Source organism: Symphodus melops (assembly GCF_947650265.1).
Source record: "Symphodus melops genome assembly, chromosome: 6".
NCBI classification, from domain to species: Eukaryota; Metazoa; Chordata; class Actinopteri; order Labriformes; family Labridae; genus Symphodus; species Symphodus melops.
In genome coordinates this window covers 22,903,035-23,168,025 of record NC_136696.1, presented here as the reverse complement: position 1 = coordinate 23,168,025, position 264,991 = coordinate 22,903,035, and the positions used below count along the sequence as shown (strand labels likewise).

Genomic DNA, 264,991 nt, shown 5'->3' with positions numbered 1-264,991 from the left:
CGCTGCACTTGCGATTTTCATACATTATGAAACCTGCAACACCAGATAGTTATTGCAGGTTTTATGCCATATTTACTTTCACATTAAAATTTTGCAGACTTTTGCCACAGTTTATCTATCACTATGAAATCATTATCAGCCACTGGATGAAGTCAGGTAAACAACTTTTGTTCTATGTTACCGTCAAGGTTTTTACTTCTGATAAACAAAACTAAATAAAACTCCATTTCTGAGTGGGTGTAGATTCATCATCGTAGATCTGCACATACATACTACAGACAAAGGAGAAAGGTTTAATCTCTCTTTTAAAGCATGACAGGATTTGTGGAAATAAAAGTGATAAAAATGTCATTTTGATGTCAGGAGTTGAGTTTAAGGGTTTAATGAGGGGAACCGTTTTTTGGGGGTCTCCATGGATTTATGGAAGTGTTTGATCATGTCTCTGGGAGTACAGTCAGTGCACTTTTTGGATTCTAGACCCACCATGTTTCATCTCTTAAACCTCTCACAGACAAGTTATATGGGTGGAATCAGATTTGGAAAATACATCTGTCACAGCAGGTTTAAACCTGTCACATAGATTTATCTGAACCTAATTCAGCTAAAATAAAAACAAGCCACGTACATACAGAGGATATGTTCCTGTGTGCAGATATTAGCAGGGTTTATACATTAATGTAGAAATGTCTTGTACTGAAAAATGAATGAAAAACAACAGCCACATCAAGTTGTATTTCATGTAACTATTCATTAATTTAAAAGTATTTTTTAATAAAAGTTATTCTTCTTCTGTCCTTTTTCTTTTTGTACTCTCACAAAAGTTTTTGTCCTCAATGCATTCAAGCATGACAGCTTTTCATTCTTTGTATTTGTTGAATTTCAAAGCATACCATGTCAGGGGTCCAAAAAGTCGCTTAAGTTTGCTTGCTACATTTTGCAGGAAACATTTTTGGCACAGAGTAGATTCCAACTCAGTGTGGTGAACAGGAGACATTTTTAAATCCTTCAGGAACGCGATGAATTGCTTACTGATCCAGCGGTGAGCCATGCTGCTGCAGATCTAAACCACGGAGAATACAAAGTATACTGTAAAGTCTATGGGTTGGTGATCCCATGGGCCATCCTTTTTTTGCCAGGCTCGTTCTGTCCAAAACAAAACAAGTTGAACAGAACATTTTATGATTTTGATGAGGAGTGAACATCTTAGGTTGGTCATTGGTGGATTACTGAATAGCAGGATATGTATTTATTGATTTATTTATCTTTTCATGAGGCTTCCTTGTCAGTTTACAAATACAGGACTTTACAATAATGTGTTGTCTGTTCAATCTGTAAAATGAAACACAATTACAGGGAAACTTATTCACCATTCAAATAGCGTTTCATTTGAGTTTCTTTTTTATTAAACTAGCAGTTCTCTTTCACCTGAAGAGTAAATTACAACAGGCATGATCCCTCTCCAGTTGAGGGATCACCTTGTCTTCAATATATATCTATAATATGACAATTAAACTTGATTTTACTGAAGTCTGACAGCTAAGATCTGAATTGTGCTTTGCTGTCTAAGTTACATGAACTCTTCAAGTGTTCAATCCTTAACAGTCCAATCATTAGTAGTACAGTTTATTAAGATAAGGGAGAAATGGCTAAAGTTGGAGAAAGGAAAAGCTGATGTCAAACCAGAGGAAACCTGATTTTCTGTTGAATGTGGTCAGAGTCAGTGTCTCCTGCCAGCACAGAAAGGAAGTGAAAGTTTAAAAATAAACTCAGAAACGTGTAACAAAGAATTCTTTGCTGACCAGTAAGAATTGTTTAAAGAGAGATATCAACTTGTGCTACTTAGTCATACTTAAATAAACATTGTTGTAGACAGTGAAGTTTGGTTTGACTGTCTTGACCATTAATATTCACTATTAATAATAACAAAAAAAAAAAGTAACTAATTAACAATATGAAGGTGACCATGGACATCAGTGCAATTGTCACTCAGTCCTATTATCCACACTAAAATATCTCAACAATTATTGTACTGCTAGTACAGAGGGTTTCGAAAGGAACACCATTAGTTTTTAATTTTGCTGTATGATCATGTCAAACTTTTGATGTTTCCAGGACATTTTTACCCCAAAGTTAGACAAAATAACGAGCCTGTCTACCCATCAGCCTCTTCTGTAGTTTGTGTTTATAACTAATTCAACATGTTTCAAGGACGTGAACAAAGACCAGACATCATAGACTGTTGAAGTCCAATGATCATGGTCAATATATGAAAATGTTGTCGCCATCTAAATTTTGACCTTGATAACACTCAAAGAGATGGAGCTCAGGCGGTCTCAAGGCTCCTGGCAAACAGATGCAGCATGCCCACCTGACAGTCAAATCAGCCACACCACTAATCATCCAAATGTATGAACAAATGTATATCTATAAATATAAATCACAAACAGATCATTTGAAATGGCAGCATATTGCAACATAGGAAGTTGTCGCTTGGTTAGCATGCCAACATATCAAACTCAGAGCACTATGTGACTCATTAAAGTCTTACAGCTGCTGCTGCCCTGAACACTGACTCTCAGGTGTTTCATTAAAAGTAGTAATCAGGGCTTTTTTAAAAATCAATTCTACAAATCATTTTTGTAAACCTCCTTTATGCAATTCCAACCCCTCCATTTTTCATTGGTTTAATTACTATTTTTTATTGCATAAATTGATTATTTCTTTGTGCTTTTACTTTGTGTTTTTTCTTCAAACTTCATTGTTGTTAAACCTTGTGATTGTGATTTTTGTCAAAGCACTTTGTGAGGGGTTTGACATGCAAAGGCATGGTCACCTTTGGGACTACCAGGATGCCCATATCAAGCAATCTAAGGGGCCTCAGATTGGAAGTGTAAGGGCTAAGGAGGTTGATTATGTACAGGGAAGACAAGCCATTCAACCTTGAAATAAATTCTATTGTATATTGGGAGTAAAGTAAAGGGACGCGAGGCAGGACTTGATAACCTCCTTCTTCCTTTTACCCAGTCAGCAGCCTGCATTTTGAACCAGCTGCAGGCAAAATAGGGACAACTGGCTTACGGCATTATATGACGAGAGAAGATGAACTCAAAGATCATATGGGTTTTAAAAGTAAAATTGAACAGAGCTGAAAGAAGCTGGATTTGACTAATGTGATAGTACCTGAGCTGGTGCTGCATAAATAAAGCTATTATTATTTTTATGACATTTCTTTACAACTTATGTGGGTCAGGATGGTGTTAGGGGATGTTTCTTTAAAGACAATGTGGGGTGACAATAGTGAGCAGTTTCCTCTATGAACCGGATCTCTGCGTCATTCTTGAGCGAAGGCAGAGTCAGCGGGACAAAGCCTCACGCTCTAAGCAAAATATTTACAACCCCACACAATTCACTGCACTGCTTTGTTTTCTGTACTGGGAAGCCTATCAGCGGTGTAATACATAAAGGTACATAAAATAGTATACTTTGCTGCCATGTTTGGTCAGGAATGTATCAGACTGAAGATTGTCCAGAACACAATTTGATCACTGCAGAAAAGGCTAGCCAAGGACAGTCTCTTGTTTTTTTTACAACCTCAAATTCCCAAATTGAAATCTGGCTAACAGCTGAGCCAGTGAAATAGAAAAAAAACCTCACCATGCAACCATCAGAGGCAGTGATGGTTCAATGGGGGCTTTTTGGGCTTATTTACAGCTGAAATATGACACCCTCACAAGTTAAACAGATGTTCACAGAGCAAATGGACCAGACATCCAAAGGGATATTTTGGGTATGTTTGCCACCAACTTTGCTAAACTAGGGACCTAAATATGAACATTTGAGCATAAAGGGAGATACCAAGCTTGATCCAAAGGCAACTGGACTTGGTTCAAGATTTTGAATCAGTCCTTGGAGTCGACCAACTGCCTCAACATGTTGGATGGTTTAAGTGTACCGGGATGTTGTGTCTGTGAAATCTCCTCTTGAGTTTTTGGGACATTCCTGACTATAGAATTACAATGCTGTAATGTTTGTTTTGTCATTGAAACGTCTTGTTGGTGCTGTGGTTTTTGGAAGTCTTGACGAAGGCCCAATTTGGGTAACCACATGTCTTACAGTGGGTGCTTCCCTAAGATGTTTCTGCTCCTTCGCTCTTCCTTCTGTTCTTGAAAGCATACTCACAACCCTATGGTCTTGGGTTGACTTTGGATCAAACTTCAAATTTACCATGACCTGGATGAAAAGCTAAACAGACATAAAGGGTGACACCTAAGTTGAGGTGTCACCCTTTATGTGGGAAAATCTGCAGGAGTAGGTGAGTGAGTAGTCAATCTGGTGAACATTTAGTCTTCCACACGGGCCCTCATTAAAAAGGCTTTCTGTGACCAATGTGTTTTAAATGCCTAGCACTAACCTCACCATAATCATAATGTATGAGTCCCAACTCCAATCTCCCCCTTACCCAAACCATGCTATATTAGCCATGTGTAGATACTAAAGAAAGGGAGAACTGCGTGTCGTATTATGAGGCTTAGCAGACTCACTCCATGTTGATGTTCTTAATGGAAAATGACGTGTGACTTAGTCTATGTGATGACCTCTGTGACCTAAAAATCTTAAAGTCTCCAGATAACAACATCAAAGTAAACATTTCTGAGCGTTTGTGTCAACTTCCTTTGCTGTATCTGAGTCTGGATGTGTTCCATACAACTAAACATGATGAACGTATATGAATAAACATATATGGACTGCAGGAATAAAAGACGTGTCGGTGCATTAGACTGATCCTTTATTAACATTAGCCAGTGTTGGAGATGTAGACTGCACTATGAGCCAATCATCTGCAATGAAAGTAAAGACAGAAGAAGAGCAGGAGGATAGTTATTGGGTGAAAGGCCAAGGTGAAGTGCTCAGAGGGTTTCATTATCAGCGAAGTGCTCCTGAACGTCCACAAGTCTATTTCTGTTTGCCCTTCAGCTCTTATACTACGTCATCTCAGGAAAGGGCAAATCACCAACACAACACCTTCTGATTCTCAATGAGGTGTCACAGAAAATTAAATCACAACTTTTAAAAGAGACTCTAGTGAAAGTATTGCTTAAACATCATAGTGTAAAGATTTATGTGTAGGTTATGAAATTTAGTTATTGAAATCAATCATGCGTATGCCAACAACAATACTCTAGTGCACGCAGTTTTGCAAAATGAAGATAAGTCTTCTCCAATGCATCAGTGTATGAAGTTTCGAAATGGCAAGGAGCAAAAAAGCTAAAAGTTTTAGAGAGAAATACCTGTTGAGCAGTGCTGGGAGCTCACAGATTTATTTCTGTTTAGGGTTCGTCAGTTCCTAGTTGCTATAGGTTACCCCAGAAATGATGTACAGATAGTCTTAAAGAAAATAATCATTAATGTGTTGACGCATAGTTTAGGGGTTACTGCCTTGTTTTTCCTGGCCTCTGCAAGTATTTTTATGATTCCCCTCTTGGGACGCTGGTGGCAGTGGCTGGTGTGCACATCCCATGTGTGGATGCTGCGGTCCTCTGTGCGTGTGGCTCTTTTCTCAATCCCCATTATTTCTCCCTGATTTCCATCTCTATCCATTATCCTATCAATAAAGGCACAGAAAGCCCAAAAATAAATCTTTAAAAAAAAAAAAAAAAAATCCTCCTCTCAGCTTCTGCAAAAAGCAGAAAGCAGAACGATGCTTGAGTCTCTGGAGAGATGAGACTCAACCACCAACTCAAAATGTAGATTGAAGCTGAAATTCACTTACTGGTACCATATGTTCTTTCTTTGGAGGCCGGCCAAAAGAAAGATAAGATAACAGACGGACCAGTTTCATAATTCAATTCAGACTTTCTAATCCATAAAAAATATCACTTCCTTTTACGGTTAAATCAAAAGTGAATTAAAACCGTCACTTGCGTATGGCAATGGTGAAAGCATACAGAATACCACCTCGGGTTTATCTCTGTGTCTGTGTGTGTGTCTGCGCTCTGCACCATACTTGTGTGGTATGCATGGGGAGAATGTAAACAAGGTTCTGGATGTTAAGTGATTCACCATTCAAAGTCTATTCATGACTTTCATACATACATTTGGCATTTTTTTTGGACATTTTATTTAATGAATTAATCCTCAAGAATGATTCACTTAATCAAAGTTACCCGCAAATATTTCCCAGTTCAAATGAGCAAACAATTAGAGGGAAGAAATAGGAGAAAGAGAGAGAGGGGACATGAATCTTTAAACAGTTGATGACCTTAAAAAAAAACATCAAAGTAAGGACAGGATTCTCTTCAAAGGCTTGGCGATATTTAGTCAGAGTGCAATCAGAAAAATAGCCGTGAGAAAGCCTTTGTGCGTTCCTGATAAGGCGTGCAGATGTACATGCCTTCAAGTTTCCCATAACCACTGTTAGCTTGGACATGCATGCATGCATGCAAAAACATGTGAAACATCTGCACAGTAAACTCACCCACTCAACCTTCAGTTTCCACTTAGATCGTCTATCTTCATATAAAAACTGAGCTTCATTTCATGGTTTGCATACAAATGAAACACCTTCATCAGCACCACATGTACATCCTTTTCGAATGTCTCACATTGACTTCTTTGATGCATGATTTTTACAACACAACCCTCTCCATCCTGTGAGGGATCAGGTGTTTCTGAACTTATTTTCTCTCTCACACATACCGCTTCAAGATCAAGGTTATGTTTCTTCCTCTTTCAATGATGTAAGAGTCTTTTTGTTCAAGGAAAACCTTTCGATCTACAGAACAAGCAGCCTCATTTTCTATTTTTTCACAGCAGCCCTGGTTTCCAGGGAAATATAGTGGTAGATGTCCTCAAACAGAGAACAACGTGTTCGTACCTAAAAACAGATGTTCATGAAGGCCGCACAGCCACAAATAGGAGAACACGGCTTGCTCAACGCTTTATTAGCTGTGGCAGGGGGGGTCGAGTACAATATAGCAGACCATTAATCAAGTGCTCTTCAAAGTGCAGTCAATCTAGATCAATGATCTTTTTTTCCCTTGTAACAGTAAATCAGATTAAGTGCTTAAATTTGCCATGTGGGTGTTCTTTTGCGCTGCTTCTGACGTGACATGAACCTTTCATAGAGGAGGCTGTTATGTTTCTATATACTAAAGCCTGTCCAGTATGGGATTTAAGAGGAGAGGAAACATGTCCTTTTACTAAAATGGCCTTAAATCATGTCATGTTATGAGCTGAATAGAAACAAGACTTTTCTGCATAGTGTTTGCCCTGATTTAGCATCAATGTGATGTTGCTGAACAGCCAATCATAGTGATTCCTCTCATCAACCAATGCCAATTCAACATGTCGAATCCGCCGAAAAATTGCATATGGTGCCGATGGGTAGCAATGGAGCTGGGAATACTGCAAAAACTAAGGTGACAATCGCTCAGCGGTACTCCAACTAAAACATCCAACAATCTCCTCGATGTGTCAGGGCCTTTAGCTGAATGTGCTGCAGACAGTGTTGAGGGTATTGTTAACAATGGCATTGTGGTGCTCCCTGCTGGAATAACAACATAAATCGCCCATCTTCTCGCACCATATGATCTGTCATAAAAGTTAGCTACTTGTATAAATTTAGAATAAGCTGATACTTCTACAGTATATATTTTTGATGGGACTATATTGACATAATACTGGCCCAATATCATCATTAATTTGTGTTTATTGTCATTCCTCATTCTCATTTCATTTTAGATCTAAAGTTGCCTTTTTCCGATCCTTTTAAGGTTCTGTTTCAAAAAAAATATACAGCTGACAGCCAGAGGTGAGATTTGAGATCCTAGAGGACATGAGCAAGATGGTTTTCTGTCGACAGAGCCTCGGCTGCAGCTGGTATCCCTTTCGACCTTTAATAACCAACTGTCTTTAATAAATCTACAATTTCCTGCTAAGTGTGTCAGAGATCAGTCAGTGCACTTATTTGCCAGCTCTTTTTCGATACCAGCAGCAGGGGAAATAATTTTTTGTGCCTTGATTACTATAAACATACTGAGCTGCACACTTTTTCTATATTTCACATCAGAAAAAGCGTATACAGTACAATGTTTCCTGTTTAAGTTGAAAACTGAAATGTTTTCTTCCACAACGAATGAGAGCATCTAAGCCAGGGGTCTCCAACAGGTAGCTCAGGAGCTACCGGATAGCTAAATCCAGGGAGCAGAGTGAACAAATGACGGGCTCAGACTAGGCATGAGCATCACACAGACAGACTACAAGCCAACTACAAACAATCTACAATGAACTGACAACAGGAGGGAAGGAACATAGAGACTTAATAGACATGGGGTAATCAGACACAGGTGAGACTAATCCGACAGGTGAGGACAATCAAGGTAATCAAGACAGGAGGGAAACAGAGAGCAAAGAACACGAGGCCAGAACACTTGAGGACAAGTAAAAAGTAACACCCAACACTGACAACACCACCTAAACCAGATATTACTAAATAAAACAGGAATCACTAAAGACTAGACTTAAAAAAATAAATAAGGAACCTTAAAACACAACACAGGAAATAAACTTACAGGCAACATAGAACGACACAGGGAAACACACTAAAGACTGAAGTAAAAACAAGACTATGAAACATTAATACACACAAGGGAAACAATCAACACTAGGAATCAAACAGAACACTAAGGAAAAAATGAAAACTAAAACAAGATGAAACACAGAACACAAACCATGACAGCTTCTCCCGAGCGCGCTCGTCTCTTTACTATATAGCCCTCTCCCCTGGTGCTGCGCTGTGGGACGCTTGGACTGGAGGGCCTCACCACTGCTTGTACCCCCAACTTCAGTACCTGTTGGCATTTATGTCCGATCAGACACAGCGCTGATCAGCTTCTGGTGAGCAATGATGGCACGAGTGGCACACACATTGAGCACCAGTGCCACAGAGGACTCGCACCTCCTACGACAATTCATTCAAAAGAGGGATGGAAGAAAAGAGAGGCCCTGTTTAATACCATGGTTTTCTTATAAGCCACGTTTTCCTTTTGTTATATTCAGATTTATCTGCTATTACTTGAAAATACTGGACGTTCACTTGCCTCTCACTAATACCTATTTTGCGCTTGCAGTCGTCCAGCTTTCCGTCCAGACTATCCGTTACGTAAACTAGAACACGCAACAGCCTGTCTGTAGTATTTAGGTTAAAATGAATTCAGCCGAATGGTCAGACGACCGAAGCTCGTCAAACCCAGCGTGATTTATCACAAAGAGGTCGAAGCAGAGGGAGGAAAACATACAGGCCGAGCCTCTCAACACTTAAACTGCTGGTAATGGATTTATATATTTTTTAGATGAGAACGCACAACATATTTTTTCCTTCAGAGGTACTGGTGTGCGGCGTTTTATTGCGGCAACATTTTATTTTACTCGTTTCTTTGTAAGAGTTTAGATATTTTGCCCAGTTGGAAAAGTGTGTTTACAAGCGAATACACACTTTTCCAACTGGGCATACTATCTAAACTCTGGGAGTGGGAGGCAATCGGGACTCACGTGAGGTTGCCTGAAAAAATGCACATGTTGATTTGGTTGAAAGGTTTTCCAAGAAGACATATGTTATCGTCCAGAAGAAGTCTCCTGCAGACATGTCTCCATGCTATTAAAGAACCCCCTAAATGGGCCTTCATACAGGTCATTCTGTGTTCTTTCATTTCTCTCTATGTTGTTTCGATTGTCTCATTGCTACATGAAGTCACATGAGAATTGGCATTATTATCTTTATAACCACTGCTTTTGTGTATATATTTTTAACTTCTGATTGATTATGAATATTTGTTTTTTGTTGTTTCACAGAGCGACACTGGAATAATGCTGCAGAGAGGAACAGTGACAAGCCATACGACAGTCATCTCTCCTTTCCACACACCCAGACTCTATCAGTTCACACAGGAGCTTAGAACTAAAACAGAGTCCTTCCTTTTTCCTGAAGTCAAACAATCTGGTCCTAGGACTTTTTAAAAAGGTCTAATGAAGCTTAGCTCGCAATGACGACGGACCTACTACACATTTTCTTACCTAAATGTTTTGATGCAAATTTTCAAAGATTATTTTTTTGTTTGGTTTGCTCAGTCATGAAATCAATAAAGAAGGTCTTCTCGTGATTAATATCTGAACGAGTAAAGTATTCTTGTTAAATACTTTATTCCTTACATAGTTGAATGTGCTGACAACAAACATACACAAAATGATCAGTGTAAATCACATTTGTTAACCAATGGAGGTCTAGATTTGGAGTAACACTCAAAATTAAAGTGGAAAAAGACACCACAGGCAGATGTAATGTCCTTAAAACAGGTCAAAATGAGGCTCAGTTGTGTGTGTGTGTCCTCCACGTGCCTGTAGGATGCTTCTGATTAGGTGGCGGATGGTCTCCTGAGGGATCTCCTCTCAGACCTGAACTAAAGCATCCGCCAATTCCTGGACAGTCTGCGGTGCATTGTGACGTTGGTGGATGGAGAGAGACATGACGTCCCAGATGTGCTCAATTGGATTGAGCACTCAACGTTTTTGTGTATTTGGCAGATGCGGGCTGAAGGAACAGCCATCTGCTAAACTGCGCTGGGCTTGAAAATGGACTACTCTTTATGTTGTCAAGCTATGGTTTCTCACTCAGCATGAGTACATTTTAACTGCTGGATGTTCACAACATGAATGTGATGCAGTTGGATTAGGCTAATGGTAGCTTTCAGGTACCCTCAAATTACTTGGTGGCTTTTGATGTGACGTGTGCTCGTCAAAGAAAAGGACGAGACTCTCATTTCCAATCAGTGGTCATTGTTTTCAGTCCAACTACAGGTAAGAAGAGACTAAGTAATAGGAACTGAGTTAAGAGCGTTTTGTTAGCTGCACTTACATGTTTCAGGGATTAGCTTAAGTGTTCCAGGATGACTATATGACCATTCTTTCTCCTCTCCACAAAGACTTCTTTATGCAACCTTAACCCATTAGTAGAATGGGTCAGGAATGCAGAACACTAGCCATACTACAAACGACAATTCGTAACACTTCCGACACCATAAAATCGTGTCACTTGCCCACAGTTTCTGTATTCATAGACAGAATCTTTAATTAGAGATGAGTTAAATGGCAAGAATAGACTCCTGTAGCTCTCCATTCAGTGATTGATAGAAATAAATAATTCAGGATATCAAGGCGTCTGCTTTCTCCCCTGATTCTGCCTCAGATGACTTAAATATATTGTACAGGACTGCTCTGTATTAATGGTCACATGCACCACTGTGCTGAATCTTGAAAGTGATCTGCTATGCCCACATGGTCTAAAGACACATAATTAGCTTGTCTTCTGATGGTTCAAAATATTTATTTTCACTCAGATTTTTCCTGATGCTTAACGAGATTCTGAACTTTGGGTCCATTCATGCATTTGCGTTGCTACAAACCAAATGTCTAGAGGCTTTGAGTTGTCTAATTGTGCTTAAACTAAAATGCTATTTAATGTAAAGTAGAATGGGAAACTAATGATCCAAGTGTCTCACAGAAGCCAGCATCAAACTGAAATGTCCACGTGAGCGCTAAAAAGCCAATCATTACACAGAACATGTGGACACATGTAGATCTGAAGTCCGCCTACAGCTGAGGAAATGGTCTGGAACATCATGAAGGGTCATTAAAAATAGGAACAATTAGTTTCAGCGCCAGCTATTTCCAGTTGGAACTTATTTTTCTATTTTTCCCCCTTGGTTTTTTTTTTTTTTTTTTTTTCATTTTCCTCTGAAAAACATTCACAACAACTTCAAAGGTCTGAAAGGCAATCATTGTAAACAATCTGGAATCAAACTGTGTTCAAAAGAAAACGCATCACAACTCTGTCACGTCTTTTTTGGTAAAGGACGATAGATCATCTTGAAAGCAGGTCCAATCCAGCTTTGTGGGGGCATAATGAATAGTTTTATGGGGACAGAGTGTGCCCAATAATGACACACACTTTTAAAATGTAATGTTATAATTATAGATATCTCATTTCTGTTTAACAAACTCTTAGAAAACCTCCTGCTTGTTGAGCATTAATTATAAAGCAGGTATAGCTGATGTGCATTCTTCTTTGTGGTATGCAGAACTTGTAAAGCCTCTTTAACTATAATGATGTCCTTGTTGTCTTGCACTGTTGTTGTTAGTACATGTCGAAAAGAAGGAACAGATGAATATAAAAGAAACTGATTGTCTAAGCTTTCAACTTATTGAAATTCAAACATAGACGAGGAGAGCGCTTGGTACTGAAGCATTTGCACTCAAGTTTTGATTATTACGGTACTTCCACGCAGGGCTCAGCTTGCATAACCCTGTGTGTACTTGGTTCCGGATTTTCACAATTAAAAACCTGAATGTGATGTTTACTGAAGCACTTTTTTATCATCCGCCTCAAGGCCAAAGACGAGCATACAAACTTACAAATTACCTTACATAAGAAATGTGTTACAGCCGGCCTCTGCGGAGGTCCTGTTAGTCCTGATAACTACATCCATAAAATAAACAGATAATGAAATGTTTTGTTTGACGGGCTCTTCATAGGGAGAGACTGCAGTCGTCTGGGAGACGGAATCAGGTTTGTGGTTTTATTAATGCTGTAAAGAACAATGACAGAATGCGTTTCGTCTTTCTTTACATAACATGCAGTTGTGTCCAATAAGGGGCAAGATGAACTGACAGTGAAAACATGAGGTCTTCATGGTATGAGCCAGACAGAAAAAGGGGAAGCATATGTAACGTGTTGGAATCAGAGATTTTTCTCATGCCAGGTATTACAAATAAAATGTACAAATGTATTAATCTTCTGAGTGAGTCAAAACACACAAAGATCCCTTCTGATGTATTCTATCATGTAGAGATCGACAACAATATGTTATAATTTGTGCCAACACAGCAAATAAAAAGAAAATTCAGAACACAAGGTACTAATTCAGTGTCTTTATTTGAGGTTCAATTAAAGCAACATTAAGTAACTGTTTCACATAAAAAAAAGCTTTAAAGTCAGTCTAATAGTGCAATAACTGTCAACAGGGCAACTGTTGACCTTGGCAGTGGGCTGCAGAAGTGCGTATGGCATTACAGCACTAGTTCACACAGCAGACTTTGGCTTAAAAAAAAAGTTACCCTGCGTGTACACTGCCTGCTACGATGGCTTTTGGAATGGTAGGCTGCAATTCCAACACACAGCTGCCTTATCGATACACTGCGTTTTTCAACAGTGTGCAGTTGCTCTCTGAGACCTTTGTTGGGCGCCAAAGAGCAAAAAAACTAAATTTATTCATCCAAGAGTAACTTTAAAGAAGAAGAGGTATTTTATCCTTAATACTTTTTGACAAGATATGTTTAGGTACTATGAGGAATATTTTTTGGTGCTGCCTTTGGATAAATGTCTTATCTCTTTGCTGATCTTGTACGGCACATGAGTTAGTCGTGTTTACAGATGGTTATCACTCAGCATGACTCTGGGATCCAAAATGTATATAGAAAGACTGGATGCTGTTTCTTGGGAGAACACCTACACCTTTCAACAACTATATTGGAAAAGTCGATCTTCTTTATGGTGTTGTTTGCATTTAAAGGTCATACAGAGGCATCAGTGTTAATTTTAGTCAGTTACATATTCAGCTAAAGATACTCCTCAGGCACTTTAAGTCACAGAAGAGAAACATTGTTTTTCAGATCAGAAGAAACTCCCCGACAAGATTTTTTTTATCCCAAAGGATAAAAAACAACAACTTAAAGAGGCAGAGCGAGCCGCGTACAGAACCTTTATCCTGTGAACTAAGGGAAACACCCTGTAAATGATTTAGACTGACTTCTCACTCGAGACACACGATGCGTTCCCATGATTCCTGGGCCCAGACACAGTGTCCTCTGTTATGGATGTTGAACTGAATCTTCATTTTCTGGCTCTGATGAGACAAACCGAGCCTGGAGCTGTAATAACAGCACAGGACTTCTCCGGTGATCGTCTTCAAAAACAGGAGATGAGGGTAAACGCAGTTCAGTCTAGCGTGAAGAGAGACATCCGCCATACTGTCCTTTAACCCCCAGGACAAGACAAGACTGTACCAGAGTCTATAATTGTGTTAGAAATCAGTCACATAACAGGGCTCCCATAGTGAGAGGTGGATAGGTGGTCAGCTGAAGCCCAGGGCAGCAGAACTATTCCTCGCTGGTGGTTCTGATGATGAAGATTAGGAGAGACTAACATAGGAAAACATTAGAAAACTTCATTAAACCTGTAAGCCAGGTCAACCGGCCAACAGGAAACTTTTGGAAGAGGCCCCAGTTTGTACAACTCGCTGCGAGGGCCATCGGAAATGAAGAAAGCAGAGCCTGCAGTGAACGCAATGTGAACACAATAAAGATAACTGTGCTCACTATCAGCCCATGGATCAGAGGAGCTGAGGAGCTGCCGGATACCCTCAGACAGTTGGCAATTATGTACCTTCGAAATGGAAACTGTAATTAACAATTAACATTGTTACGGCTCACTTATGTAAAGAAGTGCATGACAAGTGTGCAATAGAGGAGAATGAAAGGATGGACGTTTTAATAAAAAGAGAAAAGAAGATCAAACATGAAACTTAAAAGGCCGTACAGTATATGTCAAGATAAAGCATTCAAATGAAAGGTGTTTTGAAAATGATGTTTTTGCTTTAATCTGACTTTGAAATTATTTTTTTTGCATTACAGCAAGCTCAGGTTGAAACCTGAAACCGATAATGCAGAAACACTGCACAATTACTTTCTGAGAAAGACTTTGGCGAATAGGTGTTTGGAAAATGTTTTTCAGTGTGGAAAAAAACAAAACAGAGATACGCATATTCTCACCATGTTTAAATAAATTAAGGTGTATGTGCCATAGAGTGTAAAAAACATGCAGGCAATATCTGCAGGGTATTGTTTTGGCCAGCAGGAGGCCACTAACCTCTGAAAAAAGTCTGATATGAGAACATTTTGCAACTTCTTATCTGATTTATTACCTCAGTAAATATTTCCCAAGGTGTGTATGATCCTCATCTCTTGTTTGAAGTCTTCTCTAATACAGACGTCGTTGGATATTGATTTAGTGAATTATGATCCAATTGCGAGAACATAGACAGCCAAGAGAGTTATACTTCAGGGCACAGCATGTGATTGACTAGTTGAGACTTCAGAAAAACAACAACAGGGGTTTTGAAGTGAAACTAAACTTTTAAAAGTCAACAACACAACCAATTGACTATAAGTGGAAAACCACAACTCATAGCTCATTCATATTATCAAAACCAGACTCTTGCAGTTTGAAATTCAATTTTACCTTTTAAAACTAAAATTGATCAAAAATCAGGTTCTTGGATCAAAACACTTCAGATAAACAATTTAATCACTCCATCATTGCACCAGGCTTTGCAGTGGAACACAAACAACATTCCAGTGTGTTGGTCAGTGCATTCCTATTGCATTAAATGCAGACTAAGATTAAAAAAACAGTTAAGAAAATGTTTCAAAGACCTCCCGTTTACTAAAATCACAACAAAAGATGTTCAGTAGAATACAGAGCATTTTATAATGATTAGTTCAATTTGCAGAAACACTTTATCACTTTGACTTTAAGCTGCTTGTTGTGTATGGTTTTCTCCAAATACTCACTCTGATTTAAACAGTTAACATAGCAACAAGTAAACATAAATGCTTTCTAAATATGTGGTTAAAACTATGAGTGAGAAGCACAGTGGGTGATGTGGATGGTGTGCAGCAATAATCCATGGAAAAGAGGCTGCACACTGTAAACAATTTGTTTTTCATCAGAGTGAACTTTAAGCAAAATATAAGAAGGAAACATATCACGCTTATTATTTGTCTGTTTAAACTTATTTAATTTTGATAAGGTTGTAAGTAAAAAAAAAAGAAGTTTGTAATGTTTACTGAAATACATGTTTAATCAAAACTTTATATAAATAAACAACTAAATGATCCTTTATCCACATGAGGAAAACGTGTTTTCAATGTGTTTCATTTTTTACAGTGTATTCCCTTTACGCACACACCGCCTGAAATTGGAGTCGACTTTAAAAAGCCTTCAGAGCAGCCACAAGTCAGAGAGCAGTGTGTTCTTCTCGATGAGCATCAGGTAGCTCCATATACGGATCGGAGGCACTCAACAGCCCCTCTGGCTCTGTATCTGCTAGGGCGCACAGAGGGGCAGTGCCATGCACACTCCTGACTATGCCTTGCTCCTGAGCGGAGGGAACCAGTCTCGGGATTTTAGTCCCATCTATGACCTGATGATGGGGACGCCAGAAAACGACACCGTCCACCTGAACGGATCCGACCCGTACGCCCGGAATGAGGAGGTGGCTCAAATTGAGATACTGGTCCTGAGCGTCACCTTTGTGGTCGCTGTGATTGGGAACATAAGTGTCCTGCTGGCACTGTACAACACCAAGAAGAAGATGTCGCGGATGCACCTCTTCATCAAACACCTGAGCCTGGCTGACCTGGTGGTCGCCTTCTTCCAGGTGTTGCCACAGCTCTGCTGGGAAATCACTTTTCGCTTCTACGGTCCGGACTTTCTCTGTAGGATCGTGAAACACCTCCAGGTGATGGGGATGTTTGCTTCCACCTACATGATGGTGATGATGACCCTGGACCGGTACATCGCTATCTGCCACCCTCTGAAAACCCTCCAGCAGCCCACAAAGCGCTCCTACATCATGATCGTCTCCACGTGGATGTGTAGCCTTGTGCTCAGCACTCCACAGTATTTCATCTTCTCCCTGAGCGAGATCAAAAACGGCTCGGAGGTCTACGACTGCTGGGCGCACTTTATCGAACCGTGGGGCGCCAAGGCTTACATCACGTGGATCACCGTGGGCATCTTCCTCTTGCCCGTAGTAATTCTTATGATGTGTTACGGCTTCATCTGCCACAGCATATGGAAAAATATCAAGTATAAAAAAAGAAAAACGACTGGTGGCGCCGCTGCCAAGAACGGGCTAATTGGGAAGAATTCAGTGAGCAGCGTTACAACAATCTCCAGAGCCAAACTGCGGACTGTTAAAATGACTTTTGTGATAGTTCTGGCGTACATTGTTTGCTGGGCGCCGTTTTTCATCGTTCAGATGTGGTCTGTGTGGGATGAAAACTTCCAGTGGGCTGGTGAGTGCTGAAATAATGTCTTAATTAATAGTTTGATGACAATTCCCACAGCTTTATTAGCGATGTGGCTTGATGCAGTAATACAAAATAACGTAAATGACAGCAGAGGTAGAATCTGCCTTAAATTTAAAAAAAAAAAACTCATCATGCATAAACGACCTTTCTTAGTACGCACAGCCATTACGCACGGATCTTGGCATGCATAATCAATATATTCTGTACCTAGCCTATGCATTAAAGACAGAGACTTAAAATGGTATATTTAAACAGATATTTAGTTTACATGTCATTTGTTTGCCTGAAAGAATCAAGTATATTACCTTGAAATGGTAAACATCATTGAGGAGACTTCTTTTTAGATCTTTAATCTTAAAATTCTAAAAAGTCAGAACAAAACAAGAAAAAAATGTGGTCGTGCGAATAATAATAATAACTTCATTCATAAAGCACATTCAGACAAAGTGCTGTACAGGTACTAAAATCAACTAAAAAAATGACTCAATAAAAACAAATCAGGACATGTAGCAGAGCGTTAACAAGTGGGTCATGAGCTTTGCTTTAAAAACATCCACAGAGCACGCCTGCCTTATGCCCGGAGGTAGTCTGTTCCAAAGTATTGGTGCGCGGAAGGAAAAGGCTCGCTCACTAATAGTCTTTTTTTATGACTTTTGGAACAATCAGCTGCTCTTACCTCCGTTTTTTTCTGCCAGCAGTAAAATTACCTCAGTGATATGATGAAAACAACACTTGGTCCAAATAGGCTTAAAACAAATCTGATAAGCAATGAAAATTAACTTTTTGAACTTCCACAGTTTGGCAGATTTTCGAACCTTTGCAGACAAAACATTTTAAATTTCAACACCATATTAATTGCATTAGCCAGGCATTTCTGCAGTCTAGCCTGTACCAGATGTTTTGCACATTTATCATCCTTTTCCTCTTTGCTCTCTCTGTTCTCCAGATTCTGAGAACACAGCGGTGACTCTGTCTGCGCTGCTTGCCAGTCTCAACAGCTGCTGCAACCCATGGATATACATGATCTTCAGCGGTCACCTACTCCAGGATTTTGTTCACTGCCTCTCCTGCTGCCTCCGATTGAACCCCGACTACAAGAAGGAGGACTCAGACAGCAGTCTCCGCAGGACAACGCTGCTGACTAAAATGACCAATCGAAGCCCAACAGGGAGCACAGGCAACTGGAGAGAGCTGGACAATTCTCCAAAGACCTCCATTCAGGCTGATTGATCACACAGCCAGAAAACTCTGTTTACAAGGGGGGGAAAGAAACTATGTATTGCAAGGGAATGAAGGTTAACATGCAGATTCAAATCATTTTTGCTTTGGGCAAAACTGACAGCTTCTTAAAAGACAAAAATAATCAAGCAAATCTATCGGTTTACATTTAAACAAGATCCAGAGGGAAGCTCTCTGAAAAGCATGCACACAGGACAGGGAATTGCAAAGTTTACTAATTATAAATTCTGCTGTTTTTGGAGTTTGTAAAAGCACTTGATACTGACAACTATCATTTTATGGAACTTTGTTCTTGTACTGGAAAATCAGCCTTAAGTAGACACAACAGATGTTCTGAGATTCTTTTCAATTTATTGATAAAAAGCTCCTTTCCAGGAATACAAAATGCTTTTCACAGTGGGTATGTCTCCCTTCAGCTCCGCTGAACACTTTTTCCTGTAAACGTGAAACACCAGAGGTGTGTTGTGGTGACAAGAACTCCTCCAGACTGTGTATTTAGGTTATCGCTGCAGCGCCTCATTCTTTGTGTTTAGCTTTTCCTTTGTTTTTCTTTTGTTGTTTGTTTTACCAGAACCAGACATAAGTTAATTATCATCCCCTCAGCTGCACACACTCATTCACCTTTTCACAAATGCAAAAGCAGACAAACAAAGATTATAGGAGGGTTTGTGAGGTTAGCCACAGCTGGGAGAGTCTACTTATGAACCCACAGATCTAGCCTCCCCCTCCTCTCCCTGTGGCGTTCACAAAAATCTTGGGGGTAGCTTACACATTCCAAACACGCTACATTGACCCCCCCCCCCCCCCCCCCCCCCCCCCCCCAAACACACACACACCCCGACATCCTGCACCATCGCGGGGGGTCTGTTGTGTGGCTTGTGTTGCACTCAAGAAAAGAAAAAGAAAAAACTTTCCTCACATTATTTTTCACACTGCACTAGAATGGTTCCCAGACGTACTTTGTATGTTGTATCAAGACATTTGTATCTTAATGTTTTGTATATTTGTACATAAAAAGGCTCTTCAATATGTGTAAATAGGAGTAATATTTGTAAATGGGTGCAACGTGAATTCTATCTGTCTGTACTGGCTTGTGAACATGGAAAATAGTAACGTGAAAAATAAATATATATGTAAAAATATTACACTGCTACACTCTGTGCTCTGTGTTGTGTTTTCACAGCCACAGCTCATTTCCCTGTTTAGGCTTCATTCAGTTACTACACAACCATTGCAATCTCTTGTGTTATTGTTGCTTAAGATTGATTGAGCAATTTTGAGCTTAAAGAGCATCTCGAGCCAATCCAAGCATTTACATGCTGCCAAGATCAAGGATTATGAAACAGCATGACAAAGACGTTCCATTAATAAGATGCTCCCAGTCAACAAGCTGTCCACCTCCACAAAACATTGAACAGAAAATGTAAACGTTGAACAGAATGTAAATGTACCTGTTTCTGTAAATAAACACAATACAGCTGTCTGTACAGTGTATTTCTGGCTGGGGTAAAATTATTACATTAAAGGGTCAGTTCAACCTTGTTTCCAGATAAATGGAGTTTTAGACATTTTAATGCATTCAAAATGAATATTTTGGTATTTCTGGAACATATGTTCATTCCCTTTAATTTTCTTACCTCTCTGAGTTGTCATATGATACATAAGAAGATCTTTTTGCTCAGAAGCAGGTTAGCTCAGGTTAGCATCTAACAGGCTAGCTTTTGGCTGTAACTTCGCTCTCACCATACAGACTAGATTGGTTGTGGTCTTTTATCCAACCAGGAAGGAACGCTTATTTCCCAAAGTTTTTCTTGACTTGTTGAACTTGTCTTTCCAGAAACAACATCTCTGTTTCTCTGGAGGATCTGCAGAGCACACAGTCGATTGTTTTAAATAGGACATTTTTCTTTGGTCGAAAGTAGCTCCAAAGAAAAGTGGTAACACCAAGGAATGTGATTTATTAAGAGTAACGCTGATGTTTTCCCTCGCCATATTTGCCGCCATTGTCTCGCTGTGCGTCAAATAAAAGTAATATCTCAGAATCTGGGCAAATGAAAGCTAATCAGTGTGATCAGGTACTACTTTATTGAGCAAATGTTTTTCACATTATGAATGATCTGACACGGATCTGGGGGGTGCTCCGTGAGTATGGGGTTCGGGGCCCTTTGCTAAGGGCGGTCCGGTCCTTGTACGACCGGAGCAGGAGTATGGTTCGCATTGCCGGTATTAAGTCGGACCTGTTCCCGGTGCGCGTTGGCCTCCGGCAGGGCTGCCCTTTGTCACCGGTTCTGTTCATTACTTTTATGGACAGAATTTCTAGGCGCAGTCAGGGGCCGGTTCGGGGACCACAGGATCTCGTCTCTGCTTTTTGCAGATGATGTGGTCTTGTTGGCTCCATCGAACCCGGACCTTCAGTGCGCACTGGGGCGGTTCGCTACCGAGTGTGAGGCGGCTGGGATGAGGATCAGCACCTCTAAATCTGAGGCCATGGTTCTCGACCGGAAAAAGGTGGTTTGCCCCCTTCGGGTCGGTGGGGAGTCCTTGCCCCAGGTGGAGGAGTTTAAGTATCTCGGGGTCTTGTTCACAAGTGGGGGGAAGATGGAGCGTGAGATCGACAGACGGATCGGTGCGGCGTCCGCAGTCATGCGGTCGCTGTATCGGTCCGTCGTGGTGAAGAAGGAGCAAAGCCGAAAGGCGAAGCTCTCGATTTACCGGTCGATCTTCGTTCCTACCCTCACCTATGGTCATGAGCTTTGGGTCATGACCGAAAGAACGAGATCTCGGATACAAGCGGCCGAAATGGGCTTCCTCCGTAGGGTGGCTGGGCGCACCCTTAGAGATAGGGTGAGGAGCTCGGTCACAAGGGAGGAGCTCGGAGTAGAGCCGTTACTCCTCCACATCGAGAGGAGTCAGTTGAGGTGGTTCGGGCATCTGGTCCGGATGCCCCCTGGACGCCTCCCTAGGGAGGTATTCCGGGCATGTCCCTCCGGGAGGAGGCCTCGGGGTAGACCCAGGACACGCTGGAGAGACTATGTCTCTCGGCTGGCTTGGGAACGCCTTGGGGTCCCACCGGAAGAGCTGGAGGAGGTGTCTGGGGTGAGGGAAGTCTGGGTGTCTCTGCTTAGACTGCCGCCCCCGCGACCCGGCCCCAGATAAGCGGTAGAAAATGGATGGATGGATGGATGAATGATCTGACACTTTAATTGTCTGTCAGACTCCACCAGGATCAAACATAATTTAATCTGATTTTTAACGTTATTATTGTCATTGAGTTATTTAATTCCTCTCCTTTTTGTTGAAATAATGTGATAACACCTCTTATGAAATCTTTAATGTGTAATGCAATAATGCCGTGATCTTTCCTAATCCAAATGAAACAGAAACTTTATAATAAAATAAAAGCTTATATCAGCATGTCATATTTATCTGAACATGCACATTCCTCTAAAACGCGTTAATACTGACCATATTTGTAGGTTTACCCTCCCTGTAACTTAAACCTCCCATCCCTGTTGATCCTCTGCGGCTCAGCTTATCTCTGACCATCTGACCTTATAACAAGAGTCTGGCAGTCATATCAGAGAGACTTATGGGAGAGGAAGTCTGATGGGAAATTATATTAGTCCCTGAAATCGGGAGTAGAAAGGTAAGTACAGCAATAAAGAACAGAGGTTGTTGTGGTCGGCATTTAAAAGGGAGATAAAACAAGAATCAGGCAATCCTGGCTGGTATCACCCGGGATTCTGCAGCCATGATTTCTACTTATGAAAGGAGTATTACTGTAGTTCTAATCTACGTCTCAAATCCTATGTGTAGAAACTGCTCTGTATCTCGTTAGGCATGTCAATCATTAAGGAGCATACATCTGAAAGGCTGGCAATGCTAATGTGATCCCCAGCTCAGGTCCTCAGTCAGTGTAGACCAAGCAAAAGCTGCAGGAGGCAGTGATTGGGTTTCTCCAGAGAGAAAAAAAATACGGCTTCAAATAAGCAAGAAAAACTGAAGCAGTGCAATAAAGAGGGTCTTTGTACCACTGCATTCTCTGATTATAGAAAAAAATTCAACTACAAAACTTCAATATTCCTTGTCTAAAATATATCAACCTGGGACTAACTGCCAGTCATATAGTCCATCATTGTTTGTTCTTTGTTTTCTGATGATAGGAGAGGAGAAAGAGAAAATCATTTACAAGATCCATTTTACTGCTCTGCCTGTTGCTCACCGAGCCGCGAGGGAGACAAATGGAGTAAGGCCGATACATTTGTCAGAGATTTGTCCGTACATTGGCTGACAAGTACATATAGTGATTGAAAACTGATGCAAATGAAAAAAAAAACAGCTTCGAGCAATGAATAGAACTGCAACGTTGTTCTGTTGCTTTTGTCTGGGCTGGTGTGTTTTTGTCTTACTTCAAACATCAGTTTGCCATTTCTTGAGAAACTCTTTCAAAACAGTTTTGTTGGAGCTGAACATAGACTGTATTCCACATTACCATTGTGCAGTCTGTGGAGCTGAAAGGATGTAAATGCTGGAAGAAAAGATAAATTAGAGTTGGGAAAAAGATTGCTTATGTGCTCCCTCTCAGACTTTTTTTTGGACTAGAAAAACATTTTGATCCTGTATTAGTCAGGACCAACCTTAAGAAGATCCATGCTGCATTTCTTGGTAATAAAATAACATCCACCATGTTTTCCAGACATAAAAGGAGTCCTGTTTTCTGTCATTTTGGACAAATGTGTCCACAGATGTCTTCCCTCCACCTGACACCCTTGTTGCTCCCTCAACCTACACACATTGTTGCCGACCAGCCAGCAAAAACAAAACAAGCTCAAAACAGTCACACGCATGTTTACAAAGGCACTATTTTTGGCCTGGGTCTTGAACCAAGATTAGAGGAATTACAAATTAACCCATTTTTAATACAGGAAGTTCTTTCAGCACTCTGGTCAGAGGAGTTAAATGAGACGGGAGTCTCGGTGTATCTCCCGCCATTACATGCAGCCCCTCGCTTCCTGCTCCATTGTTCTCCTTCCAACAGCCTTAAAAATAACATGCATTTCTATATACTATTGTGCTGTTTTAATCACTCCCCAGAGGTCATTCATTTTCATCTAAACATGCGGCTCGAAACATGTCTGCATATGAAGTTTGGTACTAAATCATGTTTTTGTTTGAGACGTTTGTATCCTGGAAGTGTGAGGGTGGCTGAATAGGAAACAAATGTAAAGAACAGCAAGAAAACCAGCCACCCAATCTGATTTGGACAAAAGATAAATTGCATTCACAATTAAGAACCCTCAAGGAAAGAAGTAACTGCTAATGTAGCCAGTCCTGGTTTTCTGTGACTTTTATCTAGCAAAGGAAGGCTCTCTTTGTCTTTGTGAAAAATACCTTTTATCAAAACCATTTGTCTTTGCACAATCTGTGTAGAGTTGTTTGTCAATTGTCAACTTCCCCCCTCTTTTCCCCCCACTAAGTGTCTTTAAGTTATTGTTTATACCAGCTAAGGCTGCAGTTCCTGGTGTCCCACCCCCATCCTCCATCCTCCATCCTTCCTCACAGCAAGACCAGAGGAATTTAAATCCTATGTAATGTTTATAACCATAACAGGGTCGAATAGTAGGAAGGTATAGAAAAACAAAGCTGTGTATGCATGACAGAGTAAAATAAGTAGGTTAAGTAAGTTTGATAAAACAGTGAAATACCATAAACGAATAACCATTCTTCAATCTGTAAAACTGAAACAATTCAAAAAATTGTGATGTGGGTTTACGATAAGAGAAACAACTACTCTGAAAAGACAGAGGGGTGAAATAAACTACTGAGCTACGTCAGCAGCATGTTGAACTCTGCACCTCAATCAACCTTTCAGTCAGAATAACTTGTCAACCCATTTTTCTAGAGGTCAAGAACTTCCAAATCCTGTTTGTGGTATCATCTTCGATCAGTCACCAAGATTCAGCTGACTGGAGCCTTTGCTGCTGCATTGTTCCCCACTGCAATACGCTGAGCAATTCATTCTTCATCAATAAATATTGAGGGTTTTCTTAAGCTCAATGTCCACACATGTAAGTCCAGCAGCTGTTAAGATGCTAATGTGTCCACAACATTAAAGGTCAGCACTCAGCATGTTGTCAGGTGTGGCGCTGACCCTGACATTCAGAGCCCTTTTGAACTAAATTACTGTACAGACAACAAAATGGTTCTTTTGACTTCAAGAACACGTAACTGCTGCGGGATTCAAAAGCAAAGCGTTTGAAAGCAGCGTGAATGAAAGTACAAAGGTCATGAAGTCCTCTGGTGTATTCTGGGTAATATAATGTAAAACAACAACAAACAATGTAAAAAAAACAAACAAAAAAAAACACTTCAGGAAAGGAAAGTGCTCTGTTCGAGCATTTTTACTGTTCATATATTCAAAATGTATTTAATGTTGAACAATACAAGACAAGAATTCATCTTTTCAAACAGGTTTGAAACCTGTGATGTCCTTCAATATTTATCTTCAATATATTTAAGGCCAACATGTGCTTCAAATCAACTATTTGACACAAGGGGCGTCGAAAACTGATGTTGGGGTGAACAGCCTGATGTCACAGAGAGGCTGGATACATAATTATTGAAATATGTGGATAACATTACCTTCACTCTTCGCCACTTTCAGGTCCATGTCATTCTTCTGTCAGCAAGGATAAAAGAAGAAGATAATTTACTTAATTGTCGGCACAATTTCTAACTACATATTAGTCAAAACAAAACCTGTTAAATGACTGGAGAAGACTCCAAGTTGTCTTTCCGTTTTTCCATCCATCACACTGATGTATGTCCTGTCTATACTCTATAGCTCCTGTATTTTCCTATCTAAAACAAACCTTTTCATGTTTCTCAAAAAGGAGGAAAGGTCGTGTACAGACCTTATTAATCAAACGTGTCCTTTGAAGTGCTGCAGGATCACAGCACGGCCTCATACGAAGACTGCACACAGATGATAGACTCGCTCTGTGCACAACCAAACGAGGTGGAAATCAAAGGCAGAGCAGGGGAGGTGAGATGAGACGGACAGGTTGTGTACTTCTTCCAGCTGCCTACCTGTGTCGTCCAAACACAAAACACAAACCAGACATAGCATACATATTTGTGCCTGTGCGAAAAATACCTTGAAATGCCAAGTTAATATATTCTCCATGAATGTCAAATGCATGTAATTTGTTGCCTCCACAACACAAACACACAACACGACCACTAAATTTGAGTGGCATGTGATGCCTTCACAGCGTACTTGTTGTCGGGAAATCAGCAGCAGGTTAGACTGGCTTGGTGGACAATGATTAATGAGGCGTCAGTGGAACAGTTTCCCTGCTTGGGCCCACAGGTCAGGGAATAACTGACCTTTCTGCTTATGACAGCCTTAGTTTGTGTTGATCTGTGATGTCACTCCAGGAGCGAGATGAGAGGTTTTCTCATATCACTTCACTGCCTGGTTATTTAATGCCAACAAACAGTAATGTTGTTAGGTTATTGCATTCTGTGGTTATGTAAACTTGTACTGTGTGTACCATCAACCTGTCAAGAGACTACAGATGGAAATAAGCACGTCTACAATATGGCATATTTATATGTTCATTATTCTGCACTCTCCCCATTTTAAATAAATAATGACATTACGGGACAAACTGACACATACATTTAAATAAAGCATTAAAAGCTCACAGGCTGTATCAGAGGTTTCTTGTGTTCAGTCCTCTTGGTATCAAAATGTGCATGCACAATCCTTGCTACATATAAGCATGTTTTCTATTTTACTATTCAGTGTGCTGTTAATGTTTAACCATTAGAGACATGTTTTCATGTTTGGTTTAACAGAGAACACACATGTGAATTTTTACCAAGTTGACTGTTATCACCTGTTTTTGGTGGGAGAACAGCAGCCCACTTCCTGTTCTGTCACATAAAGCTGTAGTCTTATCTAATGGCTGCGTGAGAAAACTCTAAAACGTGACCTATTAGGATTTGCTGTTGAAGGATCACGTGCCCTCTTCTGCTTCACACGGATGTCTCCAAATCAATGCAGGAAAGGTCCTTTTCACATATTTGCAGAGCAGGCCTTCAACACTTGATGATAAATGTAGACTGAGTTAGCAGAATATTTGAGGACCTTTTGACATCTCGTTGCAACAGCTCATTGTAATTTAAGGAGTTTATCCTTAATCAATGTTAATCAATGTTCCTGTTATTCAAGAAAAAAGATAAAAAATAAAAATGTCTGCCTTTATGAAAATGTTCTTCCTCATCAGTATGCATTGGTTTTTCCTTCTTGACTTTTGCTTGTTTTGGGACCGTCTTCACGTTCATTGTCTTGAGAGACAAAGAGGCGGTATCTAACAATGTCTTCATTATGAACCTGGAGATGTGCTTGGTGATTACACATGGACTCCCATAACAATGCCGTGAGCCAGTGGGGTGTGTAAGGACACCGTCATGATCACAAAATGAGTCACACAGAAAGTGGATGTTTGTAGAAAAAATGTACATATACTTGCTTGAAAAAATAAATTACATAATTTGATGTAACATAACATATAAGTTAAGGGAATCAATTTTGTTCTAAAACATATTGTGACCATCATAGTACATAACAAAAACAAAAAAGGACATCAAGTGATCTCCATCATGAAAATGCATCTTTAAATGATATATTGTACTAAAAGTTCTTTCTTTATAAGAAAAGTTTTGTTGTTTTCATGAATTAATTTTTATCTGTAATTCACATGCAATACAAACGTTTCCTATTTCAAATGCTTTATAATTGTTTTATATGCAAGAGTCCTTCTGTTTATCTGTGATGTTTTATGAATAAACGCTCGAGACAATCAGTATTTCACTTTTTTACTACCTGTAGCTCATCTCAGACATGTTTATAAACCTTTCCAAGAAATGTTCTTATAACAACACACACATTGCGTGACCTTGCAATAACTCATACATCCTGTTTTTTTCACACTAAAAGCTACTTCATAACTCAGAGGGAAGGTTACCCCCCCATGACACGAGGAAGGCAATAACAGAGACAAATGGTCAGAGAATTTGACCATCCCCAGCTTAACCCTCTGATGGGCCAGATGGGAAAAGAATCTGTGCCCACTGACACCCGTAAATCACACAAACTCACAGTTCAACACCAGTAACCACAATCTGTTGGTCGCGTGCGATGTTATTGCTTACAATTACAAACTATGTAGTGTTTGGGTCTGTGTTAGATACAATTTTACAATGTTTATGTATGCAGACATGTTGGCCTATTTGCATTATTACAGGCATATTTAATGCAGTAGGACTACAGAAACAATCACACGGGGGAACAGTTTGATTCACGCTTAGTTTCTGCAATATAATGTGCCAATACATTTTCCATTGAAGGAACTAAGTACTAAGTACATTGGTGACATCTGCTGGACATAAAATATAATGCATTTAAAGTAGATTTTTGTGTTTTGAGAATTTTTGGCCTGTCTTGTTATTATACTAACAATTCATTCATGTAAAAAACATACAGAAAATATAGTAATTGCCTACATTCACAATTGTTTACATTAAATCAGCTTTAAAATCCTGCAAATAACCAATGAAAGAAGATGAGTCTAATATATTACACTGAAAACAGCTCTTTTCCTGACATGTCTGTTGCCATTAAAGTGACCACAAACACACTTATCCAAGGAATTGTGATTAGGGCGAGAACTGGCGTAAATATAATATCAGAAAAGTATGCAACAACAACATCAACAAACAATGACCAAATCATTATATCAACGAAAAAGCATCCTGGATTTACAAAACCAGCTGTGAAAAACAATAACATCTGCATGCAGCATTGCTTAAGGTTGAATACTATCTGGTACAGCAGTTACTATGGAAACGGTCATACACAACTTTTGATACATAGCAACTTCTTCTCAGCTACTTTACATCAGTTCGGAGACCACGACATTAGCTTACTTTGAGCACGCAACGCTAACTTACAGTTTTTGGGCAGTCCTCTTCCTCACCCTGCATCTCGGTATCATTTATTTGTGGCATCACAATGATGTCTTTCACCACTTTAGCGTGCTCATTGTTTGAATAAGCCACAAAGCATGTTAAGCAGCAAAGGTCAATGTAAAGGTCTATCATTAGTGTTGGTAGGCCAGATGATTTTTATACATCAATTGCTTTATATCTAGGCTGTAAGTTATATTACTAATGATCCCATTTACATTCAAAAAGTGCTTCCTTTGCATTCAAATGTAGTTGAAATTATTTTCATCAACCAAATACTGGCTGTAAATCTTTCCCCAGTTTGTATTGTGACAGCGGCAGGATTAAGAGCAAATCAGTACTTGTAAATGTGCAAGCACAGTATGGTGAAACAAGTAAAGGGCAGAAGTATTAGTGAATAAGCCTACTGTCTGTTTCTAAACCTAAAGACGGAGTAGCTGTTGTACATGTAGCGATAAATGTATGGCCGTCCTGTTCTTATAAGACACATGACGCAGGTCTTTGTTTGTTTGAAGTTGGCATTTCTGTTCGCATATTAGTTGTTTCATATTCTTTTTTTTATGTGTAATATAAACTATTATGGTCTCTGTTTTTTAATGTTGGCCTACACCATTAAGAGTCACAGGCCTGGGACAAAACTGCTCACCTCTGAAATAAGTTGTAAAAATACTGAATTTGTAGCACCTCAGATGTTTGAAGCGTTGACTTGGAAGATGCTTTAAAATATCTCACACAGATAAACAGGTCATCCATACTCACACCGAGCTTCACCACCTCCATGTTACCGTCTATTACCAGTGTGTGTGGGCAGCTGTCTGCGTCCATCGGTGAGTCATTCATCAGTTTGCCTAGCACTCTGAATACATTCACACAAACACACACACACAAAGACACACACACACACAGTGGGCATCATGACCCTGTCAGCAGTGTGATTATACGGAGACGGAGCTGGAAGAGAAAAGATGAGTTGGGAGAGGAAAAAAAACAGAAGCAGCATAGAGGCATTTACATTAAAATTGTGTAGAAAGATGGTTGATACAAGTTACATTAACTAACGTGTAAAGAAACTATTCTGAGAGATGGAATCTAAACTTATGTGGACTTATGTGTCTTTGGAACTTATGCTTTATATAATACCTAACATTGAAATGATAAACTATGAGAGCCACAGCTAGAGCTCTGTGTATGCTGACTGATGTTTACTTTAACCAACAATAAAAGCTACAAAACGTTTAGATTGTCCTCACAAAATTGAGTTAACGAGTTGTGCATAGGTCATCGTGATATTTACATGCATGGCTTCACTAACTTTTACTTCTTACAGAAAACTGACAATGATACACGTTTTATTAACAGGAAACCTTTGACACATTTAAAGATAAGATACGATAACATAAGTCCCCATGAGGACCATAATACGGAAGTTAGTCTGGTTGCTGGAAAGGTGCCAGAGCACTTCCTGAGGTAACCTTGAGCAAGGCACTTAACCCCAAACTACTGTGGTGTTTAATAAAGTGTATCACACTGACACACTGATGAGGTATGATGACATACTTTTGATGGGGACATTTTCTGTTAACCTCAAACTTATTATAGTACACTTACAATGAAAAGTCTTTAAAATGTCAAATTAAAACTTACTCGTAAAGGCTGAAATCCCATCAGGCATCATTTTCAATTAATTACAAATACATAGTAAAGATTAATGCATGAGTATCTAGCCTAAGGTACATGGTCTCCTGCACACACTGGCTCATTGTTGGTAATTAGGTCAGGAGAGCTCTTTCCTGAAATTCATGAATAATTGATCTGAGACAGTCTGCCAATGAAGGAACTCCACTTTGATTGGAGTTCATTCATTTTCTCTGGAGACTTTCTGTATAATGAGGATGCTCACAGTTTTAATGTGCATGTTAACTAAGATTTATTGAAGATAATGTAGCTGTGAGTTGGTGAACAGAGAAAAGGTGCTCTAAGATTCAATGCATTCATGCTGTTGACTGTCGGGTTTAATCAACTTTAAACCTTAAAGAAAACAAATCAGAATTGATCGCATGTAAATTTAATTGACCTAGTAGACATAAATTGAAGGTTGTTTTCAGACCGAAAAAACCCATAATGTAACGTGTTGTTCAGTTCATTATATGATTTAAATGACTGCAGATATACTGCACGCAGTAAAATATAAAGTAAATTGTTATGGTTTTATGTGTGATTAATTTGATATTTTTCAGTTGTTTTGAGCCATTATGAGTTCCAGCTATCACAGGGTACACACCTCTCCACATCACATATAATAATAGAACAACATTGTCATCTTAATGTTAAGTTTACAATAAGGGTACTGTATGTGAAGACATGGTGACAATAAAAAAGTATCTTTTTTAGATGCAATCAAATTGTACTGACTGGTTGAGATTTTGTGGAGTAAAAGTGACAGCATACAGTAAAGTAGTTTGTGTTGCAGTGAGAGAACTTAACAGGCTGATCAGGTCTTGCTTGACTGAAGACTTTTAACACAGAAGTTATTCTAACATAACCTGGGAATACTTTATGCAAGAACGACATACAGGGAAAGAATTAAGAGGGTTTATTTTACTAGAAGCAAACACCCTGGAAAACAGGCCATGTATGGGCCATGACTTGAAATAACTAAAAAAGTTTAATGATACTAGACATAGACATGTGCTTCTCTATTTAAAGGCTGCTTACTGTCAGTCGACTAAAACAACTTCGACGTCAGGGTTGTTGATAGAAGAGGACTCGGTCCAAATGGTGAAGTTTTCCGGGAAACCTTTAGACAAGATGAGTTCAAATCAGTTGGACTAAGTGCCAATCTATGACGGTTTTCCATCATTACGAGTAAAATGACTTCTTTGAATAAAGGCATACTTAGACTGCCATGACTTAAAACTTTACCTTTCAGTGCTGCTGGTCCTTGAATAGAGAGGATCCTGAGAGTGTGATCTGTGGGTTGGCTGCTCTACAGACTGTGAGATTGTGTAACAGATCATTTTGTGAGCTGAGCTTCTCTAAACTGCAGCTCCAAGTGTGTCCATGTAGTTCGTGATGTCTAGACACACATCCTGATCCAAATCACACTGAAACTGACTCTAAGGCCAGAATAAACTGGACACACACACATACAGACACATTCACACACACAACCTAAACAGGAATGTTTTCATGTGATGAAAACGGTATCTCACTAAATGTATCAGATTTGCAGTAATTTACGTGGTTTAAACTATTGTGGTCAATGTAACTCCTCCATTTTCCACTGTTCACTTCCTTCACGTCTTTGTGCTGCGTTCATTTCAGAGCCTGACATGATTCTACAGTTTTAGTCCTGTGACAGTCAGTTTGAAAGTGAACTCAGTTTGAGGGAACGACGCTCTCAAAATGAATATAAAGTCTTAAATCTCATAAACAAAAAAACATACTTAAATATTATATTATTCCTCCTGGTTTTATCTACTGCCATTACATTTATCACTCATTCATTTCTTTTACTTTGGATCAGTCTTTACTTTCTATGTGGTTTTATTGTTGCCTCATGTGCAGCTTTGAATTTCTGTGGTTGGTGTTTTAAATCAGCTCTATAACTAAATATGTACATTAATACGAGTAGGTTGCATTCTGCATGCAAACTTCTTTTTCCTGATAACAGTGTTGGTTGTAAACTCTTCTTATTTACAAGTGATATTATCAGGTACAGAGATTAGGTCAAAGTCAGCTGACTGCACTCACACTGTCCTTCCTGTAAGAAGGGAGAAAGAGAGAGGAAGAGAGGACGATGTGACCTTTTTTTTTTCATTTGTAATTTCTTCTTAAAGAATCATTGTTTCTATTCTTGGAGAATACAGTTTGATCAGAGGTTTGGCTCTTCTACCGGGTTTAAGATCCAATGGTTGTAAGGGTTAACCTTTGTGCTCTTTCTACTCATGGCTCTAAACTCAATTTTTGTTTTTGTATCTTTTAGATTTTCTGAACGTTAGGTTGAGAAGGCATTTTTGAAATGATGACAGTCATCGTTTGGATTCAAAATTCTCTGTAAGTAACCAGTGGAGTGACTACGGAGAATGTCTGCTCCAGGAAACAACACTTCACTCCCCTTTCTTTAATATTACTCATACAGAATTAAACTGTAGAGCCTATTTCAGATGTATGCATACATTAGTTTAAATACCATCCTTTCCTCAATATTTATGTAAATATCGGTCATTGGGGTATTATTTCAGTTAATAGGACAGGAAATTACTCATGTTGTACATTTATTTGTCTTGAACAAAAGTCCCATATTTGGTGCTGTTTACAATTTAAAAACAAACAGGAAATATTTCATTTGTTTTGTGTTATAGCAACATTTTACAGTCATTTTTAGCATTTGTTTTTTTCCATAAAATAAGCAAGAGCTGTTTGCGGGAAATGGAAGATACTTTAAACTATGACACAGATTGAGCCTTCTCGCAGATACAAAGAGGACCTATATTAGTTTAACCTTTTTCAGTCAATTTGTTATCTAAGACAGTGGGTCTGAGGAGTGCAAAAAATAAAATCATTGACATAGACTTTTGTAGCTAACTACAGGTATCAAGGTAAAGATGTAGTTAGTCACACTCTGGCAACCCCAGAGCACATCAGGCCCTGATTGGATGGTCAAGAGCCGGGTCAAATCCAGTTTTTCCATTGGCTGATACTAAAGAGCGAAAAGTCTCTGTGGATGCAGGCTGTTAAGTGCATGTAGAAGATTTACATGTCAAAGTGGATGGTTTCATGCGTAGGTCAGTGAATGTACATTGCTATCAGATAACGGCCAACATACACATAATTTACAAGTTTTGACTTGTTTTGTTTTCTGTACTTGCAGCCTGTTTGATGCTTAGGCTATGCAGTTGTTTTGCCTTTTTGTAGCAGGCTTGGCTTTTTTTTGTAGAGCATTTGAGTCTTTGCATTTGTTTTGGGAGTTTGCTTTGCTTTTGAATGTGCAGCGTTTCTGAATATGTTGTGCGTTTTTCATCAGTTACCAAGCGTTTGGCCCCTACTGGCCACCACAGAAAAAGCTTCAAATAGAGAGTTGAGTTTAGGCCTTGTGAATATGACATTTTGATAATAAAATAAAAATGTTGATACAGTTTGTTATTATCAAATGTGAAATAAGTGAATGCATGTTTTGTTTTGGGCCCACTTCCTCCACTTGCATCCTGCATGAAGGTAGCCTACTCGCCCATATGGGATTACGCACCTTTGACCTACAGCACTGACAACAACCTAAGCTGCTCACAGAGATGCCAGAGCTTCCAAATCCACCAGCAGCAACCGGTTGGTCACATGACCAGTGTACAGAGCTGCCTGTCTGTGTATGTGTGTGTGTGTCTCTGCTGCTTCTCATTTCCGCGTTCACCAAGGGAGAAGAGCTGAGCTGAATGAGTTTTCACGGCCACCCTGTGTCTGCACATTTGACGCCGATAAACTGCGTCGCCGTGCAGGAGGAAACTCACTCAATCGCATCGTTGCTGCAGGACCATGCTCACGCGGGTGAAATCGGCGGTGGCCAATTTTATGGGAGGCATGATGACTGGTGGATCCAATGGTGACCATCCCGGCGGCTCGGATCTGCCGCTGAGGTTCCCGTACAGCAGACCGGAGTTCCTGGGACTGTCGCCGGACGAGGTCGAGTGCTCGGCGGATCACATCGCGAGACCGATCCTCATCCTGAAGGAGACCAAGCGGCTGCCGTGGTCCACGGGCTACGCAGAGTGAGTAACCTGTATGCGTCCATCTTTTATCCTGCACAGCAGCATCCTTCCTGGACCAATTTTAGCACTCACATATATGCGAAAACATTGAATGCACCTGCCGTCTTTGTTCATTTTTATGGAGCATTTCACTGGCATATTGCTTTCAAAACATGTGCCCGCACTACAGTGTAAACATTAGAGTTTAGAGGAGGCCAGCTCCTCAGGACATAAACACGCCTCTTACAAGCAGATGGGTCACAATAATATTGTGTTTACAGCCATAGAAGAGCACGTTATGCTTATGGAGTCATAGTGGAAGAAGAAATAACGTGAAGTAGGTTAAAGTAAGGTCACAGATGGTGCAGACTCTTTGTAAAATAAATCCTGCTGATGCTATCTTTTGCTGGCAACCTTAACTGCACCCTCAAGGAAGGATTTTCAAAGCCACATTATTTTTTATTGGCTTATATAAGGCGAGGCAGGAAAGAAACTGGCTTACCTCTGCACCTATGTCACTTTTATAGTGTGTGCATAGTCATATACTTTTCTGTTGCAGGCTGTTGTCTTAGGGAAGCTGGTCATGCCTGACTTTATGCAGATGAGGACTTGAGGTACATTTTGCAGCTATCAGTTGTAGGAAAGCAGGAAGCTAGAAGTTACCTATTTAATGATATCAAATGATCCAAGTCATCCTCTTCCTTTTTAATGACAACCAGTACCAGAGTTATATATCACAGCGACATATCATGAGCGGCATTTTTACAGCAGCATGAAAAGAAAAGTTTTCAAAAATCACAGTTTGACAAAAACTTTGAAAGCGTGGGCAAATGCACAGTTATGTTAGTTCGTGTTTCTCATGTCAACAAACGGCCAGGACTTGTATAGGCTTAATTTGCATGCAGGTGTAAGGGGAGCATTTTGTTCCATTGCCCAGGCTATAAAAAAACCAAAAACCCTGCACTGCACAAACAAGTTCATGTTTGATTCAAGAGTTTTTAAAGATGAAGATTTACTTTATTGATCCGAAAGTGGAAAATGACGGTTTTCCAGCAGCCATAGATTATCTAAGCGTATGATAGTAAACCAACTAAAGACAAATATATACATTTATATCCACCAATAATACAATAAACACAACAAACATACTATACAGGGAGGTAGATTGAGATGTTAATGTGAAAATGCACGTTTACCTTAGACAGGACTTTAATCATAACTAAAGAGGTCAAAGAGTGTGTCATTACAAGTTAAAAAAAGAGCGTTCATTGAGTTGTGTGTTGTCCATCTTTACATTAAGTGCTTACCTTCGCTCAGTGATGGGCTGTGATAATAGAGTACTTATTTCCTTCACCTTAATTGTTTAATCGATGATGTCATGAAAACACTCAGTGAGAACGCATTATGCAGTAACTTCCCCCGTCTGATGTTTTTAACGTCAGCCTTTCTCCCGTTATAAACCTCTCAATGTGCAAATGCTTGTCATGTTAGGTCAGTCAGCGCTTCAACGCAACACTCCAGCCCGGTCTCACACCCTGAGGCAAGTGTTTCCAGGAACTAAATCGGGCAAAGTTACATTTCATTTGACACAGAGCAAGATGAGCACTGCTGCTACACGGATCCATTTATCCACTCCTAAAATGATATAGAACAGGGTAAGAGATATCCAGAGATTGAGGGAGTTTCATTGTAGTCCTTGTTTAATTTGACCATCATCCCACATTTAAGATGTTATAAAAAAAAGAAGAGAAAATGTGGTAGAGTTGTTCTAAACATGTTCCTTCTCAGTACCTGTTTCAATTCGTATCAGTCAATACTAAGTACCCCTCTGATTATAGCAGTAAAAAAATGCACATCATTGGTGGAAAAGCATTGAGTTCACCATAACTCTCCTGCAACCTGTGGATTATTTGGTGGCAGTGGTTTATAAATGATTGCATGACATTGCTGCATTGACCAACATACTCACCAATGCTCCTTAATCATAGGCAGCATTAAAGTTAATGCATGCAGACACTTAATTATGAAAACAAGTGTACACTTTGTTTTGCTCCAAACAATCATTGCAGATTCATTTTCGTAGTCGGGACTTTTTTAGTGTCAAGAGATCGTTCTGGTTCCTCCTGCCTTCTGGAGAATCTTCTATCTCTTGCACAGTTTTTCACGTGCCCTCCTCTATCCTTCATCCTAATCTCTTTTGAAGCAATTTTTAATCTCAAGATAGAAAAAGAAAGAACCCCCCCCCCTCATATACTGTATGTTCGATGGTGGTTGAATGATTTAAGCTGAAATAATAAAGCAATTGAAATAACACTTATTTTATTGAGGTTTCTGTGTCGACTCAAAAAAAGAAAAGAAGTAAAGTTTCTGCCCGGATTTTGTGTGTGTATGTCTGTGTGTGTGCACATATGCGGCAGCTTGGCAGAGCATCAGCCAGGACTGAGCCAAACTGTGGATTTGTCAACAGCTGGCCGACCAGCAGGCGCATGTTGTAGTGAAAAACTCGCTGTGAGAAGAGAAAAAGCTGAGAGCATGTGAGATAATGTGATCCATACAGAGCCCACAGGAGGGTCACATACCAATGGGATCAGGTCTCTTTAATAAAAACGTAATGATCTGAAGTCGTGCTGTTTACAGATACACATGGTAGCATTTTTAAGGGCCTTCATTTCATCTGACCTTGAGAGTGACTGTTTTGGTGTTCAACTGATTTGAACTGTTTGATTTACCAGAAAAAAAGCGATGACATTTAATGAGCCTCAACTGTGTTGTGTTTTTACTGCTATTGTTGGCATGACAAACTGTTCAACCATCAGTATGAACATTGTAAAAAAAACAAAAACGTGCCTGTTAGCCATGGCTCTCATTAGCATTTAGCACCAAAATAGCTGTGCCTATCAATGCCAGGTTCATATCTTGGAGAGATGCTGGTTTTGAGTTGCCAGCTTGTAAATTATTTCTTTAACTGGACATATTTAGAAATTTGGCACAAAATTTTACTTTAGTGACCGATAACAAAATCATAATTTAGCCCGCACATTGGCCATTATAATGCTCAATGTAATTCAACTGAAATTCAGTAGATGTGGTGTTATACTGTCAGTGTACAGTATTTAATTCTCACACAAACTACGCTGTCATCAATCAACCTCAATAATGTTAATGCTTGCAAGCCATAACTTGATATTTTTCCTCTTCTTTTTACAAACTGTTGCATACGGCATCAACAGCATGACCCTCCCCCTGCTGTAAGCATATACATCACAATATCTGAATAATTGATCAACATAAAATACAAAGGTAGTAAAGTGCAGGATAGATACATTTATTCACACCAAATTGGTGTCAGTTTCAGCTCTCATCATGCTTCACGTTTTTATTTTAGATATTACTGCTGTCTTCTTCGATCCTGCCCTCTTCTCTTTTGGCCAATTAACTTCCTGATCTTATAAATGAAGTGTGGACAATTTGGCAGGTATATCTGTTTGGAGAGCTATCTTTTTTTAATCAAAATATAAATATTTGGCACCAGCGACTCAATAATTGTATCCCGAGTCAGGACTATGGTTTATCACCTTACTGATATTTTGTCCCGCTGTAATTTTTTGCAGACTCTTAGTCTTGTATTTATTATTATATCTAGCAATATGTTTTTTTATATGGCTGGCTTTTAGGAATACAAAACTAAACTTTAATGTGGTTGTTTTTCTTTGAATAGAAGATAAGGGTTTGAAGGGCAGCCTTGTCAGTATTGACAAATTCTCTGCAGTGGAATGAAAAATCAAAGTTCAGGATCCCACAGGATGATAAGCACATGCCTCCTTCCCTCTACGTTCTGTTTTTTTCCCCTCTCTTCATACCCCTGCCTGCCTCTGAGGCCTTCCTTTGCCTGCTGGGGTTATTCTGGGTTATTGTGTTTCACATAGCTGTGGAGACGGTACGATCAGTTCTGCTTTACGTGGAGGATTCTGATGAACTGTCTCGGAGTGCGTGCATTGCTTGTTAGGTCCGCTGAGCATGAGCATTCGAATGGATCACTGAGAATTGCTCACTCTGACTTGGGTGACCCTTTCTTCTTCAGCACACTTCCAGGCTTCACTTTTTGCAGACAGGCTGGATTCACTGCTCCTTTCCTTCCAGTTGTTTTCCCCCTCATCATGCATGCACACCAGCACAGTCCTCTCATGCTTCGCTTTGAGGGTGACAATCACAGAACTGCAGCTTTGGAGGGTTCGACCTTGCTGTGACATGATTACATAAAGCATTCAATAGAGCAACTCTGCAATAAATCCTACCTCTTGTTTTTGATGAGGTCATAGGACGTAGGTATAATATACTCAGCTAAATGAATATACACATTGTGAAAGTCTGACTTTATTGTCACAGATTTAAAATTTCATGTCATGCCTTTTAACAGGGCAGTCAACCTATTGAGATCAAGATCTCTTTCACAGGGGTGACACATTTACATGCAGTAATACATGTGCACCTGTATGCCATTTGCTTGGATGTGCGCACACTAGTCTTTTTTCTCATCATGCTTCTATTTTCCTGCTTGGCTCGAGCTGCTGTCATGTTTGCTTCAAGTTACTTTTTTGAAAGGTTCTTGCAAAGAGAGCTAAAGCGTAGGTTAGGACCTGGATTTGGTCATGAAAGCCAATCATGGCTGGATTTAAGAAGGCGATGTAGCTAATTTTTTTCCAATTGTAGAATTATGGCCCAGTTACTCAAAACATTAAATCTGGTTCAAAATGATCCGGATTTGGAAATCCCATTTTTTGCTATTCAGGATCAAGTAATCCGTTTTACTTTCATGCCGATTTTTCAAAGCAACAGTGGAATGGATCACCCTGATCCAGATACACACAGTTTTCAAGATTACTAAATCCAGATTACCAGTGATCTAAATGGGACAACATATCACAAGTTCAAACCATCCACCTCTCCTTAAGAGTACCTGGAAGGAACTGCTTAAGCCACATCATCAAAGGCCTCTCTTCACCTGCCTTAACTTGTTTGTCAGAACAGGAGAGTATTAGCATGAAGAGTGAAAATAAGTTGTGACAAAGCTTTTTCCACCCACTCATTTAATCATACGATCACTCACTGCCCCACTCCCTAAACACACCCCTGCAACCTCAGCAGCAGTCCGATCGATGCTTAATCAATATGCGTGTCTGTAAGATAAACAGCAGCAGCACCACAGCACTTAGTATGTTTGGTCTGCGGTTTGGCAGACATTGACTTGAAGGTATTCTCCTCTTTAACTCTGAAGTAAAGAGAACAAAGAGAAGTGCAGCTCCCGTGCTCACTTGATGATATTATAGTGTTTTAAAGATGCCCAACATGTTGAATCAATTCTGTAGATTGGGTTGTCGAAAAGAAAATATCTGACATAGATGGTTTTCCAGTTTTATTTTTATGCAGTATAACTTAAAGTAGCCAAAAAGTAGGATTGTCCTGACCCTAGCAGTGGGATGGGTTAACAATCATGTAACCTTTAAAGAAGTCAAACAAAACCACCTGAGAAAGACAATATGTGTACTGACGGTGTATCCAGGTATAATTTAAATGTTTTTTTTTATCACAGCACCACATACATTAACAGAACAGCAGCCTTTAGTAGCAGCTAGCGCTAGCTTATGCAGCTGTCTTTGAAACATCTGGTGTTTCCTCGACAACGGTCAACATCTTGTGTCTGTAATGGTGGCTCAAAATACAAAACAAAAATGACAGATTTCTCTGGCTTTGATGATGTTAGAAATATTTGAGTATATTTAAGTAATCAACTTAAAAATACATGTAACATGGGTTTAGTCCATTTTTAATTTAGGTAACATCTTATAATGTAAACGTAAGCATGCAGTTCTACATACAATACCTTTCTTCTCTGAACGGTAAAGTAGAAATGAGAGTATTTTAATAGATTAAATTTAAATTACAGACCTATTATGAGAATTTTAGAGCAGATGTTCAAAACAATGCTCTCTTTGTCTCCACACTTTGCTCTTCTTTGTCTAAAGAAATATATCAGTCCACAAAATTCCAAGAGTATGTGTTGCTCTTTACTTTTATTGTACATCTGGATATTTTTTTTACTGTATAGCAGTAAATTCAAGTTAATGTCCGACTGCAGAGAGGATGTTCATGGGCTGACCTTTGTACAGCTTCCCAATGCTCTTATCCATCACATGATGTTGCACATGTTCTGCTACGTAACTGAAACTGAAATGATTAATGTTGTTTCTGCCTCAAAGGGATGTGTTGTGTTGAAGTGCAGGCTTTCTTTAATGTGTAGCTTCACCGTTAGCCCCCGCTGCTACAACATGTGTTCACACTGCAGCAACATAAAGTGATAATTCAGGAGCATGCAGCTAAATAGAATTAATGTTGATATATATATTATCAATTTCTCTGTCTTCTATTTAAAAAAAAAAAAAAAGCTTGTTTGTTAATTGTTTAATGTGTTAAAAAAAAGCCAGTAAGATATTTTTGGGGCAGCATAGTTCAGCAAACCTTCCAGTTCCTAACTCGAATCCCTACAGTATGGAAGTTGGTCTGGTGGCTGAGAGGTAAATGGTAAAGGGACTTGAGCTTGTATAGCGCTTTATATAATCTTCTGACTACTCAAAGCACTTTTACACTGCAGGTCACACCTTCACGTTCACACACTGATGGTAGAGGCTGCTATCTAGTGAGACTATCAGACATAACTAATCCCATTTATTCACATTCATACGCCGCCTCTGAAGGAGCAGGAGCAATTCAGGGTTAAGTGTCTTGCCCAAGGACACATCGGGACATGTTGCTGCAGGAGTTGGGGATCCAACCCTTGACCTTCCAGAAGACGACACTACCAACTAAGCCACAGCCTCCAAGGTGCCAAGTAACTTCAGAATATTTGTTGAGGTGCCATTGAGCAAGGCACCGAACACCCAACAGCTGTAGCTGAGTCGTCCCCATGAGTGTAAAATCTCCCCTTCAGGGATTAATAACATGTAAAATGCCTGAATATGAATAATTTCTTCCAAGTTTCATCCAAAATTGAGAGATATTAAAATTACCGATATGTTAAAAGAAAGAAAGGCAACACATTTGCTTAGATCAATAACATGTAACCTATATTCAGTCCAGATTGATAACTTAAATAGGTCTTTGAATATCAAAATTGCCGTGTCATAGTTTCTGTAAAAAACAACAACAAACGTTTACCGTAAATTCCGTACTATTGAGCGCACCTGGATATAAGCCGCACCGGCTAAAAATAAGTAAATAAATGTATTTGTACATATATAAGCCGCACTTGATTATAAGCCGCAGGTGTCCACGCTATAACAAGAGCTATTTACACAGACGTAGGCTACCGGTAACATCCGCAAATACTGTAGCGTCCGTACGGACGTTAAAGGACGACGAGAGCGTTCAAATAATAACTTTTAATAACCCGATCACTGTCGGCCGTGACCACGCCGTTTACAGCAGAGAGCAACACATAACTTGCTGTAACAATCCAACTCTCTCCCCCAGCGTTCTCTCATACAGCCACTCAACACGTTCTCGCTGGTGCATTCACTGACTCTCCACATAATCGGAATTATGAACACATTATCAACTACTGACTTTACAACATGAACCGTTACAATACGAAGCCTAGCCGACGGTGTCTGTAACACGGCTGATGAAAAAGATGACCGTAATATATTTCACAAGAAAAAGTCCATCCATTCACTGCCTCAGAATGACTTCATTACTCACTTCCTCAGTCTCTGTTGTCGCTGTCAGTGTCATCTTAACGTGCAGCAGCTCTGTTAGCTTCTTTGACAGCCAGGTCGATCGCCTTTAACTTGAAAGCTACATCATATGCATTTCTCCGTGTGTTTTCCATGATGAGGGTGCGTGCATGAAGCGCAAAATGACTGATATTAAGATCCGACGTGACGAAGTCAATTGTTTTTGCGGCAGAAGCTCATTGTCCCCCATAAAAAATCCATGCATTAGCCGCACCGGAGTAGAAGCCGCAGTGCTCGAAGTGTGAGAAAAAAGTAGCGGCTTATAGTCCGGAATTTACGGTACGTTTTTTGTTCTCCATTTTTGTCATCTGCAACGCATGTGAAGCAGGAACGTTTTTTTTTCTTATGTAGTATATCATCATAACTTCCTGAATGTGACCTACTGGTGTCTGATTGGACCGTTCAAGCAAAAACTTGAAATGCTAACCCTTCCCTAGAAGAGGTGTACTGTCGGTTCCAGCTCTAGACGGGGTAATTAAGGTCACACCATTGTCTCAGATATGAAGAAGTGAAACAGGGTAACATAATACGACAGCCCTGCTCTCAAGACACAGCTCATGCCTGTTTGTGTGTGTGTGTGTGTGTGTGTTGTCAATCATGTGATCTTAAAGATTCAAGTGGACGTTGCTCTCAGACACGCATGATGGTGCATGAAGTTTGTAGCTTCCATTCTTCATGACAAGTAAAGTAAAGGGAATAAAAACATTGATTTTGTATATTCTATTCTTACAACTGAATGACATTATTCTTTATACTCTTTGTCTTCAATTGTACCATCATTTTGTTGACCAACTTCAAGAAGAAGACTTTAGAGTTGGTCATGTGTTTTCTATTTAGACTTGATCAAGCGTTAAACACATCTACCAGACATCATCCAGTCTTTCCTCAAAGATTGAAGATATATACCTGGGCGGGCTGTAAATGTATATTTATGGGCACCCTAGTATATTTCCAAACATGTTTTATTTAATTTTTTGTTTATTCGTAAAATTGCTGTGTGCAGGAGAGAGTGCGAGAGAGAGAGAGAGAGAGAGAGGGATTGCAGATTAAAGTTGTTGCTAAAGCTAAATGAATTTTGAGAGAAAACACATTTGATATTTACATACCTAATGTTAAAATATACCGTAAGATAACGTAAAAATAAAAAGTATGGTGACACTCAGCCCTACTTTAAACAAAATCTGTTACAGCTGGAGAATGAAAGTTCACTTCTGACCTGTAACAATGATAATGCATTTTATTTGACGACGCCTTTCAAAACTCTCAAGGTCCCCTTACAAAGCAGGGATAAAAACTGCAAAGTTACAATTACCTCAATAAAATTAACATTAAAAAGACAAATTACAGGATGCAATGGATTTATGAGACCGGACGGGAATGATCAGAGTGAATATGCCAATTTAAAAAGCTGTGTATCACATAATAGTTCTACAGAAAGATCTTAGCTAATGTGTATTGATGTGTTGCTTTTGAGAAACCTGATGTTGTGGTATAGATGTTGTTGTTGTGCAGCTTACTCAGCTTCATCATGGATTAATATTGTCTCATTTTTCCTCGGTGGAGGAAGGAGAAGCCGCTGTGAAGTGGTCATGTATTGTGTGGTTTTAAAGTGAAGTCCTCTTCGCACATTTCTGTTTTAATATTGTTTGTGGATTTTACTGTAGATGAATTGACTGCTGTAAAATAATGGTTATGTGTTGTGTAGATGTTTTTATTGTATGTTTTATTACTGAAGAGAGAAGCCTTCTGTCCAGGGACTGCAGATGCTGTTTAGCTTACAGCTAACTCTGGAACGGCTAAGTGGCTGTACACCGTCCTTGTCCAAGTAAACAAAATAAATGAAAAAGGGTAAACTCTATTTATGTCATGTGGTACTTGACAGAGATAAGTGAGCTTGGTGAGGCGTTAGTGAATGGGGTAGAGCTAACAAATAGTTACATAAGTACTCGATTTACTGATCGATTTTTAAAGGTTATATAATGACAGGAAACTGTGAAAAGTCCAGTCACAAATTCAAAGACCACAGTGTGCAGAGTCCTGAATACTAATATATAATAATCATTTATATAAAACAAGACAGACTTTGAAAGAGAAACCATTTTTTTTATTAGTGGCATTGTTATTGTTGTGCTGTTTCTAGTGTAAGCAGTTAATTGATTTTATTAACTTTAATATTACAAAGTTAGTAGCCTACCTTGCTGAGCTCTATACATGTGCAGGTAAAACACAAAGATAATAATAGTGGATTCCCTGTGCAGGCAGGGAGTGTTTCCTTTTAAGCCTCTCTCACTGACACACAACAGGGAATGTGCTATTTTTAGTTTTTATGATAGGAAAGTGGTAAATTGCCCATTGTGTAAGACCCCAATTAAAATCAACCTTTCTTAGAGAGGGTCTGTTCAGATGATATCCCGTCAGTTTAACAGCTGACTGTGTTTTCTTAGCTGGAGACAGCGGATCCCTGCTCTGCATGTTCATCCTAACGTCCAATTAGGATGACTCATACAGGATCCTCCACAGGGAAGTGATCACAACTGCCTCTAATGATCAGCATGGAGACATATAATGTCTCAATTATTTCACATGACGAAATCTTGAGACAAAGCTGAAAGACACGAAGACAAACTATGGGTTGGGTGATGGTCTGCTGTCAACAGAACAGAAATGTGCATGCTGGGAGATTTCTGCAACAATCACAATCCACAAAACTAGTAACTTCAACAAAATGTCAGATTGTCCGCTTCATTTATAAAGCACTTTCAATAATACAAGCTCCATAGTGCTTCACAACGCAGGCGGATAAAATCAACAGGACAAAAAATCATCAAGTTTCAAATGTAAACACAAACTGATGTAAAAAAAAAATAATAATAATTGAAATCAAAAATACGGCCTGACAGGGATTTTTCGGGTCAATACCAATATGAGTGAAAAAGTGAAAAAAATCTGATACCAAAAAATTGGCTGATATCTTTCTCTGCCCTCTGCTGGTGACAACCAGAAAGACAACTGCTAGTGTAAGAAAATGAAACTCTGCTTTTTGACTGGTGGAGTAATCCAGCAATATTTGGGTTTAAATTAGCCGATACCATCAGTTAGTTGAAACATTAATTTTGTGTGATGTTATTGGCCAGCTGATGCATCAGTCAGGCTTTAAAAAGGAAATAAACAACTAAATTCAAGAAAAATCAGGAAAGGCTGTCTTGTAGAAGTTTTAAGAAGAGACTTAAAAACTACTGATGTCCTATACAGCAGCAGGTGCAGCAGAACACCATCTGCCAGGTGTTGTATAATTCAGTAATTCTCTGTTTGTACGCCCTCTGCCCTTTATGCCTGGTTTCAAATGAAAATGTGTACTTACTGTAAAGATTTACTACCTGCAGAGTCTGACCTTCTCCTACACTGTATCACTTAGTTGTAGTTGTGGAGTTTGGTGAGACATTTTAGAGCAAAGAATGTCGTGTGGATTAAAGGTCACAGCTCCAGTTGAAATGTTAAAGAAGATACAGAAACTACCTTTAAACCTGCAGCTGTGTATGATCTTTCACCATCAACGTTTCAGTAATTTTCTCTTTCTTTGTTGAGATGAATGCGGAGCCATGAATCACCTTCTGAAAGGTTAAATCAAAGACACAGCTGCTGCTGCTCGATTGTGTTTGTGTTCAAAGACTGGAGTGATGAAATGATGCGAGTTAAGATGACAGACGGCGTCTTTAAAATATTTCCCCCCTCAGATCCTTCAGGCTTTGTTGTGTGTGTGTGTGTGTGTGTGTGTGTGTGTGTGTGTGTGTGTGTGTGTGTGTGTGTGTGTGTGTGTGTGTGTGTGTGTGTGTGTGTGTGTGTGTGTGTGTGTGTGTGTGTGTGTGTGTGTGTGTGTGTGTGTGTGTGTGTGTGTGTGTGTGTGTGTGTGTGTGTGTGTGTGTGTGTTTTTAAATTGCAAAGGAAACAAATGAAAAATGTTTTTCTCAGTAAGCACACTTTAAAGTCAGCCTGCTACCTCGTACTGCACATAGCACTTCATATTACCATGTTTACCTGGTGCTCCTCTTTAATGTCGATCTGTTGTGTATTTTTTTGACTACTTATATGTTGTGTTTTATCTCTTTTAAAATGTGTTATTGTGTTTCACCTGTGTAACAGTGCCACTATGCCCTGCGTTCCTTTAAACCATCTGTTCCTCGTGTCCGCACTGAACTCAGCAAAAGAGCGTTTAGTTTTGTGCCGCTCCCTCTGCATGGATATTTCTCCTAAATGTCTTGAAAAGTGTCCGTTTTTATTTGACTTACAGCCTTTGGCTCGATCTTAAATATAAAAAAAATGCGAGACAATTCAGCAGTGCCTTGGTTTCTGAATTATAATCTACAATCACAACTCTGTGCTTTATCTGTAAACCAATTTGCATATTGTTAATTGTTGTTTTCTCTTAATTTATTGTTTGTAAACTGCTTCTTAATTATGTCATATTTATTTTGACGCGTGCTACTTCCCCTCTTGGCAAGGTAAAAAAAATGTTAATCTTGATTGGTTTAATAAAGGTTAAATACACAATACATGTACATGTCTAATGTATGTAGCACAGTATACTGTGTTTGGTCATTTCTTGAACATCTGACCTTACTTTAACTCTGTGTATTCAAATGTTTGTTGTTTTGGCATCTTCGATGAAAGAGGATGTCTTAGTCAAAGTGAAGCACAGGTTTCATCCCCCTTCTGTCTCTTTGTTATGTCCTCTGTGTTTCAGGGTGATTAATGCAGGAAAGAGTACATTAAACGAGGACCAGGCCTGCTGTGAGGTGCTGGTGGTCAAAAGGAGACCTGCAGGAAACTCCACACCTGACCGTCCCTCCACGGCCCGCAGGAGGTCTTCCCTGCCTAACGGAGATGGTTTGAACGTCAGAGACTACCAGGTGGGTCAAAGTCAAACGTCTGGCTCCTGAAATAGATCTGTTTTTGTGTTTTTTTTGTGTTTTTTTTACTTTAGCTACAAGTATGACATCGTTCAGACTTTATTTTTTTTTGTATTGATGTTGTTGCTGGTGTTTTCTGTATTTAAGGAGGAAACCCTCTATATTGTGATGTGAAGTGGAAATTTGCACAAAAAAAAAAAGAAAAACCTCATTACAAAAGTCAGGTCTTTCTTTAATTACAAAAGGTAATAAGATATTTATCATAATTTCAACTGGATTTCAAATTTCAGCCCAAGGATTTGAAATCAAATTGAGTAAACAGCCTCTACATTGAAATGTGTATTCACTGATGAGATCCATAAAATGATCAGAGAGACAGTTGTGTCCCTGAGACTTGCTGGTGGGACCGACCGTCTCCTCTTCCTGTCCCATCAGCAGTTTACTGGGGCGCACAACTCGGCGTCCTTTACACATCACTGCAGCCTTCAACAGCTCTTGACAGCCACTAAAACAGGAAGGGGAATCAGACTGATCAGTGATTTTAGAGACTGTTGGGGATTTTAGTTTTTAGAGTAAAACTTTCAAATGACTTCTGAGGCAGCAGATAACGTTTGTTTTATTGTTTTTACATGTATTCCATGCTTTCACATCACAGGGTCTTACTTTTACCATCCAAAATGATAACAGACTTTCACTGAGTATTGAAGTGAAATCAGAATCACAATTACATTTTCTCGAGACGTTTACAGATTAACAACATGCAAAACACAAAGACAAATGAAATACATATAATATATGTAAAGACATGTACATTTATATCCCATTCATTATTATTATTTTATATGAATTTATAACATCATTATAAAAATGCAAATGAACTGCAATGACTGCTTTCATTAATTCATAACTTTACAGAAGGACTTCACAAAAACTTGAATGAATAAAAGTTGTAAAGCTTTAGTAAATGTCTGTGTGCGTTCTCAGTCATCCAGGTCATGGTAAATTCGCAGCTTGATCCAAAGGCCACTTCAAGACTTTCAACCAGTAGAGTTGCCTTTGGATCAAGCTTTAAATTTGCTAGAGAGTATTTTAATCTTAAGAGTCCGAATCTTCCTAACGACTGCTTTTTAAAATGACTCTAATTATTGTTTTCTACTTTATGATCTGGAAAAAAAAGTGTGTATCAGAAAACTTGTGCGACTATTCCAACACATCTTTGGAGGACTCATATCAGCCAAATAAATACAAACATACGGTAATTGGATCACACTTTATTACAAGTCTTTAAAGTGAACCCTCTGTCCTTCTATTAGTACATAATGATGTATATGGCATGTAAACACTACAGTATTTGCTTCCTCATGGTATACTGGCGATCTTTCTTGACAATGGTGGTACTTCTTTTGCTCGCGGCTGAATAAAACCTTTATCTTTTTTAGACATGAACGACGACAGTATCCCCTGTGCTTCACTTTGTCCTTTCTGCTTGGACATGCTCACTCTGCTTTCTGCATCTCCAAATAGAATTCACTTGTTTGATTTCATCTCCAAAGGCAATATGTATCTATTTTAAGTAATGCTGCTTCCACAATTTTCTCTCAGCCCACCAGTACTTTGCTCAGGTCCACCCAGAGCCTACAGCAAACTCATGCAAGTACCCCATGACTCACTACTGCAGTGATACCAAACCAATGAGAGTAGTGCTGAAGCCTATTCTGTGCTCTTTGTTTGCTTCACAGCTTCCTGTTGTAGAATCCACCTGGACTGTATTTTTAGAAATCCAGACCTATAGTGTTTGTAGAGACAGATTAGCAATGATGTACACTCTGTGAGCAGCAACATTTAGAAAACAGATCAGTATTATTCTATACCGCTTTTCTCGTTTGGGATCACGTTGAGCTTGAGCCGATCTCAGCTGTCATTGGGCGAGGTATAACATGGACTTAGTCAGTCTATCACATATAGACTCACATTCGGGCCTACAGGAAATTTAGACTCCAACTGACAAGCATGTCTTTGGACTTTAGAAAAACCCCTCATACATTGAATAAAGCCGTATGCTTTATGATAGATTTAAGTTTCAGATTGATGCAATTATTGAGCACGCAACACATTTTTGACCGTGGACCGCATGTGACTAGATAACATTTAGTTATGGCCTATATTCTCAGATAGCATGCTTGTTATTCATTAAAGTAGAAGAGCTTCCTCGGTAGAAAATATCTTTTTAAAATTGGAGGAACGTTTGAAACTAAAAACACTGATATAGATGATCCAGGTCCAGACCCTCAGGAATGTTTGGAAAGGATAAAAGGAGTGTAAACGTGTATCGGCTTGCACCTTCTTCAGGGTGTAATGAGACAAAGAGAGTCATTTTTGCTGCAGACAGTCATCACACTGTGTGCAAAGGTGAAGGCAGGCAACATGTTCTTTTAGGCCTCGAGGGGTCTAACATAAGAAACACATCAGATACAAGAAAAAAAACAAAAAACTATCCTTAACAGCAAACCAGCATTCAAATACTGCATTCAAGTGAATCACATGATATCATTATAAACAATATAATGAAACAGCTAATAATACCTGTATATGAACTGTTAATATATTAAATACATTTATAAATATGAAACAAATTACATCATACCAAGATAATCCCTAAAAACAAAGGGAAGAAACATGATATATGAAGACTACTAAAAGGAAGACAGATCAAAGTCCTCGTTGGGGAATGTGGTGCCTTTCAGGGCTTGAATCTGAAACGCCTCTCTTTGTTTGAGGTATTTTCTTTTCTCTTCAGCCTTGACATCAGAGCTGATGAATTCAACACCTGATACTTTTAAAGTTGCATCACTACCATGTAGTGTATGTCTGAGTAGTAGTTCAAATGGCGTACCTGTGTTCAGCCACACCTCAGCCTCCTTTTAGTAAGGCCTACGTACAAACGAAATAAATGTTATTCCCTAGTTGGTCTACCCCACTGTGTTTACAGTCTGTATCCTGGAGATGCTAACATTGAAAAACTTGGTTAATAAGATGTGTTTTTCATGTGTCCAGGACTGCTCTGAGAACCTAACATTCCACTACTGGGCTCTGTTCGATGGCCACGCAGGCTCTGGCGTGGCCGTCGTTGCTTCTCGCCTTTTGCATCACCACATCGCCCTGCACCTCCAGGAGGTGTTGGAGATCCTCTGCACTCCAAACCTGCAGCCCCCCACGTGTCTCGGGGAGGAGCCCATCAACCACCTCCTCACCCCGACGTCCCAGCGCGCACTCACCAGGGCCGCTTCGCTCCGCGGCGCTGCTGGGGCTCCAGGCTCACCCAGCACCCCGCACACACGCTTCTTCACGGAGAAGAAAGTTTCTCACGAGAGCCTGGTGATCGGAGCCATCGAGAATGCTTTCAAAGACATGGTAAGTAGGGAAAATGCAAAGTAGAAGGTATTCAAAATACAGATTATACAGAATTAACTAAATTACAACAAAAATGAAACTTAACCCTGAGATCAACTTAAACATTCGGTCCCTGTCCCTATTACCTGTAACTAGTATTATACTTAGGTTTGTTTTGTTACATTTTTGTGGGGCATTTTTCCCTTTAGCTGAATAGCTGAAGAGAGAGACAAGAATTGTTGTGAGTAGAAAGTTTGATGAGACGACATTCAGCAAAGAGCCATGGTCGGATTCAAACCCACAGCTCTGGGACAAGGACTATGGTCTGTGCAGCATCACCACTAGGCCATCCAACGCCGCTTTGTATTACACTTTAGATGGGTTTGTTTTTTTATCTTTTTCAACTGGGTGAGAGGCGTTCAAATAGATTTGGTGGTGGCAGTTTCCAGTTAATGCCTGCAGTCCCTTTAGACACTGATTCACTGTTTGTGGATGATGAATTGAGACACAAGTCTCCAAGTTCTCAGTTATTAACAAGCAACACACATTAGTGTAACAAAAAAAACAATGACTTAAAGAAAGTGTGATGTTAAGCTACCACAAACAACCTGCTAGGTAGCCTAGCACCCAGACAAAAAAACAAAGGAAAAGAGGACTTTGCTCTGTTCTGATAGGCCAAACAGCATTTCCAAGAGTTAGACAGTATGATAAACAGGTGTTTGTGTTGTGCACTAAATGGACATGAAATCAGCTTGGGTGTTTCTCTCTTTGAGCAGCCTTTTGAGTTGAATAGATTTTTTATCAGCTGGGTCAAGATAAAGAGGTGTTCAAGTTTAGTCACACATTGAATGGTAAATGATCAAATGGATTCTAGGCTAGCTAACTGTTATAGTTTTCTGAATACTCAAAGTGCTTCTCACACTGCATGTCACAGTCACACATTCACTCACAGGTGCCAACATTTCCATCAGTATTTACGATCCCATTCATACACATTAGAACTCCACTGAGGCAGAAGAGGGAAAAAATTGGGGTTCAGTGTCTTGTCCCAGCACATTTCCAGATGTGGAGCTGCAGGAGCTGCTGATTGAACCTTTCTTGTTGAAAGACGTCCGACTCTACCACTAAACTAAAAACACTCTGCTGAAAGAATACTCCACGAGAAGTCAATAACGCTAGTTAATCAAGTCAATTTTCTAATAATTCTAAATCCTGTTGTGAGGGTTTTCCTCAAAGTGGAAGCATACGGTGTCAGTCAGCAAACAGCCTCAGAGCATTTGATGTACTTTCTCCTTCTGGCTGCTTCAGTCACACACACTTACCATCTGGCCGCGCAGTAAGAGGATGTTAGAGACTTTACTAATGCAGAGGCCAAAAGATCAAGACCACAGCCAATCGAAACACATGCAGGGAAGAGGTCAAAGATCAGTGGCCTTAGTTTCGGTGCTTTTAAACAACAGGGTGTGTTGTATTTGTCCTCTGCTGGAGGAAAACGATCTCGTGAACCGTCAGCTACAATGTCAAAGTTTAATCAATTTGAAAGTAAAAAGCCTCCATCAGGATGAAATAAAAAAAAAAAAAAGAATAAGTCAATGAATAGTCTTTATATAGACCACTGTTGATTGTGATTAATAGCAGAGCATATATATATATATAATGTTGTCCTGCTGCTGTGAGCCCCAACAACACTGCCCTAGGACATGAAATGTCGATCCTTCAGTAAGGCTGGATTCATGTCTGCACAGCCCAAACTGTATGCTAATAGTTACCATGTGTGGTGAGGTTGAGATCACATGGGGAGGTTACATCTCATCTGCAGATCAGCAAAAGCAAAAAATAAAATTTTTAGTGCATCCTGGTCTTACCTCATTTGAACCACTAGATGGCACTGTGCAATTAACTATTTTCTACCAAACTGCATGGCCATTAAAGAGGAAAATAGTATTGGGCCTCTTAAACCTTGGTGTGTCCACTTATTTCATTAAGTATCGGTAAATGAAATTGATCCTCTACTGTGAAGTTTTGGTTTAATGGAGCTTGGGAACGGAATTAATTGTTGGATAGCTTGAGTTCACAACAGCAATTTGTTAGAGACTGAAGCAGTTATATGAAGAAGTGTTTTTGAGCAGAATCAGAGATTATACGTTTATGATCTTTTTTTATTCTGTATAAAGCAAATAATCATTTCTACCTAATATTGTGATAGTTATCTCCTCTTGTCTCTGTCTTTCTCTGCAAGTCTGCACTCACTGCAATCAGAACACATCAACATATCCTCCCTGTCTCTCCTCTCACATACCTCTCTGGCTCTTTATCCAGCTCAGAATCTGCTGGGAGTTTTTTTTTTACCTTCCATGTCCTTCTCTCTTAAAGGGCAAGTGCACTGAAATCCACCTGCATTTTAAACAATGCAGACATTGTAACCATGAATGTACTTGGAACGTCAGAGATACAAAATTGTCACACGGTAGTTTAAAGCTATAGTTCAGAAATCTACCAGGCACGTCCTGTTTGTGAAGCGTTTCATTGTTTCCTCAGGTGATCACATCATATTTCTCTGCACCTATGGGCTCTAATTACTGTGTGTACTTTACTCCACTGCTGTCATTTATTTTAACTTCAGTAATGCTGTCAAATTAGATGCAAACTGTCTATAATGATTCACACTTCCGCTGGGGGAAAAAAGCTGCCACCCTGCTTTTGCTGAGCAACCGCCCTGAAGTTAATTTTTTAGCTGAACCCCACCCCCAAAGCACCCCCATCTTTTTTGTAATGAAGCTCATCCTTTAAGAAAATGGGAAGTGTCGGAAGAATCTTGGGAGTATATGATATGACATTCAATCTCTGAGTTCACTGAGCCTCTGAATCTTATCAGCTGGATCTGCCTTTAATTCTCCTCCGACACGACTCGCTGCGTTCCCGTGGAGGATGTTTGTGAGTGTTTTAAGCAGCTGCTGAATGTCGATAGACACTCAGGGATTTGTAAGCCAAAAACAGGCATACAGCTCATCAATCAAAATGTTGATTTGGTCACCATCAGATCATTAAGGCTTGTGAGCTGTGCTAGCTGCTGTACAGGTGTTCTGTTTAAGCTGTGCTTGTGCTGACTGCTACTATTGTTGTCTTACTGCCAATTAAGGGTTTTATCTTTTCCAGCTAATTCATATTTTTCAGAATTCAAAGTTATTCCTTCAAGTTACTGTAATTGTCAGTATATACAGTGTTTTATAGTGAGCCTTCAGGAAATGGTGACTTTTAAAATATTTACAAATAATGTAATATATTCTTGCTGCTGTTTTTATCCTGCATTCCTATCAACACTGTAACGTTCAAGTTTAAATGACAACAAAGAAAGTCTTCTTTATGCGTAAAATAGAATCTTATTTTAATAGTTTTTCATGTGTTGTCTTATTTTGAAAAGCATTGCACTACACATAATAGTGAATAGTAGAGTAATGTGTGTGACGATGTGCATTGACCGCAGGTTATTAATCCTCAGTGTTTAAGTGACATGAGCTCACTGTTGAAAAGAATTAGCCTCAAGGTCCTTCTCTGACTTAAAAACAGCTGATATGCAACAGCTTTGGCTTCAGTGATTAATTCAGTTAATTACCTGTCTCACTTTCCATCAACACAGTTTTCCATCTTTAACCAGCTCTTTATTTCTCATGAGTTTTCTTCCTTTTTTAGAAAACAGTGTCAAATATCTTGAGGCTTTATCATTGACTTGATGACAAGTCAAACAGATGATGTTTAGTGGACTATGACGTTTGGTGTGTACTTTGTAATTGAAAGTTGTTTTCTATAGAATGGCAGCATTAGATCTTTTTACGCACTTTATAATCAGTACAGGTTTTCTTGTCACAATGGGTGAAGTAGCCTCTTCTGATTTGAAGTGGAATTTCTTCCCCTCGTCTTTCAGTTTCACCTCCACACATCTTTTAAGAACATTGGAAAAGTTTACTTTGTTGAAAGTAAAGGTTTGTAGAATAGGTTGTGTAGGTATAGATGGTGCATGTTCCTCTCCGCCTGCTGGTTATTTAGATTGTTTAGATTTTTCTCGTGGGCAGAATAGAGATGTGTAGATCGTTATGCAGACGTTTTCTTTATTGAAGGTCTTTCCTGCAGCAAGACATGTTCCAGTATGGACACTGTACACACAGTTTGTATGGCTCACTATGGGTTCATGAATCATTCTGAGTAAAGGGCACATTTTTACCCTGCACACATGTGCATCCATCTTGTGTAAACATCATGCCCCATCACGCCTGAAAACTGTGTACCACAGCAACAGTGGTTTGTGTGTTTGTGTGTGTTTCTTCTGAAAATGAAAATATCAAGGAAATGATTCGTCCAAAAACTATACTCCTCTTTTTCTCCTAGAAAATTGTTTGCACAAAACGCCCACACATGCAGTCATCTCCGCACATCCACTCACACTAATGAATCTGTTTTTATTCTCACGCACCTACAACCATGCACACACACACACACACACACACACAGATAAAACACAACATATATGTAGTCAGAAAAATACACAACAGACCGACATTAAAGAGGAGCACCAGGTAAACATGGTAATAGAAAGTGCTATGTGCAGTACGAGGTAGCAGGCTGACTTTAAAGTGTGCTTACTGAGAAAAATATTTTTCATTTGTTTCCTTTGCAATTTAAAAACCCACATGCACACACACACACACACACACAAACACACACACACACACAAACACACACACACATTTGGCTATGTTTTCTGTGTTAAAGCACACTCCACCTCGGCCTCCTGTGCGAGAGACACACGGTGTCACGTCTACGACTGAAGCGCGCACAAGGAGTGAGTTTAGGATACATCCCTCCTGGGAAAACTGTTTTGTGACAGCCTAGCTTAAATGTTTAACCAACATTTTCACCCAGTCTGTTGATGGTGACTGAGGGATGTGAAGGAGAAGCTGTAGGGGTCAATCCCTTCTTACGTTTTGTGAGTCAACGCCCCTCAGGAGCTGCTAACAACAGACCGACAAGAACATAAAGGGTTAAACAAAGTGTGCACAGTTCACATTTACTTGAGCATTTTGATTAATTCCCTGACAGGTTAATTATTCATCTAGTTAATGAACGGATCACATGTTGGGCTTTTTTTTTTTTTTTTTTTTTTTCCCCAATTCATTTTTTGGTTTAATTAGCAACAAATTAATCTGGGCTAATTAACTGGTGTAATAACCAGCGGCTCCTGCAAACTCTCTCTCCAATCCTTTAGGTGTCCATAAGGTTTTATTGCTGCTTGACTCATGGCACTATTGATAAATGAATTCATTATGTTGCTATAATTAATAACGACATCGTGGTGGGTTTAAAGTTTAAGGGCAATATTTCACACAGGAACAGGATGTCCCTAAAAATGCTTTGTGCTACTTTGTGATGGTAAAAAAAAGTTTTTGAAGACTGTGATGATTAGAAACATGATTGTTTGTTAATGATTTTGAGGTTATGATGATATGCATTAATTGGAAGACGAATCAATCTGTGTGTGTGTGTGTGTGTGTGTGTGTGTGTATTTAGGATGTGCAGATTGAAAAGGAGAAGGCAGTCTACAATATCTCAGGAGGATGCACAGCTCTTGCGGTCGTCTATTTGCAAGGGAAGCTCTATGTTGGGAACGCCGGGGACAGCAGGTGATATACAAACACACAAACATACTTATTCACTATATGCACTGTACCCTTGCAATGAACCTATGTGTCTCTTCCCTGTCGCAGTGGGAGAAACGGTGTCCCATCTAAAATAAACTGACTTCCATTTTGTCTGCTCCCTCTCCCTCAGAGCTATCATTATCCGAGCCGGGGAGGTCATCCCCATGTCAGCAGAGTTCACACCGGAGTCAGAGAGACAGCGACTGCAGTTCCTGGTAAGAACGTTCCTTACCTCCTTACTCCCAGGCACAGCTGTCAGATATTAGCAGAGCTGACCTCCCCTCCTGTTGAGACACATCGACTAAGCAGAGCGGTGTCTCTCATGCACTGCGTGCTCTCTCTATCAACTTAATAGACTATGGAATTGTTTTTCCTATCCCCTGGGTATGTCAATCTTACTCTTATTCTGTCCCCCCCCCCCCCCCCCCCCTTTCATATCAAAGGCCTACATGCAGCCCCACTTATTAGGGAACGAGTTCACACATCTGGAATTCCCGAGAAGAGTCCAGAGAAAGGAGGTTGGGAAGAGAATGCTGTACCGTGACTTCACCATGTCGGGATGGTGGGTTTACTCATTTATTTATTTTCAAACGGGCTTACTGATATAGTTGATTCTAATTAGAGAGCAACCAAAATGTATTTACAGCCAATAATATCAAGCTGATTTTGACCAATTAAAATGCATCAATAAAAACATGTAATCATTTTAACAGAACAAACAACATTTCAGTTGATTTAAATCTGTGTCATTGTGTAGTTTGCCCAGCTGAGAGCACAAAAACTCAACAATGTGAAGTACTCTGAGCAGTATCTGCAGTGTATGTACCACAACAATATGGTAGACAGTATTTAAAAATGCTAAAGTATCCCTCTGAATATCTTTCATAATCATACCAGTGCACAATGGTTCCCATTACCAGTAAAAAGAAAAGGTCTATATTGTTATTAATATTTGCTGCCATGTGAGTGTGGATCATTCCCCTCTAAAGTCAGTATCTGTTTTTAAAAACTCATACATCTAGGCTCTAATATTAGCATTGCAAACTTGGAGGAGAGCACAGTACTCATTCAGTATGTGTGGCAGTAACTTTCTCCACTCCCTTCCTGCTAAATTATTTAAAGCTCTAAACACATTGTTGGAAATACTGCTCCTTATTTTTCACATCCCGACACTTCCTGTGCATCAGGCTGAATCCAGATATGAGCCCTCAGAGAGACGCTTTTTTATGTGGATCTCATTCCTGCTACCTCACATAATCATGCCTCGCTGAAACATTACTTTGCTACATTATCAACATGACTCTGATTACCTCTAACGTTTCCTCAACGAATATATAGCCACCTGCAGCATTCACATACCGATTCAGTATGCAGTGGTTTAAAAAAAACAACCAAAAAAGTCTTGCAAAGCTACACTGGCAGAAGGAGACTGGGAAGTGGCCTTGACATTTCTGCTTCAGTATGTGAGAAGAAGGTGAGAAAGAATCTGTGGGCACATCAAGGACTCACTCTTTTATCTCGCTGAGAAGATGAAAAAAAAAAAAGGGTCAAATAGATAAAAACAGATGGAAAGAGAGGAAAAATATGGAGAAGTGAGAAGGTAGAGAATTTTTTTAACCCCTCAGTGAACCAATCGCAGTTGTATTTTTTACTAATAATTTAATTAGGTATTAATACTTGTCTTGTAGATGCAATTTTATTTGTTCTATTTCACTTTACATTGTAATGAATATGAGGCTTGTTAGAGCCCAAAATGTAACAATTACCCAAAAAGTGAAAACTACCCTAAATGTCATTTAAAAAAAATGTAATTACTGGTCGATAATGTAACAAAATGAAACAAGCATATTACATTTTGGGTCAGGCAAAATATTTTTCTCCTAATATTGTAACAACTTGTTACATTTCGGGCAAAAAGTTCCTTTGTTTTGGGGTCAGCATTTTGTTACATGATCGACCAGTTAACATTTCGGGTCGTTGTTTCTTTTTGGGTAGTTGTTACATTTCAGGCTCTAACACGGCTTTTTAATCCATTCATCCAGTCATTATTTGAAATGGTGACTGTGGATCAGGGGTTGAGTCAGTCTGAGGTTTGATCCCCATCTCCTGTAGCTACATATCCGATGTATAGCTCCTTCGAGTGCTATACTACACTTGTCAAGTCCATTTACTAGTCAAAGCTAGAGTGTGACTTATTTTGCAGGTTAACATTTCTGACTAACAAGCTGAAATATGGAGCATTGATACGAAGTCAATAAACAGTTAAGGAAGTAGCTGAAATGAAGTCCACAAAATATTTGTCAAACAACTTAATGCTGCCAACACATAAAAATTCTACAGGTCAGGGCTTTTCGTCTCCAGTGCGGTATGACTTTTTTTTTAATGACAGCCTCTATCATCTGGTGTGGCTTTTTGTGACCCCTGTGGACAGACTGGAACATCTTATGTCTTTGATGAACCCGTCTGCTACATGCATCATGTGTTTTGTATTCTTCAGCAAAAAAATCTCCTCTTGTTTTTTTTAACTGTCAAATAAAAAGTATCTTTCACTATAATCTCTATGTCAGCTTTAAAAGGTTTTGTCTGACACCGATCCACTGGCAGAGGTTACAGGCAGTAGAAAAAAACCAAACAGAAATAGTCGTTCAATCTGATGCTCTTGTTTGCTTCTGTGGGTCACTAAGAAGCATCACCGTTAATCACAGTCTGTTTTATTACCAAATAAAATCTTACAGTGCATTTATGGACAGTAAATGGAGTATTTCTCCCACCTTTAAGTACATTTACTTAAATTGAACTTCTGTTTGTCTTTTTATGGAAGGAGTGTTCAGCTATTTATTAAACACGCTAAGGTTGATACTGATGTTGATGTTCAAAATCAACAGTATCTATCTATATAAAGCCATTTTGAATGGCTGTTACCATTGCTGACAGGTAGGTGTTATACAAGGTGATTAAAGGCAGGGTTGGTCGTTTTCGAAAGCTAGCATCATTTTGGAAGTAGCGTACCCTCAGTGCTGCGTCTGCACCCACCGCCTCTGTTCTGCACTTGCTCCAAAGCCACGTCCCTCACTAACCATCCATTCTCACACACCTATAACCATTCATCACAATGGTGCACATGCACCATTGATCCACAATCAGACCTCATCTCATGCTTTGGTGGGCTTGCGCATGCATGGGGTAGAGAACGAGCAGGGAGACAGGGAGGCATGATTGGTTCAGATCGTTACCTCTTTGCAGACATTGGTCAAAGTTTTTACGTGCTTCAACTGATACAGATGACAGATTTTCTTCATTCCTTTTACGTGAGTTATTAATTTTATGTCACGAACAAAAGACAATTTCATCCAAAATCTTAAAAAGTCTATCTGGGCAAAATGAAAACCCCATGCCTTTAAAGGCACACTGCTGAAACAGCCTTTAAATGTTTCACCACAGGGTTTCATTGTGAGTGTTAGATTTGACTGTTAAAGAAAGCAGGATAGTGTTTATCTGTAGAAAGGAAAAGATCAGCAAAGGGATAAGAGGCCCCACTTTATCCACAGGGGGCGCCAAAAATCAGCTCAACAATGACAGATCCTCACAGGAGCTTTAAGTTGGAGCTCAGTTTAGCTAGTTTATTTGCTAATGAAAGGTTGAATTTATAACACATTGTATGTCAAATATTATGTCTAGTTGTTCTAGCTGATAGCTTAAAGCAGCTAAATATAAAGAGTATGTTTTGTCTTTGAATTAAAATGGATTTCATTCATTTACAAACGCAAGTACACTTCTTTAAATGTTTAATTCATGTGCACCTCCAAATCTCTGCTGCACATGAATTCGCTGCTTTGCATATATACATAGGAATAAAAAGTGTGGCAGGTGGAGTTGAGCTTTATGTTTCCTGACACCAGCTCGGCTCAGCAGATGTAGGTCAGTCTGTAGCTGTGTTCCATGTTGGGCCCAGATCTCGCAGCTTGTCGTCTGCTGCTAACCGCCTCGACAGCGCAGACAGCCTGATGTATTTTTAATCAGGTTCTAACCAGAAGCAAGTTCTGCTCCTTTCACCTGGACTAAGTCTGGGTCTATTTAGATGAGTACCCTGTCAACCGTGGCTCTGATGTGCGTGGATGTGACTTAACTGTGTCATCTCATATGGAGGAACTTCAGACAATCTATAGGGGCAGAGGATCTTTTTTTTTTTTTTTTTTTTAAAGCCTCTGAGCTCTCTGTCTGTACATGTACGCTCTCCTGTCTGTCTGTATGTGCAGCCAGCGTGCCCACATGCTGCGTGTATATGTGGGTGTATGCTGGCATCCCGTTCCCTCAAAGGCATTCATGATCAAGGCCACGCTCTAATGAGGGCATACTGATCTGCAGCCCACCTCTCTCTGTCTTCCTACCCTGGACTAAAGGGACGAGATGTGCGCTAGTGTTTGTAATGGTAGAAGCCACGTGGAGACATCTCAGAGTGATGGATGATGAGTGGTCAGCCATGTTTGACACGATCAAAACACCAGGGCAGTTAAACCAGCCAGGCGGAGAGAAGGGGAGGAAGAGGATGCAAGGGTGGAGAGGATAGAGAAAGGTTAATAAAAAAAAGAAAATCAGGACCACAGATAAAAATAGAGAAACAGGAGGAGAGGGAAAGGGGAGAACGTTGGTAAGATTTGAAGAAAAAATGTTCCGACACATGTGATAAATGACAATGATTAGCGCTCAAGCTGCCTGTCCGTTCCCTGATCCCACAGACAACAAATGAAAGAACAAGGGGGAAAAACACACACCTTCGTCACTGTCATACATTTTCACTCCCTCTGCTGCTTCTCCTCCTCTTCTTTTCATTCTCCACAGTGCCTTTGTGCCTGTATGACTGATATCTACACTTAACGGTGGCCTTGCTCTGTTCCTGAACGCACCACTCAATCAATAAAGAGCCTATCGACGTCGGTCAAAGAGTTTATTTGAACCCTGCTGTCAAATGCTTCGATTTGTCTGACTCATCCGGTGCTGACACTGAAACCCGACCACATTGTCACCTCGAAGTCTGTCGATGTCTGTGCATTTGAATGTTGACTTGTATATAGCTGTGTGTTTGTGCTAATGTTTCTCTGTCACCCCTATTTGCACCGAGCGGCGATGACATCACTCCTCTCCTGCCCGTCTTTCATCACCTGCAGAGACGATGATAGACCCTCCTCCGATCACCGTCCTTTCTTCCCCCATTTTGTCGATCTCAGTCAGTCATGCGATTTCAGTTTACTTGCTGTCTCTTGAATGTGAAGGCGCTCAGACTTGTGGTCAAACAGTACGGCCTTTGAGCTAACTCTCCTTGGCCTTTTTTTTTTTTTTTGCTCTGTGTCCCAGAATAGGGAGCGGGTATTATAACAGGATTAATGTGTTTGTGTCTCCCTCTGTCACACACTTGTTATCTCAAGTCTGACAGGGTGGATTCGCAGTAAACAAAAGTCTCAGGAGAGATGCTGTCCCCAAAAGCAGGCTACGGGGATTTCATTCAAGATGTCTTTGAATAAAGACATAAAGAGTGTCTCTATGCATCAGTGCTTCTTGTCCTGGAGATAAAATAAAAAAGAAGTGAGGACTGTTTTAGCAGGAGAATAGTGGTTCTTTTTTTCCAAATAGAGAGTGCAAGAGTTCTCCTAGTATAGTTAGTGCCTCTTTTGGTGCTTAGATTAGGTTTCATATCATCAGGTTGCTGTTTTAGAGGTTTTTCCACACCATGAATATTGCAAACATTAGTGAAAGAATTTTTCTCTTGGTCGTTTTTTTTGTGCTGCTGCACTTCGCTCCAAAGATGCAAAAATGAATGTTTTTCGCATCCAGAGATCCTCAGGCTGCAGACTGTGTTTCTGTGTTTGTGGGCTGCATTCGTGGTGATACTCCTCGCTCTGCACACTGTTATAAAAGTGCTGAGTGCAGCAGTATAGCGCTCGCCTAAGGTGGAAACATATGGTCTCTCTGAGTGGAACCAGCAGTAATGTAAAAACCATCCTGGTCTCTCCTAATCTTCTTCACAGCAGCTGAAATATGTAGGATGAAGTGAGTGAGGCCAGCATATGAGTCATATGATATTCAAAAATATGGCTTTTGGGTCTAATTTAAGCAGCTTCTCAGACTAAAAAGCTGCTATTGATTACATTATTATACATTTAAAAGCAATGTCTATTAACTTCTTAACTCTGTCTTTGACATTTATGACCTGATCTCCTTTGGTTTATAGGCTTAAAGAAAGAATAACTAACTGAAATTATTGACCAAGGAACGGCCATAGTTCAAACAGACAACAATTTTCCTTAAATATCTGCTGAGAGTGTAGAAACTTTTTCCTTATTTATTGGAAATGTGCGTGTCCTTTCTGGTACTGTATACTGACACAGCAACAGCATGGGTTTGGAGGTCTGAGTAAAAGTGAAGGGTTCACTTCAAGTTCCTGAGCTGTTGAGGTAAGAAGTGTATCCTTAGACTTGGCATGAGTGCGTACATTATTCTACACTCTTCTTTTCTTTGTGCCGCTGCTTCGTCTGGTCTCAGTCTGAACATGGTAAATTATTCATCAGTTGGGAAAGTTTAAACACTGCTCCGAGAGCAAGGGGATGTAAACGTGGATAGTCTTGCATCATTCATCCGCTTTACATCGGAAACCTTCAGAAACATGCATTGCAGGCGCACACACAACTGCAGCGGTAATCTAAGAGTGTCTCATACATGCATAGACGTCTACTCTATGTCACTAGGGAGACTTTTACAAAAAAAAAAACTGTTACAGAGAAAAAGAGAGAAATATGCTAAGGGACTGTGTAGTGTTCTGAGTGATGTCTGGGAGGATTTCTTTCCCTCACTGTCTTTCCTATTCCTCTGGTTGTGCACTTTCTCTCTCACTGCCAGTGCTTCAGCAGCAGCAAGGCCTGCGGGGGGGGCGATGCATCTCTGGCACGTGCAAGCTGCCTGCCATAAACCAAAAACTCATTAAAGTGTACTCTCTTCCCTGCACAGGGCTTATAAAACCATTGACGACGATGACCTGAAGTTTCCCCTGATCTACGGCGAGGGCAAGAAGGTAAGGAGTGGTCAGACCGCCGCTGGCTGAGTTACTCGCCTGGCCTTGTGTGTTTCGCTGTAATCAAAGCTCTCCAGGGCTCCATTACTCAAATCTTCGACCCCGGCCCCTTCACATTCCCCCCGTCACTGTGTGGAGGAGACAGCCGCTGGAAAGCATTCCTGGGGCCTTTCTCCACAAGTATTCATAACCACTGACATATAATGTAGCACAGAAAGCATCTGATCTAATTCAGTGTATTAGCACATTGTCCCATTTACTCTCACATCACGCTCAGTTTGGGAAGTTAAAACGTTGTTGTAATGTGTTTTACTCTGTATGTTGAAAAAATCTGGAGGGGAATCTTTCCGTATTTGAAAGTGAAAAACTGTGCCTCTCAGCACTCACACGTTAATCGTGGTGCAATTAAGGTCTGAAATTAAAGCATTCATGTTTTTTTAATTGCATTGATCAAGTGTAATTTTGTCCCCTTAGGCGTGTCGTAGCTAAGAAATCACACAGACAGCATTGTCTCCTAGCAGGCACAGTGATGTAAAAGTACAACACCTTTGTACCTTTTTAAATGCTTCATTTTACTTGAAAACAAGCTCCGTTGACAAGTCAAAAGTAATATCCACCTCGCGAAATCAAACATTTCCCCTTTTTACCATCCTTTGCAGCTGTTTTTATTCACTTTTTGATCTGTATCAAGTTCCTTTTTCTGTGGTTAAGTTAATGAGTTAAATTGAAATTTGTTTAAAATGTAAGCAGTTTTGAGATAATATAAGCAGTTTTGTATCTCAACAGGAAGTTAAGTATCCTTGGCTTTAGCCAGCTGAAAAATGCAAAAAAAAAAAAAATCCAATCTAAAAACAGTTTTGAAAAGCAAAATAATGGTATTTCAAACACTTTTGTATAATGCCATTAATTGCAATGAAATTACATAGCATTTAATGGCAATTTAAAAAAAAAATTGACCACCCTAAAAAAACATTACACTAGCTACTTTTTTAACAAAAGCTAAGACTAGCAAATAACCAAGTGGCCAACTAGTGACTGAATGCTGACCGAAGCATGTGTTGTTCTAATGTGTAAAACTATCAAACAGTATATTTGCTTTTACACAGTTCTTAACTAACAGTGTTTTCTGGTAAGTGGCTGAATGCTAACTTTAACATTGTTTATACTGTATCTTGAAGTATGACCAGCTTGTTCTCTGGATTTCAGAAAGGTCTAAAAGTTTCTAATCAATAGAAGGCAGTACAAAAACCCTAACCTTAAATATTTGACTAACTACACAGTAATACAGTATGACAGCTGTTGAGCCTCCCACACTGAGCACGACTTAGAGAAAAATAGCCACAATAGCACTAAACCAGCTAGGAGTCAAAGGTGAGGCTCTCACCTGAGCCAACTGCTATTGGATGAAAAAGAGTCTGAAGGCATATGAGAAGTGTCCATATGTTAATTGGATCATAATGCCCTTTAACCACTAACTTGCAGGAGATTCTTCTGAGTATTCTGACAGAAGCCATGAAAGAAAAGGTCAAAATCTCAGCACACTGTTCATGACATTTTCCTTTCCCCAGTGATGCTGTACATGTGGCGCTGTGCAGCATCTTGTCCTTGTGGCATCGAAAAGGTCAGCGAGGAAACACGATAGATCTGAATATGTTTAACTTTGGCCTCCTCTAGTTTTTAGTTGAACACAGACAGACAGTAGATTTACATTTGACTGATGACTGGGGCAGATGTCACCCCACAGCGCTCCCTGCCTTCAACCACGTACAGGTTCGCCCCTGCACAGTCGGCCGTGCCCACGTCGTGTCCTCTGTCCTTTGAAGTGAGGTGCAGAGATGGATGTCGAGATAGAAGAGTGAGGGGGCTTTGTGCGAGGGAGAGAAACGCCAGAGCACTTCAAAGCCCGACGTGCAGCTCGCTGGGCCCCAACGCTCAACAATTAATCCCAGGATGTTTCCCCTTCTCCGCCGGAGGAGCTTTGCCGCCACTTTCAAGCGCTCTTGCTTTTCTCCACCTCTCTGTCTCCTTCTCTTCTGTGTCTCTGTGCTGCATACTGATTCAGGCGCTTTGCTAACAGGCCTCAATCGCCCTCACACTCTCTCCTCGTCCTTATGTGCCTCCCTTGTCACACATGCTGTACAGTAGATTCAATTAGCCCAGTTCCCTAGAAGCCATTTTTAGAAGCGGCAGTGGTGATCTATGCAGACAGAAAGAGTCAATAACATTTTTGTAAAGCTAACAAAATGAGTTTGATGGGGTCTGGGGCTCAGGGGAACCTTCATTAGGCATTTGCACAATTGGAAGGTGCTGTCTCTAAGCTTGTGTTTATTTGCCTGAATGCTGCTCATACATCCAGATACTCTAGGAACTTTTCTAATGTTCAAACTAATGATAAAGTTAGCCAAACTGCGTTGGAAGCCTAAAGAGACAAAAAAAACCCCACCATTCATTTGTATTCCAGCTGCATTTAAATACAAAGAGTAAGAACCTCTCTACTAGACTCTACAAAATGATGAATGGTGTTCAGCTTGTATAGTGCAATTCTGGCCTCCTGAGTACTTGTATGGCTTTTACACCAAGAAACTTATCCCAATCATTGACATCCATACAATACACCAATGACAAAGCAGCAGGAGCAACTTGCAGGGGTTAACTGTCTTGCCTAAGGACACATCGGATGGATGGATGGATGGATAGATGGATGGATGGATGGATAGATGGATGAATGGATAGATAGAGGGAGGATGGATAGATAGAGGGATAGATGGATGGAAAGATGGATGAATGGATAGATGGATGGATTGATGGATGGATGGATAGATAGAGGGAGGATGGATAGATAGAGGGATAGATGGATGGAAAGATGGATGAATGGATAGATGGATGGATAGATGGATGGATAGATGGATGGATAGATGGATGATAGATAGAGGGATGGATGGATGGATGCAGAAGCTCGGGATTGAAACCCTGAACTTCCGGTCAAGAGACGACCGACTCGACCAACTGAGCCACAGCTGCTAGTCCTTGCACACAATTAAGTTCTTTCTAGTTGGTTTCTAATTGAGCTTGTCCTTCTTTTCTTTGCAGGCTCGTGTGCTGGCAACCATCGGGGTCACCAGAGGTCTCGGGGACCACAATCTCAAAGTGCACGACTCAAATATCTACATTAAACCCTTCCTGTCCTGCTGCCCAGAGGTAGGCTCCACTTCATCCTTCACTGTGCTCACATCAACACGGAATAACTTGTCCATCAGACAGAAACCAGAGTGACAGTGACCGTATTTTATAACTTTAAGTAACATTTATTATTTTAATCAACTCAGTTGTTGCTGAAAACATATAATCATCACTCACTTAACAGTACATGGCATTTGAGCATTTCTGAATATGCGACTCACGTCATCTCTTCATGTTTTATTTTATGGTAGAACTTTCCTTTCACTTTGCCTTTTTCACCTCATTGTCCAGATAAAATTAGAGCACAGAGGTAATGATGTATAATGCCTTTAGCCATTAACAGTCCACACTATGAACTGCGTGGTCAACGGGCACATTAACATTCCCCACCAGCCGCCGCTCTCAAATGACTCCTTTCCTTCCCGGTGTCTGCTGCTCATGATTGCAGTAGTCGCAAAGCCCACAAATTCCCTTGATCTTTAATTCATTGCCCTCCGAGTTCAGTCGTAGTTCATCCTCTTTTTTGATGTTGCGATGTTGTTGTTTTTTTTGCATGTATCCCTTCTTATGTACGCATAGTTGCTGTTGGTGATGTGAGCACATTTTAAGTACAATTCCAGTAAGATGTTAAATGCAGGAATTCAAACGTGTGGGAGAGCTGAGGGAGCGCCTCGTAGTAATCTTGCCAGCCCTTCCGGCAAACACGTCAAGTTAGAAATACTGATTTCTTTTTTGGGTTGTACAAAGCAGTTCTTACAAAAGAGCTAACCTTGACACTTAAAGTCGTTAGATTATGCTCAGCAGAAATCAAACATGGACCAAGGGTCAAAAATGTAATGGATGAGTCAGCACCTCTCCTTCGGAGATGTTTTTCAACGTTTAAATCCTCATTGCAAAATCGATTGCAATAACTTCTGTCTCTTCTAAGGATGGATAGAATCTGTCCTTTACTCCTTGTCAAAGCTTGACTTAATTCTCAAGGTTTTCCATTACACAAAGGCTTGTGATGCACACACACACACACAGGTTATTCTGCCTGTAGCCTCAGCAGTTAGTTGGAGTATCTACTTTGAATAGGCGACTCTAGCAAAGGAAACGCATGGAGCCACTGAACTATGCCAGAGTCCAAGGTCTCGGTGTGTTCTTAGATATGCTCAGGCAGAGTTATTAAAAAGTATTTGCCTTGCAACAGTTGCCACAGTAACAGCTCTCCTCTTATAAGGATACCATTGAAAGAAGAGTTATCAGAAACATTTGTAGATGAGGATGTGCTGAGGAAAAGGGAAATCTTACCGCAGTGTTTGTACTTTTAAGATACTTCACTCCAGTAAGCGCCTCCGTTACTCTAAATAATCCACAAACCTTATTTTGGACAGCTTTCATTGACTATTACACCGACTGTATCTGGTCCATCAGAAACATCCCAGTTGTACTTAAATACAGGCATATAAGTCATTCTTAGCTGTTTTTAATGTGCTAACCACCACATGATGTGTGCCCAGAATGCTTACCTTGAAACTAAGATGGTGAACATCAAACGTTTACTTTGGTGTACACAAGCAGGATTTTATTAAGTTGTGTTTTCTCTCTGGAAAAGAAAGTTTAAAAAAAAAAGGATAAACAACAAAAAACACGTTTACCAGTAGTCATGTTTTTTTTCAATGGCCTCTAGATGTTCTCAATACCCATAATGCATCGCTCTCCAAAAAAACAAAAACACAATAGCCGCTCAAAGTTGAGAGAACTGTTGAGTTTTACTTAATGGATAATGGTTGATTAAAACAAAAGAGAGAGAGAGAGAGACAGAGAGAGAGAGAGAGAAAGTGAACAGAGCTAAAAATATCAATCCCTATCTCATAACAACATCTTACAAATCAAGGTGGCTCATTTGCTAGTAGAAAAAAGAGCATTTAAATTCAGACCGACCAAACAGTCAAATTTGAGCACAATTTATTTAACATGGTCAGTCGGTAATTAATGTGAATTAGTTCGCTGAGTTTGGCTAACATTAGCACTACCAGCCTTCGAACTCATCACATCCACATGCCCATGCTAAGGCTATGCAATGATCCGGTTAATATGACAGTTCAACCTAACACAGCATAGATACATATACTTTATCTCATTTTTCTCGAAAAAAAAATCTGCCAAACTGTCCTTTTCTTACCAGATGTTATCCATTCACTGTGCTTGTTTACATCCAGGTAGTAGAGACGGGAAAGCGGCTTCATTAACCGGAGCAACAGCTCTTACAATTCTGAATACAATGTGTGAATGCAGCACATTTGATTTGACATATTCATCGTAAATGAATGTAACAGGTTGAAATGACTTCTAGAGACCATGCATCCCTAACTCTTGCCTCTTTTCCCCCCATGCATGATAAGGTGAAAGTTTACCCTTTGGCTCAGTGCGAGCATGGAGCTGATGACGTGCTGGTGCTGGGAACTGACGGTCTGTGGGACGTCCTCTCAAACCAGGAAGTAGCTGAAGCTGTCACCAGTTTCCTGACAAACTGCGACCCTGACGACCAGCACAGGCATGTTTGACTCATCCTGTCACGGCTGAACTTCCTCTCAACCCTGTCTCTTTTTTTGTACAGGATGAAAACTGTTTTCTTATTATGCAAATTTCCAAACATTAAGATAAGTAATGTCTCTGATGTCAAGGAAAAGCTTTTGAGACTATTAATTAGGCAATCTCACTCTAATTCTCGTTAGCTTGGTTGGAAGTTTTTAAATGTGCTATATAAAAAAAAATTATTATTATTATTATAGTGTAGTTCGAAAGTTCATCTTAATTCAGATTTTCTTTCCTCATCTGGCTGCAGGCAGATGTTTCTTAGAATATTGTTCTAATAATTATCAGGTGTTAAAATCTTCTTATTGTACATCACAGCTGATTGAGTGTGCTGTTTTCGCTCATTCCGTTTTGTTTTATTAGGTACACAATGGCAGCTCAAGACCTCATAATGAGAGCCCGCGGGGTGCTGAAGGATCGAGGCTGGAGGATATCTAACGACAGATTAGGCTCAGGAGACGACATCTCTGTCTACATCATCCCTCTCATGTACGGAAACAAGCAGAACTAGAACACTTAGAAAGTACAAACAGAAACCAAGTCATAACCCTCCCTTTCCAACTTATCTTCTGAATTTTTCCTCACCTCCTTGTGCTCTTTTTTGAAAGTGCTTTAATGTGGACTTTCCTCCTCTGCTAAAGGGATCATAGACGTTTCTGGTCAGAGATGGGATCTATATCCAGGCTTTTTTCCTGTCAGTCACCTCAAAGCAGGATGATTTATTTCCACTCCTTCCTTTTTATGGTTAAAAAAAAAAACTTAAGAAGAAGCCATCTTGAATTTGTTGTGTGGCAATGCCTGATGTTGAGAGCATGGACTCTCATAGATGAGGTGGTGACGTGCATCTCAGGATTGCTGTTGCAAACTATTGCACAATATTTATAAATGTATAAAAATAATGTAAATACTCCAAGGGGTAAGATATGAAGAGCGTGTTCAGTTGAACACTTGTACAGTGTAAAAAAAAAAAAACCTAAAGGCTGAAGTAGCTGCGTTTTAATCAAACTTCAGCTGTCTCATGTTAGAGCTTTTAAATTTGCTTGACAGTAAGTTAGCTGGTTTTCTTAACGCTGCAGTTTTTGTTCATTTGTTTCCCATTACAATGCATTTGCAGCTCAGGATTCAAGGATAAAGGCTACCTTTGTACCATTTTAAGAATATCTTCCAACAAGAATGCAAAATCTCAAAATTTACCAATATAACCTGGCAGCCCATTTTCTATAATGCAATGTTGAAGGTGTGAAGTTTGAATACCAGTTTCAAGAGATTATTTTCTCCTGTGCCAAGTCATACAAATGTCAAGAATCAAACCATTTGTCATCATCAAAAAAATTAATCCAACTGATGAAGTCCAAAGAGAGATCTGGTCATTTATCAAGTTAAACAAAAGATTTAATTACTGTGAGGCAATTTACGTTAACATTAGCCAGCATCTTAGCTTACATTTCTGTTTGATGGTGTTCCATGATGTTATTGGTAATTGCAATAAAATCTGTTGACAAACTGTTTTAAAAGTCTTTAATGATTAATAAACTCATTTTCTGTTGTAAGATGTGACACTATCAAATGATGTAAGCTTGCACACGGTTGAATGCTAATGTTAGCTGCAGTCTCATCTGCTAGCTTAAGAGGTTATCAAGTATGTTGTTTTATCTTGAATACAGCTTTCTTGTTCAGTCACATTTCTTCATGTAGGGTCTTCTCTGTTGTTGATCATTCGAAAACGGTTGAATATATTGAGCATTACATCAGAGAAAAAATGGCCAATAGGCCTATGTGCGATTATGTCAATTAAATCTAGCCCAGTTTTTACATTAAAATTTAAAAGGACAGTTATGTTATTGTTATGTTATTATTTACCATTAGACATCTACCTCATAATTTCTCCCCCTTTTTTGTGACACCCTTTCCAAATGTTGCCATTATCAGCTTTAAGTGGCTGTTAGCAGGCGATATCAGGCGCACTATGAGCTCCTACCAGTGCCATTATTGTGAATTTGCTCCTATACCTGCTACATTTGTATGAATGTTTTCAGAAAAGCACTGAAGCAAAAAAAAAAAACCAAAAAACCCTGAAGGCTCTGGTGTTATACATAATCTATTTTGTAATGTGTTCTGTACTCTAAACCGCCATCACCACACCCATATACTTCTGCACCTTTTCTCTGAATCAGCTGGATGTATTTCTGCACTAAGAGAAACTTGTGAAATGTAAAATGATTTGAACGTCTCTCACACTAACGGAAAAAGTCCCATCATTACAGAAATTTAAATAGATAATACAAAGATTGTGTGTCTATTCAAACAATTTGACCTTAACTCAGAGGTCCTCTACATGTAGTTCAGTTTAATTGTTTAGCTTTGGTATAATTGTGCGCTACTATGTCGCTTAATCGCTGCAGTGAAGAACGGAACAGAGTAATATAATTTTGATGTAAAAATGTAAATATGTTTTCAGTGGACACAATTCTCTCCTTTCTATTACTGTAAGTGATGTACATCTTACTGGAACAAGACGTAATTTGTACCGTTTGAGAATCCTGGTAATAATGGTTTACATGCTCATTTTTCTGCTGTATTAAAATTTGAATGGACACTTTGTGACCTTTACACTTTTTTCCCACCTTCCTTCCTCGGCTGTCAGTGATAGGAGTGCAGATAAACTGCTGATAAGATATCCTGTTTTTTCCTGATGTGTAATCGGAAGCCCTAAGTAGATGCATAGCCATACTTTTTATTTACATTTATTAAAGCTAAAAAGTTGTTTTAGTTGTTCTTGTTATCTTTGTTTGAATTAGCTGGTTTTCCCTTTAAAACCGGGTTATTTCATCTCATTATTTCGACATAATAAAGCTTGTTTCATGAGATGCATGCGATCTGCAAAACTAAAAAGCAACAGGCTGGTCAGCTAATAAGCAGCAACAAGACATGCCATGTTGCTTTTGCTCAAACTAATCAGTAAATTAAATCTATTCTGTTTTGTGCTTGTGCAACTTTTGAGTATGAAAGATCAATAAGTCAAGTTCCTCAGGAAAAAAAGGGTCTGCTTTGGGCCTCCGTCGTGTAAGTGTTTACAATGTAATATATATTTTAAGCTTTTGTTAAGCCTACAATCCTAAAATCAAAGTCATGACCGACCTTTACTGTTAAACTTCAACTCACATAAAGTCAATTAAAAAAAGACGATTTAGTATATGCATCTATATAAGATATAACTTTATTGATCCCCAATGACTATGACTACAACATCTTAAAGTAAATGCAACCCTCGCAAGACACCGTAGGAACTCTTGGCCTGAATGGGGCCATACTCCCTTACCATCCAGTGTTTCTTTTTGATAAGCTCAGCCCCACTCTTGACAAAGTGTGTCACATTAAGACCAAAAGGAATATGTGGATGAAGAGTATCAGTCTACAGAATAGCCTGACAGAAGATTTCATGGTGAAGGCTGCTGCAGCGGGGTGCAACTTAACACTGAAGCACACACACTCTGAAATAAATGAAAGACAGCTTGATCACTTCTTTTCAACAAAAGAAGATTTTCATCCTCATTCCAACTAGAGTTTCAAGAATTTATTGTAAGTGAGAGCAGGTGTGGAACAATGAAAAAAGACATCCTCATTTTTAGCTGAAACCTAAATCGTGCTGTGATACCAAATACCTGACGGCAAAGATGGAAATCCAATCAGCGATCAAACCTCTCAGTGTGTGACGTGACAGCGCTTTCACATGAAAATGGTGCATTCCAAAGTCTTTGTGAGCAGTACAAGGACACTCGAGATTTTTTTGGCACGGGGAACCTTCACATTACGCTGCATACCTTTAACTTTTCAAATGCACGCTGTGAACCAGTGTTTTAAGTGTTCTTTTTGTTGCACCTTCTTGAGCTCCTCGCTCCCTTTGACAGTCAGCTTGTTGAGATTCCTTTTTAATTGCCACTGCTAACATTCTTTTTTTCCAAAAATGATTCAGAAAAGTGTAATGAATTTGGCAATTCATAAAAGGCTGTATAATTTACAGAGGATTGACACTTCTCTGTGACACTATAAGAACCCATGAAATGGATGCTAATAATAGTTGGAGTCTGGCAGGTTTGCCTGTGCCAAGCATGAAGCAGGTAACGTCAAAATATTGTTCCAGAGATTAGACCCTTTAAAATGCTTTATATTTGCAAACACACTAACCGATGTTTGATGGCGGAGCTTAAAATAGGCCTCTCGTACAATTGACATTTTGACTCATTTCTGTAGACACTGTCGTCAATAACAATTATGGCTCTGTTCGTGACAAAATGCTGTCTGTGAAAAGGCCTTTGAAGGCCATCTTTGTGTTCCTTTCATCCCTTCAGTTGCATGACAGTTTCATTTTGTGCAAGATGCTCACACATCTGACTTTAACAGTTAACTCAATTAGACTTTGTATACTCATTTATAACTACAAAGATGCACAACACAATTCATGTCCCGTGGCGTTTCCATTCATATAACCAAGTTGTTTTTTTCTTTTTGTACTCCATTATCTTTTCCTTTCAGCGGCTAATTTGTATTATATAAAGTGAGTCTTTGATATTTTTTAACCAAAACAAGTTGAAGGTAAGAAGTGGAAAGTAGAGAGCTGGAGGTTTATGAATCACACAACAGTAAAACACTTACATTGGGTCTACCTTTATAAATGTCTTCATACACACTTAGATAAAGTGCTGTCGTGGGAGTCTCACACTCCTGGCTCTCTGCAGGAGCTGGAGGGGCCATCTGGTTCCCACAGGCCGCCCTGCATCCTCCTCCAGTCAGGCCAGCACTGATCTGGCACTCCACTCCTACTCTCCACACGTGTTTGTTTGTGTGTGTGTGTGTGTGTGCGCGCATTTGTGTGTGGTCCAGATTGGATGACGGCAGTGATGACACAGTCATTCCTGTGGGTGGCTTGTTTTTCCAAGGTTACAGCACTCCCACCCCACCCGTGGACAGATCTGAGGGAGATGCTGAGTGGGCTTTCAGTGAGATACTCATCTCCTCTATGCTGCTGAGGTGACAGGCTCAGAGCCTCTTTTCAGATTACAAAAATAGGTACCATTTTTATTCTACCGGTATTTGAATTTCTACGTTCAAAATAAGGCTGCCTGAAAATTAGGATCATTTCTCAAGAACAGATTTTTATCTGAACTTCAAATCCTTGAGGTCTTCAGTGTAGTAGAGCATAAAACAAGTCAGGCAGCGAATCCTCCCACATTGAGAAATGTGCTGCTCAAAATGGCCTGAATGATTACTGTATAATCAAAGTAAAGTCATTCACTGATACTGTCATTCAGAACAGCTATTTGATCAGCTCTGCTTGGTCGCCATTATTCTGTTCACGAGTTTCAAAGATGGTCAAACATTGTCTTTTAAAGGTTTAAAAAAATCTGTAAATTCACAATTCACCAAACGAAGACTATCATTTCCAACCAACTATGAGAATACATAAGACTACAATCATGGCTGCAGTAATGCCATGATAGACTGATCTGATACAAACTAATTGCATACAGTTTTGGATCATTTCATTGATGTTTATTTGGGAGAAGTTGTTGCTTTTTATCGTTCCATTTCGAGTATCCAGTATCTTTCTGTGCCTCTGGCAGCTGGTTGACAAAGACATAATGAATTACCATGATCTCTGATGGGCATTAAAAATTCTTATTGAAGACCAAACTGTCCATCAAGAAAATAATCCACAGATGAAGCGATGACAGAGAGCCAACGATTGTGGACTGCAGTCCGATTTAAACAAAAGCACAAGTTCATAAAACCAGAAAGGTTTGCATTTTACGCAAAATGATTAAAAGCAGTTGCACTGATCGATCACTAATATTTTTTGTAAAAGCACGAATTTGCAGACGTTGCTTTACAGAGGCATGTGTGAAGGTATTTAGTGGACACGGTGCACACACGCAAGGGTGGACTGTCCCGTCAGGACGAGGGTGCGGCTGCATCAGCCGTGCAGCTGTGATACCCATCTGAGCGATGAATTTTCCACTGGGGGCTCTAATTTACTGCTTTCGGGCTTTGGCTGCCTTGAGTGTGATTTATCTGTGGGCCGGCTCAAATGAGAGCTCTGACACAAGATGGATGAGGAGGACAGGGGCTGCCTCGGCTCTGCTCACTGGTCCATAGACCAGCTCCTTTTACAGTCTGGATATGATGAATGATGTTTTGGTTTTACCCTGGAGGCTGGATTACTTACATTTCTTACACTACACAAACACTTGTGTGAATAAATTAAACGCAGACGTGTAGGACTCCAACAGACAGCGTGTTTTGTTTACTCGTCTTCTTGTTCTTTTTCAACCTACAAAATGTATTGTTCAACGTCTGCACAGAAGCTAGTGGGCGAAGACAAACTAAACTCCGCGTAACACTATCAAGTGTGAACTCGTAAATATTTCAAAGAAGTCTCTCTGGAAGGTCAAAAGCAGGATTCAATCCCTACTCAGTCAGGCAATAAATGATTGGCCTGCTATCATTTGAATGTGATTGGGGGGGGGGGGGTCTGATGAACACAAGACTGCAACCCCCTGCATGGTTTCATCGACCCGGGCACGCTGCCTGGCCCCTGCAGCTAATCAAAGCTCATTACCCATTCTCCCCCCCCCCCCCCCCCCTCCACCACGAGACCCCTGACTACCCATACTAATGTGATACAGAGCAAACCAGATGCTGCTGGGCTGCAGAGAGAGGATTTCAAAGGTTAAGTCACAACAGCATGACCCACATTAGCGCTCAGCTCACAGAGCTCAGCGAGGACACCACTGCTCCAACGCCTGTGGGGGTTAGGTCATGTGGTGCGTCTGTCTGTGCATACCATAGAGTTTAAGTACTGAGGCATCCAGATTTAGTATAATAATCTGATTATTAAAGCCAGCAGCGCTGCACAGATTTATGTCTGAGCTCTGGCCCTGCACATAAGAGGTGCTTATATGCAGGGAGAGAACACACTTACACACATACACTGACACGCTATCTGCTCCAGTGTGTGATGGTATGCAGCATTATCAACAAAGGACGTCGGGGAGAGCCATAAAGTCAGCCTTTGTGTATGGGAGCAGATGTATTGTAGGATACCTCTGTGGGCAGCAGGAGCCACGTCACTCCTCTCCTCATAGCAACCAGTACAGTTGACCTACATGCTTCCTTTTACACAGCCCACTCCGCTTCATGTGTTGGGAAAAACGATGCAAATCCATAAGCAGACATCGACTTACTTTTGCATTTGGAAGTGTGCAGTCAAAGTCTAAGAAGGAAAAAAAAAATGCATGTGATTCCCCATCTTAAACCATGCAAGCTTTAGCCCCAATCCTGCAGAAGAAAGAAAGACGTGGTGGCACTCTTTAAAAAAAAAATAGATGAATGTCAGTGAGGCGATGTTAAATTAAAACAGCATACAAGAAAGTGCATTTTCCTCCAACAGTCATTCCCTGTTTTATTAGATGAAACGTGATACATTTGTTAGAATGCTATAGAAACAATTAAAAGGGCACAAGCCGGATAAAAAAAAAAAGCAGTAAATTACAGCTTCAAATACAACACTGCAGATAGCTGCAGAATCAGCGGGTTATATTACCTGTTTTAACCGTATTACAGCGTTGAGAGCAGGGGCTGCTTTTTTCTCTCCTTCTCCCTCGGCTGAAGTGGAGACACCAGCACTAGCAAGGCAGTAGCTTGCGCAGTCATCTCCATAGCGGGCAGTGTCACAACCCAACCAACAGCACAAACTACTACCTCAGCCAGTGCGTGGTCAAAAGGCGATTGCAGGGCGGGGAAAAAAATAAAAATAAAATGATAGCGCAGAAGGAGAAATACAACGTCCGAAGTCGACATTCCCATGCAGCCGGAGCTGCTCCGTCCTCTCCCGCTTCTCCTCCTCTTCTGTGCAGACTTGAAATAAGAGGGGAAACCCCGCCCAAGCAGACCCGCTCCCTCCATCCATCCATCCTCCTCCTCCTCCTCCTCCCTCCCTTTCGTCAAATGCTAACCACAAACCGGTCCTTTCCCCTCATATGACCTAGTGGAGGATCCGAAACGCAGGCTCGGGGACCTCCACTGGGACACAGAGAGCGGTTGGAGCGGTCCATGAAGCTTGCAGGGGGGATGGTGCCATCATGTAATGTTGTGTGTGGGCACAAGGGACCGCGAGATGAAGTGTTAAAGAGTTGTTTCCCATTGCAGAGGTTTCCCTTTTCTCACTACAACACCACCTACTGCTCAGTGTTGACACTTCATTCTGTGAAGTACAATAGAAAGCTTATTGTTTAAAGACACTCTCCTGCTGTATCCTCGACCTTACATTTCTATAAAAATTTTAACTCTGAGATATGCAAGTTAAATTGTTAATCTCTGAAACTAATGCAAAATTCAAGTGGTCTAGTTTCAGCCTGATATTTTTGGCAGCGCTGTTTTAGTCACAATCTAATTCAAGTTCAGCTGACTGGATTGTGTCCACAAGGGAGAGCCATTCAGTCATCACATCTAGGACAAAAACATAACACAAAAAAACAAAAAAAAACATTTAGACAAGGGTGCGTTGAACATCCTATTGCTAGTCATGTAAGACAGGCACAAAATGTAACGTTTTCTTTACACGTCCCTAATGATTGGTCGAAACCTGAAACACGAGTCAAACGAGAGAAAACCTCTCATTAACTGTTTTAGGGGAATTGTGAGAGTGAACATTAAAACCAGAAAACAGAAATAGCATTTAAGATACATTTGCTCAAATTGTACATGTACTGAGTAACATAGTAAAAGACGGCAAAGTTTGCGACAAGCTGATGTCTGTCTGTCATTGCTGACCCCTACAGGACAAAAAAAAGTAGCAGCCTAAAATCCAAACAACGGCACCACCTGCAGTCACTGAGTGGTATAACCACATTCTGATACCATTTTCTACTTTTGTTTTGGATTTTTACATTTAAACAAGAGTACACCTTAACTGGTGGTGAACTCTAAACAAGCCCTAATGAATTTGAAATAATGTAACACAATTCTATGAAGACATGATAGAAAAATTTAAATGTACAGTATGTGTACGTTCAGCCACTAGGGGGCTCTTTAACAAAATAATAGGCTAACAAAAAAAACGTCGAGGTTGACAGGGAATCATGGAACCGATTCTCTTGGCTACTAAAAGCGCGACCTTGATGTAATGTATCCAAGTATACTTGGACACATTTGTTTCCATCGCAGTAGCACATACTGAAACAGTACAGCAGCTTTCAGTTGCAGTTCCCACTTTCTTATGAAGATATAGGATGTTTCAGGTGTCGCGATAAGGCATGTGCTGTTAAAACTATTACCTTTTACCCTAGATTTGATAACTCTTTAAAATAATAGAAGTAATGTACCGTAATTACTCAACAAAATAAATGCATGTAACAGCGTAAGTGTGTGTGCATTTCTACATATTGTACTTAGAATAAAGGGAATGAGGCTCACCTGGGATGAAATTAGGTCTTTAAAGAAGGTTGATATGTTCACTTGAATATTTTAGCTTGGATCTTAACTTGACTCCTATGAACTGATTTTTGTATGAACTCAAGGATCACTACTAAACTTCCCAAGCAAGTAGCTGAGCACACAGACAGCATAGAGCTGATTGTAGATTTAACCCATTTATTTTAGACAGACAAGTACATCCCTTCTCAGATGGCTGGCTAAAGATGACATGGAATGTTACAGTAAGATTTTATTTTCTTGCAAAAAAATCCTCACTGTTGAAAATGTTGCAAAAGTCTTAAATGTTCATTTTAAAGATCGATAAAGCCCCAGTTTTTTATTGTTTTTTGTTCTTAATTACATCATCAACAATATCACCACACACTGTACATCAAATCGGCCTCATCAGGAGAGAGAAAAAAAATAAACAAAACCTGGAGGAAACACTGCAATTTTTTTTAAATCTCCTTGGATAACACAAGAGTGCAGCCAGTCTGAATGAGCGCGGAGGGGCGGAGACGCAATCAGCTCACATGAGAAGCATACGATGAAGCGTATGGAGGTCAGGGGTCGTCAACGTGGTCCAAGAATCTCTTGTTGTGGGTTGCTTCATGTCACCGTAAGATGGGTCTCACGTTAGTTCATGTCCGTGCACTTGTAAAGTACATGAGTCGAGAGGACACATTCAAGATTTCTTCATTATAAAAAAGCACACAGCTCATGTGAGCGAGCCTGGTCAGGACTCCCCGTTCTGAACTCTGGACACTGGTGGCTGCATAAAGTCTTTAAAGGGCCCCAGGGCCTCCTTTAGGGCTGAGCTCACCTCAGACGACGAGCATGTAATGCACTCTACCAGTGTGGGGTACAGGGCTATCACTTGAGCCCATATGTTGCCATCCACTGCAGATGGTAAACAAAAGAATCACAGAACAAGAAAAAAGAAAAGAGGAGCGGGGAGGGAGGGAGAGAACACAATATAAATGGTTATAGCAGGCAATCAGAGAAATCAGCTTTTATTAAATTCCCAGAGGCGCCTGCAAATGAGTTTTGCTCTGAATGGAGGACGACGCGATGCAAACATGTTGAAGGGCACTTCAAAAACGTAGTCTCACATTGTCTCATTTTAATCTATAGCTGTTTCAAATCAAGTCTTGTGGTTGACCTTGCTGGAAATATAAACAGTTCTCCCCAGATTGGAGATGGAAATTCATTTGAAAAATGGTCCCAACTGTACTCTGACACAGTTATCTGACATGTGGGTGACGGATACGCAGGCTTTATTGTGTTCTTTTATTTATTTTAATTGTGTCACCTCTATCAAAGATCTTTTCAATCTGACACAGTTTGATACTCACCATTTTCTGGTTGTGTCTTTTTAAGAGAGTCCATCAAAGTGCTGATAGCTTTCAAGACAAAGATAATCTCAGTCACTTGTTGCCTGAAATGAAAGAGAGACCAAATACTTTAGTTAGCTTCAAAGATGTACATGAAACCTGGAGGTTAGAGAGAACGGAGGGATGGGGAATAAAGGGAAGTGTAAGCACTTTATTAAGATCTCAGCTGCTGAATGCATTTATATAAATATAAAGCAAACATACAGAAAGCTTTTGGAAAAGGTGACTTAAAGGTTTCGTCAGGTAAATAGAATAAAGTCAAAAGTGATTTATCTCAAAAGGAGACAGAAAACTAATTATTTCACTGCATGCGTTTGACAGATAATTAGCTCTAATAAGCCGTGAAAAAGTTACAAACAAACTAAATGTTACTCAACCACGAGAACTGGAGATACAGAGATGAAACGCTCAGTTAACCAGTCAGTTAGAATAAACCAAACAGGTGAACTCTAGCAGCTTCAGCCTGATCAGAGCTGTGTGTACAAATCAATGTGAGCTCAACGCTGTGTGTTAGAGAGAAGATACAGTGTTTATGTATCTGTAAGGGAGCACTCTGTACCACGGCTGTATCTGACTAACATGACTCAAAATAAGCCATGCGGTCAGTGAAGTCGCTGTCATGTTCTGTGATGTGCGCACGTTTTCTAATTATATTTATTTTTTACTTTAAAGTCTGTCTGTTTTGTAAATTACGCAGGAAGCCATTTAGTGGATGTGTTACAAGAGGAAGGATGCTCAGGCCCAGTTAGTCCTGGAGCAGTGTGAGTGGAGGGCAGCGGGGGATTGGGGGAGGGGATAATCATTTAAAGCACACAATAGGCCGTACGTGTTGATACAGTAAAATCTATTAGTGAGCACAGACCAGCTGTAACATTGGCTCCCAATGGACATAAAAAATTGAAAAGAAGAAATGCCTACATTACCCACAATGCAACAACACCATTATTAGTTTGGCTGAAGACTGCTAAAGCTCTGGTGTTTTAAGAGTTAATGCAGCTCTTACAATGTAAACTAAGATTTGCTCTTATTTTTAGTCCACGTATATAAAATGTTGATGTTGAATCCACACTGATGTGAGATATTTGACTTCTGTTTTAAGTTTAAGTTCTGTTTTTTTTTCCAACAGTACAATCTGTAATCTTCTGTTCTTTCATTCATACATGCTGAACATCACACAGCTAGTTTCTAAATTGCTTCGTCAAATCTAAGTCACCTTGCTTTTGCTGTTCATGTGGATATTCTAACTGTCCTATTTTTCTGAACTCCCCACACACACCCTGCTATGTTCTGTACTAATGGCACATTTCCCCCCAGAGCCATCATTTAACTTTCATTGTGTCTTCAAAAAAAACATATTAAAAACTGAAGAGCTCCTCCCAACTGTGAAATACTGTCTGCTGTCATCGTGTCAAACTGAACAAGTGAAGAGGTTTTCTGTTGATTACAAAACAGATACAGAACACATGATGATGCACAGCTACAGCTGAGGTTGTTTGGGTTTTGCATCACACTCCCGAGTTTGGATTTCTGAGGATCCCATCGGTCCAACAACATAAAAAGAAATCTTTCTGTTATTCAGAGGGGTGTAGATGGTTGTACCTGGGCAGCGGGCAGCGTCCACTCAACCTCTCGTCCTCCACGTAGCGTCGGAGAACGTCCTGGGATCTCTTGAGGAGCACAGAGAGCGCCATGCGGGAGATGTAGCCCTCCTGCGGGGTGGACACTTTGTTGCTGAAGGAAAACTGCAGCAGCGTCTCGAAACAAACTTTAGAAAAATCCTCCCTCATCCTCACGTCGATCTCAGCCTCTGTCAAAACAAAAGCCATTCACATGTCGGACATTTTTGCTGACGCTGCTCTCCAGAGATGATTTACGATGAGTGGACAGCCAGGGCTTCACTGTCTTTCTCAACACATGAAGAGTTTGACAGAAGTCATTGTTTGTGATGAGTCACAGAGAAGAATTTCACAAACAAACTTGGACTTAATGGTTTCAATGTGATCCCCAAGCTTGACACCCTGCTGTCCCCTCAGAAACATCAGTAAACAGTCAAAGGATTTGAGCTGTACATGTTACCTGTGAACGACGGGGACTGGGAGTGAATGGAACCTCTATTGAGCATGGCCATGATCTGGCCAACAAAGTCTTTGGGGATGAAATTGGCAAACGGCAAAATCTCTGTGCTGATCAGCTGGACCACCTTAAAAAGAAAAAGACACAATGAGGATATGTGCTGCCAAACAAAATGATTTCAAAAGACTCGAGGACAAGTATTTACCTCGACATCAATCGCCTCATTCTTCTGAAACTCCTGGATGGAAAGGTTATCTGGAGGTGTGCTAAAAATGGATAAACAAAGAGGTTCGGACTGAGCATTTAGAAAAAAAAAAAAAAAAAAAAAAAAGGTGCATTGTCGACTGTGTAAATGTTTACCTTTTGGTAAAAAGAAAGTCTTCGAAGGCATTGGCCAGCTCTGGCCACATGGTGTCGAACTTCCCCGACGAGGCATGCTGGCGCGCGACAGGCAGTCCGATAGACAGAACCTTGAGCAGAGACGAAACGGCGAGCTTCCAGGTGCTCTCTGATGGACAGGCGTACTTCAAACCCAGGGGCATTCTCAAAGTCTTAAGGGGGGGGGAGAGAGGAAGAGACGGTGGAGAATCATGAGACATTTTTGAACAACTATCGGCTTGGAAGAAAGAACTCTTTCCAGAGAACAGCTGGCTTCCCTGAGGTTTACATTTTACACGTATTGCCTTCATGTTTTGGAAACGAAGAAAGTCGGGGCCCATGTTGGAGTCATCCATTGGGACATGTGATAATTGTTCCTCTGCAAATCAACTCTCTGCAGTAAGAGCAAGAGACTGTGGGAAAGAGCAGCTAAACGCAGGTGTCAGAAACTTAATACGATCCTCAGTGTCAGCTGTACGAGGTTAGGTCTTTAAAAGACGGACACTGACGCATCTGCCACATGGAGGATGTAGCTGTAACTCTATCAATGAGGGGGGAGGATGGCGGATATGTTGGAAATCAAATTTTGACATCACTGATGAGCTACAGCAGAGGTTCAGACATAACAAAGAATCAGATTTGGTGGAAATACATGGATTTATTTCCTGTTCTTCCACTCTTCTTGCGTTCACACCACATGTCACATTCATCTATTCACAGCACACTCACACACTGATGGCTGAGGCTGCGACGTGTCCAACAGTGCTCCTCTGTTCTCACACATTCACTCCTAACCGGCAAAGCAGCAGCAGCAGGATCACTTTAGGGTTCACTGTCTTCACGTGTCCTCCCTAAGGACACTTTAGCAGGAGCAGGGGATCGAACCTGCTAGCTTCAGACTTTACCGCTGAACCACAGCCGCCCGCCCAGTCACGTTAAGAAAGAAAACTGTGCCGTAGGTGTTGATAATGTTTAACAATTCTATCAATTCATTCAGTTCTTTTTCTTTCTTTTTGACATTTTTATTGACAAAACATGAGAGCACCATCAACGCACCGTCAACGCACCGAGTTAAAACAAAAACTGCTTCACTTATGAAGTGCGTCACTGATTTGTGATGCGGTAAAGCAGGAGCTAGGATCAAAATGCTACAATTCATGAGAGCAAAATAAGAAGTATCCAGGGAGCGCAGATGTACAGAGAATAGAGTCCTCATCGTAGCAGCTGTGGGTTTGAATCCAACCTCGGACCCCATGTCACCCCCCACTCTCTCCTCTCAACATTTTCTCCCCTCTCTTCAGTCGTCCTATTTATTAAAGGCAAAAAGACCCCAAAAGAATGTAAAAATATTGAAAGAAAAAACCCCCCCCAGAAAAATCAAAAAGAATAAGAGAGGTAAAGTATAAATCAATACCGCCAACTTAACAGTAAAATAAATATGTACAAAAATAAAGTGACAAAATAAGCCGAACTCAAACTAAAAGCCAGATTTATAAGGAAGTTGTTTGTATGCTTTTAATAGATCGACATTAAGATTATTATTAGTTCAGAGAATAATGGGTCGAAGTGAAGTTACCTTGATGATATTCTGCAGAACTTTTTCGTTGATGACAGCTTTGTGACATGCCGTTTTATGGTACAGGTCCACCACCACCTCCAGGGAGCGCTCAGCAAAGGGCACGTAGTTTAAGGCAACCCATTCCGCCTGAAGGATTTAACAAGAGAACACACGTCCGTCAAACGATCTGGAAAAGCACGGTCACGAGATTTGTGCGGAGTTTTATTAGAAGCAGCCTTTAAAGACACACTTTGTACGAGCACACCCACATTGGTTTCAAAGGTACGCGTACAGCTCCACGTTTGACTTATTGAGAGTTTTGAGCTCATTTTGATGCTGCAAAGTGTGTCTTAAAGAAATATAAACATGTGCATATGAACACCAAAAACACCAAAATCAAGTGAAATCATTAAAACTGCACAGGGACTGTGCACACAGAGGCATGACCGCCGGTTAGTGGCAGGCAGAGAGAGAGAGAGAGAGGGGGGGGAGCATGGAGTGAGTGAGAGACGCAGATGAGATGTGAGAGCCTACCATGCGGTGTGACATCTCATCTACCGCACAGGATAGGTCGTCACCATTCAGCACAGCTTAGTGACATTATAGAGGGGGCGGGCTGAAGGAGATGACACAACTCACCGGCGCAAACAGCTGGATCTTAAATGGTTTCCAGTGAGTAGTCCCAAGAAACAGAATGAGAGAGGATATCGCAATTAAACTGGTGTTGTGTGTTGAATTTGTAGTGGTGTGGTGTTAAAAGGCTCAATCACAAGGGCTGTTTTAGGGGAAGACACACTCACTCCTAGCACCACGGACATAAGAGGAAATCTGAAGGACCGACCGAAACATCTGTTTGGCAGGCTGGAAATGTGTTTGATCCTCTTATAAAATAATTGAAACAGATTGAGATCAACAACACGGTCCAGGCTGAATCTGGACCCCACGTGCAGGACAAGCAGGCTGACCGTCAAGAAGAGACAGTCAATGTTTACTTCTTCAATGTTAAGCACAACAGCAGCAGCCTGCCTGCGTGTAAGGGCAAGAAACTCCCATCCTTCCCTTGGAGGCAGAGCACATGCTGGATTTCAGAGATGTCCAGGAAAATCCCCTGAATCAATCACTGTTGTGAAAGAGAAACCTTGTTTTTTGGTTTAATGAACAAATTCATTTTAATGAAGATCATCAAGTTTGAAGGTTTTTTTGTGCGTGCGCTGCCAGCCAGTTGAAGCATGACTCAGGGAATATGAGGAAGAAGTTACTTGAGCCAACTAATGCAGGTCTAAGAAAACTTTCAACCTCATAAAAAGCCAAAACAAGGGCTTCATAAGAACTACATTCAAGGGGTGCAGGTTGGTTTCGTGAACATCAAAGAAGAGGGATGATGTTAAGAATGACTGAAGAGAAAACGTCGATGAATCACAGTATACAACGTCTGACATTTTTATGAAACAAACATTAGAAAGACTTAAAAAAAAAAAAAAAAAAAAAAGCATTAGTGCCGCTAAATCCGCCCCCTCCCTTACCTGGTTGTATTTGGCATTGGCCACGTGTTTGGTTTCCATCCTGCCGTACTGAGGAGGCTTACAGGAGAACTCCACGAAGAGCAGCAGCTGTTGAAAGATGGCCGGGTACATGACCTGCAGGTTCTCAGGGCCCACACAGATGGCCTGCAGCAGGGAGGGAAGGGAGGAACAAACACTGCTGACATCCACCACGGGACTGCACATTGCATAATTTAACAGACTGACACATTGTGTCCTGGGCTGAGTGGAGACATATGAGAAGACATTTATTTTTGGTGGAAAGAGAAATTAAGGGTCGGAGTATTTATGCCAAAGAAGAGCTAAAGTTTTATCTAGAAACATCAAATAAAGGCTAAAAAACATTATCATGTCCTTATTATATTAGGTATTTTAGATTTAGATTAAAAATTAAAAGAGAAGGTAGGCATGAAATTATGATTTTGGCCATGTTGACTTAAAAAAAAGAAATTTGACGACAGTTAAAATACACTTTAAATAAATGTAAGTCAGACTTGTTTTCTGTCCTGATAGTTATTATCATGCTATACGTTCAAGTGATCATTTCTCAAAGTAGTTTGCAGTGTTCTTCAACAGATAAGCACACAAGTCTGATGCCTTACACTTAGCCTTTATCTTGATGCTCATTTCTATGACCCATAACGTATCAGATTTGCATTTTTAGAAAACTTGGGTAGAGGATTAAATTGCTGTTTCCTTTGCCCACCTTCTGCAGAACATCCAGACTCGTGAGCACAGCTTCCTGCAGGCTGGTGAGCACCGCCTCAGTGTAGGAGGGGAGGATGAAGGGCGAGGCGTCGCTGCTGATAGGCACAGAGACGGCCCCGTGGAGGATGACCCCCAGCTTCTTCAGGTCCTCCATACTGAAGTTGGCCTTTATGTGCTGGTAGAGAGCTGGGAAAATCTGGATCAGCGCAGTGAGGAAGGGCTGGCTGGGGATGAAGGCGAGCTTCTCCGACGGGCCACTCGGCGGCCTCGTGCTGTCTGTTCCGGTTCGATACCACGTGTTCCACGCCGACCACCACAACGCAGAGTCTTCTAAGGCCGACTCCTCCCCTGGGGGAGGGGCCTGCAACTCGGCGCCGTTGTATCGCGTCAGCCGCTCGACTAGAGAGTCTGAACGCACGAGAGGTCTGCCGGGACCGGAGGCTGAGAGGGGGTCAATGAGCACTGGGGGGACGCCCATGGCGGCGAGTGCATCCACTGCTTTATCACAGTCTTTAACAGGAGTGACTATCTGTAAGATTTCTTGAAAGCTCTTGAGCGCAGCCAGGGAGACCTCGTTGTTTTTGCTGAGAGCAGCAGACTGGATGTGGTTCAGCAGGACCTCCCAGGCCTCGAAGAAATCACCTGCAGACACACAGCGAAACCACGGCTGGGGGTGAGACTGCCTCTAACAGCACGTGTCAACTGTAATTAAAATGTGTCAATTAGCACTTTCATATGTGAAACCAACATGCGGTAACTATAACACTTTCACAGAGGCTACATGGGAAGAGCTATCATAAAACTGGTTTATCAGTTTCCTGTTAGAATCTGAATATTAGCTTATTTTCTCGTCCATTAAATCCCTCTAGGAATCCCGAATAGAGACGTTCAGATTCCATGTCCTCTCTACTACAGAAGTCCTAAACAGACATGGAGCCATACATCTGGTCTACTCTGGTTCCCCTTGAAAACAGCTAGTTTCCAGTTCTTTATACTTGAGATCTTGACTTTTGTTCTGGTATCCTCAGCCTGGCAAAAGCATATAGCAAACATCGGCTTAACTTACCTCATTACCAACATGTCATAATGCAGTCTGACATATCCAAAGAATGATCAGGGATGTGTAACCTGAAACGCCAGTGGCAGCAATAATACATCAATGCAGGAAGCACAGGACATCTCTCTGCGTAGGGCTACTATTTTCGAGTGGCGAATTCAACAACATCTTCAGTCGATTTTCAGGTGGCTTATTAATTATGGCGGTTTAAGGTCTTGGCACTGAGTGGCGTATTTGCTGGTAACAGAAACCACGTTTTAATGTTGTGTGGGAGGCGATGTTACAGGTGTTGGTATCAGTTCAATTCTAATCCAATACAGGGATATTAGATTGCCAGCAACACTTAGTCAATGTATCGAGGATGTATGTGGGAGGAGAAGCATCTCTTAAAAGGAATTTATGTGATGAAGGCTCGTAATGTGTTGTATATTATGAGTCACCTCTTGTAATTTGGCACAGACTAAAATGTTCAGAGGGGTGAGAGCAGTTAATGATCAGATTTTATCTCTCACTGGAACATGAATCCTGCCAGCATGGAGCGTAACGTGATGTCTTAATGTGTGGAAATAATGCAGAACAGGTGGGCTGATTCTGGACCTCTGCGTCAGATTTATGAATTTATTTCAGTACATCGTTTAAATTGTTTAAAATATCATAGTAGCTCCAGCAGTGTGTCCCGGTCTACCTCATGTACAGCAGTATCAAATACCTCCAGTGACTCACCTAACTGCTGGAGGCGATAGCGCCTCGTGTTGAAGATGCGAGCCACCCCGGCTAGTGTCAAAACCCACGTCTCCGCCCACTGTTTCTCAGCTGTGTCTCGTGAATGGTGGATAAGGATGTTCCCGCCACCAGACTCAATCTTCTCCTTGTCGGCTGTAGTGGATGATGTCCTCACGCAGGCCAGCAGGTGGAACAGGACCTCAAGGTGACAAAGAGACGATTGACTGTCACAATAAAGCTTCAAATGTTTTAAATGTCACTCTTGGGTCATCAGACAAAGGAAGTCTGTTTTTATCTTTTTTTGTGAGGAGAGAACAGAGTTTCATCTCATCGGTCCAACATGCTCATCTCTCTGTATGAGCTCTTACCATCAGGCAGATGATAAAAAGTCCCACAATGCAAACTGAGCTCATTTAAAAACCTGTTTGTACCCAGCAGTGATTCTTAAAGTTTACAGATCATCCTCCTTTTGAACAAGTCAAAATAAGTCTCAGAGCTCCCCAAAACATGTCTGTGAAGTTTCTTGTGATGAGTGATGCTTATGAACCCCTCCGTGTCCTCCCTCCTCAGGACACGTCGTTTCTGTGCTTCCAGCGTTCTCGCTCCACGCCCTTTCGTCTACGGTGGCAGACTCAGAAGTCAGACCAAACACCGAGCTGTGGGAGTGTCTGGGGGAGGGGTTATCACCCTTTGTGATGTCATAAGGGGCTTTTGTTGTCTATTCCCATTACTAACAACTCATATCTAATATTAATATGTCAGTGGTGTGTATGTTTTTTGTGCTTGACATGCAGATCAGATACATTTATTTAAGCCCCTCCCCCACACGTATAAAGGCGTGAGTGTATGGGTGTGTCTGTATCTTTAAGATGGGTTAGAGAATTGCATTTTTGATAGATTAAAATGTTTTCCTCAAAGACATAATAATGTACATAAAATAAAATCTATGAAAAGTAATTAAACTGGATCTGAATTGGTGTGTGTGTGGTAGCTTCTTCTATCAGCAGGCTGCATATGAAGTGGAGCCTCTTCTAGCAAAACAAAACGACAACAAACGCTCGCTACCTTCCAGACCACGATATGCCACGTCGGCTGCTGCAGCAGGGTCCCGTGGGCAGCGATGGTGGAGAATAGCGTCTGTCCTGCGCTTTTTCGCACAGCAGGCCGTGGGTCGACACACAGCTCGCCCAGCTTGGCGTACAGGCACAACCACAGGCAGTCAAAGGGAGGGGCGGGGTGGAAGGGCCTGTTCAGGGTCTCTCCTTTCTCCTTGGCCTGCTTCTGCTGAGCCTCCTCCTCCCTCTCCAACTCCTGTGTGATGGCTTCACCCCTTTGGAAGAAGTAGTCCGAAATATTCCACTGTGGGTAAAAAAATAAATAAAATAAAAAGAGGAGAGGAAAGGTTGGTCAAATGCTTCTGGCAGTTTTGCTATCCTATTACCATAAAGTAATCTCACAGGAACTGCCACACTCCAAGGGAAGTAATCCTGTAAACCACAGATCAATATCGGGTTTTGCATGTCCTGAATACTGTATAAAGTATCTATGAGACGTCAGCAGAGTGGTTAAGTGCGGTTAAATTAGATCAAATAATGGAAAACAAGGAAATAAGAGTTATATGAATGGTGTAATCAAATTAAATACACTATATTTCAGCTTTCATACTACTGTAAAAGTAGAGTCTCTAAACTGTCAGATTTAAACTGAGTATACGGGGGGGGGGATTTTTTTGTATTCCTTTTTTTTTTTTTTTTTTAAACCACAGTGTCTGTTAGCATAACTCTGAGTCACCCTTCTATAAGCACACATTCACGCACTCGACCTCTTATTGTATTCAATTGTTAGCCTAAAAAACCTTGTCGAAGAGCTCATCTGAGGATTTCAAGAAGCCTGCCTGCGTGTCTGAGCATCGAGATACATCTGTTCGCTCACCAGCAGGCCGATGGATGTGAGGCTGATGTTAAGCTCCTGGTTCTGTAGTCCGAAGCTGCCAGCTACATCCACAACAATCTGGAGGCACGTGCAAGGCATTGTGGGCAAGAAGTCTGTCACCACCAACTGCAGGCACTGGAAGGCTGTTCGGATCAACGATTCCCTTAAAAGGAAACAAAGACACGTGACAGCTTTTGGGTTGAAGTCGAGTTCACTCAGTGACTTTGGTGAAACTGTTGTGAGAAGACATTGAGGACGTTTGCCTTTTACATAAAACAGGAACTATTTCAGTTCATCTTAATATGTGAAGCCATGTCTGCCTTTAGCGTCGTCTCCTCTTACCCTTGATCATTGCGGATGGCTCCTATGACACCCAACACGAGGGGCCAGCCAGGCCCCAGACCGTCACCTTGGCTCTGGAGGATCTGCAGGACACTCTCCAGCTGTTTCTGCCGGATGTCTGCGTGCAGCACGTTGGACAACTCCTTTAGGGGGTTCAGCAACAGAAGCTGCAGACGCTAAGGGATTAAAAAAAGACAAACACAAAAAACAAGGGCGATGGTAACTCATTTGTTAGATGACAGACAGCTATCTGTGATGGTTGAATTTTTACTTTGTAAAAGATGCATTAAAACACTGCTTAGTTCACACGATCATTTCATGTGTGTAAGATCCTGTTTCCACTGAGCGTTTTATTCTGAGCACCAGCGGTTGTTTTTCTAATAAGGAAAGAGCGGAGAAAAATCGCTCATCATCTTTTTTCCTTGTGCTTCGGCTTTTTTGTGTGTGGACCCTCGGAGCGCTAAATTCGGCTCATTTTTCCAAATGTTTCATATTTCCTGTAGTTTTGCCACCTAAAAATCTCGTCTTGATCCGCTGTCCTGCTCGGAAAAAACCCCCCAAAAAAGGCCAGGTTGACCGGGGCCTAAATGTTTAACTCACTTAAGTAATTCAGTCTCAGGGATATACGTCAGCAGACATTTCACTGTGAACATTTTTCTGCATTTCCTTTTTTAACATATGATGCATTTGAACGTGGTTGGGATGCACTTCTGAAAGCTTCTGCAGGGGTCACTAAAGGCTTTGGAGAAGTGTCCGTCTGTGGCATTTCTGCAGGGCAGTCATCATTTTATGGCTCGGTGCTGTTCTATTAACCTCCACACGGTTCTCCTGCCCTGCTTTTGATACGCTCTGTGCCGTTCCCTTTATCTCTCTCACTGAGGTGAAGGTCACAGGCTGTGTGTTTGTGAGTGACAAGAGTAAGTGGCTGTGACATTTACGTTTTCCACATTCTAAGCATTTGGCATACTCTTATCTGTTATGACATGCACTGCAACAGAGGAGGAGATTTCTCAAATGTCAGCCATTATACACAACCCATTATAAGTAGTGGAAAAATAACACACCCACCTAATAAAGCACTCACAAGTTTTTACAATGTTTGTGTCATAAAGAAGGGCGAAGAGCAACAAGGGGGAAATGAAAGTGTTTTATAAATGTTGATTGTAAAGGCTCCTTCTTTGGCAGATTTGTGTGTTTTTGTGTTACTGCAGACGCCTGTGCAGGGAGCTACCTGATTCTGGGCCAGAGGAGGGTCATGCTTGTAAGCCAGGCCTGCTTTGATGAGCGCTGTCAACGCCTCGGCCCCCCACTCCCTCATCCTGGAGTTTGGGTGCTGGCAGACCTGCAGGGACACATCACATCGACACACAATTGCATACACATGCGAGCGATGACAGATCGGATACAGAGGCTGTTCAGAGCTCCCAGCAGTGGTCATGGTGGGTGGGTGTGAAACGAGTGGGTGAAATAAACTAGAGACTGTGTGATAGAAAACTGTGTTCCCCCTGTGATAGCAGGATACGCTGTGACAGACCGTGTAATCATGGAAGCTAGTACAATACAGATAAACATGGAGAGGCCAGGCTCAACAGAGAAAAGCTCCCTCGTTTGGGACGAAGCTTGTGATCTGTTTGAAGAACACACAAATACACATTTATAATTTGTGTTTATGTGAAGGTTAAATGGATCCTATTTGATCCATAGGTAGGTCTCGTCACTGAATTGCATACAGATGTAGAACAGACACTGCTACACTAAAATTCATCTCCCTAAATAAACAAATAATCAAGCTGATGTCATGTCAGGTCAAATTCACATAAAAATGTCAAGACAGTGCATTTGAATTTAAAAGGCCTGCAAAGACAGTGAAGCAGCTTTAATCTGAGCATCAAGAACACAGGTACAGCTTCAGATTGGGCTTCTGTTACGGATCAGATTGCAAATCACCAGACACTTTGCACAACAGGAAAAACAGAGAGAAATGCAGATTGCGGACACATTTTTCAGAACAGCAAACTCTCAACTCCAACATGTTGATGCCAGACTGAGAGGAGGAGAGCGAACAGGTTGAGGTGTGGGGGGGAAAAATAAATAAATAAAAATACAGGAGAAAGCAAATGATTATGGAGGAGAGAACGTGAGCTTACCTTCTGCAAAACAGACAGGAGTGCAAAAAGAGAGAGAGGGGAGATAGACAAACAGAATGTGAAGAAAACCTCTTAACACACTTTACACACATAAAAAAGGAGAATCCTGTTATGGACGAGAACATGAAGTAACTACAGCTAAGGTCAGTTTATTATTTATGTTACTTTAAACACAACTCGAGTGATCCAGCGTGCTTTGAAAGCACAGCTGTCAGTACACTCTACTGTTAAGTGTCATTTTAAAAACAGTTTTGATCAAACATTTAGATCATAAACTTCCCAACATTTAGCAATAATGTCTCCATATGAATGAAAGTAAAACAGTGTATTATGAGGCATCACCCAACGCTGGCCAGGTTCCATGTAACATCAACTCAAACATGGGGACAACTCTATTTTCAATGTTGCTATGACAACAAGCTTCATTTAAAAAAAAAAAAAAAAAAAGTTCAAATGTTATCTCAACCGTGAACATGCAACAGTCTACTGTATGTTCAGACATGATGTAAGAGCAAAGATCTAAAAAGTATTAAAACATCCAACTGTTCTTCAGCTCCTTCAACGTTGTTTCTCCTTCAGGACTAAAGTTTTGAACCACAGCTCTACCCGTGTCCTAACAGCACGTGTAGCGCCGCGCGTGTCCGCACTGTTAGATACTGAACTCTTCAGTATCAGCCCGACAAAGAGATTGACATCTAGTCTAGTTTGTACTGAAAATGACAAACCAACGTGTGGTGCTTTGTATTGATAACACACAAAGCGGCGTGAGCCAAAGAAACCATTATTTATTTATTTACATAAAACAAGTCAAAGCTCAACATTACCATCACGGATGTGGACATTATTCATGCACTGTATATACTCTACTTTGTAAAACAAACTACCAAGCTCTGCTGAGTGAGAAAAGTCAGTGCTGGTGCTTCCTCGTCTGTCACAGACAGACAGAGAGTAAACTAGAAAGAGAGGGCGGGGCTACAAAACGGCCGCCCGCGCCGCTCGCGAGCCGTCAGGACACTCCAGCAGGAAACAACAGAATCAGGCCGACTTTGTTGCGGACACTCGCTCGCATCGAATGCTGTTAGGACAGGCTGTTAGTGCTGCAGCTATGATTCAATGTCACTGAAACCCTCAGAGGCTCTGTGACCTCCAGACTCCATGTTAAAAACAAACAGCATTCGTACTGGGAGACGACGAGCTCAGCAGAAATCTTAACATTCCTCAAGGAAGCTAACATTCATTATTTTATTTTTTACAGACCTTTATTTTCAGCTGACATTTAAAAAGGTCAAATCCTTGACATGATGTTTGTACAGGGTAAATTCTTAACAGTAATGTAAACTGTACAAAAACTATTTCAAGCACATGTCAGTTTAACCTTAGCTGACAAAAGAAAACATGAACTGCATCTTTCCTCTCTCATTGTGCTGACGGTGATTAAGAACAGAACCCTTATTATTCTCATCAGGCCTATGATCTTACCTCCAGTAGGTGACCAGTCAGGGGTCTCCATAGGATCTCTATACGATCCATGTTGACGAGGCCAGTCTCCAGCAACTTGGCCACAGCAAACAGAGAAGGCTCCTGAAACCAAGACAAGAACTGATAAATAACTAGACAGCTTGTACCCTGATCTTCATGATTAAATGCATTCATATGGTTATATTTCATATCCAAATGCTCTCAAATGTGAGCCTTCATTCTTTATTGAATCCAAAGATAAATACATTTATCTAAATTTGCATTTAACCTTCAAGTGTACCTTGTTGTTTCCATAAGCCATCTCCATGGCTTCCAGTGAGAGGGAACAGAGGGCGTTGATCAGGTGATGTAGGGACACATCATCCAGGTACCTTAACAACACAAAAAGAGACCGGCCACATTAAGTGGATCTGCATATTTTTCATAGCATGTAGAATCCTTTTCAAAGATGAGTGCTTGGTCCTTACTGGGAGCTCTCAAATAGTCTGGACAGGATGTTTGAGATGACGGGCAGGTCTGTCATCACCGCCGTCGTCAGAACCTGTTTAGGACAAGACACGATCACACCCAGGTCGCCCGTTAACTTTAACAAAGAAGTGAGAAAATACACATGCTCGAACAGATCCTGAAACAAAAGACTCACTGTACTGGGTCCCTCCACAGCCCGGCCAGGCTTCAGGGCGCCGCCCAACCCCGGCTTCAGCCCCAGAATCCAAACCAAGTGCTGGGAGAGGAGAGTGAGAGACGGATGAGAGCTGGAAACACGGTCGACTGTCATGGTCATGAAATGCCCCCGACAGGCTCATAGATAAAGCTTCAGGAGACACTCAAATGAGCTAAGACTGATTCAAAGAAAACTCAAGACTTTTCGGATCCAGTAAGACTTTCTGACAATGTTTTAAAATGAATTCCCTGCAGGTCTTTGATTCTCTCATATCTAACAGATGAGACATTTCCATGCACACATGAGAGGGAGACCGGGTACTGCAGAAGAACGGGGCGCTGCCTCATTTGACTCGTCTGATTCCATTAGATTGTGTGTATATGTGTGCGTGTCTGTGTGTTGGTAGGTGTAAACATGTGGTACCAGGTGGCAGTTAGTACCTGCAGTGTAGCCAGCACCAGCTGCCACGAGGTCCCCAGCACGGCCCCGTGGCAGTGGGCCAGGTTCAACAGGGTTCGCATACACTGGATGTTCTTCGCCGTCAGCTGACAGAAAGAGAGACGGTTCAATTATTGCACAAGTCAATAAGCGTATCATCGAGCATTTGGCTGCCACTTTACTGCAGGGAGAGAGACAAAGAAAAAGCCTCAATCGCAGGTTGGAGGAAAAATGATAAGCCGCCGCATCATGTGGACCACAGTGACAAAAAGAAGACGGTGAAAATATGCACCTGCAGTGGAGTGGGAGCTAAGACACATATCAACATGTTTGTTCCTCTAGGGGAAACTCTGATTACAGCGTAATGGTTCTAGGCTAGAGCCAAGGTCACTGCCCATCTTTGTGAAATGTAATTGCCCTCAGGGCGGATTCACGAAGCTGACCTCTACATGCTCACCACGACGGCTCCTGCTGCCTTGAGACATTAAGTGCGTCTGATCTTCATGTGGGCATTTGAATGCGCAGGCTTTTTCTGCATGTTACATATTAATAACACAGACGTCTCATCTTTGCATTTTCATTATTTATTTATATTTGGGCGTTCGAGCTGTAACTGCTCAGAGAAATTACTGGGAGTTGAAAAATGAAGAACATGGCTTGTTAAAGGGAGTCTTTGGGTTATGTATTTCTTATTTTGAGCCTTTTTAACAGGATAGCCACAGAGACATGATATGTGAGGAGAGAGGGTGGGGGGTTGACAAGCACCAAAGTGTGTGAGGACCTGGAGTCGATCCTGCAGTCTGTGAAACAAAGATCGTAGCCTCTGTACGTGGCGTGCAGCCTCAACTGTCCGAGCCTAATCATCGTCCAAGATTCATTATTTGAAAACGCTTCTCTTGTATTGTTTGTTTTTCCTTCTGTCGTGGTCTTGGCTTCGTTGGTCAGGACTAATGCTCTTTATTTGGAGTTTATTTATCCTCCCCAAAGCAACATTTGGACTTTTGTTTTGCTGCTCTTAGATTGATTCTGTAAAATGGTTCTCTAAATATTCAGTCTTTATCGTAAGATGTTTATATTGTTTTTGGTTTAGGAAAACAGTCATATCGTGTTAAAATGATTCAATGTCTGGTAAAGCTCTGGCCTCCTCATATACATTAGTGTGCCCTTACCACCACAGTGCCCTGGGGCTGGGCGGTGAGAGGCTGGCCAACAGCCACCACCTGCTGATGAGATTCACTGGAGGGGCTGATAATCTGCACACTCTGGCCCTGGATCGAGTAGGCTGCGGAGAATGAACACACACAGACAGACAAACACACACACACACACAGGAGTAAAGCATTTCACTGAGAGCCAGTGACACGCAGGTTTTATAACGAGCTCACGACATGCAAGAAAAGATTTCTTAATTAACTTCGAGGCAAACATCCATCGAAGGTTGAGACCCAATTTGGCGGCTTTATCTCTACAAGCGACTATGCAAATAATGGATGTCTGAGCGACGTGTTGAGAGCAGCTGTGCTTGTGTGTGTATGTTTGCATTCCCCAGACATATTTCTCTGTGGTGTTCCTAATTAGAAGCCACGGTGAAAAGTTTAGGATTAAAGCACCGAGAGTCGGGCAATAGGGACAGGTAGACTGCAAACAGTTTACATGTTAAGCTGAGTTTTGCAGCAACGCACATCAAACCTTATGGGAGCTGAGAAAGCTTATTAGTTTTACATAAGTGCACATGACCAGAGGCTGTCTACAGATTGCTGTGTGTGGTACAGTTGTATATTGGATTTTAGGATGCCAACATAGCAGCTACAATTCAAAACAAATGAGAAGGCTTTTTTGTTTCATCCAGGTATTTCAGGAGTGTTTGTGAGTATGTTCAGGCAAAAATAACTTTGGGTTATACTGTATATTGTAAAGGAAAATAGAAGTAGGCAGGACTAAGTGGATTGTATTTTCTATATCTGTTTAGGTGACATTCTCTACCTTTGCTGGAAAGGTTGGCAGCATTGCTGCTCAGAACAGTCAGAGCGTAGTGTGGCGGCAGGGAGGCCTTGCAGATCGCTGTGATGAAAGCGTCCCGGGGCGTCACAAGGCCCAGACGCCCACACAGAGAGGCCATGGTGAGCTCTGCCTTTAGGATGTTCTCAGTGGCTGTCTCATCGGTGCTAAAGAGACCGAAAATGAGGAGAAAAATACACAGGAAAGAATGGTCATGAATGAAGAGCACGTCAGTACCTCTTTAACAGTGAGCGACAATCAGCGTCGCTACAGTGTTTTCCACACATCGTTTGTTCTGTTTTATCATCTGTAAGATCAACATCTAAAATCAGTAAACTGACGGCAGATCAGTCGTTGCTCTCTAACTCCCTGAGAGTGTTGACAGAAGCATCGTCTGACTGATGCTTTGCAGGTCATCAGAGAAAATAAACAACCTTTCTGCAGAATTTAGTTGAAAAAATATCAAACTATCATTTTCGCTGAGTTTAACAGCTGGAAATTAGCTGCATTTTGCTGTAGGCCACAGACATCTCTGAAGGACAAATTAAGTTGAACACATTTCAAACATGGATTTCAGATTGATTAAATCACTTAAACAGCACATGGTAGGATTTCAGAGTTTTCATGGAAAATCTGAAAAGGGTGCACACTCTAAAGGTCTGCTGGCTGCAGAATAGTGAGAAGGCAGAGAGAGTCAGTATACCTTGCGTCTAGTAGTAGAGAGAGAGCAGCAAGTAAACCACACCAGCAGGCGCTGACCATCTCCTCCCACACCAAGTGGGCTCCTAAGACACAAACAGAAAGCATTAGTCAGATCATGAAGGAACTATCTCACTTTATTCAGACATCATCACTTTCTTAGGCTGTGAATCAAAACATGCCTCTAGGTTTTCTTCTTTAAAAAGACAGACACAATCAGACATCATACTGGCCACCAGGGGTCAGAAATGCTACAATCCAGAATCCTGAAGGGTTTGGTTAGTGTGGAAAAAAACAGAGACTTAAACACTCTCTACTTTTACTACCTTAAGATATTTCTTAACCTTCTAGCTGCTAATCCTAATTTATTTATTTATTATTCTTTACTCATTTCTAAATTCTTGTTTTTTTACTCATTTGGATAAGCTTCTCTTGGACTGCATGATAAACATTCTTCTCTTCCTCCTTCCCCTTCTCACCTTGTTGTGGCTGCCACTCCTGATCAGGATGAGTCTCTTTGAACTCAGCAGCTGCCTCCTCCTCCATGCCCAGTTCTCTTTCGATCATTGTAGTGATGCCCCGCACCAGGTCCAGCAGGGCGCTGAAGGCCACAGACATGGCGTAGCCCTCTGGGATGGACGGGGGCTCCACCTTGTCCAGCATCTCGAGACTGAGTGGTGAAAAAAAGTGACAGAGCTCATGAGAAGGAGGGTAGAGGTAGAGGGAGAGTGTGTGTGTGTGTGTGTGTGTGTGTGTGTGTGTGTGTGTGTGTGTGTGTGTGTGTGTGTGTGTGTGTGTGTGTGTGTGTGTGTGTGTGTGTGTTCTGACCATAGACTGTTCTGACGCGTCGCAGTAGCTCGTGGTTCAGTGTTTAGTAGCTAGCCAACAAGTTTAAATCTTTCCACCTCAATTGAAATAAATACACAATAAATAAATGCTTGGCTGCTAAAATTAAAAGGACAGGCTTATAGCCTGATGCTGATGCCTATCAAGTGAATCAACATATTAAACCAACCAATCACAGCGCTGCAGAAACAACCTTGTTCTTCCTTCTCCATTTCAGTCTTGTTTATAGTCAAAGCAAGACAGCTATTTTAACGGGGCTTCTTTACATTTTATAATTCAGGAGAAATAATTTGTTCTTTGTAAAGTCATTGTTTAATAAAATCAAACGTCACTCTCCCTCATTATAGAGAAAGTCAGCGCCATGCTGCCTTTGTCTGCCAGCAAGAATCCTACTTACTACAAATAGATTTCATAACCAAGAGAAAGGGCAATTTAGAACTCAACTGATTATAGAAAGGCCTCTGGCCTGGGCGATGGAGCTGGGATTTAAAACTCACTTTCCAAAGACTGATGATAAAAGCGTTGCAGTTGTTAAGTAGGGTTGACACTCTGATCTCTTCCTTGTTATGATACCCTGCTGTGTAATGCACAATCATTTATCACTGCTGGTTGTTCAGGTGAAGTTATACCTGTGGGTAGCTGTTTACTTGTTCTGTGTTTGTGTATCTGTAAAAAGACAGTCATTTTAGGTCGAAAGGTGAGGTCTGTGTGGGGACAGTACTTACTAGGTGGCCTTCGCACTGCCCTGGACACTGACGGTCATAAGAGGGATCCAGGTACCACGGTATTCAAATGCAGCCTGGGTGGTCAGGTTGCCACTGACCCCTCCTGTCCCTGGGCCGCCCTGTGCTGCACCCTGGGTCCCTGAACCTGAGCCTCCTAGACAGACAGTCACATTTCTTTTCATTGCTTATGAAGAAAAGAAGACTTGAATGTGTTTGAAGTAAACACCCTACTTCCTTTTGTAACATGACTTGAAAGAACAGTGTAAACTGACCGGCGGGAGCACTGACGGCAGCAGGATTTCCTCCGTTGGGGACGATGAAGAGAGACTGGATGAACGAGCCAAGGGCGTTGACGATGTCTCTGAATACCTTAGTGGAGTGCTGCTTCATGTCGTAAGACTGGCAGAAAGACCTGGGAGAAAAATAAACACATGATTTTTGTGATGAGAAAATGGTTATTGTGGGGTGCGCCTCAGTAGTACAAAACTGCATTGTTTAGAATTTGGGTGGAAACTTTTTGTGGGTTTAACCAAAGGCATGACCTTGCGGTTGTAACAAGCAATGGACCAATCAGCATTCAGAAAAAACTTTTTACTATCATGATGAGATACCTGCCTTTGTTTTTCTGTTAACTCCAAAGTCATGGAGAAATGTTCATCCTCAGTCTGGCAGTGTGAGGTACAAAGTCAGTTTTGAAACTTTTGAACTGCTTAATGTTTGCTTACCGTAATAAATGCGGCTGCACACACAGCCTATGGACCGATTCCACAGCTACTGCTCTCAGCCACTGTGGCTTCTCTCCATCCAGAAATTTCACCAGCAGAGACAAGAAGATCTCACACTCTGTCACCTGCAAAACAAACGCAGAAAAATCAGACCAGGACAGTTCTGTTTTTGGGTCAGATCTGACCTGATTCCCTGAATCCCCTCAGATGAAGCTGAACACTGGTTTATTGACTTCTGCTGACGCCTGCAAAAGCTTCATTTACATTCTGAAGAGTGTCAGAATTGACTTCATAAAAATAGCAGCAATGTTAATTTACTTAGATGTGGCTAAGCTTCTTAAAGCATGTGGAGCAGAACTAAGACAAAACTCTTAATCCTATGTTAATCAGACCAGATCAATTAAGTGGAGAAAATCCCTAACTCAAAAAGCATCAATCAAGGAACAGTCCTGATCAGTCAGCCGTACCAGTAAGCTGTAGAAGTGTTTGATGAGCACAGAGACCACCCGCAGCAGCCTCATGCAGATGGGAAAGTAAGGTTTCTCCACAGGGGCTGGTGAGGCCGAGCTGCTGCTGCCCTGCCGGAACTTAATGTTGGGGGAGAAGAGCTTGATGACGAGGGGACACACGCGCTCTTTCAGTAAGAAGCTGAACTCCTGGTGCTGGTGAAGAGAACACAAAGACAAGAGGGATCAGATACGGTGTTTAGACCGACTACTGTATTCAAAATGATTAATTCATCCCCACTGAGTTGTAAAAAAAAAAAAAAAAAAAAGATCGGATAGTAAAGATTTAGCCAAAATACCCCTAATCAAGAAGTTCTGGATCTGTGGATCTGGTAAATTCTGTTTTCTATTCTGTCTACAAAATTGTCCATAACCGTTAAGGCTGCATGTACCTGCAGAAATACCCCAGGGAAATCATTCAGAACCGACTCCAGCAGCTCCAGGCCAAACGTCCGGGTCATCTCTGTCATCCCAACCAGCCAGTAGGGGGCATCGGCATTCACAAGCTGGCACAAATCCTGCAGGGAGATGCATGACAGCATTTCAAACAATGAGGCCCACACATCACAGTGCTTGAAACAGTGCAGTCACCAAAGTGCAGTGTGGGTGAATAATGACGAGGGACCTTCGAATCCCTTCTTGCTAGTTTACATCACTGCAAATATGAAAGGAATTACAAGCTCCATCCATCCGCTTTTAAACTCAAGGTAACGGAGCAAATCATTACCAGATACTGGGACTAATTTAAGTTCATGAATACAATCCACAAATGATGAGGCCATCAGCCATGTTTTCAAACCAACTTGGTGCAATGGTTTTAGACAAAGTGGCAGTGCAGAGGGCTGCTGCCCCCTGGTGGACATACCTGGAACAGCATGTATGCGTCTTTAGCACTGGGTCTCAGGGTGCTAACGGACCGTCTGTTGGTGTTTCCTTGGACAGGAGGGGCCTGCTCCACGATCCCTAAAGGAGAAGATCTATATTTTAGCCATTGAAGAAACTGGTTTGAAGTGCAGCAAAAAAAAATAAGAGTCAAAACAATATGAGTAATGTTTAATCAACACTTGATTAATCAAGTAAACATCAACACAACACAATTACTAAGTGACTAATATGCTCATTGATTAATGTTGAGCCCCCTCATGGACTAATGGATCAACAATGCTACAACATTACCTCATACCTCATAAAGAAGTCAAAAACCAAACCAGCGCTAAATTCAGAAGAGAAAAAGTACGCTCTTTTTGGCACATTAACTATTTGCTTCTACTCTGCTGCTGAAGACATGTTATTTCAAATCCACAAAATGTTTCTTACATGTCGGTCTGAGGGATAAAAGCTCACGTTTTCATTTCTGAGTTGGCCCTTCAGGTCAACATATATATCTCTGTAATCTGTATGTAGTCACTCCCACTCTCAATCTTCCCACAGTCAGTCATGAGGCGATGCATTTATTTGCTGTAAATCTTCAATGAGGTCAGACATCCCATTCCCTCAGACAATCTTGCAGTCTGACCTTTGAAACGCTCGTCCTCGGCCACCATCCTCTCAAAGACCACAGTGACGACCTGTCTGACCGTGGCAGCTGCCGTGTTGTTGGTGATGTTGTCCTTGGTGAAGTGAAGACGGAAACACAGCACAATGGCCTGAAAAGACGCAAAACATAAGCATGAGAGATCTGGGTAATATGTACACCTAAACGATTAAGAGGAGTAGGACATTATGTACAAAGAGTCAGTGTGTAATATTCTTCTTCTACCTTAGAAAGTACTTCATCGTGCACGACTGTGTTGGTGGTCAGCAGGACCAGGACCGTCTGGAGAAGTTTCAGCTCCTCCAAACCGTTTTCCATCAGCTGCCACAGCATGTTGATGATGTTCCCCGCAGCTGCCTGTCACACACACACACACACGCGCGCAAACATGTCTCAAATGATTGACAGTCACCTTTAATAAATCCGAGCAAATGCCAGACATTAACGACTCAAACTGGCTCAAACTTGTATTCTCGATAGCTCGATATGTTGCAACAAAAAAAAGAAAAAAAGAGCAAAGTTAGAGCTCAGTCGGAGGTCAAACAACCCCGAGTAAAAGACAGTGGTGGTCACAGCTGCCACTGCCTGCTTAGGGGTCACAACATCATCAAGCTCAATAACACGAGGTCGAGCTGCCAGTTAACATTATGTGACTTGATGTCGAATGTAAGTGAGGCTGCATGTCCTGTGTTGGGGTCAAGAGCTCTTCAGACAACTCCTCTGGAACAGACTAGTTAGAGCCCGAAATGTAACAACGACCTGAAATAGAAGAAAAAAAATGTAACAAAAAGTAATAACTGGTCGATAATGTTGCAAAACGCTGAGCCCAAAACATGTAACAACTCGTTACATTTTGGGTCAGTTATTACATTATGGAGCAGGCTAAATATTTTTCTCCTAATAACGTAACAACTTGGGTTTTGTTCCATTTTTGTTTTATTACATTTCAGGTCATTGTTACATTTCGGGCTCTAACAAGGCTCAAGACAGGACGACTCAAACCTTCAAATAAACACATTGATAAAATGTTGATTTTCTTCACTGCTAAATTTCTGTAAGTGAATGGCTTTGAGAAATGCAAATAAACATGTTTTTTTTTAATGCCAGATAGATCTCTCTATCATTTATTTATGTTAATAAATAAATCATTCTTTAAATAATTCTTCATCTATGAAGCATCAAAACATTAAACTAGGTCTTATATCACAACCAGATACATTGAAGAAATGAAGAGCACAAACTCGTCTTATCTGAGAGGATTTTGTTTTTTGGCTTGATTATTGGCTGCAACGGCTGATTGATGTCTCGTTATTCCCTGTCAGATAATATTGGTTTGAGTTTACATCACACAGCTTCTCTGAAGCACGTCTGCTGACTTTTTGCTACACTGCAGTTCTCAAGCATTTCTACAGGGGCTCTTAGTTTTAGATCTTCATCCATGTGACTTTGTTAGTTGGTGTCAGAATTAATCCCAGCAGCATCGGTCCGGTTGTCGGACACATTTTGTGTTGCAGATGCATCTTAAGGTCACACTTTTCTCCTTCTCAGTGTTTCGTGCCCAGATTTGGAAACGTTGATCGTGTGTGTCCTGGGGTTTTAGATCCAGACCGGTTTACAATCAATATGAGGCAATTTAGTGTCTGGTCCGTCCTACTGTGACATTTTCTTTTAAGAAATCTGAGCTGTCTCCGTCCCTGAGGATACAAAGTGACATAAACATGACAAAGAATCTGACTTGGTTGTCTCAAGCGACATCTTAAGAATCAATACAGAGGCAGGTTTGTCCTGTGAGGCCCTCAGGTAGCTTTTAAAGCCTGCAGCAGGGAGTCGCTGATGATGTGGAGTGATTCTGGCAGAGGAACAGAGAGGAGTTACAATGTTCAATGGATTGGAAAATGTGTGTGTTGTGGAGTAGGTAAAGTGTGTGTCTTCGATGTCCTAGATGTTCTAGTCAGTGGTTTGTGGGGAATAACAGTTTGATAACAGCCGCTCAAAGGCGAGGAAAGGAAGCTCTGGCTGAGAGATGTTTAACGAGAAAGAAACAAAAAGAAAGTCTTCCAAGGCCCCCCCAAAAAAAAAACAACCTCTGACTGGCTGAGAAAATCTGCATCACAGACTCATGTAGAGCTCCCCTTGAATAAGCATTGACTCACTGCCACTCTTAACGTGCACTCAGTGTGACCAGTGTCTGTGAGTAGGAGGCTTTGTGACAGTGTGAGCTGATGTGGGTTATTAATGATTGACATCAAACTTATTCACTTTCAGTTATAAAGAAAAAAAGTCATCTTTTCCTTTCTACACCGACTTTTAAGACCAAAATGATTTTTGACTGTTGGATGATTAGAAAAAGATATGTGAGGATGTCAAAGTACTTTATGTAAAAAGTAGAAGAAGAAGAACATATACTTCAATTCAACACAACACTGTTACTGAGCATGCAACACACACATGCACCAACAGGATCCTATGGACATGCACTCATGGAGAGATGTCAGAGTGAGGCGGCTGCCCACAGGGAGCGCTCCTGAGGTATGGAGCCCTGCTCAAGGGCACATTGATAGTGCTCAGGAAGTGAACTAGCACCTCTCCCTCTACCAGACCACATTCCAGACTTTGCATGCATCAACTATTGCTGCCCCACAGGAAGTGTATTTGAATATGAATGTGTAAATGTACCATATATGCTGGACAGTCACTTTCTGTATCTCATATTAGCCTAAATAATGTACTAGTGTAGTGTTATTTCATTAGTACTTCTAAATACTTCTTCCTAAGATACCATTGTTATCTTATTGTTAATGTTGGTGTTTATTCATTCATTAATCTATGTTTCCAGTGAGTCAGGAAACATAGGAAGAGTCTTTTTAAACACAACACGAGTTGTCACATATGAATGTAGGACAAGTGTAGCTGCAGCCTCCATGTGCCTGAATAGAGACAGAGTGTGGTCACAGAAATGACAGGAATCAGATCTCGTCATCTTACAGGCTTTTCTCCCTTAGTGTGAAGCACTCCGACTCTAACCAAAGGCAGACGCTTGGAAACCTCCGTTAGCCTAATTAAATAAACGCCTGACTTCAAAACGTAGAAAGCATATCTCAGGTCTGACTCCAGGGGACAGCTGGCTTATTCAAAGAGGCTGAAAAGCTCTCCGCCCATCTGGGATTGAAATGAAATAATTCTGCATGAAGGGAAAGTCATTCAGGGCTGTTTAAGTACCACTGCACCTCCTGACGATGTAAAAGCTGCTGATATTTCGAAGCAAAAGTCTTCCTCTAATTCAGAGGTTGTGACCGAAACAGGGACAGACACAGCAGGACAGAATGAGTAGAGGGAGAATGGGGCGGGGTTGGCCATCATCTCTGATGTAGCCAGCGGTGACAGGAATACATTCAGGGTGAAGAGTTGTAATATTTACATCAGCTGATTGGGGATTGATTCAGAGTATTGATCTGAATGAATTACCCTTCGGATATTTGGGAGGCTGTGCCAGAGGTTACAGGTCAACTTCAATTTGCAAGCGTGTGTACATTGAATGAGCAAACCGTTAAAGAGCAATGATGTCTCGCTCAACACGCTGGAGGTGAACTTCACTGTGAAAATCGACATGGTGTTAGCAACGCTGATCTTCGCTTGAATGTATATCTATGTCATGAATGGAAAATGTTCAATTGTCTTCTGATTAGTTAAAGCGCTGGTTTTACACCAGGAGCTGAGGATCGAACCCCCGACCTTCAGACTGAGAGACAACCGACTCAACCACTGATCCACAGCCGTCCCCATAAGTGTATATGACTGCTCTGCCTTAAATCTATCAAGCATTTATTGAGCCCTGAGTGTACATCTTTGACTGCTTCTTCTCTTGTTATCAGATATTGTAGATTCTCTGAGTAAAACAGTGTCACAGGATTTCACTCGTGTAACTTGAGTGGCATCAGAGACATTTAAAGAAGTGTTCTCTCTGGTCATTGCTTTCTGACTTCATGGGGAAGAAGGCTCACTTTGAGTCTGGTGATGAACGATGAATCCAGATGAGAGTGTCGGTCTCTTATTGATTGATCTTCTTTAATCCATCCGATTAATTAAAGAGGGGAAGTAGACGGGGGACATGTTGCCTGAAGGAGCCTCAATCTGGGACATTTGTGCTCTTATTCAGATGTGACAAAATAAGTCATAACCTTTCAATAATTCAAATAAAAGTCTGACTTGAACTATTCATAAAACAAATCACATTCTTGTCTCTAAATTTGAAATTGTATGCTCCTCTAAAAAGACGTCGACCGAGAAAGGCCAAAAAACTAATTTCAATGTCAGTGAAAGTAGTTTAATCTCATTGTTTTGTCAAGCTGGACTTTCATAAGGCTCATAATATCCTCACCTCAGATACCACCTCGTGGGACATGAGTCTCTGGATGGCTGCCAGACACAGCTGGGTGATCTTGGGCTCCTTGGTGCCACAGCCCATGAGGAAAGGCTGCACCACCTCTGAGCTGTTCTCCTTCAGAGCTGCAGGAAGAGGACGCAGATGAAGCTTTATGTCACTGTCATTAGAGTTACCCAAAGGATTTATAAAGTCTCCGATTTAAAAGACTTTGACTTAAACGCAAACCGAGTTCGGGTTGTTTAAATACACTGAAGTCTTTATGAAGTCAACGATATCAGGATCTAATACAGGTCGTGGATCAGAAGATATGAGGAACAAACAGCAGAATAAAAATGACAGAAAGACTCGGATTAACTTAACTGGGGAGTTTCAGAGAGTAAGATTTTTATTTGATCCTAGGTTGAGTTGTGAAAAAGATTTGTACGGGCTCATCTAACTCATTTTTACTAACCTAGTTTGAAGATTTGTTTTGACTTGTTTTTTTGTTTTTTTTTAACGGAGCCGAAACTGTTCAAAGTGTCAAAAACTAAGTAATACTGAAGTTGTGGCCTTAAAACATTTGTGGCCATCTCAGCAGTGATTCAGAGCGTTTATATCAGAGTCAGACTCTTCCTGCAGCTTTCACTACTCGATCTCGTTACGCCTCATTTACCTGCTGTGGAAACAAAGACAGATGAGCTCGTCTGCACAGCGTACAGTCAGAGTCCGCCAGCTCACAGTGGAACTCAGAAAATGTTGACAATGTGTCAACTGTGCAAACGTTACTAAAGCCGGACTTTGTTTATCAAGACAGCATATAGACAGTGTCCTGTACATGTGTCAAAGAGAGCACTGCAACCACACCAGAAAGCCCGTTATAGTCTGGTGATTGGCTGTTTAGAAACAGAGGAAGTACTATTATTAATGTGCAAACATTAAAACTGCACATAGGAGTTAAAGCTGATATGCAGCTTTTATGTATTTATCACACTAAATATACTACAACGTGCAAGCCTGGTTATAAATAAAAGTACACGTTAGCAGGTATTCAAACTGTGGAAAAGTTTTTTAAATTAGAACAAACTTTACATTTTTTGTAAAGATATTTCCTTGAAAAAAAACAAAAAGAAAAAAACAAGCTGTCGATAATAGGGGTAATTTTAAATTAGAATTAAAACCTTTTTAGAAGACTTTTTCTTTGCCAACTCAGAGTCAAGTGCACGCTCTCTGACAAAGTAGCACCTAGATATGTCAGTTGTGGTTCACTTCATCACTCACCTGCCAGGATGTCTGTATTCCTGGCTGCAATGGTCTTAATCTTCACAATGCCAGACTCTGCAGCCTGGGGAGAGGGGCGAAGAGAGGAGACATTTTTATTAGATGTAATTTGTATCAGAGACGTGCTGCTTGTGTTGCAGCACACGGCGGCAGACACAACCTCTTGTAATGAGAGAGGGAGAGAGAGAGAGAGAGAGAGAGAGAGAGAGAGAGAGAGAGAGAGAGAGAGAGAGAGAGAGAGAGAGAGACTGTTAAAACAGGTTTCTGCTCGAGAAGAACGTGATTTCCCCCGCGAGGTGTCTGGAAGGGGTAAGATGGTGAGATACAGAGAGGAAGAAGTCGGAATGTCAAAGGAGAGAAAGGGCAAAAGGGAGGGACGAGATGAACACACACAGTGAGAGAGTCGAGGTGAGAGAAACAGAGATACTGAATGTTTACTAGTCAAACTAGAGGCTGCTCTTCTTATCTTTCTCTAACAACCTGAAGCTACTGAATGCATGCTACTGTTCTTCAGCCGCTGCTCCTCCTCTCAGCATTCTCCCCCGTCACTACTCCATAACCTCTTCTCTGTTCTTACAGTCAACTGAAGGAAACACTTTTCAGCCTGAAAATAAAGAGATGCAATGTATACATTTACTCATTTAGATACCAGCATGGACTCTGACACTACCTCAGATGCAGCAATGTAAAATATCTGAGAGTATGGCAGTCAATGCATTCACTCAATAATACTTATTTATAAGACCTTATATAGAATAATGTAAGAGCTGCCTCAGAAAGAAAAACTGAATTCAGGTAAATGATCACATAACAAACTGATAGTTGAGGGTGTAATGGGAGTTTTAACCAGCAAAAAAACAATATTTGATTAGAAACTTGAACTGGTTTGTTGTGACGCTCCTCAAGCCAAGCTTCAGCTAACATTAGCCTAGCTTGTTTCTGGACTCTGAGCTTGTTTTGACATCAGGGTTACTTTTACTAAAGCAGGCCATGATACAATTAAAGCACATAAACAACAACCATTCATGTTTACAGAACACACTCAAGACTGGCTCGAACATGTGAGACGCACTGCAGGCCTGCTGGCTGACAGGTTAAGGTACGTCAAAGAACACTGGACTTAAGGAAGAGCACGCTGAGGTGTTCACAGAGCGAGCGAGGAAGAAACACATGGCCAGCTAACACACGGGTGACCTGCTGCTGCACTCGCACATTTCACTTTGAAGTTCTTTTATCAAACACACTTTTAACTTTGGTTGATATGACTTCCTTTGAAAATACAGAACTCAGCATTACATATACAAAAACAGTGACAACAGCCAACGAGCCGACAATAACTTAATGAATAGCTTTCATACTTTCTCACACACAGCCTCTTCCTTTAATCTCTACAGCCACACAAACACATTCTTTTATCAAGTAAACAGATCTGTAGGACAGCTGGGGACAGTTCCTCGTCTGACAGTGACACAGCAGTTAGACTCGGACGACTCTAAAAAGACCGGACGGAGTGAAATATTTGGCCAACCACAGGATTGTACTTTAACATGTCATTTCAACTATTTCAAGCCACTGGAGACTTCAACTTGGTTGCCGAGCAACCGCTGGTAACAGGCCGACTACCGTACGCCTCCTTCAAAAGTTAATCTTCAAAAAAATGCAAGTCTCCCTCTTCTCCTTTGTTCCCCACACAAAGCCAGAGTTCTTTAAAGGGCAACGAGGAGAAAACAGAGGGAGCTTTTTTTTTTTTTTTTTGTTCGGCGTAATTACAACAACGCTGTGTCTGCTAAAACAACATGCTGCTTCAGCTCTGAAGGATCAGCGAGGACGAGAAGACTGAACTGAAACATCATCTCCAGTTCTGTAATTAATGTCAACATCAAGCTCTCTCTGGATCTGTAATATTCAAAATATTATCTATATTTATTAATTCATTCAACTTTTTTTAGGACCTCAAAATATGACAAAATGATGCTCTTGTTGTTTTATTTCAATGTATACATATGTGATTATATGTAACTCTCTGTTGTTATTTTTTGCTTCTTATTCAGATCGCAGCTTGTTGAGAAAAAATGAAATATAATAAGACGCTCAGAACTGTGGCCCTGGATGAGTTGTGCTTTCATGCTGCTGGTTTTCCAACACGTCTCTACACCTGTGAAACCACAATACTCTATTATTGCATCCTCTGCTTCAACCTTCCATCTGAGATGAGTCACCCAGAACTTTCCGCCTGTGGTCCAAGGTCAATGAGAAAGAAGAGTGCGTTTTCTCCAGTCGCCGGATACAACAAAGAATATTTAAAGTCCTCTCTGAATACTTTGGAGGAGAGTAATTGTACCTATCAAAAGGCTTTGTTTTTCCAAGGTGGTTGTCATTGCAACACATATAAAGCGAGAAAAACTGAGGGTCCACTGAGAGTATTTATCAAGACATTTGGTCCCCTGTATGTCGTTCAATGACTCGACCACGGAGGTGATAAATCAGAATAAAAACGCCTGTAATGTTATTTATTGTATTTTCGTAGTTTTCACTGTTTTTTTTGTTTGTTTTTTAAAGTGTGACTTCTGCCTGTACAGCACTTTAGTCAACCAAGGTTGTTTTAAATGTGCTCTAGAAATAAACTTTGACATTGTAATGTCAGCCAAAGTCTTTACAAAAAAATGCATCCTGTAATAAAACTTGATTAAACTACTAGGTCAAGTGCACAGCTCATCAAGAGCAGGCTTTTTTTTTTTCTTTGCTGGCAGATCATCTGTAAGTGAATGAAAATCAGAAACGTCTGTAATTAGAAGCACATTGTTCAAGTCTCTTTTCTTCAGCCTCAAGTGGAACCAGGTGCTCCGTCTTCAATCCACTGACAACAAATCCCTGTGCGCAAAATCTTCTGGACGAAACCTCCTCAGCGTCAACATGAAGAACTGGAACTTTATTCTGAAGGGGAACACACGGCCCAGCAACTTCCTCCGACAAAGTGTCGATGAAGCTATTTAGTGTACGTTGTGCAGACCTGACTTCCCTCTGAAGCTGTTATGAAGTCAGTGCCATGTTGAGGGGAACAACACATCAGTCAGTGATGATGCCATCGTAGCTAAGAGCAGAGACGTCGACTTATGCAACGTCTCGCTGAGGAGCTTCAACCTGCTCTGAGGTTTTAGTTCATGTAATACAGCAGTCTCATATTACAATCCTGTGGTCCTTGTATTTACTTTCTTTATACATATAGTTGTATTTAAGACAGAATTATAATGTGTTTGATTCATCTTCTGAAGGGGTAACTGCATGGGTCAAAATTAATTCAATAAAGAAAATACAAAGTGCAACTCTCTCTTCAAAATATAATCTAAGACAGTCTCTAGAGTTTGAGTCAAATTTAAATATATATATATTTTATATATATAGAAATATATATTTCAAAGTAGTGCTTTAACCAACTTTAAGTACCGGACTGATCCAAAGAACACCTGACTGTGATGACCACACGGACAGCACCTCTCTGTCGTCTGCGAGCAGAACATTTACAGAAAGTGACCTGCATAAAGTAAACTGAATATCACATTGAATCGTGAAGTTTATTAACTCAACAGTTTATCAACATCTCTGATCTGTTTCCAAGCTAATGTTAAAGACATCTTTGAATACCGGCAGCGGTTTCAGTAAAAGTACATGTCTTTAAAGAAGTTGTTTTAATGTAAGAACCGAGTGAAAATGGAAAGAACATTTTGTTCACTGTAGGAAAAAAAAACTATTTCAGGAGCAGATGACATCAGGGAGGGTTCAGTACTTTCACTTCTTCTCCGGAGACAGTTTTTTTCTGTCCAGGTCCTCAAAGCAGAACTGACCCATGTCTGAGAGCCAGCTCATATCTCTGAAAAGCCACATTAGGGAAGCTCATCACACACGGACTTCTTCAGAAACATGCTGTGAGTCTCTCCACTCAGCGTTTTGTTGGATCTGAATGAAAAAAAAAAAAAAAGGCTTATTCTGTCAGAGCTTCAGTGCAGCAATGTCAGACCACCAAATCCCCACTCCACGCCGCTTCTTATTTCTTCTCTGCATGGCCTACATGACTGCTCTACAAAATGAAGTTGTGCTAAGCTAGCCATACAAAGCTTGCCCATAAGGCTTTCATTAACTCTGAGACCAGCGGTGTCATTTCTCTGTGAGTTGACATCAGCACCTGACTCATCCGCAGACAGAGCCGAGGGCTGGCGGCCCGATGTTTTTCTTTTCACCCAGGCAAGAAGCAATCAGAGCACAACAAACAGCAAAGCCCCGGTGCTTTTACTGACTGCTTCTCAGTGAAAACAAGGCTCTGAGCGTGAAACTACGATGCAGAAAAGAAAAAAAGAAAAAAAAAAATCAATGGGGCTCTTTTTGGCTCCTCTTAACCCAGAGAAACCACTGGCTGTGGTGCAATGTAGCTGTGGGAGATGGATTGGGAAATAGGGGAAGGAACTGGAATGTAGAGCATGGCTGAGAAACGGGAACAGGGTTAACTCTGTCTTCTTTTGCAATAAAGATACATGGCTTTCATAAAGACGACAGTAATCTATTTCATATGCTGCAGATTCATTTAAATGTTGTGGGTCCTGAAAACATGGGACAGACCATCATAAATGGTATGTGGCTCTGATGCGGCCCGATCAGGTTAGGACAAAGCATCGGTACAGGGATCGTAGGCTTTCTTCGTGTGAAACAATAAATCATATCGCTCGTTGCAAATGGAAATTGTTAACCAAAAAAAAATAAAAATACACTGCTTTAAATAGATTTCCCAGCCAATTTGACTCACCCCATTATGACTCCTCTTGCTAGTACTTATAGGAAGAATGAGGGTAAGGGAAATGGAAGTTCAGCTGCCAAAGTAAAAGAAGACAGCAGAAGATAATCTGACAGGGATGAAATAAATTAAAGGTTGAAGCGTGGTAAGAAGTGACGCTCTAAACCAATACAGGAACACTTCTAGGATAATCTAATAAAACAAATAAGCTCATGCTTACAGGCTGTGCAATATTTCTGAGAAACCATTTCTGAGTGAAGTGTGAATAGTTTCCTATCACTATTTTCATATGCTCTTTTTTTTAAAACCTTTTTGTCCTCACGTTTGTCTTTTCTGTGATCATTTTTCTTTATTTTAACTTCTCTTTTTCTGAGCTGCCGAACACGTCTCTTTCCCCTCTGAAGGATCAATAAAGCTGATCTTATCTAAAGACTTCTTAAAAAATGAGAAGCCTGAGGTCTGCGTGTGACATTTACATGTCCGCAAACAAATCATTTGAATTCAAACAATCACCACCTCCTCCTCCGCTTGTTTGTATCACAATAACATTCTGGCACGTGCAACCGCGACGGCTCAAACTGCAAACTGTAACAATAACGACCTCTTCAACCAGAGCGCCGGGGAGATCGGGTTGTGTGGAGCCTCGCAGTGACTCTTTGCGCTGTTGTGATCTTCAAGGGAAAGCTGTTGTTATAAAAACAAGGAAGCATGGGTGTAGATAAATCAATGCTGAATGAGGCCCCGAGGCAAGGGCCCCACCAGCAGCCTGAGACCTTCGACCTTAGCATTTTACGGCCCCGACGAGGACACAAGAATCACTTGAGACAAAGCAGCAGATCAGTCAGCACTGACACAAACACAAAGAAACTACAAGCACTTGCTGAACTATTTCTCTTATCTGTTATCCTTATCCAAGGTGAGAGCCGAGGGAAAACAAACCGGACTGCGTAGTCTGATATGTATACTATGGCCCCACTGAGCTGGCTTTAGGAAACATGTTCCACAGCCTCAAAAAGCCACAATACAGCATTTCATCGAATGACCTGAGTGACCACGGTTACGTATGAGAGGCAGCCGTGAACTTGCGGTACCTGGGAATTACAGGGAATTAAGGTGAAGAGCGGCTGACTGAGGCGTTGTCTGTTGAATTACATAACTTTTCGACAACACTAACTGCTCTGTGTGTGTGTGTGTGTGTGTATTTCAGAGGTGCAAATGATGAAATAGCACCTACATGTTCACACTTTGAGTCAATGCAGCGCAGTAAAACGATGACAGAAATAATGGAAGCTCTGTTTGTCTGGTAAAAAGAGTAACCAGTCACCCATTTCTGGTTTCTTTAAGACATTACATTTCAGGATCAAAAGAAAGGAGAACACATTACAACTGTAAACAGAGACCTTTAAGTGCTGATAGTCAGTTCTTTGGGCAGATAGGTCATTATAATGTTGGGTTGACTGTGTCGTCTTCTGTGTGACAATGTAACAATACACATACGCTGTAAAAGGCCCTTACACTGCATCGCCTTGTACTGTTCATGTTCTCATACGAAGTCGTGACGTCAGCAACATGGCTACACAATGAAGCCAGTAAGTGATTAGATGGGACGAAGGGAAGAAAATACGTATGAATTATATTTTTACAGTGCCAATATGATGAAGTAGGCTGTGAAACCAAAGCTCAATGAGAAATCTGCTGTGATGGATTTTTTTTTTTTAAATCAACGAGGCAACACAGCATGGTCCACTTTTACCATGACCCTTAATGAATGACGTTAGAATAGAAGATAAGGGATCTTATGAGCCTATTGTCAGTGGTTAGAAATGTTTCTATGTCATTATCTTTGATTTAAGTCGATCGAGTTCTGAGAAATAATGCCACCAATAAGGAGTTGAAAACACTAAACACAAGGTGGGTGAACTAAGTGATTTTGAACATTATTCACATCCAACCAGTTGTTTACCAAATGTCCACATATTCTATACACATGTTACCTGATGTAGTTTGTGCGTGTGCTCAGCCTTGCATGCCCATTAATATACACACACACACACACACACACACGCACACCTGTGGCAACTTAACAATCAGGGGCAGAGTATATAAAGAGCAGGAGAGACATGGTCGACTGTGTGCTACTCTGCAAACCCTATCGTACTGTGGAAGGAGGGTGGCAAACATTTAATGCTAAATGTTTATGTAAGAGTTTGTTGGTAAAAACATTTCTATGAGGATTGTTAGGCTTCTCTTTAGTTGTGTTTTTAAAAAGAAGCTTGCTCTTTTTTTGATTCTGTAAACAAATTAGTTTAGTTTATTTTCTTATACTTAGATCCTCTTTGTTTTCCCTAGGTTTTACTATCCCTGAGCCACATATTCTACATACACACAGATTCAACTGTAAATTATCTGAAGGGTTGAATTTGACCAAAAACAAATTTTGTACACATTTAACATGCTGGCTGGTGTATATATAAGCCACTCAAAAAAAGTATATAATTGTTTATATTTTACAGCGAGAGCAGCGACGTGTGTTGCTAAGGGAACTGAGCCATAAACGCCCCTTCTTCAATGCTAACTTAAAGCTAACCACCACGTCACTGATGCTATTTAAAACATGTATTATCAATAACAAGGTGGGTCAACTTAGGTTATTTGGCTTCCCCTCGGCTATTAAAAAAGGTGTTGAACAAAACTAGTTACCAGGACAAAAAAAACACCTGTGAAGCTCATTATTTTAAAAGTCTGGTCGTGTAGCTGACAACTTTTAAATGTCCACACAGAGAAAAGGCCCGGTATGTGTTGGGGACAAGAGCTACGACTAAAAAGGATGGAAAACAGTGAATTATTACAATGACAACATTAGAGAAAAAAAAAACTCCACTTTTAAAGCTAACTAGCCGGCTAACCTCTTTGACTGGGGGGAATTTCTTCTTGCACTCCATCGACAGAGAGCGCAAATCCGTCTGCATGTTCTCCAGCAGTTTCTTCACCGCTTCGGGGCTGCTGGTCGACATCTTTTCACTGCGTCCTCGACGAGATATTTCAGGAAAAAAAAATTTACTCGATAAATGAATGCGCCAGCGTACCCATCCACAACAGGAATATAATCCTACTTTGACTCGGCTCCCTTGTAAAGGAACATAAAAACGCCGCGGTCCATTGACACAGTATCCCACTTCTGTGCGCAGGAGAGCAGCGATGACACCGGCACGTGCTCCTCTCCTTCAGAGCCCGTTGACACTAGCTTCATTCATTGACACCATTTCCCTTAATCTTTGTTTACTAAAGCCCCTCACTTGTCGAGTTTATTTCCCTTAATTGGGGGAGTCTGCCATCAGCGGCCGTCAGCAGCTCCACTTTCCTTCCCACAATGCTTCGCTGGACAGTGACACGTCCACGTCACTTGGACTTCCGTAAACAGACTGATTCAGAATAATGGCTACAGCGCCCCCTGCTGGGGAAAACTCAATGCACGCTAAAGGCAGTTGTAGTATAGCCACGTATTGGCTTCCCTTTGCAGTTACATGTTGACTACGCGCCGTCTAAAAGCAGGGGTCTCCAACCTTTCTTTCAACCTTTGGCCAAGAGCTACCTGCATCGCATTGCTTTCATTTATTTAGATAGCAAACATCAGCTGAATGGGGGGGGGGGTTTTGCTATTTTTACCTTAAAGATGTGAATACCTTCTCCACCACTGGAATGAAATAACTTGTATTTCAACTGAAAAGTACATTTGATTTATACAAGGTTTAAAATAATTATAAAGAGTGAAAACAAATATATAATTCAGAATTTGATTGATCACTTATTGACACGTTTATATTTCCATATGTATGTATTCCTCTGCAGGTTTATTGGATACACAAGACTTTATTTATTTAAAAAGTTACTCATTAGGTCCGGCTGCATGCTAAACTGAAGCGATACGATTCAGAAAAGTAAGGCAGGACCATAAATAAGCATGGATGTTGTTTTTGTGGCTGAATAAAGATTTGTGCAGACATGGTAAACAGGAGCACCCAGTCCCTGAGGCTGCACAGTGACAGCCTCACATAACACACTGCAGGTCTCTTAATGTGTCATAACAGTAAACAGACTGCACCAGGTTCCCCACACTCTTTTTCCTCACTTATATTTTATATCATCATAAATAGCCAAGAAGCAATTTAGTTGTATAACAGGGTGAGAGTTGTATGTTTTGTAAATTTGAGTTTTTTGTCAAATGCAAACATAATTATTTCTTACATTGTTTTATAATGTTATACAAGAAAATATTATAAAACAGCAGAAAATGCAACGATAATAGTAATAACTTCATCTCTTTCCCAATAGTTTTGTTTTTGTAGTAGTGAAAAAATAAAACAACAAACAAGCGCTCCACATAGATAACCACACAAACACACAATAAAGTGAAACACACAAATTGCTGATAACATAACCAGGGTTTCATGTCAGTATTTAATGCCTTTTAAGCCAGTTCACTGATATTGCCTTCTTGGCTGATACCAGAAGTATATGTAATAAATAAATCTTATTTCTGCTTGTCATTGTTTCTGGGGCAGCCTGAGCATGGACAGTAGAGGGACTCTTGATAGGTGGAAGTTAAAGTTAGAGGAATCCAGCTCTCAAGGCTGAGACTTGAAAAATCTGCTCTTCTTACAAAGCCCCACTACCATGGCTGACAAAGTTTTGAGTTGTCATGCTTAAGATCTGAGCTTTTCCTCAAGGAGCACACAGACTTCCACAACTTTGTGACATGAGTGATGACAAGAAACTTTACTGAGAAAAGGAACAAGATCGTAGCATCTCTGTTGCACCATGGAGTTAAAGTACTTTCATATCATTTACCTTAAATCAAGAATTTGTAGCAGAATATTTTAAGTATTTCAAGTTGTTGCAGAGTTGAAGTCCTATTCTACCTTAAAATAAAACCTATTCACAGGACATGTTTTTGGTCTTGAGGTTTTTTTTAAATCAGCAAACTGTTTGCACAGTTCTGATGCTCAGTTGCATAGGGCTGCTCTCTAATCAGACCCATTCAATTTCAACCACATAATATCGCAACATTAAAAATGACATACCCTTAAGTAGTTCTTAATATTTTGCAGATGCTCAATACTTCAAGATTGGAAGAAACTGCAGAAAAAAAAAAAAGATTTTGTGTTTTTCATTACATTTGTCTTTAGTGTCACTGACCTCTCATTCAGATTCTGGACTCCAGGCATGCCACTTCTCTTTTTTTTCTCTCTCTCTCTCTCTATATTAATGCTGATGTGAAATGACATTCAGAACAGCCTGCCGCTAAGGTATAAGAGACGGGGAAATAATATCCATGAAAACGCAGCTTATGGATGGAAATTGCTGTGAGACTGAAACAAAAATTGAAGGGACATCTGTATAGCTTTGACAAACGGAATGACAAATCCCTTTAAGCTGAAAATGGTTCTGCACTGAGAGAGTAAAGGCTTAGCAAATGATATGAAAAGGTTATATCAGCACAACTCCTCCAGGTTAAGGTTATACATTTAAGTCAAAATACAAATAAAACCATTGCAATTGGATGGATGGACTCCAGCAAAAAAAAAGTATGGTTCAATCAAAGGTATTTTTATTCAGTCATATAAACAATTAACGTGTAAAAGTTACAAGTGTAAAAGTGTTCTCTATCAGTAATCAATGATCACATGTTCAGTCCAACATTCAATGAAACTCAGACTGAAATTCATGACTGTGCAGCAGGAAAACAGTTGTTCAGGGAGCGTTTCCAGCCCAATCTGTTCCTATCTAAGTGGTAAACTTTCTCCTTCAAACGCTTCACATTTAAATCATATAATGCAATACATAAGGCTAAGACAAATACAAAGTGGGTGGAGTTTAAATCATGTTGAAAAAGATTGTTGCACACATTTGTAATTTCTTTTTACATTTCATTTTTATTTAATTTCTTGCTGTTTTGGCATTATACCCCTTGTTAACTGTTTTTCTTCCGAAACACCAAGACAAATTCCTTGAATGTGTAAATTTACTTGGCAATAAAACCCCATTCTGATTCTGACATTAATGCATCTCAGCAAAACAAAATATATAAATCCAAAGAGGAAACATGATCATAATAATATTTATCTGAAGAAAACAGCAAACAGTGTGAGTTGAGGTCAGTCAGCTATAGGTAAATTCAAATTCACACTTACAAAAAAGTATTACTATTGTTCCTTTCTATATTAATTCTATATATATATATAAAAAAAATGTCCTCCTGAGATGATGACTCTCACGCACAGTAAAAAATGAAACTCTGTGTAGATTTCAGAAGTTGATTTGAACACACGTATCTCTCATTCAGGTGAACTTCAGTGATCGGTTCACTCATGTGATATTTCTTTTGCTTCATTGTAGATGTTAGAATCAGTTAGGTAACCAGATTGTCATGTCCGACTAACTGAACATTAGAGATGTCCATAACAAAAAAAAAAAAAACATGCTTCCTTAGAAAGCAGAAAAGATCAAATGTAAATTCTTAGCCACTGCGTAAAAACAATGGACAGTTTAATTTATAAATGTACAAATGATTCTGCAAAAGGCAAATAAGACAAACTCTTCAAAACAATCATTACACTCTGTAAGTAGGAATACTGATGCCATCATTCTGTCGTTGAAGGCAGTGTACAAAGGAGAAATCTCCAGCAGCAGTTTCAGGCCTCATGACTTTTCAGTCTGTGTTGCTTCTGTTTCGTCTTCTCTAGTGAGGTATTGCTGAGAGTTGTTTGAGGGGGGCCGTACAGAGTGTCAAAGCTGAGGAGCGAGCGTTGACCCCTAAGAGGCTATGATTCCAACCCTAAGGTTTCTAACAGTGAGACTCCTTTTCATCGACGGGGAAGTAGCCATCCTTATTCGGAGTGGATCTTTGATGGAGGCTGTCGCCGTCTGCTGAGTAGATGGCCAGCAGCTTCTCCTGGTCCTGCTTTGACTTCGGTAACTCTGGGGAGGGAGTGGTCAACAGGACAAGGCGCTGAAAAGTAAAAAACAGGAACAATGACATTTCTTTTCAAAGAGCAGATATTATTAACTACATTGTGAGTGGAAGTTATCTCATGTCCTCTTCTGTTTCAGGCAGAGTTCCGTTTATCTCGATTCATGTCAGGCAAAGGGCTGTTGAGGAAACAACCACGCTGTCTGCTGAATCTGTCAACTAGTTTCGCTGAAACATTTTGTTGTCTGTTTTGGCCATAAAAGAAATATAGGACGAGGAGGGCAGGATAGCCTAGAAGTTATGAGACGTGCAACCCATGTACAGAGGACATAATCCTCATCGCAGTGGCTGTAGGTTTGAGTCTGAACATGGCTCTTTGCTGCAAGCCCCCCCTCCCACACATAAACACACAAAGTCTCTCTCTCTCTCTCTCTCTCTCCCTCTCCTCCCAACATTTCCTGTCTCTCTTCAGCCGTTTCTCTTCTCAGCAAAACATCTATCTCCTTAGCTGCTAAATGTTTGTTTTGCTAATTGCTCACTTTGTCTGTTAGCTGATGCTGAGCATGTTGAGTGTACTTAACAGAGCTTTAAAAATAGCAAACCTGCTGCAAAAAATGTTAATAATAAGGATGTGACTTGCTTGACTATGTTAGTTTGTTCAATAATTGACCCTATTTTATTAGCACATAATCAAATCACCTCATTCTAAAATATTAAACAAAGCAGCCTTAACAATTGTTCTGCAAGAATCCCTTCTTTTCATTGATCTGAAATGTTAAAATCATCACTTTTTATTTTACACCCTAAAAGAAAAGCCTTAGGTCAACTTCACCTCTCTCAGTGTTCCAGGCGTGTAGTGCAGTTTCACTGCTATCCAGAGAGGAATACACATCATGGAGGACAAGGCCAGAATCCAGCCAATCCCATTGCCCCACCAGGGGTACACATAATCATTGTTATACTTCAGAGGTGAATACTTGATCAGAGCAAACGCAAAAGTCCCCTAAGGAAAGAAGCAGAGAGATATTTAATGGTTCTGGATGGATTGATATCAACTAGACTATCTACATTAAGTATGGAATAAAAGTCAATAATAAGTTATTAGCAGATATTATCAATATCTGTCATCTTTACTGCATTTTAATATGATGATAAACTATAAACAAAGCTCTTTTGTAGATTGCAGTATTTGGATATTTACATGTATTTCCAATGTTGGCCAGCGGAGGTCGCTCTCCCATCATGAGAAAAGGAAATTGCATGCATAATGAAAATGAATGTGACACTTACAAAGCATGTTGCAGGGGTGAAGAAAAGCCAACAGTATTTAATGAGAGGGCCGGGGCGATAGCCAATCATATCTTCTATGTTGTCATAGAAACGGTCAGCACCTGTAGTAGGGGAGAAAGGAGGGAAATAGAGTGGAAACATACAATCTTAAGTGTTAAGAATTACACTGTTTGAATAGCAATATGTTAAACACATTATGGTAAAAGTAATCTTAATAGTTGACAGAAGTTAGTCCTAGAAAACACAATATCTGCTTCAATTTAACATATTATATTTATTTCATTCTATCTTATTTAACGCCATGAACTAATATCATCTCTACCATTTAGACATTGCCTTGTAATCTGTGGGTTTAATTCCTTCTCATTGATTGGCTGAATGTTGAGGGTTATATGGGGCAATGGTGAAGAGTGTGTAGTAACAATAAGGCCTTTGTGTAATTAATAATACGGACATGTATTACTGAATAGCCTGGCTAAAATACTCACCATAAACCCAAGCAATGCAAACAGTCTCGAAGACCGCCACAAAGAGCAGGCACATCCCGCTGGCTGCATAGTAGTCAAAGAGCTGGAAGACGTACATGCCTCCCTGTGGACACAGACATGAGATTATCATCCAAGAGAAATACAGACAAGTAAAAGTAAAACAGAAGCTGAATCCAAATTAAAATAATCTCTGTATGTTAGGGAAGCCACAGGTCTTATTTGTTTAAATCATATCTGCCATTTACATGACACCGTAGCTATAGGTTCTCTTTTCCTCTCTGCATACAACACACTTATTCTGAGATCATTGCTTGCATTCTTTTAAAGTTTAGTCACTGAGACAGACCTCTGTCAGCATGATGAGCCCCAAGGTGAAGGACACCAGAGCCAAAGCCAGGATGAAGAGCTCCCTGCGGTTTTTACGACGGAAGGTGGAGGGATACATGTCCACCATGGCTGTCACCAGACTTTCCACACACACAAACTGATAAAGAGAGAGAGACATCAGTAAAGTGATACTGATATTTGTGTAAGGATGTTTATTTGCTTGTACTCGTGAGTTTACGGTTCCTGCATGACCAGATAAAAATCAACAAAATCTGGACAGTGTGTGTGTATTTACTGGATAAAAATACGTGCATACACGAATACACGCAAATACACGCATACATGTTAAGGACTCTGTTTGAATATGTTTCATTGTACATTTCTGTCAGAAAGTTTATGTGGTGCAAATGTTGATCACACCTGGCTGTCCAATCCCAGAAAGACAATCATAATGAAGAAGCAGCACGCCCAAAGAGGGGAGAAAGGCATCATGGACACAGCACGAGGGTAGGCTATAAAGGCGAGGCCTGGACCTGAAAGAAACAGAGTTTTTTCAGAGTTATTTCCTCAATTTAAAAAAATTGGATTAAACGTTCTCCCTGCGTTAAGTTACCAAATTGTGACTAACCAGATTCAGCTACTTCAGAGATGGGCACGTTCTGCTCGTAAGACATGAAACCCAGAATGGAGAAGATGGCGAAACCTGCGATGAAACTTGTCCCACTGTTTAAGAAACAGAGGGACAGGCAATCCCTGGAAAAAACAACAACACAGAGAAGAGCATACGATTAAAAACTGTATGTGAGGAGAATATTATACAGCATGGCCTGGATTAGCACTTTGATTTCTTTATGGGTAGTCCATCCATTCATCCATACATCATTTTTCACTTATACTGGTCTGAATCAGTCAGTCACATTGCAAATGTCTCATCCTTACTTGTAGCAGTTGTTGTTATATTTGTTGTAGCTTCCCAACGCGGTGAGGCAACCCAGGCAGATGGCATAGGAGAAGAAGATCTGAGTTCCAGCATCCATCCATACCTTAGTACAGGATAGAAACAAGATAATTAAACAGAAAAAAAACATGTAGGAACACAAAGACACAGACTAAAGTGACTTTTCTTTTCTTTTTTTGCCGTCAAAAAAGTATTTTATCATGCTCATTTTGAGTACAATAAAACGTATAAGCATAATGAGTATTTTTTTAAATAAGCTTAACATGTATAAAAAATATATTAAAAAGTTCTTTCAAGAAGTGTATTTATGAGAATCATCACTGTGTTCAACTTGAGCTGTCAGAGTTTTTAGCGAAGTCAACTCTCTTACTTTTAATAAACACTGCATCACAGAAAGGAGTTCAAACAGCTGATTATTGTCAGACTGTACACTTATATATTTGTCTTGTTTGATAGACATATAAAAATATATATAAGAAGTGACTCTCTGTTTATTGTTAATCTGATCTTTTAATGTTTAGTAAACTGTAACTGTCTGTTTGATAAGACAAGGGACAGTATGATACAATATGTAACAATTGTGGGATGTACCTTAAAGACATAATGTGTTGCTAAGTTACTAGAGGTTGTTTTTATGCTTGAAGTTATTTTGAGCGGCCCCTCTGCCATGGACTGATGACTGTAACCAAGCTCCTACGTTCCTTCTGCCTTTAAACTCAACAGTGACGTGAGGGTTTGTGTGTTGTACATAAGGTTGATGTTGAGTTTGTAAAAAACCAATGAGACACATATGTTTGTGCACTTTTGGCTAACTTATTGTCTCAGAAACTCTCGAAAACACCATTAATCAATAGGCACGGACAAACCGTTACAGATACAGATAATATGACAGAAAATTGAATTTAATTCCGATTCCAATGCTGCACACATTAAGCCGAACTCACACCACTTAGCTCTTCCTTTCAACACAATCTAACTCCTAACTTCCTGAAACTCCTTAACTCACTCTCTCGACCACCATCCTGACATCACCCATGCAGCCAACCCCATTGTCAATCCCAGTCTCTCCCAAGCACAAACTATAGAGCATCGCCTCTTTGCACGTTGAATCCCACTTTGAAAATGTAAACGAGGTTTTTCTTTCTGCTTGTAATTCTAGTGAAGTGCACTCAGGGCACTGGGGCATGTGTTAGATACCTGTCAGCCAGCACTGAAGATCTGATTGACAAGGGGTCCAACCAAAACCACAAGCACTGAACACAACCGAATACAAAGGCATCAACTCCACCAGCCATGCTTGTCTTGGCCAGCAGACACAGGTCTTGCATTCATCCAAAGAGCCCAAGAGGGTTTGCAAAGGGGCCCCTCTTTAAGATTTTCACACTGGTTGAAAAGTCCCTGTTTCCATCGTTCCCAATCCATTGTCTTTTCCTTAACAGTGCATAAGTCCTTGACATTTTGCTGGACAAATCATGATGCAATGTCTCTTATAACTTTTGGTTCTGGTCATTTGACTGATGGACACAAAAAAAATTGACATGGACGACAGAATGATTGTTTGGCCACGTCGTTGAAGCAGAAGCGAACCATGAACACACCATTGTCATAATTACCAAAGGGATGTTTCAAACATTCAAGCAAATAGTTTTGGTTTCTGGTAAATAATGCACAGAGTCAAGCCACAAATTTAAGTGAAACCCAAAGAGGGCATACTATTAATGATGCCACTGGGCAGGGTGGCTGTGAACACTTTTAGTACCGTCAAGTTCCTAAATCTGGACTGAAACTATCTCAGCATGGATGAGATTGACAATATCAGTGTATAATTTATCTGTGTAATACAGGATTTGGTGAGCATTACATTTGTGGAAAACATTAGGTGAAATGTTTTCTGTTTGCTCAGCATGTGAAAGACTTTATTCTACTTCCAGTTATTAACACAAGAGTACAGTGTGTCAGCAAGTCTGTTTTTGGCTTACCTGTGGATCAGACAGCCGTCCCAAGTCAGGGTAGAGGTAGAAGTGGATTCCCCTCATGGCTCCTGGTAGGGTGACCCCTCTGATGAGCAGGATCAGTAACATAGCATAAGGGAACGTAGCTGTGAAGTAAACTACCTGAAAAAGAAAAAGAGGTACAAGCATGACATCAAGATTTGACAGTTTCTCACTGTCATAAATTATTTCCTTTAACTATCTTGTCATGTAAAAACTGTGACATCAAACATGAATAAATTAAAATCATCGGCGCTAGCTGTCCATTTATTGCATATTTGTTCCTTCTGCTGCTGTTATACCTTATGCATACATAAAACCAAAAGGAAACTCTATATGAAGCGAAATGTTCACTTCAAACTAAACTGTGGAAAAGTACTGATTAAATGACCATGACTGTATCATATTATCCTATCAAGAGCTCAGGTTTGACCTTGCCAGTAGACTTGACTCCTTTCCAGATACAGAAGTAGCAGATGACCCAGGCAACGGCCAGGCAGACAACCAGGTCCCAATTCAGAGTGCCAATGTCATGAATACCTGAGGAAATTCTCAGCACTCTTCGCCTGTGGACCAACGCAAAAATTTTTTTTTTTATATCAGAAATATTTGATCTACATTTCAGAGAAGGAAAACATATTTAATTTGACTCCCGATATATTAAATAAATGCTTTATCAAATCTTAAAGTTGAAGCTCAGGGTTTATTAGCAATTTAAAAGGCTTCCTAGAAAAACTCTAGTACCTGTCGTAAAAGTTCAGATAAGCTTAACAGTCATGCATTATTTATGTATACATACATATATAAAAAAGAAAAGCTCAAGTTGGAATATTCAATTAAAGTACTTGGTAAGTTGCATATCTTGTGTACTTTGTTGGCATGGCTGTTCAAGAACACAGCCAAACAAAAAGGGCACTTACTCCCAGAACTCAATGACAGGAGAGGTGGTGTTCTCATGGTGATTGATGGAGCTATTCCCCCTCTGAAATGCCATACAGGAATCTTGAATGAAGGAAAGACAAAAAGACATTCAGTCCTGTGAAGAAATCCAAGCTTTCTTCAAGGTTTCCAAGTTACTAACAGGCAAGTGAAACAATCCAACCACTGAGAAAGAGACAAAAGGTGCAGGGATATTCTCAGCTTCATATAAAATGAAAGCATACATTAATGAAACTATGAAAGGGGAAACCTGAGAAAAAGCCACTTGAATATTTGCATCATTGACTTAAAGTCGTGTAAGCAAAGTCAAAAGTCAATAGCCATTTTAGCTGTTTAACGCTAACATGCAGGTATGCTTAAAATGTTCACATTATAATTAGTGGTGTTAGCATGCCAATATTTGATATTGAGTTTGGCAAACAAAACAGGATCTGATGGGATTGTAACACAAGATAAAAAAGTATGGTAATAAGCTATTTAATCTTGTGCTGACAGGTAAGCAAATATGCATTTCTGATCCAGACGTTACCCCCAAAATATGAAGTCTCACCTGTGTTCCATGAGTTGTTGCAGGAGGCCCAGGGCAGATCATAGGTGAAGGAGTTGGACAGGTAGAAGATGGCCCATGCTAACACCACGATGTAGTAGATGTTGAGCAAAGCAGCAATCACCTGGGTGGCATAGCCCACTCCTGGAACAAAAAAACAATCCATGCATTATAGTTTTACCATTATTATCACTTTTAAAGAGAAACATTTAAATGTACAGCCTCTGACACTCCCGGTCACTATTGACAAATGTCCATAATTGAGTATTTAAAAGAGCCTCTTCAAATGACCACATCACAGCAGAGTTAATGAAATGCACAACAAGGCAACACTTGAGGTTAAACTCATTCTTCAGAAAGTCGTAATCACCTTTCCTACTATGGCTTCAGGAAATGATTATGGCTGATTTAAAACTTATTTGAAGGCAGAAAACAGATCATTAACCAGTGCTGGTGGCTTGCCAACCGTTACAACAACAAATGTTACAGCAAATGTCTTCTATTCCTCTTTAATTGTAATTTGCCAGAGACATATTTTATTGTTGTCACTGGTTGGTCATTATACATTTGCTCATAAAGCTTTTCTAAACAAGGTTTTAAAATGGAATATTATACAAATCTTTGGAGTGTTTTGTACAAAAAAAACTCCAGGCTGAAGAGTTAAATCATATGAAAGTGCTGGAAAAGTGGTTTAACATCATTAAACGTGTAATTAATTCATCTTTTAAAATTGGTTACCTTCAAATAATGGGCAGATTTTCCTCCAGCAGGTAATGCCTCCCTCACTAGTGTACTGACCCAGAGCCGTTTCAAGGAAGAAGACCGGGATTCCACAGGCAAACAGGAAGATGAGGTATGGGATGAAGAAGGCACCTGTAACAGCACAAAAAGCTTCAACATGATCTGAAGCAGTATAGGAAAAGACTAGGCTTCTTTTAAATCAATATTTTTAAGTGCAAAGTATTTGAATTAGTTTAAGCATATTACCAGGTGAATGAATGTTTCTGTGTCATAATGAATGCAGACTTAATTGTCTTTAAACTGCTGTACTAGACATGAGCAAACAGACTTTCAAAATGTATCTTGCTATTTTCCTCATTTAAATGAACCGTTTCCGTTCTGGATCAGTGAATGTCCTTGGAATAGATCAAATATTAACGTCTGTATTATTCGCTCGCTCCTAGACCACCACATCTACAGCTTATGTATCCTTACCGATCAAAACATACTTTAACCAATGATCTGTTTCTGGAGGTAATGTTTTCAACACACACCTTGATGTTGAAGGTAAATAACAGAAACCTCAAGCTTGTAAATAGGTGATGAGAGAGGATGCTACAGATAACTAAAACCAGCACTCACCTCCTCCGTTCTTATAACAAAGGTAAGGGAAACGCCACACATTCCCCAGGCCAATAATTTCTCCAGCCACCGACAGGACAAATTCGATTTTGTTGCCCCACTGACCCCTCTCTATCAACTTCTCCTCTGTGCTGGGCACGATGTCCAGAGGCCTGCTGTGCCCATTGGAGGGCTCCACCTTAGACATGTTCTCCAGGTCATCTGTGTGTCCTAAAGTACACATAAGACAAACGTGAAGTAATTACAAAATGCAAAAACTGGACATGTGGAAAAAGAACAAACAGTGCTGTCGTTCGAGTTGGAACTTCTATATCAAGTTTCAGGTTTTGTTGTTCTGTAGCCTAATTGTGTACGTTTCTCCATTCAATCGTAATGCATATAATCCACTGTACTTGCGTTGTAGGCTACATTTAGTAATGTGCATTGAAGTTACATTCCCAGAAAATTCAATCAACATTAGCCAACATGTTATGCAAAAATCATCAAACATTCATTTATCAAACATTGCCCCCCCCCCCCCCCCATACCAATCCAATTACAATTGACTACTGGTTACAATTAGTTTCTGTGAGTGTGTGTTTGGCTCATTATGAGTGAAATTGTTTATTTAAAGGTTAAGAATTCTAATGAGGGACATTATTACATTTCAGGACCTTGGCTAGTTCTTCGAGACTTCCTATTGTGCATGTCATGTGTTTATGTTTATGTGCGCTATAATATATGTCACATTTGGGTGGGATGAGGTCACTAATTGCTTGATGTTGCATGAGGCTTGTCAAACCATTGGCAAGACCCTGCTTCAGAGCCAGTGCTGCTCAAAGAATTTCTCTCTGTATGGAGGAAACAGACAGCTCACTGACTGTGCTCACTCCTGTCAGCTTGCATTAACAGCTCTCTCCTGAACCCTTCTGTTACCCCTTTTTCCTTTCTCTGAAGCTCCTCACGGTCGCTGCTGCAGGCCAAATTCAAACAAATTGGTCATCATTCTGTGGGGACACACTCAAACAAATCCAGTCACAAGAATACATGTCGACACAAACCACCTTCCCTTTCCTCATTACTCGCAAATCCACACAAACAAACTCATTTTATGTTGTGTGACTTGGTGTCATAGGGTCAAGTAAGCTGTCTGTTTTTTTAGTTTGATTCTGACAACAGCAACACATAGGATGTAAATTACATTTCGCAAGAAGTCTTCTTTGAAATGACATTTAGGAATGTACTCCTACTGGCAAAGGGCAGAGGTAGAGCACAAGCGATAGTCTGTATGTGCTGGGTTGATGTGGTTGGAGGTTGGACCTTGTTTAGTGCCAAAAACTCCAGCATCAGAGCCAGATTGTGGCCTGAGGTAAAAATAGAGCCCCTTGTTTTCAGGAGGTACTTGGTGGGAATGAAGGCTTGGTGCAACAAAAGCAGAGGAGCCCCTCTGCTCTGTGCTGGCGAATGAGAAACCTCAATGGTCTTGCAGCCAGATCACAGTTTACCTCACTTTTTTTTCACTTTTTTTTTGTGTTTGGATGCTGGCAAACAAGTCAAATATCACACATCTCCTTTCCCTTTTAAGAGAGACTTAATAAAATTATCATTTATAGACAGCAGTAGCTTTCACACGTGTGGTGGAGAGGCACATTTTAAGAAAAAAACATCAAGATGGAGAATGATTTCATAGAGGTGCAGTGAAGCCAGTGGGAATTACAATTTTAAACCAACCTCACAGTTAGTCACTGACTGAATGACCGGTAACTAAATGTCTGGACATGGCATGCTTTGTCCTTACACTGCCTTTGCCCTTTGCACCCCCCCCCCCCAACACACACACAAACCCATTTACACATGACAGATGCAGCAGAACTAGCATACCTGCCATATTTACAGCATAAATTGTTGTACCTTGTGAATTACCTGGTGCCTACATAGAATAGAATAGAATGTCTTTATTGTCATTATACAAATTGTACAACAAAATTACTTAGCTTCACCTTAAAGTGCACACAGCTAAAAAAAAATCAAATAAAAAATACTAGCATCAATATTAGCATTAGTATTAGCATCAGAATTGCTTGTCAACAGGCAAGGCAGGCAATGGCTTGGGGCCCCAGGCCAGCAGGGGGCCCCCAAGTGCTTACACACTTAAACCAAAGCGGTGGCCCAAAACTGTAAAAATCTTCGGTAGGAAACCTCCTTAGGTTGGCCCCATCTGACGGCACTCACTGTCATTGCCCTGTCAAACGGTGCATGTATTATATGAAAACCAAACATCAATGAAAGTCAGCCAAGAAAAATAAGGAGAATAATCTTATAGGAGACAAAAAAGACAGGAAAAGAGAAGAAGAGTAGGGACGCAGGCAGACATCATGGAATAGGGATAAACGCTGGTTGAAGGGGCCCCCTAATTGATTTTTTCCGAGGGCCCCAACAGACTCTAGAATCTCCACTGCATTACTCACAATACAAAGTGATTTGGTCAAGGATTGGATTATTCTGGTAGCAGCCAGAAGCTGATTCTTTAAAGGGAAATGAGAGAAGAGCAACCACTGATTTCATCATCTCACTTTTTTCTCAAGTGATGTCACATGAGGCAAATGTATCTAACTTTGCATAGCTTTCTGTGAGCCATAAAACCCCTTTTCACAAACATATGTCATTAGGAAGGCCCCCTTCCTGACAGCCACCACAATACAAACTTCTTGTAACCAAGGTTCCTGCTGAGAATTTGAGGTATTTTGACCCTCAGAGTGTTGAAAAACTTAAACCATGATGACATCATTAGGTTTTATTTTTAACTTTAGAGAGCTCGCTCCACAGACAAGGAGGCTTTATACAACTGAGCCTTATTGTCAAATTGACATTATCACCTAGTGGTATCATTGCAGATTGCTCCTCTCTCCCTGCTCTTAAAATAACTTTGAAAAGTGGCTTTCAGCAACAGCGCCATCATGAAGCTAGTAAATATTAATGGATAAAGCCAGAGTGATGTAGCCCATCTGTTACAGGGGGCTCCAGGGTTTCATCGACAGCAGCCGCCATGCTGGGAATCCTGTCTCAGTGTAACTTTCAGTCAACCTAATGACAGATTAAGAGCTGGAGCTGAAGAGGGTTTTAAGCTTCTTAACAAAACGTTACATTACCCCCCCCCCCCCCCCCCCCCCGACAATTAGGTCAGCTACTCGTCTAACTAAGGATAACAGGTATCATTAATTAAATTTAAATGGGTGCATTATAAAAAGGTTCACCACTCGTCACCTACAGTGTGTGCCAATGAGAAAATATCAGACCAATATCATCCTTTGAACCAGACTGTAAACATATTAATTTCTCCTACTGGGCATTTTTGAATAGGATGTGTATGTACACACGGAGCCCTGAGAGCAAGCCTCAAGAGGACCCTACAAACTGCAAACTTCTTAAATAAGCAACTATTTTGTTTTTTTTATTATGAGTCATGAAGTTAAATTACAATATTGCATGTATATTTTAACCATTCAACCAGTGTAAGTGACCCTAACTTCCTCCACACTTTGATTCTGATGGTAGTTAATCCCATTCATGATATCCGACAGACTAGAACAAAAGCTTTAGGATGCCTGAGCCTGTTGGGCTTTGTAGCATCTCATGAACAAAGGCTGTAATCTGGCACACATTCTGAACCTGTGCAGCGACATATTCATACTGTCCTGTACCCTGAAGCTCCCACAGTTGTCTAATTGCAGGCTAATACATAACCGGGTGAGTTACATAAGTTAGGGACATCGATGCCACATGTACACCTGTTTGCAGTACAGATTTATAGTTACATTATGCACATATTGATTCAGATTAAAGTTATCATTTTAAAACCTGGCTGTGCAAAAAGCCCAATTTGAAGGGAATAGCATGAGCTGTGTTAAAAATCCAATATTTTTTATCGCAAACAATATTAGTATTTCATATGAGTTGAAGAATGAAGTGCGATCTAATGTCCTCTAGTAAACAACTTACATCCTTTTTAAGTTTTCATAACAGTAAATAAACAACTGTCTTTGAATAAACTGAACATCCAATTACATTTGATCTGATGTCCCATTACAGCATTGTACAGCATGATTCTAAGCATGACAGTTGCTGCACAAACATGTTCTGAATTTAACAGAGTCATTATTAAACATTATAAAAGTAAACTTTTAATTTCCAGATGCCACAGTCTCTGTTCTAGATCCTGTATGTTTGATGATTTAAATAATGCAGGTCCTGCATGCTGTATTTGCAAAGCAAAGGCCTCCCAAAATGATTACGAAATGTCATAGACCATTCATTGAGTAAAGCAGTCAACAAACCTTCAAGTCCAAATTCAATCTTGAGTATGTTAAAAGTGTCTCATAACTACTAATTGATTCCCTAATTATCCATATTTGAATGAGAAAAACCTAATCAATATTCAAAGGCACTCACCTTTCATGTTTGACAGCAGATTCAACAGGAGAGGAAATTCAGGCCTGCTGCCGTTTCAGGTTTCACTAAATGACATTCATGCAGGGGAGGAGATTTGAGAAAGTGAAAACTTTCATACAGCCTGCAGTGAGGTTTTCCCTCTGCGTTGCCCCTCTCTGACAAACCCCCCTTTTCCTCTCCCATTCAGAAACCCCCACACACAAACACACTAACAGCACACTAGAGGTCTGTGCTGTCTCAGCGTGGTGGGCTGATTGCATAACCTTTTGACACACACTTTCTCCCAGGGCCTTTCTGTCCATCCACAAAGTATGGAGGGAAGAGCCTGGTAAGACGTGTATGAATACTGTACGTGCAAAGATCCGGACTATATCCGAGTTTGGTTAGTTGAGGACTTAAAGGCGGTAAAATTCTTAATTTGCATTCATTTTTATTTTAACATTATTCGTGCACCCAATTTCTAACACAATGTTAAAGCACCCAATTGTTTTGGTTGCAATTTCTGCCTTATTGTAATTTAAACATCAATCCTGTGTCATGAAGCCCCTGCACAAATCCTTAATTCAGCACCCCCAAAAGAGTCTTTATTCCTTCCTCACAGACCCAGTAGCCCATTCAGAACATTTTCCCACCGCAGGGGTCCAGAGTGGCCGGTTCAAGGCATTTGTTAGAAGGTCACAATCCAGAGGGTCTTTATGGAGGTGGGGATAGGGGGGAGTGACTGTTTTTTCCTGTCTCAAATCTTTCAGGATCAGGTCTCTTTATTTGTAAACTTCCTAACCCCCCCCACCTCAAATTGAATTATAATTCAGGACACACAACACATTTGCAAAGCCGTCTGCCTGACTTTAGTTTTGACTTTCATTGTGTAAACACACAACCTGTTTACGTTGTCCAGAGTCAGTTCAAAAATCTTCAAATAAACATTAGCCAACAAAAGCTTGAAATACTTCATTTTTTCCTACGGTCTTACCTGCAAATAAGACATGATGCATCCAGTCACTAAAACGCCTAACTCTATTCCATGGGAAGACCTCTTCTGCACTCATCAAAACTTTGATTAAAAGGCAGAGGGGCGACAGGACTCTCATCTTTTATAGTCATATTTTTGGTAGAGTTATAACCTCACTTTACATTTTCAGCATTATTTGTTGTCTTAATGAATGGCTTCCTGCTGTCCTGATTAAAATATCAGAGGTCACTGCTTAGATTGAAATTTTTGTGAAATAGCGTTGTTTAAAGTTAATGTTTCACGTTAAAGATCTCAGCATTCACTCGAAGTTGAAATTTAATTTATAGCTATGCAGACATTGTGGGGGCTCACTCACAAGACTTGTTAATGATTAATATTTGAACAGCTTGATCCAAATGAAGTGCATACATCAAAATAGCTGTTGCAGTTTGAGGTCATTAAATCACTTTGGTTTACCTGTATATGCAATATAATTCATGAGAGGCTTTGTAAAGTTAGGGGTCTCAAACACTGGTTTCTTTAAGTGGTTGCTCTCCAGAGATATATGGCCACACTTAGAAAATGTTGAATTTGAAAACATCTGTGACAAACTGGCACAAGTCGGTTAAAGGTGTGTACACAAAGATTACACGATATGTCAACATTGTCATAGCTAGATTGGATCCATCCAAACTCGTTTGCCCTCTCTGACCAAACAAGACCAACAACGAGTTCAGAGTAAAGCAAAGCAATTTATTCAAAATGTCGGGTGGAAAATTTCTAGCTGTTGTCTGTTTTGTTTTTTTTTGCCCCAAAGTTTACCAGCGGACATATGGCTCCTATTGCTGTGGGAGCCCATTTTGGCCACTGTGAGATAAAAAGATCCCTGGAAGTCATCATTATTATTGACTTAGAATCTCAACATAAGGACTTTCTCAAAATAATTTTACATTTATAATGACTTATACTGAGATACTAAGTTCTTATTTTGAAATACTAACTCATTATCATGACTTACAGGATCTTTTTTTTTCATCACAGTGACAGAAATGGGCTTCCATATGTTACAGTTTCAGATCAATAGAGGAGAAAATGATGTTCAGGAAACAATGAGCACTGGGTTGCTAATGTGTGTTGCTTATACCAGTACATGTTTTGGAATTGATATTGTTATAAGTGTAATCAAACGTTACTTACATACTATAAAAAGGGATTTGTTCAAAAGTTAGAATTTTATACTTTTGGCTCTTGGACTTATATATGAGTAGTTTTTGTCAAAGGTTGTTCTAGTTTTCTGTTGTTTTTTTAGCCTTACTTTTGAACATGGTAACTTTTGTTGTTGATTAATGTCACTTGAAGAAATGTGACTTTCTTGGAGAATAAAAAATGAGACATTCAACGTTTAAACCAAAGTTAAAAGTGTATTTTTTTAAGTTTGAACACAACCAACATTACAAACAGCATTGCCTACAAACCATTTTGTTCCACATTAGCGTGATATTCAAACTAAAATATATTATAGCTGGCATATCTGAAAATATTTGAAAGATAATCTGGATGGCGATAATTGGTGTTTTTCTCTGTACAGAAATGCCAATAAAAAATTAAAAGCTTTATGTAAGCAAGAGATTGATTAATTTGTTTTAAATCAGTTTTAACTTACAATCAATTTGAAATTCATTTATTCTAAAGAGCAATACGTGATTGTCAAATGACACTAAAAGAAAAAAAAAAGTAAATTTCTGGTCATATATTTAAGCTGTACTCAATCCCCTATACAGTAAGTGTTTCTCTACTTTTCATGTACTGTAAACTATTGCCCTCTAGTGTTCAGTGCAAACAATGCACCACTATAAACACCATTGGTGAATTGAGGCTGGAGACATTTTCAAAAGTTTAGTATTCATCATGAAATGGGTACTCGGGATGGTCACTCCACCTGTGTTACGACAAATAAAACAGTGTTATTACTTCTACGCTGGATGACGGTGATACCTAAATTAAACTATTCTTGAATTCCAGAACAAGCAAACACAACATAATGCACAAGAATACGAGTAGGACCTATTAAAATGCATCCCGATTAGGTATATTAGTAGGCTGAACTCTCCTTTCACCATCTATTTAAATGCTTATACTTACATCAGCAGCTCAACAAATCGAATGTTTTTGTTCAGTGCTTCAATGGCTTTCATTTCATCCTCAGTGAGTGAAAAATCAAATATCTGGAACAAAATGTGTTATTTGATTAAACAAGTGTACGTCTACTCTAAAATCACTGCATAAAATGAGAATTTGAGCACTGTGTGCAGTCTATGCAAGCTCTTATTAGGTATCCATTTTTGATTAAAAAAAAAAACAACACCTGAAAGTTGTGTTTAATCCTCTCGGCGCTGAAGCTCTTGGGAATCACGACGACTCCTCTCTGGGCATTAAAGCGTAGAGCCACCTGAGCACTGCTCTTGTTGTACTTTTTCCCGATGGTAACGAGCACCTTGTCCTCCAGCATGGGGGGACATTTCAGATTCACCCTAAACCACACAATAGAAAAACCAATGATGACAAAGTGAAGTGTTTGTTGCAGAGCACATTCATGCTATTGAATATTGATTCCTTCGCCAGCTTCTTTTACTCGTAATACATCTGCTTTGAACGTGCTTTTTTTTTTACATACCAGGATGCATCTCTCGAGGAGCCAATTGGGCAGTATCCAACAATCACAATGTCATTCTGTCGACAGTACTCCATGAGCTTGGGTTGTGTGAAGTATGGATGACATTCAACCTACAGGTATGTAAGAAAAAGACGGACATTTGGTCCAAAGTTGTCTGAAGTCGGGTTGACAGTTAAATGAGAATAGACAAAACACTTTCATTTATCAAGAAAAAAGATGCCTCTTGGAATTTGTAACTAAACGTTTCATCAATAATCGTTTCTTAACAACCTGCAAAGATGGCTGAGGACTGGAGTATGACAAAAGAAGATAATTCTTGTAATTTCAACCAGTAAAGGATAATCCTTTAAACAAAGTCACGTGCTTTCATCTCTAGATTATTCTAAAGGTCTTTTAACAGATATAAGCCAACAATTAATCAGTCTTCTCCAAATCATGCAAAATTCAGCTGCAAGACTTTTAACAAAAACAAGGAAGAGAGAACATTGCTCCTGATTTAATGACCTTACACTGGCTGCCCATTTCTATTAGGATTGATTTTACTATTAAAGCACTTCACTGTCTGGCCCTGGAATATATTTCTCAACTGCTGTCCCCTTACCAGCCTGTGTGCAGCCTAAGATCCTCAGACAGGAACCTCCTGACCGCTCACACCTCACACTTAAAAAAAACAAAGGAGACAGAGCATTTGTCACTCTTCGGTTGTGGTACGACCTGTATGAGGATCTCAGACTATAGCTACATCAGTGTCATTTTTATCGTTTTTTTTAAATCTTATAATCCTCGTTTCATCCATGATGTTTTATTTGTTTTACTGCTAACTTTAGCCAATCTTTGTCTTTCTCCTTTCTCTGTTAATTGGATGATTGCTCAGTGTTGTTTTATTTTTCATGCTTTTTAATAGGATTTTATCGTTCGGTATTTGACGTTTGGATTCTTATATTCAATAAAGCACTTTGTGACATTGGTTTTGATAAGTGCTTTATAAATAAACTTTATTGTATTATGTTATTATTAAAAGCACTAGAGTTTGGTAAGCTAACCCCTAATGTTTAATACTCTGCTGTAATATTCAACTATAGAGATTGTCCTCTCTGCCCTCAATAACTTTGATCATTCAGGTATCTAAAGTGAAGGTCACCTGGTTGGACACAGGTTTGTGTTTGAGGCCCGGTTTATTCAGCAGCAGCTCCAGCTGCCTGCGGTTGAAGTTGGAGACTCCCAGAGATTTGACCAATCCTGCGTCTTTGCAAGCCTCCAAGGCCTGTTGAGAAGAAAAGATTTATATCTTGCAGAGCATGGGTGTGATTATCTATCTGACCTTTGAACACACAATGGCTGTTTATGACATTGACCCTGATGCTTCATCACAGAGTGTTCCTTTGATTACACATTAGCCTTAAAGTTCAGAGGAATATCAAACCACATAATTTGGGTTTCCCTTAATCTAATTGTAAATCCTTTGACTGTCATAATTATCGATGACTTTAGCTGAGCCTTCAGGTAGGAGAACAGGACAACCAAAGTTATGTTGCACAATTAGATTTTACATTTTACGAGATCACTCTCTGTTAAATTTAACCTAATACATGTTAAACTGTATGCAGTTAATCCCTGTCTCACCATGTTCAGTTGTGTCTGAGTGTTATACATAATTGTATGCATGAATGTTACAAATAGTGCAAAAAAATACACTTTCAAAAATAAATAATCAAAGTCACAACAGGATCATCCATTGTGAGCTTAACAGATCTCACCTCCCATGTTGCACAGATGTCTGTGTGGTGGTAGATGTATTTTCCATCCTTGTCCTTTGGATAGAACTCATTTCCAGGCTAGAATTGAAGCATAATTCAAACACTTTCATGAACACTTGTAAATATTCTTGTTGCTTAATAACCTAAACATGGTGATTATTATTAAATGAATACCTAAATAAAGGTATACAGCACCTTGTCCATAGTGAGAGTGAGGAGGGGCAGTTGGCTTTCACTACAACCTGTTGGGTTAATTTGACTAAATATACAACTATCTGACTATGACCTCAATATCAAGTTGCAGTTTTTCAATCTTAACCCATAACAGGCATGGATGTCTAATCTCTTAAGAGTGGGCATCAGCAACATATCACACATCTGCAGGATAGACATGTTTTAAGAAATGGTCTGTCATGACTGATATTTACAAAACGTAAAAAAATAGTATCTATTTTCAGACATTGGACAGCTGACTGAGTAGTTCACTACTGTTTATATAAAAGTAGTATAGACACCTTGAAGGCCATAGGGAGCTCAATGATGTAGAGATCCACATAGTCCAGTTTTAAGGTTTTCAGTGTCCTCTCCAAGGCTGGTCTCACCAACTCTGGTGGGTGGAAAGTATTCCAGAGCTAAGGAAAAATGAAAAAATAGAGCTGCTTAAAAGAACATAAAGATAAAAAATAAAGCACTTTACACGGCAACAAATTGTCTTACCTTTCCACAGTAAAAGATGTCTTCTCTTTTCACGACTCCCTCAGCAATCTTCTGTCTGATGGCTTGGCCCACTTCATGCTCATTGAAGTACACCAAAGCCCCATCAAAATGCCTGTAACCCACATCTATGGCCAGCTTGACACACTCAAGCGCTGTGCCTCTGGGCGTCTATTGAAAACCGACAGAAATTTTAAATATTATTTGACCTGGTTTGGAGAGATTTGCAGTTTGTTTGAATGCTTTCATTTTGAGACCATTCAAACAACTGTTAACGATTATCCAGTTCCTGAGAGCATACACAGCAGCACTCCAACATACTAAGAGTCAGCCTGGTAGAGCAGATATTATCAAGCCAAGCCATCAATCAAATCTAGCATATCATTTAACACATAAATGATTTTCTGACCGTTCGAGGGTCCCCATAGGTGCCCAGTCCCAGCAGTGGAATCCTGTTCCCATCGCTGAGAGGGATACTGTGGCTCTCTGCAGTCAGATTCATGTCCCTTCACACTGATAAACTGAACCACGCTGTAGCTTGCCTAATAGGTAATATATTGAGGGACCATGAAATTTGAACCCTGACACTTTAGCCTACATTCGCAAACGTTTGTAGTTCTTACTAAGAGAATCTTACCCAAACAAGTGGACTATGATGCTGGAATGTCCTCTTGTATTTTGTGCAATTTGGTCAGCTTTAAGTATTTTTCCTGACACAAGAGAAAGGGTGACACCAAAGGGTTTACTTAAGTAAGCCAAAACACATTACTTCATTTTATTATATTGTTGTGAATATCTTCATCTTCTTGACATAGTTAAAAAAAAAAAAAAAAACATGCCGTTTTTGGTATTTACAAGAATAAAGCTGTAAATGTATGACAAGAAAGTCAAAACATTACAGTTGAAAATGTGAAATAACTCAATTGTATGCTTAAAGCTTACATATTAAACTCCTTTCCAACACGTTTAAATAAATCTGTCCCCAAAAACATGTCTGTGAAGTCTCTTGCCAAAAATCCATTCTGATCCTGTATTTCATCATGTATATAAACCCCTCTATTTCAGCCCCGGTCTCGAGCTTGCAATATTACTACAGGCAGCAAAAACTTACACATCTAAGTCCTGCTTATTGTGGCGATGAGCCCATTGAGGAGTGGCCCAGTTTGACTGTTGAGTTTACAAGCTGAACTTAACATATCTACTTTAAAGCAGGGGGCACATATTTAAAAAAATATGCGACATGAGGAGTTGCAGAAAGAACAATAGAGGCTATTGCAATATTTTATAAGAACAAAGAAGCTATTGACTGTTAATTTTTAATTTTTAATTCCATCTTATTGAGATGTGCTGGATGATAAATTACCTTGCTGATAGTCTATGATGTTACATTGATGTTGTTACATTACAAAACGAAATTAGCAAGCAAAATAAAACAGAGAGCCTGAGACACAGTAGTGGTAGAAAGGTAAATTATGCATGTTATGTTAATGTAGGCTATAGTGTGATGGTATTACACCACAATATCAGAAAGATATCACATTTTGCATGAAGAAAACAATAAGCTTTGTTTTAAAAGTTACATTGAAAGCAATTGATGTTAATCTACGACTAATTTTGAACACTAAAATACTGATTTGATATAAAACAGAACTGAAGTAAGCAATGCATTGTTGGATGTTTAGCTTGAAGCAAAGTGACAAAGGCCATAAACAGTATAGATACTGAAACAACCTGCGACTGTAGGACGTTTGATATGTCTAGATATTGATTTAAACAAGTAATTTATGAGTGAGTCTTAGATTTACATAGTGTACTAATTTTACTGTTACGGTTGTATTTAGGCTAAAATGAATACAGCCAAATGGTCAGAGGTCCAAAAACCGGTAATTTAGCACAGAGAGGTCGAGGCAGAGGGAGGAAAACACATCTAACCTGCTGGTATTGGATTTATATACCAGACTGAAGCAAAGAAATTAGAATTAGGTGGGAAGACACAGTGGCTTAAAGTAAATTTTCCAATGTGTATCCTTATAAGGAAATATGTTTAATATATAATCATATTTGCTGTACTATTAGTGCACACAAACCTTTACAGTTTGTGTAAAAAGCTTCTCTAATCTTTAAAGTGAAGAGGACCTTCATACAAAACAATGAATTAACTAGATGACAAGCTTGCACATGTTATTATAATAATGTAATGATCATATGACTCTGGGATTTAACAATATTGTAAAATAGGTACAGTTTAAAGACTAAGACTCAAAGAGTTGAAGGCAGCCTGAGCTTGGAGCGATGAATTATTATAAATTAATATAACTGATGTGCTTCAGTGAAGCCTATTGTAACAGTCCTCCTTACATGCTTAATGTACGTAATTTGACAGTCAGCCAAACACCATTCAATAATGAGTGAGTCCTGGAGTTAGTTGCTCTTAGATTGATTCACCAGACTGAGAAAGGAGTGAAAACCACAAGACAAAAGAAAATGCACAGATTACTGTCATACCAAAGGTTGATATAAAGAAATACAAACAATTGACTAAATGATAAATGCTGACATACTGCAAATATTTAAAAAAAATATAATACTAAACACTACTGATGCAAAAAGCCTCATAATGCATCACATGAAGAAAACTTCCAGGCAAAGAAAAACATATTTTTCTCGTCTCAGGGCAAAATGAGGGCTGGACTCACAACCATTCAACACTGCTACCATGTTTCTAATGATACACAGCTTCATGTATCCCTTTAATCTTTGTTTTAGAATGCAGGGTGAAGTTGGCCTATTTCTTTATTTATGAAACTCATACTAAAGTATAACTTCACAAGATGCTCCAGGTTTCGGCTGCATCTTTTCTCATATAACTACACTAAAACAATGACTTTAATGTCCTAAATGCATCACACTCAAACAAATGCAATGCTCGTAAATGTATGACTTTCCTCTCTGACGACTTTATTCTCCAAAATGTCTGATTTCCTGCCCTCCTTAATGTGGCCCTAATACTCCTTAGTGTAGAAGAAATCCAATCTGACTCTCATCATAACGTGCGCACTGTTGACCCCACCCCTCGTGCCGCAACGAGCGCGAGCGGTGCAATTTGAGCAACATTCGCGGCACACGAGTAAGCGACACCCTCACACGGAGATATTTCACGTTTTGGTTTCAAGTAAGTAGCATATGTCCTCATTTTACGCAAAGCAAACACATGCACAATACTTAGACTACCTTGTAAACACCGCTGTTTAAACAATTGGAAGAGAAGATGGGATGCAGGTGTGTGAGGATGCTCCACTCGGTACAGTAATTTGGAGTCTGCTCTGCTCACCTGTCCGAGAATATATCGTCATCGCAGGAAAAAAAAAGGTTGAAACACGGAGGGACGTATAGAAATGCAGGGCTTGGCGGATGCCGCTGTCATCGTTGTGGAGAACGAAGCTGAGAGCATGCAGGTGCACGAGGGAAGGTCCGGTACAAGCGGACAGAACCACCTGGACACGTGCCCAGTTTGCCATCTCAACTTCGCGAGTCGCGAGCCCAAACTTCTCCCGTGTTTGCACTCCTTCTGCAAGAAGTGTTTACCTCCACCCTCCAGGAATCTGGCCATGATGACGGAGCCGCCACACTCCCAGGTTGACAGGGCGACCAAACCGCGTGAGTCACTTTGTTTACAAACACCGACCATGAATCATTGGAAGAGCTTCCATTCATGTCAAAGAGTCATATCTTTTGTGTATTTATGTTTGTCGACTGTCTGGTGCCATGTCAGTTCAGCTGCACATGGGTCGCACTTCAGTCATACTAATCAAGATTTTGTTATGATGTGCTTCTGTTGTGGTTGCAGTGAATGTGATCCGCTGCCCTGTGTGCAGACAGGAGTGTATGGAGGTAGATGTGATCGAAAACATCTTTGTGAAGGACTCAGTTGAGGCTCCAAGCAGCACAGTGGAGAAGACTGTCCAGGTTAATTTGCAAAATTCATTATTACATATGGACAACAATGATACTAGGATCATGCCTTTAATAGACCTACATGATTTATAAGCTTGATGGGCTTGTGCTTGGAGAGTCTGAACTGGGAAGATGTGACGAAATGGGGTATTTAGATATGTCTGATTATTCGTCTTGATGTTGTTTTATTTTGCTCAAATACATTTGCTTCTACACAACAAATGATTTGCCCAATAGCATGTCATATTGTTTTCTACCTGTCTGTGGACTTATTGTTATCATGTAATAAGTATTATCAGCCAGCTATGAATTGTTGTCTCATCTATCCGTAGTTCTGTATGACCTGCGACGACAACACCAAAGCTGCAGGATTTTGTGTGAACTGTGTTGAGTACCTGTGTGCCACCTGTGTGGATGCCCACCAGAGAGTCAAGTTCACCAGAGACCACACAATCAGGCAGAAAGCAGAAGTATCACAAGGTATCCTAACCTGGTTCAAACCCAGTTTGTCTTTCTCTATGTTTTCCTCTCAGAACACTTCGGGTGTTTCCATGGCAAAGGAAAGAGCTATTGTGAGATCAGTTTTGTGATCTCACAATTTTTTTTTTCTGGGAGTAGATGATGATTTAATCCAACACAACATTTAAATAGTTAAATGCATCAATGTTGAATATTCTCTCTGGACATGCTGATACACTTTACTCGAATAATACGTTAGATCACATAGTAGAACTCACAATTACATCCTGGAGCATTTTTGATGGCTGTTTAAATTGTGAGTGATGAAGTGGTACTGTAGTAGACTTTCTCATTCAAATAAATAATGAAACAGCTAAATCTAAACTACATTCAAATACTATATTTAGATTAGCAGTTTACACAAAAAAAGGCCTGATGCTCATTATTACAAGCAACACATTAAATTAGCCACAGGCAGGAACAAATGAGAAAAGATGGATCTGATTTAATTTATTTCAGACATTGAATACTGTTGCTTTTACTGTTTAACCCAAAAAGTACTCATTGCTAACCATATTGTATCCATGCCTTAGGAAAATATTCCCTTTGCTGGACTTTGTATCAGACATTTCATATGTAAACTCAATATGCTTTACAGAAGGGTGGGCGGGGACCATTGATGGATGGAGATGGACAGCTTCTGTTATGTATTTCAGGTGATAAGGCTTGTCATTTTTCCCCAGAGGTCCATGGTGTGTCGACTCTGAGGCCCATGTTATGTGACATCCACAAACAAGAACCACTGAAGCTGTTCTGTGAGACCTGTGACCTGTTAACCTGTCGGGACTGCCAACTGGCCAAGCATAAGGACCACAAGTACAGTTGATCATTTACAGCCTAATGTAAACTTTATAGCAAGGGTACTTTTATATTGTATCTGCTGACTTGATGCTGATGTCAATTAGTTACCAGTTCCTTGAAGATGCCTATTACAACCACAAACAGCACATGGAGAACTTGACCCAACAGCTGCAGGAGAAAAAGAAAGTGATTGAAGAGGTATCAAAGTCCATAAACAGTGGGTATGTATTTCCACAGGATTACATAGTGTGAGAAGAACTCTAGAACATATATATATAAAAAAAATGAAGGGTCTCATGTATTTTAAAGATCTAAAAAGGGTGTTTCTTTTTCCATGTGACCTTTTAAGTGTCATGAACAAGAAAGTCTGATTATTTCAAAAAGAAAGAAAATGTAAATCCAACATGAAGGAGATGTCTTTACATTTTTTTATTTCCAAAATGTGAGCTCTTTGCATAGAATGATAAAAAAATGTCAGATGTATGTTTTACAGACTCCTCCAGGTTGAACAAAACCGTACATCTGTTCAAAATGAAATAAAGAAATCCATCTGCACTTTGATTCTGGAGATAAACAAGAAGGGCAAGATGCTGGTGAATCACCTTGAGGTATGATTAAAACCTTGGTTTATATACAAACATAATATTGTGAATGTATCACTTTTACCCTGTGCTGTAGACTTCCTGTACCTTCCTGTGGTGTTGAATCCAGAAGAACATTACATTCTCGCTATCTGAGTCGACTGTTTTACCCCGAGGCCTCGAGCGCATACCCTCGAGCTGTTTGAACACTGCAGTTGTTCACTTATTCATGTTTTCCAGGCTGTAACAAAGGATCATGAGAATGTCTTGCGAAAACAACAGGAGGACATCGGGTATCTTTCCAGACACCTGGATCATGTCATCAACTTCACCAAATGGGCCATAACCAGGAGTAGGGGCACGGGGCTGTTGTACTGTAAACGTTTGGTAAGGGTATTTAGATGTGAGTTACGAAAAGCATACAGCATGTTCCCACTTCACCACAAGTGTCCATCTCTTAAAATTATTAATATCAGCCCGTCTGTTGCAGATTCTGTTTCAGATTGGAAACCTCCTGCGGGCAAAATGTAGTACCTCGTTTGTACCACAGAACACTGTTCGCTTCCAGTGTCGAGCCTCATACTGGGCCTCAAATGTTGATTTGGGTAAGAAAGACATCTCCCTGTTCTGAAAGCCAAATTACAGCAGCCAAATTGATTATTTTGTCTGGACACAGTTTACATTTGTATTTTTTTTTTTCAATGTTTTTGTCGTTTTTCATCAACATTTGTGCCCGTCTAATCACACTGTTCATTTCCACAGAAGTTTGAACTTTAGCAGCTTAAATGCATGCAATGCTGTATACAATAATGGACATGGTTAATTGATTTAAATGTATGTGTAAGGAGGAACCGCTGCTTTAGAGTTTCTTGTACTTTATAAACTTTAACAATTCTCCCAATAAGCCTCAAAGTGTCCAAATTTTCAACAGCAACTTTGCCCAAGTCCTCTCCACAAAAGTTTGGTCTGCATTGTATATTTGTCATCCATACTTGTAATTCTCATCCTGCCTCTATGTATATACTTCCGCAGGCTCTTTAGTGGTGGAGAATGTGCCAGGACACCAGCTGGGTGGATTTCAGGGCATCCCTCATCACCTCAGCCACCCTGGGCAGCCACCCTCAGGCTCACCTAACAGCTTTGCCATGGGAGCCCCCCATAATACTCTGGCCCAGCTCCAAATGCAGGTGGACAAGCTGAATAGGCATGTCCGCTGGCAGCCCCAGCCCCCTCCTCCTCCCTGGACGTCGTACCAGAGTGTCCATCTGCAGAGAACTGTCCCGGGGTCCCTGCAAGGAGCCATTCCCTCCCACAGTATGCAGCCCTCACCAGGCCACAGGTTTACGGTGCCTCCTCCCAGACATGCCAGCCCAACGAGCAGCTTATCAAGCCCTGGGTTTACACCCCAGGTTAGTGTGTGTTTCTATGTGAGTGTGCATTTGTGTTGTGTCCGTTTGACAGACAAGTCCTCTGAACAAACTTGGACAGCAGATGGCACTGTCCTAAATAGAGCTGACAGCCTTCACATCCTGGGCAATCTATGTCAAGATACATTTAAATCTAAGACAAGCGACTAAAAATCATTAATAAAAGAGCTAAATCTGCGGTGCAACAGGGACCACCATTGGACAGAGGACAAAAGATTAAATAAAGTGTTGATATTATCAAGTCATCTCAAGTTGTTTAGTCTACTCGACAGGGTGTTTTGATTCCAGCTCTAAAGTATAGGCCCATTCACACACAATACTTGCTTGTGTATGTACACAGAAATAGCTGTGTTATGAACAAGCTGTTATTATTGCACAATGGACTCCTTACAGAAGAAATACCCAGTGGTTATATGTTTCACTTTCAGTCTGTGTTTGGGCTGGGTTGCATGCTGTAGTCATGCCTGAGTTAGTTGTCATATGATACTTTAACTGTTGTTTCTCTTTATTTCTTATCATCAGTTTAGGACAGAGCATGCCTGTTGTTGTTTTGTTCGTGAGTGCAGCTGAAGGCCCCGATTCATCTGACAGTGACCCTAAAGCATTCATGTAGTTTGAATGCATAGAAGAGCTGACATTATTATCAAGTTTCTGACCTTTCAAGTAGATTCTGATATGGGTTAAATCATTTCAAATAGCAGTTACCGAAAGAGTAGATGATGCATTCCATAGAGTGGTTAATTTAATAGCCTCTGTATACTTAGTTTAACATGTTATAGTTTACAGAATCACCGGTTGTGGCTCAGTGAGAGTCGTTCATTTGTCAACCTGAAGGTAGGGGGTTTGACCCCCGGCTCCTGCAGCCACATGTCAAATGTGTCACTTAACCTCAAGTTCCCGCTGCTTCATTGGAGCCGTATGAATAAGCGTGAATTGGACTACTTATTTCTGATGGTCACTTTACAGATCAACCTCGACCATCACTGTGAATGTGTAAGTGTGACCTGCAGTGGAAAAGTGTGCAGTGTACTTTTAGATTTTAAATGTTTTATTATTTGAAACAATTTAAACTGTGGCAGGAAAAGTTGACCTCATAAAGGCAGCTTTGCATAAAAACGCATTTTAGAAAATTGGTTTCGATGCCTTTTAAGTAAGTGTTTATGAATTAAAACAGTGCTTGGAATATTTAGATATTACACTTTAAACAGGCTGCTATGGTCCTTTTGGGTTTGCAAAAGCAAATGAGACATGTTCAATTAGTGTTTGTATATTATCTGCAAAATGTTATTTTTATTTGAGTTTTCTTTTAAGAAAGATGATCAACTACACCTTCAGCATTTCCTGTATGCAAATACATTATTCAACAATAAGGTTCATAAAACAACATTTCCCAGCCTATTAAAGATCTACCTGGATCTCCTGGGTGTTTCCTTTCTTTTCTTTGTGGTTTAGTCGTCTCTGCACCGGTCGTTGCTTGGGGGCCTCGACCCACAGAGCCAGCATCAGTGTACTAAAGGTGCAGCCTTTCATCTCCACCTCCATCCTAACATGCTGACAGGAATGTAGCATGAACATGATTGCATCATTTCTATTCATCTCTTCTGTTTCTCCTTCTTTTATTTGAAGCCTCTGAGGATGAAGGGGAGCATCCCCAGCTACCAACCCAAACCCATGGACGTGGTTTCCTCTTCCCCTCTGTACACACACACAACACCAGTGCCTGTTAGGGGAGGAGTCAGTTCATCACAATCTAGGCACATGGAAAGTATCTCTATCTTCAAAGGTGAACCATATTGGCATGTTATTTATTGTCAGTGAATTCAACAACATGCTTTTCTGTGTTCAGATTGATCCAGCATATCTGAATAGTAGTAATGGCTCAGGTGGTCCAGTCTATATGATGAAAAGAGACTGTCCCCAGAGCCTGCTGCCATTTTTGCCACACAGAAATCGTAAGTCTGTGCCATACGTAGGTATCACTTGTTTTTTTTCTGCAGACTATACATAAAGCAGGATTTTTTTAAAGGATATTTTTAATTCTCTCAAGTGCAAGCACAGCAGTGTTCACCAGGGTACGCTGCTGTATCCCCGGAGGAGAAACCAGGGTGAGGACTCAGCTGCAAACACACACACATTCACACAAAAAGCACAGGTTCTCTCTCTCTTTTTCTAATTACTGTGCTTCAGTGAAAAGTACTGCTTTTATACAACATATGTCGCTTTTTGACTTATATTCCCTCCTGTGAATTCTGCTTGATTCTGATTGGTCCTTGCTTTTCTCCCAAGGCCTGTTTCCTGGAAACCTCCAGAAACACAGCATGCTAATGGAGCAGTGGGATCAGCTGCCAAGAAGAGACGAAGGTCATCACCAGGGCCCATCATAGTCATTAAAGATGAGCCAGATGATGACAGAAGCTTTGTAAGGAGACAATTAAAACAGTCCAAATAAAGTATTCTATCTTTATTGAAGATGTTAATTTTGACATTTATAAGTGAGAATTGAAAAAAATAATTGCATAATTTCAACAGCTGAGGTCTTATTTTGAGAGTGTTAGCCATCCTTTTCATCAGCGGTGGTCTTAATTCTGTACTATCCACATTAACTGGGCACATCTGGACACAAAGGGACTATTGCTACAATGAACTAAGACAGGGAAACAAACTTAGTCAGTTGCTCAGAGTTATTTTTTGAAGATTTATGTACTTTTTTGCCTTTATTTGATAGGAAGTAGGAAATCTGGGTAGAGAGGGGTGGGGAGTGACATGCAGGAAAGGAGCAACAGGTTGGACTTGAACCTGTGCTGCCAGCTTGGTGGATGATAGCCTCCATACATGGGGCCCGACCTCACTGCTTGGCCATCTGCGCCAACCGATTTTTTTAAATGTGTTTTTCTGGAGCTAAAAAAACAAGATTGGGTCCCATGACAATAAAAAACATTATTTCTAATTAGACAGAAAAAACTGCATTCATGGTAAGGTTTTCTAAATGTTTGTTGCTTCTATACTTTAATACCATGTGTTTTGAATTGATCTCTATTATTTTAATGATTGATAGTAGCCAAAAATTATGACTTAAAGCTTTATTAAAAAAAAACCCAACAACACTATATCTGCGGTCAAATTTTCCACAGGTAGATTTAATGACTGCAATATTTATAGAACTTTGTTTTCTCTTTGTTTGTGGATTCCAGGTACATACCAACCAGAGAGCCAGCCTCCCTGACAGCACAGGTGATCAACCCCAAATGAGTGCTGGAGGAAAGCCCAACAAAATCCCAAATCCTCTTCAAAGCCCTGACCAAGAACTCCAAAGCCCATCACAGCCTCCAAACATTCCCTGGGACCAGAGTAAGGCCCATACTCCTAACCAGATCTCTTCAGCGGGAGGAGCACAGCAGGCAGACCAGCATCAAGCGTCGCTGGAAGCCTCGAATGAAGTTGTCTGTGCTGTGTGTCAATCTGGGGGAGAGCTGCAGTGCTGCGATAAGTGTCCCAAGGTGTTTCACCTTTCATGCCACGTTCCAACTCTCCTCAGAACTCACAGGCAAGTTCTGTCGGGGAAATGTATTTAATGCCGGTCTAAGATGGAAAATTCCAGTTTATACCAAAATCAAGGAATTATGGTCCTCTGTGTGATGAAATACGACCCTCCAGCTGTATAACAATGAGTTTTTGACAAGTCCCTTTCACTTTGTGCAGCTTTGAGGTTCACATCTGACTGTAGGACTGTGCTCATGTTAATAGATGTTCCTGCTAACCAGCTGTAACGTTGATTTATTGTGTCTGGATTGTCTCTTTCCAGTGGGGAATGGTTTTGCTCTCTCTGTCGTGACCTGTTAGTGCCTGAGATGGAATATGAAAGCAAACCTGAAGCCAATACAGTGAAGAGGGAGCCTGATTGTGAGGGAGGATTCCCTCCTGTGGACAAAAGAGTCAGTATTCATCTTCTTTTAACAAGAAAATTATAGAATTTCAGTAACCATAAAGAAAGAATCGTAAAGTAAGCCTTCAAGATCCAGTTTGGTTTTAAGTCAAATATTTATCAACTTTTCTTACCAAGGCCAGGTGATTAAAATAGCTCTACATACATAATATTATAGTTGCATAATTATTATCTTTAAAATGGTGCATTCCAAAATCCATCACTCTGATTGCAAACATGCAGCTAACCTGAGCATGAGGTTTATTCCTCGACAAAGATCCCACTCTAATTCAGTTTACAAATCTTCGAGCCCCCTCCTCCAGCTCCTTTATCTGATAGAATCACTCTAAAATCACTTCTCACTCCTGCTTTAGTACAAGAAGTGCATGTCTCTCATGTTATTATGTGTGAATTATAGCACCAGACATCCAGTTTTCCTGACCTTGTTCATGAAGGCAGCGATCTTAAAGTCTTCAGAACAATGCTAAGAGACAAACTTAGCACTGTATGCTAAGGTTGCTAAAAAAACGACAGCTGCGCAATTACAATTATTTTGACAAATCCTTTGAACTGATGATGGCGTCGAGAAGTTGTTGTTTTTTTCAGTCATGTTGCATTATTTCACTGGTCTTCAGGAAACAAAGTCAAATATTCTACATAACTGAAAAATAATTTTTCAACTAACATTCAAAATGTTTGAATCTAGATTGTAGCGTCTCTTTTAGTATTAATATGTTGACTATAATACAGCAGGTGTCAGGTTTAAATGATAAACAGAGGCGATCGGTAAATTGTACAGTTTTATCTGTTATTAATGGACGTGTATTAAGTCAGCTGTCTTTTGTGTGGCTGCAGAAGTGCGAGAGGTTGCTGCTGCTCTTGTTTTGCAGTGACCTGACATCAGACTTCAAAGAACCCTTATCCCCCTTGGTGAGTCTGAAAGCATGGCTGACCACAGGCAACAAGTTAACAAGATTAATGTTACAGGGTGTTACTGTAACTGTCATCTTAATGATGTGAAATATGCAGCGTTTATAAAGTCAGTGACAGAGCAACATTAACAAGATAACACAAATAAAACATGTTTTTCTTTTGCTGATAGAGAGTGCGTAGGGATTGTTATTGCACATTAGCTATGATTGATTACATAATATCTATGATGTCCTTTATGTGCATTGCATTTAACACCACGGGCCAATCTTTTCTGTACCTTTACAAGAAAATTGGGGGTAAAGTGTGTAACCTCTTGTGCACACTGCTGACATGCAATATAAACTGTGTGTGAGTCATTAGTCTTCATTTTGCTGCAACTTCGCCCAGTGATATGTTATTGGTGTATTATCTCCCCCTCTCTAAATACTGTAGGTATGTGCTAATGACAGGCAGTCTATAAAGGGACCACTAAACCTTCCCAGTGTGAGAAAACGACTGGAGGCCCAACTGAGTGTGTGCTACCAAAGCCCTGCAGAGTTGGTATCAGACGTCAGGCTTGTCCTCAGGAACTGTGAAAGTGAGGTACTCTAGAAAGAACCATCTGCGAGAAGCCCCTCTCTACAGTTTTTATATAGCTCTTCACACCTCGTAATCAAATGTTTTAAACTCTCATTCCCTCCTCTTATTTGCTGGCAGGCTGACACAGAGGTCACCATGGCAGGCAGGAAGCTTAAGGATCTGTTTGAAGACCATCTTAAAATCACCTTCCCTGACCAGACCTTTCCAGAAATCAAACTGGAGATGATTCCTGCTGCTCCCTCTGACTTTCAACTCTCAATTCTTGTTAGTAAATCCCAGCATGCAAAGTGCCAGCACACATGTTCAGACTCCCAGGCTACACCAAACTGCCCAAACGAGGAGGAGAGAGTCGTATGAGGAAAAACGTCTTTTTTAATCACATTGGTATTTGACAACACTGCCAGCTCCAGAAAATGTAGGGTTTGTTACGGTTTATTACAAACATTTATGATACAAAGTTACCTCCGGGTAAACATTTTTTAAAAGTTTAATGATTAAGTTGTATTGCCAGCTAACAATTTATAATGAAGCGTACCAATCGATGTACCTTTTCTCTCTGGCTAAATGTCGAAGACTCGACACATACATGCAGCTCTTCTTGGTGTATACAGGGTGAAATTGGCTTTTCCTTTTATTGGTAACATTATCAATCTGACTCATCTGTCTGCTCTGACCAAGGGAAAGTCTGCAAATAGTCTTATGTTGCGGTCAGCTTTTCATATGTTCATCCTGCTTAACACTTTGTGTGTAAATACAAGTCACGGCAGGAAGGACGACTGATTTGAGCTTTGATGTCTCATCCTATGAGTTAATGTTATAAAGGTTTATTTTGTGTATGGTTTTATTCATGTAAGTTTATTTAAGAAAATGCTTTTATTGTGAAGAGCTAACACGTTGTGCACATGCTACCTGAGATGTTTTCTATATATATATTTATATATATATATATATATATAAATTAAATATCATTTTTCTTGTCAAATCAAAGAGCCATAACACTAAACCTTCTTCCATGGAAGTGACATACAGGGTTCAATAAAATGAGTTTATTCATTTATATGCACCTTTTAACTGAGTATGTTTATTTATGTCCTACTTAAACAGTATGAGTGGCCTCATCACAAGTCAAACATTACGGGCCAGAAAAGCTACATTCTCCTTTAACAAGCCTCCACATTTGTTTCCTAACAGTGATCGAGTCCTCTGGGCCCCGCAGTGCAGCATGCTTACTGTCCCACTGGGTTAGCGGCTCTCTGCTGATTGACACAGACATGGCAAGACGAGCATTGTTGAGCTTCAAAGGAACTGTACTTCAACCTCAACAACAAGATTAACACTGTTTGAATGCGACCTTGGCCACTCCAATTTCCTCCACCTGTGAGCAGGGAGGTCAGCGCACGCTGCTGGTTCCTGTTAAAGCCCAGAAGTGGATTTGGAGTTGAAGAGGGAGGGGCTGGAAGTTTCTGGAAAGTTAGCAGACACGAGAAGTTGGCGGAAGATGTTCATTTTGGAGAGTTGATGGACTAGTACTGGCTTGGCTCTCGTTTTGGGGCATTCTTCATCTGTTTTATTGCCTGTAAACACCAATTATCTCTTTTCAACAGTGCAAAGATAAGATAAAGGTGAGATCACCCATGACAGTATGGTCTCTGTTGTTGTGATAACTGTTAGACTACAAGTGGGGGAAGCCTCCTTAACCTATAGATATCTGCAGGAAATGCTGCTACAGCAACAATCTACAGTTACAGATCCTACTGTACTGTTAACATGTGTTTCCAAAATAATGCAATGTTGTCATTCTTTTTTACACTACATATTACGGTATGCGGTTGTGCTGTCTCTCCATTTCATTACAATACCAACTTGCTGAAACCTGCTCAAAATAGGTCATCTATTATATCAGAAACGATGTCTGTTTTTGTTATCATGAAAGTGAAATCTTTATTTTGACCTGGCAGTGTCACTGTAAAAGGATTAAAAACAACCTTTCGTGATTTACCATGCAACTGCAGAGCATGGACAAAAAATCAGACATATTTATTGTTATGGATCACCGTCCCAAGCAAATACTTCCCTCCCCTAGAGTGTGTTGTTTTTTAAGTTGCTTTTATGAGAATAAATTTAATCTTGGACAACTAGTATTGAGAAAGGCAGTTGTATCATCTGCATGAGGAAGACAAATAAACTGAAATTCAAACTTAAATCCCTTATCCCACTAACCTAATCCGGCGCTTTAATAGTGATGATACAGGATATTGTTAATGGAGTCTGGAAGATAAAAAACAAACATTTGTAAATGTAAATTATCCATTTAAATGGGCTAAAACATTGGAAACACTGGTGTGCTCTGTTAAAATGTGGTCTTTTAAGAAGACTGTAAACAGAGTGTAATTACTAACAGAAAGTGCAGACTGTGGTGGACTGAGGAGCTCCGGGATTGAGAAAGCACTCGTCACACAGTCCACTAAAACAGACCAGTCACCCATTTATAACTGCCTACTTGTGGGCTTCCCTGTATGCCTGTGGTGTCCTGATATCAAGACTTTGGTGATGTTTCTAGACCGGCTAGACTGGTGGTGGAGACATATGGCTCTGATTAGACGATCATTTAACCTCTCTCTGTCACCATGCCCGGAGTCAGCAGACTGATTGAATTTGCAGAGGGCTTTAGTTGGTACAAAATGTTTATAATGCAGTCTCGCAATTATTTCTGCACTTCTTGCCAATTCTGGTAGACTCCTGTGTGTGTCTGTGGCTTGTTTATACCCAGCTCCCTCTCAAAGTTCATGATCACTTTGGCTGATGGTCTGCCCACATCTGTGGTGCTGTTACAAAAGCTGTAATTCGTTAACTTTGAGGAAAAATGCCTCATTTTCTTTGGAACAGCTGTGAACTTCAGTAACCTAAGATGAATAAAGGCACAGTTTATAGGGACCTTTAATACTAGATGCAACATCAGTGGAGGATATTATGGAGGATGCAACAGCACACAGTGTTGTCCCTAAGTTGGCATTAAATTATCAGTAAGATGTTTCTTTGTAAATAATTAAATCCCTTTATTTCCTGTAACAAAGAAATCCAAATGTTTCAAAAGTTTCAGTGTAGCCACAACAGATTTTTAAAATACCTCAAAACTGGCTCCAGATGTTGAATAATCAGCAGTCATTAGTCACAGGCAGAAAAAGTGTACTCTGGCATTGATGAGGAGACAATTTCCATGTGTGCATGCATAACTCCCAGCACAGTAGCCTGAAGACACTTTCAAGTCCTCATGCTGCCAGGTTATAAATATTAAGGCAGCCCACATCTCCCCAGGTAGTATTTCAGGTCCTCTGTGGCACGTGTAACCTGTAACACTTCCTTGAATCAATCAATTATATTGAAAATTTGACAAAGAATTGGACTTCTGTGTCAGAATACTCTTTATATTATAACCCCCAGGGTGCAAACTTTTATGGGTTTTTTTTATTATTATTTATTTTAATGTGCAGAAACTAGCTCACGATTAACGGCTTGAATGTGGAGTTCAAAATAAATACAACATCTGATTTGATGAGCATGAAGTGGTCGGTGTCTGTGGCCCCAGCCCGCCCCTCACTGTGCCGTGATTAAACGCTCATTCCTCCAGTCACGCTGCAACTCCATCACATCCACCTCTCTGCCTCGGACTCCGGCTTTGTGTTTTAAAGGAGCTCTGCTGCTTGTTCACACATCCTGCAGGCATACTTACACAGAGCATAGAGACGCTCAAAAACCCCTAACACATTTCTTTAACCCGCTTTAATTTGAAGTGTCATTTCTTTCAATGGGTCCGTGTGTGGTGCTGCTGTGCTCTCTGTTCGGAGTTCTCCTTGGCCAAGGTAAGTTACCTTTCTGAATGTTTACTGTTTATACCGCGGGTTGTCTTCTAATTAGCTTGTTAAACAAACTGCAGGCTGGCATTGTGGTGTTTTTAGGGTTGTGTGTAAGTGTTTTCTATTGCAAGAAAACGTTTTTTTATCGTCAAGACAGGGACAATAAGAATCAAACTGGCAAAGAGTAAGACCCAGGGAGGTGATGAGTCTGCCACAGGACTAGTTGGGGCATGTGATGAAAGCACAGTTTTCAAAGTTGGATGCTTCAAAGTGTTTCAGGTCTGCCTAGAAATGAAAAAGGGCTAGAAATTCCTCTTTGTGTTGCTAAGCACATGTTGAAAAAACTTAACAGATTTTTGTTTAAGAAAAATGCCAATGTGGGGGGGTTATTTTCTCAATCATGTTTTTGTAGGTCAGAAAGTAAGTGTTCTACAAAATCATCTGTCAGTCATAAATAATGCTATTTGTACATTGCATTTTTACATTGCAAATCTGGAAATCAATAGTCCTGTGGGGTTTTTTGTTTGTTACTCAATAATCATTCATTCTGGAAAGTCATTAATTAAATGTGGTTCATACTTCAGCCGAGTGATAAAAGAAGGAAAAACATACCATTAAACATGTTAAAAGGCAGTTCCACATGAAGAGTTCACACATCCCATAGTGTCTTACTTTCTTCAAGTCAAAGGCCAAGTGTCCTGGTATGCTGTGATGCTGTGGCAGAACGATCAGCGTCCCGCCAGGACGAGACAGAAGTGTGATTTATACGAAAGCGTCCACAGCAAGGTCATGCAGCTAGCGTATGAGCCATATCCAAACCCTCATGGTCCCTGGACACACATGGGACAGTTTTCACAGTCAGCGGGACTACTTTTTCTTAAGCTGCCTTCGTGATGGGATTGTGTCACAGGTCAGATATCAGTGCAACCAGTTACATGACCTTAATTCCCACAAGTACCTCTGTGTATCATGTACAGACACACAGACAGATAGATAAGTGGCCGAAATACCAACATTGGAATTGGTATCAATCATCAATATATTAAATGGGATGAACCCCCAGGAGTACCTCTTGGTGTGATGATTACACTTATGGAAGAGTTGTTTAAAAACTCATACTGGTCTCTGTGTCCAATACTGCTATAAACGCAGTATCTCCATTCAGTGATAATGTGAGTCCAACCAATCAACCTAATAAAAATCAACTTTCCAGGTAAACTTTCATGTGAAAAAGACAAAAACACATTATGTTGCAAGCAGATGGTGTCATAATTCAAAGCTAGAAAATGAATAGATATAGATATAAATAGTTGACATTTCTATTGCCCAAATGAGAAGAACTCCCAGAAGTACCTCTTAGTGAGATGATTACACGGGTGGAAGAGTTGTTCAGTTGGTCTTGGTATCTGTGATTTCAGATAAATAGTTTGAAAGATAAGTGTGTCCATACAGAAAAGAGTTGCTCCACTATTGGTACCAGTATCAGTATCACAGCAAGTAAATTGTCAGTAACTACTGTTTGTCCACCAATCTATACATTTGTATTGTGTCATACATTGGTATTGCAATATTCACACTCGATCTACATCTGCATATCAAATACATGGACTGACATAAAGACAGAGAAAAACATCTACTCCTCATGTAATCAGATCTTTATTTTCGAACTATCTTATTTAAAAGCCTGAAGAGCAGGGAGCCTGTGAAAGAGACACACTGTTTTTGTGATGTCTGGCTAAGACCAACTCTGTCTGGGCGGAGCTCCACAACTGGGATCATTAAGCCTTGTTTACATGAGGCGTCTAGACTCAGGCAAGCCATGTGCTGCTCTGCCAAGACTAGAATGGCCCTCACAACTAGCACCGCCATCCAAGATTGAAATCAGCTCTCTCCTCACAGACAATGCATCACAGAGACTGGGAACCAGGCAGGCTCTATGTCGACAGGGACACGACTGCGCCTGCTTTACTTCTTTTGACAAACCAGCGCCACACAGTTTGAAGGCGCTTCTGGTCCTTCACTTTATGTTTTGAGTGCAGCAGGCGGTTGTGGCGTCTGGGATTCCTGGTGGGTTAGAGCTAGTTATCAGCTGTCCAGAGCTACATTCATGAGAAAGCGAAGGGACAGAGAAGTGGGAGAATTACAGTATGGAACCAACTTTTCTTGTCGTTTAATATCAACATGCTGCATCAACAGGAAGAAAGTTTTGTATACTTTAATCTAGAATGGTGACGAATTCCCTCTCTGTATTTTCACACATGAAAAAGGTGTCTGCAGAGTTGTTTATTGACGCTATATTCTATAATATACCGTAAATTCCGTACTATTGAGCGCACCTGGATATAAGCCGCACCGGCTAAAAATAAGTAAATAAATGTATTTGTACATATATAAGCCGCACTTGATTATAAGCCGCAGGTGTCCACGCTATAACAAGAGCTATTTACACAGACGTAGGCTACCGGTAACATCCGCAAATACTGTAGCGTCCGTACGGACGTTAAAGGACGACGAGAGCGTTCAAATAATAACTTTTAATAACCCGATCACTGTCGGCCGTGACCACGCCGTTTACAGCAGAGAGCAACACATAACTTGCCGTAACAATCCAACTCTCTCCCCCAGCGTTCTCTCATACAGCCACTCAACACGTTCTCGCTGGTGCATTCACTGACTCTCCACATAATCGGAATTATGAACACATTATCAACTACTGACTTTACAACATGAACCGTTACAATACGAAGCCTAGCCGACGGTGTCTGTAACACGGCTGATGAAAAAGATGACCGTAATATATTTCACAAGAAAAAGTCCATCCATTCACTGCCTCAGAATGACTTCATTACTCACTTCCTCAGTCTCTGTTGTCGCTGTCAGTGTCATCTTAACGTGCAGCAGCTCTGTTAGCTTCTTTGACAGCCAGGTCGATCGCCTTTAACTTGGAGAAATACATATGATGCAGTTTTCGTGTGTTTTCCATCATGAGGGTGCGTGCATGAAGCGCAAAATGACTGATATTAAGATCCGACGTGACGAAGTCAAATGTTTTTGCGGCAGAAGCTCATTGTCCCCCATAAAAAATCCATGCATTAGCCGCACCGGAGTAGAAGCCGCAGTGCTCGAAGTGTGGGAAAAAAGTAGCGGCTTATAGTCCGGAATTTACGGTAAGCTGAAATGTTGTTTAAGGTATTAGCACTGCAATGATCCAAAACCAGTTAACCAAAAAATGAAACTTTTTAATACGTCTTCAAAATGTAAGCCTACACCTAAGGCCTAGCTGAGACTATTATTGCATTAAAACACAAACTGAAGCAGTCTTTTAATCAGCAGATAATAAAATGAGCTCGGATAGAGAAGTAAAGCAAAGCTAGCAAAAAGTCAACAAACAGTGTCTTCCAGTCCCATTTTAAGGCTTAATGATAGTTTAAATGTATATTCAAGATACTGATCAGGACTTAAGATATGGCTAGTATGAGCATAACTTGTTTGTTTTACTTATGATTAGAATTATACCTTTCTGCTGTTGCTTAAAAGTAGTAGATTATATTTCCCTTTTATTTTTAAGCCGATGATCATTACTCCATGCAGGTATTGCAATCAGCATCAGGTTTTGGACCATCTCTAGCTATTATGCTAATAGACGATGGGACTTTCTTAGCACACAGGTATGAGTTGATTAAAAAATAGATATAATCTGTGAAACAGACAGAGGTCCTTCACATTGAAGGACAGGGAGAGGCTTTCAAAGAACCCACGTGGTAGGCCCATATTAAAAGCTTTTACAATGCCATCTCATTTCATCCAGCTCCTACAAGGTTTATTGGCCAGAGGATTCTGGGAAATGCCAGACTTCCACAAGTCAGTAGTGAGTCAGCTAATAGCCTATTTAATACTCAGCACATATCTAGTCCTTACTGCCAGGTTGATACACATGCTGTAGTTGCAATGGCCATAAAGTTTGAATTCAGACTTTTTTTTGTACCATCTACAGTTCTGGTTAGCTTTCTTTAGAAAACAATGGTCATTTTTATAAACTTTGTATTCCTCATATGCCTCATTTTGAATGGCAGGCTTGAGTTTCAAGTAAAAACAAAACTCAGAGAAATTGAAAGTTTGGCTGCACTGCTGCTTCCATAGTGTTGTTACAAAGTTCATCAGTGCAGTATGTGACGTGATGACTATTCCTGCTTGTGCTTCATCTTTGATTTAATGGGTGTTATAAAATTCCTCCTGTTCCTTGGGGAGAAAGCAGCAAATCAATGAAACTGAGGTCTGCTCTTCCAGACACTTGTCCTCCCTACCAAATCTACATTTTATCTGAAGTTGCTAAATCTTGCCAGACTGTTCACAGCAGACACTCTGTCTCAAACAGCTGGATTAGTTTACTGCATTTCACAATCACTTTTTCTCTATTAATTCTGAGAGTTGAGTGAATAACCAGCAACAACTGGTATTCTGTTACTATGAATCAACGACACAATGTCATGTTGAGTTTGTTCCTCTTTTTTCTCTCCAGGGACTTATTGTTATTAACAAGTTGATGCACCGATTCTGCATTAAGCTGTGGGCTAAATACATTTCCAAAGGAATCAATCTGCCAAAACAACTTGATGTTTGGCTGAACAAACACAAACCACAGACGGATGAATGTACTTGATGTGATTGCAACGTTTGATTGTTTACAGAGTCAAGACATTCCACACGCTGTAATCCACACAAATAAACGAGAAAACCACAGAGCTGGTCGAGCTCCAGATAGAGAGCCTCTCTTTTCTGCCACAACATATCTATAATTGATTGTCTTTGGCAAAAATAATGCCTTAAGGCATTTAAAATTTTCAAGACAGATTTTTGATTTAAAATAAAATAGATTTTAAAGAGCAGCTTTTTGAGAAGGAAAAGGCACACCCTTTCTTGATTTGGCTTAGAATTTGATTTTGGTCACAAGTCACTTTCCTAGTGAAGAGTATGTTCATCAGCAAGTTACATTTTTCTTTGTTTTTGGACAACAAATAATGTTTGCATAAAGTGGGTAAAAGAAGTGGCAGCACTGTACTATACCATTAGTTTTTTTAAAAAAAAACAGGCCTTCATCTTTGGAATGCAAGCACGATACATATTGCTATACGTCTTTATAATATTCAATTTTGAGACAGGAAATGGGAGGGGAGAGTGGGAGATGACATGCCGCAAAGGGCCGAGGTTGGATTCGATCCCACAATTACTGTGATGGGGACTATAGAGTCAGTACATGGGGCTTACGTCATAACTGTTTGCCTATCTGGCGCACCACATCTCTATCATTTTTGACAGGGCACAGTTAATCATATCCACACCCTCAAGACTAATTCAACAAACCCAATGTTGTGAAAATAAATCTTGAGTAACAAATTGGTGAACAAGATCCAGACGTGAGTTCTGACCAAACAATCCAGTCCACTGAAAGTTTCTAAAAGGAAAAGGAAAAAAAAATGTTTATCCATTCATTTACGGATCCATACATGAAGGGGCTCCAATTATCCAATACAAAAAAAGTACATTCAAATTAGTCTTGTGACATGTTGCGCACAGCAATATACACAGCTGAAGAGTCCTAAGCCTACCACAAGCTATCACTCCACCTGGTGTTCAGTATTAAAATTACATAAACATATATGATCATTGCTACACGATAGATAGATAGATAGATAGATAGATAGATAGATAGATAGATAGATAGATAGATAGATAGATAGATAGATAGATAGATAGATAGATAGATAGATAGATAGATAGATAGATAGATAGATACTTTATTGATCCCGAGGGAAATTCATGTCATCTCATTTGAGGTATAGTTAAAGGCAAAGACCAAAGAAAGTCATTTTGGAGACATAAATATTGTTGTGCCTACAATCTTATTTGGAAAATGTTTACCTATTTAAATCCAATTGACTCACCGAGCCTGATTTTCTTTTACAACAAGTGGAGTCGCCCCCTACTGGTCTTCAGATAAATGCAGGTTTAAGGCACAGAAGTAATCGCATCTTTTTTCTTTTCTTTTTTTTTAAATCAAGTGACTTGTTCAGCTTCTTACTGCGTGTACTGTTTATGTTAATTACACAATTCTTAAAACCAAGCCATGTTAAATGTTTCTTGTCATGTCTGTTTTAATGAGTACGAAGCCAATCTTAAGTTGAGCGTGTGAGTCATCTTTTGTGAATGCATGAAGATTTTTAAAACTTCGATCATCTGGGGTCTACAGGTCCCAGTCTGTAAGAGGTGTTCCCTTTACTGATGCTAATTAGAAACTGACTGATAACAAACAGTTCTTCCTTCATTTCAAGGATAAATTGGTTGTGTCTTCTTTTCATTTGATCACACATCTCTGCTTTTAATGCCCACAGGAGCAGAGCAGATCTCGATGGAGGACTGCTGTAAAGATGGCCAGAAGCGTGGAAATGATAACCAGGACTGCACGTCACTCCCTCTTATCTCGGGGTCAACCACATGCATGTAAGCACATGTTATCTACCATGCTGCCCTCATTGATTGAACGTCTTAACATCATTAGATTTGTCTGGAGCTTGTTCAGATTTACAAGTCATTACCTGCTGAAGCATTTGTCATAATCATGCATTGCACCGCTCTTTCTGTATTGTCCCTAAGGAATTTGGCTTGTACCATGTTAGGGGATAACATCTACCAGATTACTTTACCTTACTCCCATAAATCTCCAGGCACATTATTCACTCCGTATGAGAGCGGGAAGCGCTAATCGTGATGGGATAATTACAGGTCTCCTGGTAACCCTAGAAGGTGTGCAGCCACAGGTTCAGGACTCCTAAGTCAGGGTGATCTGCTGCTTTGAACACTGATAGCAAACACATTTACCGTAGGAACCTAGGGTGATCCCAAATTTGTCCTAATTATAGTGTTAAATGAGGAATAGTGAGGGAAATGGCAGCGGTTTTGGAGGGAGCAGACTGGAAGAGAGGTGTGTGTGGGGGGGGGGGGTTTCAGAGAAGGGGTTTCAAAACCCCAGGAAATACCTCAGAGGTGAAATGCGACATAGAGGGACGAAGGAGAGAGGCAATAACAGGAAATCTGAACGATTACTCCAGACACCAAAGGGGAAAAGTATAAGAGAAAAATAGTAGGTAGAGGAGAAAAACAAGAGCTTGACTTTGCCCTTAAAAGGTTCTGCAGAGGAGGTGTGCACCCTGACGTGAATTTGAGATCCCCAGTAGTTTATGTGGAAAGAAGTTTCTGGTAAGAGTTGATAAAGAGGCTTGTTGGAAATGAGGGAGAGGAGGCAGAGAGGTAATATTACAGTGACACAGATCAAGACCAGACAGAAACAGTCATCCTCTCTTAACTGGGCGGACTGCATAACATCCAGAGCAAGACGACACAAAGGAATCTGAGTAAATAGAAACATTGAGCAACTGATACTTTGGTAACAATGAGCACATGTACTCGGGTGTGCTTGGTACAAAAACTCCTTTGCACGTGTTTATACGCAGGGTCGTGTCTACGGGGATGACTTGGGGTGACATGCCCCCCACACCCACCCCCAGAATATGATTGGCCAACCTGTTTGCCAAGGCCAAATATACTTTGAGATTTGCTTTGTCAAAGTTTGTTAAAATAATCAGTTTGCAAATGTTATACCAATCCAATAGTGGCTTTCTTAGCATTTTAGAGTGGCACCATTTCTTTTATTAGAACGTTTAATATTTCCCACAAATATTTCGTGTGACGGAAGAGGAATAGGTCTGCAAATATTGCTCGCAAACTCTTTGCAAACGTACATTTATAAGCACTGGCACATTACTAAGTACTGCTCGTTTTCAAGCAATTTTTAAGTACTTCAGTTTGAAATGAAATGGCTTGGGACACACATCTTCTTTTATGTGCTGAACGAATAAAGCTTATAAAGTGTATATGCTGCCACTCTGTGTGCTTGTGCGCGTGTATGTGTACACAAACTTGAGGCCACCCAGTACCACAGTATGGCCACCCCAGTCGCATATAAACGGTGTGTCTGGACACACCATTTATATGAATAATTGTATTGATTTTTGTATTTGTACATTTTATGATCAACATTTGCATATAAGTCACATTTTAAGGTTGGCTGCAATATGGTTTTTTTTATGATTTTACTTTGATTTCTGAGGGTAACCTGAGACCATTGTTCTTCAGTGACATCATTAACCCCAAGCAACCTGTATGTATTGGCAACTGTTGGCCACGCAGCTGTTCTAACAGGACACAGCATGCTTATTTTAAAGGAGCGGTTTGTTATAGTGGTTATCATTATACAAGCTATGTTTTGAAAAGGTCAACATGAAGAAGGAGTTGCGGAGGTGGACATACTGGGACTGGAAAAGTTGTTTAACTCTGGTCCAAAACAGCCGAGCAGAGGCCTCCGGGAGTGCTGCACAACCCAGTTTAACCCAAGTGATGTCAGTGCTGCAAATCACAATAAACCTCCACTACCCTCCTCTGAATTCACACAAGACCGACTCTACCCACTCATCAAGACGTTTTTAGTGTGACAACCCTGAAATCCCTGTCAGGCGTGCCTCGGGCTAATTTTAATGGGCTACTCTGTAAGGCAGAGCTGAATTGCACTGCAGAGGTTTTGGATGGAGCTGAGAATAAATGTGTTTTGTGCTTCTTCTTTTTTTTTGCTTTTTTCATGCTGACAGGATTGTGCAGGAGCAGTGCTGTGTTGCAGTGCTGGAGGATAACATGTGCAACACTGGCATCAACATGGCCAAAGACAAAGGAGTCTGCGATGCTTTGTTCACCAACACCTGCGAGACAAAGACTACAAAGGTGTGTCAAAAAGCCCAAAATAAATCAATACGTGCTTCAAAACAACACTTAACTCAATCTGTGTACAATATATCACTCTACTGGACAGCCAGTTTGGAGGGCTAATGATTAATGAAAGCTATAGTGTGTAGATTTGTGTATGTGTCTGTCGTGAGCAGGATGAGGCATGTCACTCTGGGGAGGAATGGAACTTGTTGCTGTCAGTACATTATAAATTCAGCTCTGACTCTGGGCTCTTCTGCAGGCGCACGTCCAAGCACTTTTCAGCCCATCTATGTTTTTTATTTAATTTCCCTCAGAGTGCCCCTTTATTTTCACAACACATTTCATACCAACACATCACAGAGATGAACGTTTGGCAGGGTATAGACGTTCTGGGATGCATGTTAGCACACTCTCTGGAAAGGATGAGATAATTGTCTGTGGGACGGCTTGTCTTTACTTGATCCACTTTAAAGTGCAGGTGCCAGCTCACGCTTAAAGGTGTTACCTGATATAAGACGAAAGATATGTTTGAGAAGAAGAAGATTTTATCCACTCTTCACAGTGGGCAATAGCTGGCCTTACACCGTCCAGAGGTTAAGAAAAACACTGCACCAAAGCAGCTATCAGTTTTACGAACACACTATTTGTCTTTCATGACAAAAATCTTAGCGTTAAGATGTCAAATTTAGCTTTATGCAAGTTAATGTTTTAGACTGTCTTGGCTATATGTGTATATAAGTGTGTGTCCCTGTTCCCTTTCTTAGAAATATTGTAGCATAAACTGCTGTAATACAATCAAAATTAGCGGCGCATGTTAACCATGTGACAACCTACGGAAGTGCAAAATCCTGCAATACGTCGAGTGTTCACTTTCTGCAGAAGCGCAGGCAGTCGCATACTCGCCCATTCAAAAATGGTTTAGGTGTTGAAAACAGTTCAGGAGAGCAAAGGAGGACTACAGATTTGGAGGATAAGTAAAGGCAAAATGTGACCTGGCCTGATTCAGGGAGCCCTGCTGACATGGTATTTTAAGCAGATTAAAACCACACTCACACTTTTTTTTTTTTACATGCAAAGCCTTCAAATATATACAGCCTCTCTTGTGTAAGCTGCCATGGAAAGAATGTCTTTCCAGATGTTGCCCACAACACGTTAAGTTTTCTAGGATAGTGTCAAGGTGACCACTGTTTGACATTTGACAGACCTATGGCATGCATCCAGTCGCTATTTATAACATAAACCAGATATATCAAACGTGGCTTCATTTCAGGTATATTACTTTATTGCACAAACTTAAACACAAACACACCCTTCACACAGACTCTTTACAACTCCCCTCCCCCCCTTGGACTGACATTACCAGGCTGCCATAATGATTGATAGAGTTTGCTTCTGCAAAGGGGGATGATGTCATCTTGTCACCGTCTGTCAGCCCGTCTTCTTACTGATATGCAACTTATCTTCTGTCACTCAGTCTTGCAGGATCCTGTCAGTCCACTAGACTTCTCAATCAAACTCCTTTCTACCTGTCTGGTTGATTGAGAGCTTGGATTTCTGTCTGAAGTACACCAGCCCCATTTTTCACTGTAAATCTCTGCAGCGTTTTTACAAAGCAGCATCATCCTACAATCTTCTTTTTTACAGTACTTCCTCCTATTCAACACTTCTCCATATGTGTGACGTAATGCAGTGATGTTTTCCTTCTGCAGGTTAAGTTCACATTATGCACATTCTTCTATTGTCTTCTGCAGATGTGCTGTGACTGTTGTCTTCTGGGCAAGGCCACCCTGGAGCAGGGCCTCCCCTGTGACCACAGCCTGTCCGTTAGCTACCAGTGTGGTCTGGTATCCAGGGCTTGCTGCGAGTATGGAACCCAAGATAACCAGACCACGCCCACAGGACAAACTGAATGTGGGTGGGAAAAAAACAACAATGGCATAGGCTAAACATTACTTTCTTGAAGTTAGTTTTGCATTTTAGGAGGCATCTTTTTTAAGAATCTCAAAAATAGACATCTGGCCTAATGCGTTGGAAGTCTTTCAATCTTAGTGGAGAAAGAGACGAGGGAAGACCAATTTAGTGTTGCTATCAAAACTCTGCTAGATGTTGATGATCATTGTTTTTTTGTCATTGCTTCAAGGAAAATAAGTTAGTTAAAACATTTTGCAATATATTGAAATGATCAGGGGCTTCTTAGGGATGTCTTTTTCTGTAATATAGAGACATTAAGTGCAGACAAAAAATCTCTGTTGTTGTCAAACACTGGCTAACACTGCCCTGTGTTGTATACATATATATTCATAGTTTATTACTCATTGCTCTGAATGATCATGTGGTGCAAATTTAGAAACATCTTCGAAGGTGTCAGGGAAGCTTTTTACTGTAAAACTAAATCTTCAGGTATCAAGATCTCAACTTTGGGACAACACTGCCCCCTGTTGGAAGTATATGGTCACTGCTTGTTGGTCCTTGCTTCAATTGTTTTAAAAAAAAAGGTTCAGTCATCAACATTTTTAAAGGGATCAGTGCTACTTTGTGATGTAAAATAAAGGCAGGAAGTATTGAAATGTGCAACTGATTTTGGGACACTACCCCCTGATGGATGCATTTAGTCTATGCGTTTTTGGTAATTGCTTTCAGGTATTGAAATAGGTTAATTGATAACAGGTGTTCGGGCTCCCTCTTAGTGTCAAATAAAAGTAACCTATTTATTTATTGTGGATATTAAAGTGCCTTTGTTCCTGTCAAATATGAGCCAACACTGCCCCCCTCTGAATGAACATGGTCATTGCGGTCAGTCATTTCTTATAACTAAAACATGGTGTTACTCGTAAGCAACATATTCACAGGTCTTAGGGCTTCCTCTTAATGTGAAATAGAGGCATTAGAAGTAGAGTTGATAGTTTGGATGATATTGTTAAATGTAGATCACTACTGCCCCCTGTTGGATATCTACAATCATTGCATTTTTTTCATTGCATTGAATACTCGAAGGAGGTTTTAAATAACCACTGTACATATTGGATGGTCTTTAGGCTGCGTCTTTATAATAAAAAATGAAAGTTTAAGTTTTAAAGTCGAGCCATTTAATGTACAAATTTGAGCTGTGTTCTTTTCTCTTTTTTTCATGCAGTACCAAATCAGGATGAAACCAAAGAAAATGGAGATAATTCAGTACTAACTGATCAGTGCAATGGTATGAAGTGAATTTATAATAGTTTTGTTTTCCATGTCCAGTGTCAGTATTCATCATGTTTTTATATTCCTTTCAGGGAAGTGTGCTCATCACTGTGTGGGCAATCACACCTGTGTCTGCTTCAAAGGCTACAAACTCAAACCAGATGGAAAGAGCTGTGACGGTATGCAATCCTCTTACCAGTTCCCACTTTTGAATTTGAAGTTGTTTTGCTCTGCAAGCTTTCAGTTTGTATGAAAAAAGATTCTCTGCTTTCAAACACATACAGATATCAACGAGTGTTTGCTTGGGGCCAGTAATTGTCGAGGAGGAGAGCGCTGCATCAACACAGAGGGCTCATTCCGCTGTCAGAGAGAGGTCAGCTGTGGGACCGGCTATGAACTCACTGACAACAACAACTGCAAAGGTCTGTCAACCTGCGCCTGGTTTCTTGTAGCCTCTGGAGCACATGTTCAATTTTCCCCTTTTTTTTCTACATAGATATTGATGAGTGTGAGACAAACATCCATAACTGTGGACCAGAGTTTGAGTGCCAAAACACCCAGGGGTCGTTCAGATGTCTCCCTAAGGTGAAGTGTGGTGGTGGATTTATCCAGGACGCTCTCGGCAGCTGCATTGGTAATCGATCTTTACATACTCTATCAATCCTTGAGAGAAATCTTAGTTTTCTCTCGGTTATTGAAAGACACACACATAGACTCGCAATACAAACATGCACAAACAGTGGAGAGCTGTCAGTGTGGGGCTGCTACACACTGCTAGACAGGGCTTGGGGGTTAGGTGCCTTGCTCGAGGGCGCCTCTGCAGTATTGAAAACTTCCATATTTTTTGGTCCATAACAGGACTCGAACTGGCGACCCTCTAGTTCCAAACTGAAGTCCATATAGACTAAGCTACGGCTGCCCCCAAGCATATTACAACAGCCCTTCACAATAAAAGATTTTATTTAAAAAAATCTATCTATAAGTGATTTTTGAGATGCTAAGTGCAGTGTGCTACAATAAACAGTGAATAAAAAGCAGCTTAAATCTAAAAAATAGTTATTCGTAATTAAACCATTAATAATGCTTTAATAAAGGATTAATCTTAGAGCGATCACATTTTTAAAATTCTATTATTTTTCTATAAACATAAAAATTGTAAGGCTTTTATTTGGGATTTGGTCTTGAGCTGATAGTGTTTGACTTGCTATTTGAACTTCACCCGCCTTTATTTTAAAATAAAGAAAGGACCATCTGGCAGGTAACTCTTGAAATGGATCTTAATAAAAACATACACACACAAGGTGGATCTTACTTTGGACTGGTCTGCTGAGCTGTCCAGTGTCATTCTTATCCATCACTGTGACTACAGGGAAACACTGCACAGTCTTATCTACGGTGTGCCTAAAGGGACAAAATAGCTCCAGTTAATCTCGATTTGAAAAATGAACAATTCAGACAGCCTAGTTAATGCTGACAGCCCGAGATGATCTTCAACACTTGGGATACTTTATAAACTTTCTCATGCCACACTGAGTCAGGAATCTCTTTTCTCATATATTGCACTGTATACACAACATGTAGCTGATCATGTATCTGCAATCGAACAGCCACATTCCTTTGTATTCTTAAAAATGGTATATTTAGTGAATGTAACAATTCAATTACTTGTCTTGTCTTTGTTTTCAGATATCAACGAATGTGTCAGTCAGACGAGCCCATGCCACCGAGGGCACATCTGTATCAATACCGTTGGCTCCTACATCTGCCAGAGGAACTCTGTGAACTGTGGTCGAGGATACCACCTGAATGACGAGGGCACACGCTGCGTTGGTACGGCTGATAAAGTGACCAAACAAGATCAAACTGCAGTCTAAGAAATACGATTTTGAAAAAGTTCAGAGGTGAAAATAAAGGATTAGAATCAGGTTGTTGCGAGTCAGGAACAAGAACAGTATGGTTTGAACAGCGGTAGTAAATGCAAACATAGGTGGGTATGCAGATGAGGACAAAAAGACGAGGTCGACAGGTGTTTGTATTCCTCTCTACAGATATCGATGAGTGTAAAAGTCCTGAGAAGGTCTGTGAAGGTCATGGTTGCATCAACCTGGTGGGCTCCTACCGCTGTGAGTGCGAGCCTGGGTACATCTTCAACAGCATCAGTCGGATCTGTGAGGGTAAGAATGTGATAGATAACACTTCAACTACTTATATAAGTGGATTAATGTCCCTGGCATGTTAATACAACAACAAAAAAATGATTTGTAGTTTTAGTCAGAATTCACTTACTCTGACTTTGTCATTTTTTGACTCTGTGTTTTAGATATCAATGAATGCAGGCACTACCCCGGCCGTCTCTGTGCCCATAAGTGTGAGAACACTCTGGGATCCTACAAATGTAGCTGCACTACCGGCTTTAAACTATCTGTTGACGGCAGGAATTGTGATGGTAGGAACAATCTCTTAAGCAGAAGAAGAGCAACTTTTTTCTAGATTGTGTATTTGTATGCTTTGTGGGCAGATATTCTCATTGTCAGAAAATAATTACTCCTGTTCATATCCGACATAGATCGGTTCTAATTAGTTTTGGTTTAGTTGGTTGCTTTTGAACATGCTGAAAATACAAAAATTCAAACTCTATACCAGGAGTAGGACTGTAACATCTTTAGTTTAGTTTTCAGTTTAGTTTATTTGAATCAGGGATGATGTACTAAAAAACTTGAGAAAACGTGCTTTGTACAAGATTTGGTAACTAAATGTTTTGCCATCTGAGTCCCTGTGCAGATGATGGCAAAAGTAAAATACAGACAGACAGACACACACTCACACCTGCACACACGCACACACATTTCATACAAAGAAGAAGAACACCGACCAACACACTGATATCAAAACATTAATTGCAGAGAAGTTTTCCATATGACAAACAAATCCTGACAAGATTTTTTTTTACTTCATGGGAGAAAGTGTGGAAGTCTGTGCAACGCATCGTAGTACTTGGGAGTTTATTTAATTATTTAATGGCTTTTTTAAAAAAAAATTATAAGTCCTTACAATTTCATTGTTGTCAGTAACTAAAGAAATGCATCGAAATTAGTGGAAAAAATTCTACCAGTCATTCAGGTAAAAATGACAACTAATATCCAAAATAAATCTCTGTGTCTCAGTGATCTGAATTCAAACATTTGTATAAAGTGGAGTACAGCTGTTCTTGTATCAGGACATTTTCAAATAGGATCCAGTGCTCTGAAGGTGAAGTTTTTTTTTTTATTCTGATCACTTCTGTACATGAATAAAAGTTCAAATGGCTCTTTTTTTTCTTGTGTAGATCTGAATGAATGTGAGGCGAACCCCTGCAGTCAAGAGTGTGCCAACGTGTACGGCTCCTATCAGTGTTACTGCCGCCGCGGCTATCAGCTCAGTGACATCGATGGCATGACTTGTGAAGGTACAAATAACCAATTTGAACTGGAAACTACGGCAACACATCAAAAAATATTTCATCCTTTTTATTACAAAGTTTACAACAGTTTGATCTGGATTCAGTTTAGTAGCTTCCAGGTGCTCAAATCTGCAATAATAAAGTCTGCATCAGTTTAAACATACATTAAAGTAACTACCTTTATGAAAATGCAAAAAGATGTAAGTACTATCTGGTTTGTCTTTGTTTCTGTGACATCTCTAGACATAGACGAGTGTGCTCTGCCCACTGGAGGTCACATTTGCTCTTATCGCTGTCATAACAGTCCTGGCAGCTTCCACTGTTCCTGTCCTCTCAGTGGCTACACTTTGGCACCTAATGGACGCAGCTGTCAGGGTAAGTTCTCTTTAATGGCTTGTCAAATATTAGTTGCCATTAACATTGTTTTTTCTATTGTTTTGAAACGTGCTTTTTTTCTAACTTTTGACTGTTTTTCTTGCAGATATTGATGAATGTGTGACGGGCACACACGGATGCACATTAAATGAGAGCTGCTTTAATGTACAGGGAGGATTCAGATGTCTGTCCTTTGAGTGTCCAAACAACTACAGACGTGCAGGAGAGATGTGAGTACTTTGGTTTCGTCCCTGTGGTAATACACTGACACATATTTAACTTGTTAACTGATTATTTATTTATGTAGGGACAGATATGTAACTTGTGACCCCAAACCATGAATACAAGTTATTTGTGAATGTCCTTGTATGGATGGGCCTTTAAATACAGAAGAAAGTAATCAGCAACAAAACAAGTTCCAGTACAAAAACTAACAATCTCATCAATTACACATAATCCAAGATACAAACAGTAATTATAGAGAAACCATCTACTATGAAGCTACCAGATCATATATGGCTACATAGCTAAGATCTGTTCAAAATGTTGACAAATGTATGAATTTGTTTTTTAATTTTAATCAAGAGATCATCAGTACAGTTGTCAGAGCCGTGTTAACATCTTGTTGACATGGAAGGGACGGTCTTGCGTATAAAGCTATTTTAGTCAAGGACTAAAAAAAAAAGAAAAAAGAATAATACAGCCTACTCACTGCTTATTCAGATGACACGTGTTTTGAGATCACGTCATTCCTCGTCAATTTATGTGCAATGTGAAACTATAAATTAACCAAAGTGTGCTAACATTAGCCTGCTAACACAACAATGCAGGCCAAAAGGAATTGCAGCTCAAGCCAAGGACATTTTTTCCGCTGCTTGGTGCTTACTTATGGTGCGTTCTAATAGATAAATCCTTCATGCGGCCGCGTGTGGAGAGGGGTTTGGAGGCGCTCCACTGGAGGAGAGCAAAGGCTTCAGAATCACGGGGGTGTCACTAAAAAGCAGTTTGTTTTGGTTTTCTGCTGGTCTTCGAGGGCAACATCTACTGGATCAAAAAGTCGCACATTTTTCCTTTAATATAGGATCAAAACTAAGCACTTTTTTTCTTCTCAGAACACGACCCTGATGTGATCTTATGCGTCGCCTGTTCTTACAGTAAAATGAGAAATAATAGACACTGAATACACACTTCAGCAAAAATAATTTCACACATAAAAGACCTGTACCTCACAGTCAAGTCGGAATGATCGTCCCATCAAGAGCTCTTTGAACACCAGTAAACACTTCCAGGCCTTTTAAACTGACCCGTGTTCATGTGAATGGATCAAGGCTCTGCATGTCCAGTTTGCACAAAGCTGGAATGACTTCAAAAGAGTTTTTGGCTGTAGCATGTTGTGTTGTTTCAGAATGATGAAATGCATATGGATATTTTCTCATTGGCTCGTTTACATTAGAGGCTGCGTTTGATCACCCGGTGACAGAAGTTCCCGCATGACCCCACAAAGAGCACCATGACTGCCCTGTGAAGTATTACGCTGCAGACTGATGTTCCTCCCACTGCATGTCCTGCACGGCAAATGAAATTTACACCTGGTCTCTCTTTCTCTCTGTGCCTGTTTTCTGTCGTGTTTCGTCCTTTCTTTTTTTCTTTTTTTTTTTGTCCCCTTCTCTCTTTTTGCAGTCGATGCGAACGCTTGCTTTGCAATGAGTCTGTCGAGTGCCTGACCATGCCAATGAGAATAACTCACTACTACCTCACCTTCCCTACCAACATCCCCGTCTTCACCAACATCTTCCGCATGGGCCCCTCGCACACTGTGCCCGGCGATGACATCCAGATTGCTATCGTCGCCGGCAACGAAGGCGGTTTCTTCAAGACAGACCGGGTGCCCAATGGCGGCGTGATGTCAGTGGCAAAGCTCATCAACCAACCGCAGGACTTTGATCTGTCTCTGGAGCTGAGGCTGCGTCGCTACGGCACGCTCAGCACGTACTTGGCTAAGGTGCTGGTGTTTGTTACCCAGGAGGAGCCCAGATTTCCTTACAATCCCCTTCTAGAATAAACACAAGAGTAACACGCTGACGCAAGTTACTGCACTCTTAAAAAAGGATGTGTCATAAGCAAAAAAAAAATAAAAAATGTGCAAAATCCATCCAAGACTACAATGGATTATGTTCTTTGAACCATTGAGTATCATGTGTAGAACATACTGTATAGATAGAAGCAGGAAAACGATAGGTGTAATCCTTTATCTGTATAAATCTACTGATGTAGATGGGAGTGGCAGGTGCACACAAAGTCATTCCTTGATTAGTAGTTTGTGGATAATGCATGTTTAATGTTTCGGCTCCATGCCTTATAGTTGTGTAAAAGCTGACGCATCGTTTTTTAAGAGTGGTTAAAAAAATTGTTGACACACAAAAATCGAAAGCACTATTTTTTTTTGTAGTATTACAGCATCTTACCAAATCAACTTTTTTACACTATTGAATTGAATGACCATCATTCAGCAGTAGGAATGGGGTCCACTTGAATGTATTGTCTTGGAGGAAGGGCATCCTGGTAGCCTCTAGGTGGCGTTCTAGGTCAGGTTAAATAAATCCCAAGTCTGCCTATGACTGAGTGTCAATTGATGGTGGTTGCATGATAAAGTCTGACGTTCCTTCAGTATTTTATGTTTTTTTTGTGTGTGTTGGATGAACAGTTTTCTATTAAAACTGAAATAGAAGTAACACATGTTCAAGTCCAATCCCGTTTTTCATCATGGTGCATTGAGAAGTAGCAAGTACAGCAAAGGGAGCTGTGAGGAATGTGAGGGCCAAATCCCAGATGGAGGCATATAGATATCCTCACATAGTGTCATATGATGTCTGTTCAAACAGTATCGATGAAAAGGATATCAAATGATCTATAGCTTAATAGTTGTTTTTACTTTTGTCGGAAGTTGCTGAGCTTTAAAAACCCGATAAATAAGGTCTTTTAAAACCCAATACAAGCTCTTAAATCAACTATATAAAAGCTTTATTGATATTAATAACATTTCCGATGTTAAGTTTGTTATGCTTCTTGATGATTTGAACAATTATGTCTGTACGCAGAAGGAAACTTCAATCATCAGAAAAAGAAAAAGTTTTCATTTTAGATAGACAGAACATTCTTCTGTAAGCCAAACTCTTGAGTAATATACAATGTGTGCATCTCCAATATTCAAGACAAAACTGAGCCAGTTTAGGGCTTTTATTGCTTTCTTACTTCCACTTCCTAAACATCGGTTACTTTGCACCACAAATTCATCTTTCTGTGGCAGCTATTTTCATGCCCATCTCTTTACCTCATGTCATATTTTCAGCTTAATGTAAAATGCACAGTTTTCCACTGCATTCTGTGGGTGTAAACCCCAAAGCAGACTGATAATCCAAATGAAGGCTGAGTAAGTGACATGCGATGGGATGCAGTGGCAACAGAAAGGGAAATGTGCACCAGCAGGAGAAGGTATAAATAGTCTGACATGCTGTGAGGCTGCTGCCTGAGGGCTGTGGCTTATAATAACTGTAAATTCAGATGTCCTAGGTTCCTCCTGTCCTGAGCTGTCAGGGCCAGTAAGGATGCACTCGGTCCCTGGTGGGGATATCCTTAAAATAAGAACATAGTGGCGCACAGAAGGTTTTTTCCTCCTCTCTGACATTGAGTTATGGGGCTCTGGGCTCTGGCCGGTGGTCTGAACAATTTGTGGTACAGCAACATCACCGCGCACAGAATGAATGATGCCCTACAGTGTTTGTGTTGGGGCGTTATCAATGTGCTGACTATAAATAATAATTACCAAAAAAATAAAAGGCCTTACGCTTGACCAGAGGACTTTCATCCAAAAAGTCTGTTTTTCTTTCTGGTCTGAAAGTATTGGGGTTTTTCTCCTGGGCTGGGCCACGTGAGACATGGAGCGATGCAGAAGACACGCATTTGTGCATGTACACACACACACACACACACACACACACACACACACACACACACACACACACACACACACACACACACACACAATCATTATACAAACAGAAGCATGTTTGCATGCACAAATCACACATGCACAAATGACACTCGCACAGACACACATGCAATTTGGTCACAGATCTATTTGCACAAACACGTGGGGCTGTAGTAAGCTCCACTTGCTTCCCCTGCTTTGAAGTGCCCATCTGTGTTTAAGGGGGGGCATTTCACCCTGGGTCATTATCTTCTCGTAAATTTACTTTCTACCCCAACAGAGCTTTCACCTTGTCCTCTAGAGCCCCACTCTGGCCTTTCTGCAGCTCAGCCTGCAGTATTTTAAACTAGAAGAACATTTTGTGGGTTTGGCCTGGGCCAAAGCAAAACTTGGACCTAGCCGCTAATTGCTAATTACAAGCCCCTACCCAGTGGTGGCTTGACTTTTTGTCAGGGGCTTCTCTCCTCGCTCAACGTGGAAGGAGCCCTGCAACCCAAGCCGGGCCTGTGCTTTGAGCTGCAGCCTATAGGTCCCCTGAGGAACTCCAGAGATCTACGGCTCACATGACTCACAATGAGGCTATAAGGCTGCCATGCACATTAAGTGGACTTATACATGGCAGCTTGGCTGTTTTTATAACCCAATATAACCGTGTACTGACTTGTCTCCTCTGCGAAGACAAAGCTTCAATTTAAAATCTTGGATGTCAAAGTCGGGGCTTTTATTTAGATTCAATAGCGCTTTATGATCACCAGTTCCACATGGTTTCAAAGACAAACCCTTGATTTATGAGCTTGTTAATGCCGCATGAGCCTCTTTCAGACTCTCATGTAGCAGACAGGTAGTGAATAGTGATACTTCAGGTGGTGTTAGCCTTAGGAACCAGCAGGGGCCCTCCATTCCCTCCGACCTGTCAGTGATTAGTCTGTGGAATAAACAAAGCCCTAAATAATAGGATGAGAGCTGCCCCGGGGAGAGGTTGGGGAGTTGTCTAGTCATGTTGCTCACAATTTAGGAGACTTTTAGAACACTCCCCCGCCACATAAATCCTCCTCAAGAGATTATCTGATGTGAAGCCGGGGATGTTCAGCAAATCCAAATATTTTCCTGAGCAGGTTGTGGATCATTCTCTGTGAGTGGAGTAATTCATTTCCCACAATGCTTGAAAAAGTGCATCAGAAACGCATCAATGGCAGTGCTTGTCTCCACAGGCTGCAAAGTTTGGTTTCAGCATGAACTTTTTGGCCATTGTTGGTTTAATATTCCAAACCACATAGAAATTTGATTGTTTTAAATGTTGACTGCTATAGCCATTATCCGTGGCGAGCCAGTTGAGTTATCCCTCTGAGTTCATGATCACGCCACGGGGTGCTCTTAAGGATGTTTTGAAAACTAAAAGGTGGCTGACTCTTTAGTCTTTATGCAGACATTTACTAGAGGTCAGAGGCCATGTGTTTGTTTTTTCCTTTTTTTTTGTGGGTGTGTATGTTTGTTCTCTACTTTAGAGTGGCGAGGCTTGAACGCTCTGACACCATCCGCTGTATAAAGAACTGTCAGCCCAACGACGTCGCCTGTGTTCTGGACCCCACACACTCTGTCTCCCACACCTTCATTTCCCTGCCCACGTTCAGAGAGTTCACCAGGCCAGAGGGTAAGAAGGAGAATTTTTATGTTCCTACGGTTTGGAGTAATCCAGTAAGGGCAGCAAAATTGAGGGAAACTGTGAAAAAATAAAAATAAAAAGGGACAAAATGACAGGCGGTCATGACGCGTGCCCCATGTACAAGGATGTAGTCCTCCTTACAGAGGCCGTGTATTCAAATCCAGCCATGGCCCTTTGCTGCATGTCCCTCTCTCTTCCAACATTTCCTGTCTCTCTTTAGTCGTCCTATCTATTAAAGTCAAAATGAGGCTAAAAATATATATTAAAACATAAATACAAATCTTATAATAAATACTCATATTTTAGAGAGGAAACTCATTTTTATCCTCCAAAATGTTGAGTTCAAGAATAAAATGTGCTTAATTGTCTATACCTCTTTGAGTTTTGACAACTTATTTCAAATAAAGCACTCAATAGAGCTGCATCAAAGGTAATCACCAGGTAATAAAAGAACAGTCGCAGCCAGCATTGCACCCTGGAAGCTTCAAAAACCAAGACTTAAAACCATCATCTTTTTCTTTGTATCCTACTTTTCTACATTCTAACTATCATTCGAAAAGAAAGATTTGTGGCTTCAATTACTGAGAGAACATCCTGTTACATTCTTTGGAAACAAGTTTGAAAACAGTATGCTATCTTGTGTTTTCCTAGTGTCAATGTGATCCTCCTCCTTTTTTTTTCTCTTTCGCTCTACTCTATCTCTTCCCAAATCTCCAAGCTCCCATCAAATGTGTTTCCCTGCAGTTGTCAGAATCCATTCTTCTTCCTCTGACCCCAGAATTAACTCTTCCATGATGTCCTCCATGCAGTCAGAGACCAAGTTCCATGCTGCTTGGTAATCACTCGCAAAAAGTGACAGCTGACAAGCATCTATTGGCTGGAGTGTAGGCCATGTTTCAGACACACTCTTGCTCAACGTCATGGGAAGTTTAGCTCATTTCTCGTAAGCTCTGAGCCTGGGTGCAAAGAACCCAAGGCCCCTCAGCCAAACGGCATTGAAAAGCCTCAACCTTAATGTGACCCTCTCAGTGTACAGCAAAGACACACATTTCCATTTCCCGTTTTATTGCCTTTGTCTTAAAAAAAAAAACAAAAAGGAGGAGAAAAGAAAAGAGTTGGCACTAGCAAAGCGGCAATCCCAATGTGACTGTAGAGCTTCATGCTACTAAAGCTTGTGTGCCTCATTGTTATCGTCCAACAGAGATTGTCTTCCTGAGAACGACGGTGCCGGCTTACGGGTCCTATCACTTAGGCAGTTACGACGTCATGTTTGAGATCCTGGAGGGCAACGTGGAGAACGCCTTTGACATCTCGAAGCGGGTGGAGAATGGAATGTATGTGGGTGAGTACGGAGATTTGACTTTGCTGTGAAGTCTGGATGAAACAAGCTAATGCAAACATTAGCAACAAAAGCAGCTTTAACAGGCAGCCTGACAGGCTCCTTGACTGGAAATTGCACTTTTTTTAAACAAAGGAGGCGTTTTTTCCTTTCCAATCTTCATTTTTAAATATGTGTGTGTGTGTGTGTGTGTGTGTGTGTGTGTGTGTGTTTTATTGCAAATCAAACTCACATGTGCACACTGAGAAGGGACACAGAAAAATCTCCCCTGAGGAATGTCTGGATGCCCTGACTAAACTACATCTGACACAGCCTGCTACAGTCTGTGCAGTCATGGCATCATGTAGCTGTCATCGTCTTCATGGGGTATCTCAGCATCTGTGTCTCTACAAGGTTGTCCTCTGAGTGGCTCTTCTGGACAGGCGCAGGCCTGTTTCAGTCCCACCAAATATTTGGCATCAATTTTTACACTCTTGTGGTCAGACAAAGCAGCATTTAATTCACTTATCTATGGCTATGCATATCCAGAGGAGATTGTTACTTGCCACAATAACTTAGTGTGGTCTGAATGAACGGGAATGCAGTGTATAAACCAGCAATTGTGTATTCAAATGCACATTTGCATGATTGATTACAGTTGACAAGCATTCATCATAACTACCTGTTCAGCCACCGCAAGAATGCAAAAACTAGCTCTCAAGTCGTAGCAGTAGATAGCACCTTCAGCGGTGTGTAACATCAACCCATTCCTGGGTGAAGCCATTTCCATCCTTCAGTCTGAGGGTGACCCAGGGCTGCTGCTCTCCTGTTAGAGAGCTGATCTGAGCCTCAGCTTTTAGTGGAGGAGGTTGTTGGGTCCATCTAGGTTTTTTTTATTTTGATTTCATTTTTTTGTTTCGTGCAGAGGCAGGCAGGGTGGTAGTGAAAGGACAGCATCTGCTTCTTTTTCTTCTCTCGCTGATGGATGAAGGGATGGCCCGTTGGTATGCACATCTGTCTTTACAGAATGAGATGAAGAGGAGGGAGGAGGAGAGAGTGTGACTGTCGCTGGTTCGGGCTGGATTGTGGGTGCACGCAAGTGTTGTACACTTGTGCAGAAACAGATGTTTTCTCATTAGATGTACCAAAATTCTGACAAAGCAATGAGAAAAAAAAGCAATAATTGACACAATTTGCAGTTAAAGCAGTTGGAATGATTTTATACTGTCATATAATATTTTGTTTTAGTTGGAGAAGTCTGATTCTGCATGAGAGATAAGCCTTATTGTGCAATGTTTCATTGACTATGTCTTTTTATGTGTGTAAAAAAGCTTTAGGAGAAATTGCCTGTTTATAGTGGTGCTCGTTTGCAAGGGCAAGTGTGTGTGTGTGTGTGTGTGTGTGTGTGTGTGTGTGTGTGTGTGTGTGTGTGCGTGCGCGCACGCACGCAAAAGTACAGGGAATAAAATTCCAGCGAGAGAAGGACAAAGAGAGAAACTGTGATTGAATGAAAGAGGAAAGAGAGAGAAAGAGAAATATGTGCAGAAGTAATCCTGGGTGCTTTGCTTCATGTGGTTAAATGTATTGTTCCATTTCCCCACGCTAGGCCTCAGTGTCTCGCCGAGCATTAGAGCACTTAAACCGACGACCACATGAAAGGCGTGTTTGTGAGGAGCCACTTCTCTCCCAAACCCGTTTGATGGATGCTTATTGGATGCAGCTCTTGCATGTTAGCACCAGTTTCCCCATCACATATTCAAATTGAAGCCCTGTGCACTGGAGCTTTTCGGTCACCGCCTGCACGCCGTGAAGTGTGGCGTCCGCGGTGCAATGAAGGCCCTCTTGGTTTTATTTAGTGGGCCGTGCTGCTGGTGCTTTGGCCCGCAGATGCTGCTGTTGCGTAACCATTGTATGAAGCCCGCTGACGTGTCACTTAAGGAAGCTTAGTTTCCAGTATCTCCAGTGTCTCCAACAGTGGTATTACAGCTTGGTGGGATGTGAAGAGAAGCAGACTTTGAGGCTCCACTAATGAACAAGTGCGTGAACTCATGCAAACTTTGGTCCATTGTTTTTGGCCGCTTTTTGCATTTTCGAAAGGGACAAAAGAGGCAATTAGCAATCCTGAGAATCTGCTGCTAAAATAAAAAATGGAATCTTAAAAGGTTTGATTGGCTGACGCTCTTTTCCGTTCTGCTCACTTATACTGTTTTAAACAGTCTGTTGCACACACAATCATGCAGTGTCTTTATAGACGTATCCACACCGAGGCTGACAGTACAACAAATTGTGTAAGAACAGCCTCAGTCTTTCCGAGTTCAGGTCATCCATCACTGGCTTTCCCAGCACTATCGCATCTGGAAGACAACCCTGGCAGACCTTATACGCATCTGTTCAAACACAGCCAATCCTCTAGTTCTTGGGAAAGACAATCCGAACTAACTAAACCTTTACAGATCCTCAAGACAACAACAGTAGCTCTTGGTTGAAAATCCCTAAAGGTATGCAGACACGGACGATGTCTTTATCATCCTTGCAACAGAGACAACATTCATATCATATAGAAAATCAGAAACACAAACAGTGAAGGCATTACTCATGCTAACGCTGTCATCCACTTCTGATTGGCGACAGGTTGTTTGGATTGGGTTGATAGTGGGATGATTGATTCTGGCAGTCAGCAGGTGGATGGATGAGTCCTCCCTTTGAAAACACTGGAGAACAGTGTGGTCTCTGCTGGAAGCACAGGGTTGAGTCCGAGGCTGAGTCTCTCAGCTTTCACTAAATGCTGCTGTGTGTCCTGTTTTCTAATCCGTCAGAAACATACATACATCATTGTAGGGATCAATGTTGTCTTTTCTTCCCGGTAAAGGTTACATGAGCTAGAGAAGCATTTTTTAACATTCATGTAACAAGGTCAGTGTTCTAAGCATTCTGGGTTTTTTTCAGCTTTGCTTGAACCTTTACAAAATACTGGTATACAAAACATTTTGTATGTATGGTAAAGACACGAAAGACAAACCACTGAGGTCAAAAAGAAGAAGAAGAAGAAGAAGAAGATTCTTTATTTGTCATTGATACAGTACAGGTACAAGTACAACGAAATGGCTTTTTGGTCGAGGACCGGTCTGCAGCGATACTTCGCGCTGACCTTCATACGCCGACCTTCATACGCCCCAGACGCAGCAGGGGGGAGCACTTTGGGGTTAAGTGTCTTGCCCAAGGACACAACGGACATGTTGCTCGCAGGAGCTGGGGATCGAACCCTCGACCTTCCGATTGAGGGACGACGACTCTACCAACTGAGCCACAGCCGCACCAGCAACGCTTCTAGTACAAATATCAACTTTATTAACAAATTACGCCCGTCTAATTTTTTGATAATGTTGATCTTCGTAGTTCTACATGAATTTGAATTAATCACAAGATACTTGTGCCTTCATGAAAAAGGAATGTGCTTGATATAGAAAGCCATCATTTTATCTGTGCCCTGACACCCTACTGATACGTTACATTACCTACTGCATGGCCCTTAAATGATGAATTGAAAATGGATTTTGAACTTTTATTGTGCTTTCCTTGTCTTCTTACTACTCAAAGTGCTTCACACTTACCCACTGGTGGAAGGGTGTTGCTATGTAAAGTGTCTCTCAGTATTATCTAATCCAATCAGACACATTCATACATAGCCCAAGGACACAGAGGACATATTACTGCAGGACCTGAGGATCAAACCTATTGGTTAAGAGGTGACTACTAATAGCCCACAGCCACCTTCAGTGGTCAGTAGTGCACTGAATCTTGTGCATGGAATGAAGCAGCTTCATGCTCTTTTCTATTTGCTTTTTTGCCTCTCAGTCATTGATACTTTGCACAAGTCAAATTACACGAAGCATTAATATAAAGGCAAAAACTCTGAGTATAGCATCAGAAGCTGTTGCTTAGTGGGGAGCTCTCTTATGGGCCAGCTGCTGCAGTTGGTAGACTTTTCGTCTCTCAGCTGGAAGGTCGAGGGTTTGATCCCCAGCTCCTGCAGCAACATGTCCGCAGCAAAACACTTGCTTCCGCTGCTTTGTCGGCGGCAAATGAATGGGATTAGTCATCTGATGGTCTCACTACCACTGCCATCAGTGTGTGACAGGGTAGGTGGGTTATGTGGTGGAAAGTGCTTTGAGTCCATTTGCCATTTTACCACATCCTCTAACATTATGTTCTTCCCTCTTTGAACACCACCACACCTCCCAGTCCAACAGGGAAAGTCTCCTGCTGTGTGGTTCATATGTGAACAGGCAAGTCAGGGAAGATTTCAGGGGCAGTCTGTCCTCCAAATTTTCTGAAGTACCTGTGTGGAAAAAGTCTTAAGCCTCTATTTCCTTAATGTCTTTCTCAGACTGAAAAATGGTGATTGTCTCCAATAGCTGGTGGTTCTGAGATTGGTTGATGAGTATCAATGTGAAAAAATAAAACTGCAATTTAATCTTTAGCCAAACATGTAATGAAATAGGTGGCACATGACTCTTGACTTTATGACTTGTAATGAGTTATTATGTCTTGGAAGGATTCTGCTGTGCCATAAATCTAATTGTCTAATTTTTGTAGAAGGAGCTAAACCCATTATGTCGTTTTTATGTTGGTATTATTTTAATACCAACATATAATACATCCTCTCTTCGTGAATTACGCCCATCCTCTGGAGAATTTTTAAATCTGATACACTGCAGCTAAATTCCCTTCATTTTTTAAATGCAGGTGGAAATATGCCTTTGCGGTTTATATCCTATGCAGAGAATAAACTCTTTTTGAATTACCATGGGTACAGGGCGGGCAGCCAGTAAGCCAGACAGAAAGATGAATGGAGGAGGAAGTTTGTCTGTGTGCAGGTAGTCTGTGCAGCCGTCCACAGATGCTGGAGGAATGTGAGCTGACTGTGTGAGACATGACTTCTTCAGAGTCGGTGCAGCTTGTGGCTCTGGCTTGTGGCTGTGCTGCTGAGGAGCTGAAGACAGCAGTGGAGATAAACAGACAACAAGCACCTCAAGTTTGAGCCGCCGTCGTTGGAATGAATCATGACATTGGCAGCGGCTGGCCCGCCAGAGAGCGCCAAACCCATGAGGACTCTGAACAGTACAGCTAATCAAAACAGGGTCTTCTCCTCCCAACATCCCCACAGTTACACACACACACACACACACACACACACACACACACACACACACACACACACACAGAGAACTCCCCTCGGGTGGTCCCCTATCGATATACTGATGAAGAGATAGTGATTCAGATATTTCACGCTCCCAGACACTTACCACAGTCCAAGACACACTGGTATGTACACACTGAGTATAATTCCTTGCAATAAAACTGTCTCAATAACTCACAAGTTATACTTATCGCCCTTGGTTTGGTTGTTCCATTCATTCCCTGCTGTCTGGCCCTGTGATTTTTAGAAAATGTAACTTTGTTTAAGTAATAGCTCAAAACTAACGACTTCATGAAGGAACATGCCAAAGGCGATATCGAAGTACTTCAATAGCTTACTGAAAAAACTACTTCTAAGTATTATACATATAGGATGAATATACATGTTTGTCAGATCCTGATTTAAACACTGCAAACAGCAGGTTTTCATGCTGAATCCTCTCCATATGTTTTGAAGTGTATTTTCTGCACTTCAAAGGGTCTCACCCTTTGAAAGGTCACTTGTAATGCAGCAAAAAGGTTGTGGCGAACATCATAGTAGATGTTATGTCATCTCAGCTGCAAAGACCCACAACTACTAAAACAGAATGTCCAAGAAAAGAAACGTCCAATTCCCCACGACTACTATTCAATGATGTCACTGCCCAGTGAATAACACAGTCCAACAATGACCAAATAGAGAGATCAGTGACTAGGACTGCCTGTGACCTTAAAATATCAAGCAACCCATGCTGATCTTTTGGAGCAGGGGTGGGCATAGCTTTAGACTTTTGTTTGGAGTGTTTAAAGTTGTATTTGGGTAGTCTGATCTGACTTGACATCTTTGGAGAAGTGACAGATGACTAAACCAAATCAACATCATTTGAAGGGATTATATTGTAATGATGCAGAGAGATTATCAGAATTTAAACTGTTTGCTTTTCTAACAGGGTAACAAGGGAGCTAGTTAGCCATTTCTTGGCACGTCTCCTAGCTTTTATGGACTTTTTGGAGGAAAAAGTACCATGCAGTAAGAAAAGAACTCTTGAAAAAAGAAAGTGCAACAATGCTCAGGCAAGCATCATTGCATATGGCTTCACAAAAAAAAAAAAAGAAATCACATTTATAGCCATAATGATGCTGCAGTTTGACCTCCAGTACCATCTTTGCAAAACTGTAACTTTGTACACCACCTGGACACTCTCCAGTGGTTTCACTGCAGTAAGCATGCATAGCGCCACAACCAATGTGTCATTATACAATACTGTGGTGAAGCCAAGGCATATTTTTCATTTGTTTCTGGTGTTAAAGCCGTTCATTTTGGATTTTGTCATACACTTCCTCGATGAGTTGTAGAAACCAGAAAACCCCGAAATTGTACTGTTTACATGTAACCCTTCAATATTGCAGCCCCCATAGCCATGAAGGATGACAAATGTCTCCTGGCCATGGCTTTGGACTTTGTTTTGTGGCAGTCTTTGCTACCAGCATGCATTTATTTAAGGCTATTTTCTACTTAAAGGTCTACTTCATAGTACGGCCGTATGTTTTTGGAGAACAGACAGATTATACAGCTGTTTGTTTGATGGTTGCTGCTCAGGCCAGCACAGTCACATTTGCAGATACCTCAGTGGGATGGAATGACGCCACAATCCTTTCCAGCTCAACAACTGGATCTCCTGCGTGGGCAGTACTTCAGGCCCCTGAATGGCATGACCTTGCAACCCAGACACAGAGCAAACTGTCAGCTATAGGGTTTTTGGAAACTTTGCCATGTTTATTTCTATGAATCTCAGGTGGTATGGCAGCCAATCAAAGTATACCTGTTGTGTTGCTGTTGGCTTCTTGCCGCACATCCCGAATAAAAAAGTTAAAGATGAGTTAGTGGTTGTGGTTTCACCTCAGGTTTACTGTGAGTATGAAGAGGCCCAGCTGTTAGCTGATGCTTTCCCCTCATTCAGGATACCACTGCGCTTTTGATGAGAGGCTTACGGAAACATAGAGTCATCATGAACGCACACACTGACTTTAGTATCAAACGCCTTTGTGCAGAATTGAGCAAATGAGCCCACATCATAATAACATAATTAGCTTTCTCGCCCTCAAGGCTGAGTAAAAAAAAGAAGTTACTCAAAGGCTGAAAGTTAAATAAAACATCTTTCGACATTTGAGGTGTTTCTTCATCGGCCTCTAAATCTCAGTAACCATGATACACCTCACAGGTGAAGATAGACTCCATGGTTAGTCATTATGCCTAAAAGTATGAAATGTAAGGAACTATGTACACAGTTTGAAACCATCAAATGTGAAGTCACTTTCAACAAAACTAAGTTCTTGTAAATAAGCCACTGAATGCATTTCTGGGGAACTAGTTTCAGACTTGGAATGGATTTGGTGATTGATTTATTTCCATTTATAAAGAGTCTTACCAGCCTATTGTTGTTTACTCAAGACAACAGGTTTAATTGCTCAAAATACACAATAGTGTTAAGATAAACTCTTAGTAACAATGTGTAACAGCTTTGCTTTCAATTCATACCCGATGTAATCATCTTGTACACAGCATAAACCCATGCTCCAGTCCATGTTCCATGACACATACTTGTGTGAAAATGAATACGAATAAGAAAACACATTATGTACACAGTATTTGGAGGAGCAATCGGGCACTGAAGCTGAATTTTTGTTCCACAGAGAATAGAATTTCTCTCTGTATGTGCTAATTTGACCACAAACAAATTTACAAAACACTAATTAGCCGCAAACACATTCCACATATTGCACTATTTAGCTGTACCAAACACTTAAACACTTAAGACACTAAGTTTGTCCGAACTTATATCATATATTTATGCGGTAAAATTCTTTTGCTTCTTTTCATCGAAAGAAAATCGTTAACATTGTCAGTGGAAAAAGTTGCCCTTAGTTGATCCTCATTATCGAGTGTTTGGTCCTCATTAGACACAGTCCACACTTCCTGCAATTTAAACAGCCTTAATGTGGACTGAAGCCCATCTGTCTTTGCGGTGGTCCATATTGTGCTCATAATGATATCTTACTCATCCTTACTGTGTGCTTGCACAACCCAGCGCAGAAGCTTTTTAACAGAGTTCTTTGGTTCAAGAACATGAAAAAAAAATCATGAACCTTCTGAACTCATTTTGAGTTTGCTCCTGTCAACTTTTGTCAGTTGCGTGCCATCTCAATTGGGGTATGTCTGAGAATAATTTTCGGGCTCAAAATGTAATCTCTTTTTCCATGTTGATGATTCTTATATATTGCTGTTGTTGAGTTGAAGTAAAGGTCAGCTCTTTCAAATGGTGCTGACGCTTCGGAAACAGTCAAATCTGAGCCCTGCTTCCCTCCATGTATAGTCACTATGCAACAGAGTACCAAAACACCAAAACAAGGGGGCAACCCCTGGTAGAAATGGGCCCCATCCCATACTCCTCCAAGCGCTTATCACCAGAATCTACTGGAAGCCGTTGCGCGCCCACAGATTCTTAAAGGGATGGTAGAGCAAAAGAAAGCGACAGAAAGCTCCCATTGCTCGGCGCTCCCTGAGTTAAAGATGGATTCCTGGAGGAATGCCTCCATGGCTGAATCGCGTGACTGCGACTGCTCCCCTCCATCAAACACATGGGACTCATTTACCCTTGTGGGCCTTAGTGATGGTGCCACAAACACCAGCCCCCCCCCCCCTCCCCCCAGCAAGGGAAGAGAGGGGAGGAAGAGAAGGAATGAGTGGGTGGAGGGATCTTCAATCACACAATGCCAGAGTCCCAAAGGACGTGGCGGATGGCGCATAAAGGATCATCATTTGTCCTGTGGTGAACAACAACCAAATGGGTTTTATTGCTTTGTTTGAGGACCACAGAGGGGAGTGTCATTATTCAGATCGATGGAAGCAGTGATTTGTCGTCATTTTAATCCATGTTGAGTCACCATACAAAAATCTTCAACACATCAATGACTCATTGATGATTAAGAGAAACCAGAAGGTCTTCATGAGAACTGTTAAAGGTGTGGTAGGAGGACAGTGGAGTGATTTTTCAGCCTCACTAAACTTTGGGGATGGCTGTTCAAACAGGCCAGAGCTGAAATGTCACCAGCTTTCAGCAGAGAAAAGGCCTTGACAGCCTGTGTAAACATATTTTTTCTCCCTCCCTGCAATCTCATGTTCACTTAAAAAAGAGCACCCAGTGGATTCCATGGGCATTCAGTATTGCTCTGTCGCTGTATGTTAAGTCTTCCATCTGTTTTCAACGTGATGGGAGGTCTCCTGATCATGGATACTGTGAAAATTGAGAAGAAGGACTTTAAAAAAATCTGATTGTCATGGAAAGTCCTGACATCAATGGACTTTTGTTTAGTTGCCAACAGCTCAGTTCAAATGTCAATATTTGTATTTATTGATTCATGTGGCTTTCGTATGACTTCTGTTGTAGAGGACAGTGGATAGAGTAGGAAACTGGGGTGAGAGTGCAGTATTGACATGCAACAAAGCAATCAAATGCGGGCCACCTGCTTTGAGGACTTAGCTAATACCAAGGCACATCTGAAGTGATGTCAGCATTACTAGATGTCAGCATTGACCTTGTTTTTTGCTGTTTTTTTTTTTAAATCCCAGCACCCATTGGGGAAGTTGTTGTTTTTTTTCTTCTTCAGAGTATTACCCTAACAGCTCATGTACAGGTTGTTGGGTCAGATTTCATTCTACCAAAGACATAGTCTTATTCAAAACTGCTTTGTCTAAACCAGCAAGCAGAAGAAGCAGATTTAAAACCTTTGCAGTTTAAGATTTGGGGACTTCTTCTCTGGATCTCTCAGTCTAAACGTGCTACAAGCTCCAAAGAGTCGAGGTAACCCTCGCTTGATACACATTTAAAGCAGCCAAATGAAGGTCTTATAGCTTAAAAATATGCTTTTGTCTTAGAGCACAAAGTACAAGTTGGTATGCAACCAATAAAGACAGCTGTATTGAGTAAAACTGCAATAAATAAAATCTAATGATTTGTCAGATGTGTCTCAGACACACTATTAGGAATGCCTCTTAAATATTTCTGGTTAGCCTGTGACCAGACATATTGTTTTTGAAAAGACACATTGAAGGCAAATGTATTTTTTCAACAAACACAATTTTATTGGCTTTAACTGTATCGTGGTGGCAGTGATTTTTTTAAACTCAAAACCATCAGCACTTAAACCAAAACTATCTACATTTCTCGGTACTGTTAAGAGGAAAGAGAAACAATATGTTTGGTTGTTCTTGAACAAAAAAGTCATACAAACCCTTGGACCTTCACAATATAATCCAAATGAACTAGCACAAAGACAGTATGTTCAATGAAACTGCATAACAGGCTTTCTTTTAGTTGGATTTAATAAAATGAAAATTGTTACTGTTGCTAGTGAAATATACGAAAAACTACAAAGAATGTTTATCTCCAAAGCTTTAAAAAGTAAGGACAACCGTTGTTCATTGCGCCCAAGTTATGCCCCTTATTTCGTCTAATGGTATATGATGTAATTTCTCCTTTCTTCTCCAGGTGTAGTTCGCCAGGTGAAGCCTTTGATTGGTCCCGTATCTACAGTACTCAAACTCTCCATGCGGAACCTGACAACACAGGGAGACTCCGGCCAGAACATTGTCAACGTTCATGTTTTTGTCTCTGAGTTCTGGTTCTGAGAAGAGGATTCTAAATTGTACAACATTTATTGAGACACACATTGTCAACGCTGTGTACATTGGTTTTGTAATATCCATATGCATAGATCAGTGGTGAGGTTTTAATGTTATGTTTGATCACTTCTGACAGTTTCTGACATGAAAGGCGACACGCTTCTTCTGATGAAAGGTTGCAATGTTTTGACAAGCTCAGCCAGAAGTTCACTTCTGTGTTGTATGTGGCTTTATGGAGCTGAATGTGGGGAAGCTTTATCTTATATTAAATTGAGGCTTCCATAGCACATTTAAACTGACTGTGCATGCATTTAGAAATGATATGATGATTTATTTCTATAATATTCATTTACACAAACATTTTACGCCTTTGTTTTGTAACATTCACTTTTCGTTTCTTACTGTATGCATTAAATGAGGTATTTTTTTCTAAGGATAAACACTATTTTATTTACTGTACTTGTATTTTGTATTTCTTTGAAAAGATTAATGTGTAGATTATATTTAGATATATACACTTGGTTCATGGAGTTAATAAATAAACAGTGTCCACTTGCAATGCCAAGAAAAAAATAATTAAAACGTTTTTGTTTTTATTTTCTCGCTAAAACACTCTCAATACTTGATACACATTAGTCCGTGTTACAATATGTTTCGGTTATTGACGTCACGTTGTCCTGGAACGCCACTAAAGATTACCTTTGACGTAGCCTGATTCTGCATTCTGATTGGTTTGTTCGAGTTGCACATAAGGGGACAACAACAACAACAACAACAACAGCAACATAGGTAACATTTCTACTAGCCTATTGTCTTCGAGTTGCAACAAGTGTCGAGTTTTTTAAACACAAGAACTGTGTGCGTTCAAGTGTGTTAAAGCTAGCCAGCTCATAATGGGCAGCGTTACTTTTTTTTGCCTCTCAAAATGGATGTTTGAGCTCGCAAGTCTGTCTGATCAAGACAGTGAGGATGCTTTCATGCTAACGTGGTGGAGGACACTGGACGGAGGATGATGAGCTGCGTTGATATAGTAAGTTGAACGCTGAAAGTCACTACTGTTGTCTTGTCTGTGTGTATCTGTTTTTCTATGATTAAATCAATGATATACTGAACCAATGGTCTTCAAAAAACAACAAAAAAACCCCAATCTTGCAGTCAGTATGCTGACAGCTTAGTGAGTCATGTAAATACACAGATGCTCACTGTGTTGCCTTTATTTGAATCTTGATAGTTTGTGATTGTTAGCATACTTCTGTATAATGATAATATATAGAATTAGGCCTATGTGCTCTTTTCCCACATACGTTTCTTTCTTTCTGTCTTTCTTTCTTTCTTTCATTAGTATCACATCTGTTTCTGTATTTAAATAGTTCAGTTCCATTTTGCTCTGAAACCTTGGTCACAGTCATGGCCGAGTGGCAGGAAACTTGATGAGGAAAATGTAAAACATGTCAAATTTAGCCAACAAACAAAGACAAGCAAATAGAAGTATCTCAGAAGTTGCCTTCATTCATGGTGGTCAGTTTTCCACGTGCGACATTTTCTGTGTATTTAGCTCCCAATGATATGAGGGCAGTACAACTTTATTTGAACAGCTTGTCCTCAGAATGCCCTCAGTTAATTTAGGATTCACATAAGCTTCTACTCAAGATCCTCATTGTGCGTGCATGTTGACTGTGGCTTTCATTCATGGTCTTTTTTGGGGAGTTGGGGGGGTGTAGGATTTTCAGGAAATCCTCTTTTTGTCGAATGACTAAAGAAGGGGGGCAAGGTGGCAGCAGCAGTTAAAGACCATGGGCATGGATAGCAGCAACCACATTCCTAATTAGATTTATCAGTGAACCAGAACTCCTCTCTCCATCAAACATGGGGGGGAGGGGGATCTGACAGAAAGTGAGCTGAACACATGTCAGTAAAGGTCTTAACTATGAGACTCTAATCATCACTGTGCCCGGGCAGAGCCAAAGCCTCCCAATTCTTCAAAGACAATGGAGGAGGAGGCGCATACATCAGGATTTCAAGTCGTCTGCTGTGATGGATTTTAAGGCTCTACTGAAGGGGGATATCCTCTTCAGCGGAAATAGAGGCCAGCAGGTCATCCTTGTGGTCGACATGAAAAGAGGGAAGAAATGCTTTGTGTGTGTGCGCTTGGATGTGTGTGTGTGTGTGTGTGTGTGTGTGTGTGTGTGTTAGCTCAGAAGCCCTAAAACCACACTGTTTCAGCCAAAGTTTTATAGGTATGTTTGTTTTATATGTTTTCCAAGGCTTTTAATACAATGTACTTTCTTTATGCTAATTAAAAGTAAGTAACCAAAATTACGTGATAATAAAAAATACGAAAAATGGCCAAGAGAAGAATGGGAACGTAGACGTTTTCCCAATCCACAAGGATTAAATGACATTTAATTCAGGAAGTAATCACAATGATTCCAAGATCTTGTTACAACTGTAGATTGTTTTTTTTTTTTATGCTCGTAAGAATAACGAAAAGTGTCAGTTTGTTTCCATCTACGGGACGAAAAACCAAGCCGTTCCATAGAGAGCTGTGCACATCTTTAAGAAGAATTAAGGCCACGTCCCTTTGTACAAGAAGAAGGAAAAACAATGTTCTTTACTTAACAAAATATGTTCTCAGTTGATCATGTGAGACAGTGAGAAGGTTTATTTCAATCAGACTGTAGTCAAGAAACACTTCTCAATAAAACTGGCTTCGAGCAGCAATGTGAAACACTGCTTAGATTTTTTTTTCCCCGTCTTACTCCATACCAAAACTGATATAAAACACATTGGAAGGACAAAACCAGCTGAAATAGAGCACTGAAAAGCCATACAGGCAGACAATGTGGTAGGACGTTGCGCAGGAAAGGCCTGGCTGCCTCTGAATCTGGACAGTAAGAAAAGCTGGGGCAGCAGTCCCTAGCAGCATTCCCAAACCACATACATGTGTGGGGACAAATGAGCAAATGTCTTCTGCCAGATTGTCCGTCTGAAAGCCAAGAGGGAGCTGCTTGCACTGGAAGGCGATTGTATGACTAAGCCGAGTGGGCTTGATGAGTCGACGTAATGGCAGCGGAGCAGACCTGTGTGTGTGTGCGTGTGCCTGCACTGTTTGTTTGTGTAAACTACTGTGGCACAATAGTGGTCAAGCCTCTCAATACAAGTGGTCATGGCGGTGTCTGGCCCGGAGTAGACGGGGTATGGGTCTGATGAGAGTCTAGCCCAGGGCTTGCTGAGGCAGACTGATCCAGACGGAGAGCAGAGGACCTCCGGAGGCACGTGCTCGGCCCACTCCTGCTCTCACCCACTCTTTTTCCTGGCGTCCTACCCCAGCTCCCACCGCAACACATGTTATAGGATATAAGTGAGTTCTTTTAATAAATTTTGGGGTATTTATTTTTTTCCTCTATTTTACAAACCACTGTTTCTCATTACCATAAACACAGAAATGTTTCTTTTTAGATGGGGCAATACCAGCTTCGAGAAGACTCTTATTCGCTGTTCGTTTCATGTTCACAAAGATAACAGATCCACTTCTTTTTTAAGTATGATGTGGTGATGTGGTTTTTATTTCTAGACTTTTTTTTTTTCTTTAAACTTCTGTGCCGTCTCGTAACCCATTATCAGGAAACGTTGAGCAAAGTGTCCTCGCCTCCCATGATGAGCATGTGTCTGACACATTCACCTGTGTCACATCACTGGAGTCTGGTGCTTTTAAATGAACATGCAAAGTGGTGTTTCATGGAAGTCCAATAGATGGCAGACACATACAGCACAACACTGCACAGGCAGGCGACAGGCAGAGACTTTGAACAGTGTATTTCCTCAGACAACTGTCACCACTTTACATTACGGTGACAGAAACAGCCAACAGAAGACCAGTTCTGTCTTTACTTTTCTTTTTTCCTTTTCTTTAAAAAAAAAATCGCCTTGTAAATCTCGCCTTCCACCCGGTAGTACACACTTTGCTATAAAATCTGAACTCACTCAAATTGATGCAGTTTCAGTTCAGTTCAGTTTTTTTAAATACGTATTCTATTGGTACCAAAACAGGACAACATTAAAAACCAAACTCAAAGATTCATATTTAAGCTTAAAGTGTTGGAGTGCATATTAAACAGTGTTGAGAGTCTGATCTGATTGTTACACGACAGTAGAAGAGGACCTTCCCCTTGGCTATATCTCATCAGACGTTTGATACAGTCTGAGTGACCCAGGAAGTCTTATTATTGCCTCCTCTTAAATCAATTAACTGTTTTGAGCTGAAGTGTGATAGACAGTCCACCAATCGCTCAGGGGCTCCACCGTGACCGAAAGAAAAACACAAAACACACAAGTGTGTCCCTCCATAACTTATAGATTTTAAACGTAACCATTTACAGCCGCTACTGAACTGGACCTGCTGCCAGAGTACACACAGGATCAATCAGGTTTGGGAATATAGGCCGAGACTGGACTCATGAAAATTCAGTGTGCACTCTCTCTGTTGTTACAAGCAGCTCTGAAAACACTGTGACGTCTGTACTGCTTTAGTGTATACATATCATTGGGAAGGAAGGGAAACAATTCCAACCACATACAACAGTGGTGTGATGGCCACCAAAAATAGTCTGTGACCTTATAGTCATCTGTTCTGAAATGGAATTGTGGGGGGGGGGGGGGATTTTAACGTGGCATTTTTTTGGTACAGTCTGCTGTTACTGCATGTTGTTGCATTTTAAAAACTCAATAAAGACAGAAAGCACTTTGTAAAATATTCTGATTCCATGACACACTAGATGAGGGAGATTTTTCCCAACTTTGTGAAAAAAACATTAAAATAAATAAATACAAACTGACTACAAAGCGCCACAATCTGACCCACCATATGTGTTCCACTTGGAGCCTGAAGGTGTGCAAACTTGAGTAAACTCAATCTCAAGTGTTTGTCACTCTCAAAAACATCCCTGAGAAGTTTTTTTCTTCGTTTGTTTAAACTCATCGTTTAACTTTAACACCCATCGAAACATTAGCTGTGCAGATATATTACTTGTAGTCCGTGATGTTGTTAGTGTAATAAGCGAGACATGCATCCAAACTGCTTAGCCATTGTTGTTAGCATCCTCTGTGCTATTTTAGCTCTGTCCAGCAAAATCCATCAAGGCCCACCAGTGCAAACACTGACTGAACAGCATAGAGCTGGGTTGTATAGATCTGTAACATAGATTATCCCATTGTCCCTTGATCTAGCTTTCTGAATCAGGATCAAACTGCTGCCATCCCTAAGGATTAGAAATCATAGGTTTGCCATTTTCAGTTTTCAGTAAAAAAAAAAAAGGGTTTTGAAGGGATACATCTCCCAAATCAAACCCACATAATTAAGTCGCTGTCTTCACTTTGAAAAATTGGTCCAGCGGTGACATCTGGACCTTGAGGACTTTAGCCATATACCCTGACAATGACCGTGATTGTAAAGCACGTCTGTGAAAGGCTTCACCGACATAAGTGGCCTTCAGACCTTCAACGGTTTCGCTCTCATTGAAGGTGAAAATGAGCTGGGAGTTTGCTGTGTCTGCCAAAGTGTTGTTTTGTCTGTGGCTGAGTACACACACCCAACTGTCACCTCTCAGTGGACAGCTTGTACCGTGTCAGATGTCTCAGGGTCCCCGAGCGGTGAGCAGACAGAGAACAGATCAGCAGAAAGGAGATTTGCTCTCTGAACACAGGGAGTTGTCAGTGGATTTTGGCATGTTCGTAACAAGGGAAACCATTACGCACTGCGTGTTTTGATATGAGGTGTCAAATATGTAATCATCAGGAACTCACTTTGCACTTGCCCTTTGAGTTTCACAGTTACAATCATCACTTCCAGTGGTCAGCATTACACCCTGTAATTCACCACTACATCACTCAACAGAATATGTAATGAAGCAAGCTTGAACTGCTTAGTTCCTATTAGCACAGAGATACATTGGATAACACCTTCAGTCTAAAAAATCTGGAAAAATAACACAAATGGATTAAACAGAATGAAGCCTGCTTCGTTTATTCTCTTCAGAGGAGAAAAGGATCAATCGTTTGTCACTATGAGACAATGTGAAACCAATGATTGCTTTTGTCTGATCTTAATGAGAAAAGGATGCTTTTTTGGGGGGTTAGAAATGCTATTTATTATCCAATGGATGAGGAATCATCATGAGGAATTTTAGAGGCAAAAAAAAAGCACATTTGTAATTTGATGACAGACGATACATCTGCCTGCCTTCCCTTTAAAATCATTTGATCTTTGTCTGCTCCAAACTTCATTGAACTTTTTCTATTGCGCTGTGAGATCATGATGTTTTTTATAGGACTCTCAATGAGACAAAGGTCATCTGTGATTTAATGAGTAGAAGGCCGATTAATCTAACACACTGCGATGGAGTTTTGTCTGTGTTACTAAAACTTAAAACTTCCCATTATAATGAATGTGTGACATGTTGTCTTCCAATAGGTTGTTTTCTGCCTTTGTAACTTCACAGAGGAAATCGATCATATGTTCCTTCTATGAGTATTCGGTCATACACACAATGTAGCTTTGCTTTATGATTACCATTGACAGCATGGGCTCATGTAGAGCAGGCTTGACAATATAAACCACTTCTGATACAGTCACCCTTGTTAACACACACGCTGACTTCAAAACACAGAACAAAATGTCAACTTAATGGACATATGGCCGACATTGTTGGTAGACCGCCGTGATGATGTCTTTTTCTGTTTCCTCTTATGTCTGGATGAAATCAATACATCAAGTCCTCCTGATTCTGACTTATTAGCGTGGAGTTCAGAGAGAGCAGACTAGTTGTTTGACACCATATCCGGAGTCAATGATAATGTTATAAAAACTATGCATTACACCGCCTTTACTTGTTTTGTGGTAAGGACGCAGATGCTGCAGATATGGCCAGGGTTAAAATGTAGTTTAAGCCAGAGGAGATTCTGGAAGCAATCTAGTCATTGATCTCAGGGTTCTCCAATCTCTACTGAGCCCCGGGTTATTCTCTATACCCATGCCCTTCTTCCGTTTTATGTGCTTTGTTGTGGTCGCTGGGACAATCGGCTACAGCCCAGCGGAATGGAAACCACTCAGGCAGTCCCCTGCCACAGCAAAACTATTAAACAGGGATATTCAGTTACTATGACCAGTCTGGGAGGGGAAACAGCTTTAAGGGGAGATTTAGTTCCTCTGAATAGTAGGCTAAAATCCTGGGCAACAGAAAATGTTTCATATGTTAAACAAATCATCCACAGCATTTCAGCTGGTGAAATTCTTCAAATTACAATAAAGAAATGATTATATGTTATGATTGCTCTGTAGATCACTTCCAGAGTCTTTGCTGTGTTTATGTCAATGTAAATGTTGTGCTTTGACCAACTGTTCCCCCAATATCTATTCACATTTTGGATTTCAAGTCAGGGGTTGAAGTGGCTACATTCCCAAAGCTATGAAAGAACCAGCAGACGACAAACACAACAATGATGATGAAGTGGATAAACAACATTCCCCCCCCGGAAACCCAATACAACTTGTTCCTGTGAATTGGTCTGTCCGTGTGCCTCGCTAAGGCAACAATGGTGAGTTCTGTTTGAGTCTTGTGGGTTCCAACCCCAGACCCTGTCTCCCAGTTGGATCGGCACAAATGGAGGGCCGCGGTCACTGCGAATGCTTTGTTTTCCAAAGTCCTTTTTGACTGCTGTCCCGCCCGCGATGGGACCATCTGCCTTCTCAATTAAAAGACATGTTTGTGCTCCGTATTTGTTTGTGCTCACAGATGATTTTTGTAATAAAAGTCAGACTTTCTGGTATTTCTTGGATTCCTTGGTGATGACATCGCGCTTTGCTTTTTTGGGCTTGTGGCTGTCTGCCGTGGAAAATGAAGCTTGCAGAAACTACTTGCTGTTTTCTGGTGTGTCTGTGGGATGACATGAAGAATAGAATGAGTCTCGCTGATGTTCTCTCTGCCACAATTAAGAGCAGATCCACTCAGAGCTGGAGAACGCACAAGTTGAAAAGCAGGCTTTGCCTTCCCTTAACACATGACCAGAAGGAAAAAAAACAACTAATTTTTTTATTGAATTTTGATGGCACATAAATTGTCAGTAAGAGAAACAATACATTCCTGCAATATATTTGCAAATGCAGAAACTTAAAGTTTATTCCAGAAGAATAGATGTCAGTCTGTTCTTCCAGTTTGATTTCTCAAAATTGAGTAAAAGTGTTTTTTTAACGTGTTGATTTTGGCAAAAAGACATTGGACTGTCATGGTAGCTCAATGGACTACACACAGCTCTTTGCCCAGAGCTCGTTCTGTCCAGTACGCTCTTGCGTAGACTCAAATTATGGGGAGATGTTGGTTCTGACAATGACCACCAGTCATCTAATTGATCGGCACTATCCAACAGGTGGAGCTGCCAGGAAGCCATCAATTGGTTATGTGGAAAGACACAGAATACATTTGAGAGTAAATTTGACTTTGAGATGTTTCATTGAAAATAGTTCATGCTAATGTGTATTACTGTATCGTATTACTTCAATGTTTGTGATCTGAACAAACGGTCAGGTTTGGATGACCACTTGAGCAAAACTTGAGCTCAATCCCTATCAGTTAATGTCTATCATTCATACTTGGATCCGTTTTAAAATGGACTGTGTGTGGTGTAGAGCAATTAGGCCCAGTTGGATTTGGATTCTGGGAAGCCATTGCATTTGGTTTGCCTTTGCTAAGCTGTTATGGAGGCATGGGGTTAAATCTCAAGGATGTGCAGGCTACAGGGTGTTGAAGAAATAGTGGTTAACGCAAGGGTCTGTCCGCAAACCTCCCACCAACATCACTCAGTGATCAGCAGTGTAGATTGACTTCTAAATTAGGGCATGGTCACAGTGGTAAGGGGTCTTACCCTGTAACAGTTTTAACATATGACTCGAGAACTGTGGCTTTTGCTGGGTTTTCTCAAAACAGTCAAGAGTGTAAGATCTCCCTCTTCAAATTGAGGCTCTGGGTCTTCTTTCCACCATTATGAATGAAGCATGGCACCATTTGGAACATGGGATTGAACCATAATGTGATTTCCTTTCCATTGTCGTTCATTTTCCCCCCTACATTTCTAACCCACCCATTAAAGACAAGGTTTTTTTTGTTGGTTGTTGGGAAATTGTCAGCTGTCATTCATCAGCATAGACTTTTTAGCCTAGAAACTTCTATAGTTGCCCTTTTAACTATTTGTTCCAACGTTACATTTTGCAGATAGAGATGTAGTTTTGATATTGGTTGTATTAAATCATGATGTTATTTAACATTTTACAAGTCTTCTAAATTTTAAAAGAACAATTAATCTGAAAAAGAATCGAGACACTGACCCATTATACCAGACATCAAACCATGACGGTCTTAGATTAGTGCTAAACATCATCAAACCAAGAAACACATTGCTCTCTACTGCAGTTACATGAATCTTGAATGCCTTTTTATAAATATAATATCCCTCATATTGCATGACACAAATAACCATAAGTGAGGTTGGGTGAAAGGCCATGAAAGGCAAGGTGAATATGTGAGCAGTAAGCATGAGAAGGTCTACACCGTTGAGAGGAATTCGACTTTCTGCTGTGAAACATGGCATACCTAATTGTACAGTGGTCACCCACTAGTTCTAAATAGGGTTCAAGACCACACAGTATGATGTAGGCCCACTGTAGGAAAGACTAAAAGACACAGGAACAAACTGAGCTTTCTTTACTGATTGTTTTACTTAAGGGTGATCCATCTGCCTAAAGTCTCAAAATACACCATTTTTGTTTTATTTCTACACCTCTAGTTTGTGGTGCACCGTTCCATGTTCTGTATGAACCCGTGTGACCTCTGTGTTTGCGGTGTAAATTTACAATATTCATCAAGCACTGCTTTTGTTGTAGCAGCTGCAGCAATCCTCTTTAAGGGTACTTTTACACTTGCACAAAAAGTCCTGGAAACTTCCTGAAACGTTCATGGTGATTTGCAGAACATTTCACTCCAACTTTACCCAGCAGCCCCTTTGTAGACTTTCATGGTGAGACATTTTCTAAGGGAAGTTGGGGGGAATCTGCGTGAAAACACAACATGACATATTCATGAATATTCACAGCAAGCGAACACAAAAGGGTGAGGAGCTTTATATCCTGTGAGTGGCACACAACCACAGACTGAATGCACGCGACTGGTGTAATGTAATGGTGCAATTTGTGAAACCGTTTGATTGTGTTTTCTGTTCGCCATTGTGCTTTTCTCCTCCCTATTAATGAATAGTATTGATGAAAAGACAAAATTTGTTATTATAGCGTGGGAACAGTTCTGCATTGTTCCTTTTAATGCCATACCTGTCCTCTATGGATCTCTCTCTAGTGTCAGACGAGGATAGTCTCCTGCTGTGGGGTGAATGTGTGAACAAGCAACTCTGCAAGCTTTCAGGGCCAGTCTGCCTGAGATGTTCATGTGTGCATATTTTAAACTACTTAAGATGACATGTTTGTAGATTTGACAATAACTAGATAACATCAGTCAAGTCTTTCACATTGTATAAAGGACCCAGGGCTGCAAGTGACCAAAGTCATCAAAGTTTCATGACTTGGACAAGTGATGAGGAGGTGAGATTTATGAGGTGATGAGTAGTGTGCTTACTCTCGAGGCAAGGGCCCCCCGACAGCCTACTCCAACGAAAAACCCTCAACAGAAAGGAAACACTATTGGTGTCCTAAGTAGTTTGTGGATTATACTTCATCACTGGCTAGCCCAAGTGTAGATCCCCCCCTCCTGCTAATGACACATTCAAATTAGCTGTGGTTCGGGTTTTCTTCAAATACGCAGCTAGATTCACACAAATTCTTCTCCCCACCTCACCTCTCTCTGGTCTGGCCTAAGAAAACCACATGCCGGGGTCACTGTGCTTTCCTCAAGCCAAACCAGACCCATAATTTTGCTTTTGTTTCAGATGTAGCCTCAGAGCCTGAAATATAAAGACCCAGACTAGCCTGGGAAGGTCAATGCGTAGAAGGAAAGACAGAGATGTAGAATGTGGGAACAATTGAAAGAAAGTAAGAATGAAAGAAAGAAGAATCAAGACAAAGGGTAGAGAGAGAGAGAGAGAAAAGAACACAGGAGAGCTCATGAGAGTGTTGTTGTTTCCAAACTGTTGAGGAAGTCTTTATTATACAGCACATGTGTGGACAGGAAGAGCTGTGTAACAAGAAGCACATCTGGCCAAACCACTGGCCATTACTGACCAATGTTGACCATTACACCCAATGAGCTTTAACTGCTTCGGATCTGTGCTATCTTGAGGTTGACAGAGTACATTCACACTTAAGTGCAACCTATTGATGTGACGTAAAAAGCAACCACTGATTTTTAATATAGCTTAAAAAAATGTAATATCTACTCAAGTTTGACCTTATAAAAAGAAGTGACTCATTGTTTTCCATTTTTAACTATACTGTTTAAGTAGACTGGAAGGATTTTCTGTCTCATTTTATTCCAGTGTATGTTGAACAAATGTTACTCTCTAAAGGGAAGAAAAAAAACAAACGTTTTTTGAAACATTTCCTTGCAGATAGTTTTACCATGGTCCTCATAAATTGGCTGATATCTTGAGTATGTCCAACAAAAAAAATGTTTATTCTACAGTATGTAATACTTCTTAAGCCAACAGGCATTGAAACTGAGGCACTATATCCACAGTCCTTCTACCTTATTTATACACAGCTGACATTTAGGTGGGCCAAACCAGAGCTCCAGTCACGATGAAACAAGTTTTCTGCCAATCACCACCTTGTTTTAAAATCAAAAAGGTCAAAATACACACGCCATAAGGCTTCCATTGTAACAAATGGAGAGGAGTGGAGGTGGTGTGGTGTAGGGGGTGATGGACTGAAACCCAAAAACCTCAACCTCCTTTTAAGAAAAACAAACGAGTTTTATTTGAGAGCCAGCTAGTGTATTATACTCCCCTGACCTCAGGAAGCTTTCCCTTTCAGTCCAGCTCTGGACACATTGTTCCACCATGAGGGGACCAACACGATCTATGACACATGTGATGGGCAAACTGTAGTGTGGCCCCAGCCACAAAGGCAACAACATTTGGCCTCTGGAGCCTTGTTTCATGGGAAGCTGAGGCTCTAACCACTGATGGACAATAACATGGTTTCCTTGGCGGCCATTTGTGCTATGTGTATTGTGTGACATATTGCTTGGCTTAGCGTCATCTATTGTTAAACTACCCAAGGTCATTTAACATCAGGGGGAGATGTTGCAGGTACATTTGTGGAATTTAAATGAGAACCATGCCTATAGTTGACATCATAAGGCCCCATGTCCACCTAGCTTTTTTTGGCTGTCAGTCCTGTCTCTCTGACTGGAGCGGCTGCACAAGTAAGGCGGAGCATTCTGAAAAGATGCTGGGCCTTGCACTTTCAAACGCTCTCTCAATTGAAGGCCACCTGTTGTTCTTTTTCTCATCATGTTTTATTGAGGCCTGTGAAGAGTCTCTTACAGACCTGAAAGAGGAGATCAGTTTTACAATAACTAGCTTCTTAACTAACTGTGTTGCACTTAAATAACTTTCTGTGCTTTTGCTAAATGCCTTTCACTTTTTTTTTCTTCACTTCCCACAATACTGAGCATGAAACAGAGAAATGCTGGCATCTGGCTACTCGGGCCATGTGTTTTGTCCAAGGTCAATGAAATCTGCAAATCTCACACGATATTGTAATATAATGTCACTGCATTGCAAAGTAAACAACCCTAACTGCAGCCCTTAGGAAACAATTTAACCAAGTGTATTGCTACCTCTGTTTTCAATTGTTTATTTCTAAGAAAAAGGTTTGTTCCACGTAATTGTATCTGACAAGGTGCCCTGTGACAAGAAACCACACAAAGACATTATATGCTCATAGTTTGGAAAGAAATGTACACTTGTCAGCTTTATGATTTATTTTGCCTGGGTATGGTAAACAAGACGAGACAGACGATTCCTTCCTCTGTGAAGCCAAGCACATCACACTGGATTCCATTGCTCTCCTATTTCAATCCATTTTTTCTGCAGCCCATTTGAACAATTGTTTTTATGGCAGTGTAAATAGACGTTTGCACTGGGCAAGTCTTCAGGAATGCTGATGATGTGTTAGCCGACACCATGCTGACCGCAGGAAGCTGAAGCATCATTTATTGTAAACTGGTGGCCCCTGTGATAGGTGGGTGGTGTTTATTGGTAACCAATCATTTGCATAGGGATCAATTGAATGTCAGGTTTAGCTGCATCAATGTCAACATGAACAGAATGAGATTACCTGTTAGGAATTGTAAATATGAACAGTGCCTGGTTCTCCAAAAATCTTTATTTACAATGTGGAATGTTTTTGATTACATTACATGTACCCTTTTTTAGAATAACATTAATACTTAGTCCATATTGCGTAACAACACTGCTCATGTTCCAGAGACTGGGCAGGCCAGAGTACTGTACAGTTCAACTTGATTTAACACCAGATGTTTTTACATGGACCGAAATAATCTAAGTAAAAGACTGATTAGGAAAAAATGCTTTGAAAAGTCATTCCAAGTGGGGTGATTTATGCCGATCGTTGTTCAGATCAATAATGCTTGACATGATCTTGACTACCTGGTTGGGGTAAAACCGTTCTCACAGTGCATCTGCCTTTTTTTTAAAACTTATTGTCTTGTCTGTAGACCGGCACTTTCACCATTTATCAGTTGTAGGGCAATTATGTGCAGTAAGAACACAAAAGTAAGACAATGGTACAAACAGACATCTAAAGCCACAGACTTGAAAGAGGTGAAGAATGAAAGCTGTTGGATAGCGAGAGGGAATGGGTCAACTTCTGGAGGTGTGCAGTGGTGTTTGTTTACATTCCACATAGGGTAAGCTTGCATGGCGACTGTCATGCTTACCAAAAACTTGACCAGAACCTCAGCAGGGCTGAGGTTCTGCTAGAAAGGGATTCTCACCCGGAGAAAAAACATTTTTTACTCTATCCCATCAAGAAACAGGAATCTAAAGTGTAAACCCTTGATCCATTTCTTGGGCCATTACTTGTTATTTGTCTGAGGACCTGATGCCCACAAACAGTTATCAAAGATCATTTTGTGAGTCTTTTAAACACACTGGACTGAAGATATTGCGAAACAGTTTCCTCAAGTGACTCTTCCAAAAATATATGACACATGCCAGGAGAGAATGGAATCGGAACTGGGCCAAGTTGACAATTATACCACCTTTGGTCCATTCGGACTTATACATTGGCCTCACACTCTCTCGTTCTTTCTTGGCATTCATGGAGAGGCCAGCTGGTTTCCATCACCATTGACAACCGGTCGAACTCTGTGAAGGCCATCGAACTAAACCACAAGGTCGGACTGCATTGTTTTGGCCATAAGCTGAATCTTGCCATTGGTAAGCATGAATTAATTATCTTGATTTTGTGTAACCTGAACTTCAGACTGCTGTGAGAAATTTGTTGAGATGATGAAGAATGCTGTTAACACATGTTGATTTTTATTAATTCATATCAAACCATGAATTCATTCGGGCTGTAACATTACATTAAGTCATTGTATAATAGAAAGCATGTAAGAGCTTTTATGCAACTGTCTGAATCTAACTGATGTGAAGCCGTAATGTAAGACACGCAACGTGATCATAATAAAAACAGAATTATAATCTAAGCATTTCCTCACTGTTTGGTCATCTCTAAAACAAGATTTAATGTTAATTCTGACATTAAAAATGTGCAAACTTACTGTCAAAGTGATAATTGAGTAAGCTAATTTAATGGTTCTCAGTTTTGGAATCACTTGTACATGACTCAGCTTTCTTACATTCTTTTTGTGCGTCCACAGAGGGGCGCCATGGTCTCAGGTGGAGCCTGACATCCCTTGCCTTGTGGTTTTGTATATTGTGCCTGAAAGATCATCTACAGTATGTAAACATGTATTGGAAGTCTTTCCATTAGTGTAAACAAAAATGAGTTACTTAGTTATTGATCCAGTTTACTATGTCCCTAGATTGTTACCTTGTAATATTTGCATTTAAATATAAATCATCAGGATTATCAGTTATTGTCCAAACAAATTTGCTATGATGTAGTTAATTACAACTTCTTGTCTTTTATCCATAAAATGCTGTCAGAGATGGTATTACTCATGCTTCTGGAGTTTGCCAAATCTTGGTTGGACCTTCTCACAGAAGGTGCACACCCTTCCAGAGCACTCCTCCATGACAGAATGCCCAACACAACAAAAGTCAGGGCACCAAGAACCAGGATATCACAGGGGTTGACCCAGCAACCCAAGATCTTCTTGACTATGTATCCTTCATGGATTGAAGGTTAACCAGTCAGCTCCAACAAATGGAAAACATCCAAGGTAGACCAGGGAGACATCAAATATAAAAGATGGATCAAGATCATGTGTTAGAAATTTTAATAACATAAGCATTAGTGGAATACAAAAGTAACTGTTTCTATCCATTTGGTGTTCATTTTCTCTAACCATCTGACAGAACAGAGGCTGAAAGCATGGATCCACCCAGTGGCAAGAAGGCAAAGAGGAATCGGTCCGTCTGCTGAGATCAAAACCGAGCCTCACTCCCTCCACATATTCCATGCAGTTGGAGCAAGCTTTTGAAGCTAAACTGAACAGCTATTTGCTATCCTCAATTTAAGCCAGTGAGAATTTCTTGGTTAAAAACTAACTTAAAAACCCAAAGGGGAAGATGGTTTTACAAAGCTTTACTCTATTCAGCCCATACTGTAAAACTGCACCTAATGGCGGAGAGTGCGTTCATGGAAACTCTTTATTGATTTTATTACTCCAAGTGTTTTTTATCTTTGCATATTTTAATAGCGTAAGATAAGACATCTTTATTTCATTTTGAATATTGTCAGTGAACGCTTCACAATACAAGACATTCATTGGACTTGTGTACCAACCAAGGCTATGGCTCTTTTTTTCACTCTATAAATTTTGCTTACACAGCTGACTTAAGCCACAATGAGCGAGGCCAAGAGAATATAGTTAACCTGGATCATGTGCAACACTTGGATTAACCCCCTCTTCCTCCCACTCCTTCCTCCAGCACCCTGGCCTTGACTGCCCTCTTCAAGCTCCCATTAACCTGCACCTAAGACCCTAAGTGGAGCTAAGCCCAGGAATGTACAAATTGTAAATATACGATGGAGGCTGAGGAACTTTTGAAATGCTTTTTTAGCCCATGTGTCATGTTTTTTGTCTTAAAGAAATAAGTCATTCCACTGTAGATGGAAGGTTCACATTTCTGTAAATGCACTGATGTGATTTCATACTTCCACTTTTTCCTTACTTTCCATGGTTTCAGTTTGACTGTAAACCTATAGTCCAAAATCAGGGGGTTGTAAGTGTAGAGGGTTTAACAGTGAGCTCTTTTGGTGTACCTGAAGGACAACCACAGTGTAAATCTTCTCCCCCGAGGAAGGAGATTCAGGATGTGGCTTTGAAGAGAACTTAGTGTGTGAGTGAGAGAGAGGTGTATGAAGGAGAGAGGAAGAGGAAGATTTTGCACTCAACACGCATGCTTGCATTCGTGTTGGTTGTGAGTGTGCGTCTGTGTGGTCCTCTTAGTGAGGTGGAAAATTATTTTTAAGTTTCAGTTAAATATTTGCTTTTCCTTCAGTGGCGTTTTTGGAATTAAGGCGGCAGCTGACACTGGGGAGACGTGTTTGACAGAGAACTGACTTTGGATTTGAGTGTGGGATCTTGTGAATGAGCTGAAGGATTAAACAAAAGGAGAGGAGACACTGAGGCTTATTTACTACATGAGAGGAGAACAAGCAATTAAAGTCCTGTTTATTTTCATCCCAGCAGTGTTTGAACCTTGCTCCATCGAGGATTTACATTGCGAAAATACACAGACACAACTGCAGACATCACAAATGAGTAACTTGGCATCCATGACGCGATGGCAAAACCCAAACAAAAACCCAGGTCTGTTTAATCAGCCTGACCAAAACCTTTGTGTTGTGGGCAGCTCGGTTCAGCTCTGTTCCACTGCAATTCAACAACTGATGCCATCTTCCTAGATTGTAAAGAGAGTTCTCTAGAAGTTAGGCCTACAGAAATCCTGATCTGATGATTCAATATTGCATTGTTACAGTTCTCTACCAGTCTCATTTGGGTTTCTTCACAAAGCCATCAGAACTTTGTAAATAGCCCTTTAACTAACATAATATAGGGTCTGATATACATAATAGGGTCTGAAAAGCAGGAACCTTTTTTAAACCTAAATGTGTGCTGTTGTCCTTCACATTTTAATTTTCGGAAGTCCAGCATTATCTAAGTGTTGTTCGAGTATTTGCAGCAACAATTGATGGATGTGCTGTTGAGAGTTGACCCCTGATTGTCTTCAGCTGATGAGTCCATTGCAGCCTGATGATCAATGATTGCTGTTGTGTGTAAGGGCTCTATCTGTAATATGGCATTGCGTTTGAGCACAAAAGGGGTCATTTAAGGTGAAAATGCATGTACATGCTAACTGCTAACAATGACAGAGCATTCTGTAATACCACAGACCTGTTGAAAATAACATTTGCTAATAAAAAAAAAACTACTTTGTTCAATTAAACAAACCATGTATCCAGAGATTGCTTAACACACTGGTCTTAATGTGCGGTATACCTGTTAGTCAACATGTGTTGGGGCATGCCTCCATAGTACAAGCACTCGAGTACTCGAGTACTCGAGTACTTGGCGCTGACTTCATTATTGGAGTTGCAATTCCTTACTCGCGCACCTGTGCACGCTGCTTTTGGCTCATACAGCGTTATTCTTGTGACCCAGCTTTTTATTTTGGCCTCACTGAATACTAGCAAGGAAACTAATGAACAGGATACGCATGTATGACTTCTCTGGCCACGGCTTCACATGTCAACAAAAATAATAGGCAGCTACGGCAACGCTCAAGGGACAAATTAGACGCAAAAGCACAACAAATACCGAACTGTCTGCTACACCTGCAATATGTCAGTCAAGAAAAGTGATGACAACTGATGAAGTGAATGTACAGTACAAGATTTGTGGCGTTAAAATTGCATACCATAGAAATATTAGTTTGATGCTTAAAACACAATTTGGGGAAAAAGGCGGAGACCGAAGCAGGCAGTCTCACGTCACGTCATTAGCTAGCCCTGTTAGTACACGTCGTCAGTCTTCTAATAACCAAAACGGTAACTGGAGATATACTTCCATTAAGTTTTATAGAAAGAGCTTCAGAGACCTCAGGGGGTTTGTTTCAGAGTAGAAGCTACCATCACAGAGCACAACGGGTACGAGGCTGTTCTTTGAGAGTGCTAAGCAACACAGTACAAAGTACATATAGCCTACACTGCTGTCATGACATGATCACTTTATGTTGATGGCTATTGATTTACATTTATCTTTAAATATTGTATGTTTATGTTATATTACAGGAATAACAGGCTTACATGCATTTACTGGATGTTTGTCATTTTACAGGCATAAAAAATCTTTTTTTTTTTTTTTATGATTTCTTTTATGATAAAAAAAATAATTATGTGAATAATAATAACAAAAAGCTTTTTTTGTCTCATAGTTAGGAAGGATTGTTTGAACTCATATTTCTGAATAAAAGACTGAAATGCAATTTTCCCATTTCAAACCAAATGTCCAAAGGTTTTAAGTGGAAAAAACAGGAACATTTCAGAAAATTAATAATACGTAGAAGTACTCTACACCACACATTAGTTATGTCTACCAAAAATATATATATTTTTTGTCTCAACATTTGAAAAGACGTAAAAAATAAATTGAATGACTTGGTAAATGCAGCCAACCACAGCGACATTAGGCTTATGATTGCAGCTGTGTCACAAGGCAACCCTTCAAAACCAGCCACAGCATGAATTCCTGCATGCGCCTGAACCAAAACAGAACCATCAATAAAATGAGTGTTGATCATGTAAGCAGCAGTGAGCAACATTTGGATGAAATGTTTTGCACTGATCAAGACAAGCAGATCATTATTCATGAAGAGTTAAGAGGAGAAATCCAGGGTGAAGTCTAAATGGAAACCAGGACAAATTGAATTATTCTCTTTATTACTGCTCCCTTTAGTGTCAAGTGTTTTTATATGCTCTTGTTTACGTTTGTTACACTGGCACCAAACGGTGTTTGTTAGGTGTCTGATTTTACAAAATTCTGGTATTTTATGTGTTTGCAAGTTCGAAGAAAAAATAAATAAAAGAACAGCACAATATCTGTATCTGTATTCATTTTTCCAGTCCATCCCTCTCCTCTCTCTACTGTAATGGTAAGCTTTTCAGTTTTGTTTTGTTTTTCTGGATGACGTGTTGTATCTGACTGTTAACAAAATGTGAGTCGCTAATGTGTTAAAAACTATTCTGTAATCAAGAGGAGTCTTTAATGTGGAAATCATTATGACCATGAAAACAGTAACTTGACAAAAATAGAATAAGATCAACTCTCGCGTTGTCACTTGACCTTTAATGATCCTGTGATGACAACTGAGCTGTTACAAGTGGCATCTTCTAAGAAACACCAAAATGTGGTGGCTTTTTTTTAAATATTGTTTTTGTTTGGTCTAAATCCTGAAGTGGCTCCGGCTGGTAACGAGTTCTCTCATATTTCCAAAGAATAGTCGAGTCATGGAATGTCTCAAATTAGCATGCTGGCAAATTAGCATGTTGCTGTTGTCCGCTAACAAAAGAAATCCTCTAAACATGGAAGATATCTGTCAAGTGTCCACAAGCTAAAAGAAGACACCTTGTGCTGGGAACATGTGACTCAGTAGTGGCTAACTTTAAATGCTACAGGGAACTGGACAATGTGCAATATGTCTAAAAATGGTTCCTTAGATTTTGGCTGGTTCCATTATGTTAAAATTGTCGTCAAAGCCATCAGTGGGCTAACTATTCTGCTTCGGCTCTGACGCACGTCTGATGGCAGTGGTTCCTAAAAAGCTGTTTGATCTTATCCAGATTACACAGTGTCAAAAACCTGCTTCACAGAGCAGTGTGCACACGTGTATTTCTCCATACATTCAAACAGAAGAGTGGTGCCAGTCTTCTTGATAAACAACCAGGATTGATTGAGTCAGTCAGGTTTGTAGTACTATGATGGGTCAAAGGGTTATCCAAGTGCAGCTTGTGCTGAGTAAAAAAACAAACACTAGACAGCTAATGAAGTCTCTCAGCTTATTTTTAGTCATATCTTATCTTGAACCATTTGCTCCTTCGTCTCCTCCACTTCAGATCTTTAAGTTTGATTTCACTGCTATCATTACTATACAGGAAGACAGTCATTCATTTGTTGTTGCTAGAAAGACTCTTCTGCTAACTAGCAAGATTTTTATTTTCAACCTGATATCCAAAAAAAAAGAGAGCCCAGGCTATTATAGCGTCATATCAAGTAGAGTCAATTCTTAACTCTTTCCCTTTTGCAATTCTTCCAAGTTCTACTGTTATTACCTCTCTGGCTTACACATGCCATCCACAATAGCGTGTCTATTGGTCTCCCTGTGTTGCAGAAGGACTGGAGGTATAACGTGTAAACCCACATCTGCAGCTTCACTTACACATACAGTACTCAGAGATGAAACAGCACCATACCATCCTGCGGACTCTGCCTTCTTCTTCTTCTTCACAATGGAAGTTAGAAGTCAAATGAGCCAGCTGGAGCGCGGTGAGTCAAAGAGTAAAGACTTAAAACCATCATGTTATGGCAATATAGCCGAGTCTACCTGGCTTTGAATGTATCATGGACAGTCCAGAGCACACCTATGCACAATCAGGCGCCTTAATCAAAACTCTTTGTTTCAGTTGGCGCCCACATTGTGTACCACTAAACTAGCCAAAGGTGGTTGGACATGTCTATACACTTTGCTTAGACATGCTCTTTGGATCATTTAAATAGGCCCCCTGATGATTTTGAAACTAAACGGATCCCTCTGGAAAATAATGCTTTCCCCTTCAGCAGCTTGAGCACCCTTCAGCTCTCTCTGAAATCTCCACCTGCAAAAAGAGGTACCAACATCTTCTCAACCGAGCTCATGCCAAAGACTCCCTGGCTCCTCATTCCAGAGCATCTTTCAGCACTGACTCTCTTATCCTCATCTATACTCTGCCAGAAAAGCACCTGAGGGCCTGCTCTCCTGTGCAGGTATTTCTGCTGAAAGCTATAATAAATCATTTGCCCTTTGTGTCTCGGCTTTCTGCCTATTTCACTAATGTGTTTTCTCTCCTCCATCCTGGTTTCGGAGTTGAAAGAGGCTTACTTTAAATAGTTGCAGGAGTGCGCTGAGACGGATTCACTGCCTGCAAGTGATTCTTTCTTCATGTCATCGCTCCAATGCCCCATTTCCCCAGGTTGAATAGCACAGGAAGCATAGTGCTGGAGACGCGATGTGACAGGTAACAGGTAAAGAAGAGAAGACGAAACGAGGAGGGTTTTGTTAAAATTTAGTGAAAGAATATTTGATTCATAGTTCTGGGATGAAGTTTGTTGCTGTCCACAAGTGTTTTGACCAAAGCTCTATATCAAATGCCAGTGACTTTGGTTGTGGTAAAGTGACCCTGCATGGAAGAAAGCATAGTGTTTATTTAAGGGGAGAATTTCATATTTTGACCAAATTGACTCTGTATAGAGAACAGCTCAGCAGGCCGTGTAAATATCACAAAAGGTTTAATGAAACCATGAAGGATGACAGTTTCCAAAGTACATATTATCAGTGGAGAGGTCACAGCGGGAAAGCAGCCCGCCATCCATCTGCTTTGCTTTTGGTGGCCAGAAAGTCATGAGCGATCATTGGAATGTTCTGGTTAGAGCTTTGCTTTCGAGCCCAAGCCTTCCTGAAAACCCCTTCCTCTGTGTCATCCCCCTATACTCACATTGACACTGACACACACACACACACACACACACACACACACACACACACACACACACACACACACACACACACACCATGCCATCTATTTCAGTGGCTTGGAGCTCTTGCAAAGTTCCTAAATCCGCCTCCTGCATTCTGGGTCGGTGGGAGCGGACTTCCTGAAAACAATGGAATAGACTTAATCTGCGGATTTGCCTGTGGATTTGATAAAGGCAAATGTTCTAATCCAAAGTTTCTCTGACCTCTTGTTAAAAATGTCTCATCTCACCCTGCCCATCCCTCCCACCCTTGTTCTTTTTGTGAATAGGGTGAGTGGATTACCAGAGGTGCTGTGTCTCTAATTAAACTCTCCTCTCTGGGTCATCCCTCTATACTTATATCCCTCCATCGTCTGCCTCACATGCACCCAGACAATCCTAGCATTCTCTTTCTTTTGGAATTTTCCCTAACAAAACAGTAGATGGTAATGAAAAGACTCATGCTGGTGACTCCCAACCAGAGTGAGGTGCAGCAGTGTCAGGGCCACAAGTCAAAGGCCAATCCCCAGAGGTCAGGCAGAGGTTAATAAGGTGTTTTGTCACTTTAAAGCAATGTCTAATCTCCCTGAGACTAGAAAGGATGCATCTTTCCTTTTCACAAGTATCCGCCAACCCCCTTTCATCCTTCTTCTAAACTCTTCTTTCAAGTCCACTCCTCTTTGTAGTCCACTCCTCTTTGTAGTCCATTTCAGCATGGAAAAAAAACTTGGTCAGGATTAATTTATGGCAACATTTCCTAAATCCCTCCTTTCTATCTGCTCATCATCTTTCACAGCAAGCTGTTCTACGCCTGCTTGTTTGGATGGCTAACCAATTGATTCATGTGAAACAATTAAAATTCCAGCCTTTGGCCCTCACTCTCTGAGCTGTCTTAAAGCATGAAGCTTAGTCAGGCACAGAGGCAACTTTGCTGACAGGAGCCCCCTTGATGAGGGTATTATTTTAATAGAAAAGAGTTGCCTATTCATTTTGTGTATGCGGCCATCACTGAGACACAAAGCACAAATAATGACAGGAACCGAGAGCTGGCAGAGTGCCGAGGTCTGCTAGAAATGCTGCCCACTTGCCAAACTACAGAGCCACTGACAACCAGACAGCTGCTGACAATAATGAGGAAAATTAGCCTTCTTTAGGGTCTTAACTGAGCTCACAAACTCCACATCCATGCATCTACTGTCTATTATTGGCACATCATATATAGGCTAGCTGGTGATATGGAATTATGCATTGACATTCAAATAAAGGCTCAGGCTGGTACAATATACAGCTTAGCGTGTTTTTTGTCTAAATAATTTTTTGTCGTTTGGGGAGGGTACCTTTATTGGATAGGATAACTGAAAAGAGAGGAAGCGTTGGTAGAAGAGAGAGGTGGGTGAGATGTAACGTGTTCTATCTGTTGTTCTCAACAGAGTACATTTTAAGATGGAGTATTTCTTTCAGGTTACTAAGTGAATAATCAATCAATCCACCTTGAATGTAAAACTGACCACTGAGCTTTGTGTTGGTTTTTATCGTCTCTCTTACATGACACTTTAGTGAGTATACCATCTTGAAGCGCACAAAAAAGTGTATTTGAATTTAAACTTTGTTATGCAATATATTCTATAACCTCACTAGAGGCGCGCTCCAGCAGTACTGCAGTTACATGATGAAGTATACAAAGGGTTGTGTTCAGGCCCAGCGATGGAACAGGGAGGGAGAAAATCGTGCTTCAACAAAGAACAGCTTGTCAACTTGGCCCAGTGTGAGTTCGCCCTCAGACACAAATCCACATGCTAACAACTATCACAACACAAATCCGGTGTTAAACAAAAATGTATTTGACGTGCGTTTGGATTTCATAGTTTTCATCATGTCCCCTCTGTTAACGTGGAGGAGGTGGGATTTATGACCTAATCTGCAGCCAATTGGGAGCTCTAAATCTTCGGGATTCCCTCCCAGGGGTCTGCTGTCCTGACCATCTTAATACACAGTCAGAGGGCTGTGAGACTTAAATCTTCAAGAAACAATGATGTTATATTTCTGCAGAAATATTCTTCAGGCTGTCAGGCTTCAGGCAATCTTTCCCAGAGTGCTTCTGTGCTGAGGAGCGATTGGAACTTTAACTACAGAATGCGTTTGGCATTCTTACGCCCATGTTTCCTGTTTACCATATTATTTTCTCATGTGGCGCTCACTTCCTTATGGGTGGGCGTCTTTGGATGCAATTTCTGTAGTTGTTGTGTTTGTGCGCTTGCTAGAAAGCATCATTTTAAGAAATAAACCCAAAAGATATTCTATTCTTCTTTCAACTACACATTCCACAAAAAATGCACACAGAAACGATCAATGCAGCACACGGTTGAGTGAAAGGAACTGGTGAAATATTCTTGGCTACATGGAAGAGGAAACCCACAACATTAGGTCAAGGCCATGTGGTGTGTTGTGCCACTGATGGTTGAGAATGTGACATATTGAGGACAAACAGGCTTTTCCACAAACAAAAATATCGGGAAAGCCCACATTCGTGTTTTCCACTTGTTTGTGAAAGAACCGCACTGTTATTGTTTTCCTGTCAATTTGAATTACAGTACTGTGAGAGGACTTTTTGGCCTCCCCTGTAATCGTCCGTTTCCTATAATCGTCCGTTTCCCTATGAAAGGAATCCCCGGACACTGTTGGACTTTGCTTAAGGAAGTATTCCCCAGAGTGACTTATGAATGTCCGTAATCATTTTGGTTTCCAAACAAGAATATGTTTTTGCAGTTTTGGTTGTTTTGTTGCAATACAACTCACTTTGCAATGCTGCAAAGAGATTACAAGAGGCGCTATAGGTCATACTTTAGCTTTCAGTAATAATTTGTCTTGAGATGATACATTTTTGATTAAAAAAAAACCCAGAGAGGCTGCATAATGTGTCCATATATTATCTGAGAGGGGAAGAAACTTTATTTTTGGGAGAATTCTGCTTATTGGTGGAGTAGTAAACTAATAGTGCTGGGTTTTTTTCTTCACGGGATACATGTTTATGTAGTTAAGAGGTTTACTATTTTTTCATGATTAAAATTATTCCTCTTATGCAAAATACCCCCAACTAATACACTCGTGTCATGTTTCATAGACTTCAAAGTAGCAGACTTCAGACAGGTAAGTAGATGTTTTTTTCTGTAATAGGTCAGTTATATTAGTTTTGCCTTGGGACCCCGTGTTGACTAGAGAAACTACCAGGACCACAAAGACTTACACCACTTACATCAATCCTCTACTAGTGTCATCTTAAGTAAAGTAACAGCATAATGAAACCTGAACTACTGCAGAAACACTTGAAAATCCAAAATGAACTCACCATCAGCCCTGAGCCTGTTAACATCCAGTCTGCTGCAGAGCCTTATTTTGGTGTCAGTCAGAGCTGAATGAGTGGAGGGCCACTATCCTGTCTGTGAGTCTTATTTTTTTTTAAACCCCAGTTACATCCATCCTCTTGCTTTCAACTGGGTAATCGCATCCCGGGTTCGAAACAACCCAAAGCCTAGCTCTAGCCTGAGGCCTGTTGGTTGGGGATTTCTTCTGCACATCACACAACTTCACTCGGTTCTGATGTTAACCAATGCACAAGCTCCCACATTGAACAACTATACTATTTTTGATGAAGTTGACGCAGTACAGAAACTATGAAGACCCTAAAGGGCAGGATTTAAAGCAGAAAGTATCCTCCACCATAAAACCCTCTGCATTCATATTTTGGGATGCCTTTTTTGTGTTTATTGTGTAGTCCTATAGTTTTGTGGGTAGTTTGCAATTCAAAAATTCCAATTCAAAATATTTCCCTTATAAAATGCAAAGAAGGGGAAAATGCCTACGAGATCTGGTGTAGATTGCCAACAAAACCCCCCCAAAACATTTACCCTACCATATCTGGTGGTTAAATGCTGGCAGAATAAAAGTGTTTCTGGAGTTTTTCTTTCATATAACACATATTTTAATGATTAAAGGGAGTCCAGTTGAGCTTGGCACAAAGGGATAGTAGTCTTTGTCATGGTAGCACATCCCTAGTCAAAAGGTCCCAAAGCAGTGGACTTGCCTATTTCAAGCCTTAACTTAAACAGTATTATACTTCAAGCATTAACGATTTAATCCCAACAGTGCAAGTTGTATCCAGCGACAAAATGTTGACCATTAACTATATTACCACAGATTCCAACACAATATGATGTGGTTTCCTTTCTGAATGCTCTGTTTCATTTGGCAAAACATTCTTCAATAACCTCTATTTTCCCCTGTTTTTTCAAGACTATTTAAAAGCATTGAAGTATTGTTTATTGAAATCTGCTTGAATGTCAATCAGCTGTGTTGAGAGCCATTGACTCCTTTGCACATCCTCCATTGCATGTTTAAAGTGTAATGTATAGAGTTCCCTAAAGTCCGTGGTGGGATGGGTGTTCATCACTGACGTTTTCTATGTGGTCAGTTATTTCAACGGTGGGTTACAGCTGCTCAGCTTGCGCCATGGCTCCCAGCCTTTTTGTGCGTCTCGCGGTTTGGTATCATCCGAAGGTGTCTGATACATTTGGCTGCCGTGCTCGGGTGGCCTGCCCTGCGGTTGCCCTCTGTTTGGGTTTCTGCTTCATGCTCAGATTAGCAGCTATCTCCACTGGGCTCTGGCTTTTCCTGGAAGCTGACTCGTTCATTGAGTATTTGCTTATGTTTCAGTGTGAACTGGCACACTCTTCCACGTTCCATAGCCGTGGCTCTGAATGGTTCAGCTCTGCGCCAGAAGGCATTGTGTACTTCTCGACATCTCTAACTATTGGTTTACAAATTCAACTATGGCTGGTAGAGCCATTTAAACCTCTATCTGATCTCTATGTCCATAAACAAATATCAGAATCACATAATTAGGAAAAATTATAGAATCCACTTGATACATAGATCAAATATATTTAAATTACGCAATTTTGGTCAATAGCTATGTTCAGTTTGATCTCACTTTACGTCTGTCATCTTTACAAGTTTTATTGTACGCTGTTTGTTGTCTGTGGTGCAATTTACAGTTATTGCACATGATATACACCATCTAAAATGGTAAAGAGGAACGCCGGCTCTGCGTGCAGCTTAGCATGAGATGTAGAAATATCAGTTTCCAGCTAGACTCGAGTTAGTGATACCCCTTCGGAGCTTTCACCACCCAACTCAAACATGCTCAATCCCAATAGACCTGTCACACATGGCATAAAGATTTCTTCCTCACAATTTTCTCATGCCCCTAAAACTTTTTGTCAAAGACCAGTAACATCCTTCCTTATGTTGCGTACATCTTTTACGTTACGCTCTGCTATTCTTGGCTAATGAGTGGAGCTGGTTGCCTCAAACTGCAGCGAACAAATTAGCTGAGATGATTACGTTGCCTTTTGCAAGCGTTATCTGCTAATCTCTTGTTCTCTCAGTTTCAATAACCCTCTCCCTCTCTGTCTGCATGCTGGGAATACATCATTGTCTCATCAGTTAGTGTGTTTCAGTCTCTCTTTAAATGATAAGTAGATCCCCCTGAGACGTGCCAAGAGCTGTTTCCCAGAGGTTTACCAAAGGATGTCGCAGCACCTCTCTTGCTCTCATTGCTTTCATTGTGCTGATTTGCATTCATGATTAGTCTTGCTCTACTGGAAGTGTGGCCTCATCCCCACGGTATGAGTCCATGGCCTTTGTTGGGCTTCCTTTAATAAATGCAAAGCCTGGTTTCCTTGATTGGCTCTATCATTCTCATGTTAGCTGTTCTGTTGTTTTCTCACTTAAATGTGAAGAAGCAGATATTTGAGATAACGCAGTTGCACAGATTTCAGTTTTAACATCTCAGATTCCAGTCTCTAAAGATAAATGTTTGGCGTATTTAGAAGTTTTCCAAACTGCAGTTGAGTAAAAAAGTTCAATATGTTCCTCCACTACCCCTTTTCATGCAACTTTGAGTCACTGGAAACAGATTTTGATAGCTAGATTCATTAGACAGACAAACACAGTGAGAAAGAAAATCAAAAGAGGATATGGATGAACCAGTTGCCTGGGAGTGGTGGAAGTGGGGGCAAGCACCAGGCAGTTAAGCCCCTGTCATTCTCACGAGAGCGCTCCTGGTTTAGATTTGGAAGCCGGGGCAAAATGCCAGGAGCTCTTTTCACCGGGGATGAGCCCCTAATCTGAGTTTGTGTCCCACTGATGGGGCTTCCTGACCAGTTGAGGATGTTGTCATCATTGGTTAATGTTGAACTAGCTCATGGGGGTTCACTTGAGCCGCTGCCAAGTAGCTACTGCAGAAAGCTGTGCAAGCAACATGGAGGACCATATCGAAACATTTACGTTCAGCTAACTTCTTATTTATCGATTAAATGTTTTATTATTTTACTGACAATTTTGGAGAAATACACTTGTGGCGCTCCTCTTGTGGATAGTTTGCTTGAAAAATTGAAACCCTTCTCATATTTGTAGTAGAAATGCAAAAATACAGTCAGCCCACTGTTCAGGACGCACTTCGTTTTTGTTGTTCACAGTTTACATTTCGTTTTGGTTCTGATGGCCCCGCCATTGGAATGTTTCTTTGTGTTCAGTTATTTGGAGAAAGGGTAAAGGAAAACAACAACTTTTATTTTGTTTAGGGGTTAGGAATCGTACTGTAGCACAAATCAGTCTCCGACCAGCTGCACGAGTGGTAACAATAAAACAGTTCAGGTGTGGGAGCCTCTCTCTTTCTTTGACATTCCCAGTGCTAGAATTAGATCACTTTTTGTTAATCTCCTCGACAGAGCAGACTGGCTAGACATGAAGAAGTTAGTATTTATTTGAGGAGACTGAGAGAACCAGCTGGTTGGGGTTTGCCACAACAGGTGAATACAGTATGTCAGTTAAGTTGTCATTGAAAGTGTAATAAACTTCCTTCCAAGCACTTTCCTGTGCTTGTCCAAATATCATTAGATCCATTCATTGTCATTTTGTGGCGATTCCTATAAACTTGGCACCTCGGCAAAATCAAACAGTAGCGCTGTATTTTCAACACTGTTTGACCGACGTCTGCTGCAGAGGAAGAGCGGCTACAGTAGAAGAGCTATATTTACTCTGCTGGTTCCATCTGAGAGCTTTCCGAAGGGAACCAGCTCTTACACCACAGGAGAGGTGTCATGGTTTTGCAAGGTGTGGGCACAGCACATTCCTGGCATGGCATGCAAACGCGCGGGTTGAAGCCACCCTGCTACCGGACCTCATGCGGCTGCTGAATGGAGGCTGTTTGGATGGCGAATGAGGAGCTTCAGGGATGGGTTCACGTTGAGGTAAACAGAAAGTGTGACTCACTGCTTGTCCAGACGAATGCCACCCGAGACCACAGACAGATAAGTCTGCCACACTGTCTGTCAGCCACAGATGATGTAACAGGAATCAGATCCCCGTCCCCACACCACCACCACCCTCACCCTCCTCTTCCCTCTCATCTGCTCTTCTGTGTTTGTCATCCAGCTCTATGCTGACAGCTTGGTACAGTCCAAGCCACCACAAAGCTCCCTTTTCCCTCTCTTACGTTCCTTTTAGTCACCTCCCAGACTAAACCAGCTGATTCCTGCTAGCCACTCTGATGCTAAAATAGTTGCATTATGTGATTGCCATCTGTGCAGCCAGACATGGGCTGTGTTCAATAAATTCTTCCTTTCAGCATCCCAGACACACTGCTCAAGATGCAGATGTGAATTCAGCTCGATGTTTTCGTCACGCCCCGTTTTCTCTCTGTATAGGAAACAGCGAGACGAGCTGCACAGGAGCCTAGAGGTGTGTGGTTCACTAACACTCATATTACCATCACCTTTAGCGTTCATCAGTCAGGTATGTGGAAGGTGAAAGTGTTCACATAGGTCTTGGTTCATTGCACCTCAGATATCACAGCACCACCATGCCTACCAGAATAAACACACAGAAGAGAAAGGAAAACATGTTGTTGTAATTCCCCTGGGAGGAAATGATGGAGGAAAAAAAGCTCTCTGTGGTTGTGGTGGTCGTGCTGACCTCATGGACTTCATGGGATGTGCATTGAAGGAAGAGGTCGACTTGGTCACTTCATGGCACCTCATTATTGTGGGTGTATACTGATAGAAAATGCCTGGGCGAATGTTCATCGCCTGTTTACCACTGCTTTCATTTCTCATGAGGGATTGACCTTTACGATGCTGAAGCCACTGTAGCATTTACACTTGACAATATAGTTTTAAAGTTTGGCTGGAAGGTTTCACAATTCTCTGCAAAGAAAGAACATGTGTCCACTATTTACAATGTATTAAATCTGACTTACTGATGAAAGTATCTGGTGCACCATAAACCGGGCTCTTGTGTTAGTTCATTTCAAGTAATGCAGTTTTCAAATGCTTTGTATGTGTGTATGTCTCTTGGTAAGTAGTCACAATCTACTATCAAAACATGGCTCTTAAGAATTTAAAGGAAATGGTAAAGCAACTACAAACACTTAAAGGAGAGCCTACACTCAAGTTACACAAATCAATGCAGCAGTAAGATTGTGGACAAGCTTCGATAATATATCCTTAATATTTTACAATGTAAGGCACCAAAGTTTAGGAATGCACTTTTTTTCCTTTTTTTTTCATAACCCTCCCAGTCGAACTTATCCCTCATTATTAAGTTTGACCTCCCTATCTGTGTGAATCCTTACATCTTGTCAGCCACCTTGTTTCATAAAGTCTTTATGTTGTCAATGATTGTGCTGGCTTCACAAACAGGAAGCAGCAACAGCCGTCAGCTATTTCAAATATTTGAAACTGAAGTGAAAGAACTGTACTTGTGATCACGTAGAAGGAGCTCTTCCATCTCGTCAGAACGTCGTCATGGAGACGATTTGTGGGCACGTCTTACAGTTCAATGGCAGAGAGTACGAGCTGAGAGTGTTTCATGTTGGACCTTTTGTCTGACTATTTTAGAAGATGAGGAAATGAAGAAGTGATTTTAGCTTCTTATCTCTCTCTTTTGATAGGATGATTCCCATGATTATTACTCCACTTTGATTTTATTATAATCACTTAATTGTTTGAATTATCGGAAAACACATCCAGGGTAGAACCCTCATTTACAGTGGTTTTGAAGTAGAGTTGTGAAGATACAAGTGAAGTATATAAAATGTGCAATATGTAGAGGGTTAAGTTAGAATAAATAAAAATAAAATGTCTAAAACAAGGCAAAGGAAAATAACTGTGTTCACCTCTGCGACGTCCCCTCTTTTTGCACATTTTCCAAGCAAACCCAAATGCACATGTACGTCTTCATGCTGTGCATATACTGTTGTGAGTTATGCCAACTCTTTAGCGTAGCAGTGAAAGTGTATGATAGGGGCCCTGGAAGCAGCTGGAAGCTGGCTGCATGTGGGTTACCATCATCAGCAGGGCCACGAGGACGCAGCTCTCAACAGCAGCCAGCAGAGCGGAGCTGCTGAGAGGGGTTCTGGAATTTACACGCATAATTATCAGTGTTTGCTGTCTCGCTTTGAGAGGCTCCCTGAGCGTGTGCGTGCGTGTACAGTAAGTCCATGAAGGCGTGTGTATTTGTCTTTGTGTGGTTTTTTTAGAACAATGTTACGTTCAGTTGTATCAGCATCACGACTCTCTTCCCTAATTCATATTTTGGTTCAAGCCTCCCCTTCTATTTGTTTTGACAATTCAGCGTGGGAAACTCAAACACACAGTGAGTAGCTACTTCTCTGTTTCTGTTTTTCATACCTACATGAATCTTCTTGTATTCTTAAGTATCACTGACAGGCACCTCCTTGTGTAGCTGTTGATACATCCATTACAATAAAGTTGATGCGGACAGGCTGAGGTGATCTCTTTAGTTGCTTGCTCTACCACTAGGTGTCAGTATCGTGTCTAGCTCTCGTTGTGCAGGCCTGACTTTCCATCCTCACTTTATTATTACTAACTTTGAAACTAAGTGCCTTATTAAATGACGGAGACAGTATTATAATCACAGATGCTCACTTGTGAAGAATAGTTTGTGCAGAGCTTGATGGAGGAACAAATGGGCCGATGACGTGGAAATATCACAGCTATTCAGTCCTGCATATTAAGGATCCTTCATACAACAAAAGACTTGCAATAAAATTCTATATATATTGGCAATAAAGGGTTTGAAGTTTCATGTTTACAAATGAATTCATTAATTAAGTCTGGACTCGGTTTTAAGTTTTATAAAACACTCTATAAAAAGCTTAGCACATCTTTAATGCAGAATTCCTCTATTAAAAGTCATTTCTAGAATAATCCAGCTGGTTCACCTTCCTGAAAAGTTCAAGCATAGTTCAGCACTTAAAGACTGACCCTAAAATCTTCCTGACTTGCCTGTTCACATATCCACCTCACAGTGGGAGACTTGTAAACTGGGAGTAACAGTGCCCTGCGCCTATAGAGGGAATGTTTCCTCATCTGACTCCCTTTGCTTTTCCTTTTTTGAACTATCCTACCTGCAGTGCATTCCAATACAGCCTTCTCTTTCTTCTCAGTCCTCATAATGTTATCATAATCTTTGGTTTGGAAACACTACACAGTTGTTTTAGGCCCAGCGTCTGCCGGTAGTTCAGTTTATGATGATTATGCAAATGAGTTCATTCTGGAAGACGGGTTGTTGTGACTGGAACAAGGAGGACGACTGGTGTTTCCCAGTTTCGTAAAGAAAACCAGCCTCAAAGCAATCCAGCCAAATCACATTAATCCAATGCACTTTCCTCTGTAAGTGAAAGAGGTGTTGAGCTGGTGTGTTGTTGGTGTAGATTTTTTGTGCATGTAACTTTTTTTAGCCTTACTTGTAAGGGAGCAGAAGTTCCATGTATGTTTTTGAATCTTCAAGCTTTTTTTTATAAGGGACTGTTAGATTTACTACTTTTTCATCAAGGGTTTTCACCTGCTCTGTTCCTGGTTTTTACCCACATAAGATGACTGGATCAACCCTCTTTGGTGCCTTGAACATACCACTTTTGGCTCAGCCATAGCAGTGACATGCCAAGGCTTCCCAATCTTCATCCTGTGAGTCTGGAAAAAGTATTTTGTTGGAGATGACACAGCTGTACTTCGATCTTTACCAAAGGAAACGTTCCACACAGTCCAAGAAAGGTTGCAGTTGTCACAGTCGCTGATTGTTGGCTGTCCTGTTGATTGATTGGATGACCTCTGGACAATCTCTAGCAAAGGTTGGAAAGTATCTATAATGCAAAACATTGTCGAGCCAACTCGGGAGAACTAAGAAAATGAAAGCATGTTGCAGAATATCACGGCAACGGCATTGCGGTCTTGGTAATATTATATTCAACATATTTTACTGAACATTAAGTTAAGAGATGCTGCGGTAATTTTGCAGCGTCTATATACTCAGCATACGCTATAGTTTGGTCACCTGAAGCTAATGCTTTCTTATTTAGTTATTTATTGGTGGTTAGCAAACAGCTTTCAGATGCTCTACATCTGGTCGTACCGCATTACAACCAGGCGAGAGTCAAAATGATGATATATGTTACATGAACACTAATCTTTTTAATAAATTCATGACTTTTTGAGTACTATAAAATCATGTCCCATGCCGGGCCCAAATACATACCGGGCAACAAAGAAAAACAAACCCAGAGGGAGTTTGACTCGGCTCTTTTATAGTCATTACTCAACTACACAATGATTAAGAATATATTTGATATCTGATATATTAATGTTTGAAATTTCTGACATTATAACTTGAAATTCAAGAAAAAGAAACCATGGAGGTCACGTGGTTAATCTTGCATTCCCTGGTGATGCAGCAAGGTGTATGATGTCTGCTGGGGAGAAAGACTGATGATGGGTTGCCATGGTCACAAGGAAATGTACCCACATAAACAGTGTGTGTCATTGAAATGCACACGTAAAGTAATGGCTCATAGTATATCTTATTGGAAGAATCACAAATATGCGCTCCAAGTTTCGAAAAGAACACGGGGATACATGTGGAGTTGGGTGCCCATCTGGAGTTGCATGCTTTGGGCATCATAGAGGAAATTACAAGATTATGCCTTAGGCCTGGCCAGTAGTAATTACTGCAGAAGTGGTCTATAATCTGTGGTTGTTCTGTTATGTGTGTGAGCATTACTGTGATTGTGAAGAAGCCAGGAGGGCATTGTTGCATATATTTTTTATGCGTCTGTAAAGGTAATTTGTGGCAAAATATGCATATGGGGGGAACTTCACACTTCACCTTAAACGATAAAAATAGCTTGGATTTATGATGTGATTTGAATTATGGCATGACAAAAGTAGAGAGCTACACTTTTAAATGAAGCAGATTGCAACATGTACACTGATGTACATTCCATACATTTGCAGTTTATTGTGAGTCTTTTAGATGAACTGATTGTCATTGGTTGGATTATTGCAGAAATGACTAACATGTTGATTCCCATGTATCATTGGATCGAGGGAAACTGCACAGACTAGTGATAACAAAACTTTTACAAACTTTGAATAAAATCAAGCTGTTCAGAAGAAGCCTCTGGGCTCTAAAAGCCCCTTTTTCAAAGTCTCACCTTTGATCTATGAAGATAACTGGCACAGTTTAATTAATCATCCATATTTTTTGGCTCTTTCTTTGTCAGGCTTTCGTCACCTTTTTCATTGGCACCGTTTGCACTTCAGGATTAAAGTTTCACTGAAATCATTACCGAGTTAAAAAGGTATAAATTACCAGCCAATAATAATCTTTGTGTCATTAAGGCTTGATAAAAGCCATGGCTGATAACAGCCTTGTTACGGTGCAGAGCACCTGCTCTGCCTGCCATCAGCTCCTCATGTGCTGTGTGCAGCTGCTGCTTTGGCTGGCACGTCGCTGGTTCAGTTCCAGGCCCTAAAGCCTCTTACCATCAACACTTACTCAGAGCAACTGCATTAAGGTTGGTGAAAAATGACCCCTGAGGTCATGGCTCATCATAAAACCGCATGACAACACCTCACAGTAGTTCCTGACAGCTCGGAACATCTCGTTCCAGTCAGGCCTTTGAAGCATGCCAGCCTTAATTACCACAAATCGAGGCTAAATGATGGTTACATCTGCCGATGTTGCAATTAGGGATTTCCCAGGCAGACAGGTAAAGGCATTAGGTCGAAACAATTCCGGAATTAAAGGGGAAGGATTAAAAGATGTTCTTATTGAGTCTCACACCTGTCTGATAGGAGTTGCCAAAAAAGGCATAGCCTCTCCAAAACAAATCATTCATTCAATGAAAACAGGTGAAGGTAATATTCACCCCCACTCACTACTACAGACCAATCTCACTCTGGGGACAATAGAAATATCTTTGAACTTTGATATTTTCAAAATGGGAGTTATGTCCTTTTAAGATCTTTAAAAAATGAACTGCTGATCAGTATTGGCAAACGAGCAAAAACAGAAAAAAATTAGACAACCATTGGCAGGACAAGACAAGACAGGAGAGGTGTAGATGTGTCATTTGTGACCCGTTAAAGTCCTATGGATAATGAAGCACAATTAATATAATACAATCCTTATATTGACATATGATCTCACTTTATAATAGATTGCGTTATGACACCCTGCCCCAGCCCCCTGCTACACCCCCCAACACCCAGGTACAACGCCAAATCTTTAGGCAACTCTTCGATGGGATTAAAGGACGAGAGAGGAGAGTGTGTTTTTTTATTTTCAAAGAGCGTCTTGTTTGTTCTTCGCCGGTCCTCTTTCTTCTTCCCTTGGTACTGATTTATAGGCTTGCCTGTTGCCAGGATACAGACACGCAGGGGTTCTTCATCACTCTGAGTAGACGTGTTGCACTGCCAGAACTTTATCAGGACTCACAGCCAAACACTAATGTGTGCACAAAATGACCTGCAGTAACTGTAACCTAAACCTGCCACAATGGAAAAATGAAACTTGCATGAGCCAATGTGAGTGCAGCATGTCTAAGTCAGCAAAAAATTGCATCAATAAACTGATTGAATAACAATAATCAGCCAGTGGACTATTGTTGAGGGACCCAAGGTTACATTTCTACTGTTGAATTTTACTACAGCGCTCCTGCTAAGCTACCTATCCGCTAACACGCAGGCTAATTACGGCATAATGACTTAATGAGAGCTGCGGGTTTGACTCAACGGGAAGCAACTGTTCTGTTTAACATCCAGTAGCATGCTCCTGCAGCATGACTCAACCCTACTGGGCCTCGTCCTTGGCTCTATGCATGCTGGGAGACAGTGTACAGACCTGCCTGCCCGTTCGACTGCTTGACTGAGTGATTGACACATGGGGATGAAGGGGGTATGTGGTTTAGGAGAAAAGGTGGAATTAAGGGTGAGATAAAGTACAGTGGAGATTTTTTAAAGTAAAATGAAGTTCTTAGATTGGAAGCAGAGAACTCTAAGGAATCTTTGATTACTCTTGAAATCCTTGGTGGAGATTTCTCATCCATATCCGTTTTCTTGTACCAGCAATGCTAGCTAATCAAGTTTAAACCACTAGATATGCGATGACACAGCGTGTACTTAATTCTCCCATAATTGTCATGATTGAGTAGCCAGCGAACTCGACAAGTCTCATAAGCTCATGTTTTATTTGATCTGGCAGATGTGTTTGGTTGTGCTCTCACCCAAAATCAGGTTTTTTTACTAAGCTGGCCTGGATCTGTCCAATCACAATTGTTTTGATACCATGACTTGTATCATGACTTGTAAGAGGAGATTTTTGGTAACTACCAAAGATGTTTCCATATCTCATCAGACTGTATCCTTCGGAAAGATCTCCTCAATGCTTTTGTGTTCCTCTCAATCAAACTTGAATCAATCAAAATATTCCAAAGAAAAGTCCAATTAGATTCTTTAAAAAACGTTTTTCGTAAGCGGGAATAAATGTATTGATATGATCTCTGCCAGCAAGATTATTCACTGTTTAATTAACACATTTGTTGAAGTTTCTGGACTTAAAAGTATTCAGCACATAAAGAAAACATCCCCTCTGTTCACCTCCTGGCGGAAAAGGACCGGGTCAGGCAATGTTTAACCTCTGAGATTCTATAATCCTCTCTTAATGCTGGCTCACTCTTCCACTTAAATGGTCTGCATGTCTGAAGCTAAGCTGACAAGATGGAGGTATTGACATGAATCAGGCAATAAAGGACTGCCGGCTTCAGTTTGTAATTCCCTCTGAGGCCAGTTGGCTTATGCAAATAGTAGACCACCCGTTTCCACTGAAGAAGGATTAAGAACCCACTGTAATGAGCCTGCAGCCTCTGTGAATGACGCTAGAAGGGGAAATGTGCATACAGATCATGGTCATTATGAAGTGCAATAAACAATGTTATTGTGCATTTACAAAAATCTGACAACATGAACTGTTTCATAGTCTGCCTACGTGGCATCACAAGTTAGAACAGAGCCCATACAGAGTCTGACATATAGACAGTGCTCTGGGAATGAATTATATCATGTGATATTACCATGTAAAGAAACTCTTGTGACTGTGTGAGTTGGACATACAGTAAAAAAAAGATGTAAGCCATTTGGATAATGGATGCAACTTGCATCAAGGCAGAAATATTTCAAGTTCTGCAAAATAAGAAAAAGTTATTGTTTTTAAGGACAAGCACCATCAATCACATGCCCTGAAAGCCAAATGAAATGAGCTGCTGTCCACTTATTATTTTTAAACAATACAACTGTTATGTATCTGTTTGAAGGGCTTCATTTATGTGGAGAATGTAGCCTCAATCAAAAATATGAAAAAATGAAAATCTCTTTAAAAAAATAAATGACCAAGGCAATCTAGCTTTAATGGTATAATTAATGGTATGTTTCAATACCCTTTTTTTTAGACCAAATGGTGAATAGACTTGAGCTTCTATAGGTCTTTTCTAGTCTTCTGACTACTCAAAGGGCCTCCCCATTCACATCCATTCACACACTGATGACAGTCCCAGTCATACACATTCATACACCTCGCCAAAGCAGCGGGAGCAACTTGGGGTTCAGTTTTTTTTTTGCCCAAGGACACATCGGACGTGTGGCTGCAGGAGCTGGGGATCGAACCCCCAACACTCCGGTTGAGAGACAGTCCATCTCTACCACTGAACCACAGCCACTCCAAATGAGGTCTACATCAGGGTCATTATTAATATCAGCTTTCAAATGTTTTCATTTCCCATAATAAAACTCTACTCATCAAATGTATAACTCAGAGGAACATGACTTGATACATTGACTGACAAAGTGTAGTTCATTCAATCAGCTGCAACACAAAAGCAGCACGCTTTCACTCTGTTTCAAGGTCAGACGAAGAGAGCTCTACTGTTAGAATCAAGATCCATCAACAGTCTGTGGAAGTGACTGATGAGAACAGCAGTGTGTGTCCCAGACAGGAGTGTTGTTGGACTGCATGGCAGTCAGCCGCATCCACTCTCACTGGATGAGAAGGAGGCACACCTGCAGTCGTGCCATATTTCTCTCTCATCACGTCCACTCATTGTCATTCACAGAGGGGAAACACTCTGTGTGTGTGTGTGTGTAGGTGTGTTCATGTGTGCGCATGTAACCACAGGTCACATTTTTGCCTTTTTTGCCCATTTTTGCCTTTGTTTTGCTATAATGAAATTGTCTCGTACAGAACAGAAATCTGTACAATGTGAAACGGCATGCAGAGTGAGGCCATTTTTTTTAATTCTCTGATGATCTGAAGAAAGTCGACAATCTTTTTAGATCCTTGGGATAACTTGGTCTCCATTTTACTCTTTACTTTACGGCTGTGCTTCAGAATTGTTTTTTTAGTTTCATTGATGGAAGCAGTATTTCAAAACTGTATCTGTTAGATAACATAGAGACATCCTCAGGTAACTCCCTTATTGCAGTTATCAAACAGAAAAGAGGTTTTCTGTTAAAAATGACAAAGTGCTCCTCTACCCATTTAATACCAGACTAATGCACGGTTGAGATGTAGTGAACTTGTAAAGGTCCTGGGGCTCTTGGTACAGGTAGAATTCTAGAAGCCTGAGAGATAGGACAGTTTACCTCATCAAAGAGTCTTATGTAAGTCGTCCAATTGTCTAGCTTACATAAACTGACCGCCATTTTTGACGTTGTTAGATAAGATTGTGTTTGCGGTTTTACTGTTCTTTGTGTTTTAAAAGTGATTCAGTGTGATCATCAGGGCATTAAAGGTGACTGGTGCACAGGCAGAAGGGTGACTGGGAGGTGTAATAAGTCCCGCCTTAAGAGACAACGTTTTCTATCATCATTCGAGATAAGTCCACACGTGCTCTTTTTCTAAAGTGTCTTGAGATAGTTGTTATGAATTGGCACCATAAAAAGGAAATAGATTGATTGAATGAATTTCTTGAAACATTCACCTTTGCTTAATGACCCCCATTCTGCTCTAAATGTTTTTTTCAACACCTCTTCTTTTTTTTCTGTTTCATATGTTGATTGTTTGTTTATGAAGGCTGACTCACAATATGTTACGGGATATGTTGCCCATGTAACGCTTAATCCATTCTGTGAGGCTTACAGTAGGTACTCCAGCTGGGTCATTCCCCTCTCTTTTTCTCACTCTGTCTCTGCAGTGAAGCCATAAGAAGCCCAATAATTAAATCTTAGTAAAAAGAAAAGAAAAGATTATTCACTGCAATGTTTTTATCAATTTCTTATCACACTTGATCTTTTGACTTCTTTCGCTGCTGCCCAGCTGACACTTTCCTGCCTTGGTCTTCTTCTTCTTCTTTTATCACACTGTCAACTTCTTCTTTGGCCAATTTGTTCCAGTTCATGTTAAAAAAAAAAAAGACAAAGTCAGCAGTCATGAAGTGGTGAGGTAGTAAGTCAGATTGGCAGGGACATTTCTTTAGAGCTCTTACTGTTTCAAATATCTGTATTCAGCAGCAGTGACTGAATAATTATTTCTTGAGTCAGAACAAAGATAAACTGCTGTATTGAGCAGTGGTGGGAAATTTTTTTAAGTAAAAATCTTAAAAGATTCTTGTTTTCAAAGATTTAAAATAGATTTCATAACTTATTTATTTAACTAAGTTACTTACTTTTTTGAGGGGGCTAATCAGTCACTCCCTGCTAAGTGCTAAAGCTAGCTCTTTAACTCAGTAGATTGCCAAATAGAGGTACAAGAAATTCAGCCAGTCGCACAAATGACTGGAAAAGATCCTGAAGTAATTCATAAATAGACTTTGGATCCATAGATCCAGATTAGTTTTGAATTGAAAATCAATTCGGAATCGAATCGAATCGTGAGACACTCTAAGATTCCCAGCCCTACTAGTACAAGACTCTTCCCATCAACAATGATCACAAAATTCTTCCACTATGTCCGGTATACCCTCATTCATCATTGCTCTGATTAAGATGGTTTGAAAATAAAAAAAATATTTTTCATAGTACAACCCTGCACGTTTTCCGTGAGAGAACCTGCTCAGTTAAAAGCATCACACATTAAAGGCATTTGACCACGCAGTCTTCTTGGACTGCTTTGACGAATAACTCACAATGTGACCGGAACATTAGGACACCTTGAGAAAATAGGTGGATCTAAAAGCTTTTGGACAATTAAGTGTACACTAAGCGGCATGCTTAATGAGATCTGTAGGGCAGGTTGGCTGTGTATGTGAGTGTGAAATCGTCCAGGCTTTGTGGATGGATGGTAAGTAATTAGGAGACATGAGTCTGCAGAGTGAACTGATGCCAACAGAGCATTTCAGCCCAACTCATTCAATTAAGCTAAATGTATTGAACTCTGCAGACACAGGAGTTGTCCTTGTGATTTTTTTCTTTAAGTTTTTATTGGCAGACTCTGGGAGGATGTTTTTTTTTTTTCATAGCCGGTTCATCCACAGAGCATTGAGTTGCGCTTCCCTCCGAACTTGGGGGGGGGGTTAGAAGAAGTACTTGCATGCCATTTTATATGTGTTTGCTTTTGCCTTGGCTTCTTGTGAGGCATGTTTTATGATGGTGGCTGACTTCATGTATTTGTCGTGCCTGTGGTTCGAGCTCGTGAGCTCAACAGGCACTCTTTATTTTGTTTTGAGCATGATTAGCCAATAAGCCAGTGTTGTGTACTTGGCAAACATTGAAGCGATATTATGCTTTCTGAGGAGGCTGATAGATTTTAGGAGAAAATAAAGTTTGGTGAAGACGAACAAGAAGACAAAAGACAACGTGACCACCTGCTCCTCATTTGACTTGAAGATGATCAAAACATGGTTAGCTAATCAGGAACAGATGGTCTTAATGTGCAATCTGTATTTCGTTAAAAACTCCAACCTAAAATGGACTTATGTACTTCTGAAGAGACTCGAGAACCCTTTCAACTCAACATGTTGTGAATTAGTGCCAGAATGCCAAATTGAACCACAAGCTTAGTCCAGCGTTGACCTTTGAGCTTGACTTTACCCACCAGCTCGATGCTGCCACTCCCTTTTCTTCTGCACTGCGCGTACGCGTGTCTTCATTCATCTTTTTTTCCTGCGGCTTCTGTGAGCGCGTTGGAAACTGTCATTGCAGAGACGTTTCTTGGGAAAGGTTTGTCATGGCCGTGTGCGTTGGAAACACAACGTCGGGCTGTTGTTATTTGGGTTTTCACAGTCGCAAGATAGAGTTCATGGACCTGCCGCCAACATTTAATTGGTAAACACCGATTAAATAAAAGTTTTCAATAACACATTTTATGGCTGTCAATGGGGCTGTAAGGGGGGGAAAAAAAGAAGATGGAAAAGTATGTATTTATTCGCACATTAGCTGTCACAGCATGTTTTGTGCTGGCTATAAATGTGCCAGCAGTTTTAAAGGAGCTCATAAATGATATTAACTTTGTATAAACAATTTGATTAGTTACTCATGCTTCGTTTTGATTTTTGCTTTCAATCAAGGTGGTTTCCACCCTCAAACTTTGGTTCCACACACAGAAAGCGCACGTCGATATCTGAATGGAAATGTTGTCCCTGCTTAAGAGCACACACTGTTACACTCCCGTCCTTGCCCGGCGTTTGAAGCTCCTTCTAATGTTTAACCAACTGTTGTGACTCGTTCAGACGTGAGGGTGGTCAGAAGGGTGCGGGGGCACGAATTTGTGAGCTGGGAAACGCACACATACACACCCATGGACGCAGTCACATGCATGCTGGATGATACCAGCACTCGTATATAGCATGCACACACACTCCTTACTCGAACAGCCCCGAGGGATTAGTAATGGTTTCTTGGCAGCGAGCCTGGTTTCTAGCACCACTCATCGTTGGGATCCCATATCGAGGGGATTTTCACTTCACCTCTCTGTGTTTTTCTTGCGCTAAACTCGTACGTTTTCATCTTGACAGCACATGTTAAAAGAAGAGTGATCATTGTAATCACGGGAAAACACATGACGAGTTCAAGAGGGGGACCGCATGTTTGTCTAGTTGCGGTCGTAAATTGTGTGTTCTGTATTTTCTGATACTGCTTTCACAACAAATCCACTAATGGTTTTGTAGCCGCCAGTTGCCAGAACAGCGCTGTAAGCCACAAGAGGTGCACCCTGGGAATACAACATGAATGTGTTGAGTGTCTGCAGGATTAGGACCACAGGGCGGTTTTTCATTTCACCTTTGGGCCACCGAAGAAGAGCGTTGTCTCTCCCAGCAGCTAATCTACGTTCAGCACTTGAGGCCAAGCAGCCGAGTGGGAGGATAGAGTGTATTTCTGTTGGCTTGGACGACGTGAGTGTGTATTTATATGAGAGCGAGTGAGGGCCAGATGATGCGTGCTAACAAGTGCAGCCGTAGAATATTAATCACAGACTCCTTAGTCTCATCCGTGCTTTGGCTGAGGAGCGGATCAGCATTCAGGGCATGGCGACACTTGAACAGCAACACAAAACCTTCTGCTTGAACTCACCTCATTAGTTTGTATGTTTTCAAAATGGAAAGTGCAATCCCTACAAAGTTTCTGGCGAGTTTTTTTTTCTTTATGGGAAATTCCTGTATTTGTCAACCTAAATGTTACCCTTATGTCTGTTGTGTCTATTGGTCATATTCTCCTCCTTTGGAGAAGCTGTTTAAAGTGGACTCAAGAATAACATCAATTTACGGTAAATACCCTGGGTATACAATCACTCTTATTAACTCTATAGCAAAACACATGTAATATAGCCAACAGTTGATTTACAATTGGACTCAGAAATGAGTTCAGATCAGTTATTTTGGGGCTCGATCAATCACTGTTGAGGAATTGTTGTATTTTCATTATTTTTTTCCTTTTTTAACCTTTCTGCTGTTAGTTTACACCGTGGGTCAGAGAGAAACGTTTTTTCGATTCTTCTGTATGTCCAGCACATGTTGGAAAATGTACAATAAATGCAAGCTATTGCTATTGAGTGTTAGCTCCTCAATCATACACCACATGTTAGTGTAAAATCTTAAACTAGAAGCCATATTTCTTAGATGTTTGAAGTAGTCAAACAGTCCGACCAAAGCTAAGTGACACATTTTGTTGCTGTGATTGATTGTAGCATTCAGAGGTATTGTGATCAGAGCCAAATCAATTCTAGACTGAAACCAAATGGTCTTGCAATGCCATAGTATTAAAAATACTTGGATGTCATCTAAATGTCCTCTAAGTGTGACTCAAAGAGTAAATATGAGGACTGCTCATGTCATGCTGGTTTTCAAACTGCAAAATAAGGTTAAAAAAACCAAAACATTTTCATTGACAGCAACGGCAATGTGAAAAACAACAGTAGTTTTTTATAGTTGGTCCTAAGTTTAAAGTTTTTTTCATACATGTGAAAAGGTTTCTCAAGGTTGGGTTTGCCGAAGTGATATATCATGTTTCAGCAGTGGTGAATGTATGTTAATGTTCTGACTGTTTTTTCCAGTATTTACAAATACTGGAATTTCCTTTTAGTGGCTAATGAGAGATTTTTTTGAAATTGATTCTTTTGCTAGCCAGAGATTTTTTCTCTTTTATTTAATCACAGAAATGTGGTACTTAGTGTATCTTATAAACCTTATAAAAAGTGCAACTTGCAATTCATCAGCAGCTTATACTGTACATCTTCTTTTACCAGTTTATCGTTTCACAAACTTTCTCATCAAGGCTGTTACATAAAATCATTAAAGGAAGATCAATGCAGGACAAGGCTGTTGTGTCATCGTTAAAAGCAGGTGGAAGCCGTGCTGACGTCTTTGGGTGTACAGCCAGCCCAAGGGAGGAAGACGTGAGAGACAGCTTCCACTTTTCTTGTGTGTTCTACCTCCAGCCAGTGTTAGACTGAGTGGTTACCTGGGAGAGAGGAGAGTGGAGCACACAAACACATACACACCTGCATACACTCACACAAACACAACCATGCACATCACATGTAATGGTTTCTGTGGAAAGCTGCCAAGCTCACTGAAGATCTTTTCCTCCTTCATCCTTCCATCCCTCTCAATGTCTCTTCATTTTGCTTTTCCCCTTTGACAATCCCTCTCTGCACTCTTGCTCTCTTTCGAACACCGTATGCTCTTAACCCCCTTCTGACAGAGAAAAGAGCCGTGAGATGTCTTGTAATCTGTCATGATACATGGCTTGCCACACACAGAACAGGCCTAAAAGCACTTCAAGGAGACCTCCATTTTCTTCTTTAGAATTTATCATTTTTGATTTAAACACAGAGGTAGGGACTGGGGCTATTGCAGCAGGCTTAAACTGAAAGTGATGAGGTGGCTGGCAAGGAATGTGGAGGAGCAAATTGATAAAAGTTTATTTTAAGCCATTCTGCCCACGCATTGGATGGACTTTTACTTTACTGTGTTACAATCTCAATGCTGCAAATTGATGGTTTAAGATGCAGAAGATAACAGGCAGAGAGTGGTGGTGGGTAAGACTGATGTCATCTCAGTGCCTTTAATGGGTTGTTTAGCACTCTGGTAATGACCTCCTATCATGCAGATAAGTGCCTAATGCCTGAGTTTAAATACCACAATACACAAGAATTCAGCTTTACTTTAAAGACTTTGTACATCATTTAGTTGGATTAAATAAACAATAGGGTAATGTAACAAATAACACTTGTTTTCATTATCAGTGTGAATTGTGGTATCATCGAATGAAACAGTGCCTTGAAGCAAAAAAGAAAATCCAGTTTCACAAAACATGTTAATTAGCAGTCAAAAGTTCAAGTTGGGTGAGCAACACGTTTGAATTTCATGCAGGAAACCTTCATGGAGTTTAAACAGTGTGTAGAATTCTCCAACAGGGGGCTTTTAGTTAAAATGAGAACAAAAGACAGTTTTGTGTTAAAATTCTACACATTTAAGTTTGTATGAGGCGTTTATGCCATTTTTAATTTTTTAGAACTTATAATGAACATAGTAACGGCTAAATTCTTCACATAGGAGAGGGGAATGTAATTTTAGGACACTTGAGGAGTTTTCACCAGGTAATGAAACAGACTGAAATGAATGCCAAGACCTGTATGTGACATACAAAAGCAAACAAGACTATTGGAAGAATATCTATAATTGCTGTTTAGCTGCTTTAAAAAAAAGAAAGGAAAAAAAAGTCATCACTGATTGTGAATCAGAGTCAGATTTAACAGCAAACAGGCCAGAATTGTGTTTGGTTACACATAAAAGATTTAGAGTGAGCAATATAATTGATTGTAAAAAAGAGTCCAGAAAGATATTCTTTCAGTTGGAGAACACTACTCATGCATCAACAGGGCTAAAGATTTGTTATGCACAGGGCTAAAGATTTGTTATGCACAGACCCTGATCTGTATGCTGGCTGCTAAGTCAATGTAGATGTGCAATATTAGGTTACTTCACTGGAAAAGCTCATGACTGTTGCCTTATTTGAGGATATACTGTATCAATGATTATTGTGTGTAGGCTTTTAACACAAGTGTTATATCCAAGACCAACCAATCCTTGTGTGAACACATGAAAAGATCACAACTGTACTACCATCCAGACATCTTGTTGACAGCCATTCAGTTTTCACTGTTTGCGACAGCCAGAAAGCATTTCAGGTCATGCCGACGACACTATTTTCATGCTTTCAACAGTAACTTTTTTGGTGCTTTGGACCTGTTGTAACTCATTGACAAAGCTAAAGCAAACACAAGTTCAGTGCTGTAACACTACATTAGTCACTGGGAACAACATTGTGTTAGATGACAGATGTGAGCTTGTTTGTCACTTAAAGATTTTTCCTTGCACTTTCAAACACCCCATTCCTTACAATCAATGCTTTTGTTTCATGATTTGCTTTGCAGCAAGACTTACATTTTTTCATGGAGATCAATGAAGTGAATGGTCTTGGATTATGCAGGATAAACTGAATCAGATGTGTGTGGTTTTGATCAGGAAGCTGAAGGACAGGGACATTGAACATTTCCTCTCTCCATTGTGATATATTGATCTCGCCTTTCACAAAACATTATGCCCAGACACAATGAAAAAACAGGCCATATAATAGACCCTTTGATTTCATTATTAGGAAAAATGGCGCTGTTATTTTACTGCTGCAACACATCTGTTTGCATCCCGTCTTCTGCAGATGTTTCTTATTTTAAACTTCATTGAGTTTCTTCATCAGTCAACAGTCTTGACCATCGTCTTCTCCGAATTTTATCCCACAACGTACAATAGTCGAGAATTACTTTCTTATTACACAAGTCTGACAGACAAATATTTGAGTAATACCTTCAATTTTCCTTCAACTTAAGTGTTATTCTTGATAGCCATAGTTGGATTTCGTCAAAGACTTACTTCGTTTCCCCACTTGACTTGTTATTTGGGCATCAGATAGGTTGTTGATTCAGGTCAATGACAGGAACAAAGTTTTAGCCAAGTTGTGTGAAAACAGCTGTGTTTTACAGGAGACGTCCAAAGACTGTCAAACACAATTAAAATGCTGAATCAGACGATGTAAAGCAAGCCACTCACAACCATTGATATTTCACTTCTTTCAATGCATTTGCAAAGATAGTCCTCAGTGATCCATTCACTCTTTCATAGTATTATCTCTCTCTCTACACTCTGAGGAAACCAGCTCAGGTAAATTCCCAATCTAGATGTTCCATTAAATTATTTAGCCTCTGAGAAAAAAAAAATCAAATACATGAACTCATAGCTGATGGCTATTACTGATCTGATGCAGTGTGATTGTATATTAAATAGCTATTGGCCTGCTTTTGGGCAACCACCGGGTATACTGAAGTCCCATTGTTGGTTTATCAATCCACCCATCCATCCATCCATCCGTCCATCAATCCACCCATCCATCCATCCATCCATCAATCCACCCATCCATCAATCCGTCCATCCGTCCATCAATCCATCCATCCGTCCATCCATCCATCAATCCACCCATCCATCCATCCATCCATCAATCCACCCATCCATCAATCCATCCATCCGTCCATCAATCCATCCATCCGTCCATCCATCCATCAATCCACTCATCCATCAATCCGTCCATCAATCCCTCCATCCATCCCATCATCCATCCCACCATCCATCCATCCATCCATTGTAAACTCTTCCCTATGTGGACTGAGGGAAATTGTCCTTGGACGGGTCATGGGTTTTCCCTTGCTATTACCAACCTGTCTGGAGTGGACACTTCTTCACCTCCACCCCCCTGCTTCGTGGAGCTCTAGGGCTCCAAACAACACATAGGATTAATCCATATAATAAAGCAGGGGGTTGAATGGGTTTTGTGGAGAACAGAAAGGAGGTAATACTCTGTGTTTTGTAAATGGGGGAGCAGAGGGCCTTTCAGGGGGAAAACATGCTGATTACTGTATTGTAAAATAGCTTTTGATTCTCCCTGCCTGCTTTAAGCCTTGGGACACAACAGTGGCCCTGTCTCTCACCAATAGCAATTGAGCCTCTAAGGAGTCTTGTATTACCAGCGAGCAGGGTTTAATTGTGAACTCGATCAGTTATTAAAGAAGCTAGGGCCTGCTGAATTGGAGTCTGGCGGGCCAGTCCTCCACTGCTTTTGACCGTTGTGCCTCTTTCTTAGGCTGTGGTTCGCAGTTTCTTGTTTACAATGCATAGGCCAGGGATGAATGCAGGCTCCCCACTATAGAGCTCTTTCTTTTCCCTTCACCCTCTAACTTTTTCCTCCTCTTCTTCTACTGGCTTCCAGGGAACGCAATTAAAGTGGGGAATTTTTTTTTAGAGGATAGAGCAGTGGTGGGGATTGGAGGGGGAGCATGCCAGCAAGGCTATTATCAGTCCTGTAGGGTTGAATGGCTGGCCCCCTTCAGAGAACACAAAAGGAGTGGTCACAGCCCAACCAGAGAGCGGCCCCTTCTGAAGAATGGTGGCCATTCTTCAGAAGTGGTGGCGTTTACGCTGAAAAACATTTGGTCTTAATAATGACATATTTCTTTAACCTCAAAAAGCTATGATAAGACTGGAACGGTCCATTGGGGAAGAGGAAGGAAGATCGGATTGACAGAATGAACAATTATCTGGAAGAGTTTGTCAATGTGGGAATAAATTCTGCATTTTGTTTATAATAAGGAGCGTAACAGTTTTAAATGTTTCTGTAAAATGTTATTTTTCAATTTTTCCTTTTTGAATGTACTATCAGCCCTGTCCTAATAAGAGATACACCCCACTGTACCATTTTATCCCACCTGTTTTTATCACTGTTGCTTACATGGTCAAGGAACAAGGAAGGAGGGGGCTCTACAACGCACTGGTGGTATCCAGCAGGGAAACTTTTCCTCAAAATGTATTTCCCTTTTATCACTCAACTGAGCAAGTCAGCTTGTTTTAAAAAGTGGAAATGTTTACCAATGAAATTCACCCCAACGCTGTGTACCTCCTTCTGTCTTGTGATTGGTTCTGTCCAATTTGGAAATAAGTCATGACACAGCAGTTGGATTCCAAGTTCATTCTTTATACCAACTATGGTAAAGAGAAGGGCATACTTTAGTTTAGTGACAATTAAGCTTTACTAGATTACTTAATTCTTTGTACATGATGTCAGACAAAACTAAAAGAAATTGAACACTCCTCCATTTTCCCTCAGCATTCCTTGCCATCCATCGGCCCAGTTCTCCATCACTGGACAATGGTGAACTGCAGATACTCCGGTCAGGCCAGCTTCTGTGGGGCCTGTGAGCCAGTATTGGTAAATAGAGGGCCTTTAATATCCGTCAGGGGACTGAAGGGTGGGAGTGGGGTCAGGGTATGGAACTCACTGAACTGGCAGCCATGCAGCCCATTGTTGCTGTTTGTTAACAGGTGTGTGTTTAAATGGGACTCTTTCAGAGGAGCTGCTACATGAGCCCATGTGCCCTGAGCACCTCTCACCCCCTCACAACGTTCTCCTCAATGACAGCTTTTCAGCAGCCAGGGTAGGAGGAGGAGTAAACGAGGATGATGAAGCTGGCTGAGAGATTAGAAGTGAGAGAGGAGAGTGCAGAGCAGATCACAGTGTGTCAGCAGGCTCTTTAAAGTCAGGGAGGCTGACTTCATATACACCAATACAGCACATGCAACTCACCCATACAGCTTCCTAAGCATGTTAATTAATATGTTCTCCTCTTCATTGACAACACCGGCATAGAGATCCATAATTATAATAATAATAATAACCTTTACTGATAGCTCACTTTTCAAAATCAAGTTACAAAGTTCTTAACAAGGACAGCAATAATAAAGCTCATATAAAAACAAACAAGCCATAGAATAATAAGCACGGCAAACCTGAAGAGATAACAAACATTTTAAGACATATGTTCATTTGAAAGATCTATAAAGTATACAATTATAAATAAAGGACTTTTAAAAGTAAATTCAAGAAAAAATTGCAACTCTGCAAAAATTTAGGAAAGGCTCAGAGGTTAAAGTGTGTCTTAAGAAGGGATTTAAAAGACCCTGACTCAGACAGGTTTATTTGAAACATACAGTCACTTAAATCAGCGGGACCCCATTCACATCCAGCTATCTGTTTTTAATGCTGAAGTAAAATCAAATGCAACAAGGTGACCACAGGAGTCCTTGTCATATATAAGTTACTGTCATGGGGTCCCCGTCCTCAACCTGCAGGTACTTGTATACATACTACTTCCACCAGTTTTTGTCAAGTTTTTATTTATTTTCTAGTCCAACTTTTTTTTTTCCATTCTGGCATTTTATTCATTACTTAATTATCTAACAAGACTAATTTCAGTGGCATAAAGAAAAAGAAACGAGGAGTTCCTAAAAATTTGAACCGCTCTTTAAACTCTCAGCTAAACTAAAAGCATTTTTTTCTTACTTATTTGTTGACACTTTAAAAAACTGTTTAACATTATGTCGGCCATCACATTTTCCTTCCCATGTCACCCCTGCCTGTGACACACGAGGTGCATGAAAAAAGGTCAAGTCTTACGCATTTTTACCACGTGCGTATCAGGAAAAATCGTTACCCTGCGGCTGTGGAGGTTTAAAAACAGAGGGCTGTGAGTCTCCCCCCTGCTATATTGAGCTGTGTTGTTCAGATTCACTGTACATGGAGGGAAAGCTGTGTGAACGATAATCTCGCCACACTGCTCCGTGGAACCCTGCCCTGTTAATAGTTTCCACCATGGGCCAGAGAGGAGAAGACTAAGAGAAAAATTAGGGAAAAGAGGAAGAAGGGAGGGAGAGAGTTGGGAGCAGTGGAAGATGCTTCCTGTGTGGCTGGACGGGTGGAAGCCGCACTGCAGAGAAGGAAGCAGCCTTAGGCACAATGGAAGAAGTGATGAAAGACGCACTTTCCTCCATACAAATATAAACTGGTTTATTGTCTCAACAACATGCTTTTCAGCTATATGCCTATGATAGTTTTTAAAAGTAAGAGTGATGCACAAACAAGATGCCGTAATAGTTTTCTTCACATTGGTTTTAATCAATAGCATTTGATTTAACGCTGATGTGTGTGCCGTCAAAATAATTTTTGTTAACTGAAACAAAAATAAAAAATAAAATAAAATAAAATGTTAATGACCAAAATGCCCTTTAGTTTTAATTTTTTAAATCAGTATGCCTATTTTCAGTTTAAAATCTAGTTGGCATGCTTATTTTTGACAGCAGCACGTGACACAACAGCATGTCTTTTTACAATCTAACTTTATTTGGCATCATGGTGGCGTCTATAAAAGTGGGGAGGAAACAATGGATTACTTTGAAGATGACCAAGATGAGACAAAAAAACGATATGGAATGTATCTCAAGGGGGAAAAACACACTAATCTGAAAGTTCCTTTGAGAAGCATACACAAAACAGCAAACCTAGCTTACCTCCACAAGGTAAGGATGGATGCCCAGCCCCCCTCCCCTTTCAACTGAGACATGATAGCTTTTGGTTGGTAAACTTACAGGAACACCACAAGCGAAAGGAAGGGTTAGTCAATATTTGTATGGAGACAGTAATTTCAATACATTTTTAAAATGATGTAATGTTGGGAGTTTATTACACAATACTCTGTCTGGCCCTTTTGGGTATAAGCCTTACATGTCTCATATCACGTTAAAACTAACACTGAATGAATGAAATGAATACAAGCAAAACTAAAACTAATAATTTTTACAAAATAAAACAGTAAAGCAAGCATTAAAAACTAATCAAAACTAAACTGAAATTGGATTTTTTTTAAAAAGTCTAAACAAACAATAAAAATATAAACTAACAGAAAATCCAAAGTCTTTTTTAACCTTGGTGGCTGCCAACAATTGGAACTACATTTTGTTTTTCTTTCCTCTTGATCAGTCTCAATCTGGCCTGGTTTGGATTGGCCTGGCCTATGAACCTCATTTTCATCATCACTTGTCAATAAAAAATGTGTCTTAACTCGTCCAAGCAAAGGCCAATCACATCTTTAACAGCGATATAGTGTTCAATGCTTTGATCTGTCAACGGAGTAAAAAAACAAAAAAAACATTATATTGTTGAGTCTGGATATGAACTTTTTTGTGCAGTTTAAAGTCTAAACTGTGTATGTTGGCAGTGTGATGTTCCTGTATTGGCTTTAAATTTACAGTAAACCTTCAATGGCCTTCAATAATTTTAGATCATGAAAAAAAAAAAAACCCAGACAAGGTAGTTTCAGATTAAGTGCTTCCTTTGACACAATACATGTGGAACTCAGAACCTCCATACAAAAGTAGCACACTCCATGGCATCCAAAGTAAAGTTGACCGCCTTCTTTCTTCAACTCTCTCACCGCACACGAGTGAATCATGGAGCCAGGCACTCCTTTCTTCAGGTGGTGAGATATGATTTTGGAGCCCACGAGACAAAAACAAACTTCTGAGTCCTGCACCGCCCTGGCCACCACAGGCCTTGGCACGGTCAGGCCTCAGTGGCAGAACAGTAGTGTGCAGTAAAAGGCAGCTGTGCATTACATATTATACATGTTGGGATGGCCCTACTGATATGGCGGGTTGAAAAAGCCATACGCTCAGTCCCTTGGGGAGATCCTGAACCCAGGCTAAAATGAAGCGTAGCCTTGTTTTCCTCTATAGGGTTGAGCAGCCGTGACATGTTAAACGTTTCAACCAAAATAGAGAAGAGTATATTTAGGGTGAGTCAACGTCTCCAGAAAACAGTCCCTCATCCTAGCGTTAGCCACAAGGGTCTTTAACATCTGTATTGTTAACTATTTAGAAGAAATCTTCTTCTGGAAAATCCTAAAGGAAACAAAGATGGGGAATTAAATATGTGGTGCACCAGACTGTTCCCAGGAGTGGGTTTATAGAGTTAAATCCATGTAGATATTTAACTGTTAGAACTTAGAATTTTATTTAAATATCATCCAATGAAAAATTTTAAATGGTGTGCCCTTCACCTTGACTGAATTTTGTCCAAATATTCAGAGTCTCAAGGTAAGAAAACTCAGAGACAGTCAAATTGAGTTGGGGGCATCGGTATCCAAGTGGTTTGTGTTTGCGTCCCATGTACGGAGTACGGGGTCCTCTGAAAGGGACCTAAGACCTATATCTCCTTTGCTGCATGGCATTTCACACTTTCTCTCTCCCCAATTTTTGGCTCTGTCCACTCTGTCCTATCTGTAAGTGAAGGTATAAGAAGCCCAAAAGTGGGGCTAATGTTTGCAGTGCTAGCACCACTAGCCTACAGTCCTACCTGCAGATTCAGTTCAATCAGGAGAGACTTAATTAAGAATGAACAATTATTTATTACAATGAAATGTGCAACAATTGTAGAATGAAATGTGCAAAGTCTTTTGGGGGCTAGACGCCGTCATGACGACTTCATGAGCTCCGAGGGGTAGTGAGGCCCGGGATAGGATGCCCCCCTGTGGAGTCTAGACACTGGTGGTGGTGAAAAGGATGGAGGCTGAGAAGAGGAGTGGGTTTCAGCCGGGGCCTGGACTCTGCTGAGCTGGAAGGAGGTGACTGGGGTGGAGGAGGGTTGCGGCGTATGCCTGCAGCTACAGGATGACTGGAAGAGAGAGAGTTTTTAAACTATTGACAGCAAGCCATTGATTGGTAGAGAAAGTTCGTGGCAGAGTCTGGTTGGTTAATTCCAGGATGATACACGCCCATGATCACCTGCTTGCCAGAGAGAGATACAGGTGGTAGTAGGGGGTGTGGTTTAAGAATGAATGAAGAAGTGAATGAATGAAAGAATAACACCAGTCTTCCTGTCTGAACTTACGCTGAGCTCCATATACATAAGCCTTTGCTAAATGTGGTGAAGCATTACTCCGACACATATGCTAGTTTCACTTCACACAATGTCACACAATTTTTATGTGCATTTTCTCAACCTAATACAGTGAAACTGTGCTACTCCTGCAAGACGTTATCCATTCACTGTGCTTATTTACATCCAGGATGTAGAGCAAAGGGAGGAGACCTATTAACTGTAGCTACAGCCAGTCAATGGCTACAGCCCAGTTAGAAGCAGTTGGCAGCATTACAGTATGTGCTTAACATTTAAATGGCATCAAGGGCCAAAATATCAATTATTAACCCACTAGTAATTCTTGTGCTGACAAACAAGGGTGAAGATATAACAGTTTAGTCAACTTAACATGAGTCCCTATTTATCCTTATTTAATTTGGGATCTACTTGCACCTGAACATCTTCCACTTCCTTCATTCAAGATGAAAAAACAGGAGCCCTACGGTATTAAAGCATTTTCAACCTGTTCCTGTCCTGATGCTTTAATACTGGATTTTAGCATAAAACCTTAAAACCCAAATTTATTTTTATATGTTAACCAGCTCTAAGCTAACTCTGGTACAATGCATACAATGCCAACATGTATGTTTAATATTGTACTTGGTCCCTTTACAAATAAAAAAAGTTTAAATGAATAAAACAAATTATTAAGCTGAACATCAATCAATATCATTGTCAGTCGCTTTAAATTCTGCACAGCATGTTCATTCAACATTCAACTGTATGAAAAAGCTGGATTCCATTCCTCATTGAAGACAAGTTGCATTATGATAAAATTGGTCACACATCATTTGTCAGTGGGCAGATCATTTGAAAACAATAATCCCATGACAGAGATTGGTTGGATGGAGTGGTTGCATAGAGGGGGGTCAGAAAGACCTTGCATTGACCCCACTGACTGATATGCATCTGGATCGTGAGACTTTGACTAAGAAAAAAACTTGTTTAACTATTATGATGCTGAACACATAACTTTGAGCTTCTTCTAGCTCCTAGCTGAAATCAAGAAGAGGACTTCCATTAAAAGAGATGCACTCAAGGAGTAGTGGGAAAGCAGATTGACAGTCTTTGGTTTGGTGTGTTTTCTTGTAGCAGCTGTCTTCCTGCTCCAGCTCAAAGACACTTCGGAGGAAGCGTTTTGCTCCTATCTGAGGCCTTGAATGTGGGGAGGAAATCATTTACACATTGCGTGAGAGGCGACCGTTGTTCGCTGGTGTCCCTGACAGCACTCATCAGCGCAGCATTAATTAAGGATAAATACAAAGCATAAACAATAAACACGTGACCACAAAAGCCACAACTACCTCCCATACTCGTTCAAAACCTCGCCAAAGAAAGTAAATACAGTAATCCTTTCAAGATTTGTTTCCCTCCAACCAGCCAAAGAGCCCCCCACCACCATATGAGGACTTAAGTCAAATGCATTATTCAACAGAAGCGTAAGGATGTCATTCATTGGAATCAAGCAAACCAGCATTAGATCATATTTCACATGGCAGCTTGGCAGGATCTGACTGCAGATGTGCAACTTGGCATATCATCATATTTTTAAAATAACCTGTTTTTGAGTATATGGGTCCGGGTCTATGTCTGAGTTTTGCTGGAGCACCCATTGGAACTGATTTGTACGTGTTTATGCAGAACTGTATTTAAGTGTGTGTGTGTGTGTGTGTGTGTGTGTGTGTGTGTGTGTGTGTGTGTGTGTGGTTAAATGTGAGTAAGTGTGTGCGTGCAGAGGGGGGATGGTTGAGGGGACAGCTGTAACGGAATCACTTCATAAGTGAAATACCACTCCCTGTACAATAGCCAGCCGCAAACCAGAGCTGTGGTGCAAATGTTTTTCCAACATGGCATGGATCTATCCCTGCATACTCTGATACAAAAAAAAAAAAAAAAAAAAATCATTTTTAATTTCTTTCAAACAAGCAAGCAAAGAACATTATTAGTGATGTGATCAGTTTGGTTGTCTCGGATGCCCTTCATGCAAAAATATTCCAACAGTATGGCATTTTATTAGAATCTTAGACTCCTTAGGTTTCAATTTCCATTACTGGTACTTAAATTGATGATCACATATGTCTTCTTAGCTTTTTCACGGTTTCACTTTGAAGACAAGTTTACCAAGACAGGCATCAGAATGCTTAAATCAATGAAGTCGGTCCATTGAGGGGCAGATAAAGGGTGCTAAAATGCATTCGTTCTACATAGTTTCACATGCTGAAGACTACTCTGCATCCCCCTGAAGAGTAAGGGATTCAATAGCCTCTGACCCTGAATTTCTAGAAAGGCCTTATTGAGCAGTCGATGGGACAGACGACATTCCAGAGACCTGCTGGCAGAAAACAAGATGGCCGTGTGACATGTGGCTTTGTTGGTAAGGGGAGGGATGCCTCTCATGGCCAACAGGGTGTCAGGACTGGTTACCTCTAATCGCGCCTGATAGGCAGAGAGGACCAGGACACAACGGCAGGGCCTCGTGATTCAAATCACAAACTGCTTACAAAAACGCACCATGACCACACATTGACAGATTAACATTCCACATGTTTAACTCATATCTCAGGAGCTGTGAACAAGCAAAGGGAAACTCCCTCCCAGATTCCAGATCACATTGTTTGACCTTTTTTCCCTTGCACCCTCCGTGATGTGAACCTGAGGGAACGGCAGCATTGGAATGCTTGAGATGGAATTCCTCTGAATGGCCGTTTGACCTGACTCGCCACTTAGTGTCAGCACAAGGAACACACTCAATCATTAACAACTGGACCATGGTGACCGCTGACTAGAATGGCTGTTGTGAACCAGGCCTCATGACTGGCATGGCCACTCACATACACAGGCAGGGAAATCTTATGGACCTGATTCCAGCATTAGCTGTGACCTTCCTACTACAATGTTGGGAAGGAGGCTTGGGGGGTATTTTGTTTCAGTTGTCAGACACTACTAAGAATGAATGACTTGTCTCCATGGTAATGATCAGTTGGCTCATGGTGTGATAATTAAATACTGTTTGTTGCATTTGGACACCTGTCATTAGTATGGTATGGGTCTGGTCTGGTATGAAGTGGGAAAAAAACATTTTACTATGCATTCTGTTTTGTGTTAAAATGGTAACTACAGAGCACCAACGTGCTTAATTTTTGTGTTTAATCCAAAAGAGTCATGGAGAACTTAACTTTATCTGAGAAGCGACACAAAATCAAGAATTTCAACCAAGTCCAGTAGCCATTAGAATTAAACCTAGAACCACCAAAACTGCATTTTCTGTTGCTTCTGATACCTCAGCACAGGGTAACTACCATTACCACAAACTGATATGTTAAAGCTTGTTGAGTCACTGTAGTCTGACTCAGAGGCATGTGACGTGGACTTAAATCATGTAACTGATGCCCGACTAATGTAAAGTAATTGATATCAGACACTGTATTGATAAGTTCCTTAACAGATCCCTTGGACAAGGCCATTGCTTCTAACATTTAACATTATTCTAATATCAAAGGGTAAGACATCTGTGGACCTTCCAAAATCATCCCACAACATAATTCAGTTTTCTACTCCCCCAATCAGTATGCTCCCTGCTTTCCAGTATTATTATGACAAAAAAAGTCATAATATACTCTAATTCTTTAACTTTTCTCTTCAAGTACAGCACACTGTATATCTGTACTTTAATGTAACTATCTGAAGTTTAAAGTGAACTATAGTTAAACTGAATTAAACATTGAACCTTGATATTGTGAGCCACAGGTATATCAGTCTGGTGAAAGTGGAAGCAGATAGGTCCTCAATCTTTATTTACTTTAATCAAATGACACTAGAGGCATCAGCTGGAGTTGTATAGCACATATGGCTGCCAATACAGTGAGGCCTCTCTTCACCACTTTGACCGCACGTGGCTCCCCTATAGCTCCTCTGGCACAGAGACATAACAGTACCCGTCTCTTTTTCACGTGATAGAATATCCACCACCGTCTTTCTGCGTAATCCAGAAAGTCTTAACGTGCATTGCGAGTGATACTGGGTTAGTTCTACATATAAGTCTCTTTCCATGAGGGTTGCAGTGGTGCACCTGTTTATCCAAAGCCCACAAAATGTCAGAACTGCTGTGGTAGAAGGTGCCTTGTCTTTTTGAGTCAGAGTGAGTGTTGGTGAGTGTCAGAGACATCTCATTTCTTGGCCAAAATTGCAGAGTGGAGTTTTACTCTCCACACGAAAACATGCCCTGTTGGTTTCATTTGATATCTGATCACAGATTATGTTCCCAAGTCATAATTAGAAAATATCTCTTTCAAACATTTTGTGCCAGAAACATTATATTATGGTTAAGAAAACCATTCCTGAAATGCCGAAACAGCAGTCTTCAAAAAATATGTCACTTTTGAAAAATGTACTCAAGTGTTCCTTCACAATTGAGGCCTGTGTTTTTTTTTTTCATAGAGCATCCAATTAGTTTAACCAGAACTTGTCATCAGCCAAACCATCAAATAACTAACAGGCAACATATCTGAAACCAAATGTGAGCGAGCTACCACAACAACCCCAACAAAACCAAGCTCTTCATTGGCAGGGGTCTGTAAATGTGTAAATGAGTCCAAATAATGGCACAATGCCACCAAAAAACAGATGTTGGGGAATGATGGTAAAGGAGAGTGGACTGACAGTGATGGGGAAAGGGACACGTGGGGTCCTTTTCAGGGCGAGGGAGGGGTAGCATGTGAAAGGGCTTGCGATAGGGGAGAAAGAAGCCTCTCATGCCCCATTGTGCATAAATGCTCCAACCTCCAGGCCTACTTCTCCACCTCCAATCATCCTTCCTGAGGTCTTTTAACCATGTCTTGACTCTGCGGCTATTCAGCTCTTCCAACACGGGGCCTCTAAAGTACCAAGTGTTGAGCTTGTGGATTGTTTTACTTTTACATCCAGCCTATAATCTAAAAGATTTATACCTCTGCCCGCCCCTGTAATTAACAGACTTCCTAATAACTCACCTCATACATGTACAACATTTACTATCCCCACATATCAGCACACAACAGGGCTTATTGAGACGTCAGCTTCAAACTGAAAACATGAGGAGGTTGCCATGGTGACAGTCATCACTCATACATCCTCTAAAACCAACTCGGCTTCAAGCTGTGTCCTCTATTTATCCTTCATGCCAGATCTAAAGATCCCTCTGAGGGAACTTGAAGTAGCATATTTTAAGAAAGAGAAGAGACGGTATGTGACCAAAGAACAGCATTACTGCAGGCCACAAATAACTGTTTTTTTAGCTGTGAAGTTACTGTCAGAATTAGACAATCCTAATGTGTCCATGCACACCCAGGAAATCCAGTTTGTCCACAACATCTAGTTTCATCCATGTTGTCATGATCTCCGGCAACCACAGCACTTCAACCAGAAGTTTGAGGCAGGTTTTGGGGTCAAGTCTTTGCATGGAGTTCAGCACAGCAGCACAAGTGTCTGGTCAGACCCAATGGTCAGGCACCACGCCCCGCCAACAACCACCGTCTGACAGCTGCTGTTGCTTCACCAACCTGTGCGCATGGGAAAAGTTCACTAAATGCCAAGCAGACAGATGGGACATGACAGGACAGGAGTGTCTGCATTGACTCCACGTGGAGCTGGCAGAGCTCTTTAATGGCCTGAGTGATGAGAGGTGTAACTGCAGGTCGGAAACCAGCAAATTGCCAGAAGTTAAAAATGGATTTTACTGCTGCTCCATGACAGACCTAATAGCACTTCCCAATTGAGGTCTAATGTGTTTATGCATTTGTGGATTACATTTTATTGCAATTCAGCTCAATAAAACAGAGAATATAAGGGAAGGTGTTTTCTTTGGAAGGATGATACATAGGTCCATTTGCAGAAACCATGATACTCAGAATTAGAAACATATTAATTTTTCCTCTGCTGTCTGCCCAAGCCCACTAATTGATACAACATATCCGAACACTGGTAAAATAATTTTAAAACGCACATTCTGAGCAACTTTTTTTTTTTTCAAACCAAATGTGTTGTAAATGACCAATAAAAATCCTCAAAGAGCAAAATCAAAGCAATTATTGTACTAATTATTTCAAAACTTAAAACAAATGCATTGTTTCCTAATGTGAGAACATAAATTTGATTTGTTTTGTTTACCAAGCTCAAAGCAAAATATCTGATTTACACCACAAATAAGCCATTTGCTCTTTTATCCCCTAATGAGATTTATAACACATGTGGTACTTTATAGTCGTGTTACATACCCTAAGGCTGGGGGAAAGACAGAAAAAAAGAGCAATTCACTGAATGGCTTACATCTATTATTCATATTAATCATAAATTATTATAGCCACTCAAATCTGGCTTTAAACAAAAACATCTTTTCTGTTTCTTAGAACAGTGAATTCAATTACACTGTGGTAGCACGCAGATTTCTGCACCGGGAAAACATGGTGTTGGTTGGTGCCAGCGTGGTTGGTGCTCAACAAGTTGACAGTTGCACTGCACATACAACGATTACTCACTTTGCTGAAAGAAACGGACTAATAGAACGAGCCTCCAGTGTTTCCGTACAGTGCACTTATTATTCATTACTAAAGCGTTATTGGTATTTGAAAAAGGTTTTAAAATGTAAATGTAAAAGATTGAAACCAATGTCAAATAGTGCAAGACCATCCGCTGTTTACACTGTGTGCATTGCAAAGATGTTCTTTGTTGATGGATAGCAAGCCAGTCACTTTTATTGGTTAAGTAATAGATACGTGTTAAGAAATACAGTATGCTATTTCACTTTTTTGCTCAGAGTTAGATGTGAAGGTCAATGAATCTATCTGTTCCTTCTGGTTATTATATAAGAATACATCATTCAGCTGGTCAGCTTGCCTTAGCCAAAGACATGAAGCTGGGAGAAACAGCTAGCCAAAAGGTACAACACTGTCCAAAGCTTCTTATTAAAAACAGCATTTCTTTTTTTAATTCACAAGAAATAAGTCATGAGATCTGATAAACAACTTAAGCTCCCATCAATCCAAGAAACAAAAAGACACAAGTTGTCATTCTATTTTTTTGTTCCACACATTTATCAATCAACGCACAATGAGTAAGTAAGTGCCCTTTTGGTTTCTATGAGGTGATAAACTTGGCTGTCACCAGTATGTGTTTAAGAATATCCAGCTTTTGCTATCCAATGGTTAACAGTATCGTTGGATGAAAAAAACTAATTATTTAGGGAAAAAAGTGATTTTTTTTTCTTTTGCACTAGCAGCTGGATCCCCTCTCCAGATCTTTCTTGGTTACTCTGGCAGGGTATTAACTAAAGAAGAGGAGCTTGGAAGAGAACTGTCAGTGCCAGAGCTTTGCCTTAAACAAAGACATGTGTTACCAAAGGGATGTCAGCCTGCCTGCTCCCCGGCACTGTGTAACTCAATCTCCCCACATTCTCATCCACTGAGGGGGGTTCTTGGGAAGTAAGGGTTAAGTATGTTGATCAAAGGACCAATGACGGACCAAAGGACCTCTCTAGATCATCAGTGTGACCTTGGTGCATCCATCAGCCATTAGGACGTCAGTACTGCGGCGAGGCAAGGCCCATTTGGTTTGGAGGCAACAGAGAGGGGGTGAGGGTCTTTTGGAACAGGGGTGCTGACGGGTCTATGCGGTGGATGGGGAACTGGTTGGTGGGGGTACAGGACCCACAGAGACAAGAAAAAGAGGGGAAAAACTGGGAGGAGGGTTGGCGGATTAAAGCCCCAACCAGCCTTTAACTTCTCCCAAACCACATGGAGCTGGTGTCCAATGCCCTACATATTCAAAGGCATGTACACGAGCCCACTTCCAGCCGGTGACACAGATGGAGACAGAAATATACAAGCGCTGGGCAACCAGTTTCTCTGATGTTGCTTTCCATGCGGTGCACTCTGCTGACAGACTGAGTTAACCATCATCTCTCTGAGCCGGAGATGGACAAGCTTTCTTGTGTTTGGCCAACATTTTCACCATGTTGCTTATCGTTACTTGTCACAAACAGTTAACATTTGACCCAACAGAAAACTGTGAAAAGTAGAGTTATAAATTGCTTGATAAACAGGCTCAGTGTTTCTTGTTACATGTTGAGTTGTAGCTGTTTGTGCTATGTTCTTGTGACCTTCATTTCCATGGAAAGCAAGGGATACACCAGAACTTTCCATTTACAGTACATGATATCCACATCATGGAACCTCTTCACCTTCAGGACTGTCTTTCCACGGGCTAGACAGGGAAGGATGATAAACTGGCATTGAAACTCACTGGCGCTGTCTGCGTACTACGATTTGCTGCTCCTGGACCACCACTCTCTGGACCTAACTTGTCTCTATTTCAGTAAGTGTAGAAAAGAGTAACAGACCTGTTACTAGTGCTGCATTTTGCTTTCGTACAATATAAATCAAATCAAGCACATATGCTAAGACTCCTTTAGAGTGCTTAGAGATGAAGTGAATGTTGCTTGAGGTGACAAAGGATTTGAAGACGGATTCTTTTGCACTTGTTGACAACATCTGCGTGCGCTGTCAGTTATCCAAAACATTAAAAACGGCAGTATTTTCCAAATGGCAACTGTAGAGGGTCTCGTTTTTTGGTTTTAGCTGTGAAGCACATTGGTGTTTTTTCATCTGAACATATCATGTTATAAAGAGCACTTTGAGTCTTTCTGAATGTATTTGGTTTGGACTGACTTAATTCTTTGCAATTTCAAGCAAGTTCAGTTTATCATTTGCTGCATTATAAATGAAATGCCAAATTCAATTTGCTTAAAAAGATGAATCATGGTTAAGAAGTATAAACTGCTAAGCAATTAGCTGTAAAACTTCATGCTGAGTCCTTGGAAATACTGTACCTCAGTGTATGTTAAAATCAACAGGCCGTGAAAAGTGTATTTCCAAGATGTAATTTTTCATGCATCATCTTTGTGTAAATTACCATTTGCTTCATCCAGAACATTTGTCTTCTGCTTCACCTCACAGTGGGGTGAGGGGTGAAGTGCTAAGAAAAAGGCCCTTAAGGGTCTTGTAGTTTTTCCCTAGGTGGAGTCTGCTTTTAGAACCCCGACCTCGCTTCATGAAAACAAAATGTGAGGAGAAAAATAACCTCAAGGAGAAGCCGTGGCCTAGCCAACCACTGGACACTGAGCAGCACAAAAGCGCGTGTGGGCTGTCCTCGAACTTCCTCCACCAAATGTCTCCCCGCAGAAACCCAATTCCCATAGAGATTTGTCCACGTAAGACGCGGATAAACACATTAGCAAAAATACAAGTGGCAAGAAGGTTAGGTGAGCAGACAGACAAAAGAGGCACGTACACATATAAATAAAGCAGCGCATTGGGGCTAATCCATCCAATAATCTTAGACTGCTGATGCTGTCCTTATTGTAGCTGTGAGGCCTAAGGGCGTCACCACATAAGTATTAACCTCACTCATATTTTACAAGCACTGCTTAGTTCCCCAGTCCAACATAAACAGTTGTGCATGCCAAATTCAGTACTCCCCAGGCTAACGTCTTGTCTGTCTACATAAAGTCAGTAGTTACTTTAGTTGTAGTAACTTAACTTCGCAGTCTGTGAATCTAAAGTTGATTGCAGACTATTGTTAGCAGGTTTAGTCAGAACTGTATAGAGAAAGCTATATTGTTTTTGCCCTTTTATCATTGCGTATTGGTTTGGGTTAGGTATTCAGACTAAAATTTTTACATTTTAAACATCGATATAGCAGATATCAAATATATCCGCATTAAATATATCTGTACGTCATGCCTTAATGAAAAAGAGTGAATACAAACTCCCTCGGAGCTTGTTGTTCTCAGTCTGTTTATATGGAAAAGGACGGCGTTTCCTTCAGCTTTTTTTTTTTTTTTCCCCCTCACTCGGAGGCTTAAACATATTTCATTCATCACGTGAACCCCTCTCTGTCCAACCTTTCGGCCTGCCACCATGTGGGAGAAGAGAGACTGCCCTGCCCACTCAGGGATGCTGTTAGTGAAGGCCTAATGGCAGAGTTTTGTCACAAAAGTAATCGTTGCACAATTAAACGAGAACCAACAGACTTTCCAAACTGAAGAAAATATTTTTTTGAGAATAAAATACTTACAAGAAATGAGAAATCAAGTTTTAGCTGTCCATCTGAATTAGGATCAGATGAAAAATGATTGCGCGCAGCGGGAATACTAAAAGAGGGGAAAAGGTGTGCTGAAGGGACAGTTTTTTTTTTTTGGTTTAACACTGGTGCTAAAGTGCAACATTTTCTGGACAACTACGGTACTTTAAAAGTTGCAAGTTTTACCTTTAAAGCTCGTTAGGAAGTTGGTTTGTGTCTATTTTGGCGCCCCCTGTGGACAAAGCAGTACCTCTTATGTCTTTGCTTATTTGGTCCTGTACATGTGCAAGAAGTATTTTTTATCAAATAAATTATCGCCTGCTTTGATTTAACAGTTAAATGGAACCATTATCATACATGAAAAAGAAGAATGATTCGGTTAATAACTTTAATTGTCACCTTCCCCCTGGCAACTGTTCCTGGAATCAGACATGAAAAATAACTTCTAAAATATCAAGTCTTGATGCTGAAGGTCTCATTTGCTCATAAAGAGACGTCAATATTTATTTATCAGCTAAACATTTCTCACAGGAGCTTTACGTTAAAACACTGCTTTTATGCATTCATTTCAATCATAATACAAAGTCGTTGCTCTTTTACGTTTGAATTCACGTTGCATTTTTTGCATTCTGCGTGTTGTTTATATCACGCTGTAGTTACAGAGAAAAAGGCCTCTGGGATCTGTTCCCTCTGTAAAAGAAGTAACCACACAGTTCTGCAAAAACCTCAAGCACACATCTGAAACAGAGACCTACGCTGGCCCATTATTGGGACAAAACATAGATGGATGGAAGCCGTCAGGTAGCATTCAGTCCTCAGTTTGGGGTCTTGACGATCCCCACTTTGCCTTGTGGTCTATGATGTCACACAGGGTTTTGCCTTTGAATAGCCATATGTTCCTCACCACTAATATCAAACAGATGATGAGTAAAAACCTCCAAATGACGGTCTTTCACTTAGACAAGCAGTCAAAACAAAGTTAAAGGAACACAGAAAAACGCCAAGTGATCACATGAAAAAGAAAACTATACGTTCTTAATTGGTGCAGGCTGTTTTGCGGGCAGCATTGAACTGTATTGTGTGCTCCTCTGCTTTGAGAACTTTAACATTTTAAACCTGCATCATCATTGCCCCACAGACTGACTGCAGTATGTCCTCAGGAGTCTGCTATGAGATGTTGCCAGCACAGTAGTTCCTCCATGTTTTTCTGTCACCTTTGCCAAAGCCTCCACATCCTGAAATAACAAACAAGACTTAAAGGATTCCCCCAGAATAATCCATCACCTCTGGGACTGTTTAACATCTCTTTACTCAACTGAGGAGAAGTCTGTAATTGAGGTGCGGTGTCTGAAAGACAACAGTTCTTTTCTTCTCGCGAGGTATCTGGATAATCTCAAGCCTCAACTCAGCAGACCTGGGACTCCTTGATTTATAATTTCATGTCTTTATTTAGGTAATTTTCTTCCTTTGCTTCCTCTTGCACGATTGCTCTCTTCCCCCTCATGCAGATGTGCCTTATCTCTTTGAGGTTCTGAATGTTCTGTGTTACACATTAGGAGAGGAGACAGATTGTTGCAGCTAATTCAAAGGAAATTTCAAAGGGCTCTAGTCCCATCACAAACCAAAAAAAGAACATTTGAGAAAAATGCTGTGCATTGTGTAATCTTTCTAATTTCTAAATTGACCTAAAATGCCTTTGGCTGAGATCCATTCAATGACCTAAGGTAGACAGATGTTGTAAATTCTCTTTATAGCAAATGATAAAAAGTTTTGTCAGCTTAATGAGAAAACCACTCAGGATTAACAACCTGTTCTTTGCCACTTCATTGGTTCAATGATTTTAAGTTTTTGGAAGTCGAGGCACCTGTCGACACAAACTCTTCCGTCTTTCTCTTTAATCTGCTTAAATTAAACCTCATGATTCCTCAACATCCTTATTTCAAGTTTGTTGAAGATGCTTTGATTTCCAAAAACATTGAAGAGCCTTCAAACGTTTTATTGCAGGACAATCTATTTTTAAGTCATCTCAGATGTCATGTTGCCTCACAACGTGTACCTGAATTAGACAAGCTGGTTGATCTCTCTTTGTGAATCAGACCAGAAGCAGTATTGACCAATGATTCTGACAGTATCTGCTTTAGAATAAGACAGACAAGTCTGTTTTTCTAGTTCATATTTTAATGATACAATGTTTGTCAGAAACAAACACACTTATTTTTCTCAGAGTATAGTATGGGGGGGCTTATGTGGTTCCGGTCCCCAAGGCTTCAGACTACTAACAAAACACTTCTTACTTCTGCTCTGCTGCTCGCCTACAATGCTTTACACATACAGGAGGACAAGTGGGAGTCCAGCAAACGAATGAAATAACGTGGCTCTCTTTCACACAGCAACTTCATGAAGAAAAAAAAAAAAAAACTGGCTTGACAGACTATAAGGGACCATGTCCAAAATGGGCATTTAGAAATGATGGAAACAATTTCAACTATCAAAAATCCCTCGTCCACATTTTTCTTCTTCTTCTGTGATCAGCAGAGTTTACAACTAATTCAATGGAACTTGGAGAGTACTTCACTTTGACAGCTATGTAAAGTGAATAGATGACGCTCAAATTATTACTAAATAACTTTTTACGAGGCTTAAAAAAAAAACCTGGTTCAGCTGCTCCTACTTATATATCAACTCTTTCTCCAAACCACTCTCAATTAGCTGCTTTCCTAAATAACCGCTCTTTTCACTCGCAGTTTCCGGCTACACATGCACCTCCTTGTTTCATCAAGCCATCCCATCCATCTCAAAAACACCCGCATAAAAGAACTACACTCTTGTTTGTGTGTCCAGAGACAAGAGGCACACTGAGCCACTTCCCATTCACATCAGGACATTTGCATGAAGCTCCTCTTCCAATTTAGTGACTCCAAGCGGCTCTGCCAACCCCAGAAGGGCAGGAGGAGAGGCTCGAATTGGGAGCCACTCATTCTGCCATCCTGCGTCCATAATCCGTCTTCTGTTTTTCTGAGCGTCATGTATTGTACCTCATAATGCTGTCTAATGCTCCAACCACAATATAAAATAAACATGCAAAATGATGAGGTACAGGGTTAGTGTTTGTGTCACAGGTGGCTTTGACCACCCAAGTCAGACAGCTCCAATTATCCCCAAAGAGCAGCATGGTCGCTTTTCTCTCTCAAACAAAACCATTCCCATCTTCATGAATAATCACATTTTGCACGGTAACTATGGATTTATTTTGTCGGGCCTTTGCTTTGCATTTTAAGGGAAAGTTAGCCTTTTCCATAAACCTTGTCTCTTCATGCATTTTCCTTCTTTCCCGATCACGTCTCTGCTTTGACGCACACACAGAAGAAGCTCCTTTCCATGCTGGGAGAGATTATTGACTTCTGTTCCGTGCGTGCCACAATCAAGAAAGAAGACCACAGCGTATTACTAAAATCTGCTGTGTACAAAATCAAGTCAAAGTCAGCATACTACTTAGTTTATTTATTTTTTGATTTTTAATGATCTGTGCTCCCCAACACATTTGGCAGTTTCTGAATGAAGCGTGGTTGGAATGTTTGAATAATAGACTTCCACATGAAGTTTGGCTTCAGACCTGAAAACACACAATGACCAGATTTAATGTGTGTGTTTTCCTTCAAAGAGAGAAAATTTATGAAAATAATAGCTTTGGATATTTGCTGGAACGATGGACACGGTCAACTGCACACTGAACAGGAACATTCTTGTACCAACATGCATTTCACAATGAAATGAAAAATGTCTTACTCAGGGTTGAAGGGGTTTTGACTTCTCGTATGTTTCATACCGTTCCCCATTTTATGCAAGATATATCAGCTTTTAATGTGTGTAAAAAGATTTGTATCCCTGCCTGTGGAGGGAAACGTATTTATGAAATTTCTCTTGTTTGGAGCGACTTTAACTGAGAAAATATAAATGCCAGAGTGAACCATGATTTAGATAAATTGTATTTATCTGAGCCAATGAATCCTATTTAAATAACCATTATGTCAAATCGATTTGAGCTACAATTTTTCGGAGAAAAAATAAGTTCAAGATGGTTGCACACACAACATTCAAACTTGAATAAATGACTTATCATTCAAAGTGCATTAAGCCTTTAAGTGACTAAAGTGTGTTGTGAGCTTGGCAAACTGTGGTGATGATTAATTTCCACAAATTGAAATACATCAATAGAAATTGTTATTCTGTAAACCAAATGATCGAGCACTCTGTAGACATTGAACAATGTTGAAACAGATTAGAGCTGATCAGACTGCAGAAACAGTAATATGACAACACAACAAGTGGTTGTAGCATACTGCCTGTATAGCCTGTGGTTCATTTAGCCTGTTTTAAACTGCATGAATGAAAGACACCAGCTGACATTATGAGTAGTTCTGCTTAAATGTTTTGTTGCCTTTTAGATGAAAAGATCAGTACCACTGAAACGTTTGTGTAAGCCAGAAGGGAATTACCGTGGAAAATCTTAGCAGAAGAAAATTACCTACTCTGCTTTTTTGCTCTCCAATAATTAAAATGTACAGCTACCATTACTAGATCTAACTCAATGCATCTTAAAATGCTTATGTTATCGTATTACTCATTATTTATTATTGATCAGTTATTATTGTTTAACAAAACTGTAGGATGAGTGCTGGTTTAGCTCAGTCGGTAGAGCAGGCAGCTGTCCTATGAACAGAAGCTACAGTTCTCGCCAACTGGGTGCTGGTTGGATTCCGGATCCTGATGCTGTTTGGTGTACGTTCTCTCTCTCTCCCCAAATTTCCAGTCTCTTTAAAGCTGTCTTATCCAATAAAGGCCATCAAAAATAAATAGAAAAATACAGTTACACCTCATTTTTATAGTTTTGGTCACAAGTCCTGTGAGCCGTGATAACATTTGTACTTGCCAAGTTAATAGCTTTAATCTAGGGATCTGCTTTAAATGAGGTGTGTAAAAGTTTTTGGAAATGAAAAGGCGATGCTAAAACTGTGGCACAAACTGTTAGTTGATCACAGACTATCGATCACAATTGACAGGCTGGTTCATCTTCCTCCAACTGTGCTGTGGTTGTATACAGAAAATAACCTACAATTTTGGTTGCTTATTATTGTCTTTACCAGCAAAGTCGTTTAGATAACAGTTGGTTTGGTTATTGTAACACTGCGTTCCCAGATCTCAGCAATTACTTTAGTGAATCCAATATTTTCATAAATGTTGGGATTTCCAAACTTCAGATTTTCCATTGTTGGTTTTTTAATCAATGCTGTGGCAGAAGAGAAATGCAACCATAGCAAAAACTATTTTGATACCTCTTGATGCAGCGTCTATGCAGCTTAAACCTTTGATTACAACACTGACCACAACCATGCAATCATGTTGAGATGAATTCATTAGTATCTTTTTTCAAAACTAAAAGCATATACCACATAACATTTTAGCAATAAACTTCCACACTTAGTCAAATGGGAGTTTATTAATTCTCATGAGTTGTAGCTGAGTAGAAATATCAGTGCAGCACTCGACAACATATCCAGCAACATATCAGTTTAATGTTAAATGAATCGAGGAAGGATCTTTGCAGTTAAATGTGTTTTCTTGCTACTGTCTGTTAACTGAAATATCAAAAGCATCTGAAGAAGATGATACTGCTTGAAGGGAAGGGAGTGGAAACAATCTACTCTACAGTGAAATAGAACCAAGGTGTTTTAATGTGAAACACACTGTCATCATGTTGTTGTTTTTTTGTTGTCAACACACCAGCATTGAAGCTTTTTTTTTTTTCTTTTAAAGAAAAAAAAAGATGTTTGAAGGAATGAGGGGTAATTTTTCTAATTGACAAATTTTCAGTCAGAGTTTCTAAAAAGTAATTTTCTTTACACTTAGTACAAAAAAAAGACATCTCTACCCGTTAGTGCTTTGTTTTAAGATACTATAACATAAATAAACAATTTATTTTCAGTGTTCAGAACAGACAGTTCCAGTGTGACTGGAAAACTAACAAACTCCACTCTATTCCAGTTGGCAGCAGAGGGTTTAACAGTTCTCCACTCAGATTTTGGCGCACCCCAACGCACCAATATTACATAATGTTCTTAATTTCTACAAACATCTGACATGAGTCCCAGTCAGTTTGGGAGTCATTCAATGTAAAGATTCACCTTTGCTCCTCTTTAGTGAAAATACAACAAAAAACTGGAAAGGTTTTCAAAGACTTGACCAATCTCTCCCAGTCACAACCTCATCAGCTGCTGACATTTTGATCAACTCCCAGGTTACTGCATTTCCTTTCCATGCACAAGTCTCTTGAGAATTGTATCTGTAAATCCAACAGTGCAATGCACAGTTCCCACCGAGGATTTCATTCATTATCTGTAGTACCATCTTCACTGTGGAAAGACCAGTACATGAGCACAATCTCTATGTAACAGTAAAGTTCTGAGGAATTATCTACTGATACCTAGCATTTATTTTCTGAAAAGAAATTAGATAGATTCTGCTGTGCAAAACATTGCCATGAAGAGCTGATAGTGTAAATTCCATCATTTTGTTTCAAAATCGTTAACTGGTCCATGTCACACTATAATCTCCCTTGCTTGAGTCTTCCTCGTGTAGCTAGTTCTTGGCGCCTCAATTCCTGGCACTGAGTTTCTGGCGTCCTTTATTTGCAGGTAAACACCTCCGTCCTCTCACTGCACGTGTTGCACTTGACAAAGCAGCACCATTGGAACTTACAATTGCACTGCCACACTTTGGTGTACTGGTGTGTATTGTATCCCCGCCCACAGCACATCAGGTCACAGCCATCTGTATGTGGCGAGGTGCGGTTGCACAAGCGTCCCTGGGTGCCCACGCTCCCCGTTGCAGCATCCTCCTCACAGTAATTGGGCGACCTCTCAATGTAGACAAGGTCAGTCTCCATGGGCTTGCGGTAGCCCTGAGTCTGCTTCACTTTAAGGTGAGTGGGCTGACGGAGTCGACTAGCCCGGACCACCTCCACATGAACTGCTTCGTTGTACTTGTCTTTGAGTATGTAGCCAATCTCACGGAATTTGGGAAGTGTAGTCCAACAGGTCTTTGTGGTGCAGGAGCCCGAGACACCATGGCACTTGCACTCCAGCTTCATCCTTTCTTCTAGTACCTGGAGAGCAGTACAGAAAAACAAAACATATGCACAACTGTTACAAATATGAAAGTGAACCCCAACCTCAAAATAATAAAAGAGCAGATGTCAAACTTCACTGTATTTCTCATATTACAGTGGTCATACCTGAAATACTTGCTGATTTCTTAATTTTGGCATTCTATATTTATTAATCAATAATGTTGTGTGTGTGAGGAAATTAAATAAATCATTCATGGCAAGCCAAGATAAGTAAGATACTTTATGAATACTAGCTTTGTGTTGTTTCTGTTATTGGAAACAAATTCAAATCAACAAAGATCTTAACTGAAGTGATAGCACTGTGGCATTTCTTATCTGGACCTATAATCCTGATAATTGATGACTGTGCTGATGATTTATTCTTCAAAGTCAGCACATTTATGCCACAGGAATTTCAATTTGGCATCCAGAAATTGGACATTTGGCAGGAGTTCTGGGTGACACAACTCTCAGTTCTCACATTTGTTTTTTAAAGAAGGGAAGGCATGTCCTGATGGTGGCAAAGATACTATTCCTGGTAATATTCCATTCAGTTTTTATCTACCTTCTTTAAAACACATCAAAGGCAGAAAAATAAATGTACAACTTGCAATCACCCTGGGTAATTTTAAACAATACTGTGTCATTAAATATGTTGCACATGTTGTACGAAACAATAACACAGGCAATTAATCATACACAGCTGCATTTAAGATTTATTTGACTGCTTTAACACTATTGCGATGACTAGAAAAAGCAATGTTGCCTCTTGCCTCTATCACTTCAATAAAGATCTTCGTTGATCTGACATATTTGAATTTGTTTCCAATAACAGAAACGACACAAAGCTAGTATTCAAAAAGTAGCTTGTTCATGCTTGAATGTTGATCACATGTATAGGCTCGTGCGTTTAGTCAAAGAGGCTTTTAGGTTATTCCCTTATTTAGAATCGGATTAAATGTCTCTTCTTGGATATCTCCAACATATGCACAGCAGTATGTCTTCTCTTTGCTGGCTAAAACGGGGCATATGGGAAACCTTGTGTACTGTCAGTAACATTGAAGTGTTGTCATACTGCAACATGGGACTAAAACAGTACAAAACTTAAGAACCCCAGACGAGCTTGAACGAAGCATGTGTCATTGTATAAGATCGGAGTTTGGTTGGCAGGGCATTTTTCCAGTGCAGCTTTTTCCTGGCAGTCTGCCTTGCCAGCAGCACAAGTCATCATTTCTATCAGACACTCACCAAATGTAAAGCAAAGTTGTTCAATATCAATGTCTTACTTGTCCATGCACTCATGTGGTCCCAGTTTCCTGATTTGAGGACATATGATTGGAAAAAACATGAGCTCTGCGACTTTTTAAAAGTGGGGTCAGCTGTCAATCTCGCCTCTGATGTTGATTCAGACTGAGGATTTCCAAAAATGTACAGCACAAAACCACAAGGAATTCCTGGAATAAGGGGTCTGACAGATGCATGGAAACATTTACTTAAACTGTGTCAATCAAAGCAATCTGATCGGATACTAATTAGTTCAATATGACAAGCCTCCCACCCAAAGATCACTCGTGAAGATGTATCCCTAAAGCGAGATGAAATAGATCTGATGACTTTGTTTTGTTTTTCCTTTAATTAAGTAATGGATTTAACTGTTATTGCAATATCCTGTTTTTTCAATTATATGTATCATGTCGTGAGAAAACACAGCAAACAAAATCTCATTGGTTGCATGGCTTCCTCCAATATCACAATTAGGATAAATGTTACCAGCTCACTTGTCTTGCTTAAATTGTTGTGGCCCATTTTTCAGGGAAGCAGTGGCTTTCTAAAAAAGCTCCAAAAAGATAATCATCTGCATAAAAACAGTGTTTTCTGAAAAGCCAACAAAGGTCCCATTTACAAATGGCACATCTTTTCAAGAGTGTTTAATAGTTCCAAACAGATGGTTAGTGTTGGATAACAACTCACTTTTTGTGAAACCAACCTCTGTGATTTATTTTCAACTATAAGCCATTTTAAAATACTTTTTGCTGGGAGCCTAGCAGCAAGCACAACACTGTAAATGTTGTTGCTTGATTAGTTATAGCAGTCAGAGGCATATTAAGCTGTTCCCATTGGAAATGCTGTTTAGACAACAAAAACAAACTAATACAAAATGTATAAGTTACATCATACATTACCCAATCAGCCAGGCTAGCTAAGAAATCCCTAAAATCAGTAACTTCTGCATGGCAGCAATTTAGTTTCAGTTTATCAACCAACATGTTCTCAACAATAAGTCTTTAATCTATCGTTGCCAATTCATCTTTGACGCCTCTTTGACGCATATACACCAATGTTTTCATATCCATTAGCTATCCATTTAGGGAGCTTAAAGAGACTTATTGTTAGTTGACTGAATTAAGCAACAGTAAGCTTGGCCAAAATCCTATCAAACCTTTCCAGTTCTAAGAGATGTTTGTCAACCTAAGATTTCAGCAAAAGAGGAGCTCTGACTTCTGATCGTCCCTGGAGACAAAGTTTGTGAGCCTGTGACAACAGCAACAGTGCAAACTCCATCTCTAAGAGTCCAACATGCCAGCACCCTGGCATACAGATCAGACCCGATCAGTCTGCTGAGTTAACAGCCACATTGTCGCCCTGCTTTCCCACACTGAATAGACGCAGCCAAATGGCAGTGACATGTTTTGGTATTGTGCGGAGAACTGCAATAATATCCTGTTCCTGACTTAACACTTCATAATTCCATGAAAGGATTTGGAAGGGTGAGATGGCATTTGTCCATCTGGCAACCATTGACAAGGCCCCATTTCCCCAGTGGACCAAATAAAGCTAAAGTTATTAATTAGATCCATTTGTCAACATAACATCATTTTTTCTCCGTTATTTACCTCTCACACTCTTTCTCCTTTTCTTTCCTCCATGACTGTTTTTGGATGTCAAATAGCAAACACACATGCCCATAAATGACGTTGGCCAACACAATCTCTCAGATTTAAGAGGCGGCCTCTTGTCAATTGGCTTGTGAAAGGAAGGCCGGGTGATCAATCACTTGTGAACTTGGTCAATCACAGTCCTTTGTCACATGACACTGTGTGGTTATTAGCTCCTTATTTGGTACTGTTTGCTCCTCTGCTATGGGAACACATTAACGCGTGTGTTTGTGAATCCTTGTTTTAAAGCATAGCATTTCAAGCTCTGAGCCATTTAATGTTTAGACTTGTAAAAGGAAGATTTAAAGTCATGGAATTTTCAAAGACTAAATTGAAGAATCATTTTCAGTTTAATGTCGAAACATTTCCATCATTGTGGCCCTTATTTACACATTGTTTTTAATTAATTTTAATATGTCTAACACGTTTGAATTAAACTTACAGTTTGGACCTGAAAAAAAAAAATCAGTACACAAATCTACTGAAAACTTAAAGAAATAGACCAAAGTAGTTGTTACTCCTGGATAACACTTGGAAGTTCTGTTTACCTTTCTCCCGGCCTCATTGTTATGCAAGTTCATCAGGCGGCGTGGAGTCTTTTTAATCTCGCGGGCGTCCACAAAGCGTCGAGAGAACTCGATCCCATACTTTATATCAGCCGAGCAGCCTCCCCACTTCCATCCTTCCTCCTGATTGTAGTAGCCCTGCTTCTCCCGGTCGCAGCCGCATTGGCTCAAGTTGCCCTGACTGCACGCTGCGGTGATGGCGTGGGCCACGCCTGCTGCTGTGATGGCATAGGTAAACGCTGCTTCCCGACTGCCTGAAACAAAGAAAAGAGATTGGTCTGGAGGGATACAAAGATGAGATGAGATATAAGGTTTTCTTTTAGAATAACTAGCAATCGGAAGATTTCATACATGTTTAACTTTTGAGATTGTTCATTAGTACTCAAGTGTCCAATCCAATCCAAGCGTTTAACACCTTCAAGTGGATGAAAAAATGTATAAAAATGATCCATTCATTCATTTGTACCCGTCATCCTCTCATAAGTGAACAAAGGTAGTTTCTGCAACAAAGGTTTTGACATTGAAAACAATATTTCCAAGTCTGCTTCATCTCGTTGATAAGCTTCGTATTTTTCCCTTCCCTTTCTCTAAAAGCTTCCCTTCTGCACCTTGGAAGAAATGCGGCCACATTTGAAACCGCAAAGTCCTTGGACCCAGGCTGCGAGAGTGCAGTGTTGGAATTCCAGAGTGAGGAGAGCTGGTCTAGGTGCTGTCCAAAGTGCTGAATTCCTCTACAGGAGCACCTTGTGCTGCTGCCCACACTGAAAACAGCTGGGGTCTGCAGGTCGCTCTGAGGCACTGAGGACAAGAAAGGAGCTAGATAGTACAGAGACTGCACAAGGTAAGATTTTATCTCCTGAACAAAATATATCATTTTTGACCTGTTCTCATCAACAGTCTACTGCTGGGATAAAGTGTAACCTTCTCATTTAAGCTACACAATGTACCTCCAACAAACCATGTCACCCTTACGGTTGTAAAAATGCTACAAGTCGAGTATATTCATGTCAAAATAAGAATTAGTTCAGGGTTCAAAAAATGTAAATATGATATTTATGATTAATATAAATATCTGTCCTAACTAATTCACACTGCTACAACTGATATTTGATTGTTGGGTAATTTGAAACAACCACTTACCAATAAAATAATGAATTATTTAGTGTATAAAGTGTCAGAAATGAATAATAAATAAATGAATGTCCAGAAAAATAAAGAGCCCAAAGGGATGAGCGGTTTCTGACAAATGTTTAGTTTTTTTCTAGTTTTTTGTTTTTTCATTTAGTGTTTCAGCACATTCAACAGTCATGTTTTAGTAGTTATTAGAATGATGTCACCAAATAGCATATTTCGAATTGAGTTTTCGATGAACATTGATATGTTTGACCGTCTTACTTGTGTTGACAAAAGGTTGTTAACAAACCTCCATGTCATACCACTCCTTGCTCTTCCTAAAATGTTAGAGTCATCCAGCACTACCCTCCTAATGGCTGCAGAGGGCTGCCTTAAAAAGCCTCCCCCGCTTCAAAACAGACTGCGGGCTATTACTACCTCGATCTCCCTTCAACTGGCAGTAATCTGTAAGAGGCCGAGCAGCAGAAACAAGGCTAACCACAATGCACTGAGCAATGTTTTGTAAGTCTTTTGATCTACGTTGTGTAATGTACTCAGTTACATTTTTAGGGATTTCTATAGGTAACATGCTCTTTTATTTGTACTTTCAAGAGCAGAAAGAACCCTTGCTGATGTATCTTTGGCAAAGGCTTTTAAGGAAACAGCCAAGAAGCCTGTCAGATTGCTTTGGTACACAAACGGCAACTCCAGGAGTCAAAGATGTCAAAGGACCTAATGAGTTCAAAAATGTCATCAAAGCTGATATATAGTTATCATCAGGACGGTCTTGTTAGCATAAAGCAGAATAATAAAATATACTTGTGTGTTAGGGTATTTACCTATTGCCTTATTTGAAGCTTCCTCTGAACTGCTGACATGCAGTCAATGCAGCTGTTTTTTAAACTCATTTCCTCTTCCTACCTCAGAGGGAGTTTTTGCACCTCTTATTCTGGTCTCTGAACTCCCAGAGACATTTTCACCCAAAGCCACCGTTAATTTCCTATCTTGGCACTGGAGCTGCAGAGCTAATTCCACAGCCACAAGTTTGCCCGTTGGGGACTGACTCACAACCACTTGCCTCTTTGGTAAGCTTTAGAGCTGTGCCCCACCAGCTTGTGGTAAGGTTCTGCTGCCCCCACCTCACACAATGTAGACGCACAACCGGGATGTTTGTACATTCACATGCATACATGGGGACGCAGATGCTCGGACCCGCCACATAATAAAAACACACAACACGCTCTCACTTCCCTCCGCCCTCACTCACACACACTGTAAAAAGCACATTTGCACTGAGACGCACAAACAGAGCGTCACTGTAATGTTTAAAACAGGATAAAGGCAGTTTCCAGAGAAAGGGTGGTTCCCTAGGCCATAGATGCATATCCATTTCTGGGCCCATTGAGTTGGGCTGCTCATGAGGAAAATGATGATGATGATGGGTCTTGTACTGCTTGTCACCCCCTGGTGGGTCTGGCACTGCCAAGGCTCTGCCTGGCCATGATGAGGACAATTACACAAGCAATGGAGCTGCAATGATAAAGATCCTTTTTTCTTTGTGCATTGAGCCAAAGAAAACATTGGAAAGCAGATTTCTTGCACTTAAATGTGTTGTGTATGTA

General features: G+C 40.5%; 8 protein-coding genes and 1 long non-coding RNA gene across 10 annotated transcripts in view; 4 read left to right on the top strand and 5 right to left on the bottom strand.

The window, feature by feature from the left end:
* The first annotated feature begins 16,080 nt into the window (after positions 1 to 16,080).
* avpr1aa (arginine vasopressin receptor 1Aa) lies at positions 16,081 to 19,911 on the top strand. Its single transcript, XM_079346509.1, has 2 exons — positions 16,081 to 17,190; positions 18,152 to 19,911. The coding sequence occupies exons 1-2, from the start codon at positions 16,242 to 16,244 to the stop codon at positions 18,433 to 18,435; spliced, it is 1,233 nt and encodes a 410-aa protein (XP_079202635.1). The 5' UTR covers positions 16,081 to 16,241; the 3' UTR covers positions 18,436 to 19,911.
* A 13,618-nt stretch (positions 19,912 to 33,529) lies between these two features.
* ppm1h (protein phosphatase, Mg2+/Mn2+ dependent, 1H) lies at positions 33,530 to 70,327 on the top strand. The gene is made up of 10 exons (XM_079346109.1): positions 33,530 to 34,241; positions 46,752 to 46,917; positions 49,972 to 50,328; positions 55,870 to 55,982; positions 56,131 to 56,215; positions 56,444 to 56,562; positions 63,000 to 63,063; positions 66,154 to 66,261; positions 68,631 to 68,782; positions 69,187 to 70,327. Exons 1-10 carry the CDS (start codon positions 34,009 to 34,011, stop codon positions 69,332 to 69,334), a joined length of 1,545 nt encoding a protein of 514 aa, XP_079202235.1. The 5' UTR covers positions 33,530 to 34,008; the 3' UTR covers positions 69,335 to 70,327.
* An 8,200-nt stretch (positions 70,328 to 78,527) lies between these two features.
* mon2 (MON2 homolog, regulator of endosome-to-Golgi trafficking) lies at positions 78,528 to 115,595 on the bottom strand. The gene is made up of 34 exons (XM_079346105.1): positions 115,092 to 115,595; positions 107,403 to 107,466; positions 106,140 to 106,267; positions 101,987 to 102,118; positions 101,744 to 101,873; positions 101,093 to 101,190; positions 100,620 to 100,745; positions 100,189 to 100,383; positions 99,722 to 99,846; positions 99,269 to 99,408; positions 98,997 to 99,150; positions 97,905 to 98,095; positions 97,430 to 97,511; positions 96,712 to 96,893; positions 95,898 to 96,010; positions 94,731 to 94,835; positions 94,270 to 94,350; positions 94,094 to 94,167; positions 93,907 to 93,997; positions 93,627 to 93,728; positions 91,232 to 91,342; positions 90,001 to 90,176; positions 89,659 to 89,821; positions 88,792 to 89,085; positions 87,727 to 87,925; positions 85,945 to 86,588; positions 85,221 to 85,364; positions 83,716 to 83,844; positions 82,122 to 82,312; positions 81,967 to 82,027; positions 81,765 to 81,888; positions 81,288 to 81,495; positions 79,650 to 79,732; positions 78,528 to 79,194 (listed from the first exon to the last, which is right to left on the bottom strand). Exons 1-34 carry the CDS (start codon positions 115,197 to 115,199, stop codon positions 79,031 to 79,033), a joined length of 5,112 nt encoding a protein of 1,703 aa, XP_079202231.1. The 5' UTR covers positions 115,200 to 115,595; the 3' UTR covers positions 78,528 to 79,030.
* A 2,176-nt stretch (positions 115,596 to 117,771) lies between these two features.
* On the bottom strand, positions 117,772 to 131,627 carry slc6a13 (solute carrier family 6 member 13). The gene is made up of 15 exons (XM_079347125.1): positions 131,486 to 131,627; positions 127,058 to 127,267; positions 126,434 to 126,568; positions 125,699 to 125,839; positions 125,130 to 125,211; positions 124,643 to 124,775; positions 124,198 to 124,332; positions 122,200 to 122,303; positions 121,889 to 122,013; positions 121,681 to 121,793; positions 121,280 to 121,417; positions 120,934 to 121,036; positions 120,446 to 120,546; positions 119,988 to 120,158; positions 117,772 to 119,194 (listed from the first exon to the last, which is right to left on the bottom strand). The coding sequence occupies exons 1-15, from the start codon at positions 131,490 to 131,492 to the stop codon at positions 119,030 to 119,032; spliced, it is 1,863 nt and encodes a 620-aa protein (XP_079203251.1). The 5' UTR covers positions 131,493 to 131,627; the 3' UTR covers positions 117,772 to 119,029.
* A 2,284-nt stretch (positions 131,628 to 133,911) lies between these two features.
* Positions 133,912 to 138,122, bottom strand: LOC306825632 (aldo-keto reductase family 1 member D1-like). Its single transcript, XM_079346496.1, has 9 exons — positions 137,992 to 138,122; positions 137,586 to 137,753; positions 137,384 to 137,500; positions 136,869 to 136,946; positions 136,253 to 136,375; positions 135,112 to 135,221; positions 134,803 to 134,968; positions 134,580 to 134,662; positions 133,912 to 134,376 (listed from the first exon to the last, which is right to left on the bottom strand). Exons 1-9 carry the CDS (start codon positions 138,082 to 138,084, stop codon positions 134,334 to 134,336), a joined length of 981 nt encoding a protein of 326 aa, XP_079202622.1. The 5' UTR covers positions 138,085 to 138,122; the 3' UTR covers positions 133,912 to 134,333.
* A 2,532-nt stretch (positions 138,123 to 140,654) lies between these two features.
* LOC306825631 (transcription intermediary factor 1-alpha-like) lies at positions 140,655 to 150,991 on the top strand. Its single transcript, XM_079346495.1, has 19 exons — positions 140,655 to 141,239; positions 141,430 to 141,548; positions 141,869 to 142,016; positions 142,739 to 142,871; positions 142,961 to 143,077; positions 143,350 to 143,464; positions 143,678 to 143,824; positions 143,928 to 144,042; positions 144,470 to 144,846; positions 146,491 to 146,625; positions 146,711 to 146,816; positions 146,912 to 146,969; positions 147,151 to 147,283; positions 148,056 to 148,408; positions 148,667 to 148,796; positions 149,642 to 149,716; positions 150,152 to 150,301; positions 150,416 to 150,864; positions 150,910 to 150,991. Exons 1-18 carry the CDS (start codon positions 140,978 to 140,980, stop codon positions 150,653 to 150,655), a joined length of 2,913 nt encoding a protein of 970 aa, XP_079202621.1. The 5' UTR covers positions 140,655 to 140,977; the 3' UTR covers positions 150,656 to 150,864; positions 150,910 to 150,991.
* A 2,949-nt stretch (positions 150,992 to 153,940) lies between these two features.
* Positions 153,941 to 188,249, top strand: fbln1 (fibulin 1). 2 transcript variants are annotated; one of them, XM_079346218.1, is made up of 17 exons: positions 153,941 to 154,158; positions 160,542 to 160,650; positions 162,852 to 162,981; positions 164,718 to 164,877; positions 166,100 to 166,162; positions 166,239 to 166,325; positions 166,431 to 166,568; positions 166,643 to 166,780; positions 167,833 to 167,976; positions 168,195 to 168,320; positions 168,467 to 168,592; positions 169,472 to 169,591; positions 169,829 to 169,960; positions 170,067 to 170,190; positions 175,454 to 175,599; positions 176,813 to 176,953; positions 187,657 to 188,249. In XM_079346218.1, the coding sequence occupies exons 1-17, from the start codon at positions 154,104 to 154,106 to the stop codon at positions 187,794 to 187,796; spliced, it is 2,079 nt and encodes a 692-aa protein (XP_079202344.1). In that variant the 5' UTR covers positions 153,941 to 154,103; the 3' UTR covers positions 187,797 to 188,249. The 2 variants fall into 2 exon arrangements, with proteins under 2 accessions (XP_079202344.1, XP_079202345.1); XM_079346219.1 differs by lacking the exons at positions 175,454 to 175,599; positions 176,813 to 176,953; positions 187,657 to 188,249 and adding an exon at positions 171,641 to 172,698.
* Positions 188,250 to 204,914: 16,665 nt separating this feature from the next.
* The window catches only part of LOC306826042, a 131,528-nt gene continuing 71,451 nt past the window's right edge, over positions 204,915 to 264,991 (bottom strand). Inside the window, exon 3 of the long non-coding RNA XR_013779348.1 lies at positions 204,915 to 204,927. This is a non-coding gene — a long non-coding RNA (uncharacterized lncRNA). The remainder of the gene's footprint in view (positions 204,928 to 264,991) is intronic.
* wnt7bb (wingless-type MMTV integration site family, member 7Bb) overlaps positions 257,068 to 264,991 on the bottom strand; it is a 29,216-nt gene continuing 21,292 nt past the window's right edge. The window contains exons 3-4 of the mRNA XM_079345531.1: positions 262,239 to 262,510; positions 257,068 to 258,751 (exon numbers count right to left, since the gene is read on the bottom strand). Coding sequence (XP_079201657.1) covers positions 258,272 to 258,751; positions 262,239 to 262,510 — 752 coding nt within the window. The 3' untranslated portion in view covers positions 257,068 to 258,271. The remainder of the gene's footprint in view (positions 258,752 to 262,238; positions 262,511 to 264,991) is intronic.

What these genes read in the sequence shown, in the direction of transcription:
- avpr1aa (XM_079346509.1), top strand. Translation starts at nt 16,242, where the DNA reads ATGCACACTCCTGACTATGCCTTGCTCCTGAGCGGAGGGAACCAGTCT. An exon ending in TGAAAACTTCCAGTGGGCTG is followed by an intron (nt 17,191 to 18,151) that starts GTGAGTGCTGAA and finishes TCTGTTCTCCAG; the next exon opens with ATTCTGAGAACACAGCGGTG.
- ppm1h (XM_079346109.1), top strand. Translation starts at nt 34,009, where the DNA reads ATGCTCACGCGGGTGAAATCGGCGGTGGCCAATTTTATGGGAGGCATG. An exon ending in AGAATGCTTTCAAAGACATG is followed by an intron (nt 50,329 to 55,869) that starts GTAAGTAGGGAA and finishes GTGTGTATTTAG; the next exon opens with GATGTGCAGATTGAAAAGGA. An exon ending in TCCTGTCCTGCTGCCCAGAG is followed by an intron (nt 66,262 to 68,630) that starts GTAGGCTCCACT and finishes ATGCATGATAAG; the next exon opens with GTGAAAGTTTACCCTTTGGC.
- mon2 (XM_079346105.1), bottom strand. Translation starts at nt 115,199, where the DNA reads ATGTCGACCAGCAGCCCCGAAGCGGTGAAGAAACTGCTGGAGAACATG. An exon ending in CCAATGCCAAATACAACCAG is followed by an intron (nt 83,845 to 85,220) that starts GTAAGGGAGGGG and finishes TAAATCCTTCAG; the next exon opens with GCGGAATGGGTTGCCTTAAA. An exon ending in ATGAGGCGATTGATGTCGAG is followed by an intron (nt 81,889 to 81,966) that starts GTAAATACTTGT and finishes TTTCTTTTTAAG; the next exon opens with GTGGTCCAGCTGATCAGCAC.
- slc6a13 (XM_079347125.1), bottom strand. An exon ending in CAACAACTCATGGAACACAG is followed by an intron (nt 125,212 to 125,698) that starts GTGAGACTTCAT and finishes CCTTCATTCAAG; the next exon opens with ATTCCTGTATGGCATTTCAG. An exon ending in GACGGCTGTCTGATCCACAG is followed by an intron (nt 122,304 to 124,197) that starts GTAAGCCAAAAA and finishes TCCTGTACTAAG; the next exon opens with GTATGGATGGATGCTGGAAC.
- LOC306825632 (XM_079346496.1), bottom strand. Translation starts at nt 138,084, where the DNA reads ATGAATCTGACTGCAGAGAGCCACAGTATCCCTCTCAGCGATGGGAAC. An exon ending in ACAAACCTGTGTCCAACCAG is followed by an intron (nt 135,222 to 136,252) that starts GTGACCTTCACT and finishes ACATACCTGTAG; the next exon opens with GTTGAATGTCATCCATACTT. An exon ending in GGATTAAACACAACTTTCAG is followed by an intron (nt 134,663 to 134,802) that starts GTGTTGTTTTTT and finishes ATTTTGTTCCAG; the next exon opens with ATATTTGATTTTTCACTCAC.
- LOC306825631 (XM_079346495.1), top strand. Translation starts at nt 140,978, where the DNA reads ATGCAGGGCTTGGCGGATGCCGCTGTCATCGTTGTGGAGAACGAAGCT. An exon ending in TGCTGGTGAATCACCTTGAG is followed by an intron (nt 143,465 to 143,677) that starts GTATGATTAAAA and finishes CATGTTTTCCAG; the next exon opens with GCTGTAACAAAGGATCATGA. An exon ending in TGTTGTACTGTAAACGTTTG is followed by an intron (nt 143,825 to 143,927) that starts GTAAGGGTATTT and finishes CGTCTGTTGCAG; the next exon opens with ATTCTGTTTCAGATTGGAAA.
- fbln1 (XM_079346218.1), top strand. Translation starts at nt 154,104, where the DNA reads ATGGGTCCGTGTGTGGTGCTGCTGTGCTCTCTGTTCGGAGTTCTCCTT. An exon ending in CGAGGGCACACGCTGCGTTG is followed by an intron (nt 167,977 to 168,194) that starts GTACGGCTGATA and finishes TCCTCTCTACAG; the next exon opens with ATATCGATGAGTGTAAAAGT. An exon ending in TGACGGCAGGAATTGTGATG is followed by an intron (nt 168,593 to 169,471) that starts GTAGGAACAATC and finishes TTTCTTGTGTAG; the next exon opens with ATCTGAATGAATGTGAGGCG.